Consider the following 286259-nt stretch of genomic DNA (forward strand, 5'->3'; position numbering starts at 1 on the left):
CATATGAGTGATTTGTATATGCACATAAGCACCTGTAAACACTTCTTCTTTTTTTTTTTTTTTTAATGTTGCGATATTGTATCAGAGTTATATTAAGACATTGTTTCAAAAGTGGCTGCTTCGCTCCTCTTTTTCTGCCAGAGATTTAAAAATAGAACGGCTCCCCGAATGTACTTACCCTCCAGGAAGTGTGCAGCTGCAGGGCTCTACGATTGGCTACAAGTAATCACGTGTCGTCACCTTCACTGGCTCCTATTGGCTGGCACCTGTGGGCCACTGTGAGGGAAAGCTTTTATGACAACAGCCAGGAGCCTAGAGGAGTTGCTGGAAACTGGGAGAAGGACACAATCGGTGGGAGCGAGGAGAGCAGTGGGCGTGCGGGCTGGAGAGATGATGACATAGCCCCGGCGTCGAGCTCGGAGGTGGCAGTTTCATGATGCGACCTCTCTCTCTCTCTCGATGCTACAGCCAACCGGAACAATGATAACATAGCCGGAAAGGAGGAGAGGAAAATGAGCCAAGGACAGGAGAGGGTTAGATAAAAGCGCGTCACGCATACTTTCAAATAACTCTGAAATTACGTTGTTTCATACATACTGCTTTCCAAAAAGCCAACGTTGTGTTATACATAATAAATTAGCATTTCCTAGAAACATTTTACATTTAATATATAGTTCTCTGATGACAGCTTCGGTGGTAATATTTAAATCGTTAACTTAAAAAAAATAAAATAAAAAATAAGTATTCATTAGGAGACAGCGCCATTTGGTGTTCAAATCGTAGAACACATACAGTGTCGTCCCAAGTCCTAACACTCGTTCGACGTCAGAAAAATGTCTCCAAACAGTATAAATACTGTACTGAAATAATAATGATGATCTCTTGACGTTCTACTAACAAATGTACTCATCTGGACCAATTTTTAAGTAATGAAATAAAAATTTAATTGGATTTAATCGAACACAAGGATGATGTAATTGCAACTCTCAACTTTATGTATAGAGCACTTAAAAACAATCATAGTTATCATACAAAGTGCTGTACATAAAGTAAAAATGAGACCAATAAAAAGTAAACAGTTAAAACATTAATAAAAATACAGGAGAGTGAGACAATAAAAATAATAAACAATGCTCAGTTGGATCTTTAAAAATTAAATTTAAGTTCCTAAAAGATGATAAGTCTTCACTTCAGTCAATTTTATCACCTAAGTAATGTTTAAAATGATAATCATCAAAACAGTCATTGTCTAAATGACAACAATGCAATTAGTTAGTCCACATTGTATCCTTCTTGTCTGTACCAAAGCTGCGGTCCTGTGCATGATCAAGGTTTATCCTCTTGATGGCAGGCCAGCACAGTTAATCTAGTGTGGATGTCCGTTGCATGCAAAGATTGCACGACAACCATGCATCAGTGCTCTTGCACACATGCCTAGGGATTAGAATTTGGGTTAAGCATTTGTAGTCATCTCTCACGCGACAAATGATAAAGCCGTTGTAGCCGTTGCAAATTGTGGTAGTGTTGTTGAATCTAGTTCAATCAGAAACACATTTAAAGGATTAAAATATCTTTGAGGATGTTTGCATGTTTCATAACTATTTGTACGCTCCAGTTAATAGATGTCTTCTCATGGTCCTTAAGGTGTGGCTGCAAGGATCATCTGAGGAGAGAACACCGTGTTCTCGTCAGTTCAGGGTGTCGTCAGCATCACCGAGCATCATGATGTTGGGTGAAGGAGAATGCAAGGGTGAGAAAGAGAGAAACTATTTTTACCCTATTTCACATTTTTGTTCAGTTTTATTCTCAAATGTGTACTGTTGAGTGCATTGCTCAGTAAAACAAAAGCAGCATTTAGATGGGATTAAATAACAAAAGACGATAAACCACTCCATTTGAAATATGCGTTTTGACAGAAAAGCCAAAGTGAATTAGGATCTAAATGTTCAGCCCCTCCCTCCTCGCCGCTTATATGCACGTACACACGCACTGCAGTGACACACCTCTGTCACCCTTTTCTTTCCCATCCAATGAAATGAGTGCAATGCAATTTTAGCAGCGTACGTCACTGTTTCCCCTCCTCTGCGCCTAATGATGCGTGCGTGACCGTGTGTGTGATTTTTGCTAGTGTGTATGTAGTGTGTTCTTGCACATCTACGCGTCGGCATACCTGATCGGATCAATCCAAACTCTCCTTCATTGTCTTTCTGTCGATCCCTAACGCCATCTCTTGCACACTTTCAGGTTCGGTCACCCTCGCCCGTCCTCGCACGTTTACAAACGAAGGATTGTTGGAGCTCGACATTTTGCCTTCATGGAGGATTACCACAAACCTGACCAACAGACAGTGCAGGCGTTGAGGAACATCGCCAATCGCCTCAGGATCAACTCCATCAAGGCGACGACCGCAGCAGGCACAGGGTGAGCGGACTGTCACAAATGAACATAGAAACTCATATGCTTCTATACCGTACAAGCACAATGTCAAGAAACCTTTGCGAACTTTATATTTCTCCACAGGCTAGTTATTTTCATGTATGTCTATGCATGTTGTACGCGTCAAGGCATATTTGAAGTGACGGGCCTGTAAAGGACCATGTTCTGCCTTTGTTCTGCTCCTCTGACATTTTTCAATCTCAAATGTTCTCTCCTATGTTGTCGTCGGAAGAAAAAAAAATACACGCCATAGCATTTGCTTTTTTGTGCTATTAAATAAAGTATAATTGCTTTTGATTATGAATACAAAGCATTGCTGCCAAAATATGCTGAGAGAACTTTTAAGAATAAACACACAGAATATTATTGTATGTTTAATATATTAGGCCAAACTTGTCATTTAAAAAAAAACAACATTATTTTTGACTGTCAGTTTAAGTAACTTTTTAAGTGAAATCAAGAAACACCTAATATTTTATTTAATAATTCACTAAAAAAAATGCTTTATTTTACATGACATTAAATTAATTATAGAATTGGAGTAAAGAAATATCTTGACCTTTTTATTTCAAAAGACAAAGGGTAGCACCTAATGAACAGAAAATGAACAAAGCTTATTTTACTTGACCATAAATTGCCTAACTGCTATCTGCAGTTGTACATTTCCTCTATCAAGTTATTACACTAGCAATAAAATACTCAAAAGTAGATTTTTCTATTCACAGTAGACTGTGAATAGACATACATTATGCATGACAATGCCAGACATATGGTATAGCACACCCCTCAAGATGCCATAAGGATGGGTGGTGGTCTTTGTGTCTATACAGCAGTTGACCTGTTTAGTTTCTACTGCACAATAATATTAGAATTCTAGTTTTACCCTATATTTATTTATTTTTATTCCACATAAATAGGTTCCTAAACGTATAATAATAATATGCTTACAGTGTGAAATCACATTTGTGCTTTTTTTTTTAAATTTTTTTTTTTTTTTTTTTAAAGAAAAAAATCATTCATATTAAATACATATGCATAGGCCCTATAGTTACAACGAATCTCTTCAGCTAGTTGATATGACAGTTAATCTATTGCATTTTCTTGTTTTCATGGTATTTCTTGTGTGAGTCCATCGCGTGCTTGCGCATTTGTGACATCTGGATAAAAGCACCCTCTCCCCTCCTTCCTCCCCCAGCCACCCTACATCATGCTGCAGTGTGGCAGAAATCATGTCTGTGCTTTTCTTCCACACCATGAAGTACCGCCCTGAGGACCCACGAAACTTTCACAGCGATCGCTTCCTTATGTCCAAGGTGCGAGCCTATCGGTGCTATGGCGGGAATCTATATTTCAAAATAAGATACAGTGCTGATTTCCTTATTTACTCTTTGCTAGGCTCAATCTGCACCAGCCTTGTACTCCATGTGGGTTGAGACAGGCTTCCTAAAGGAGAGCGAGTTTCTCAGTATGTGTCAGGTGGACTCTTCACTGGAAGGCCACCTCATCCCTGTAAGGAGAAACCACATGCTCAGAAAATCAGCCAACAAATATACAGTGTATATGATGTCCACACACTTGTTCAAATGAAAGTTAAAAATATATTTATATATATTTTTATATTTATTATTATTATTGTATATTTGTATATTATATTATTTATGTATTTTTTATTTTACATTTATAGTTATAAATATATATTTATTATCAGCAGTCCTAACATACATGGGACCTAGAACCTGTACAATTCAATTCAACTAAAAAATAAAATAAATTAAGTTGGGAAGTAAAAAGTAAATTCAAATAATGTGGTTGCACAAGTGTGCACACCCTCTTATAACCGGGATGTGTTCAGAATTAACCAATCATCATTTATTTTAAGCAGACCTCTACGACTATTAAAGTACCTTATTAACTGCAAATAAAGCTCAGATGTTCTAGTAGGCTTTTCCTGACATGTACATTTTGTGCTAAAACTGCTATTTGGAACTGTTCAGAATTTCATCCACATTGCCTATGGCTCTAGTTCCATCTAAAAAACAACAAACAAACAAAAAAACACAGCCCCATGATGCCATCACCATGCTCCACTGTAGGTATGGTTTCCTTTGTTGATGAGCAGTGTTGTCTTTGTGCCAAATGTCCTGATTTCATTGGACCGTAACACCATTTCCCAAACACATGTGGCAAAATGTGTTATGGTCTAATGTATGAAACCAGTATAAGCACAAAACTGTCAGGATTCTGCTACAAAGCCAAAAAAAAAAAAAAAAAAACCGTCAGGAAAAGGCTACTAGAACAGCTAAAATTTATTTGGTGTTAATCTGAGGCACCTTAAATGGTAGCAAATCTTCCCTGACTCCCATGCATGATTCTGAATGTGATTACTTAATTTAACAGAGGGTGTGCACACTTATGCAATCACCTTGTTTCAGTTGTTTAATTTTACTTCTCTCTTGAAAAGATGAAAAAAAATAAAATAAAATTGAGTTGATAGTTTTTGTCATGGACATGGTCTCATTTTTGTTTTGTTTTTTATTTGTTTTTTTTTTTCATAAAAAGCTGTCATGAACAGGGGTGTGTAGACTTTTTCTATCCACTGTATTTATGTGAGGTTCCATTTCAGAAGCAGCAATTTGTGGACGTAACCACTGGCTATCTGGGACAGGGGCTCGGCGTGGCCTGTGGAATGGCATACACTGGGAAATACTTTGACAAAGCCAGGTAATTTTATTGTTCACAAGCGCAAATATCTATATTTCAGAAAAGCTCCAAATCTGCACATTCAGATTTGTTCAGGATTGCACACAAACTAGTTAATTGCTTTAATGAGGTCTATATCGGAGCTTCGTAGGAGCAATTTTAGGATTGTCCACACAGTGGAAGTGCGCTGCGGCTACATGCTCTGCTCTCCTGATTTTTCTGCTCTAATAATCACAGGCCCATGAGCAGTCGTTGTATCTCACGTCTTTTCCTAGCAGATTTCCTCTGAAAAAAAACAACAACAAAAATCCAGAATTGTGCTTTCAACCATGGATTTGTACATAGTTGATTGTTCTAATTTATTGTTTTAGACCAAGGCGAAGTAATTTCTTTTTTCTTTCTTTTTTTTTTTTTTTTTTTTGGTGACAGCATGCAAAAATAGCTGTTCAAAGACGATCATGTAGCTGGTATTATAGAAAATTGGAGTTGGAAGTGCAGGTGTGAAATTCCACAGCCACACCTTCAGAAGCCTCAGGAAGCTTCTCTCATGCCATGCTTAGCAAGCGTGCTGTCGAATCAGGAATCAATCTAACTGGAAAAGTGTCAGATAGCATTTTTCATGCTCGGCGCACACACAAGCCAATGCACACTTAATGGTACAACTCTTCTCCACTGCAGCTACCGTGTTTACTGCCTGTTGGGGGATGGCGAAATGTCAGAGGGCTCCGTATGGGAAGCCATGTCCTTCGCTTCTTACTACCATCTTGACAACCTCGTGGCCATCATGGACATCAACCGCCTGAGCCAAAGTGACTCTACGCCCCTGCAGCATCATGCGGAGAAATACCAGAGACGCTGTGAAGCTTTCGGGTAATTCCATACAAGCCTGATTAACCAAGTGTAAGCTGTAAAGTATATTGCTGGCATCGGGCCGAAACCTCCTAAGTCACCATTTGGCAAATCTCATATTTAAAAAAAATCTATACTCTGTCAGTCCACACATATGGATGTCATTTTTACGAAATTATCGACCAATCTAAAGTTTTGAAAATGGCTTGCTCTCTTTGATGTATGTTAAAAGGGATATTTGACTCATTGACCCATTTTCAGCAGTAAAAAGTTAATATTACATGTTATTTAATCAAGTCTGAAATGTAAATCCCAAGTATAGATGCCAATATAAATGAAAAAAGACTACTCTATCAAATGTATACATAATGCATTTTTTTAAACATAAACCAGTTATACTGTATATAAAGAACCAATTGGTAAAAATTAGCAAATTTCACATCTCACTACATGGCAGTAAATATATAGTATGTGATTACTCCAAGGGAATAATCTTTAACACATTCACTGCCAGCCCAGCAAAAATTCATCATTTGACGTCTTTTGCCGTCAATGGCAGTGAATGAGTGAACAAATGTAGTATATAGAAATGTACATGTAGTATCATTTTAATTCCATATTTTTCTCAATTTCTAATGTGAAAAAAATAAACTAGTCAAGGTTTACATAGTTACCTAATCCAAGTTTCCTTAAAATAAATAGTATATCTTTGGTCATATAAAACATGTAAAAAAGTAAAAAAAAATAATAATGACACTGTAAGCATAATAAATACCTATATTGATTTCATTCTACATTCCAAATGTGTGATACCGTTCAGGTTTCATTAAATACTACGGTTTCCACATCAACATTTAGTCTTGTATAGCTTACAATATGTGCATTAGCTGATGAAACCTGCTAGGGTGAGATGCTAAACAGTTTATTTGTGATCGATTCGATCCCAGAATAAAATGATAAATTAGAATATTCACAGCCACATTACAAAGTGTTGTTTGCTTGTCTGTTGGTTAGTGAGATTGTGCAAAGATTATTTAAACGTTTTACAGAAAAAATAGTTATGTGATGGGGCATGAGCCACAGATTATCTTGATATTTAGGTTAAAAGTGAAGCTAGGCATTAAAAAAAATTGTTTTCCTTTGGTTTTCAGGAAAAATAATGCATGAGTATTTTAATGGCAGATCAAAATTGTGATTATTTGTCCCTGAAAAATGTCTGTGTTCTACTTATGTGCTGTATGTTTGTGTCTTAGTATTTTTTGGATAACCAAATTCTTCTTTTGAAGTACAATTTGTGTGTGTAACGTATATACAGCTGGCATGCCATCATTGTGGACGGACACAGTGTGGAGGAGCTGTGCAAGGCTCTGAGCCAGCCACGCCATCAACCCACTGCTATCATTGCCAAAACTATCAAGGGCAAAGGCATTCCAGGTAATTATCAGTCAATGAAATGATAAAAAAAATAAAAATACTGTGTCTGATGTATGGTTGGTGGTGTTTCAAGCTGGAGAAGATAAGATGGGCTGGCACTCCAAAACTCTGCCCAAAGACATGGCCGAGATGGTCATGAAGGATCTGCAGAGTCGGATTATGAGCACCAGCAAGCACCTGTACGCCCCTACTCCCGTAGAAGACTCACCACCAGTGAGCCTGAGGAACATCCGGATGGCCAGCGCACCCACTTACAAGCCTGGAGAAAAGGTTGCACGGCGTTTCACACATCTCCGGTCACCACAGAGGCAGATATGTGTAATATCGACATTCTCCGTCACAGATTTCCACGCGCAAGGCCTACGGGATGGCGATCACCAAGTTGGCCCGCTACAACGACCGCGTCGTGGCTCTTGATGGAGACACAAACAACCTCACCTACTCAGAGATCTTCAAGAATGAGCATCCTAATCGCTTTGTGGAGTGCTACATTGCACAGCAGAATATGGTAAGCATATCTCAGGAACTAAAATGAGATTGTAGTGTTAATTTTGTCTGCCATTTTTAAATTTAGTGTGAGTTTTAGACTAATTTCAGTCACGCTTGTTAGTTTTTATCACTTCATCCCATTTTTTTATTTAGTCAATTTTTAGTCGACTATAAATATAGCATTTTAGTCTTTATTTTAGTCCAAGAAAACCTAATTTTATTCTTTTAGTATTAGTCAGCAAAAACTGTCAACGTTTTAGTCTAGTTTTAGTCAGGGCAACCATTTTACCTCTGTATATAATTTTTTGTCAGCAGATTATATTGAACCTTTTCGGATCTAAAACTATTTCACGTAATATTTTCTTATCTTTTTGATGAAAAACAACTTCACACAAAATTACAGTGGCTACTATAGCACCATGCTATGAGCTCGTAAGTTAGTCAGCATTAGTTAGCAGTGTGACAAAATTATTTTTGTTTATTTTTTGTTGACGAAATTAACACTAGCTGTCAGAAACCAAGACGCAATGTTGTTGTTTTTTTGTTTTTTTTTTTGTATTTTGTATTTTGTATTTTTTTGTGCGTGTTTCGTTTTTTTTTTTTTTATTATGGACTGTCTACTGGCTTGGAGAAATCATGTGGTTATTTCATTTCATTTCATTTTTCATTTATTTCAGGCAACAACTTACAGTTAAATACAGGAGCAACAATTCTTACTGTAATTTCATAATATGAACAGAAACAAGAGTAAAAGAGGAAAAAATATGATTTTGCCTGAAAGGGAGTGGGGAGAAGAAAATGTATTTAATCCCACCCCCATCTCTAATCTATAAAACACAAATATATACATTGTTACATTGCCTCTTAGTGAAGGACACTTAACTGAGTTCTCTTTTATTAGATTTGACAGCTGGTCATATGTGGTAGTAAATTATATACGAGTTGCCAGCCCATTATGTAAGGTTGGGTAAAGACATGACCCATTTTGCTTGATTATGGTCACCAGTGATCAATTTCTTCCTCTGCTTGTATCATTATGAGCTTATGAATATTATAATGAGATTGATCATTTTGGAATGTCGGTGCTGTTACGTCTCTAACTGCAGACGACTCCAATCTAGGTCAGACGTTTGTGTGACAGTAAGCAGTGACGGCAAGTGAAATATTAATTAGTGGGGAGGGTGGAGGCATCTGGCTGATGGAAAGTCAAAAGTTGAAGGGCGGATCCAGTAAGATAGAAGCAGAACGGGTAATAACCATTAAATTAGCATGAATAAAAATTTTTAGCTGATTAATGCTGCTGGTAAAAATTCCTAATCTAATATACACTAAAGCCTCACATCAGATGATAGTATTGTATTATTATTGTGTAACTTTTGTATATATAATGCATACATTGATACACCTTACAATTTGAATATCTTAAAGGTAATCATTAATATATATTTTTTATATTGATGTACAGTACAAGAAAAAGCTCTAATAATTTTTATCCCTCCTTTCTTATGTTAAATCTTTGAGTGTAGCTAACTATTTAGCTAATATGCAAATTCAAACTGCTCATGACCAAAAGTGTCCAAATAATAAATATGATATCAACTGTTTCAGTGGTATTAACCATTAAGTAATTCAAAGTATCACTTTTCAACTATATCCATAAAAACAAGGTAAACCTGACCTGGTTCTGGGGCTGGAACGGATCAATTATGTTTCCATTCATTTTAATGTGAGAAATTTCTTCAGTTTGTGAACCATGTTTCCAAATGACTTTGCCTCGAAGTTACATATCCTATCTTGTTGTATTGGTGCTAAGAATATAAATGCTCTTTTTCCAGGTCAGTGTCGCTATGGGATGTACTGCCCGTGAGAGGAACGTTGTGTTTGCCAGCACCCTGGCATCCTTTTTCACACGTGCCTACGACCAGCTCCGCATGGCAGCCATATTAGAGAGCAACGTCAATCTATGTGGCTCCCACTGCGGCCTGTCCACCGGTTAGTCACAACTACCAACCTCCAAGAAAATAACCCTCATGAACATTTATTTCCCTCACACCAAGCACCCCGCTCCTGTTGTTTTTTTTGTGTGCGTGAGTACAGTTCTTGTAGTTTTCTCCTTTTGTCCTCTAATCCTGTCTTTTCCTCACCAATGCCCGTCACTCCTCCCCTCTTCCTTTCTTCCTGTCTGCCCTGGAAGCCGTCTGCAAGGAACCATGTGTTCCTCTTTTAGCGCAGGTACACCTTATGCATGTCACGTCCAATATGCCTCCTGCATGTATCTTCTCACTCGCCCAGATTTTGACATGGAAGGATCGTCTGCCATATTCAAACAACTATCACAGAGCGAAATGTAATGTATTACAGGAGAGGAGGGGCCCTCCTTGATGGGATTGGAGGACATGGCCATGTTCAGGGCACTCCCTAGGACAACCATCTTTTATCCTAGTGATGGCGTGTCTACCGAGAAGGCTGTGGAACTGGCTGCATCCACAAAGGTAAAACAAGTGTGAAAATTGTGTTTCGTGGAGGAAAGGAAATTTAGATTTGTCTGTTCTTCTGTTTTGCTTCCCAAAGGGTGTTTGCTATATTCGAACCAGCCGCCAAGACAATGCCATCATCTACAACAGCAATGAAGATTTCCATGTTGGACAGGCTAAGGTAAGAATTTCTCTACTGACACTGATGTGCCCGTTTTATGGGTTTGCTGCAAAATAGTGCGTGCATGCTCCCCTTTTTCCAGGTGGTCTACCAGAGCAAAGATGATCAGGTGACTGTAGTGGCTGCGGGAGTAACTCTGCATGAGGCTCTGGCAGCAGCTGAACATCTAAAGAAAGGTATTGTCAAACAGGCACTTGCAGTCAATATGAGATTTTATTCAACTGAACTTATCTGAGCTGCTTCTCATTCAACCCCAAAAACGTATACAATACGTTTTTTTTTTTATTACTTTGTCCTTCACTCCCAAAAACGTGTTTACACATTTTTTTTTTATGTTTTGTTTTGTTTTGTTTTTTATGCAAGAAGGCTTTGATGCAGCTTCTGACCTGAAGAGGTCACTTAAATCAATGGTAGTTATTAGAAAAAACGTCCAGCAGGTGGCAGCAGAGTATGAGATTAGCCGGTGCCATGTTGCAACAAACTCTTTTCCCCAGTGTTTTTAACAGGTTTGTGAATAATGATGAAACTTAGCTATGTTCTAATGCTCATTTCTGCAAAACGGAAACAGATACAAATATACTTTTTTTCCTGATGGAAAAAAGAGACTCTTATCTTTCATTTGGTAGGTTCCATGATTTTATAGCAATCGAACACAATATTCTGTGGGCCTTGTAAAATCAGTCAAAATCCAGTAAAACAGCTGGGAGCAAAGGGGGTTGCTTCAGTGAAAATGGCTGAGAGTGAATGAGTTAAACTTCTAATGCAGAGTGACCGAATGGTTAGCATATCTGCCTCACATTTCTGCGGTTTGGGGTTCTGGACTTCCTGTATGGAGTTTACATGTAAAAAAAAATAAAAATAAAATCCTTCTTCTCTAACCTTGATGCTGCAGAGCGAATATACGTGCGGGTCATTGACCCGTTCACAATCAAACCTCTTGACGCCAAGACCATCATTGACCACACGCGTGCCACCAGGGGAAGAATCCTTACTGTGGAGGACCATTACTATGAAGGTAGGTTGCGTTGCTTAGCTTTTGCATATTGCATGACAGCGAACAGGCTTTCAGCAAAAAAAAAAGCATCTCGGCCTGGCTGCATCTGTGCAGCTGGGGCGCTTTCGCGTTGGACCGCATTTTGTGCGTGTTGCGGTGGCACGTTCCCATTGGCTTGGAGAAAAAGGACACAATGCGGTGGAATTTGCTTATTGGCTGGCTGTAGTGCGCCCTCATTGCAGGCAAGGTATAATGGAGCTTTTGCAAAATGTGGACGTCAACTAGGCAGCGCGCTGTCACATTGCCTTAGCTGAGCATGTGCCCGTGGGGTACTTTGTGACCTAGATAGCACAGGCAGCCATGCCCTCTGTCCACCAAGGCAGCGGGGATGGGTGATGGCGTAGACTTGACTGGACAATACATACCAGCTCTTCTATTCATTTTGCATGCAAGCCAACTAGACCACACATTAACTATATTTTGTAATTATTGTCACTGACCAGTTGAAAGCATACATTCCAAATGTTTTGGCTGGTCATTTTGATATTTTTCTTGACAAAACATAATATTTGAAACATGCAATACATTGTAAATTGAGTTTTCCAGCTGAAATTAATATTATGGCTCCTCCTTGCAACTCAAAAATACAACATGGATTGCCATGTTATTAATGGGAGTGGGAGACACCTAAATAGACACACATTTCCAATGAAAGTGACTTGAAATGGGTACCTGTTTGATATTTACTGATGTAAAATAGCCTACAGTGTTTTATTGATTGTGTGACAGTTATTAACCCCAATAAAAATTGACCTGGAAACCTGGTTGCGGGTTTTCAGACATATGGGAACATTTTGTTTTCTGAATCCATAACCATAACCACTTATTGAGTTAGATACAAAATTGGTAAAAATGAAAAACAGAAACAGTATTATGCAGTTCATGGTGTATCATAGTGAATAATGACATTATAGTGAAGAATTTTTTTTTGTAATTGTATTGTGTATATAAAGTATGTGCATGCTAAATTACCTCATATAAAGAATATATATATATATATATATATATATATATATATATATATATTTATATATTTATATATATATATATATATATATTTATGTGTGTAAAATACTGATAAAATAATCATTCATTGCCAATTTTAAATTACATTATATATATTATTAATAAATCATTTCAAGAGAGAAAAATATATAGAAACATTAATTTAAGTTGATTTTAATTAACCATTTTAGGATAAAATCACAATATTACTATTAATATTGCTACAAAATATTTATTTTAAAAATAAAATAAAATGAAATTCCTGCCCATTCTTCTATTTTATTTTATAATTTTATAATATTAATTATGCTGTAACCAAATAATTAATACAAAAAAACTGTTAAATATATATGTAAATCAATGTGATTATTTTACAAATATTTTTAATGTATTATTTAAAATAACCCAATTAGAAAATTATTTAATTAAAATAAATACATTAAAAATAAATTGGGATAAAACAAACTTAAGCAAAATGAAGATGATCTTTTCAACAGGACTCCAAATAATGTGAATGCCGGCCGTATTTGACCTGTGGGCTGTACTTTGCTCGCCTCTGCTCTAGCGTGACAACAAGACTTTGTCTGACATTTCTTTCATGATGAAATATTTTTGTCTCACAGGTGGCCTGGGGGAGGCCGTATGCTCGGCAGTAGTAAACGAGACTGGCTTCAATCTGCATCGTCTGGCCGTGTCTCACGTACCGCATAGCGGCAAGCCGCAAGAGCTCCTCAAGATCTACGGCATCGACCGTGACGCCATCGCCCAGGCCGTACGCAAGATGCTCAGCACCTCCACCAACGCCAAGTAAATCTCCGCCCCTGCCCAACCCTTTTTCTCACCGAATCTCTCAACTGTCAAGTGAGTCACACGACACCCACCTCTCCTTTTCTTCACTATGAATCCCCGTGAGTGTTTCAAGTATTGTGATTTTGTGATTTTTCTCAAGGTAGAATTACACTTTTGCTCATTTTTATGTACCCATCACGTCACACACAAACACTCATACACGCACACACACGTGCTACATATCCCATCTTGTCCAAATGTGGCCAACAACACACTTTTTACTTGTTCATCAGGAGTACATTGTGATGGTTCCATGTGTTTTTGCAATGCTTTTTCAGTCACGTCATTAAAGTGGCAATGTTTTTATATATTATTACAAATTTAGCTCTTGAAATCGGGTGGGTGCTTAGTATCAAAATAGTTGTCATGACGATGGTGTCAGAAAGAAACAAGGTGAGTTGTTGTGTTTAGAAGTTAGTGCAGAAAAAAAACAAAAAAAACAAATGTAGATTGGTTAAAAGTAGCACAAAAGCACAGGTCACATCGTTAGACGATTCAAATGTTGAATTGCTTCTACTCAGCGTTGTGTTTTATTGTTGTCACCTCCCATTTGCACCACACGTCAGCCATACGCTTGGACCGCACCGCCGCATCAAGTGTAACAGCGTGGCATTGACGTTGTGTTTGTACACGAGGTGGGGGGGGCTCCTCCCATGTCAATGCAGAAGTTTGATTGTGACTGTGCAGGTAGCGTTAAGTCTGACTTGTGAACCTAAGAACTGTTACTTGAAGTTTTGTAAGTACCATTCTATCATGTAATAAAACCCTCTACATTTGAGTCTGTGTGTTTGTTTTACTTTTGTTACCTCTGCCAAGGACGGAATGGACTTTACAGCATTTACATTTATTAACAGTTAAGTTCACAGTTATTTTTGTAAAACTGCAGATTACAACTAGAAAAGTAAAACAGGTATAGGATACTTCTATTTACAAAGTAAAATAAACAATGTTCTTATAAAGTAAAACCTACAAAAGGTGGAACTGAGGCAATTGTTGTTTCACTTTTGCCTTTTGATCCAAAGGTTTCTTCAAGTAAACATTTTAGGTGTTTTTTCTTATTTATGTGTCTGGTGGATCTCGATTCAACTTTAGTGGATCTCCATGATCTGGATGATGGAGACCCTACACAGATCTATAAAGTAAAATTATTATTATTTTTTACCATATTAAGTAACAACTTGGGTGGTAGTTACAGTCTAAAGAGTGAGAATGGAAATAGGACAGCATGACATTTTAAATATTTATCCTAAAATATCCATCCATCCATCCATTTTCTTGACCGCTTATTCCTCACAAGGGTCGCGGGGGCTGCTGGCGCCTATCTCAGCAGTAGGCGGGGGACACCCTGGACTGGTTGCCAACCAATCGCAGGGCACACAGAGACGAACAACCATCCACACTCACACGCGCACCTAGGGACAATTCGGAGCGCCCAATTAACCATCCACACTCACACGCGCACCTAGGGACAATTCGGAGCGCCCAATTAACCTGCCATGCATGTCTTTGGAATGTGGGAGGAGACCGGAGTACCTGGAGAAGACCCACGCGGGCACGGGGAGAAAATGCAAACTCCACCCAGGAAGGTCCGAGCCTGGACTCGAACCGGAGACCTCAGAACTGGGAAGTGGACGTGCTAACCACTCGACTACCGTGCCACCCGATCCTAAAATATTTATAGTTCAAACTAGATAAAATACTCATCCATATTCCTGGGATGGAACACGCCTAACTGTCTCTTTTGTGAAAAGAGTGGGCTCATAACATCCTGGAAATGTAATTTTATCGGTATGAGATATTGAAATACCAAATACAGTTGTAGTTTTCGTTATGAGCCTCTAGATGTCAGTGCCGCATTCAATTCAGCGCATGAGTGCGCTTCAGTGCATCAAAGCCCGCGCAATGTATTGTGGTATTTGTAGTTCATTTGCCAAGTGACACGCACAGACTCAAGTGAGACTCCAACTACATTTCCCTCTCCACTAATTTGAGTGTCGTGCAGGGGCATTTTTTTTTCTCCACACTTGATTACCTTCAACTCAAGTTTCGTCTGTCAGCTTCAAGAATAGAGCAACCCAGGAAAAGTAACCGAAAATGGAACTAGTGTCGACTAGCGTGAGCCTCCGGCATGTGTAACGGGGAGAATAAAGCGCACGAAAGCTGTGTGAGTTCCAACAATGCGCTTCAAAGGCAGAGGGCAGTGATTTGAAGTCCTGCTCGCTTTTCTTCGCTGCTCCGGCTAAGCCAGGGCTGGGTCCCGTTACAGCTGGGAGGTTGCGGTTCGCCAACATTTCCATGGCCGACCAGGAATATCCCGAAGCGGTACTGGTGACCGAGGCCGGGCCGCAGTGGCTCCGGGTCGAGGTGGAACGACTCTCCCGGGAGCTGCGAGAAACAACGCAGGAAAAGATCCAAGCGGCGGAATATGGACTAGCGGTCCTGGAGGAGAAACAACAGCTCAAGCAGCGATTTGATGAGTTGGAGACCGAATATGAGGCGGTCCGACAGGAGCTGGATCAGCTCAAAGAGGTATAAGGTCGCCCTTTAAACACGTTAGAATTCCACTTAAAATATTCAGTCTTTGGTAAGATTATTGCGTAAAAGCGAGCTAAGAAAAGCCTGGTTTTCTCTTGAATTATTGACGTATTGCCTCTATTATTAAATTCACGCACGGCTACACCTGCACATTCTCATGAGATGAAATGCAGGTTAGCAATATAAAATTATGTCTTTAGAAAAATAATATTTTCTATTGACACAAAAGTGTACAATGTGTTTATTATTGTGGTCGTGTATGTTTTATCTTTAGAGTTAATATTTAGAGCTAACATTTTGGTAACTAAACCATAATATACAAACCATCTTCAATCTGTTCCACATGCATACTACGGATGCATGTACTACGGATAACACATTTTTCAAACCGAGTGTGAGTACTATATTAGTACCATATTGAGTATTGTATTCGCCAATATCAAGTAGAATACCAGGCAATGACATTTATTCTGGCAATTGTGATTAAAAAATGTTTTATTTTATTCAGATGTTGTTCAAAATGTATCTCCTTCTAACTCCTACTACATCTCTTGCCTGGAAGTTTTCTCAGACTAGTTAAATGGTATTGCTATGTTAGTATTTTAATATCAGATGTATTGGCAAAGTACCTGTTTGGTGCATCCCTAATGGAAACATCAATCACAAAAACAACAAATTTGTCATATTTGTATATTGGTATATTTCCATTCAGCCATTTTCTTTACAACTTATCGTCATTATTCTTGAGGATGAGCTTGAGTCTCCCCCAGCTGATAGTCTAGGAATATCAAAAGACCCTTGACTGGTTGCTAGTCAATTGCAGGGAATTTATAGACAAACAACCATCCACACTCAACAATTCCGAGCCTTCCATGAGACTAACATGCACGTACTTGGAATGTGGGAGGAATCCGGAATGCCCTGGAGAAAACCCATCCATGCACGGGAGGGAACTCCACACAGAGCTGCGAAGCAGACATGTTTCAGACTTATTCACCATGCTGCCCCTTGTCAGTCATTGCTCAAATGCAATCTTATTAGATTGTGCAGGTGTAGACTAGACAATATCAAAAATATCCAGTGAGTCTGAAATAGTTAGGACAAATAAATCATCATACTTGAGTTACATATTTGTAAGCAGCATGCAGGCGTTGTGATGGAACAATTCCTTAATTAGAACAGAGAGAGACACACGTGTCACGTCTGGACTTGTTCACCGTATGCTATGCCTTGTTTTTCTTTCATGCCTGCCAAATGTGGCAAACTAGAAATACAGAGAATATCACACTAAGCTGAAAGACAGCAGTCCAACTTGAGTACAAATTCCTCCAATGCATTTGTTACAACTCCCACATCCTGTATAAGTACAGATATCTCCCCACCCCCAGCCACTTCCCTTTGCAGGGGATGCAGTAGTTTCTGTTTGGTAATGTCACCCAGTGTTTTGAACATTTTTTTTTTTTTTTTTTTTTTTTTTTTGTGAGACACAAATGATGACCTTTTCTCGATAGTGCGTTGATGGTAGGTAATGATCACATTGTGGCGTAAATCACAGTCAGTTGACTCAGTATTAGCTCATTCGTAGGAAGGTCGCATGATGATGACCTACTTCCTTCTTGAGCGAGAATGCCGTCAGCGCTGGAGCCGTGACTGGCCACTGCCTGTTGCACAAATAAGTGGTTAGATTTTGATCTTAAAAAAAAAAAAAAAAAAAAAAGTCAGAACAGCAGACAACTTTATTGTGTTATCTTGACAGCAGGCTATTCATATCAATACTGAGTGTGCTTACAGTTCTGGTGTGTTGCAGTTTTAATTGCTGCTGCAAATAAAGGGATAAATTCTGCTTCATGACTATGAATGATTTGAAATACTGGCTGCTTGTATGCTATTCTCTCGTGTTTGTTGCTATGTTTATCTCTCCTTTCTGTCTTCAGGCCTTCGGGCAAGCGCACTCGGCTCACAGGAAGGTGGCAGCAGATGGAGAGAGCAGAGAGGAATCGTTGATCTTGGAGTCGGCCAGTAAGGAGGCGCAGTACCAGCAGAAAGTCCTGGAGCTGCAGAATGACCTTCGCCAGGCCAAAGTCTCAATTGCCAGCGTGCAAGCTGAGAATGAGCGCCTGTCGCACATCACTTTGGAAATGAGAGAGGTAATGAGGATGAAAGTACAAAGTGTTTTGAAATGAGCAATTTCCACAATTTCTTGTTTCATACCCAAAAAATATCGTAACCGTAATTTAAATTATTACCAAAATAATTGTGATTAATATTGTCTTCATAATCGAGCAGCCCTATGTTCTATGCACCGTTAGTAGCATAAACACAGCATTTTGAATAATAATGCTTTGTGGAATATGAATTAAGCACCAACATTCATACATTTCTATCAATCTAAGGCGGCAGCCATTTTGCCAAATACTGTCGAGTGAAAATTACATCACAGTTGTTTAGGGCTCAGGTAAATTACCAATCACGGCTCAGCTTCAGAAAACACGCGAGCTGTTGCCGAATGAAAAATTTTCGGTTGACTTCCCGTTTTATGTTAAAACAGTCCCATGCACGACTTAGTGTAGAAATCGGTTCATCATTTCAACGTTAACGTGGAAGATAAAGTGCAATATGTCCGCTCTCAATCGCTGACACCCGTGTCACTCACCAGTCCAGGCCCTGCTTAAAGCTTTGCGCACATAAAGACACAGATAGTACAGCAGGACGTGAGGATGGCAACACTTGTGGATAAAAAATAATGCCTACATCTTACTTGCACATTTTTGTCTAATAATGTAATTTTATTACTGGATAAATCGATGAGATAATCGCTGGAATACTCAATTCTAAAAATTTCTATCTGCATCCTTAAGTTTAGCATTCTTAACTGGCATAAAAGTAGAAAACAACAAAATGCTAAATTGCAAAAATTCTTAAAAATAAATGTCCAACCATCCACAGTTTTTTTCCTTTGATATTAACGGAAATGAACTCTAGTGAGTTATGCCCACTTCTTAAATTATGTCACGTTTTATGTGTGAGTCATAATTTTCCATCGGAATTTTGGCCATTTGAATCCAGATCCACTGCTTTTCAAGCAATTTGTCGTAATTTGCGCATATTTCCTCTTATTTCTGCACTTTTCCCTTGGAGTAGACTTCTGACCAGGTGGAGCTGCAGCGCAGTCAGCTGCGGGACGACATTCGAGAGTATAAGGTGCGGGAGGCCCGCCTACTGCAGGACTACAGTGAACTGGAAGAGGAGAACATCTCTCTGCAGAAACAAGTATCTGCGCTGAGACAGAACCAGGTGCGACAAAGTGCTTGTGAATATAAAATATATACTAATGCTTCATGTAGAATATGAAGATGACTGTTTTTTAGCGCAATACAGTGTTATGTATGTCTCTTAATACCTATTTAGGTAGAATTTGAAGGCCTCAAGTATGAGATCCGCCGTCTGGAGGAGGACTCCCAGTGCCTAAACAGCCAGCTGGAAGATGCCATGCGGCTGCGGGAGATCGCCGAGCGCCAGCTAACCGAGGCCTTAGAGACGATTAAAACCGAACGTGAGCAGAAGGCCACCTTGCGCAAGGAGCTCTCGCATTACGTGACCATCGGCGGCTCCGTGTACAACGGCTCGTTCAACATCTCCTTCGACAACCTGAAGCTCCACGACGAACCCTCGGCGATCTCCGATCTGGACAACGATGACCTGATCCGAGGCTTTGAGAATGGCTTGATCAAGGCAGGCGAAGGTGACAAAGACAACTCTGCGGCGGGCCAAAGAGGAGACTCCTTCAAGCCCGCTCCGAGCCTGGTGGACGACCTGCTGAGCGAGCTCAACATTTCTGAGATTCAAAAACTGAAACAGCAGCTTGGACAGGTAGGAGATACATAAAATAGTAGCACATTTTGTATATAAATTGACGTTTTTTTTCTGTGTTGCTGTTTTGTATAAAAGAATTGGTGAGACCAAATAGCTCAGAGAGGTAGTATCAGAGCCATATATATGTATTAGGGATGTAACAATATCCAAACATCACGATATGATATTATCACGATATGAAGGTCAAGATGCGATAATTATCCCGATATTGTGGGGATGTTGGCGATACAAAAAAAGGTCACAATATTGTAAATAAATGAGCTCACCTTAAAAAAACAAAAAACAAAATATTATGCTTTAGTACATAACAATGCATATAAACAACCTATAATCTCTAATAACACTTAATATTGAGGCACTTACTTGCTCATGCAAGCACACATTGAGTTCGTCCACATATCGACTCGGTTCACAAGCATATTATTTTCCCCTTCATCTTACCATTAACGTGGATTTTAAACATAGAAGGGCCAAAACATGCCTTGTGAAATTTAAACTGCATTAAAAAAAACTAGCCCCCAGAGGGTGCTATAACTGCACAAATGGAAATCAACCTGACTTTTTTTTTTTTTAACAGATGTGCTGCTTTTAATATTGTGACATGGCGAAGACAATATATTGTGGCAGTTTTAATATCACGATATCACAATATTGCCGTTATCGTTATATTCCAAATGCGCCTTCACTAGTCTAAACACGGCATTCTGAGGAATGTTGCGTTTGTCGAATATGAATTAAGCGTCAAAATCCATCCAATTTTACCCATTTCAGGAGGCCACCATTTTGCCACTTTTCTATCAACTAAAAATGACATCACAGTTGCTCATGGCTCAGGTAACAACCAATCACAGCTCACCTGTTTTCTGTGTTTTTGTTTATTTGTTTGGTCATATGACATTTGTAAGCTGAGCTATGATTGGTTGCTACCTGATTCCTGAGCACGGTGATGTCATATTCAGTCAACAGAAAGTGACAAAATGGCTGCCCCTCGAGATGGATAAAAACGGGCGGATTCTTGCTGCTTTATTTATATTGCACAAAAGCAATATTAATAAAAAATACTGTGTTTAGATTAGAGGGGCTGCATAGAACATATTAAATGCCGTTTTTAACATCTCAAATTTCTGAAAATTAGCATTTTTAGTTGGAAAAAAATATATAAGTACCGGGCTTTTGACAAAGGATAAGCTACAGATTGCATGGTTATAACTCTTACACGCTAATTCTCACAAAACTGAAAAAGCACATTTTTGTTTTAGGTGGAAAGGGAGAAAATGGCCCTCATCAACACTCTGCAGGAGAATCAGAAGCAGCTTGAGCAGGCCTATGGGACCGTGTCTGAGCAAAAGGAAACGGTCAACAGGCTCACCGAGAACCTTAGCGCCATGAGGAAGCTTCAGGCCAGCAAGGAACGCCAATCCGCCCTCGACGGTGAGAAAGATCGTGACAGCCACGAAGACGGGGACTACTATGAGCTGGACATCAACGGGCCGGAAATCCTCAAGTGTAAATACACCGTGGCCGTTTCGGAAGCGGGCGAGCTGAGGCAGGAGCTAAAGACGCTTAGGTCACAGTATGACAATTGTCGAACCCAGTCCCAAGATGAACGAGCACGGCTGGAAAGTGACCTCCACGAGCTCCGATCAAGGTTAGCATCCCTGGAGAAGATTAGCCAAGCAGATAAACTGGAGATGGCTCGTCTGGAGAAGGAGCTCCGTCTAGTTAGCGAGGCCGCAGGAGAATCGCTCGGCAGCCTCAATGTGGCCCAGGATGAGCTCATAGCGTTCAGTGAGGAGCTGGCAAATCTCTACAACCACGTCTGCATGTGCAACAACGAGACCCCCAACCGTGTCATGTTGGACTACTACAAGGAGGGCAAAGCATTGATGAGGCGAGGACAAGACGCGAAGACACGCCCCTCATCCGTACTTCTCACCAACGGGCTCATTCCCGAGACGGACCCTAAAAAGCCGGACTCCGTCGACAGCGCTGTCGTCTTGGCCCCGGAACCTCGTCCGGAGCCCATGAACATCTACAACCTGGTCGCCATCATCCGAGACCAGATCCGCCACCTGCAGCAAGCGGTGGACCGTACCACCGAGCTCTCCCGCCAGAGGCTGGCCAACCTGGAGCTGAGCACCGTGGCAGATAAGGACAAAGAGGCTTGCATGGAGGAGATCCTCAAACTCAAGTCCCTGCTCAGCACCAAGAGAGAACAGATCGCCACGCTCAGAGCTGTGCTCAAAGCCAACAAACAGGTCAGAAGGCCACACTTAACCTATTTTATTGAGTTCTATTTATTTTTATTTTAATATTGGTATAATATTATATATATTTAAAATATTAATTTTATTATATTTTAGTTCTATTCATTTTTATTGCATAGTTACCTAAAAACTGCCCCTGATTTAAAAAAAAAATACCACACTGCTCTATTGGACAGTTAGATTATGGCTGGCTATGCGCCATAGCCGACGTTCTGACTTGCTTAATTGTGATATGCATCAAACACATTTATTTGTTCCTTAGACGGCTGAGGTTGCACTGGCCAACCTGAAGAGCAAATACGACAGTGAGAAGGCCATGGTGACCGAAACCATGATGAAGCTCCGCAACGAACTCAAGGCTTTAAAAGAAGACGCTGCCACCTTCTCCTCTCTTAGAGCCATGTTTGCTTCAAGGTACAATGATGTTTCTTTTTCTTTTTTTCTTCTTGGAAGCATAATCACACATAGAGCAAAGTCGATTCTTACATGTATGTGGATGAAGCACAAAGCATTATGGGAATTGTCTGATGTAATACTTGTTCCATCTGGAAACTACATTTGGCTAATGGTGACAGCATATGGGAGTACTGCAAACGAGTAAAATGTGGAAATGGCACCCCCTGCTGTCAGTGAGATTTATTTGTTCCTTTCTTCCTTTCAATCATTTCTCAATTACGCTTATTCCTATCAGGTGCGACGAGTACGTGACCCAGCTAGACGACATGCAGAGGCAACTGGCGGCGGCCGAGGATGAGAAGAAGACGCTGAACTCTCTGTTACGAATGGCCATCCAGCAGAAACTGGCCCTCACCCAGCGTCTGGAGGACCTGGAGTTTGACCACGAGCAGGCGCGCCGCAACACCGCCACTTTGGCGGGGGCAAAGGGCAAGACTAAGGGCAAGGGAGCCCCGTCCAGTCATCATGTAAGTTCGGGTAACAGCCTCCCAGGATGGCTACAAACAACCCTTTTGTGTATGCTTTGCTCTCGTCCAAAGAACAACGGTCTTTATTGAATGTTGCTAGCTGTTGTTTCCACAATAGTTAACAGACTGCGTCTATTTTAGTGGTGCGTTTCATGGGTATTTTTATGAGAAATAGACCATGAAATGAGGTGCTCATATTTGTGTTTGTTGGTTATGAAAAAGATACTTGTGCTAATTAGAGTGGAAAAGTACGTTCATTTTAGTCACATTTTCAATTTGTTTTGTAGTTTATCTTTTTAATGTTTGATATTTTATGCGTAGTTTTAAATATTTATGTAAATAAGGAACGGAGGACATATTTTCTTTAAATGGTAATATTTCAAAATTCTGGGAGCATTCAGACATATGTAATTCTACACCAAAATTCCACCTGTCTCTATCAATTCAAATCATTCCAACTTAAACGTATTCACAAAATTGAAAACATACTGTTGTGGCTGTTGTCCAAGCTCAAAAAATTCCAATTCCAATTTCCCCCAGAATTCAATTTCCAACATTTCTTCACTGATTCAAATGATTCAACTTCAAAATGTTCCGACATCTTGGTAACTATCCCCATTTCGAAAATTCCCCAAATTAAAAAAATAAATAAAATTATAAATATTGACATTCCACATTAATCCCTTGTCTTTCAATGTTTCTTGACCAATTCAAACCATTTCAACGTAATCACCATTACCAAATTTCAGAAATTTTGAAATTTTCAAAATAAAATTCCAAATTACACATATATATCCTTTATACAAAAGTTGCATTGTCATCTTCTCTATTCGCTGCGATTTGTTACATCATTACATTTGTCCTCCCTCTCTCCTTGCTCTCAAACAAATCTGTGAAAAATTGAGGACCCGCTTGCGTGACAATATCATTTTCACACCAACTTTTGAGTGCCAATGTTGTGTCACTAACCATCATTCAGAAATTAAATATAAATTTTCTCTTTTTATCGTTTCTTCCACAGTAAATCTCTCAAGTCAAAGTGTCTTTGAGGAGTCGGATCAGTGTGCAGTTTCCAGACACCTGCGCTCCTGGATGTCTTCACTTTTACAAATACATACACCAGTTCGTACACAACCAGGGCCTTGTTTTAAAGTGCCAAAACTGTTTTGTAAAATGTTATACATCTGGAGTCCATCAGTTTTCCAAGAATGGACGACACTTTAATGCATCAATGGAAGAGCTCTATTATTACTTATGACTTATTTGCTGCCTGTGTGTTTGTGTTACCCCGACTGAGCACTTTGCATTTTACATGTTGCCACTTCATTTCTAAGCCATTTTCTTTTCTTCTGCTTTTCTAATATTGATAAATATTTTTACAGAAAGTGCATTTTTTATCTGCCAGGCTCATCATTTCTAAATTACTCACTGGCTTTTGTTGTTGTTGTTTTTGTATTTATTTATAGCAAGAAGTCACCTTGTGGAAAACCTAAATTTTCAACCTATTGCTTGAAATTATGAAAAATAAAACAAAGCAATTTCTGTTACATGCCTTAACAGGAGGAACATAAATAGTATTCTGTAGTATAATAAATGAACAACATAATTTAGAGCAGGGGTTTCAAACTCAACTTATGTGGGAGCATTTTTTTTTTTTTCCATGAAATTAACTGTTGTCATCGCCAACCTCTCTCTTCATGACATGTTTTGAAAAAGACATAACTGGGACACGATGACAGAATATCTTTGCCTTCCGCATGGTGTCTCTTCAGACACGTAATGTTTTGCTGAAAGCTGTCATAACCCTGAGCTATGGTAGCGAACGTGAGGGCCACACTAACATTAAACTGTCAAGTAGGGGCCACAAAGCAGAATACTGCAGGCTGAAAATGGCCTCTGGGACATGAGTTTGGAACTCCTGATTTAGAGTAAATGATCTGTGTAACCATGGCAGAGCAAATTATGCTCGCCATCAGCAAGGAAGAGTATTAAATGCAAACTTTTATTTAAAGGTGTCTAAATTAAGGTCGGATGTTAATAGTATTCATGATTTTTATTCACAAAAGAGTATGCCATGCATTTGTTTTACTGTATAGTACTTTAAAAACAAAACTTGCCTCCAGTGCCATTTCGTGTGATGGTGTAAGTGCAATTTCTCAGATTGGATAACTCCTTCCTACCCTTGGTCATACCAAGTGAAAGTGTTACATGGCGTTTGTCACTTTTTTTTTCCTAATCAAGTCATATTTCATTAGAACTACAGTTATTGTTCAGTTGTGTTGAACAGAGGTGGATAATAATCACAAAGACTTGTGGTAAAAACACTAGCAAAAATCATGACTGCAGAACTGTCAGTGCTGTTTTTGGAACTGGTGAACAATAAAATGATCTAACTCTTAAGAGTTGTTTATGTTTAGAATTACATTTCATTTGTGAAGAATTTGTTATGCATTAAATATGATGGGTAAAATATTGTTCAAACAAACCATATACAGTATAATATTGTACCATCCAATATGGAATGCACTATCAGTTACAGTATTAATTACAGCTGCACAATCTGTGATCCAAAGTGAGAGCTGTATCACATTTCTAGCCTTCTAAATGTAATATTGATCAGTTTTTTGTTGTTTTTTTGGGTGGGGGGTGAGGCAGATATGTCTGCAGTGCAGTGTTCCTCACGTGCCCATTCGGTGTAAGATGTCGCATTCACACATTGCTAAAATAATACATGTTGTAGTGCCGTGATTCATATCATGAGCCCCCTAAGGTGCTACTTGCCACACATATATGGCTGTTTCACTTAAAACTGAGCATTATTTCAGTTTAGGCTTCCGTACATGTACTGTTTTTTCCCCTCGTTCATCCGTGTTTTTCCATATCTTTCTAGGACTGTATTGGCATATCGTAGTGATACGTTATCTCTGCCCGTGCTCTGTCTACTTTGTTCGAGTGTAAATACCTGAAAAATAAACACTTTATATCGAATGTTTTATTTTCTACATTATTTATAAATAATTAAATTAAACTCGGTTCGCTGTACAACTTATTTTTGTTTTTGTTTTTTCATTTTGCTCAAATGTTTACACAAACTTCTGTTTCCGGTGGTGGCGCGGAAGCGATGACGTCTAGTGGGCGTGTCTTGAGAAGGACAGAAGGGACTCCACCATGGGAGGTTTGTTTTCTTTTAGTGACTGGAAAAAAATGTTCATTTATCATGTTACATTGACTTTTCTACGTTTTAGATTCTTAACATGACCAGTAAAGTAGTGCGATGCCCACTCTACTTACTAATGATAGTTCTTGCGCGATAAATACTGCTTAGACGTCCATAAAGTTTGCTTTTCATAAATGTTGCAGTTGCTGCGATCAGTTGCCAAATCTGATTGAGTTTGTCTTCGACTTTCAATCTCCTCTTCGTTCGAACAAACACTGTGTTTAGCAACATACGTGAATTTATTTTGTTTTGCCAATGTCGCGACTATGCCGTTTATTTGAACGAGATTCCTGTGTGTGGACAGACAGTTTCCATGACCAGCTGACAGAGGATGGCGCCTTCCTCAGAGCAGAGAGGAGACTGAACACGGAGCTTGTGGACAAAATCATCTTACAGCTCAACAGAATCTACCCGCAAATACTCACCGACAAGGAGGCCACCAAGGCAAGTTAAACATCAAGTGCTCAGCATGCACTAACTTGACTGAATGTTTGTTGTCAAAACACAAGGAAACATTAAAAATACCTCCACTGGTGCGTGATTGTAAGAATCAAATGTGCTGTCTGTGCACCAAGTGTGATGGATTATTAGTATTAATGTTGTAAACTTGTAAGCAGCTTAGGTTGTCATCCGGCTATGTATCCAGAGGCTACCACTCATCTTCCTAAGGAAGTTGTATATTTGTAATTTTTAGAAAACGAAGCTATACACCAGGCAAATGTATTTTCATCACAGATCACATTTACATTCGGCATGGTAAGTGAACAAAATTTTAAGTCTTTTTATGTAGAAAATTACAACATTAATATTTCTGATGGACAACTAGTTTAGAAGTCAGGAAAATATTGTAGCAAGCTAAAGTCTTATTTGTTTTCCATTGCAGTTCCGCAACTTGGATGTGCCCACCTGCATCCGACTAGAAGAGCTCCTGACGCACCTGCAGGCAAAAGGCGAGGAAGCGTGCAGGGAATTTTACAGGGCCCTTCACCTGCACGTAGAGGATGTCTACTACAGTTTGCCAACACGGCTCCGCCTCCGAGGTGAACCTTCAAAGTAAAACACAGGCTTCACTGGCGCTGACATTCAAATAAGGTCTAATTTGATAACAATCGGCCACTATCAGTATGCCTTTATTATTTACAGGCCATATTCCAAATAACAATTTAACATTATAGCGTATAAGTTCCACTGTATTGCTACAGTTCACACTCCAAAATCTTTGTCTCCAGGTTCTGTTGATCCTCTCACATATCCAAGTGCCTTCAAAGAGAGACACGTCATGAACGACAAAGGTAAAAGAAGTTAATAAATGTCAACTTTTTGCTATGTATTCGCATGCTATTATCGGTGAAATCATTGGATAAATTCAGCAGTGCCACTCACACATACCACTTTTTAGGTCCCCTCTTCTTTATAGGCTGCTTCAGTGTTGCAGTTGGAGTGGCCTTAGTCTATTACTTTGGTGGTAAGGAGCTATTTTTTGTATCTCATGTATATAATCCCAGGAGGTTTAAAAAAGCCATCCGAGTTATAATATAGGGGTCAAGTTTCACCATAGAGGTTGTCCTTGTTCCATAGAAGCCAAAGTGACTGGAGGAAGCGGGGCCCTTGGGATGGCAGCTTTGGGTTTGAAAAGAAAAGCTCGTGAGGTTCTTGTATGGTACACAGAAGAAAGCCTCATGAAGTAAGGATCGACTGACTATCAGTATCCAAGCAAGGGCTCGAGCAAATTTTCATTTGAACCAAAGCACAGCACCATATTATGCCTTTCAATTGGTCAATAAGATTTTTTGTTTTTAAGTTTTTTTTTATTTTTTTATACAATTGTATTTATTACTTTGGGGGTCCAAAATAAGAATGATTGGGTCTACAACTGGCACTTTTCTTATATTTGGTTGATAGCTATATAATTTGAAGTAAATGAATTATGAAAATTTTTATTTTTAATGGACAGACCTGAAACCCATATTGTAACTAGTTTAATTAACTGTTATGTCAGAGTGTTCTCGTGTACACGGTGCTGTATGCATTATTATGACGCCAGTAAAAAAAAATCTGAGCGAGCTGTCGAACATAAAAAAAAGGTTTGTACTTTGTCGCCCTCGTGTGGTCGAAAGCGTGAAACACCAAATGGATTCTGTTCACGGAGGGATAAAACTCGATTCGCGAAGACAAATACGTTTTTTTTTGTTTTTGTTTTTTTTTGTTTTTTAAGTACTCTGTCGTCTAATCAGGCGAAATAGAGTAATATAAATTAAATTAGTTGTGTTTGGATGAAAGTTTGATTGTTATCCAATGCACATGCAGGCACGTGACTGCCTGAGCCAATCGCTTCCAACACTTGTGCATGGTGCATTGTGGGTAGCGGTATAAAAGAAATTACAAAAAAAAGAATTCTAAATAAATGAAAATACAAACGCCTTCTACAAAAATAAGACAATATAAGGTAAAGACACGTTTATATTTTTTTGTTAAATTCTAGAAACAGCTAGTTTGGTATTATTAACACCGTAAGTGAAAGACGACTGCGTGCATGTCACTATAAGAACTCATGATCTTCGTAACGGCTGTTGTGTTGTATGAAAGGAGAGAAGGTTAGCACTCCCCTTGACAAGGATGGAAATGGTCCCTGTGGCCTGCAACACATATATGGTTAAGGCATTGCCACCTACTTCGTGGCATCTCTAACCAAGTTTTTTTTTTTTTTTAAACCCGATAACATTTAGTGCTACTATCATTTATGTTAGCAATTAATCAAAATTCAGAGAAAGTTGTGTGGTTTATTATTTTTTTTATTTTTTTTGTGCCCCAGGTAGTGTAAGCACTCAATTTGAAAGTGTTGGGAAGTTTCTGTTAATATTTTTACATTTTATTCCACCCAGTTTGCCTTAACAGATATTTTTAATGTTTCTAAATCACACCGCTAATTATTGATAGACTATTTCCATCATTAATTGGACATTTCTACACTTAAGTGCCTTAAATCAATTTTAAATTATCGTAATCTACATTTAACCCCCCCACCGACACGGTACTCTAGTAATTGATGATAGATTGGTGCTTTGTGAAAATATCAAGAAGCAGTTCTACTACATGCATGTTTTAGTCCTTGTGTTTTTTCCCCCTATATTGTGCAGTTTGGCCGCTATTGTAAGTTTTTTGTGCCTGCTTCCATTTTCTTTGTCATGTTAAGATGCCTTCAATAAAATGTAGAAGTGCCACTTTGGTCCTCTGAACTATTGACAATAAACAAAACAATGACATTTGTTTGTTTCAAATCTTTAATTTAAAATAGCGGTCATGGTGTTTATTATGTCATAGTAAAATCCAAAAGAGATTTTTAGTCTTTAGAAAATGTGATAAAACACATAATAGAACACAAATGAATGAACAGACATTTTAAGGCTTTAACTTAAATCTGTCTATTACTCAGCTTAAATACACAGTAGTGGTTGCATAGCACATACGGTACACAATAAAATACGTAGCTCCATCTCTGTTGATTCCTAAAAGTAAATGTAAAATTGACTATTATTTAATAATAAAGCTTTTGAGTCATGTGTAAAATGTGTTTAGTTGAGACGTGCAGTAAGGCAAAACCTGTTTGAAGGAAGTATGATATGTACAGTATGATGGTATCATTCACTAAATTAACATCCAGTGCAGAACAGTATTGCTAAAACAAAAAAACAAAAACAAAACAGTGTTTGTATAAGGCAGTTGTTTAGTCACAGCAACCTGAGCATGATAAAAAAAAAAAACACGTTTATGTAAAAACACAATAACATCAAAACCCAATACTGACCACAGTTAGAAAAGTAACACAGTCATTGTAAGGTGGATTGTATTCACCTGACCGAGTCATTTGATCCTCGGCGTTCTCAACATTTGCTCTCCTCGAGCCTGCGAGGTCAAATTCCAGGACAAACGCATCTTGTGTGTGCATTTGCCAGACAGTTTGTAGGCAGAGTAAATAAGCTGCTTGTCAGTGTTTGTGGTCGTCGTTGGGCCGCTGGACGCCGAAGGCTGTGATGAAAACGTTGACCACGACGATGATAAACACAAAAGCTGTGGTCAGGTTCTCCATGATGTTCAATCTGTAGTGCATACGTTCGTCATTCAGGTTCCACTTCACTGCAAGAGATAGGATGAATTGTAGCATTACCATCAGCGAGACTGCCTTTGTCCACTAAGGGGCAGCAGAGAGCTGCCTTGCAGTTAAGCAGCAGTCGTGAAGTAAAAAGACGTTACGTTGATTAACTCGGTGTTTCCCTCCTGATTAACTATTATCGTTCAATTATTTTTCATACTTAGGACCACGCTGTCATCACTTGTAAACCGATGAACTCGCTTAATATAGGCTATGAGCAGTTTCAGGTGATTGTCACGCAGTTCTTCCTTTGTGGCTCTCTAATTTTAGCAGCTTTTTACAAGAGCATGCATGCACTATTAGGATAAGATAAGGACACAATTTGACAGGCTATGGAAGGCCGCAACATTCAAACAGGCGGCTCAGTGAGAAACGGCACCATACAGTACACTTGTGCTTTTCTCTTTTGACAATTCAGGTGTGGTGTAAAATGTGATCGGGCTGCCAGATTGTATCGGGGTCGCCTGCAGATGACGTCACGCTACAGGATTGTCCGGAAATTGTCCGTTTACAATTGTTCAAAATAACAAAATTTATGGACTAAAATTGCAAAAACGTAAATAAACCAAAAATATAAAAACATGATACTTTAAAACAAAAAAAACAACAACAACAAAAAACAGATTGAAGTGCCTTTTTGCGCTTGCTGTCAAAGTTAGCTTCGGGTTGGTGTCTTTTTTTTTTTTTTTTTTTTTTTTTTAAAGCTGTTCACAAATCAATTACAATAACAAAAAACAGTCTTAAAGATAATAGGGACACGTTAACAATCTAATCTAAATTGACAATATTTGTCACATCTGAGACAATTCATTTAGTCAACCTGTTTTATTATCCATCCATCCATTTTCTTGACCGCTTATTCCTCACAAGGGTCGCGGGGGCTGCTGGCGCCTATCTCAGCTGGCTCTGGGCAGTAGGCGGGGGACACCCTGGACTGGTTGCCAGCCAATCGCAAGGCACACAGAGACGAACAACCATACACACTCACACGCACACCGAGGGACAATTCGGAGCGCCCAATTAACCTGCCATGCATGTCTTTGGAATGTGGGAGGAGACCGGAGTACCCGGAGAAGACCCACGCGGGCACGGGGAGAACATGCAAACTCCACCCAGGAAGGTCCGAGCCTGGACTCGAACCGGAGACCTCAGAACTGGGAAGCGGACGTGCTAACCACTCGACTACCGTGCCACCCTGTTTTATTATGTATTCAATATATTTTGCGTTTATATTCTTGGGTTTATTTACGTTTTTACGATTTTAGTCTGTACATTTTGTTATTTAAATTACATATAATATTTTCTTTCCAATGTTTGACGTCAACTGGATCATTTCCAGCCGATCCTGTAGCGGGACGTGTTCGTTAGGCGACCCCGATACGATCTGGCAGCCCGATCACATCTTACACCGACACCTGCCTTACGTCACTGAGTGAGTTTCAAGGCAAATGTGAACAACAAAGATAGTTGATTCCAATAAATTGTTTGTTGTTCTGGTTAACACAGTCATTCCAAATCACGTTGTGTCACGTGACATGTCTTGTATTTATATTTGCCTCGCACGCTTTGAGGTCGGAACTGACAATCCGAGAGGGATTTTTCAAATTTCCCAGTTTACTTGAATGCAGCATTTTTCTCATTAAAAAGCATTGTACTTTGGATCGTTTTAAATTGATTTGATTTGAGAGGATTATTTTGATTTGAAAATGTGATCAAATGTTGTTTGACTACTAAAAAAACATATATGCCTGGTTTGTGTGCAAAAAGAGGCCCTTTGTGAAACCAGCTTGCATGTCAAGTTACCTCAAGGTGAAAGCATAGGTTCTCTCATGAGAGCCGCTTGTACTGAAAGTAACAGACAAACATTTCGGACAAAAACGAACCACAATCCTACCGATGAAAATGAGCATAATTCCCACTAATATTTGCAGGGTGAGGGAGACGCTGATGAGAATGATGAGCGGCGTGTAAAAGGAGAAGGATGGCCCTTGCTCCAGCACGGCCTTCAGCTGCGAGGCATTGGCCATCAGCAGAGCCACATCCAGCATGCTCTGTGCCACGCTCTTCTTGTTGGCATAATGGTTCATGTTCATGGGTCTCCTTGGCCTCATCGGGCGCTCGTGCAGTGGAACCTGCAACACCAAAACCATATGAGGAACCAATACAGTGGAAGCTTGTGAATGAAATTAGTAAGTTCTACTGTATCTACAACTACGGAAGTGTATTGGTATAACGGTGTAAGTTGTGTTATTCTTTTAAATAATCACAAAACTAGAACTTGAACTTGAGATAGAAAAATGGCACACAGCTTTCGATGGTGTCATTAAAATACAATATGACCTCAAACACACTGTTACGCATAAATTCTAAATCCCGATGAGGAAATACTGTACTTTCATTTCCTTATAGGGTTTTTGGGGCTTATTTTTTTGCATGATGGAATTTCCATGAGAGCCATCAGCATCTGTGTTTATTGGCACAGATAGGGAGTTTTACTTGAAGAAACCTTTTTATTAGTCCCTTCGAGTGAGAACGAAATTGTTTCCTTCTGTTTTCGACAGATTTTCCCCGATGCTGTTTTGAACACATTGAAAAATGTTCACTTTGTCTTCTGTCCTTCTGCAGTCATGTGTTCCTCTCCCATTGTGCTGAGTTTGACAGCTGTTTGTCCCTCACACTGTCTTTGGGTCGAACTGACCTACCAACTGTGCCCTCATATCACAAACAGGACAAACTTTGCCTCAATGTTCTTCAGTGGATAGAAAAAGTCGACACACCTCTGTTAAAATGCCAGGTTTTTGTTGCATGAACAAAACCAATATAAATCATGTACATTTTCCTCACTATTAATGTGTGCAACATAACTCTATTTTTTTTTTCAAGAGGGGAAGTATGCAATGTACACAGACTCTGTCTCATAAATAGGGATGTGGCTGTGTTTAGTTTACAAATCACATTTAAATTTGATTAAATGGAAATCTGTGCCCAGTTGGCTAACTTAAAAAAAATAAAATAAAAATAAGTTCAGATGTTCTGGTTTAGGGTATTGTGCTAACACTGACTTGTATTTAGAATTTAACATGAGTTTCAATGTAATTATGAACACAACCACATCCCCAACTAAACTAAGTGCAATTTCTGGAGAAATTGCATGGAAATGCTAAAAGCTGAACGCTAAGACCAATGCATGTGGAATGCTTATGAAGTCATTTTAGAGATAATTTATGAAATGATGACCTCCTGGTTACTCGACAGTGCACTTTACCAACTATGCCGCACCTGGTAATGATGATAAGTTATATGTATCTAAGTCGGCATGAAAAGTGATACTTATTAAAAGTTCAATATCTCTCCCATTGAAAATGAATGGGGAATAGTTGATATTTAATGTTAAATTGTGCCAAAACTGTAAGTAATGTGGATTCAGACGATATATAGCCCGGGAGGCGTAAATTTTTTAAGCAAGTTGTAATTTGAACAGTGTAAATTAGTATTGTGTGGGAGTTGTTACACAGCAAAAAAGTGTGGAGAATGAAAATCATAATAACATATGTGGGAATGCTGAAGCATTCCCACAACTAGACTTAAGTGCAATTTCTGGAGAAATTGCGTGGGAATGCTGAAAGCTGAATGATAATAGCTGAATGCTAATATTTGAATACACGTGGAATGCTTATGAAGTAAATTGAGAGATAAATTATAAAATGAGTGTGCTTCAGCATTCCCACAATTATAAGAAAGTGTTGAGCCAACACATTATCTTTGTTGTTCATTTTTACTTTCACTTTCCCTATCCCAATGTTCTTTATGTTTTCAAAGTCAAAGTGCTTGGTCGCTGAAACCAAAATTTGGAACAACGTCATGACCACTAAGGTCACCGTTCTGCTTTTATTACAAAGGTCAAATAATGTCGTAAAAGCCACATCCTTTTTTTAGACTTTAGTGGGTTCATTTAATACTAAGTGGCCTCCATCCAAACGCAGTGGGAATAAACCGAACATGTGAATCATGCACAACTGAACGAACTCGGCATTGTTGACAAATAACAGTAAATGAAATGTATTATTGGGATGGGCCGGTGATTCCATCCAGGAAGAGGCCATGCACAGACTTCCTTGTTTTGTATGCCCATAACCTTACGTAAGAGGAAGCCCTGATCACTGGCAACAGGACAAGTTCTGCATAGATGAGTTGTCAAGGTTTCATCTGCACCGAGCTCACAGCAGCAGTTCAACAAGGGCCTGCCTTGTGCAACAACTGACAATCAAGTGTGGAGCAGAGTGCCACAATCATGACACTATTTCCTTTTCACTTCCTTCTCTCCTTAATCGTCTTTACCCTTTTTTCCTCCTCCTCCCGTACTGTTGATTTTGGAGAGAGTCTTTGTCAAGAACTTGGACCGGGTTCTTCCTGTGGGCCTTTAAAACCTCTGGGACATTGTGAGGAATTACAACTCCCATAAAAGTCAATTAGAAATTGTTTGCCTTCATTGTTCTTCTGAGGTATATCAGAACAGATTACATATTTGATAAATTAGTTGATGAACGCTGTCGTATTTACGTATCCTGAAAAAACAAAATGCAGGCCTGTAGTCAGATAATTTGTAAAAGTAATAAAAGCATATGATAGGTGTGAAAGAAATGCATGTTATTAATCATTATTGTTATTATTGAAAAATAGGATTTGCAGATAAGTACACTGTACATGAATTTTGACAAGTGCAACTTTGTAGCAACGCCCAAATACAGTGGAATATCTCCAGTCGATCCAATTCAAGATTTTCAAGAGAATTATGTCCCAAAGTTACACACGCAAGACATCATACAATGCTAAATTTAGAAAGTCACAGGAGACTATAAGCAATCTAAAGATAAAAATGTAGTGATGACAGATACTGTAATTCAATTAGTTAACTAGTGTCTAGGTCCTGCTATACGACTACTGAGTAAAATTGAGATAAGCAATAAATGACATCCGTAATGGAGCTAGCAATAGCACTTGAGCAAACATTGCTCTTTTTCTGGGACTTTTTTTTTTTTTTTTTTTCTGGGACGCCAGTTTGAGAACCACCAAACTATCGCGACTGCATGATCAGAGCAATCTGATTGGATGCTTAATTTTCCAGTCAGTCCTGATGACATCATTGTTGCGTCACCACCTTTTTGCCCATTAACCCGCCAATATGTCAGCATGATTAGCCTTTTTATTGTTTGTAAACTTTACAAACTCAATTAATTTATTTGACCCGTTTACATACCACTTGCAGGGCTGCCTACATTGTTGTAAAGATTTATAGCCCCCCCATTCTATTATCTGAATGCTGTCAGAAGCTCAAGCGAACTCCTCTCCTGACTTTAGTCCTGAAACAAACCAGAACCGGGCCAATATTCTCAAACGCTTGTGTTGTTTTAAATAGTGAATGATGGTGAAAATCATGGCTATAGATCCAAGCGGTAATGGATTACTTCCTTCCACCCTTTGCGGAAGCCACACCGGTTTATCACCACCGCGGTTTAGCCCCCTCACAAGTAGGATCCGGTCCGCTCTAACGGTACCGCCTTACCTCTGCCTCGCCTTCCCGGTCAGCATCGCCGTTCATCGGCAAATCATCTGTTGCCATCTCCGATTAACTGTCTGTCTCGCAGCACAGAGGGGATTAATCCAGGAATGTTGTAGGAGCGGCGGTGGTCGAGCGTGTGGTGGTGTGAGGGGGGGGACACGGTCCCGGTCCGCGGAATTACAACCCTGTCGTGACGTCAGAAGGGGGGGGGGGGGGGGTAAAGCAAAGTCAACACTCCCGCCCCTTCACAGACATAAGCGCAGGCAGACCCGCGGTAAACTACACCCAATAATTTAGTTTTCATGCTTGGAACTTCCCTGCTTTCCCTCTACAATCGGAACAAATGATGTGAAAGTAAGATGAGTCATGTTACCATTTGGGGGAAGTAAGCAGTTGATGAACTTGACTTTGCTGACCGCAGCGTTGACAACAATTCTAGAAAAATTATTTTTATATAGACTGGATAATTTTATTGAGAAACATAAGATTTTGAGTGAATATCAGTACGGTTTTAGAGAAAAACGGACCACCTCAATGGCAGTCATGGAACTTGTAGAGGAAATAGCTACCAACATAGACAATAAAAAATTTACTGTTGGGATATTTATGGATCTAAAGAAAGCATTTGACACCATAGACCATTCTATATTAATGAATAAATTAGTGAAATATGGTATAAGAGGCTTAGCATATAAATGGATAAAAAGTTATTTGGATGATAGATATCAGTATGTGCAGTTTAAAAATACAAATTCAAAACAATTGAAGATTACTCATGGAGTTCCTCAGGGGTCTGTGCTGGGCCCTAAATTATTTATATTGTATATGAATGATATCTGTTGTGTCTCGAAAATACTCAAGAGTGTCTTGTTTGCGGATGATACAACTTTCTACTGTTCTGGAGACAACTTGAAGCAGCTTCTGACTACTGTGGAGTATGAATTAAGTACAATAAAAAATTGGTTTGATATGAATAAATTATCATTAAATTTAAATAAAACCAAGTTCATAGTTTTCGGTACTAGACCAATCACTCATCAAGTTAAAATTAGGGTGAATTTAATTGAAATAGAAAGGGTGTATGAAAATAAATTCCTTGGAGTAGTTATTGATGATAAATTATGTTGGAAACCACACATAGAAAATGTTAAAAGGAAAATGTCAAAAATCATAGGGATACTCTATAAAACCAAGGAGGTCCTGAACATGAATTCACTATATACATTATATAATACATTATTATTACCATATTTGACCTATTGTGTGGAAATTTGGGGAAACACATATAAAACAAATACTGACACTGTTTTTAAATTGCAAAAAAGAGCCATAAGGATTATTAATAGATCAAAATATACAGAATCAACACATCCACTATTTATTAAATTAAATACAATGAAATTTTATGACTTGGTTGAGTTTAAAATAGCACAAATAATGTATAAAGTATACAATAATCTACTCTGCCACAGTACTCAAAAGTTGTTTGAAATTAGAAACTGTCCTTATGATATAAGGGGTACAAGTGTATACAAAAAACCCAAAACAAGAACAAATATTAAGCAAAGGTGTGTCTCCGTTAAAGGAGTTAATTTGTGGAATAACTTGGGAACCGAACTGAAAAGATGTAATTCACTTGTTGAATTTAAAAGAATGTTTAAAAGTAAAATTCAATATTATTATTTAAATCAGATATAAGTTAAGAAGATTGTAGAAATGATTTATTCATTTACTTATTTTTCTTTGATGTATTAATATGAGTGTAATGAAATTTGTATATATGTGTGTTACTAGTGTATTTTTATTTCTATTTTTAATTTATTTTTTTATACGAGTAGCATTATATTTTCTTTTATTAAAAATGTAATTTATTATAAATAAGTGATAGGATATGAAGAATAAGGGGTAGGACTGGATAAGTTTTCAACTTCTTCCTACTCCCTTGAACATATACATAGATATTTATTGGATGTTTCTTTTATTTTATTTTATTTTATTTTTTTTACTTTTAACTTTGTGTTTATATAATTATACGTGTATATGTGCATATGTTCAATAAACTTCAAACTTCAAACTTCAACCAACATACGGCGCTTTACTGCCACCTGGTGTATATCGGGCGGTATTGCAGACTGGTTGTCACTATTGCAGATGTTGCAAAACGTTTTCATAATGTTATATCAGTACTTGACGTAGGAGGAAGTTACGTACGGAGCCCCTTATACACTATACTGTACCTATTAATATGAACACCATTATAATAGTAATGAAATATTGATATACTGTATATATATCGTTATCACAATATACACTAATCATTGTAAATTCTCATTGTTAGTCGTTGATATGATTTCACTTTCACGATGCTGTTACTTTCCCCACACAAAATGGATCACTATGTTTTAAAAGGTATCACACAACAGCAGCTTGGATAAGGTGACAATGGGATGATCACATGACTACTTCAGTCCCACGGTCTCCATGGTGATCTAAACAGGAAAGAATGGCCACTTAAATGTAAACAGTCTTTCAAAGACAGCGTGTCCAAAGTGGATTGGGTTAGCATGATTAATTATGTAAAGGTGGAGAATATCGAAGTATCCTATATGCGTCATTAGCTTTTCCTGTATGCAGTTCACTAACCCCTGTGTTAGCAGAATGTGGAAGACAGTAGTAGATGTAGTTTAGATTTTTTTGGGGCGTTTTTGTTATGTAGATAGGTTAAGAAAATGGTAGTCAAAGTTAGTTTTTACACCAAGTACCCCACAAAAAAATAAAATAAAAAATAAATACTTGGCTCTCTAAGTACCACCATATGACCGACAGTAAACGAATCACAAAATAGGCTCACCTTATTCCAACAAAATACTGCCTATTTGATATAATTTTTTTTTTTTTTTTAGCTAAATGGATGGATGCATATTGCACAGTTTGAACATGAACACTTTCCTTAAATATATGCAAATAAAAACCTGTATTTAATAATTAGATTACAATGTATTGCACATTTCATTGCAACATTTTAAATAATTGAATACAAATGTGCTACAGTGAGCTGATGCTATTGATATTAGATAGGGACTGGGCTTGAAACACAAATAGTAAAAAAAAAAAATATCTGAATAAATGATACACATTATCGTTGCATTAAAAAAATCTAGAAAAAAGCTAATATTTTTTGGATCGTGAAAAACAAAACACACACGAATAAGCCAGGAATTGTGGGTTTTCAGTTTTTCCACAAAAAAAAAAAAAAAAAAAAAAAATGCTAACATGCAGTTCGAATATTGAATTCAGTGATTCTTTCATGTACCACTAGAGGGAGCCCTGTACCACTTGTGGTACTCATAACACACTGAAAATCACGAGGCTAAGACTCACAATGATGGAATATTGTTATGTCCTACAAATGTTATCAAAGTGATCATTTGAAAATGCAAACATTTGCAGATATTTATAGAAACCAAGTCAAGTCTTGCATATAATGTTTTATTTAATATTGTGAGAAATAATTAACATGACCAGTGAGAAATTATTAAAAACTCATTCACTCGCAGCCATTTTCACAGAAGCAGTCCCGTTCTCCCGGCTGTTTTACTGGATTTTGACGGATTTTGCAAGGCCCACAGAATATTGTGTTCTATTGCTATAAAAGCATGGAACCTATCAAAAGAAAGATTAAAGTCTCTCCTTTCATCAGGAAGAAAAAGTATGTTTCTATCTGATTCCGTTTTGCAGCAATTAGCATTAGAAGAGAGCCAAGTTTCATCAGTTTTCACGAATCTATTCAAAATTGTAAGTAATTGAGCTTTTTTTCGAGATGGCCTTGGTTGATCTCCTTTGCTCTGCTGCCACCTGCTGGCCGTTTGTGCAATAACTACCATTTCTGCAACCGTTCTTTGCAGTTGAGAGGCTGCATCAAAGCCTTCTGTATGCTCTAGCATAAAAAAACAAAAAAAACAAAAACGTATAAATACGTCTTTGGGACACTTAGAACATTAAAAAAACGTATTTACACGTTATTGGGAGCAAATGAGTTAATAACATAATTCAAAGTATTTTGAGCAACTTTGTTCATTCTGAAGTGTGCATCAAACTGCAAGGTGACGTCACTTTCTGTGTGTGGGACAGATGTTGAGTGTAATTAAAAAAATAAACACTACGTTTTCACGTGGGAGGTGCCATCGAGTGGCACAGCCCACAGAGAAAGAGAGAGAGAGAGAGAGAGCATCAGGTTAGCTTGAGGGAGTCGCCCATTGGCCACGCTGCAGCAGTTGGGCGTGGGCTTTTGTGCCGTGAAATTGTCCTGAGCATCGTGGTCAAATAGAATCTTGCATCGGGCTGTGTCGTGTGGGGAGGGGGGTGATAAGCGTGCCGCAGTGAGCATAATCTGATAAGCGCTTCTTTTCATTCTATCTCAGCTCCTGCACTGCGCTCCGGGATGTCACTCGTGGGAGAAACGTGCGTGTGGTCGGTGGAGGGAATACTGAGTGAGCTCGTGCTATTTCCACCCGGATGCCGGCTATTTGTTTGCGGGCGTGTCGCCGAGCATGGCATCTGCGCACTCTGCTTGTCCCGTGATATACGGAGGGATTAGTGAGTAACACATTCTAAACATCCCGGTCGGTCGTTTTCTATAAAGCTTTTTGTTGTTTTTAATTTATCGCTTTTTTTAAAAAAAATTGTAGGTGTGATGGCAGCAAGTGGATTTACGCGCTATGCAGTCGCAGCAAGGTGCACGCTGAGGTGAATTTGCACGGAGTAAATAGCGCAAGACCCCAGCTGGACATGTTTTTTCGGAGGGGGAGGAGATGCTCTGGATCCTAAACAATCCCGAGGCCGTACATTGGAATCTTTCGAACTGCGTCACTGCATGCGAGTGCGGCTGCAGGTAGACGAGCCGCCACCGGAGAGGACCGCTCCTCATCCGCATCCTCCTCACACAATGTCGAGGGACTAAAAACATCCGCGGGGATGCATGCGGCGGATGATTCGAGCGAAGATCCGCCACTCGGATCAACGTTTTCCTCGGCGCCCGATTTGGACTCTGACATTAACGCCAACGCGTTCCGGCCCATTTATGAGAATGGCGCGGATGACAATGTCAACGTCCAGAACACAGCCCTGCGAGGGGCCAGCGACCCCAGCGCATATCCCTCCACGGACTACCGCGGGCTGGTGCGCCAGAGGTTCATTCGGCGGAGTTTGTGGGTGTCGGACTCCGAGGAGCAGACGCCGGACACGGCGGAGTGTGTCAACAGCACCCTGGCGCTCAACATCGACCTGCGCTCCATCGTCGGCCGGACTCGGAGCCGGACTTTGCACGCCACGCGTCTGGGCCACCAGGAGAAGTCGAAATCGGGGAGTCAGGTGGAAGTGAAGGACGCCACTGAGGAGAAACGCGACGCGTGCCAGAGCGAGGTCAAAGAAGAGGGCGTGTCATCTGACGTCACCGGGAAAGCAGGAAGTGATGAGAACGAAGAGGAACCCGGGATGAAGGCGGTTTCCACCTCACCTGGTGGGCGCTTCCTCAAATTCGACATTGAGTTGGGGAGGGGCTCCTTCAAGACGGTCTACAAGGGGCTCGACACGGAAACCTGGGTCGAAGTAGCATGGTGCGAACTGCAGGTGGGTTTCATGACGCCTAGCCGTGACGTCACAACTCTATACGCCTAATGAATCTAGTGCAAAAGCTGTGGGCTCCAGGTGGAGAAGTGGAACCGTCACTTACCTTCGGTGCCGGTCGGCGTGGGTTCACTTCTCCGCCTGGGAGACCATGTACAAAAAATAGTACAAAAGCTGTTTCAAAAGCTACTGTCTTTACAGATATGTATACGGTAAGTTAAATAAATTGGGCAGCAGTTTCAGGTCATCTGCCATGACTTGAATTTCGAAAGTATACAGATATAGAAATAAATAAGTAAAATGACATATAGTATTGTTATAAGGCTCTCCATAGTTGCTTGTACAAATAATTAGTGGACTATATTTTTGAATAGGCCTATAGAAGCACCTGAATGGATGTTTACGAGTGTTAGAAATATCAACATGACAAGATTTCTTTAAAAAAAAAAAAAAATGCTCCAATGCTGAGTCTGGTTAAAATGACCACTTCAACCTGAATGCATCAACCAATAAATTTTCAAAATAGATGATGGGTTTCAGAGGAAGTGAGTTTTTTTTTTTTTTAATCCGATAAAATATAATTTTTAGTGTAATTTTGCTTATAGAAAATTTGTTTCAAAAACAAAACAAAAAACAACAACTTTCAATTAGAGTCAAACAATAAAGTATTTCCCTACATCTCCTTGACCTTTGGTTTCGTATGCTACTATATAGGGGAACATCTCCGATTGGCTGACAAATTTCAATGAACAATGTCAATCAAAACAACTTTTATTTATAAAGCTCCTTTCATAGGTGTGAATGTGAGTGTCTACTACCAGTCCAGGTTAGTGGTAGCAGTAGTGTTATTTTGATTTTTGCCCAGAATCATCTGTAATCGTTTCCAGTTTCGCTTGACCCTAAATTAGATGAACTTTCAATGTATTCGGATTTTATTTCTGAGCAATTCCTCCAACACGGCATGCATATTTTACCAGTGTACATCTTTTGGCCAGAATTAAACTATGCTGCTTGATAACTATATGCATAATTGATCATATCACTAATCTGTATACAGATGATCTCGTCTAATGATCAGTTTAAATGCCATCCATGTGGTGAGCAGATTAGCCGAGATCTCAGATGCCCTTTCGCTCCTTAAAATGTTCCATGGGAATGCATTTTAAAACTTAAAAATAACTTTCTGACTCAACATGTACTTTGATTAAATTATGTGTCCTGTTTTTAGGTGGTACACACTGTGGTTCATGTGCAGTGGGCCACAAAGTCGTGATTGAGTCAGCACCTTAGCTCAATTTTATGAGCTTGTAATGTACAATAAATTCTCTTAATGGTTACAACATCGTGCCTTAGGCTGACATTGACCGGCAATGTCAATTTATTGATTTGCTCAGGTTCTCGAAGGAAAGGGTTTACTCTTGCGCAGGATTCACATGCAGTGTCTGCGATTTAACCAATTTGGATTCAAATGAAATGAGTTAAACTGATGTGTTACTAACACAATATGATAATAATAGTGGATATAAAAAGTCTACACACCCCGTTCATTTGTCAGGTTTTTGTGATCGAGAAAGATGAGACCAAGATAGAATATTTTGAAATGTTTTCCAATAGTACTGCAACATTTAACCTGTACATCTAAAATGTTTTTTTTTGGTTTGTTGCTGTTTAAATTGTTTCCAGAAAAGTAAAAATTTTCCCATGTGTTTGTAAGATGTTTTTTTAAATTGAGTTGTACAGGTTATAGCGCATGCTCATGCTGAAAAAGTTGAAGAAATGATTCATCTTCCCCCCCCCCACACACACTTTTATACTGGCAATATCGTGACATTAAAACTGCCACAATATCGTCGTCGTCATGTTCAAGTATTTTTAAAAGCAACACATCTGTTAAAAAAAAAGTCAGGTTGATTTCCATTTGTGTAGTTCTAGCACCCTCTGGTGGCTAGTTTTTTAGTGCAATTTAATTTTCATTAGGGATGTTTTGGCCCTCCTATGTTTAAAATCGTTTAATTGTCAGATAAAGCGGAACGTAACATGCTTGCGAACCAACAAATGAGTCAATATGTTTAGGAACTGAATGTGTGCTTGCATTAACAAGTAAGCACCTCAATATTAATTGTTAGTAGAGATTGTAGGTGGTTTGCATGCATTGCTGTTATGTACAAAAGCACAATATTGTTTTGTTTTTTTGTTAGTATGAGCTCATTTTTTTTTTTACAATATTGTGACCTTTTTTAAATATCGCCAACCTCCCTACAATATTCTGATAATTATCGTATAGCTTCATATCGTGATAATATTGTATCGTGATTCGTGATGTTTGGATATCGTTACATCCCTATAAAACAGATTGTTTGACTTTGTTAGACTGCGTTATGTTGTATGACGTTTTTAATATGAACCTTCAATCTTTCTAGATGTCAACAACAGATGTCACTTGCTATCCATATCAAATATGCTCTATTGGAGTAGTACATTCAAATCTACATTTTTTTATTGAAGGGATTAAAGATTTTCCCAAAGAATGCTTAGATTTTAAGTATTTCCTGCCATCTGTTAAAATAAAAAAAAATAAAAAACTAACTGCACTACAATAGAAGGGCGAGACACGTTTGTAGCATGTGCAACAGGGCAGGCACGCTCTTATGCATCAAGTATGGCCTAGTGTGCGTGCGAGTGTATTTATGTTGTCTGAGCAGCTTCTTAGGGGAGATCTGGTGATGATTCAACCCCTCCGTGCCGCGAGACCAGCCCTTTCCCTTTCGAGCTTCCTTGCCTACGCACCTCTCTTACAGCGAGGCGCGCTTGCGTAGCTCTTGTATAAGTCACGGCATGAGACAGCAGAAAAAGGTGCTCGTAGCGGTTGGTGGAGGCTCACATGAATCCTCTTTCAAGCGGCTGGCTGCTGAATGCCCGGAAAACGTATGCTGAGGAAGATGAATGAAACAAACGAGTGACGATTTAGTGAAATATCAACACTCTCTTGAGCATGCTGTCTCACTGCTTGTTATTTGATTGATCGGGCTGCGCTGAATGCTAAACATCAGTTCATGTAACTCCCCCTCAAGTGTTGCAACACGGTGGCGCCTGGGGAGTAAATTCTGCTGATGCAGCCCTCTGCAGCAAGAGAGGGGGCAGGCGGGGAGGGAAATTGTGGCTTCAGGAGATAACAATATGTCGAACATATACATATGCATTCACTTGCAAAAATTATAACAGCTAGCCAGGAATATCAGAGTTGCTAAAAGTTATTGAAGCAATGCTTTCATGATCATTGAGGTTAACAAATTTGCCTCACAGTTTTGAGGTTCATATGAAAACACAAATGGCTAAAGTGGCAACTTAGTACAGTACAAGTTGTCCCAAAACTTTCAGGCATGATTCAGACAAACATGAGGCCATCAGCATTTGACAGCTTAGGCTTTGCAGTTTTCATAAGCATGTCGTTCCCTTGTCCATTTCTCGCCAACTAACATGAAGCAAAGGTTTTCTGTTCCCACTGCAGTTCAGCACCAGTTTCTGAAAGTGTCAAATTATTTTTGGAGATTGTGGTACTGGATGTATTGTGGAGAAAGTGCGAGACACGGCACACCAAACAGGCGGCGTCAAATAGCCTGGTTCACATCGAGAGGCATGGAACAAACTTGACTAGACGAGAAACACAGAGAGTTGCACAGAGGACAGTGGTAACAGAAGTAATAATCCAACAAAGACATACACTTCTCAGGAGGCTTATACAGACAAGAAATCGATCTGATTGGTTGTGGCTTGTCATGTGGGTAACAGGACTGACATGGAATTATCTGAGTGGCTGTTGACCAGGTAAAGGGGTTAAAGATTCTTGACATCACATAGCCCTTGACATCACATAACATCACATAGCCAAAAATCAGTTGAAACTAGATGCTAGTTACATCAGTTCAAAACAGACACTTGACCTCACGGTCATGAACCCAACTTAACAGGTCATGAACTCAAACTTAACCCTGGCGTTACCCCCAGACATGACAGGTTCATGTTCAACAATTTATCATAATAGCATAATAGCATCAAAATCTTCCACTTGAAGCCCTTGAATCAAAATCATGATCATCTTTATTGACCGAGTATGTAACACACAAGGATTTTGTCTTCACAGTCACAACCCGTCTAATCGTGAAGCCTGACGGTTTGCTAATTAGCGCCTCGTTTTTAATGTATTTTTTTTATTTAGCCTTTATCACTCTCCGTAGCATCTGCCAGATTGAGCTTGTTATGACTTCCAGATCGAACCACAGGCAAGATGATGACATTCTTACAAAAATGCAAAGCCTAAGTTGTCAAATGTTGATGACTTGCTAAAGGCAAATTTTCATTTTAATTACTAATGCCTTTATCTTTTCACTAATGTACTGTTTTACTCTGTAGAAATAATAGTTATTAAACGAGAAAATTCCTGGTTACCAAAAACATTTACTTATGATATTATTGTGCTATTTTCCAGCACTGAATGTTCCAGCACCCGCACGCGTTTTTTATGCACACCGAGTAAACCCTGCAGTGATGTGTTAAGCTTTAAAAATATATCCTGCCACAAAAAATGAATATTTTTACCATAATTTTGAAGCAGTCATCTTGAAAGAGTTCAAATATATATGTTTGAATAATTCAAATAACATGCCCAGTTTTAAATAATTATAATGTCCCCAAATTTGAATAAAATCCAGTTTAATTCCGCTGGAAAGACGCTCATTTGTAACAATCCTTTAAATTGTGCCAAGGGTGGTGCAGAGCAGACGTAATTCGAGAAGCATGAGGCTGCACACTGGTAGGTCACGACGGTCTACTGAAATCTGACTCCTCGGCATCGGTTTATAATCGATGCACGTAAAGTAGAGCGTAACAATGTGTGTGTTACAAAGCCGCCTCATAATTTAGTTGAACAGTTCACGATTAAGCATGTGTGTTTTGTAATGCTATGACTCAAATTTAATTTTCAGCTAGTTTAATAATTTTACAGCAATCTGAGGAAGGGAGGCCCCAGCATCATCTTTCCTTTATTTGCATACGTGGGTTGATGTCAAGGCCCAACATGTAATGTTATGTCGTATGTGTGCGAAAATACGGGTCTGATGTGTACTCTGTTGTTTTGATTCAACACAGAAAAAGAAATGGGCTGAGAAGAAGCCCCATGTTATGTATTCTTTGCGCCACAGTCGTGTTCACTCTCAACATGCGCCGCAGGCAATTCCCAATTTCCTTTTGAATTTACTCAGGCAGGTTGTAAGAGAGGTTTGAAAGGTTATTTTATCTCCTTTCGTTTGACCTATTTAATGTTTAGGATGTTCTTTGAGTTTAGAAGAAGTGACTGTTCTCATGAATATTCCTAAGGAGCGGAAACTGTCCAAGGTGGAGAGACAGAGGTTCAAGGAGGAGGCAGAGATGTTGAAGGCCCTTCAGCACCCCAACATTGTGAGATTTTATGACTTCTGGGAGTCGCCATTGAAAGGAAAGAAGTGCATAGTCCTGGTGACAGAGCTCATGACCTCAGGGACACTGAAAACGTAAGTGAAAATGGTTCACAGCTCATCTCCAGCCTTTGACCATGATTGTTTATGAAACTTCTTCAGGTATTTGAAGCGCTTCAAGGTGATGAAGCCAAAAGTTCTTCGGAGCTGGTGCAGACAGATCCTGAAGGGCCTCCATTTCCTCCACACCAGGACCCCCCCGATCATCCACAGAGACCTCAAGTGTGACAACATCTTCATCACGGGTCCCACCGGCTCCGTCAAGATAGGCGATCTGGGCTTGGCGACTCTGAAGAGGGCTTCCTTCGCTAAAAGTGTTATTGGTTAGCCATGAACTCACCACGTTATTACATTGAGATTAGGTCAAACCAATATGTTTTTTGTTTTGTTTTGAGGCCAATTCTCATATTTGGCAGTTAAAAATGTGCAAAATTTACACAAACAGAACATTTTACGTTTTAGAATACTGTACTTAGCTCATCCTTTAGTATTTAACTTTACAATGGAGATATTTATTATCAAGTACAAAAAAAGCCTACTGAACATTATTTACTGTTTAATGAGAAATCAAGATTATATTGGCATTTAATTAGCAAGACTTCTTACGATTCTTCTTTTTTTTTTTTTTTTTTTTTTTTTTAAAAGCACAAACATTCAAATCTTAGCATTCAGCTATTAGCATTCCGCTTTCAGCATTCCCACACAATTTCTCCAGAAATTGCACTTAGTCTCGTTAGCAGTACTGTATCTCCACCTGTTCAAGAATCTATTTGTTTTAATGGCAAGGCAAGGCAAGGCAAGTTTATTTGTATAGCACATTTCATACACAAGGCAACTCAATGTGCTTTACACGAGGAAAGACAACACATAAGCATAAAAAAACAATAGTTAACATTCAGAGGAAAAAAATAAATAAATAAAAATAGGTTACAAAATTTACTAAAAAAAAAAACAAAAACAAAAAAACATACAATAACAATCTTAAAACATTATTCAACAAACTTTAAAACATTTAACATAAAAAAGTTTAAAATAATATTTAAAAAAAAACCCACTTAATTAAAGCTGTTTAAAAGTCCCTAATCAAAGGTATAAGAAAAAAGCAAAGTTTTTAACCTGGATTTGAAAGCATTTACACTCGGGGCTGACTTCACTTCTGTTGGTAGCCTATTCCATCTGTGTGCAGCATAATAGCTAAATGCAGCTTCACCATGTTTGCTTCGAACTCTGGGTTCCACTAGTTGGCCCAAGTCTGTAGATCTCAGAGCCCTGCTGGGTTTGTACTCAATCAGCATTTCTTGGATATATTCAGGACCCAAACCATTTAGTGATTTATAGACGAGTAGCAGAACTTTAAAATCAATTCTACAGCTGACAGGGAGCCAGTGTAAATCCTTAAGTACTGGAGTAATATGTTCTGATCTTTTTGTTAATGGTCTAGGCACACCAGAGTTCATGGCCCCAGAAATGTACGAGGAGCACTACGATGAGGCTGTGGACGTCTACGCCTTCGGCATGTGCATGTTGGAGATGGCCACATCAGAATATCCTTACTCCGAGTGTCAAAACGCCGCACAAATCTACCGCAAAGTCACCAGCGTGAGTTTCCACTCAATTTTCTTAAGTTGCAGTATTTCTTTTGAAGTCCCTGTAAAGTGAAATTAAGATTAGTCTCAGTCACCACACTTGACATATTGTTTTTGTTTTGTTATATTAATATTTTGTTGTGGTTCAATTTGTTTATTTCCTATAATGAGGTTGACAAGTTTGTTCTCTTGTACCGTAGTTGTGCAAATAACTGTTCATTTAAAGTACAAAGTACTTTCCCAACACAGCATCTTAGCCGTTATCGTTAGCCTTTTTAGCATTGCTATTATAGTCATTTTAAACAGTCGTAAGAAATATATGTTATTTCTTTTGCAAAAACATGTCAGTAACACTAACAAATGGGGTATCAATCCCAGCCATACTCACAAAAATATATTCTCTGTGCTCTGTGCAAATGAGTAGAACTTCTGAAGTTTAGCGTTAGCTTTACTTTAGTTTGCTGACTGTCTAACTTCTTCTTGATATCATCCATCATTTCTGCCTGTGTTACACTACTGCTACCTTCAGGCCAAAGCATGTGCACCAGAATGTACAGCACAGTGTCTTTAATATGTCCATCTTATTAACCAGTTCAAAATCAGTATAATTCTAAAATGGAAAATTTCAAAAGTAATGTCACCATAATAGGACACTTCAAAACTATTAAAGTGCATTTATTGTGTGTTGTCAGATTTTTTTTTTTTAACCCTATAAAGCCTGAACCATGAAATATATGAGACAAAATTCTGATTCTTTGTAGAGTATTTTTTTTTACTTTTTGAACAAACATATAACCATTTATTTATTTATTTATTTATTTTTTTATATTTTATTTTATTTTGAAAATCAACTTCCACATATGACTTTTGATTTGTGTCATATTTGACACATCCGGTCACAATACTTTAAATTTGTACATTTAGAACTGTCAAAAATCTAATAATAAACAGTCATATTAAACATATAAGTTTTTCCAAAACTCAGAACATTTCCCACTATTAATAAGTTTAGGTGTCTCTTTTCTCAATTGCTAGGTCGCTGGAAAAGCCATCAACTGGGTGATTCTGCCCTCTAATGGCTTATCCGTGCAATGCATGTGTCAGATCATATACGACAGGGTTTTAATGGGAAAAAAAAATTATACTCATGAAATAGAGGGCTCAAAATGGCTTGTATTTAATACGATATATTTGGTTTATTGGGTATAAACTCATGCCATAATATGTCTACCCACACTTACTTTTTTTCTCACTCCCCAGGGTGTAAAACCTGCCAGCTACAGCAAAGTAAGCGACCCAGAAATTAAGGAGATAATTGGGGAGTGCATTTGTCACAGATGGGAGGAAAGGTGAGTATCTGACAAAACCCACGCAAGCAGGTAACCTCTGACCTATAATCGTTGTTGTGTTGCTGTTCTGTGTTATGACGTCAACACCAGTATTTGGCTGTGACAGAGTTCATGTCTGTGTGCATTCAGTGACCTACTGTAAGTAGCTGCTGTTGTTGTGTTCATCTCCTGCAGGTACTCCATCAAGGACCTTTTGAACCACGCCTTCTTTGCAGAGGATACAGGCGTTAGAGTGGAACTCAATGAAGAAGATGATGGGAAAAAATCCTCCATCGCGTTGAAGCTGTGGGTTGAGGATCCTAAAAAGTTGAAGGGGAAATACAAGGATACTGGCGCAATAGAGTTCACGTTTAACTTGGCGAACGAGGACCCAGAAGTTGTTGCGCAAGAAATGGTAAACACGATTTTAATCGGTTAATTACTCGCTTTTTGCGATAACACTGTGTTTTGTTGCCTCATCCATTAATCGTTCTATTTAGACTTTTAGTAATTGTGATTCCTTTTCCAAGTCAGGTCGTATGGACACACGGGAACAACAACACAATCTAATGCAGTTCTGTACTAGAGTGAACATACTGACTTTTTACATCAGGTGTGTCCAAATAAAACAAAAAAACAAAAAAATACAGACAAATGGAAGAATGCAAAGGCCGATTTGAAATTCTTTGACTTTAATTTATTAAACACGCTGAAATCAGTCAAGCATGCAATTTCATATCGTTGAAATTTACATAATAGCATTCTGTTAAAGTTGATAAGGCAAAGAGTTTAGGCTTTTCAAAAACATTGACCAAATTCCATCTCCACATTCAGAACCAAAACAAAAGCAAACTAATAAGCTGACCATTTTTAAAAGAGTTACTTGAGGATCATTAATATTCATAAATCGGAACTTGAGAGAGCAGAAAATGGAAGAAGAAACCATTTTTGCTTCTAAAATTATATTAACAGTGTTTTTTTTGTTTGTTTTTTTTTAAGAGAAATTGTATTTTTGTTGGAAATATTTTATTTGTATCTTTGCATATCTAGAAAAGCTGTACAGTAAATATTTTTCATTATTATTATTATTATTATTATTATTATTGAATTGGCCTTGTTGGTCATCAAATGTCATTTTTAGTATATGCCACGGACCGCTGAAAGGTGCATTGCGGGCCGCAAATGGCCGTCGTTTGTACACCCTGGTTGACATGAATCATTCTCATGAAAAATGAGACCGTTATCTTTTTTAAAGACAGATTTTTCCATTGCATCTCTTGCACGTGCTGTCATCCGATTGTGCGTTTGAAGCTAATTAAGTGGTTGGTGTGCAGTACACAATGTGTGTTTGACTAATATGACTCATTAAATTGAGAAATGTAATCCCAGTCTCTTAATTAAACATCATTTGACAGAGAAGTCGCCATGTCTGTGATCTATGGCTGCTATTGTCTTGTGGTTTGGTGCAGAACTGTTCTGCATGATACTTGGCGGTATTATATTTTCTCCTGTAGCAATAATGTTATATTTTTTTTTTTGTAAAGGCAGAATTTTAGATTGTGTACTTAATGTGGCTATTACAATTCTTTACAAGAAATTATTATACCTATTTAAAATATCATACATACTGTAATTACACTGAATGTCTCCCTCGTGTCTCATAGGTGGAGTCTGGCTTTTTTCTGGACTGCGATGTGAAGGTTGTTGGAAAGTCAATCCGGGACCGTGTGGCTCTGATCAAATGGAGAAGGGAGCGCACCGTCTCACCGGGAAACGGCGAGACATCCGCGAAGAAGACTCAGCAGAACCTCCTGCAGGTTCCCGGACAACAGGGGGCCGCGTTGGCCACAGCCGAGTATGACGACCCGGAGGTGGATCAGCAGACCTTGATATGTACAGTCCCCGTCACCACGGCGACCGCATGTGAGAATGTGCAAATGAAACGGACGTGAATGTTACATCATGATAAACCACGTCAAGACTCTCCTGAGACTGTAACAGCATTAACAGTCTTTATCAATAATACGTTAAATGTGACCTCACTAGTCTAAACATGACATTCTGATTAATATTACATTTGTGGACTATGAATTAAGCAGCAAAATCCAGCCATTTTTATCCATCTCAGGTGGCGGCCATTTTGCCTCTTGCTGTCGACAGAAAATGACATCACAGTTGTTGACCAATCACGGCTCACCTTTGATCTGAAGCTGAGATGTGATTAGTTGTTATCTGAGACCTGGGCAACTGTGATGTCATTTTCACTCGACAGCAAGAGGCAAAATGGCTGCCACCTGAGATGGATAAAAATATGAGTTAAGCAGCCAAATCCAGCAGTTTTATCAATATATATGGGGGGGCAATTTCGAGCATTTTCACTCATCTTTCAAGGCAAACAAAATATTGTGCGCTACGACTACATAAAGATTTAAAAAAAAAAAAAAGCATGTACTTTCTACCTTATTCTATTCTTTAGGAGTAACCATTAAAAAATTGGTAATTTGTGTGACATTGAAAAGGTAAATTTTTTGCACAACAGTGACTTAGACATAATTTTTTTGTTTATTGACGCTCTGTGAATTAGATTTAATGTGACAAAGGCTTTGATCATTCACGTCATCCTTGAAAACGTTCAATTTCATCATATCAGTCGGGTTTCATTGTAATTTCATATACCGTGAGCCCATTGAAAACGGATACAATGCTGCCATCTGCTGGCCATAGTTAGTAGGTGTTTTTGATTCCACAACCCATTGAGCAGGCAGTGCTGCACAAGACATTGCACTGCTCATTGAGGAAAAAAACAAAAAACAAAACCTTAGTAAACGTCAATTAACGTTTATGGCGGCATCCATTAGGATTTTAGCATACGTTATTAAACGTTTTTCACGGTCAACGAGTTAAAAAAAAACAAAAAAAACCCTTTCATTAGTCATCAACATTACCTCCCTGAGGTGATGATTTTAAAAAAGTGGCTCCTCCTTTCTGTGTCCTTGTCGCCTCTTAGACCTCCATGTGATTAATTCCAAAATTCTATACACCCTCTTACAGCGGACAGTGGCGTGAGCTCTGCCATGCAATTGGATGGTCCAGGCAAACAGCAAAATGGCTCCTACCAGTCTCTGCCTGAGACCTGTTCGGCCCAGTCGGTCTGCAGTCCTCCTGCGCAGCTGGAGCCTTACCAGCAAGCCACAGCGCAGGACCAATACGTGCACGAATCCACTCAGTTACATCAGGGAGCCTACCAGCAAACCGTAGGTCAGCTGCAAGCTGGGATCTACCACCAACCTGCTGCACAATTGCACCTGGGACCAGATGATGCTCCAACAGTAAGTATATGCAAAACCTCCTGTCTGTTCTCCCTTCTTGCACATTTTAATAATACATTTCTGATTAGCGTCTCCACAGTGAGCCATTTGTAAGCCCTGACATCACCACTAGGGGCGCTGTGTGCCCCAGTCGTGGAAGTGCCTCCCAGGTTGAGATGTCCTGCTCGGACACCAAAGACAGCTTATTTTATAACCGCTCCCAAAGCTCGTCTTTATCCCCTCATCAATTTTCTCATCATGACTCAGCGAGTCCTTACACCTCACCTCTCCTTCCCCGCCCCTCAGAGCAACGACTCAGCGTCCCATTCAGGCCGCAGCCTCATCACTGTCGGACTTGCATGTCTGTCCTCCGGCTGAGCAAGACCACGAGAAGGGGTTCTTTGGGACACGCCCATATTCACTCTTTGCCCACATCTGACCCGATCAGGTCAATCTGTAAACCCGCCTCGCCCACATCCCCTCCGCTGAGTCTACCTTCTATTTTGACTCCATCTCAACGTCGCTCCCCGCCATTGATTTTGCCTTCAAATGCTGACCTGTGCAGGAATCTTTTCGACGGCGGAGATCTTAGTCTTCTTAACCACTGTCTCCATCACATTGTGAGCCGCAGAACAAGTTCGCCTTCTCTTTCGGAGTGTGGCGCTAACCGTCGCGCATCCCCTTTGTTTGAGCGTGTAGACGAAGGTCAAAGCCTTCAAGTCCCACTGGACAAAAGGCTCCTCTTCCCAAGATGTAACGGCGAAGGCGGAGCAGATTCACTGGTAGGTTAGAGAAGAAAGCTGTAGGGCAAACACTTCTACTGCGGCAGCCTGCTGCATTTTTTATGACACCTGCAAGCTGCTTCTTTCTCTTAGCATCACCGTAGAAATGTACAACAAACAGCTTTTGCTCCTGCTTATCCAAAAATGAAGCCTTCATTTTAGATAGGCTGAGATAGAGCACAATAGGGTACAAAATAGTGTTAATTTTATCCGCCATTTTAAAAATTAGTCTCAGTTTTAGTTCAGTCTCATTCATCGCTTGTTAGTTTGATCAAAGTTAATCAACCTCATCCCGTTTTTATTGAGTCCATTTTTAGTCTACTATAAATCTAGCATTTTAGTCTTTATTTTAGTCCAAGAAAGCATCATTTTATTTGTCTAGTTTAACCCGTAGGCAATATCTTATTTTGAAATGGCTTGGTCAGAACCATCAAAAAGACCAAAACGGGTCACAATACTGCCTACGGGCCACGTCAACAAAAACTGTCTACGTTTTAGTCAGGACAATCATTTAACACCTGTATTTTTTTGACAGCAGTTAATGTTGAACATTCAGATCTAAAACTATTTCACATCAAATTTTTTTTTTTTTTTTAAACTTTTCACCTTGATTCCACCTCTTGTCTGTCCCGTATGGTTCACTCACTAGCTGCAGATTTGAAAGGGGCTGTGTGACTGTGTGTCACATTGACAGATTAGCAGAGATAAGTTTTTACAAAATCATACACCGGTAATTTTCGTCTTGTTCATGAACTAAAATGTCCATCAATTTTAGTCCAGTTTTTATTAAGTGAAGTCTCGTCAACATTAGTTGACGAAAAATGCATACTAGTCTATTTTTAGTTCGATGAAAAATGTGTGTTGACGAAATTATTTTTCTTTAGTCTTCATTGACAAAATTAACACAAGTCCAAAACAATATGCAGGCCCTCTGAGTCATGCCACCGCAATCCCTTTCCATCCAGTTTCCCTCTTGGATTCCTGCCCAAAAAGATATACTGCCTCTCGCCTGCTTCAGATCGCAGAGCATTTTGACCTTGAGCTTGAGTTAGCACTCGCTATACAAACACTTCTGCGTTATATGAGTCATCGTGTAGCTAACGTGGGCTGTCATATTTGTTTCTGACAGACAGTCTCTGCTCCATCGACGCCAGCCCTTCCTACGCAGCACAGTAGACCGACAGCACAGAGCTTCCCAGCTGCAACGCCCAGCGCACAGACGCAGATTACGGCTCAGCCTGGCCAGGACCAGGTACTTTATGAAAACAGTTTACATTTGTGATATAAACACAAATAAAGCATAGCAAGAGGCCATTAATTCTATTTAGTTGACCATATTGTCATGCAGCTTTTAGCACAACTGCATAAATTTGTTTTTACCAGCTATCCTGCTTTCAATGTACAGTAAAAAAAAATATGCTACAGATATAATAGTGAGTTTAAACCCAATTTTTATAACTTTAGTGAGTCAGTATTTAGTCATGTTGGTTTTATTTCCTAAGCAATAAGGTGATAGAACCCGGTGCTTAGTACTGGTTGGGCGCAGTATTGATGGGAGGTGAAAAATTGTAAATTTTTGGTATGTGCAAAATTTTGGCATATCATCACCCTCTTAAAATAAATCATCTCCTCATAATTCAAAAGGTTCATTTTTTTTGTGTGTTTCGTGAAAAATTTGAAAAAATGACTCAGGCGATTTTTTTTAAATTTTATTTTATTTTTTTATTTTATTTTTTTTAAGGCGTTGATATTGAAAATTGAACCGAATGACTTCAATTTCAAATGGAAATGATGTAAACATTTAACATGAAATGTGCCATTTGGAATGACAGGTTAACAATTCATGGCGGAAATTGGACCTCATACCATTTACCATTTCATACAATAATTTCAAAAAGTAAAATCCCAAATATCTTGATGCCATTTGAATTGTGATATTAATTTGTATTCCTTCTTCAACACAATATTTGATTGTCTTCCTTAGCAATTATCTGCTGACCAGCCTCCATCTCACTTGAGTCCTCCTGACTTATCTACCAGTTTCCCACAGCCTGCCACCAGTGCTCCCCCTCCTCTGCTGCCCCTCCACGTCAGCACGCAGGTGCGTAATATGAAGCTGGCGTACACTGTTGCGTCAGGTTGTTTCGGGTAAATATGTTTGACACATGACACCAGTGTAAATAATTTCTATTGAATGGGTGACTTTGTTCATTGTGTATCATTTTCCCTTTTTCTTTCCCAGTTTCCCTCACCATATTGTGTTCAAGCAGGGGGCCTCAAGCCCCCTCCTATCTCCCCGGCCCCCTTAGCTAGCCCTTACTTCTTGCCCTCACCCCACCCCACCGTCATTCCCCTCAATCCTCATTTTGCCTTTAGTAGCCTCCAGCCGCCACCTCAGCAGGTGGCCGGTGTAGCGTTCCCTGGCACACTCCTTGCCATGACCATGTCCGGCCCACCGACATCCTATCCAAACATTGGTAGCTTCCATTACACCCCTTCCTTACCTCTCTCCCAGGTACAACCCACCCCTTACCCCGTCCCCCACCCTGAGCAAGAACTGGCTGAACAGGTGACTATTTGACTTGTAGTTATTGGATGATTGGAAATGAGATGGACAAATGGTGCTGAACCCTTGTTGCAATGCATGAGATCATGCATTTGGGCATTTAAAAGCTACTTGCTTTATCTATAAATGAATTAGTGATAAACCGATGTTTTATTCAAGGCCAATACGGATACTGATTATTAGTTGTCAAGTAAACCGATATTTCAAACCAATATTCATTTGCAGAGAAGAGAAAATATTACCGCAATTTAAAAAAAAAAAAGATTTTCTTTTCATTTTAAACATACCTGGTCAAAGAATTGACAGCTTTGTACTTCCCTAAAGTTTTCTACTGTTAAAAAAAAAAAAGTTTACAAAAAACATAAAAAACCAACACATTTTCTTTTTTTTAATTTAATTTTTTTTATTTTTCCCTTTTTTTAAATTTATTTATTTGATTTATTTATTTTTTTTTTAAATAAAAAGTGTCTCGGGAGTTCCCAGTGTCAGCATCACATATATATATATATATATATATATATATATATATATATATATATATATATATATATATATATATATATATATATATATATATATATATATATATATATATATATATATATATATATATATATTTTTTTTTTTTTTGAATAAAATGGAAATTTAAATAAATCCAAAAATGAAAAGTTCTCTGTATCTCACTGGGGGACAAATGTGTAGACTGTAGCTAATTTGGGGTTTCGTCATGGTTTGTAAAAGGTTTCAAAAGATCTTTGCAGACGGTGACCCTTTATCTGAGTATGTTTGAAATGTCTTCACGACAAGTAAAAATTTGAATATCTTACAAATCCTGATGAAAACCCTAAATTTGCTACGTTCACAAGCATTCACTGCTCAGTGAAATACCAACTGTATTGGCCTTCAGACTCGTAAAAAAGGCTGATGCCGATATTTGTCAAAATGCCAAATATTGGCACCGATAATCGGCCTATCCCTAAAATAAATTTTGCAAATGTGCTTTTTTTTTTCCCTAGGTGCAGACAAACACTCCACAGGGAAATTTTGAAGATTTGGCCCCAATTCAACCTGTTCAAATTCCCCTCTGGGGAAGTGGAACAGATATAGATAATGCTGCAGCCAGCACGGACTTAAGTGTAGCCTCCACATTTCCCACCTCAGCGCCACTCTCATCTGCAGCGGATGTCGAAATCCAAACCCCATCACAAACCGCAGCTTTAATCCAGCCAAAAGGCCAAGCAGCAGCATCCCAAATGCCGGCTCAGTCCGCGGCTTCGGTCTCATTTCAAGCTCCATCTCCAGCTCTAGCCCCACCGGAAGCCCTAATTTCATTATCGGGATCGCCAAAAGTGTCATCTGCAATCTTAGATGATTCCATGGCCGCAGGACAAAACCAGATCTCTGTACCAGGTTTGGTCTCAGGACCAACCTCGGTCCCGCTACCAGCTCAGCCCGCTACTCCTGTTCCAACTTCTGTCCCAGCTCCAGTTCTGCATCCCGCTGGAATCCAGACAGCAGTCTCGATGACATCTGAATGTGTAAGCCAGCCAACAGTTTGTCAGAAACAAGAAGCGCCATCAACTTCTTGTATGTTACAGCAAGAACCCTGCACAGAGGTATGATGAACACCAGACTGTGTATTACTGAAAGTAACAAATTCACTCATGTTATTCACATTTCCAAATACACATATCTCCCTACATTTACTCTCTTCAGGAAGTGTTTCAGGAAAAACCAGTATCATTGCCCAGCTATGCATATGACAGGTGTGTGCATTTTTTTTTAAAGCAATCTATTGATTCTGTACATTAACTAAAAATTACGGAAGATGATTAGGGCCAGGGAAGAGAAAAAAAAGGTTGGCAGTATTCTGACTTTATTCTCAGAATTCTGACTTTAATCACAGAATTCTTACTTTCAGAATTCTCACTTTGTTCTCAGAATTCTGAAGTCAGAATTCTGACTTGCCCCACAATTCATATCTCTACGTCACAAAGTCAAAATTCCGAGATTAAAGTCTGAATTCTGACTTTAAAGTCAGGACTCTGAGATTAAAGTGATAAAGTTAGAATTAGGGGTGCCCTGATCGATCGATCAGCCCGTCGATTTATCGGCCCCGATTTCCTTCATTTTGGAAGATCGGTGATCGGCCAATCCCTGAAGAATATACTGATCTTTTCCATCAATTTCATCTCCCCCTTCAGAGGTCCGAAAAGGTCAGCCACTGTCCTCTGCTGCTGAGATGACTTAAAGCGATTTTCATTTTTATTTGAGAGAAGTTTATGTGCAGTTAAAACAACCAATTTGTATTATTTCGCTAATTTTGTTCAATGCTTTCCAATAAAACAAGATTAGAACACTGAACACTGAATATGCTGCTTGTAATGAAAAAAAAAAAAAAAATCGGGATGAGCAGGTCAGACTTTTTAAAAGATCGGCGATCGGCCGGAAAATTGTGATCGGTGCACCCCTCGTTCTGAAAATAAAGTGAGAATTGTCACTTTAAAGTTAGAATTCTGAGATTAAAGTCAGAATTCTAACTTTTAAAGTCATAATTCTGATAATAAATCCTAAGAATCCTGACAACCCTTCTTTTTTCCCTCTTCACTGGCCCTAATCCTCTTCCGTAAAAAAAAAAAGCCTCAACATCTGTATTTTTTTTTTTCTTTTTCTCTCAGTCCCTTCTCTGATGTTGCATCTGGTAAAGAAACAAGCGACGGGTATGACAGCTTGGCCAGCGGAGGGAAGGGGGAAGGAAAACACAGAAAACATCATCGCAAGTCCACTCGGATGCGCTCCCGGCAAGAAAAGATGAGCAAACCCAAACTGAGCATGCTCAATGTGAGGACAGGATTCCTATTTTTCTAAAGATACACTTCCCTAAAGCAGTATTATCATTTGCAGGTTTGCAACACGGGTGACAAAATGGTTGAATGTCAGCTGGAGACTCACAATCACAAAATGGTGACGTTTAAATTTGATCTGGATGGTGACGCTCCGGAGGAAATTGCAACTTACATGGTTTGTTCAATAGAAAACGTGATCACGTTCTTCCTCATCTACTGTCGTGGTGTTGTTCACAACATGTGGGTATTGTTTGCATTTAGGTGGAGAATGGATTCATCCTCCCTTTAGAAAAAGAGATCTTCATCGACCAGTTAAAAGACATTGTGGATAAAGCCGAAGACATGTTGAATGATGACACGGAGGGGGAGAGGGCATCTACTTTGAGTTGTAGCCCCCAACAAGGCCACACCTCTGATGGACAAGTGGGAGAGGTAACTGAAGTGTAAAATAAATTATTAATATAGTGAAAAATACACCATATGGATCCAAACAATACAATACGATTATTATCATAATATTGTGGGTATAGGTTGACGATAAAAAAAACTAAAAATAAAAAGCTCATGATACAGTATAAAAACTCATATTGTAAAACAATATATATACAGTAATGTTTTGTTTTTGTGTTGATTTTAACGGAGATGTTCAAATGTATTATCTGGTATGACTGATTTGTATGAGTGAATACTGCTGCAGTGGCCAAAACATGCCTAATAAAGATTAAACTGTACTAACAAACTAACCACCAGAGGGTGGTAGAACTGCACAAGTGGAACGTAACCTCGCCTTTTTTACATATGTGCTGCTTTTAATATCATGACATGAAGACGACGATATCATGGCAATTTTAATATCGTGATATTGATATTTTCGTGGACACAAACAAGTATGATATTCTCCCTGAATTTTTCAATACATTTTTAGATTATGTGCTTCCAACTTTGTTGGAAAATTCTTAATTTCCCAAAGACACACTCCACAAGCGTGTATAAAGTCATTTAGTGAAAGCTCTTAGAGCTGCAACCTGTGGACCAATTCCATATTTTCTTCCACCTCCATATATTTAGTCAAGATTCTGTAAAGGGAAAATTGCATTTATCACATGTCTTTTCTTTACTCCAGAGTCAACAATCTGGATTATCCCTGCCTGTCTACCAGCAGAATGGTGAAGCACTTTATCCCTCACAGCATCTTCCCAATTATTTTGTTAATGTTCTAAGTGCATGGGTATTGCAGTTCTTCACACAGGAAAGCGATGGTTCATAATCTGTCCTGTGGAGGAGACCCCCTTTTCCAGCCAGGAGCCCTCATCTGACGGTACAGCGTCGCAGTCTCCCAGCAGCTCAGCCAACACGCAGCTGCCTGGCAGACCTTCCACATCGCGAGGTGACTCTTGTTCATATGCTGTGCAAAATGTGATTACATCAGAAGAATTTGTGGCAGCTGAATGAAAAATGTCAATTATTACAATACACAATTACAAAATCAGCATAATCGTAAAAAAAGATTATTAATCCTAATTTTCGAGTTGTTTACATTTATACATTTGCATCTTTTTTAAATCGTAAAATAATTAATTTAATACATTTTGTTTCATCCAAAAGGAAGTTGCATAATTAGTGTTTCAAATAATTTTGGCAATTTTAATTTTAAGTTTAAATATTTTTCTTGTTTTGCACCCAAAAAATCGTCCTGCTGCACAGTTCACATGCTGCACTCCAATTTCAAGTTTTTGCAAACATAAATAAATATATATTATTATAAAAAAAATTGGTCCAAAGGAAAATTACATAATTACAGTGTTTCTACTTTTTTAAATTGGACTTAGTATTTTTAAATGTGTAAACATTTTCTTGTTTTGTACAAAAAAAAAAAAATCGTCCTATTGCAAAGTGCACAAGCTGCACTCCAACTTCAAGTTTTTACCAACATAAATAAATAAATAAATATATAAATGCATACATACATACATACATACATATTATTAGAAATGTATATTATTATATATTTTTTAATTGGTCTTAATATTTAAAATGCATTTGCTTGTTTTGTACCAAAAAATAAATTATCATCCTGTTGCGAAGTGCACAAGCTGCACTCCAACTTCAAGGTTTTGCCAACATAAATAAATAAATAAATACATAAATAAATAAATCTTATATATTTTTTAAATTGGTCTTAATATTTTAAATGCTTAAATATTTTCTTGTTTTGTACCAAAAAAAGTAATCGTTTGAGTAATAGTGACTTCAATTATTGCCAAAATAATCGTGATTATTATTATTTTTTTTCCATAATCGAGCAGCCCTATCGAAGTATATTGAAATAATATGTGATATGATCCATGTGTGTATGTGTTTTTTGTTTTTTTTTGGTAGCTGAGGAGGGTTCATCCTCTACGATGTCAGGAGGGAGTGGAGGCTTCATCCATGACGTGTATGGATTCTGCAGTCCCCCGATTATGTCCAACACGGACCCTCTCCTCCTGGCCAGCCTTTCCCCTCCGGTGTCTGCACCCCCGGCTCTTCAGTCGGTACCATCAATGGAGCTACTCAGCAGCGTGCACCAAGCCCAACCAGCCAGAGCTGAAACTTTGCCCCCATCATCTCCACAAACCTCTTTTCAAATGGACGAGCCTCAGGGATCCCCCGTGGCCGCCACCTCCCCCATCCATTCCACCTTACACATGGCGGACATCTGTCCTGTTTCTGCGGCGGAGGAGATACCCTGCTGTGCCCTGGTCATGCCCCTGTCTCTGGATGTGAGCAACTCGCCGGGCGGCTCCCCCATCACCCCCCTTCCACCGCAGGAGCCCGGTTCCGCCAAAGAGTCACTATCCCTCTCATACGCCGCCGCCACGCGCAGTGAGCGCCTGCAGCAGCCTGTGGTGCTCCACCAGCCTTTCTCCAGTGTGGGAGGGGCCAAAGTGTCCTCACTGCCCCAGAGCCCGGCACCCTCGCAGCACGGCGGAGGACCGGGCGAGTCGGACGGCGAAGGGCGACTGGGTCGCGGTGGATTTGTGGACAGCACCATAAAAACGCTGGATGAGAAACTTCGGAATTTGCTCTACCAGGAGTACGCGCCCATGTATCCGTCGGGAAGCACGGCGGAGACGCCGGGTTCCGGTACGGAGTACATCCAATCTCCTCCTGGGCCGGACAGTGCCACTGGCGGGTCAGGAAACAGTACGCCGGGTCCAATGGAGGAGAGTCGATACAGAGCAGGAGAACAATTGGTACGTTTGGTCATATTTGTTCAATACAAATCTTGGATCTATATGCAGTAGGTTCATGTTTACTCTGCAAAAAACAAGGTGGGGCACCAATCATTTACTGTGCAACTACAACTTTATAACTAGGGATGGACAACTACTACTGATACTGGTTACCGGCCTTATTTCAAGGTATCAGTCCTTGCGACAGCCTCCGATACCAGTTTCAGCAGTCCTTTTGTGGTCGTTTTACCATTAGGAACTACAAATGTGAAGAACGGAAAATTGCCATTAATTTCCTGCATTTTTCAGGAAAAATGCTATATAGGTCTTTTATTTTGTTTGGTAAATCGTTCATTGCTTTGTTGGTGGGGAAATTTTATTTATCAAGAGTTTATTGTTTATTGTTTAAAATGGGAAACCCATAATTAGTTTTCACCATCGTGAAAACGATTCTTCCTGGGGTCCCTCACAGAAACTATAAATAAAATATTAATCAAAACAAAATCAGAATCATCATAATCAACATAATTGACTTAAACATTCCAAAGTGCATACATAAAATAAACAGAAACAGAAAGGAGCCTGCAGCTATTCATTTCAATTCATTTTAATACAAAGTTATATAACACCATTCATAATTTCTTTTCCAATTATTGATTTTTAAAAATTTGCTTGAAAAACTTAGCGTTTTAATCATAACATTAAGTACTAGTGGTGTCAGAACTTGGTATCGGTGACAACTCAAAAGTATAGTCAAATAATGCACCCATATTTGCAACTAGCAATTTTGTTTATTTTATTCACACAATTAGCCATTTGGAATGCTCAATACCACTTTTTTTTTAGACTGATACCAGTACGAGGACTCTCTTAACTCATTTGCTCCCAAAAACGTATAAATACGTTCTATTGTATATGTTTTTTTTTTTTTGCTACAATGCATTTTGATAACGTCAACAAACACTGATGACCTTCACCTGTTTTGTCCAACGTCTCTTTTAGCCTCAAATTCCCGAGCGAATGGATAGTTTGAGCACTCTGAGTGACTCAGCTGTGTGTGGTATGTATTGGGAACCTCTGGGTACCTCACGATACGATACGATATGCGATACAAGGCTCATGATAACGATTATCTCACGATATGATGATACCGCAATTATCGATATATTGTTCAGGTACTAAATCTACGATAAAATTACTCAAGACATAAACTGAGAAAATAGTTTCTTATTGTACCATCACTGAAACACAATATTAAAACTGCTGTCTTCTTCACACTTTTTTTTAAACAAATAAAAATGTCTTCTTAAGAGAGACCACTTTCTGTCAACAAATTTGTCTTTCTTAAACACTATTGTCGTGCAACATATCAGTCAGTCACATAGTCAATTGTTTCCTTTTTATAAACTTTGACGCAATTATTTTTTGTGTAACATTGCAAAAGTAAATAAAGAAATAAAAATACTTCAATTAGAGATGTAACGATAGCCAAATATCACGATACGATAATATCACGATATTTGGGGGAGTTTGGCGATCAAAAAAAAAGTCACAAAAAAAAAGAGCTCATACTATACTACATTTTTGTTAAACTTTTATAACTTTTAATTAAAAAAATGTACATTACAGCAATGAAAAATATTATAAAATATAAATATTATATATAAAAATATAACACATTGAGTTCCTCCACACAATGACTCTGTTTACAAGCATATTGTCTTGTTACCTGACCATTAACGTGGATTTTAAACATAGAAGGGCCAAAACATGCCTTATGAAAATTAAACTGCACTAAAAAACTTGCCGCCAGAGGGTGCTAGATCTCCACAAATATAAATCAACCCGACTTTTTTAACAAATGAGCTGCTTTTAATATCATGACATGACGACGACGATATATTGAGGCAGTTTTAATATTGCGATATCACGATATTGCCGTTTTCGTTACATGCCCAACTTAAATATTAAATCCAAATAAATAAAATTGATATTCCTCAGAAATTGTGTGCTTCAAAAAGTCTAAACATAAAATATGCTTTAAAATGTTAAAATTGAAAATATAATCCACATTTTTCATAGAAACGTAAAACGGAAAACTGAGTCAGTTCAGGACAGATAAATGTCTTCCACAAGTAAAACTAAGCTGATGAGTCTTCTTCGCCTGAAGACTTCTGCACATTTTACCGCCAGTCTTATGAGGCGCTCCCCCTAGTGGCACATCCAGTAATTGCTCAATAAGTCATGAACAATGGAGCCGTTATAGTGGCTGTATATTAACTACAAATATCGCGATACATGTGTAGGCGTATCGATAATCTATCATGAGACAAAGTATCGCGATATCGATATATCGTCACACTCCTCTGAAATTTTCATTGCATTCCTCACTTTTTAATGAATGATCATGTTTCAATAATCTGCAGCATCCCATTCCAAAAGGCACGTTTCTCACTCTGTTTCCTGCTCTGGGACAAGAGGCCGGTTTAAGGTTTGTTTGAAGGGGAAAATTTTTTTTTGTCTACTTAGGCAAGGCAAGGCAAGTTTATTTGTATAGCACATTTCATACACAAGGCAACTCAATGTGCTTTACACAAGGAAAGACAACACATAAGCATAAAAAAACAGTAGTTAACATTCAGAGGGAAAAAAAATAAAAAATAAAAATAGGTTACAAAATTTACTAAAAAAAAACAAAACATACAATAACAATCTTAAAACATTATTCAACAAATTTTAAAACATTTAACATAAAAAAGTTTAAAATAATATTAATATATTAATATATATAATTAATATTATTAAAAAAAAAAACAAAAAAAAAACAAGCAGCATATTGTCCACTCATGTCGATTCCCTTTTGTCAGATAATGTCAGTTCCTCCTGAAGTGGCCAACAAGCGTGATGTGAAGCAGAGGAGCTGGAGCAGCGTTGCCTCGCCAGCACACCCCGCGGGTTACAACGTCGCCGCCGAGGCCATGACTCCCTCCACCACCATCGGTCGCTTCTCCGTGGTCAGCGCCGAGGACGACGTCGCGCAAAGGACGCGTTGCAGCCGCTACTCGGCGCCGCCAGACTTCTACCTGGACACGTCTTCCTCTGGGGCCACCTTGCCTCACACCATCACCTCAGCCTCCGTCCCCGTCGACATCACGGTCCACGCTCGCTTCCTGTCTTCTGACTCGGGGGCCGAGAGCAGCCCCGCCAAGCTGGCCGCCGCCACCCCGAGTCAACACGCTCGATCGGAGCGTAGGGGAAGCGACCTGATGAAGAGGGCGGTGGCCTTCCTCAGACGGTCCGGCCGCAGCGGCAGCGTGCAGAGCTCGGATTCGCCGAGCAGGCACGGGGGCGTGACCGGTTCGGCCTACGCCAGCAGTGATAATGACTCGGAGATGGAGGACTCGGACATGAAGATAGAACTACAGACACTCCGGGAGAAGTGAGTAGAAGCTTTCACGATTACAATAAAAAAAATCTAATGAATTTATTTCATAAATGAGCTTTACTTTCTTGCTCCAATTCCTTTAAGACATTTGAGGGAGATCTCGGAGCTGCAAGCTCACCAGAGAGGAGAAGTGGAGCTGCTGTATCTCAGACTTGGCAAAGTCCCACCATCCGGCCTGACGTACTCGCACGTAGCACCGCCGACGGGTCGCAGGAAAAGGTCCGGCAAGCACAGGCTGAAACCCGGCAAGCTCCTCAGCCCTCTGGTTCAGCAATTTCGACATGTCACAAATAAATCTGGTGACGCCGGCAGACCCAGTGAGTATCATAATGTCAAGTTCCTTCTTCTCACCTTTAAGACTTTTTTTTTTTTTTCCTACGCTCTTCTCCTTTAATGCTCCTCACGAGTGCAGATACTGTACGTATGTACTTTTAAAAATGCGCCACTGATGACAACAGTTTTCGGCAACTGCAAATTAAGTTCTGCAAATTGGATGATGAACTCCACTCGAGTGCTGACAGAGGAAGCCGCTACCCAACAACTTAGCAATTAGATTAGCGAGCCTCTTTGATTGGTTCTGGCTCCAGCTGAGGAAGCCGAACTCCTGTGACTAAGCCAGGTGGCGTCTGGTGAGGTGTAGCAAGGCCTTGATTTCCTCCAGACAGAACAGAAGTGGCCTTCACTTAATGAAAAAGCACATTTTTTGCTCCGCACGACATAGATCTGACAGTCATCCGCACAACAGTGAAAGGAAATACAGTACCATGTTTTCAAGCTGGAACCCAAGGGAAGCAAATACAATGAAATCAGCAGGGGCCCCATAATTGAACCTTGTGGAACACCACATATAACAATGGGGCAAAGCAGGACAACAAAAAGTTCATGTCAGCCAAATAGGATCTAAATCACCCTGGTGCACTACCACTAATTATGGAGGACCAATAATGCCAAAATAAAAAAAAATAAATAAAAGTGAAAATAACAGTGGATATAAAAATACGATTAAAAAATTAAATACAAAAAAAAAATATTAATGGAAATAAAAACAACAAAAATGTACATTATACATAAATAAAAAGTAAAAGTAAATACAAAAATGAAAAATGAGACTTGAAAAGTAAATATAAAAATAAATGTGGAAATAAATACAAAAATACAAGAAATTAAATTATATATAAATTAAATAAATACAATAACAAAATAAATACAAAAAACATAAATTGAAATTAAAAACAACTAAAATGTATATTATAAATTAATAAATAAAGTAAAAATAAATACAAAAATAAAAAAGAAGACTCAAATAATAAAAAATAAATATTAAAATAACTGTGGAAATAAATAAAAAAAATAAATATATTAATCAATAAATAAAAAGCCTCTGCTCTCATATTTATTTATTTCATGCTCCAGACGCTGTCACCTTTCAATGGTGGAGTGTAGCAGGTCGGCAAACAAGCCAGTCAACTCCCATCTAAATACTCATCATTTTCAATCCTAATTATTGTTACTTTTATTTGCGTTATTAGGTGATAATGAGTGCTCTGAGCCCACAAATGAAAACAATAGTAACACTCTTAATGTGTGTGTTATTAGCCGTCCCTGGAACAGGTGAAACAACTGTGAGTTTAAACGGCTCTCCAGCCAAGGCGTCCTGTCCCAGCCACATTCCCAGCTCCACCTCGGAACCCGTGCAGACTCAGCAGCCCTGCTCCCTCAAGGGCTCCTTGTCCTCTGATAACATTTATGCTGGACTGTACACTGGAGACGGCACAAGCACACAAGCTCCACCAGGACAAGGTGAGAGCCAACAAACCAACACATGACTGTATCATAGTGATAGACAAGTGAAGCTTCACGAAACTGTGATATTTTTTATTCCTCGAGATGGCACTCTTGGTTTAAAGAAGCAGTGGAAATTTCATCAATTGCCATTACTGTACACTATATTTATCTTTAAACCAAGCGCACCATCTAGAGGAGTAAAATAATATTGCAAGTGCTTGAAGACGCTTCATTTTCCCGTCAATACTGTATCGTACCTTGGATCAACATATTAAATGACTCTTGTGTGCTTTTCTTACTCTGGTGTCTTCTCCCCTTTTTGATTATTCTTCCATCCAGGCTGGGCTAATTACCCTCAACCAACCGAGAGAGTGACTTACAAATCCAGTAGCAAGCCCAGAGCTAGATTTCTCAGTGGGCCTGTGCCTTTATCTATCTGTTTGTATCTCTTCTCTTGCTGCTCCGCTTCCCTTATTTTGCGTGTCTTTCTCTCTTGTGGCACACATCGCTGTCTTTACTTTTTGTTTGGAAACACAGCTTGTTTTCTTTGCACTTTTTTTTTGACATTTCACTTCGGTTTCTGCATTTTGTCCTGTTTATTCAAACGGCTACAGAGTTGACAAATTGGTCATTTGACGTTAAGAATTACAGCTAAGAATAATAATTGGCTCGTAGTTTTTGTCAAAATAATGACATTCAGTATAGCCAGGTTTGAATAAACAGAATATTTGCTAACGTGAACTTTCAGTGCACCTTCCCAGATCTGTACTGGTTGAAACATTCACCGACCATAATGTTGACATGGTTCACTCATCGAATGAGGTCCATTATATGAACCGTGTCAAAAGTTCTGCTGCTGCATCAAAATTTTCGGTTGTTTTATTGCTTTATTTCGCTATGTAAAGTGCAAACTTGATGCATCCTTGTAAGTTACAATGCATTGTTAAATGATGAACTACAATACATTGTGTATGAATGCTTCCAGGGATGCCATGACAACATTTATTTTGTATCCATCCATTTTCTTAACCGCTTATTCCTCAATACATGATTAATCATAACTCAGCATTATTCATGATCTTATCTACAGAATCTTGATGAGGTCTTTTATTGTATCTTATTAGATTGTGTAGGTGGTCACTGGTCAGTGAGTGTATGCATTTTATTATACATAATAATAATAATAATAATATTAATACATTATATTTACAATATTTTATATCAAGCATGTACATTTCCTTTCTGCTCCTCACGCTGCACTTTGCTGTTGCACTTTTTTCAGGAGGCTGATCATTTTGCTTCAAATTCAAGTTTAGATTATTATTTTTTTGCTTTGTGTCTCAGCAGCTTTGTTAATGCATCTTGTTGTCACATACTGTACACTATTCTTCTCTAAATGGAATCTGAGACAAGTTTAGTAAACTCTTGTTTTGTCTTATAGGGTCAACGCTGAAGCGATTGTGTCTTGGCAAAGAGCGAGGCAACAGTATGTAGTTCATTTATGTATGTAAATGTCTTTGCAATCATGTTGTGTACTGTACATCAGTGCTTCCCAACCTTTATTAAGCCAAGGCGCCCAGTTTACATTAGAAAAAAAATCTTGCCGTTCAGATGAACACTAAACTATTTGTCTGTTGCATTAATGTAAACGCATGGTTGCACAGTTTAATTGTACCGTCTGCCATCTAGTGGAAGAACACTGAATTGTTCTGTCTGAATAGATGAAAAAAAAAAACAATAAAATATTTTCCAATGTTTTTTAATAAGGAATAACGCTATCTCACATTGTACTATATATACATATTAATAACATAATTAAATGAACTATAAATAAACAGTTTGTGCATTATGATAATTAATTACGGCTCCTTCTGGCGTGTGCAACTTAACCACCAGAGGCAGTATAATACGATCATGCAGATGGAAGGAAAATTGTTAGTAGTAGTTTCGCAACTACTTTAATTCAGAATGCTGCAATAATGTTTTTTGCAGAGGATAAAAACGTGCCTGTGTGAGTATTGTTATATTGTCTATGTGTTGATGAACCTTTTACTTCCAAATTATCTGTTGCTTCATTAGCCCATACATGGCATTTCCCATTACCAACGCATACTCACGGTTTGGCACCCACGCATTCATATATTCACAGATTTCTTTTTTTTTTTTTTTTATAAACATTTTTAAATATTTGATTCAATATTTTTATTACATTTTTTCACAACAGATTTCCCTCTTTTTTATTTTTATTTTATTCTTATTTTTCTTCCTCTTATTATTGTTATTATTATTTTAGAGGAAAGTGTTTTTTTGGAAGATTTTTTATTATTTTTTTTTCCCCGCAAATTTGGCCAAACGATGGCTTGTGTCTCCGAAAAATAGTAAGTCGGGTCAGTTATATCTCAGAGGTCCATTGTAATAATTTTTTAACAAAAAAAATGAAATGGGATAATTCCATGGCAGCCTGGTTGGGAATCACTGGCGTGCATCACTGTTCTCATCATCAGTATAGAATTTTGCTGCCATGTATTCGTATTTTTACTCATGGCAGGGCCTGGTGCTGGGCTAGGATTTGTTAATCCATCGCAGCAGCCGCCCACCGGCGCCACGCCCCCTCCTCATCAGCCAGTGATGGGACTGGCACAAGCTCAAGCCAATAACAGCAACAACAAGACAGCAAGCTGCGCCGGCTCATCCATCAATGCCACTGAAATCAACCTGCCGGAAGATCTGCAAAGACTGATGGACGACTGGACGCAGGAGGTTCTTGTTGTCACTCACAGGCCGCGTACGAATTCCCTGCGCATCGGCGGGCAGCAGCTTTTGGATCAAGTGGTTGCCCCAAGTCACGTTGCAAAGAACTCAGAGGTGAGTTTGCAGTGGATCGCTTGTGAAGTTTTCTCATACAGTGGACCCAGAATACTCTCAGCTTGGTACCATTTTCAGATTTAGAAAAAAAACACTTTTTTTTTCATTGGAAATGTGTATAAAATATTGAATATATCCATTTATATATAGTATATATATACACAATATTATAGATATGTTATGTGTATATATACTATAAGAGGTTGATCAGCAGTTTTACACAATATTTTAGGTTTAAAGGAAAAAAAAAGTAGTATTTTGCTTTGTAGTTTTAAGATATATCACCATTCACCACTAGATGGCAAACAGGGCTTAGTTATTAGGGATGTAACGATATCCAAACATCACGATACTGATAATTGTGGCCCCCTCCATGCGCATCCCTGATCGAATCCATTATCCAACTCTCAAGGTGTCATCTTGGATGACCCCGGGTGTAGAAAGCGGCAACCTTCCCCCGTCATGGCCTGATGGCACCGGCAAGGCGATGATCGACGTGTCCTCCAGAGAACTCGGCGCCGTTTGTCAGCTACTCTCGCCCCTCCCCTTCCGGGCCTCGTCCTCTCCTCTCTCTGTTAGTCGATCACCCGGGTTACCCCTCGCCCTTCCTTCTGGAATTTTTGCCTTTCCTGGCACTCCCGCAAGCCAGGATGCTTCCATCCCAAGTGCGCCATATCAACCGCCCGGCTCCAAAACAAGAACTCTTTAAAGCTGCGTAGCAATTTGTGTCTTCCAAGTCGTGTACCAAAAAGCAATGTCATTATAGTCCTTGACGTGCATATACTGTATATAGTGTATTTAACCAGCACGTATGTTACCATTGATCTCTCATTTGCATACCTCATGTTCATATGTCATAGTATCATTTGAGCGCAGAGCAATGGTAGATTTTGAACTCATTGCTTGTATGTAAACTTGTTACATTCAATAACTGAGATTTACAGAGTTGTGTTGGTCATGTCACCCGACAGACAAACAACCACGTGTAATATAGGAACTCTTGTTAGTGTGTACATAGTTTGCGTGTTTATACAGTTAACAGCGGATGATGCTTAGGTTGTTGCTGCAGCTGCTGCGTGTGTCTCAGTGCAACTATTCAGCAGCCGCCACTGTGAAGACTTCTGGACCAGACGACCTGCTCTCAGTCCGAGGTTAAGTTTCTTTTTTTTTTTTTTTCTTTTTTTCTTCACCCCATCAATGAAATGCTTCCAGCACAAGCGCTTGGAATATTAACGAGAGATCGGAAGAAACTTTACCTTCAGGTGAAAATCACCTGTGAGCGTGCCTTGCATTGTTATTTCTGAAGATGAGCGTTTAGGTCCGAAGCAGCCATGAGTTATTCTCAATGTATCCTTAAATTATGTGATTAGAATCATCAAAATGGACAGAGAAAAAAAATGCTAGAATCTCATCATTGCAGGTCATAAAACATCACAGATTGGAAAAAAAAACAAAAAAACACCTTGGGATATAGAGTATACAATGTGCTTAAATGTATCCTGTTGTTTTTTCTCCTCTTCATTCGCAAGTTGGTGGAAAAAGGCATAAAAATCTGCTATCACACACAAATGTCTTTTTCCTCTTCAAACCTATCACATTACATATTGTTACCTTGAGGGAGTTTTTAAGAGTTACTGTGAGGTTGGTGATGATGGTATAAAGTACACCAAGAATGTGAATTACTGAAATTGAGATTATTGTTTTTATTCTTAAAGTTTATTCAAAGGCGTGTAACGTCATTCTAAGCACACTCATAAATGTTGAGCCATTCTTTTCACATTTTGAAATAATTTCACCTGAAAAATTTCAACATTGTCTCATCTGGCCTGATTTGCAGTGTCAAAAGAATTGCACATTTAGAAAGCTCTTGTCATTATTGTTCATGCTTGCAAATGTATGAATGCTTTGGCCTGCTAATCCCCATACTGGTGACAAACGCACTGAACACAATGAAATGAAATAAAAACACATTTATTAGACCATTGGAACTATTTGGTCTTAGCAATCAACCAGCCTCATGAAGTGCCTGAGCTTCTATCGATTATTAAAAAAAAAAAAAAAGAAGTATTTTCCTTGCACATAGAGGCCACAATTTTTAGGCAGGCTGTGATGTCAACGCCGCTCTATTTCTGGTATTTCTGGTAAATCATGTCATGTTGTGTGGGAGATTCCCGGCAGCAGCACTGGCAGTTGCACAATAGGTCAATGATATCCAGTGCAGCAACTGCATCACTGTTTCAAATTAATGCAAAGTCGTGATTGTCGGCGGGGTAATCATTTAACAAGTTGCTTATTTTAGTTGCTTTCAGTAGAACCGATTTTCCTATAATATTTTGTGTGCCGAAATTATGAGACAAATTTCAGTGTCGGTTAAAATTGAGGTTTAACATGTTTGTATTTTGTAAAGGCTTATTTTGGATCAATTTTGTCATAATGTTGGGGCGTTGAGTGTGAAAGTGTTTAAACAGGACCATGAGAAAGAGGAGTTTGCCCTTTAGCTTTGACATTATGTACACATGCATGTTGCCCCGTGACTATTTGAGTATAAAAAAAAATAACTTTTGATCTCCTGGCTTCACTTTGAGTGGCGCCACCATGGAGAGAACTGTGCTGCAAGTCAGCATCTTCGGACTACTTTTGGCTTTTGGAACCACACAACCCAAGGTAGGATGATTGATGGACACACATTGTTTAAATAAATAAATTAGGGGTGTCAGGCGATAAAATTTTTTTTAATTGTAATTAATCACTTAACTTCAACTCATGATTAATCACAAATTTTATATCTGTTCCAAATGTACAATACAATGTAATTTTTTTCCTGAGTTTTCAAACTCTTGGTAACATAAAAGTGGGGAAAATGTTAAACTAATAGAAATATGAAATATGGCTGCATCTGTTAGTAACTGATATAAATTTCATAATAATTCATAAAATTGAGTTTGCGGTCATTAATTGCGGGTTTAAAAAAATTAGTGGAGGAACTTTAAATTAACTAAATATTAATACACTAATTTTGAAATCCCTAAAATAAATAAATAGATAAATAAATAAATGTTGATTTTATGGGAAAAATCTGGCTGCTTGATAGCCAGATTTTGTTTTTGTAAAAATAAAAAAAATTAGAATAATAATAAAAAATATTAAAATGTGACAATCTTTACAAAAAAAACATTTACTTTCAAGTTTATGTTCAGAGTTTCAGGAATTAGCTGTTAATTTGAAAGTAATATTTTTTTTTTACGTATTTGACTTACATTTGTAAATGGTTATGTAATTTACAGAACAATGTAAATTTTATCAATAAAGCTTTCTTTCGCACTTTCTATTCAAAACAAGCAACCCAAAGTGCTTTATGAGTTAAATATAAATAAATAAATAAATTCAATAAAAATACATTTAAAAAAAAAGAGAGAGAGAAAGTTCTCCGCCATCCAGGATTTGCTGTCCAGGATACAGATAAAATGCTAGCAGGAACATCAGCACATATAAATAAAACAAAAAAGAACCTAAAATTGAACCTTGTCGCACGTCGCATTTTATTTCATAGAACTTCAAGGAGCATGTATCTGAACTTAATTTACCATAAAATTTTTCTCAGTGAGGTAGGAACCACTCGCCACAAAAACCACCGTGTGGTCTACCGTATCGAAAACAGCACTTAGATCCAGGCTAGCAGTACCAACCCTTCATTTATAGCAATTAAGATTATTTCTAAAATAATTAAAAATCTTAACAAGGGCAGTCTTTGTTCTATTGTTTACCCTAAATCTGAACCCTAAACACAGTTTCAAGTGTTTGTTTATTTACCATTGTTTCCCTCATGATTTTACAGTGTTTCGTTGTAAATTTGAGTTTTGCTTTAGAACAATGAGATTGCATGTCCACCATTGTTGTCTTTCCGCAACCATTTGATCTTTCCTCAGCTGACTGTCATACACATGAGGCTTTTTTCCCTTTCACTCCCTAATTTTTTTTGCTCAGGATGACTGGGAAATCTACAGCTTTCACATCAACTCCACAGTCTCCAGTCGTTACGCCACCACCATCATCACCAGCCGTGTGGTCAATCGCAAAAACGAGTCCCAAGAAATCGAGTTCCACGTCCGGATTCCCAAGAATGCCTTCATCAGCAAATTCAGAATGTGGGTCTTGTCTCTGCCCCCAAAACACATACTATAATGGTATCTGCGAAAGCAATGGATCTTCCCTTGACCAGGTTTATGGACGGCCAGGTGTATGATGGCGTCGTGAAGGCAAAAGAAGCGGCTCAGCAGCAGTACAGTGACGCCGTGTCCCGCGGTGAAAGTGCCGGCATCGTCAGGTACAGGCTCGACATTACAGAAAAGAAATGCATGGCTGCTTCAATGTTTATTACTGTATGGAAGCGTAGAGCTGCCAATGTGGAGTAAACATTTTTGGCCGGCGAGCAAATATGTTCAAACATACTCACAAATACGTTTGAACATACAAATATATTCGAACGTACATGTAGGCTACATGCTACAAAGTTAGCATACCTTCCCATAATGCCACAGGGTATTATTTGCACATGCGCGAGTGAAAACAAAACCCCAGTTTTTGGCATTTGGGTCACATTACCAATTCATTAGAAAATTAAGTAGACAAAAAAACAGTGTTTATTCGTAACTTTTATGATTTATCATGTCTGCCGTGCATGATTTAGATTCGTCATTTTTCGCCCCATAATGCAATGGGGTTTTACGTTTGCGCACTTGAGTACCGCAGCAATCGATCGGCGGGACAGAGCCTCGCCAACAGGGAAAATTCAGGAAGTAAACTGCGTCAACTGCACAAGCGAAATACCCCGTGGCATTATGGGAAGGTATGCTAACTTTGTAGCATGTAGCCTACAAGTACGTTCGAACATATTAGCGACTATGTTCGAATGTATTTGGGACTATGCTCGAACGTATTTGAGAGTATGTTCGAACATATTTGCGAGTATGTTCGAAAGTATTTGCGACTATGTTCGAACATATTTGCGGGTATGTACGAACACATTTGCGAGTAGGCTATGTTCGAACATATTTCAATACGTTCGAACATATTTGTGAGTATGTTCGAATGTATTAGCGACTATGTTCGAACGTACTCGCCAGCCAAAAATGTTTACTCCACATTGGCAGCTCTACGCTTCCGTATGTCTGCATCTTTCATAGCTCTGTCGGGAGAACTCTGGAAGAGTTTAAGACCTCAGTGACAGTGGCCGCTCTAAAAAAGGTGACCTTTGAACTCACGTACGAGGAACTACTCAAACGCACGCTCGGCAAGTACGAGCTGCAGATCCACGCTCAGCCCATGCAGCCTGTCAAAGACTTCAGGGTGCGTTGGCACCGTCCGCTCACTAATGCGCAATCACCGCGTTGGTCTGTTTATCATGTTGATCCCAAATTTCAGGTGGATGTGTACATACAAGAAAATGCAGGAATCAATTTCATCGATGTTAAAGGGGGACTGAGCACCGGCGCTCTGGCTAATGCTATCACCCAAACACATGCGGACAAACAGGTAAAGCATGAGGGAAAGAAATTCAAAACAGGGTTTTGCATGTCATTTCGCTCTCTCTTTTTTTTTCTTCTTCTAATTTTAAGCCTCAACTTAGGCAGTCAGAGCTTGTGATCTTGTGACAACAACAACAAAAAAGTTATGTACCAAGTTATATTACATGAATTGGCATTAGAGTTATATAAATTCCTATTGTTTGGGAGGCCATGAAGGTGTCTGAAGTTGGGGCGAGTTAGAGTGAGCTTTCAGATTTAAGCGCAGCGAGCTAGTGGAAAAAAAAACATGACGTCATTGATTAGTCAATGTCGACTTGAATCTCATCCAAATCCAAAGTCGAGTGTACAATAAATTCTTTATATTATCTTACATTGTTTTTTATGTGTTTTATTAGAGATGTGATTTTTAATTTTTTTTTTCATTCTAATTAACTGCGTGATTTCATAGTTGAGACACAATCAAAATTAATCATATATTTTATATTGGTTCTAAATGTACAATAACATAATATTTTTAAAGTTTATAATACTCGCATGAAAGTGGAAAAAATTGTCTACCTTGTGCAAATATATCTTTTAGTCCTTGATGCGTTTATAGTAACTCATATTTATTTGAAGCTGAAATTAAATTACACAGTGAAAAAAGTGGAAAGCATAAAGTCATTAATTTGTATTGAACTAAATGTGCATAAATCATCCTGCCACTAGATGGCACATGTGTTTCACGTTGATGAAGCACGTGGTGGTCAAATATACTCTATTATCATCAAATAGACAATGATGGTTTTAAAGTCATTAAATCACTATTCCTCTGAACTCACAATTTCCCTACATTAATTTTTTTGCCTTGAATTTTTGCAGGCCTCGGTTTATTTCTACCCGACAGTGGACCAACAGAAAACATGTGACAGCTGTAACAAAAAGGGTATGAATGGAGATCTGGTTATCGTTTATGACGTCAACAGAGACAGCTCACTCGGGGACATTAAGGTAAAAAAAGAAGGCTTCAAAATCCTGTGTTGAATATTTTTCGAACAATTATAATGCTCGCTTATGATCGATCAGTCAGGTGTACCTACCTGTTCTGTAGTTGTCTGCGTGATATAGATGGTGTCACCTACTTTAAGATGTTTTTCAATGTTGTTTTTTCCACCAGACATCAAGTGGATATTTTGTCCATCACTTTGCTCCGTCACAACTTCAACGCATTCCAAAGAATGTTGTCTTCGTCATCGATAAAAGTGGTTCCATGAATGGCGAGAAAATAGAACAGGTACAGTCATTTAAGTTTTGTATGATTTGTATGATGTTTTATTTTTGGCCCAAGAGTTATGTCATAATGTTCAAAAAGTCACAAATGTTTGTTGTCAGACCCGCACCGCATTAATCCATATTCTGAATGACCTGGCGGAGGACGACTTCTTTGGTCTCATCACTTTTGATAGCTCGGTGTCTTACTGGAAGCGAGAACTTGTTCAGGCCGACTCGCAAAATGTGAAAAGTGCTAAAGAATTTGCTGTGAGAATTTGGGCGCAAGGAGGTAGTTTAAACATTTATTTTCCAATAAGCAATATTTTGACTAATGTGGCTTGTTGCCATCCAGAGTAAAGTTGTGCTGATGTTGTTTTACCTCCTCGAGGCACAAATATTAATCAAGCGCTGTTGGATGGCTCACGTATGCTGAATGAGAACCCCAGGAAAGGTTCCGCTTCCATCCTCATACTCCTCACTGATGGAGACCCAACCTCAGGTCAACACACACCTGGAATGGAATTCATAAGAATAGTAATAAAATAAAGTAACATAAAGTAGTAATAGACAGGCTAATGAATGCTTCTATATGGCACCATAAATAAAACTATTAAAAAATTGGGGATAAACAACCCAAAACAAAACAAACAACCCCGCGCCACAAAAAAATTATAAAATATTACCAAAAATATATTAAAAAAAAAAAAAAAGCTAATAGGTGAATCCACGGGTGGCGAACTGCGAGTATGTGTGGGTTCACTGTACTCACAGGAATATGTGCTTTAACCTTGAAATACCCGACAAATACTGCAGTTTAGTCACTTACAGTAGTTGTGAAACTCATCTTTGCTTGTGTCTGCATAACTGAAATATACCGCCCCCTTGTGGCCAAGGAGCAAAATCAGAGGGCGCTGCAGTGAATTAATAATGATAAGCAAACTTTTCTTGTTTAAATTTTAATTATGTGTTTTTATGAGGTACATTACAGAGTGGTCTTTATATGTGATGTGTTAGTGTGTGTGTGTGTGTGTTTTTGTCATTTAGAAATTAGAACGACTTGCATGTTAAATTGGAGGTTCCACCATAGAATAGAATAAAATCTTTTTTTTTTTTTTTTTTTTTTTTTTTTTTTTTTTTTTGCTTCAAGAATACTGTTTTTCACTTGTCTGCCCTCACTTCAGGTGTGACCAATCTGGAACAAATCAACAGAAATGTGATGGAGGCCATTCAAGGCAAATTCCCACTCTACTGTCTTGGTTTCGGTTTTGACGTCAACTTTAGTTTTCTGGAGAAGCTGTCCTTGCTGAACAACGGTGTTGTGCGGCGGATTTATGCTGACGCTGATGCTGATTTGCAGCTGAAGGTAACTTTATTTATTTTTTCATTTTTATTTTGTATCTTTTTTTTAATTTTAGAAAGTTGGAATACAATTCAATGAAAACTTATGATAAAAGGTAAAAATAAACATATGAATTAATACTTTTTTATTAATTATTTTATTTTATGTATTTATTTTTTAATTAATTTAATTATTTTTATATTTTGATTTTATTAATTATAATAAAACTGAATACAAAGTGCTGTACAGTGAAGTCTTTATTTTGAACAATATATTGAGTGTGGGAAAAGAGCACATAAGAGACTCCATTGACTTTATATTCTTTTTGTACAATTGATTGCAAAAAAGTGTTGTGAATTAAATAATAATAAATAAATAGTTTAGCATAATGATTGTGGTGAATTAGTTCCTCCTGAGAGTTGCATTGTCATTTCTTTTCTTTTCTTTCTTTTTTTCCCCCCTTTTTTAAGAGAGTATTTATTTATTTTTTTTAGAATTTATTTTTGTGATGCCTTTTAGGGAGATGTGAGGCTTTGTGTCTGTGTGCATGTGAGTTCTTATGTTGTTTTTTTGTTGGTGAATGTGAGTTATTTTTTGGGGTGGACGTGATTTTTTTTCTTTCAATTTTGATGAAATATTTTGGATGTGGGAGAGTTTTTTTTTTCTTTCCTTTTTTAAGAGAGTATTTTTTTTTTTTTTTAGAATTTATTTTTGTGATGCCTTTTTGGGAGATGTGAGGTTTTGTGTTTGTGTGCATGTGAGTTTTTATGTTGAGTTTTTTGTTGTTGGTGAATGTGAGTTATTTTTTGGGGTGGGTGTGATTTTTTTTTTCTTTCAATTTTAATGAAATATTTTGGATGTGGGAGAGTTTTTTTTTTTCTTTCCTTTTTTAAGAGAGTATTTTTTTTTTTTAGAATTTATTTTTGTGATGCCTTTTTGGGAGATGTGAGGTTTTGTGTCTGTGTGCATGTGAGTTTTTATGTTGAGTTTTTTGTTGTTGGTGAATGTGAGTTATTTTTTGGGGTGGACGTGATTTTTTTTCTTTCAATTTTGATGAAATATTTTGGATGTGGGAGAGTTTTTTTTTTCTTTCCTTTTTTAAGAGAGTATTTTTTTTTTTTTTAGAATTTATTTTTGTGATGCCTTTTTGGGAGATGTGAGGTTTTGTGTCTGTGTGCATGTGAGTTTTTATGTTGAGTTTTTTTTGTTGGTGAATGTGAGTTATTTTTTGGGGTGGGTGTGATTTTTTTTCTTTCAATTTTAATGAAATATTTTGGGTGTGGGAGAGTTTTTTTTTTTTTTGTGAGTGAGATATTTTTTGTGGCATTTTGGTAAGTTTGTGGTGAGTGAGAGTTTTTAGCGTGTGAGCGACTAACAAATGTTGGTTTTGGTCGACACGGCACATCAAGGTTGACATGCGTGCAGGTGCTATGTAGTTGATTTGATTGGTCACATGATGAGGATGATGCTAGTACGAGTGTGATCTTCTTTTCCACCAGGGATTCTACGACGAAGTGGCCAATCCTCTTTTGACAGACGTGACCATGATTTATACCGGCGCCGGCAATCTGACCCAGACCAACTTCAGTCAGTATTATAACGGTTCTGAGATTGTGGTGGCCGGTCAGATCACCGACAACAACATTGAAACCTTCGTCCCAAGCGTTGTGGCCATTTCGGTGAGCTCCTTTCTTCAGCTGTGGTTTTGTACAAATTGTACTCAAAATTCTTTTTCACTCCACAGAGGAATGCAAGTATCGTATTCTCTGACAAAAACAGCACCACAAAGTCTACGGACAGCAACATCCAGAGGGTTTGGGCCTATCTGACTGTCAAACACCTCCTGGAGAAAGAGTCAGTAAAAACGAATCCATTTTTCATAGGGGCGTAACAGAAAACGGTGGAAATTGAAAATCAGTTTTGGTTGAAATGATGTGATAGGTTGCAGTATTCGGGTGATGAGAAGGTGAAAATAAGGAACGAAATCTTGAGGCTGTCACTCAAATACAACTTTGTGACCCCGCTCACGTCCATGGTGGTCACCAAGGAGAAGACGGAGGTGCTTCACAAACCCAGCGAGGGGGGTCCGCCGCCGCCTCATGGGGGGCATGCTTTATTGAAGCAGCGGTCACGTCTTGTACATCCTATCAGTAAGTCTCACTCTTGTGAATCAAACATCAAATTACAATGGAACACATTCGAGAAACTGTTCTTCTGTTTTTCAGTTCGACGTAGGCCTATTACAGGTAAATGACTCAGTATATTCTAGGGCGGGTCTAGAAAGTCCGGGGGGTGGTCGAGGCGAGGGTATGAGTATGATGTGTGGATGGAAGATTTTAAAACTTATTCTCAGCGAGTGAAGATTTGTTCAAATATATAACTTTAAAAAAAAATCATATATTTCCAAATAAAATCCACAAATCAAGTTTTACAAATGACATCTATGTGGTGCCTTTAAGAAACAGATATTATAGCATGAAGTCAATTGCCTTTTTTGATGCTTTTTTGACAGGGTCACAGAACATAAAATGTAAGTATGTTAACTTGGAAAGTAAATGCATATTAAATTATTATTGACAAGTCTAATTGGAATAATGAACGCATGCATTTAATCGCCGTTTGTCTTTGTGTGAATCCAAATTATTATTATTATTATTATTATTATTATTAAAAAACAAGAATTTGAAATGATTTTTCACAACCTCTGATTGGAGTGATGAATAAAAATGTGTTCGTTTCTTTTTGTGGCAGCCAGCAATCCACCTGGTATGACATGAACAACAGAGCTTGACAGAACAAATATTAAGTGACTTCTTCAATTTTTTCTGTAAAAAATAAATAAATAAATAAATTGAGTAGTTGCCTTCACGCTCTTTACATAAATTAACTGTTTTTCTTTGTATTTCTGACAGCTCGTCCAACATTGTATGGTAAGATGACACAACAAATGATTACTGAAGTACATTACAAGGCAATAATATTTTTCATTTAATTTTCTGTGCTATTTATGTCATTATTTACTCATATTTCTGCTAATTTTTTGGATCTACGAAAGCTGTTGAGATCCAATACAGTTCTTCTTTTATTACATTTTTATTAAATAATCATTAATGTTAAATTTTGATTATTTAGCAATGCAGTTTTTTTTTTTTTTTTTTTTTTTTTTTTTTTTTTTGATATGAGCCTTCAGTGTACTGAATTTTTTGCTTTGATTTGGAAGCTCAAACTGGAAATATGAGTGCATAGCTTAGCTTTTAGTCCACTAATGTTATCGTGTTTGTTTTGTTTGTTTTCAACTATTTCCCCTCAATTTTTAATTTTTTCATAATATTCTTCCAAATATCCAAAGATCACATCCAATTTGTATAACTCATTCATTGTTTGCAACATGACACTTCAGTCAAAACATATCCACTTAAATTAAAAACATACACATATTTATAAAAATGCTGGTTACTTAGTAACGAGTTAACTGCATCACTGCAAGTATGAATTGGCCTTTATACTGCCCCCAGGTGGCCAACTAACACACAGCATAATGAGCAATTTAATGTGCATTGAATTGAGCAAGGAAGACAAAAAAAAAATAATAATCTAATTCTTTTAATCATATTTTCAAGGCACCGTTCTGTAGTTGTAGTTTGACTGAGATGTTCTTAATATTTTGGCTGCCTTCCTTACATGTGAGGACCAAATCATGAGAAAAACCTCTTGTTATGATGCAGTCCAGTGTCCCAATTTGTAATTCTCTAAACATGGCCTAAAAAATGATGTACCAGTTTCAATCATTTCAATGATTATAAGCTAGCAGTCAGTCAAATAGGGAGTGGCCTGTATCTGATTCCTCCACATGATAGGGAGTTAAATTATTAAAGTGGGTGCAGGCGAACCTAATTTTATCTTCTAATGTGGTTGTCGTTCATTCCAAGTTTGATTGTTGATTTCCAGGTCTGATGGAAAACACGAAGTACGGTGCGGCAGATAGATTTCAGTCAGGTAAGTGGCATGAGGTCACCTGATTTAATGATTCGTGATGTGATCAAATGTCACCAGGCTTTCGGGTTGGAGATTATTATAGTACTTGTATTTTTACACGAGATCAGATCAGCTCTGAATCATTGTAGCGATTCCGCACTTCCCTACCATGTTGCCAAGTTTACCTTTCATTCTGCCAACCTTACGACCTGGTAAAAGAGTATTAATCGACTGATAAAGTGGAGTCATTTCATGTTATGTTTGCACATCTGATTGTGTTTCTTTGTGTGCCTTCACAGTTGTTGAACCTGACATTCGTTTTTTGCTCCAAACTGAGAATCAATCTCTTCCACTGTGTTTTGACGTGCCTGCAAGAAGTATGTTTCGACTCCTTCACCTCCCTAGTACAGGTCAGTCCAATATATGCACTCTTCCATTTATTTATTTGGATAATTTTGTGTAAAATCAACTCCGAATTTTTCCTTACTTCAAATGTTGAGGTAGGATTGGAAATGGAGGTAAAAACATCTTGGAAACGTTACTTACAAAGCTGATTTTGGTAGCATTTTAATGCTGCTACAAAACAGTTACAAATGCTTTATTTACTTAATTGTGGGAATGCTGAAGCAGCTGTTTAATTATTATAGCGTTTAAATATAGAACAGAAATGTTTTGTATTCTAATCTTTTACTTCCATTTCCAACCACAACACAGAATTTGAAGAAAATCTGAGAGATAAAGGGAAAATTCCGAGTTATTCCTCCCATTTCTCACCATTATGATTATTGTTTGGTGTTGAGTTGTTTCGGCATCTCTTCTTCACTATTAGGTTTCTCTGTGAATGGTGCGCTGGATGGACTAAGAGGCTTCAATAGGATTGTTGTCCACTCCAATCCTAACATCACTATGACTGTGGACATAGTTGGCATCGTCATTCACGATGGACAATTTTTACGGAAGTCATCGTGGCAGGCGGGACATGTGACCACGACTGCTGGAAGGTGATTTTGCTTTGAGTGTTTCAGCATTGACTGACCCTGGCGCTTTCCCCAGAATGCTTTTCCCTCCTCATATTCTTGTCTGACAAATGAATAGTACACGTACACATCTTATGTGTGGTGTAACTGATTGAAAAAAAAAAATGCTTTTCTATAGTATGACAATAATTAAATGGGACACGAACATTGACATCAGCATTGGCGATACACGCCTGGTCATCTTGCATCATCATGACATCGCAGGAGAAGAATTCCTCTGGCCAGTCATAAAAAAGCGCTCTTCAGACAGTAATGCTGAAGGAATTTTAGGTGAGTTACCCTGTTGGACATGTGTACTGTGGGTACAGTTAAAAAAAAAAAAAAAAAAAAAAGTTTACACACCCTGTGTTCAAACTCCAGCTTTTTGTGATAATTTTGTTTTTAGAACAGGATGACTCATTTCAAAACTTAACCACGGGCAATAGACTCGATATAATTCACAGCTTTTTTTGTTCCGCGTCCTGTTTTCAGCACAAAAGTCAGCAGATTATGAAGAAGTGCAACCACCTTTCTCTAAAAAACTTAAAATAAAAGACCAGGAAATCAATGTTACCAGGTAACTTATTCTTACATTTGATCCATTTTTGGTGCATTTTTACAGTCAATGTTGTCTTTCCCCTTTAGATCACGGGCGATTGACTTGAGTGTTTCCCCAGCTGCGATTTCGCCCTGCTTGCTCATATCTGCCGAGTCAGCACTTCAATCCCCTCTCGCTGATTTCACTCTCGCCTCGATTTGATGAAGAGCCACGCTTTAACGATACATTGCAAAACATACATTTCTCATGTCAGAAACAATAAACAGTCAAACAAGTATGAGGTCATGATCTTTTTTTGAAAAATTTTGGATTGATATCTTTAACTTCTTTGAGTTTTGTTTTTGAAAAAATGGTAACTCATTATTTATAAGTGAGTTTTGCCACAAAACGCCTGCACAACCATCTGTTATCCCAAATCGGTTCCAAATGCTTTGCAAAATAAAACAATCTGCCAAATGTGACTTAAAGAGTAAGAGTTGTTTGTGAGGGTAACACCTCATTTACTTTTGAAAGTAACATTATCAATACTTAGCGTAACTATGTTAACTACAAGTAGACTGAGTGCAATTTCTGAAGAAATTGCGTGGGAATGCTGAAAGCTGAATGCTAATGTTTAAATGCATGTGGAATGCTTATGAAGTAAATTTGGAGATACATTATGAAATTATGACCACCTGGTTACTGGACAAAGCACTTTACCAACTGTGTCACCGAGCAGTATCACCTGGTAATTATATGATAAGTTATATGTATGGAAGTGGGCATGATAAGTGTACTTAGAAAAAGTTCAATGTATGTCCCATTGAAAATGAATGTTGAAAAGTTTAATTTAAACGTTAACTTGTGCAAATACTGTAAGCAATGTTGAACCAGACGATATATAACCCAGGAGCCGTGAATTTTTGAAGCAAGTTGAAATTTGAACAGTGTGAATCGGAAGTATTATGTGAGATTTGTTACGTTGCAAAAAAGTGTGGAGAATAAAAATCACAATAACATATGTCTGAATGCTTTAGCCTTTCCACAATGAATAGAATAATGACTAATATGTAATCCCCCCCCCCAAAAAAGATATGATCCCAAATCGAGAGGGAGTATTACAGACGGGAGTTAATATGAAACAAAAAAATTTCAGTTAGGAAGTTTACTGGTGCAGGATCTTGCTCTTGTGTAAAAAAAAGAAAGAAAAAAAAAAGGCATAGTTTCATTCCAACATGTTATTTAATGTCTAATGTGACAAATGTATATAATATAGTAAAATTATTCTCCCGAGCACATTGTATGTGGTAACTGGAGACATTTTAGCTGCCATGTTAATTTTTCCATTCCTGGCAAATCTGCCATTCGCTCGGATTGCGTGGGAGATTCCCGGTAGCAGCACTTGCACAATAGGTCAATGATATCCAGTGCAGGAGCTGTATCACTATTCAAATTCATGCTCAGTTTTAATTGAATCTGTCAGATGGGTATTAATTTAACACATTGTTTATTATTGTAGTTATTTGCAGTATGGTAGCGCAAACTTGTTTAAACTGAGCCTTTTTGATAATATTTTGCTTACTCAATTTCAAAAGTGATTTGACACAAATTCCAGTGTCACTTAACTCATTGACTGCCAGCCCAGTAAAAATGGATCTTTGACGTAGGGCTGCTCGATTATGGGAAAAATAATAATCACGATTATTTTGGCAATAGTTGAAATCACAATTATTCAAACGGTTATTTATGTTTTGGCACAAAACAAGAAAATGTTTAAGCAATTAAAAATATTAGGACCAAATAAAAAAAAAAAAATAGAAACACTATAAGTTTTGGACCAAACAGAATTTATAATATATATTTATTTATGTTGGCAAAAACGTGAAAGTTGGAGTGCAGCATATGCACTGTGCAGTAGGGCAATATTTTTTTTTTTGGTACAAAACAAGAACATTTTTAAACATAAAAAACAAATAGACAAATAAAATTATTTGAAACACTATATTTATGCAAGTTCCTTATGGATGAAACAAAATTGATCAAATTAGTTATTTTGAAATTAAAAAAAGGTGCAAATGTATAAATTTAAACAACTCAATCTTTTTACTTTGCGATTATGCTGATTTTTTTAATTGTGGAGTGTAATAATTGAAATTATAATTGAATGTCAATTAATTATACAGCCTTACTTTGACGTGTATAGCCGTCAATGGCACTGAATGAGTTAAAATTGAACTTCAGCATTTTAGTATATTGTAAAAACTTCTTTTAGATTCCCCTGAATCAATTTTGCAGTTAGTCATAATGTTGTATGTATTTAGGTGGGGGTGAGTGCGAGAGTGTTTAACTGGACCAGGCAGAAAGAGGAGTTTGCCCCTTTTGCTTGACATTATGTACACATCCATGATGCCCCGTGGACTCCGTTTGAGTATTAAAAGCAACTTTTGATCTCCTGGCTTCACTTTGATTGGCGTCACCATGGAGAGAACTGTGCTGCGAGTCAGCATCTTCGGGCTACTCTTGGCCTTTGGCACCACACAACCCAAGGTAGGGCGATTGATGACAATAAAATAAATACATTAAAAAATCTGTCCATTTTATGGAGGAAAAATGGCAGGAAAACCTAAAAATGTTTTATTACTAAAATTAATAGTTTTACATGGTAAATTAAGCCTGCCGAGTAAAATGTAATTTAATATTTCAATAAGATTTATATGCACTTTTATGGAGGAAAAATGGCAGCTGGATTGATAAAATATTGTTAAAAAAAAACAAACAAGTTAAATCTAAACTGTAGTCATCTTTGCAGGATAGTATACCCAAATTTATTTTAAAACATAAAAATGTTTGATTACTAAAATTAATAGTTTTACATAGTAAATGAAGCCTGCCGAGTTAAATTTAATTTAATATTTCAATAAGATTTACATGCACTTGTTGCTTTACAAGTAGTACCAGCTATACCGATAAATGGTGACACAGGTTACTTGCACTTTGCAACAAAGACTTAAACTGCAGCATGGTTTATTAATCACCACATCTGTACTTTCCACAAGCCAGCAGTTGTCAGGTCACACTTGCAGTGAACATGGCCGCAATGTCATTCTGTATATGCGATGTGTGTGAATGTTTTTGTAATTTACAAAATAGTGGAAATTAAATCAATTAAACTTTCTTTTGCATTTTTCATTAAAAAAAAAAAGTGATTGCAAAGTTCTTTACGTGAGTTAAAGAGAGAGAAAAAGGTTCTTTGCCAACCAGGATTTGATGTCCAGGATACAGTTAAAAAGAGGGAGCATAAATTAAACATGAAAAGGACTTAAAATTGAACCTTGTGGCACACCACATGTTTTGTAACCCTTTGAGGAGCATTTATCTGTACTTAACTTACCATAAAATGTTTCTCAGTGAAGTAGGAAACACACCAAAAAAACATTTTTGTACAGCAGCAGAGAGGCTACCAGATATTTTAGTCTATTTAAAAGAATGGTGAAGTCAACCCTATCAAAAACAACGCTTAGATCCAGCAGTTCCAACATTGTTCATTTATGGTAATCAAGATTAGTTCTAAAATATTTCTGTGTGCTATGGTTTACCCTACACACTCATTCAAGTGTTTTCTATGAAGTCTTTTCCATCATGATTTCGTTATTTTTCACATTTGCAAGCTTGAGCGCGTGTACGTCAGTTTTAGTGTGTTTCAGATGCCGCAGACAGGAATGAGCTAAATATCCAAGAATCTTTGGTGTCTAAAGTACGGACATGAAGTCATTGGTCAGCCTACACCGAGTGAAAATTAAGCAAATGAGGGAGTCTCCCTTTCGACCAATGAGATTTCATGTCCACCGCTCTTGTTTTGCCACGATTTGATCTTTGCTCAACTGACCAGCAGACCAACGATGCCTTTTTTTTTTCCCCCGCCCCCGATTGTTTGCTCAGGATGACTGGGAAATCTACAGCTTTCACATCAACTCCACAGTCTCCAGTCGTTACGCCACCACCATCATCACCAGCCGTGTGGTCAATCGCAAAGACGAGTCCCAAGAAATCGAGTTCCACGTCCGGATTCCCAAGAATGCCTTCATCAGCAAATTCAGAATGTGGGTCTTGTCTCATACGATAAAGCAGCGGTGTCCAAACCTTTTCAGTTGAGGGCCACATCCAGACAATCAGAAGGACGCAAGGGCCACATAATGTTATGAAGAGAAATTGTGTTTAGTCCTCAAAATTGTACAATTTATTTGTGCTTTGGCATATTTAGAAAAATGCTACAGTATATAATTTATATATTTTAATAATGTATAATTTATTTGTAATATGGCAGGAAAGTTATTGTAGTTTTGGAATTTTTCATTTTAGTTAGTTTTTATTCGTTTTCAGGGTGGTTCTGTTAGTTTTTATTAGTTTTAGTTCTTTAATAAATGTTTAGTTTTAGTTTAGTTTTAGTTCGTTTCAGTATTAGTATTAGTTATTTTTTTTTTAAAACGTGTATTACTTGTGCACAACATTTAAAAAACACCATGGGAGCGACGTCATCTGAAGGTGCTTTTCTATTGGCTGCTGCTAGACGACGTCACTTCTGTGTGACACACTTTCAAACGTCATTATTCCGGTTTATATCCAAATAAATCTACTAAAAATCACATTTAAAATCATCCCCAAAGGCTCATGCATTAAATTAATTACCAAAGACTAAAACGAAGGACATTTTTGCTCGTTAGTTTTAGTTAGTTTTGTAAACATAAAATATAGTTTTAGTTACTTTTCGGTTTTTAAAAAGCAATTTCGTTTTTATTTTATTTCGGTAATAATATTGTTTTTCTGAATTTTAGTGTTTTCATTTATTTTTAGTTAACTAAAATAACCTGTAATGGCACCTGTTTTTTTTTTTTTTTTAAGAGCTCAGAATTGTTCATTCGGTAGTCTTACCGATTCAACGTCTTATCATCATTGCTCTTTTTTTTTTTTTTTTAACTTTTTTTTATTTTTTATTTTTTTTATTTTTGTGTGTGTGTGTGTGTGCGTGCGTTTGCGTGCGTGCGTGTGCGTGCAAATACGTATAAATTTATACTCATTAATTCACCTAAAGCCTTATAAATATCCCATTACCCTTCGCCTTAACCAGGTACTTCAGAATCTTGCCAGAGTCGTGAGGTTTAAATGGTCAGGAGACCAGAGAAAAGGTCAGAAAAAAATAAAGAGAAAAGAAAGATAAATCAAAGTGAAATCCAGCACCGACCAAACACTTCCTGCCTTCCCCATGATTACAAAATCAAAGTCTTACGCCAACCCCGGAAGCCTCTAAATTCCAGCAAATTTAGCGAGATCTGAGCACCTGTTTTTCGATACCTTCCCGTCTTACTTTGACCATCTCCAAACATTTTTGTTTTGTTTATTTTATTTGAACTGAGTCAAATGCCATTTTTAGCATATGTCGCGGGCCACTGAAAGATGGACGGCGGGCCGCAAATGTAGTAGTTTGGACACCCCTGCTATAATGGTAACTGCGATAGGAATGTATCTTCCCTTGACCAGGTTTATGGACGGCCAGGTGTATGATGGCGTCGTGAAGGCAAAAGAAGCGGCTCAGCAGCAGTACAGTGACGCCGTGTCCCGCGGTGAAAGTGCCGGCATCGTCAGGTACAGGCTCGACATTACAGAAAAAAAAAAAATGTATGGCTGCTTCAATGTTGATTTCTGCGCCTTTCGCAGCTCCGTTGGGAGAACCCTGGAAGAGTTTAAGACCTCAGTGACAGTGGCCGCTCTAAAAAAGGTGACCTTTGAACTCACGTACGAGGAACTACTCAAACGCACTCTCGGCAAGTACGAGCTGCAGATCCACGCTCGGCCCATGCAGCCTGTCAAAGACTTCAAGGTTCGTTGGCACCGGCCGCTCACTAATCCAAAATCACCACGTTGGTCTGTTTATCATGTTGATCCCAAATTTCAGGTGGATGTGTACATACAAGAAAATGCAGGAATCAATTTCATCGATGTTAAAGGGGGACTGAGCACCGGCGCTCTGGCTAATGCTATCACCCAAACACATGCGGACAAACAGGTAAAGCACGAGGCAAAGAAAGCAGTCATTGCAATTTTCTTCTCCACTAGAGGGCGCAACAGAAAAGTGGAATACTAGTTTCCTTCGTATAAATGGTCAGGGGTTGTGTACTTTATGACATGAGAATATCACATCGTGAGCTGACATGAGTGCCAGTTATCTGTTTTGCACAACCCAAAGTCAAATGTTTCAACTTCATATTTTGAAACAGGCGTCATACATACACAAATTCTAGCAGCAAATCATGTGGACTCGTTAAGAGGACAGATTCAGACCTCAGTCACTGCTCTGTTTTAAGCTAACGTTAAACTAGAGCACGTATTAGCCAACATTGTAGTTTGGGGCAACTTGTCCCAGTCATTTTGGGGTTTGTTGTCACATATGCAAAGAATGGTTTAAAAAAAAAAAAAAGAGACTCTGGCAACTCTGTTTACGTATGCCAGAATTGTTCTTCAGATGATGAGTCTGAAGTGTGAAAAAAATAGTTTGACAGGATGGTTTTGTTTCATTATTTAAAAATGTGTTTTCCAGTTGTTGGAACTACAGTACGCCTACATGTCATAACTGGTTTAAGTTTCATGAATAACAATCCATCCATTAACCCAAATGCTTGATTCTTTTTTTAATTTAATTTAATCTCACATTTCCAGTTTAAGGGAAGCAAAACAGGCATTCGAGGCTGAGATCTATGACCTACATGCCAGCAGTTCCTAAGCACTCTAATCTATTTCATAATATTTTAGATCAAACTTTGCCCAATGGATATGGTAAATTTCAATGATAAACAATTTCTCTGGCTATAAAAACAAACAAAAAAGAGGAAAACAAGAATAATTTTGTCCTCGTTTTATTAGTTGCAAAATCCAGTGTGACATCTTACCCCATATAGTGTGACAACTTACCCATTGGTGGGCCAACATGTCATATGTAACTCTGCACTGATACAAAATATGAAAATTACATGAATACAAAAAAATATATCTAAGACTTTGGTCTTTCATCTGGTATACATTTTGTTTCTATATGATACATTGATTCGAAAAAATATATAAAAGTATACAAAGTGATACAACTAGCCATGGTCTCCCCTAATTATTCTCAAATTTTTGATGTCACAATAATCCATGTGACACAACTGCAGGGTTGCATTGTTGCAAAGTATTCCCACTCTTAATTATTTATTAATATTAATAATAGTAATAATATCACAAGTAGCGAACCTGCAGTTGTTTTGTGTATTGGCATTAGAGCTCAATAAATTTCCGACATGAAGGTGTCTGAACATGATTGGATGAGTTTATGGAGGTGTGTGCACCTGATGGGGAAGTTGGTCGGAGCGTGGAGTGCCACTTGACAACTGGGAAAAAAATATTATGACCTCATCAACTCGTCAGTGTTGACTAGAACAAATCCAAAGTTGTTTAACCCCAAATACAGTATAGCACTTTTATATTGGTTCTAAATGTACAATGAAGTAATACTTTTCAAGTTTTTAACAGATTAACATGAAAGTGTACAAATATATGTTGATTACCTTATGCAAATGTAATTCTTTGCTACATGCTATAGTAATTCATAGTTATTTGAAATTAAAACGACATATTAAAAATGTACAGTTAAAAATATTGTAAAACGTTGAGCCATTGATTTGTATTGCTCAATGTATTATGCCACTAGGTGGCATTAGTGTTTCGTGTTACACATTAATGAAAATATTCATGTTTAGAGTTCTTTTCCACTGGTTAATATGTCTTTTTCTGTTACGTTCAGTGTCACATGCTTTTTTTTTTTTCTTTTTTTTATATTCTGTCTAATTACTTAAGCAGTGTGGTCGACAGCTATAGCGTATATTAAAATAATATACTGTATCCTTATAATAAATTCGTTTCTCTAAACTTATAATTTCCCTTTGTTGATTTTGCCTTGAATTTTTGCAGGCCTCGGTTTATTTCTACCCGACAGAGGACCAACAGAAAACATGTGACAGTTGTGGAGAAGATGGTATGAATGGAGATCTGATTATCGTTTATGACGTCAACAGAGACAGGTCACTGGGAGACATCAAGGTAAAATACACCTTACTGAACAGTCTCCAAATAATTCATTACCTGTACAAACAACTGTTCAGGCTCATCCGTTTATTGTGGTTTCAGTTTTGTTTCTATTTAGCATTTTTGGGAAGTACAGGTGTATCTACCTCTACTGTAGTTTTCTGCGCGGTAGATGGCATCACCTACATCAAGATGTTTTTCCATTTTGCTTTTCCACCAGACATCAAGTGGATATTTTGTCCATCACTTTGCACCATCAGAACTTCAACGCATTCCAAAGAATGTTGTTTTTGTCATCGATAAGAGTGGTTCCATGCACGGCAAGAAAATAGAGCAGGTACAGTCAATTTAAATTTTGTATGTTTTTTGTTTTAGCGTTGAAACTAAACTACTTACCTGTAAGATGCTATTTCATAATAGTAATAGTCAAAAATGTTTGTTGTCAGACCCGCACCGCATTAATCCATATTCTGAATGACCTGGCGGAGGACGACTTCTTTGGTCTCATCACTTTTGATAGCTCGGTGTCTTACTGGAAGCGAGAACTTGTTCAGGCCGACTCGCAAAATGTGAAAAGTGCCAAAGAATTTGCAGGGAGCATTAGAGAGCAAGGAGGTAGTTCTAACATTTCTTTTCAAATAAGCAATATTAGGACTAATGTGACAGTTTGCCAGCCAGAGTAAAGTTGTGCTGATGTTGTTTGACCTCCTTTAGGTACAAATATTAACCAAGCGCTGTTGGATGGCTCACGTATGCTGAATGAGAACCCCAGGAAAGGTTCCGCTTCCATCCTCATACTCCTCACTGATGGAGACCCAACCTCAGGTCAACAAACGTACAGTATATGGAATAGATAAGAATAGTAACAAAATAAAGTAACATGGAGTGGTAGACTGGCTAATTAATGCTTCTATATGGCACCATTAAAAAAAATATTGAAAAGTGAACAACCAAGAACAACCGAAAACAAAACAACCCACACACACACAAACAATTATAAAATATTACCAAAAATATATATTAAAAAAAAAAAAAAAAAAAAAGATCAAATAGGTGAATCCACGGGTTCCAAACTGCGAGTAAGTGTGGGTCCACTCTATTCAAAAGAATATGATCTTTATCCGTGAAACCTCCCAACACTTATTACTGCAGTTTCGTCACTTGCAGTAGTTGTAAAATTCTTCTTTGCTTGTGTCTGAATGACTGCATTTATGCTGCCACCTAGTGGCCACATCATTAAGCAAGATGAGCTCTGTTTGTGTTCAGTTCCATTTTAAATACAACATTAGTGAGTTGACCCCCATTTCACGTTGTCTCATTTTTTGAAAAAACAAACAAACTTTTTTCCACTTGTCTGCTCTCAATTCAGGTGTGACCAATCTGGAACAAATCAACAGAAATGTGATGGAGGCCATTCAAGGCAAATTCCCACTCTATTGTCTTGGTTTCGGTTTTGACGTCAACTTTAGTTTTCTGGAGAAGCTGTCCTTGCTGAACAACGGTGTTGCGCGGCGGATTTATGCTGACGCTGATGCCGATTTGCAGCTGAAGGTACATTTTTAGGTGGCAAACAGGATTGCTTCTGTGGAAATGGCTGGGAGTGAGTATAATTTTAGTGAGTGTTAGAACTTCAAGGGTGATTTTGGGATGTGTGAGAGTTTTTTTGCAGCTTGAGGTGTTTTAGTGAGGTTTTTTTTCCCGACATTTTTTTCTGTGTGAAAGAGGGTTTTTTTGTTTTGAAAGTGTGAACGCTACGTAAATGTTAGTTTTGGCCAACCAGGCATATAAATAGTGATGTGTGGTGCTATGGAAAGGTATGAGTTGTTTTGATCGGTGAGATGATAGATAGATAGATAGATAGATAGATAGATAGATAGATAGATAGATACCTAGCTAGCTTGCTAGCTAGCTAAGCTAGATAGATACCTAGCTAGCTTGCTAGCTAGCTAAGCTAGATAGATACCTAGCTAGCTAAGCTAGATAGATACCTAGCTAGCTAGCTAGCTAGCTAAGCTAGATAGATACGTAGCTAGCTAGCTTAGCTAGCTAGCTAGCTAGCTAGCTTAGCTAGATAGATATGTAGCTAGCTAGCTAGCTAGCTTAGATAGATAGATAGATACGTAGTTAGCTAGCTAGCTAGCTTAGATAGATAGATACGTAGCTAGCTAGCTAGCTAGCTTAGATAGATAGATACGTAGCTAGCTAGCTAGCTAGCTTAGATAGATACGTAGCTAGCTAGCTAGCTAGCTTAGATAGATAGATACGTAGCTAGCTAGCTAGCTAGCTTAGATAGATAGATAGATAGATAGATAGATAGATAGAGTGTGATCTTCTTTTCCACCAGGGATTCTACGACGAAGTGGCCAATCCTCTTTTGACAGACGTGACCATGATCTATAACGGCGCCGGCAATCTGACCCAGACCAACTTCAGTCAGTATTATAACGGTTCTGAGATTGTGGTGGCCGGTCAGATCACCGACAACAACATTGAAACCTTCGTCCCAAGGGTTGTGGCCATTTCGGTGAGTGCCTTTCTTCAGCTGTGGTTTTGTACAAATTGTACTCAAAATTCTTTTTCACTCCACAGAGGAATGCAAGTATCGTTTTCTCTGACAAAAACAGCACCACAAAGTCTACGGACAGCAACATCCAGAGGGTTTGGGCCTATCTGACTGTCAAACAACTCTTGGAGAAAGAGTCAGTAAAAAATACATTTTTCATAGGGGTTTTAAAAAAAAAAAACGACTGGAAATTGATAATCAGTTTTGGTTGAAACGATGTGATAGGTTGCAGTATTCGGGTGATGAGAAGGAGAAAATGAGGAACGAAACCTTGAGGCTGTCACTCAAATACAACTTTGTGACCCCGCTCACGTCCATGGTGGTCACCAAGCCGACAAAGGAGAAGACGGAGGTGCTTCACAAACCCAGCGAGGGGGGTCCGCCGCCGCCTCATGGGGGGCACAGTCACGGACAGGGAAACTTTGGGATGGCGGCTTTTCCACGGGGCTCTTCAATCAGCACCCAAGCACGTGTTGGAACTTCTTACAGTGGGTTCATGATTGTGAATCAAGCATGAAAACGCAACGCAACACATTCAACAACTGTCTTTTCTCAACAGGGCGAGGAAGACCTCATTACGGTAAATGGATCAGAATGTTCTAGGGCAGGGGTGTAGAAAGTCCGGCACACCCGGCGCGAGACACAAAGAGTATGATGCACACTTAAGTAGGAATGTAACGGTAACAGCAATATTGTGATATCGCGATATTAAAACTGCTACAATATCGTCGTCGTATTGTCACGATATTAAATGCAGCACATCTGTTTGAAAAAAAAAAAAAATCAGGTTGCTTTCCATTTGTGCAGTTCTAGCACCCTCTGGTGGATATTTTTTTTAGTGCAGTTTAATTTTCACAAGGCATGTTTTGGCCCTTCGCTGGCTTTTTTTTTTTTTTTTTTTTTTTTTTACAATATAATGACCTTTTTTTGTATCGCCAACTCCCCACACTATCGTGATAATTATCCATCCATCCATCCATTTTCTTGACCGCTTATTCCTCACAAGGGTCGCGGGGGGTGCTGGCGCCTATCTCACCTGGCTCTGGGCAGTAGGCGGGGGACACCCTGGACTGGTTGCCAACCAATCGCAGGGGTGATAATTATTGTATCGTGATATTTGGATTTCGTTACATCCCTACACTTAAGTGGGGGGTGTGGATGGAAGATTTTAAAACGAGCTGAGTGCGTGAAAATGTGTGTAAATACATGTATAATAAAAAAAAAAAGAAAAGATTTTTGATTTTTCAAACTAAAATCCAAATCAACAAAAACTGCAAAACTCTAATTGACATAATTTCTCGAGTGATTTAAGGGATTTCAATTTCAATCTGTTGAGCTCACACCCGTTTTGAAAACGACATCATTTCAAAATAAAAGCCTTAATTGTTTTCACTCTCATTATCATGTTTCTTGTTCTTTTCAAATCATTCCGATTTGAATCTGTTCAACTCATTCCCATTCCAAAATCTTAACAGACTTGACTTCACTCACTCCACAACAAGCTGCAAATTAGCTGCAGATAATATTCATGAAGAATCCTTGAAAAAAAAAAAAGAGGCTTTGAGTGGTTAAAAAGGAAATCAGATATAATGTATTGAAAGCAACCAAATCGCCTCCACTAACACATAATGGCACTATAATTTATTATATTTGAACACAACTGCTGAAGCATAAAACAATATTCATAATTTGCCAAGAATGAATGATATTAGTATCATTTTCCAAATTCCGAATTGAGACTCTTTTGTGATTAAGGGCTATATAAATACATTTGTCTCGACTTGACATTGATTTTTTTTTTCTTTTTTGATAGTGCATCGGCTTCAAAAAGGTCGGTAACAGTACATAAGAACGCTACAAGTAAATGCATATTGAATTACTGCCATTTTTGTTTGTGTGATTCCAAATTACTGTTATTTAAAAACAATAATATAAAATGATTTTATTTTTTACAAACTTTCATTGAAGGGATGAATAAAATTGTTGTTTCATTTCTTTCTTTGGCAGGCATGAGTGGTGTCCCTGGTATGACATGAACAACAGAAATGACATCACTAAACAAAAATGGGCCTCGACTTATTCTCCATGTTTTCCCTCATTTTTGTTTTTTTTTGTTTTTTTTGTTTTGCTGTTCTGACAGGTGAAAGAGGTTATGGTAAAAAGTCACAACAAATAATTACTGAACATTTTTCAGTTTATTTGCTGTAGTATATATGTTTGTATTTACACATTAATTATTATTATTATTATTATTATTATTATTATTATTATTATTATTATTATTAATTTTTTGTTTATTTTTGTTTTGTTTTTATTTTTATTTTTTTTCCAATTGTTGGTTCTGCATAAGATTTGTGAACTAATTGCTTTTTGTTCTGTTTTTCCTGACAGGTCATCCAGGTTATCATCGTAAGTCACAACAAATAAATGCTGAAGTGCATTACAAGACTTTTTCTCATGAGATCATAAGTTTCATGAAATCTTTATAAAAGCAGTAATGCTCAATTTTGATTACTTAGCAATACTGTGGTACTTTGAGACTATTGTGTTTGTCATTCATTGCAAGTTTGATTGTTGATTTCCAGAACTCCTTCCAAGCGTGCCAGTGGCCATGCCTGACATGGATTACGACATGACAGGTAGATTTAAGCCAGGTCAGCAGCATGAGGTCACCTGGTTGAATGACCCATCATGTGATCAGAAGATTATGTTCTCTAGTCCTTAATTAATACTCCTTCCGGGTTGGATATTATTGAACATACATACGTGTATTTTTAACATAAGATGAACAGATCAAGAGTGGAATAAGTTCTGAAATATTGTATATACTATAGTTGCAGTTGATTTACCCATGATTCGTCCTACCATCTTACCTGTCACTCCACCAACCTCAAGACCTGGTAAGAGGATGAATTGATTGATGCAGTTGAGTCATTAAATTTTATGTTTGCACATCTGATTGTGTTTCATTGTGTGCTTTCACAGTTGAACCTGACATTCGGTTTTTGCTCCAAGCTGAGAAACAATCTCTTCCGCTGTGTTTTGACATCCCTGCAAGAAGTATGCTTCGACTCCTCTACCTCCCCAGTACAGGTCAGTCTAATATATGCACTCTTCCATTTCTTCATTTGGATAATTTCATGTCAAATCAACTCGGAATTTTTACCTTTCTTCAAATTTTGAGGTGTGACTGGAAATAGAAGGAAAAATATCTTGGAAACAACTTTACTTACGAAACTTGATTTTGGTAGAAATGCTTGTTTTACTTAATTATAATGCAACAACTCTAAACCTAAAGATAAAAATATTTATCCTTAAAAACAAAACAAAACTATATATATATATATATATATATATATATATATATATATATATATATATATATATATATATATATATATATATATATATATATATATATATGTATATGGGAACCTCTGGCTACCTTACAATATGATACGATATGCAATACAAGGCTCACAATAATGATTATCTAACAATAGGACGATATCACGATTATCTATATATTGGTCAGGTAATAATATCCACGATAATCTACGATATCATACATATCATAAAAAAGGAGTACATATCATAAAATAATAGTAATAATAATAATAATAATAATAATAATAATAATAATAAAAAAAATAAAATAAATAAATAAATAAATAGCAATAAATAATAAGAACAATAATATAAATAAATAAAAATATAATCTAAACACATAATATACTCTATAAACATATATAATATATATCTAAAAATATAAATATAAAATAATAATATTAATAATAATGATAAATAAATGATATAAATAAAAAAAAACAAGAATATAAAAAACTAAACTCATGAGTCTTCTTCACCTGAAGACTTCCGTCCATTTCACTGCCACTCTTATGAGGCGCTCCCCCTAGTGGCTCGCCAAGTAATTGCTCAATAAGTCAGGAACAATGGAGCCGTTATAGTGGCTGTATATTAGCTACAAATATCGTGATACTTGCATAGACATATCGATAATTTATTGGGAGACAAAGTATCACGATTTATCGCGATATCGTCACACTCCTAATATATATACTTCCATTTCTAACCACAGTTGAAAATATGAGGAAAATCTGAGAGGTAAAGGGAAAATTCCAGATTATTCCTTCCATTTCTTATACATTAACGTGCCACATGTTTTCTTACTATTGTGATTTTTGCTTGGTGTTGCGTTGTTCGGCATCTCTTCTGCACTAGGACTCTCTGTCAATGGTGCACTGGATGGAATGAGAGGCTTCAACTGGATTGTTGTCAACTTCAGTCCGAGCATCACCATTACTGTTGACTTGGGCGGTGTCGGCATTAAGGACGTACAAGTTTCACGTATGGTATCGTGGCAGGCGGACCATGAGACCTTGACTGCAGGAAGGTGATTTTGCGTTGAGATGGTGGCGGAGTGTTTCAGCATTGACTGACCCTGGCGCTTAAATAGTACGGTAGATAGATAACAACAATCAGGCCAAAAAAAACAAAACAAAAACTTCCTTTTAGTTAAATTCAGCGATTTTCAGAGACTTTTGCATCTGCATTAAGTAACATGAGCTACTCATTTTCAAGCCCTATAAGAGGGGATGCAGAAAAGGTTCGGGAGCACACACCATTTTTTTTTTTAGATTTACATTGGACACAAACTTGTTATAAATAACACTTTAAAACCTTAAAAATCTAATAAAAGAAAGCCGTGTCTCAAAGTTATTTCAATATTCTCCATCTTAATCCTGACAAAATCCAGAATTGCAAGTATGATTCCACCTCAAATCATTCCAATTATATTGCTTCTTCTGTTTCTTCTTTGACTATCACTCTTTTTTTTTCTTTTCTTTAAATGCTTTATTTATAACAAGATACAAGAACAGTCTTTCGTCTATGCATTGTTTGGTAGTCTGGATGGCCTGTCGCACCACATTGCCTCTCATAGGTCAGTCTTGGTACTGCAACAGACTCTTTTGGTGTACATGACATTGTCATCACATTTTAATAATTGGTTAAGATGGTGAAAAATTGGAATGTGTGCACATTTGTGGTTCACTTTTTAAAGGTTCATTCTCTATTGAGGACATTGGTGCTGAAGTTGTTGTTATGATCCATCCATCCATGTTTGACCTGACTAACTGTCAAAAATGCTTTTCAATAGTGCGACAGTGATCAAAAGGGACACGGAAGTTGACATCGCAGTTGGAGAAACACGCCTGATCATCTTGCGTCACGGGTTCACAGGAGAAGAATTCCTCTGGCCAGTCTTAAGACAGCGTTCTTCAGACAATAATGCTGGAGGAATTTTAGGTGAGTTCTTTTTTTGTATATCATATAATACTGTGGATACAGTAGTATAAAACATTTACTCAGCCCCTGTTGAAATTAGGGATGCACGATAATGCTGTTTTCAACCGATACCAATGAACCAATAATTTAGAAGTGCCGATGTCGATAACCGATAAGTAAGCCGATAATTGTTTGCAAAATTAACTTGAATACAAATATCCTTTCGAGTCCTACTGTAAGTTTAACAAATACATTGAAACATTGTATAAACTTTGCGCAATGTGTCAATGGACGTAAAGCAACATGAAGCTGAATTTTATTGATATGAGCCACAACCACAACAGATGGACCAACGTGGCATGTCAATAATTATTGCTGGATTTCTTTATCTGGTTTATCGGCATGAAATCAAATTGCCGATAATTATCAGCAGATTTCTCTATTATCTGGTTTATCTGTTTGACGTCAAATTGGTCGATAAGTGCCGCTAATTATTGGCCACCGATATTATCGTGCATCACTAGTTGAAATGCCAAGTTTTTGTGAAGAAATTTGAACAAGATATATCATTTCAAAATTTTACCATGATCAATACCATTGATAGCTTTATTTTCCTGTTTTCAGCACTAAAGCCAGCAATCTATGAAGAAGTGCACCAACCTCTCTCCACAAAACTTAAAATCAAAGACCAGGAAATCAGTGTTAGCAGGTACCTTATTTTTACATCAGATCTTTTTTTTTTTTTTTTTTTTTTTGGTACACTTATACATTGTGTCATTGGGTCATTGTGTGAGCTAACAATGTTTTCTTCCCTGTGTAGATCCGTGGCTCCTGACTACAGTTTTTCCCCAGCTGTGGTTTTGCCCTGCTGGCTCATACCTGCTGAGTCAGCACTGCAAGCACCGCTCGCTGATTTCACTCACATCTCTGGTTAAAGAAGAGACAGACTTTAAGAAACATTTCATGAAAGTACAGATGAGTGCAAAACGTGCATTTCTCATGGCATAAACAATAAACAGTTAGCAAACAAGTATGAGTTCACGCTCTTCTTTTAAATCATTAGGATTGCAGTTTATAGTTTTGCTTTTTGAGATAAAAAAAAAAAAAAGCTAAATCATTACTTATATGTGAGTTTTTGTCACAAAATGGCCGCACAGCTGTCTGTTATGCCAAATCAGAAAACGATGAACCAAAACGTGAGAACTGTTTGTAGCAACATTATCAATATTTTAAGCGTGACTATGTTACATCAACAACCTTATTGTCGCGCTCTCATTTGTATAAAACGCAAAAAAATGTAAGTAAATTAACACATTGTTGCAAGCTCATTCGTTTGACTAATGGAAACGACAACAAACAAAATCACGTTAATGTTCGCAATAATAGCAGACTTTTAGTCGCATCAGTTTTAATTAGAGTGAGATGAACAACGGCAGAAATGAATTTGACTTTGATGACACACTGGGCGGAACCTTTCTTTAATTATGGCTCATTAAACAGACTAATTAAAAAACGACAACATTGAAAATGACATGCAATGGAGACGTGTGAACAATTACCGCTTTTGGAATGTGGGTGGAAGCAGGACGACCTGAGGTGGAACCGACACGTACAAATTCCACACAGGAACGCCAGACTGGAATCTTCAACATGTGACTGTGAGGCAGAGTTGCTAGCCACTTTATAATGTGATTTAAAAAAAATATATAATAATAATAATAATAATGAATTTGTAGTGATAATTGAAGAAAAATAATATCATCACCATATTTTACTGTCCCGATTGTCAAGTTCTTTGGGAATTAGATGTCCTGCCCTACATGTCCTGGTTTAAATCTTACTTAACTAGGAGACTCTTTGGAGTGTAGGTTGGTGAGGCATTGTCCTCGTCACTGAGCCTCTCTTGTGGAGTACCTCAGGAGTCAATTCTTAGCCCTTTCACTCATTTACAATGTCACATTCCACTGCTATACTGCCAAATCAATGTCACTTTAAAAACAAATAATAATAATCCAAACTGCTCCTCAAGTGCTTGAATGAGATCTAACCATGGATGGCTTTACATTTTTTACATTTTAATGAGAAAAAAAAATAATGAAATGGTGTGATTTTTTTTTTTTTGGAGCTGCAGGCTCCCTAACCCAAATTATGAGACCCACAAACTCCGGATTGAAGCTGAACTCTGCTCTGAGACTTGATGCTCTAATCAATGCAGTTGTGAAGAACAGGTTCATTCAGCAACTTGCTAAAGTTAAAACTGTTTTATCACAACATGATTTTGAAATTTCATGATGATGGTAATTATTTTTTTGTTTTTGTTTTAATCATAAACATGGAGAGGAGAAGGTACAACCATCAGGTTGGCAATTTAGAATGAAAAGGAAAGAATCAGAGAAGTGAAGAAAGGATGCAGTTGAGTATGCACCAGGGTTATTATAGTTTTGGAATGTTTCATTTTAGTTATTTTTTATTTTGTTTTTAGTTTGTTTTTTAAATGTAGTTAGTTTTAATTAGTTTTCAGGGTGGTTCCGTTAGTTTTTATTAATTTTAGTTATTTAATAAATGATTAGTTTTAGTTTAGTTTTAGTTAGTTTCAGTATTAGTTTTAATTTTTTTTATGTGTATTACTTGTGCACAATATTAAACAAAAACAAAACAAACAAAAAAACACCATGGGTGCGACGTCATGATGAAGGTGCTTTTCTATTGGCTGCTGCAAGATGACGTCACTTCTGTGTGACACACTTTCAAACGTCATTATTCCTGTTGATATAAAAATAAATCTACTTAAAATCACATTTAAAATCATCCCCAAAGGCTCATGCGTTAATTTATACCCCAAAGACTAAAACGACGGACATTTTTGCTATAATTATAGTTATTTTGAGCTAGTTTTGTAAACATAAAATGTAGTTTCAGTTAGTTTTCGTTTTTTTTTTTTTTTTTAAAGCATTTTTGGTTTTATTTTGTTAACAAAATTGTTTTTTCAATTTTTGTTTACATTTTTTCGTTAGTTTTAGTTAACTAAAATAACCTGAAGACAGTAATGTCATCATGTCTCTCGTACTTGCCAAGATAAATGAACTGACATCAGATAGAAAAATGTTGTTGTTTTTTGTAAGGCCACCGACAGTACTAATTGCTCAACAATTCAACTGACAATCAAAAAAAAATTAAATGTCTTGTTATGTTGCTGGTATGTTGCCATTGTTATCTATTTTTTATAACTTTTTTTTTTTTTTTTTAGTCTGCAGCAGGATTCCAACAGTGACCCTCCGGCTCCGGTTCCAAAGTCGACATGCTTACAGGTGTGTTATACTACCACCGCCCAGGCAATATTGTGTCGAACATGAGGTTCTCAAACCGGTCGTGAGTCATACTTCCCGAGGGTTTGTCTTCCTCAAAAGACGAGTGGCGAAAAGGAGATGAACTAGTTTGTCGGCTTTGTTTATGACTGAAATTGCATTGCCTAATCGAGACTATCAACTTGTTGCCAAGATCTGTGGAGGTGTTGTTGATTCTTAAAGGTGCAGTTGTTGTTATGCTTAATAAACATGGACTTTGAACCACCTTATGCTTCTACTGTTAAAAAAAAAAAAAAAAAAGAGGGCATGGGAGGGTGTGATTTCTCATGTTAAGGTTTTTCCCACGACTAATCCACCTAAAGTGTTAGATGCAGAAGTTGAACCCACATCTTGGACTGGATTATTTGACATGGACTAAAAAAGGGTAAATCAAAATTTCTACAAGTTTTCAAATATTGTGTTAGTCTTGAATACACAATTCTATAACTATTTTTATGCTTAAATGAGTTTAAGTTTGTTTGTGAACTGCTCAAGCTTCAACAACATGTTTGGCTTTGTATGCCCATTTTTCTTTTTTAAAACCGAAGTGCAAAACTAACACCAAATTCCTAACCTGCCATTTTTGTGTGTGACCCCTTTTCCCCAGATTCAAGTGAAACCAAGCTGACCGAGATTGTTTTGACTCTGGGCCAACTTGCTGTTAATCTCTAACCTCAAATCATGCAGTGGAAAATAACCGCGGACACTCCTCGAGCAATCACGTGTGAAGAAAAATGTTCCACACTCTTCATGCGCTTCACTCTTTAGCAAAATGTTTTCTTTTCGTTGGGCCGTTTGTTGTTTTTTAATCGCTTTTCATAAGCCGGCCTGCGGTTGGGTGGGATCGGACGTCTCAGAAGTCACATGCTCGCAGGTAAGACGACTTCAACAGCAGTTTCCACCAAATGCAAATTATACGCAGTAATCCGTCGCTAATTTGTGGTTCACCTGCCACTTCCTAATATTGCAGATTGTTTTTTGTTAAATGTATGGATTTTTTTGTTTAAAAACAATTACAGTGTGTTTAAAAGGTGTCTCGATGTGATTACAGCATGTGACGACTAACTCGGCTACGAAGTTTGTCTTTAAATTCAGTGAACATAAAATCTGCTTCCTATTTTTCCCGAAAGACATTTACTCGATTTTGCACATGAATTTTCCTTTCTTATCATATCCGAGCGAGTGGAATAGATCACTAAATATAACCTAAAAAAGTTGAGGAAAGATGCCTGGATGCAACCTTTAAGAAACCTTTTGTAAAGTTTACTTCTGACCAACCTTTATGAATTGAAAGGAGATATATTACTCACCATCCTTTATGGCAACAATATTTAAAACTGATGGCCACCAGTGAAATTTACAACTAAGCAAAAATGCTTAAAGGGATACTTGACTCACTGAACAATTTTCAGCAGTGAAAATTTTATATTTGGTCCAGAATGAATTTGATAACTTGTACAATGAATACCTTTAAAAAATATTTTTTATGCTTGCTGTCGACTGATGATGACATCACCTGTGCTGAGGAAGTAGGTCACGGCCAATCATGGCTCACCTGTTTTCTGGGTTTGGCCAGTAAACTGAGCCATGATTGGTCGTTACCTACTTCCTCAGCACAGGTGATGTCATCACCAGTTGACAGCAAGTAGAAAAAATACTTTTTAAAGGTATTAATTGTACATGAAAAATAATGAAGGTATCAAATTCATTCTGGAAAAAATATTAAAGGGATACTTTACTTATTTAGTCATTTTTGGCAGTCAAACATTAATATTTAGCCTATAATAAATTTGATCTTTTAATTACTTGTCATGTACAATTAGTACCTTTAAAAACACATTTTGCAACTTGCTGTCGACTGAAAATGACATCACAAGAGCTCAGGTAACCAATCACAGCTCAGCTTGTGAATGTCACATGACCAAACCTAGAAAACAGGTGAGCTGTGATTGGTTACCTGAGCCCTTGTGATGTCATTTTCAGTCGACAGCAAGTTACAAAATGTGTTTTTAAAGGTACTAATTGTACGTGAAAATAATGAAAGTATCAAATTAATTATATACAAAATATTAAATTTTTATTGCTATAATGTGCTAAATAAGTGAAGTATCACTTTAACTTTTCACTGCTGAAAATTGTTCAATGAGTCATGTATCCCTTTAAGTTTCACACCAGATACCTAAAAATGGGGGGGCCTAATAAGATAATTATTTTCAAATAAAAAATAAAATACAAAAATACAGTACAACCGAACAGTATTGATGAACAACATAAATAAATAAATAAAGAAATACATAAATAAATAAATAAATAAACTTTGTGAACCTACTGTTCAATTTGAACATAAAGATTTAATTAATATTACTATCCATACAAATAAAAACGGCTATAAACATACATTGTTATGAAATACAGAAATATGTGCAAGGTATATAATTTAGAGGAAAAACGAAAAAAAAAAAAAGATTTGCGGCAACGATCCTAATTTTAGGTTTTTATTAATTAATTTTGAAAAAACAATGGAAGGGCTGATCTGAGAATTGGGTAAAAAATAATAATTTAATAATAATAATTTTATCAATTTACTAACAATTCGCGTTACTAAATGTGAAATCCTGTTAAATGGAACACAAACCTATTTCAAATTATTTTTGGTCAACGTTTTCCATTTTAGGGTCTCTCTGAGTGCACGGTGGCACCCGAGATGCCACTGGCCGTCCCGGACAGCGACGTCGCGGACGTCCAGATGGTGACGGCCAAAGTGGAGCTCTGCTGCAAGGACGACACGCCGTGCACGTTGTGTCTGCTGATCGACGCTGAACTCGCCGTCCGTGCGGCCGGAGACGCGGACGAAAGGCTTCAGTCGGGGCGTGGCGATGAGGCGGATGCTGAGGAGGAGATAATTTCAACAGGTGGGAATCGACATCTTCCACAACCACTTCAGCATCAGCATCTACACTCGGTGATGTTATGGTGGTATGGTGACAGCGAACTCAAATGATATTTGAACAGCGGAGCAACACATTTGACAAAAAATAAACAATACTCGCATTACTTTTGTTCTTCTCACTGTGCAGCAGCGTCTGTGACATTATGTTATAAAACACCACCAACTATTCCAGCATGCAAGAGAGTGGACTTCACAATCAGTCCGACTTCACCAAAAGTTGCAAAGGTAAAATATGACTGCCAGATAAGTGCTGACTTGAGGTCATGTTAATTTGTTTTTCTGTTATTTTTTTTTAACTGTGCAGGTATCCTTGGTGATTACGAATCCATCTGGGGTTTCCTTCGGCAGTATTGTGTATGTTTATCCTTCAGAATGGTTGCATCCCTTTGTGGAAGTCGAGGCGCCGTCTCTCAATGAAGGTATCACTTTGAAGTACATGTTGAACTTGTAGTCACGCCTACAGCAGGTTTGTGACTTTAACTCTTCTTGTCTGTCTGCAGTGTGCTCCCAAAACCTGCGGAAGCCCATCAATGAGTGTCACGGTGAGTGACAGCACGTATAATGTGGACTTGACAGTTGTTTGAATGGTAAGGAAAATAAATAATGAGCTTCTCCTTCCAGTGCCCACAGTCAACAGTGCTATTAATGAAAGAATGAATCAAGTGGAGCTGACGTTTGCTGACAGGAACAAAGTGTGCATTCAGTATGAGGCGGATGGAAGATGCCAGGTCTGAGTTGCACGTTGTGTGTGGGACACAAATTGCCATCATACATCTGTCCGTCCATCCGTCCATCCATCAGCCATCCATCCATCCATCCATCCATCCATCCATCAATTCATTCATTCAATTATTATCCATTTTGTGCATCCATCCATCCATTCATCCATCCAACCATTGTCCATCCATCCATCCATCCATCCATCCATCCATCCATCCATCCATCCATCCATCAATTCATTCATTCATTCAATTATTATCCATTTTGTGCATCCATCCATCCATCCATCCATTCATCCATCCAACCATTGTCCATCCATCCATCCATCCATCCATCCATCCATCCATCCATCCATCCATCAATTCATTCATTCATTCATTCAATTATTATCCATTTTGTGCATCCATCCATCCATCCATCCATCCATTCATCCATCCAACCATTGTCCATCCATCCATCCATCCATCCATCCATCCATCAATTCATTCATTCATTCATTCAATTATTATCCATTTTGTGCATCCATCCATCCATCCATCCATCCATCCATCCATCCATCCATCCATCCATCAATTCATTCATTCAATTATTATCCATTTTGTGCATCCATCCATCCATCCATCCATCCATCCATCCATCCATCCATCCATCCATCCATCCATCCATCCATCCATCCATCCATCCATCCATCCATCAATTCATTCATTCATTCAATTATTATCCATTTTGTGCATCCATCCATCCATCCATCCATCCATTCATCCATCCAACCATTGTCCATCCATCCATCCATCCATCCATCCATCCATCCATCAATTCATTCATTCATTCAATTATTATCCATTTTGTGCATCCATACACCCATCCATCCATCCATCCATCCATCCATCCATCCATCCATCCATTCATCCATCCAACCATTGTCCATCCATCCATCCATCCATCCATCCATCCATCCATCCATCCATCAATTCATTCATTCAATTATTATCCATTTTGTGCATCCATCCATCCATCCATCCATCCATCCATCCATCCATCCATCCATCCGTCCATCCATCCATCCATCCATCCATCCATCCACCCATTCATTCATCCATCTGTCCATCATGCATGCATTCATCCATCCAAGCATGAATGTATATTGTGCTGTGATCCATGCTTTTTATTTATTTATGTATTTATTTTATTATTATTATTAGTATTATTATTATGATTATTATTATTTTTATTATTTTTATTATTATTATTATTATTATTATTATATTTATTTTTCATCTGACATACTTTTCTTTGAAGCTAGACAACACTTAGGATGCAGCATACCATTGTATTTTCATCTTTATCTGACACAGACTCAAAAAAATGTGCTTTTTTTTTTTTTTTAATTAAGTGCCATTTAGTTGTTACTAGGGTGTTTCCAATAGGTTGTTCTCCTGCCTTTTAGTTGCATGTGCGCACACGAGTGCTGCTCATATCTGATGTTATGCGTCCCTTTAGATCTGGGAGACAAAAACCATCCCCCTGCACTCTGTGACCCCCTGCCTTTGTCTCCAGGTACTTTAATTTCAAACATGAAGCACATGCATGGTAAACAATTCTGTAGCAATGTACAGTATATGTGACAATGTTGGATTTGTTGGCAGGTTTGGGATGATGACAAGCCGAGACGCTCTCAGAGTTGCCCCTTCAAAAACATGGGTACGCAAAAATCCTTTCCTTTAATTCAACCTCCCGTCAAGCTCGAACCATTTGCCGGCGCTGCCTGGCCTCCAATCGGATTGCATTTGAAAACAACTTTCTCATAGGAAATTAGTGAAAATAAAAGAATTAACTATCATCAATCTTTTAATATCATACAAGTGTAAAAAGAAGTTGTGGACATCCCCATCAGGGTTCCTCGAGAAGAACATTTGGCAGAATCTGACCGCCTCGGTGGGTCACGGTCGAATGAACGACAAGGGCCAAATGCTGCTGTGGAACCTGTCTGCCCCCTGCAGGCTAGAGGGGGAAGTGTGGCCCTGTAGGTGGACCTCGAGTCACAATTGCACTGAGATCAAAGGCTTTCGGCAACAGCTGGAGAATACAACATGGGAGCAAAAGAGTAATCTCCAATGGGTAAAATATATATCCTTGTATGTTTTTATGTTGACTGAAATGTGAGCGTGAATGTCTGTCTGTCTTTCTGTCCGCATGTATACAGTTGAACCTCGGTTTTCAACCGAACTGTATAAAAACTAAAGCACCATTTCACATAGGAAATTATTTACTTCCAATTAATCGGTTCCAAACTCCCCCATAAATTAGCAAATACTATATGTGTGTGTATATATATATATATATATATATATATATATATATATATATATATATATATATATATATATATATATATATATATATATATATATATATATATATATGTGTGTCCCTCTAGGTGAAAATTGGTTTTTTTGAGGACATCAATCTGCAGCTGTTCCCATGTGTGATGGTAAGAACATGTTCAAGCATTCTCAATACTTTTTTTTTTTTTTTTAATTCATTGTGCTTATTGGGGGCCAATTATTTTTGGGATTTTTCATAAACCATCTAACTATTTTCGTTATTATAACCTTGATATGTATGCGCAGGTGAATTTAACGAGAGGGGGCCTTCACCTAGGACCTTTCTGCTCTCATCACTGTGAGTTTGCACAAGTTATGGCAGGAACGTGAACTATATGCAGTGTGTCGCGTTTTATGAGGATGAAGTCTTCTTGTTTGTCATTGCAGCAGCCAGGTGGCGCTGGAATCTGCTGGCTGTAGCTGGCTTGCTGGTGATTGCCATGACAGCGTTGATGTTATGTCTTCTCCACGGCTTTATCAAGAGTAGGTTCAATCTGTACACGACTTTTATGAGTTTTATGGAATTATTATTATTATTATTATTATTTTTGTTATTGTTATTGCTATTGTTATTGTTATTGTTATTGTTATTATTATTATTATTATTATTATTATTATTATTATTATTATTATTAGTATTATTTTGCAAGAATGTGCTGTAGTTTGATAACATGATATTTAAACTTGAACTTGCTAAAATGTTGGTCATGCTACATGTCATCAACCCAGCCCGCAATATACATTTGGAGTCGCAGATTTTCTGGGTTTGGTCACGTGACGTTTGCAACGTCGTTCGTTATGGGTTAGTTATGACGTTAATTTCGGTCGCCAGCAGAGGGCAATATTGTTAATGGTTTATTTTTTTCAAGCCTGTAAAACCCCTTATACTCACAATCTGAAAGATGCAGTTTGCTATTATAGTAGACCAAGTTATAACAATTTTGAAGATGTAATTAATTTTGTCATTCGTTATGACGAAAAAAAAATAATACAAATCTTCTCCCAGATTTGTGCCTTTCCTGATGGAATTAAAATCCAATTTCAACTCTATCAATAAGTGAACAATAAGAAAAACAATAAGCTTTAAAGAAAGAAGTTTTAATTGTAAAATATCCAAAAATGGTTAAACTGTTTTACTGCGACTTTTTTTTTACATTTTTATTTTACTATCATGTTTTTTTTTATTTTTTCCCATGTCTATTTATTTATTTATTACTGTGATTTTTTTTAACATTTTTATTTTACTATCATGTTCTTTTTTTTTTAATTTTCCCATGTCTATTTATTTATTTATTTATTTATTAATAGGGAATAATAGTGTTAACTATATTTAATGTATATTCTTATTGAATTTATATGAAGACAAATGTTAAGAAGTTTTGCATATGAATGTTTCAAAATGTTATAAGTAATATATATTAGTTAATTCAATTTAAAAAGAGATATTGCCCAACATGGCCTCCATTGATTGATGTTGATGGAGTTATGAATTGCTCAGTTCATGACTATTCCACGAAAGCAATATTCAACCAATATACTGTGTTGTGATTAGCTGTGGCAAAAAAGAAAATACAAAAACAACAAAAATACATAAATAAATAAAAATCTGTTTACTCAAAGACTTCAATCATTTGCTACACATGTGTCTGCTTGTAATTCAATAATCTTACTGTATTTTTTTGGACAGTAGTAGTAATGACATGATTGTGTATGACTGCATATTCCTGAAAATCTTGCAATTATGCATGAATATTCATCTTATTTTATAGAATGGGCAAGCAGATCATTCTCTGGAGGACATGTAAAGAGTAAGCTTTCATTATTTTCTTTTATATTTCAAAAAAGGGAAAATCCTGATGACATTCAACTCTTTTTGTTTTAGCTGCCAGGAAAGGTCACATCGTCCTCCTGAGTCCACCAGATGGCATTTCCGAGGTTTGTGGCCTGGGCTCCCTGCTCAGGAGTCAGGGCTTCAGTGTGTCTGTGGACCAGTGGAGCAGGATGGAGCAGTGCAAACTGGGACCCCTGCCATGGCTTCACTCCCAGCTTCTCCACATTAAGATCCTGGGAGGACGTGTGGTGCTCGTGCTGACTCGCAAAGCTTTGGGGCTGGCGCACGAATGGAGCCAGCAACACCGGGAGGCAATCCAGGCGGGGAGAGTAGACGGGAACGTGCCTCTGCCTCCGTTCTCGGATGTTTTCGTGGCCTCGCTGTGCCTCATCCTCGGGGACAAGCAGCAAGGCAGAACCGCAGAACGCTTTCTCCTGGTCACATTTGAACACGATGTTGGGCAACCCCCTGGAAGCTTGCCAGAGCTATTTCGGGGTCTTCGTTTGTTCCAGCTTCCCTCCCAGATGAAAACTTTCTTGTGTGAGCTCGCTGGGGGAGGAAAAGGGAAGGCAAAAGGTGGAAGGACAAAGGCCGGCTGGAAATGGGCAACCTTTGACGGATGGAGATTAAAGACGAAAAATGCCACATATAGCCAAGGAACAATACCCGCACAGTGTAAATATTTTGAAATTTAGAGACAATGCTGGACGTTTGTTGCACTGAGCAAGGGACAGCACTTATAATGTAATTAGAATATGACTGAAAACGTTTTTTATTTTAATTAGTAATATTACTAGTACTCATTGTTTACTGTATTTTAATAGGTGGATGCTAAATGGCTTGGTACGGTTAAGAAAAGCAGCGGTTAGCATAACATTACAACTGTAGCAGACGGTGTATAACTCGTTAGCCTGTTGGGCAATGGTGGCCCGAGGACTGACCAGACTCTCACAGTCCCCTTGGGAAAAGAAAAAAAAAAAAAAAAAAAGAAACATGAGGGTGATTCTTTTTTTTTTTTTTTTTGCAAGCCTAAACAATTATTCAAAACCTCTGCTAAACGTTCAATATAAATTTTTCATGAAAAGCAGGGGGCGGGAGGAGTAGGGTGGTTAGGGGTTAAGGGGGGGGACTAACCCTAACCATGACCCCAGGAAAAAAAATCTGCAAATATGCAACCCCATATTTCATCTTCAGACCTACCCTATATGTTATATTAAGCAGACATATCATGTGCACATATTTTGTCCATATTTAAAATGACATTTTGTCATACATCTGGTTAAGTAGTGTGTGTTCATATGTGGCCCCCAAGGACCAATTATGAGAAATTGCGGCCCCCCTCCAGTATTGAAGTATCCCATCCCTGGCCTAAAAGCATAATGTCCTAAATAATTTTAAACTTTCTGTCAGAATACCAATAATAAAAAAACACACACCAGTGGGCTTGTGAAAATGTGTATGTGTTGTTATTATTATTATTATTATTATTATTATTTCTGTGTAGATTCTTATTTTGATCTATTACATTATCGGGTTAAAAATGATAACGTAAGGTGAGTGAACAAGAGTCGTATCGTTAGCCTAATAGTGTAACTGCCCAAGTCGGTTTTTTTTTTGGTTTTTTTTACTTAGTATTACTAAATCAACTTACTATTACTAAATCAAGGGAAATAATTTCCTTACCAAATCAATGAAAAATATGTCCTTGCTAAAAAAAAAAAAAACATTCAAATGAGACAACTAAGCTATTGGGCTAACAATATACACAATGCAGATGCGTATTGTTGATTTAAAAGCATTGTCCTTTTAAATTTACTGGTACCAAAATGAATAAAACATACCAATATACTTGCTAAATACAAACAAACATATACAAAATAAATATAAAAAAAAATGCTTCAGTGGTTTTCTGAAAACATTCAAATATGACTTAGCTAACTATTAGCATGCTATTAAGCTAATGACATGCTATCTCATGTACAGCCACACTTTAAATTTATAAAAAATAAATACTGCAAAACATTGATAATTTGTTTATTATTATGGCCACAGTGTGTTCTGTGAGGAAATTTAAATGAGATAAAATAACATTAGTCGATATGTTACTGGTTATGGTATAAAAATAATGATAGCATAACATGATAACATCGAGTCATGTTATGGACTGAATGAGGATAGCAGAGCGTGTTGACAGAAAGAAAGTCACTTTTATTTGATGGATATAAACAAGCTGGCCAACACTCAATAGTAATATTCGGTTACAACACATACAATAGCAAACCGGGGCACGGAGGACAGCCTTCTAGCTTTGAAAACAGGAAACATCACAGAGGATCCATGCGTCTGGCAACACTTCCTTCCCCCAGTTTTTCTTTTTATAGGTTCTTCCTTTAATTAATTGTTTTACATCACTTTTCCTCTTATATACTTTAGCACACACACACCCACACACACCCGTTGCCATAAAAATAATAAATGCCAACACACGCACCCACGCGCACTTTTCTGAGTAACATTTACACCAGCAACCCCAAAAACATGCTGCACTCTCACAAAACCGAACAGGCTGATTACTAAAAGTGGGGTGGGGGAGGGAGGGGGGTGACACAGTGAGACACACATTACTCTCAAACACCGACATGACACCGCCACGATGCAAGAGTGAGGAATGATGCTCCAACGTTCACACAAGTAATCATTCAGCATGCTGGACAACTCACATTGAACTTGCTCCTATAGGTCAGTACTGTACAGCTCAGAACATTGACTTTTACAAATAGTACAGCCTCCAACTGGCATCTGCGACTAGCGGAAAGCATAGAAAACGTAAAGCTAACTTAATGCAAAAATGAATATAAAAACAAAAACAAAAAATGTTTCCGGTATTGGTCACAGTGATTTGTTCAATAAGGTTTTTATACAGTAAAAAAACACAAAGTGAAAATGTTTTTCGGCTCTGTAATTCCCTCCAGCGTTAGTCAGTGTTGACTGCGCTGCGGAGGCATCTGGCTGCATAGAGAACAGCACACCATCCTTGCTTCCAACAACACTCCCATTGGCACGTAATGTTAAATAAAAATCAGCACAAATGGGCACGTTTGAAATGCAAATGATATATTTCACGGTAGGAGAACCCCCTACTTCAAGTATTCAGTGGATAAGGACCTGAAAAGGGAGGCTTCATACTCAGTCCCCCTGATGGTAGTCAGAGGATTTCATTTATGATTGACTTTTCTTTTTCTTTTTTTTTGCTCCTCTGTCTGTTTGCATTGTCTTCCCCTTATAAAACACAACCTATCATGATTAGACTTCCTGTAAACACAAACACAATCTGGAGTTTCTTGGTCAGTGACAGGCGATGGAAGCTTCACGTGGGAAGCAGACGATGCCTCAATTGTGGAAGATTGGAAAAATACATATATATTTATAGATTTTATATACACACCAACCACCACTTGGCCAATACAGAGGAGACACAAGAGAAATGGAGGAGTTTAAGTAACAGTCTAATTCAGTTTCCACTAAACTGCAACAACATGTCGTATGTCAACACTTGCGTTTACGAGACAACACAAGAAAAGTCACGAGAAAGAAAATGCACTCCACACACGTGTTCATAAGTGAGATCCTCACTCACAAGTGCAAGTTCCAAACGGGCAGCGCACATCATTGCTTTCATGGAAGTTGCTCATGTTCTCTTTTGTTTTGTTGATCTGATTTGTCGCCACAGGCCAACTTGGTGGGAACACATGGGCCGGGGCCGAGGTTTTCAAAGTGTGGAACAGTGGGCCTCCCCAAAGATTACAAACATTATCTACAATTAAGCCCAAAAGTTGCCACAAGCATCTTTTTTTTTTGTTAGGTTTCTCCTAGCTGGAACTGACACAAGAAAGTGTCAAAAGTGTAAGTTGGAAAACATTGGCCTTTGTTGTTTACATCTTTGTATTAAAATAAATAAATAATAATAATAATAATACTTAAAAAAAAAAAACATAAAAAATTGAGAGCCATGCTACCAACGTAGCCACTTTAGCTAACGTTAGCTTGTTTACAGTACACCTTTCGTGGATGTTAGTGAGGGGTGTGGCTTTGGACAGAGACTCTTCGTGAATTGAGGTTACAGATTCGTATTTTACTACTTTCTTTTGGCACTTCCAGCTAAAAAGAACCCCGCCCACACAAAAAACAACAACTACTATTGAAGTGAGGTTACAAACTCATATTTGACTACTTCCCAGCTAAAAAGACAGAAAAAACAAAAAACCTCAGTTACATTATACTTAATTTATTATATTTTTGTGATTGCTATACTACAGTATTCTCTAAGACATGAATTTAAACAAATTTCCAAGATGAAATTTAGAGAATATTTAAAGAAATGCAAATTATATTACAACCAACTGCACATTTTCCTAGATTGTTGCTTAAAATTTGGGTCACTAGTTAATATTATTTAAAGGCATATTTTAGAGCATAGCTGCTGAATTTAATCCAATTTAAGTATTAAAAATTAATAGCAAAGTCTTGTGAGATTTCAATATATTTAATAAAAAATATATAATTCATTCATTCATTTTGAGTTTACTGCTTGCCTTGTTCTCTCACCACACGTACCATTTTTAAAATTATTTTGAAATAATCAATTCTCCATTGAGCAGAAGTTAGCTTCACAGGTTTAAAAATAAGAGTTTGAAAAAATTTTCAAACTGTTGCGCCTCTTCTCAATTGCTTTGTCTCACACTTTGAAAACCTCTGGACGAAGATAGAGGAAGGAATGTAAAATAGGTCAAAGGAATGTAAAACTGGTTTCTACAAAGATTTAGATCAGCATTTCTGCTCTCCTCTTTTTTCCGCTCTATTCCTTTTTTTTTTTTTTTTTTGCACTGTGTGTGTCTGTATTTTTAGACAGGGAATGTTAGTCTCCACTCAGTTTTTTTTTTTTTCTCTCTCCAGATGTACAAAAACACATAACACACCTCTCAGTCGCCCCCATCTGTTTAGAAAAAATAACCATAAAGAAAATCCTTTTTTTTTTCTTCAAACAAATTTCTCACCACGTATAGACACTCTATAGATTCTCTCTATGTATAATATATGCATATCTATCATATATGTGTACTTTTTTTTAAGGAGGCCACCTTGCTGAGAGGGACTGAAACAGGTCACTACGTTTGAGGATGTGGCGCAGACTACTTGTGTACGAGATGGGTCCTGCTGGAACTTGAAGGAAAAAACATCTACTAGAGGACTGTTGTTTTTATAGAACTCTTGAGTCTCTTAAGGGTTCTTCAATTGATGGCAAAGTGCCCCTTGTGATATATGTACAAAGTTGTCTACTTCTGTTTATGGAGCCTACTCAGCTGTAGAAGTAGCGATAGACTCCCTTGACCCACTGACACCAATTATATCAAGCACCTGCAGCAGGAGCACCATTAGTTTAGGAAAAAAACAAAAAAACATCCTGCAACAAGAGGAGGTGCATAGTCTCTTTTCATAATCTGGTAGAATCTCGTCACTTTCTTGGCCACTCTAATTGGGTGGATTATTACACTTTGAATACAGATGGTGAGTCAAATTCATGCAACACTGACGTCTGCATAGATTGTTTTTTTTTCTTCCCACTTGGTTGGATTGAAATGAGGTAATATGAAGATGATGGCAAACTCAAGCAAAAACAAGCCGGAGGGCCCTCATGTTCACTTGAAGGCACCTCTTCCAAAAAAAATGACCACACAAGACTCCATAGGCGGCACAATCCGATCTAACATTTGGGACATCGCACGTCGAACATCAGCTCCTCCAAGTAGGTGACACCAGTAAAAAGGTACAAAAAAGGTCAGTTTGTGAGTGTGTTCTCCGACATTTCAGGCTTGCTATGATGTGAAGATGAAGACATGGCGGACGCAGCCGGATCCAAAGGAGTCAGTCAGGCTCGGGGGAAGCAGACAGCAAAGGCAGCCGTGACCTTGAAGCAATCACGAGGAGGAGGCTAGCAAGGATGGGCGGGGCTTGGAGAAGGTGGAGAACAGTCTTGCGATCTCCTGAGGAGGCCTCGCGTTCGGCAGGCGGCAAGTGAGGTGAAGATATATGTGAGGAAGAGGAGGCGGGAGGCGTGGGGTCTTTCCTTAGCTGCTCCACACCTACAGGTTTTCTGTAGTGGGGAAGCTGACAAGGTCTGCTCCAAGGTCACCTATAGGCACAACAGGCATACAATAGCTGATATTAGTATTTATTTTTAATATTTTTTTTAACATCACATATTCATTAATTTAACAATTCTATCATCATTCCTTTTATCTACTCAACTATTTATTCATTTATCAGTTGAATGTATCTGTTTATCTAGAATCTGTTTATATATATATATATATATATATATATATATATATATATATATATATATATATATATATATATATATATATATATATATATATATATATATATATATATACACACACGTTTTGTAATACAGTAGATGAGCAAAGCTATATTGCTGTTTGAACGTACCCGCTCGACTGTCAGTCTCCCACCGCCTGACTTGCACACCTCCGGCCACCCCCGTTCCTCCCAAAAACAAAATAAAAGCCCGAAGGTCTCCTTGCTGATTAAGGTAACAAATGATTTGTCAGTGTCCTCACACTTCAACTTCGTCTTCTGGCTGCTCCCCCCCCCCCCCCCACCCCGGTAGTGGCTGAGTCATCTGAACAACAAAACGATTACTTGGTCAACATTGAAACAACAATAACAACAAACAGAGGAAGTATGTAAAGAAATGATCTCACCCCTCAAAACAAGTTGTGAACTTTGGTTGTCATAGCAACGATTATGCCCATATGCCTTCCTCGTCATCCTGAGGCGAGATGGTATGCATTAGGAAAAAACAAAAAATAGTTTTATATTTCTGTCATGCTATGCACACGCACAGTATTTTTAAGCCAACAAAATATTTACAAACAATTTTGTCCTGAAATTAGACGAAATACTGTAGATGAGTGTATAATAATAGTCAGACAAGCACCTAATAACGTGAGAGACTTCTAACCTGGTCCGGGGAAGGACGGTGCCCAGCATGTGGGGGTCCTCGGCCCGGACCGCCGCGATGATGAGGCGACGGGTGGCGCGGATGCTGCCCGTGGTGTTGAGACTGAGGATGCTGCGGGTGTTGAGGGTGCTGTGGGTGCGGGTGCTGGGGGTGTGGCCCCTGCTGGAGAGGGCCGTGCGGATGCTGAGGGTGCTGGGGATGCTGAGGATGCGGGTGCTGCAACGGGGGGTGTCCGTGCGGGTGCTGCGGGGGATGCTGGAGGTGCTGTTGGTGCGGATGTTGGGGCTGCGGGGGACGCGGGTGCAGCGAGTGCTGCGGCGGCGGCTGAGGGTGCTGCGGGTGCTGCTGCGGATGTTGGGCGTGAGGGTACTGGAGCTGCGGCTGCTGGGGGTGAGGGTGCTGCGGGGCGGCCTGCGGGTGCTGCATGTGAGGGGCGTGCGCATACGGGACCTGCTGGCCGTGGGGAGGGTGGGCGTACTGGGTCTGAGGTTGCGGCTGAGGGTGCGGGGCCTGGGGCTGCGGGTGGTGCGGACCGTGGGGGTGATACTGTTCGTCTTCATAGTTGTCTGCAATCAGCTTCATTCTGCTTTGAGTCTACAGGAGGAGAAGGCAAAGCACAAAGATCGGATTATAATTCAGGATTATTTATTGGATTCGTCATTCGGGTTGTGCGTTGTAGTACGAACGTGCTGTTTAAGTTGGTGCATCAGTTTGTCCCGCTCCCGCTTCAGGGACATCACCTCCTCTTGGGTTTTCTTTTTGTTGGAGGCAGACAGTTCCAGCAGTGCAATGTTAGCATCTTTCTCACTGATCGCAGCTAGCAAAGCTTGCTGTCTGGAAAAAGTTTACACAATATGATCAGTTAATCATCCGTTTATAATAGTTTGGTAATTTTTATAATACAGCGAGTCCTCAAGTTACGTTACGTTCCTACGTTAGCGATTTCAACTTAAGCCGAATTTCCCCATTAAAGTTAAAAGTTAAAGTCCTTTTGGCTGGACCAACATTGATAGAAGACGTAGCTTTCTTCTTCTTTGGGCTTATGATGTGGAAAAGAGAGGGTGAGAGGGTGAAAAAGCCAAAGATACTCCCAAAAGTCCACAAGTACTAGCACAAGCTAAGGGCTAAATAGCGGACGAGGGGAAAACACACTGTGGGCTATATGGTGGCCGAGGAGCCAAAATGGCGGACCGGGCATAACTGTTGTCAAGTGGAAACGCCTTAGGTCGTGGACGCCTTAACTCGAGGACTCTATGTAGTTAATTCTTGGTTTTATTTCGTTTTAAGTTGTGTTTTATTTTCAGTTTTTATTTTTAGTTCGTTTTTTTACTAGTTTTAGTTTTTTCAAAAATGCTTCATTTTAATTTGTTCTTATTAATAGTTTTAGACAGTATTAGTTTTAGTTTTTAAATGTATTTTAGTGTATTTCTTGTGTGCAAAAAAACCCAACCAAAACCACCATCCACAAATCAAATACAGGTACAGTGTAACAGTCCACAGACTTTAAAGTACAACTAGCACAGTCCATAATACAGCTTCTAAAGTTTGTAACTTTGCAAGATAGGATGATCTCACTTTTTGTTATTTTGTTACTTTTTGGTAACTAAAATAACCTTGGTCTGAAGTATTTGGCTTTTGAGTGAATTGGGGACGCGCCCAACCAGATCCGTCACACGGCACTGCAATAAGAAACAAAACTTTCTGATACATTTATGGCTCGGAAACTACATGTCTGTTAATTAATTATCTATCGCTTTATAAATATCAAATGCTAAAGTGTACTGTAATGAGGAACGTCACATTTTGTGTATTCAGCATTCTAGCTCTGTTTAGCTTCATTTTGTTTAGCTTGTAGCTCGCTAACTAGTGTAGCTTGTCATTACCTTGTGTAAACTATTAGCATGCTTGTGGTTCTGTATGTTAAATTATGTTTTTATGATTTCACTAAAATACATGAGCAACCAAACTTTGTGTGTTTATTGGAGGACATTTAACTGTTAGCAGGCTGTCAAGTTAGTAATACACTCAAGTATATGCGCTGCACTAGACAGAACACCTAATTGTACTAATTGTGTATGTTCTTGGTGGTTTAGTAAAATGACAGTACTGTACTGTACTGTATACTTATGTGGTGGTTGAAAAAGAAGTTTCGCAACATGAACACCAGAGGTCGCAGTTTTCCTTTGTGTTGTTGGACTGTTGTTAAATGGGGAACATGCTAACACGTCACAAGGGGCTTTAGCAAAAAATCTTGCCACTGTGAGGCAGACGTGCTAACAATTAGTACACTGTACCCTAATAATGAATAATGGAATTCAAATTAATCTACTCTGCAATGACTTTCTGGTGCCTCTGTTGGTTGCCTGGCAACTAAATATGTTCTCTGGAAATTTTTCTGCTGGTGAAATGAATGCTGACAGAGCAGCGCTATGAAGATATAAGCGAGATGTGGCACAGCATTTTTCTCTACCGTCACTGTTTTTTCCGTCAAACACGATCGGCATCCAGGGAACACATCCGGTTGTTGTGCCAGTGCCATGAGCAGAGTTCATTTGAGTTAAAATTCACAAAACGAATCCCCCCTGACAGACACAACAAAAAGAGCGCAAGGAGATGCCGCTCACTTCATCTCGAGAATCTCCTCCAGCTGTTTCCTGCGTTCTTGCCTCATGTTGGTGAGGTGGCTGTCGCGCTCCTGCAGGGACTGCTGCGTGGACGAGAGACGCTGCTTGGTGGAATCCAGTTCTTGCCTCGTCCTCTCAAGCGTGTTCATCAGGTCCTCCAGCTGAGTGGCAGACAGGAGGAGTTCATCGTGAGCACTGAGGCATGTCAGTGTCAAGTGCGTCACTAGCATGGGGCAGTGATGGGACACTGTGAATTCCTAGGAATGCTTGTCAAACCGATCATATGAAACACTTGAAGTGTTCTATATTAATTTAATGATTATCTGTTTTTTCACCTTCATAAATTATCCATCCATCCATCCATCCATCCATTTTCTTAACCGTTTGCTCCTCACAAGGGTCGCAGGGGTGCTGGAGCCTATCCCAGCTGGCTTCGGGCAGTAATACGATCCATGTATTTATTAATGAGAGAAACAGAAACAATTCTTATTTAAATACTAAATAATATAAGATTGAACACAAATGCAGGGAAGGTTCTAGTCTATAAGACACTGTTGAACCAACAGTCCTAAAATGGTTCAAGTCCTACTTGGAGAAATTATTTTGTGACCGTTGGAAAGTTTGAATCTGATCCAATGGCCATGACATGAGGGGTCCCTCAAGGATCAGTCCTTGGACCCCTTTTGTTCAGACTGTATAGACAGTAAATTCTGGAGAGTAAATTTGACTCTAGAGTCTATTTGGTCGAGTAGAATTTTTAATAGAGTAAAATTTACACTGTGGCAGTTTGTCACCCGTGATTTAAGCAAACAGTAGGTGTGGCATAGTTCAGGTGTTAGAGTGGCACTCTCCCAGACAGAAGGTCATGATTTTTTTTCTCAACCCTTGTCTAACTTAAAAAAAAAAAATAATAATAAAATAAACTAGTACATTTTTTCTCAAAATCTCGCCAAAATTTTTTACCGGTACTTAGAATTTCTGAGTGAAAAATGTTTAATAGTTTTTTTTTTTGTGATATGCAAATTCTCTCGTATACACTAAAAACACAGAGTAAAATTTACTCTGAATATTTTACTCTCTTCCAAGTGTAAATTTGACTCTGTTTAGTGTCGAATTTACTCGACAGCTCATGGCTATACAGATGATAGCGAGGAAGAACAGAAACACACCTTGGAGTGGTGGCCGCCCTCCAAGGAGCCGTCCTTACGGGCATCTTGTCCCAAGCCTTTCTTGTCCCCTTGCGGTCCCAATTTGATGTTTGTGCCTTTCTTGGTTGGGTCTTTTCCTCCTTGTCTGAAAAAGCACTTGTCATTAAGAACAGCGCTGCCAATCATCGCTTTTCTACCAACTATCAGCCAAGAAAAATATCCTTGAATAGTTTGATATGGGAGGAGTGGGTGATACACTCACTCACAGAACAAAATCATGGTGGATTAGTTACATTTCTGAATGATGCCAGTCATGAAAGCGCACGTCACACACGACTTGATGGCTTCATGTTAGCAGTGGGAAGCGACTTACAGGTTGTAACGCCAGAGTTACAACAGGGGTTAGGTAGAAGTGGTGGGTAAGATTGTGACCTACCTGGGAGCTAAACTGCAGACGGGGGTAAAGGAATGGTAGAAGAGGAGGGAAGACAGGACATGTGGAAAACACATTGGAAGCAGTAAAGGAAATTAAAAAACAAAAAACAAAAACAAATGAAAGACATGACATTAGACCAAGAACAAACACGCTCAAGTCATGTAAACATTGGGAGACCGCCACCACGTCTGCCTCGTTATTTGCTTAACGGACGTGGCGATCGCATGATGCACTTTCACTTGACAACTCGGAATTGTGTGCATCTGCTGAAAAGGGAAGCAGACATGCAATCAGACAGCAAAGATCAGCCCGGGAAAAGAAGAGGGAAAGAGGAGTTTGGGTGCAGAACGTAACAAGAGAGACAGACTGAAGAGAGCTGGGGAGAGAACCAGTTGAGGATGCACGGTTGGTCGGACTCGGCATTTGAGCCACCGGGAGTTGATTGTGGACCGTACCTATAAGAGCCCCCCAACTCATCAGCATGTGGTGCACGGCAGCCCCTTTTGCATGCAGGCCACTGGGCCGAGCATTTCCCTTAGTATCTGCTCGGGCAAGTTAGACAGGGGACGAGGAAGCGAGAAGGTGGGCAGCGCTTGGAGAAGAGAGTGGGTGATGTTGAGGTGGGGTTGGGGAGGGGGTTGGCGCAGGAGTGAGGTAGTCGTCGATTAAAAGGGGGAGCGTGCATTACAAAATGCAACACCACAGACACACACAGCACATGTATGCGTGTGCTTGCATGTAAAAGATATTAACACAAAACAGTAGATCAAATCACACCAAGATGAACACACAGCCACACTATTACCAAACTATATGGTGTGATTTGTTCATTATACCATCTAGACTAAATATAGATGCAGGTGCAAGCCTGAAAAACAAGTGCCACCGTCTGGACAAAAGTATTGGGACACCCGTCTATTACACCTTTCTAACCCCTTTGCAGCACTTACAAAGGGGTAATGTCAAAAGGCAGCCATTTTGCTTCTGAAAAATAAAATAAATAAATAAATAAAATAAAAAGTTATTACAATGAAAATAAATAAATAAATAAATCAAAGTGAAAATAATAAAAATATAAAGTACATAATTAAAACAATACAAAATTATCATGTAAATGGAAATAAAAACAACAATAACAAAAAAGACAAATTTAAAATTAAAAACAAGGTTAAAAAAATTGAAAATAAATAGAAAAATAAATATGGAAATAAATACAACAATAAATAAACACATTAATAAAAGGGAAAATATCATCGATTCAAAAATTTAAACAAATAATAAATGACAAAAACAATATACATGTACCACTCTACAAATCAAAGTAAAAATGAATACAAAAATAAAAAACAAGATTCAAAAATTAAAAATAAATAGGAAAAATCCAAAATATATCAATAGAATTAAATATTGATCGATAAATAAAAACGTTCTGCTCTCATATTTATTTATTACATGCTGAAGACAAGATCAGAATGAAATTATATTTTTTAATCTTTGTTTCATTTTTGTATTATTTATTTGTGGTATTTATTTCTATTTCCATGTTTTTTTTATAATAAATTTTTGTATTTTATTTTCAGATTTGTTTTTATTTTTACTTTTATTTATTTATTATTATTATTATTATTATTATTATTACTTTTACTTTTTTATGACTTTTATATTATTTATTCTTTATTTTGACAGTTTTGATCCTCCATATAGTGGTTTCCATTTTTATGTAATACTTGGTCACTATGTTGGATTGTCCCACGTTCTCTCTAGTTCGTTATAGAGGTGTTTAATGGGCTTAAAAGTTTTATGTTTTCCAAAATCTTGGTCTTGCACTATTCACTCTTGGAAGATTTTGAGTAAGCTAATTGTTATTTCTTTACTTTCATTTTAGGTGTCTAACTATTTTTTTTGTAAATGCTTTTAAATGTTGCACTTTTAATTATGTGATGCAGAAGGAGTTATGTTGTGTATGAAATGTGAACTATAAAGCTGCCTTTCGCTGTCCAAAACGACTTGGTTAAATGAACTGAATACGTGTCCCAAGACTTTTGCACATATGATGTAAATTAATGTATCACAATGTTCATGAACTTATTAAATGGACATAGTCAACTCGCCCAAAAAAATCTTGCTTATTCACAGATGCTACATGCAAAAAAAAAAAAAAGAAGAAAAAAACAAGAGCAAAATAAACACGCCTTACACGTCCACTGGAAAATTTATGATAAGGATTAAATGGAAAATTAAATTAGCCTGTCTCAAGAAATCTAAACCAATACAAGGCAACAAAGCAAGCACATTGTAGAAAAAAAAGTGAAAGCAAACAATAACGCCGGGATGTTTGCATCACGTGACCGTGAGCGTCACGCTGACGCAAGCATTCCGCGAACCGTTCCACAGACCGCAACGCCGAGCTCGAGTGCCAGGGCAGAGCACTCACTTTCCCAGGAAGTCCCACACCATGCCCCCTATCTGCTGGGGGGCAGCGGACATCGGGTCAGGGGGGGCTCTGCCACCAGGACGAGGGGTGGGGCGAGGGGTGGAGTGAGGGGGGCTGTGTTTGGAGGTGGGGTTGAGGATTTGTGGCAACGCAACACAGCGTTGCAAGGAAGATGAGGACAATTATTGGATAGCGGTGAAAGGGTAGAAAAGGTGATCAATCGTGGAAGGGTGGTCAAGAAAGGGAGCGGAAGGTTTGGAGATAGAAAAAGGAGCAGGGCAGGAAAGTGGGTAAAAGGTGGCAAAGAAGAACACTCAATTAATCAAATTGCTCAAATAAATTCATGTCACAGCTACAACAACAGGAAATGAATTTCTTGCGGTTCAATTAATCATTCTCTCCTCATCAATATCACCAATAGAGATGCTACTAGCTATGTATTACTATATGAAATCATAATCAGATCTATTGCGAAATACGCAACCACGTCACATAATGCGACACATACTGCAGACAGTTTGGCAAATGTATGAACTATGCAGCACGCAGCACTTGACAAAGACTTTGATTGCAGCTGAAACTCCAAAGAAAATCGAGTTGGATCAACACACCCACAAGCCACATTACCAAAAAATAAAATGTGCTTTCCAAAGAAAACAAGGAACTGTTTATATTATATTTTTGAAGACAGATTTGTTGCTACATTGAGCTTCACAAAAGCAAAATGTCAGTAATATAAGGCCAGAAAAAATTAATCGCAGCTGATATGATCCATTTTCGAAATAATCATAACTGGAAACAGTAAATGCTGTTCAGTGTTGAAATCACTCAATTGATTTCTTTGCATCATTTGTCCACTAGATGGCGCGCCGAACGCATTCAATGGTGGCTTTTGGCTGAAAGGTCAACCGGTGTAAAAACTGTGCCAAACATACGCCATAATGCAAATGACTTGCGGTGATGACCCCTGACAGGGGAAAGTTTCTTCTTATTATTAAACGTCGGGAATAAAATTTGTATTATTGTCAACCACAACCATACGGATAAGTTGGTGACCCATTTCTTGGTATAGTTAACTAACCAACTTGTTGGATCAAAATCTTCATCTAACTCAAACCTTCAACCCGTGATTAGCTATTTCACACAATTTGTGCCTGTCCAGTAAAAATGGATCTTTGACGTCTATAGCCGTCTATGGCAGTGAATGAGTTTTAAAGGGGGAGTCAACCCCAACATTTTACAATAATATGGTCTATTTAGCCCCACCTGCCTAAAATCGACATTTTGACTAATATTGCGTTTACGGAATATGAGTTAAGCAGCAAAATCCACCCGTTTTTATTCATCTCAGGGGGCAGCCATTTTGCCATTTTCTATTGACTGAAAATGACAATCACCTGTTTTCTGAACATATTATTGTATAGAAAATGTTTGAGTTGACTTCCCCTTTAATAGTGTTCTGTATATTGAAAATGTAACTGTCAAAGATTCTACCATGTATGTGTTGTTGTGTACACACAACACGCAGGCCAGATATGTTACCTTTCCAACTCTGCGATCTTCTTGTCTTTGTCATTCTTCTCAGTCTCCACCTCCCGCAGGATGTCCAGGAGCCTTTCCACCTCCGTCTGAGCCTTGTTGGCCTCGTCCTTGTAGTAGCCCACCTCCTTCTCCAGCAGCTTCACTCGGTCCACGTACTCCGGGTTCCCTCTCGAGCCCGTCTGATGCTCCACTTCGTGGGCTTTCTGCGTCCCGCAAAAACAAAACAAAAACAAAAACAAAAAACAACAGACACAAAGATGGACTCGGTTAACTCAACTGCGTGACGTCGACACAAACTACCACAGGTTGGTTATATTATCTCGTCTTATCATTCCTTGCCACCTATCTGCCTCCCTGAAAGAAAGTTGCAGAGTAAATAACACGAGAGTATCATTAGTGGTGCTGGCTCATTAACTTGAACGGAGCAATAAACTAGCGCAACTTAACGTCCATATGAGACTCCCAGACACTTTGCACACAAACGGTATCAACACTGGAGTGAGTTTGTGTATTAATAAGCACACAAATACAAACAAAGCCGCATGACTCCTTACAGTACACGGAACGGGAACAGCCACATGTCAACACAGCTTATGCACGACGACAGCCTCCACCAAACCACTGCGTTGAAGGCCGACCACGTTCGAGGCTTCAGCTAACCACACTGACACAGTCGAGAAGCTTGGCAACAGAGTGACAACATGCAACAAAGTCCACCGTGTCATGCAAACCCAACAACGCTAAACAATCTTTGCGGCGGCCGCTTGGAATAACACATTCGATATTTTTAAGCATGAGGAATAAAACATGATTTTACATAAAGACTGAGCAAATATTGGGAAAAAAATAAAATATTTTAAAAACTATAAAAAAGTACTCTTCAGAAACCGAACAGCACTAATTTATGTTGGCTTTTCCCACTTCCACTAGGTACGATGTTCATTTTCATTTTTCACCTTTATGCTGTGAACACTTAAACAGTGGATATAAAGAGTCTACACACCCTTGTTCAAATGCCTTTTTTTTTTTTTTTGTGACCAATGGGACCAAGTCATTTCAAAACTTTTTCCCAACATTAATGTGACCGACAACCTGTCCAACTCAACTGAAAAAAATGAACTGAAATATGGTGGTTGCAAAAGTGTGCACACCCTTGTCTATGTGGTTTTGCTCAGAATTAAACAATTGAATTCAAACTCATGTTGAATGGGAGTCAACACATACCAGACATCCTTTAAAGTGCCTCAGATTAACACCATATACATTTAAGATGTTCTAGTAGGCTTTTCTTGACATTTTTTTTCTCTCTCTCTCTCTTTCTAGTGGAATCTTGAGCTTTTGTGCTAACTTTCATGATTCTATCCACCATGTCTAAGTTCCTAGGCCCAACTGAAGAAATAGTCCCAAAGCATGATGGGTAATGTTGTGTCAACCTTGAGTTCATCGAATTACAACAAAATCTAGACATTTATAGCCACTGTACAAGTTTTTCCCTCCAAGAATATTCTCCAAAAATCTGTAGCAAAAGATCACTGTTTAAATAAAATATCCACATGATCGTAATTGTTGGTTTTCAAACAGATGCAAAGCAAGAGTTGGCGCTAACATTCCATCCATCCAACTATTTTCAAAAGTGCGTGTACTAATTAATCAAAGCCACCTGAGACCCTGGCCTGGTCTGTTTTTTGATTTGATTTATTGAAAATATTTATATGTTCAATAAATCAAATCAAAAAATTAAGCAAAGCCACCTGAAACCCTGGCCTGGTCTGTAGAAAACAATTCACACTCACGTTCACAACAACAAATGACAATTTAAAATCTTCAATGAACCTAAAAGGCATATTTTTATAACGTGGAAGGAAACCGGAGTAACCAAAAGAAAACATTCAAACTCTACACAGAATTGACAGAGCCAGAGCCATATGCTAAGCACTCCTCCGCTATGCTGGGAACAGTATGATACTACGAACATACAAAAAAAAAAAAAAAAACACCAAACAACGTATGTTCCTGACTGACATTGCATAAGTCACACTTCTGTCTGGTTGTTTTTCCTTGGTGCAGTGTTTTTTGTATATAAAATCAGAGGTACAAAATGGAATTAGAGCTCATTGATTTATTTTTATTTTTTTTAACATATATTTATAAAGCAGTACTATAAGTCGGACTGGCTGCATTAAATAAATATGGCCAAAAGACCCACACTCCCAACTTGAATACATTCAAATACGCCTCCAGTTGATTCTGATATCAATGCAACATTAGCATAAGCAGCTTCATAGTATATCGAGTGTATTTTGAAATACAAAAACCAGATTCAGCACAGATGTGACAAGCACAAACACTTGCAGAAGACTGCCCAATGTAAAGCTCCTTCAGTGCAACGTACAGCGCAATGATCCACATGCATCTAGCTGAGGTGGGGGGCAGGTTTGGGGGAGGGGTTGAAGCACAGCCACGTGTGCTGAGAGGGCCAACATGAGCACCATGTGTCATATCCCGACGCATTTCAGCCTCCTCATGCGTTTCGGCTCAACTTACAGGATTGTTCATGTGACTGAAAAGCTGCTCAGCTTGCTACGTTGCAAGAGGAGGGAAGGGGTGGCGGGGACGGGGGGGTCGTCAGGTATGGGAGAGTACGTGTTAGGAGTCAGTGTGAGGCAGGAGACAACAGCAGCACATTATTATACATGGTTACATCTGAACACAGCGCAGACGGATGCAGAGGACCAGACGAGGGGACAGTGGCAGGAGGCGGAGGAATGTTATGGGAGCGTCATGGTCGCAGTGACCTTCAAAGTCTTGTAAATTCTTCTGTTGACTAATGTTAGTCGTGGTTTGTGTGTAATTTCCTGTCTGCAGTTGGGTAGATTTCTTCTTTGTATTATTACAGTATGTTAAAGATCCAATTCAAAGATTTGTTTCTAAATGCATTACACATTTCAAGATAATTGCTGAAAAAGATTGAGAAATGAGCATTTGTGCGCCGTTTTAGAGCGCCTCATTGTTGGCCACGAGTGTACGCAGATCATCAAAAGAAAGTCTGAAAAGCGAAAAGGGGATTTTATTGTTGATGTTATTTTTTTCCATGTGCCAGTCAACATGCGCACCAATTCTTCAGGCTGCCATCGTCGCTTTAGAGCGCATCGTTGTTGGCTATGAGTGCATGGATGAAAGTGAGACAGTCAGCGTGCGGACACGAGCTGGCTGCTTTAGAACGAAGGTTTTGTTGTCATTGCGATGGGATATATTCCAGCCACTCAAGGCTTTATGGAAATATATATTTTTGTAGCGCAAACGTAATTTTGTGTTGGCAAAAGAAAGATGTTGGCTGAAGTTGACTCAATTTTTCCATATCGTCGTAAAAATAAATAAATAAATTGAACTACTAAACTAAATTTTGTGTGATTTTCATTTATCGAGATGTTCCTGTATGTCAGAAACGACGAAGAGCAGCTCAGGCTAGACTACGATTATGAAAGTCAATCTACATCACAGCAGCTGAGACTTGTACAAAATGATTTAGCACACCGAGGCGCACACCTACCTTCTGTAATTGCGTCTCCAACTTACTGCACTCCTCTTTTTTCTGCTCAATAGCGATCTCCAGGGACTTGAGTTTTGAGTCCTTCTTCAGGCCCGAAGACGCCAGAGAAGACGCATGCTCCTTGAGATCAATGAGGCTGGACTAAAGGTGCACACACAGGACATGACAGAGTTGAGATACAAAAGAAGGACAATAAAAAAAATGTAAGCGTACGATTCACAAACCTCTTTTTCGGTTAATTCTATCTGCAGGCTGTTAACTTTCTCCTTGAGATCTTTGTTCTCCTTCTTGTAGGCGTCGACTTCCTCCAGACGTTCTCTGTCTTCCCGCTCTCGTTGGTCCTTCAGACGCTCTATGATTCTCTCCTGATGACACGTAAAAAATATGTAGAATGAACTTAACTCATTTGCTCCCAAAAACGTATAAATACGTTCTATTTTAAACATCATCAGTGTCCCAAAGACGTATTTATAAGGTGTTGTTGTTTTTTTGTTTTTTTATCATGCTAAAGCTAAAGCTGAAAGAAGGCTTTGATGCAGCCTCTGAACTGAATATAACGGTCGAAGCAATGGTAGTTATTACAAAAATGACCAGCAGGTGGCAGCAGAGTATAAGAGATCAACTAGGGCCATGTTGCAACAAGCTGTTTTCCCCAGTTTTAAACAGATTTATGAAAAATGATGAAACTGAGCTATATTCTAATCTGCTAATTACTGCAAAACGGAAACAGATAGATGGAAATATACTTTTTTCCCCCTGATGCATCAAATCAAAATCAGTCCAAATCCAGTAAAACAGCAGGGTTTGCTTCAGTGAAAATGGCTGAGAGTGAATAAGTTAATAATAGGGGAAGTAAAAAGTATATATCTTGACAGTAATATCGTTTGTAAATACTGGTTTTTGGTTAATATTGCGTTACTATGAATATGAGTTTGCAAAATCCAGTAGTTTTTATCAATATCAGAAGGCGGCCATTTTGCCACTTGCTGTTCAGGGAAAATGACATCACAGTTGCTCAGGTCTCAGGTAGCAACCAATCACAGCTCAGCTTCAGTAAACAGGTGAGCTGTGATGTGATTAGTCGCAAAATGGCTGCCTCCTGAGATGGTTAAAGACGGCTGGATTTTGCTGCATTACTCATATTCCACAAATGTAATATTAATCAGAATGTCATGTTTAGATGAGTGAGGTCACATATAACATATTATTGTCAAGAAATGTTTTCAGTTGACTTCCTCTTTAATAAACAGAGGCAAACCGATTCAATGAGCCATTCCTTGTCATAGTTTGTTGCTATAGCAACACAGATTTATCACATGTATGCATGTACTGTATAATTCATTGTCCAATCAAGATTTGTAGTCATTTATAATATTATTTGCGTCTATATAGGACCTCAGTAATTGCATAACTTGAGTGAGTGAACCCTCAATTTTCAACTGAGGCTCGCCTTTCCCATATACGAGGGGCACGCGAGCACGCTAAGCAAGCTAACGTTTTTTTACCTTCTCTGACAGCGCCTCCTCCAGGGTGGCCAGGGCAGTGTCGGTGTTGGTGGAGTCGGTCTGCAGAGACTTGACCCGGTCTTTCAGGTTGCTCAGCTGCTTGTCTTTGTCCCGCAGTTGCTCCTGCAGGTTCTCAATCTGGATGATGAGGAGGAGAAACATAAATCAAGACACTAATTATGAGGATATTAACACCAACACCAAACAATCTCAGTAGGAGGTGCTACCTTTTTTTTAAAGTCAACACAGACCAGGAAAACAAACAACAGATGAGAGGGTGAGTGCAATAGAGGACACATGAGCAGGTCAGGCTGAGACAAAGTGTATCACTGGGAGTATTTATAGCACACACACAGCGTGCGCACTGGAGGCAGTGAGGTAGAAATATTTCCCAGTCTTTCTTTCTATGGACATTTTCCGCCACGCTCAAACCTGTGAGTTCTCATTCCGTTAGGTCGATCAGTTTTTAAATTTCAGATCGTACTCACTACACAGATTTTGAATCCTGACGGCAAAGTCAAGGTTTCACATGCGGTAATCTGTGAACGAAAATATGAATACCTTCTTCTGCAGGACATTGATTTTTCTTTCTTTGACTTCAAGCATGTCCTTCATGTCCCTGATTTCTCCAGCAAGAGTGCCTTTCTCTTCCGTCAGGTCCTGCAGCTGCTTGGTTTTCTTGTTGAGGAAGGATTCTTTCTCCTCCAAACGCAGACGGAGAGCATCTACCTGAAGCATGACATGTAAGAAAACATGTCAGATGACTTGAAATAATGCACAAATGGAAAATAGCAGGAAAGTGTCAGGGTTTCTTTAAAAAGAGGCTTCTGTAACTTACTTCCCATTACAGTGGTTACAGAAAGTCTACACACCCCTGTTAAAATACCAGGTATCTCGATATATATATTAAAAAACAAAAAACAAAAAAAAAACAGACCAAGATAAATCATTTCAAAACTTTTTCTGTCATTAAAATGACCTCAAACCTGAACAATTCATTCATTCAAAAAAAAAAAAAGAATAAAAAGAAAATAAACAATTAAAATATTATGGTTGCACAGGTTGTTTACTTTAGGATGTGAATCTGATGATCAGTGGTTGTGTTGTTATTTTTAGCTAATGCTAAATGCTATCTTGCGTCCAAACGTTTTTTTCTAGGTCCTGGCAGTTATCGGAAGCTGACTTTGTTATCTGTTTACCTCACGCTACATTGTAAAATATTGAAAATATTCCACCAGAAAAGCTCCGCTTACGTTGGCTTTGAGTGCAGCATTCGGCTGGTAGGACTACATTTCCCAGGATTCTCAGACACGGAAGCAGGAAGTAGTTCTAGTTCAGGTGTGATGAAAACATGCCTGCTAGCGATTTAACAGCAAAATTCCTTTTTAGTTAGTTTAGTGTATGAATCACTATGATAACTGTGTGATTGACATGCCAATGTTCCAAACAATTGGATTGCTGACTGTCTGAAATAAAATAAATAAATAATGGTGAAATCCGTCGGGCTATCCCGGTTAAACCGGGATGTCTAGTCACCCTATTCTTAGTAGAATCCTGAAGTTTATATGCTAAGGATGACTGCTATTTGGAACTTATTCATTATTCTCTCCATCTTGGCCACAACTTTTTACAGATACTGACATTGTTACCCCATTAATTTCGCTTTAAAAGAAAATAGACATGACTGTATTATCTTGTTGGCTTACACCCACTAACGGTTTCATGTTACCTCTGTTTGCAAGATGGCCGCCCGTTGCTCTTTGGCAGTGAGTGACTCTTTGAGCACTTCGATGTGCTGTTTGCAGTCCGAGTTCTGGTTGTTGAGGGTCTCCAACTTTGTCTGGAGAGCCAACAGCTCGGACTCCTTCTTGGACAACTCCTGCTTGAGTTGGTCAATCTGCATGAACACAAACACTTTTTGCTCAAGCTACTAATACAGATTTGACGCTATTTTCATCAACACAAGTTGCTATCATTAAAAATGCATTTGGGACTGACTACCCCCCCTGCATTCCTCATGTATTATACATCATCGCTATTCATGATGGATGAAAAAAGGTCTAAAAATAGCTCAACAAAACTGTGGACTGGTCTGCGCCTGGTCCGCGTACACTAGAAGCAGTGAGTAAACAGAAAATCAATGCTCCAGGGAGGCAGACATGTCCCTGGAGAGAGACGAGCACACGTTGCGTGAGAAGGTGCAGAAGCTTCATACACTTGGCAGATTGCAGCAGTACACTTTCAGCAGCAAAATATAAGTCACAGAACACAAATATTAGGGATTTTAATACCACTTTTTTCAGACCAATACTTAGTAGATTTGATATAGATTACTCTTCTAATGTAAAATGGCCACGAGAGGTATTGGCTGCCAGCACGAGTACCATCCATCCATCCATTTTCTAACCGCTTACTCCTCACAAGGGTCGCGGGGGTGCTGGAGCCTATCCCAGCTGGCTTCGGGCGGTAGGCGAGGTACACCCTGAACTGGTCGCCAGCCAATTGCAGAGCACGAGTACCCAATACTGTACCTTAAAATTGGTACTCTCCCATCCCTAACAAATACAATTAGAGCTGTCAAATTAATTGATTAATTGACAAGTAATCGATTATCAAATTAATCAACAACTATTTTAATGCATTAAAAAAAGAAAAAAACGCAAAACCCAAGTTAATTCGTGGATGGCGCTGAGCAGCATATATTAAAACCCCGAGTTAACTCGTGGAAGGGAATGAATGAGTTAATCATCGAGTTAACTTTTGGAGCCTTTTTTTTTTTTAATGTAAAATTGTCAAATACTCTGATTTCAGCATATCAACAGTCATTTTTTAACGACCAAATTGGTAACGTAGTACATCGACCCCCAAACCCCCCCCCCCCACCCCCCACCCCCGCCATTTTTTTCTAACAACCATACAAAAACAAAATGCAAAATAAACACCAATCACTGATTCATAAACCGTAATCAGGGGGGAAATGCTTTTGTAATACACTTTAATGCAAAATTTAAATGAATCTGATTAATCGATTCCAAAAATATTCCATAGTAACAGCACTAAATACAATATTGATAGATGTATGCATACACTCTCCTTGAAAAAAAAAAAATGCATCTCTGAGATTACTGCCAACAAGACAGTTTGCTGACGTTGCTAAACGCTAAACACGGCAACCTTATTGAGTATTCACCTCTCTGTGTGGCTCAATCACATCCCGCTTCGGGGACAATAACAGGACGCAAGCACGCCACCTACCTTGGTCTTCATAAACTTGGAGTGATTCTTGTAGACCTCCATCTGCTTGATCTCCTCCTCGCGGTCCTCCGTGTTCAGCAAGCCGTTTGCTTTCAACATTTGGATCTCATCCTCCAGGTCGCGAATGTTGCGCTCCAGGGAGGCGATTTTGGTGTCCTGCGCGCAGATATGCAGAGCAGACACACGTCAGAATCCACACTGGCATGCTGACAAGTGGCAGGAAACAAATGAGAACTGAATTCGGGTCCACAAAGGCGGAGAAGGAGGTTTGAAAGTGAAGATGACACAAAAAGGAGGAAGTTTTGTGGAGTGTGTTGGGGAAAGCTTGCTAGGCTGCTAGCGCAGAAGGCTAATCACCATTGGGAAATGTTGCGCAAACATTCTGCACGGGTAGACCGGAGAGAAACGGAATAAGGAGGGAAAGTAACACGCTGCAGATTTTGCTGCTTGCAAGACTGCGACTGAGTACACCTCAGCTTTAAAAATAATAATAATAATAATAATACAACATCTTTAAAATTAGCCCCTCTCACGCAATCTTTTGGTCACTTCCTGTCATCCAGGTTCAACTCGTTTCGACGGATGTCACGAATCCACACCGGATCAAAGTAAAACTCACGCATGTTGCAGCTCACCTCACATGGACGCCCATCAACTACGATTGCCGCAAAAGAAGCGAGCCGCCGCGCCTTCAAGAGCGAGAGATTTTATCCCGTCCGCATGTCATCCATTTGCTGACTAAATGTTTTCCCTGCCTTCCTTTCGCTCTGTCTGCTCGCATGCTGGCCTCTCGCTGTCATAAACAACCACACCTGTTTCCATGGCAGCAGCAGCAGGCAGGCTCTCGGCTCGGCGAGGAGGAGAGGGCGTGAGAAGCGGAGGGGAGGGGAGGGGCGGGGGGGATTATTGGCGCTTCCATCAGCATCACAGCGCTGGAAAGGAGGCGGGAGGAGAGCGGCGCGAGGGTCTTCCTGCGCACGGCGAGAGGAGGCGGGTCTTCCCCTCGCTGGCTGCGCTAATCGACGAGGATGGCACAAATGGCGTCCCACGTGACGACGAAGGCGAAGGGTTGGGGCGGGGGTTCGGCCGCGTCGGCTCGGCGATGATGTCATGATTTATTTTGAGGAAGTGATGTCAGGCCTCTGCAGTGAGGCTGCCGCCGTCGACGCTGATTTGCTCGCTGGATGGCCTGAATTTTTTCTGGCTTGTCAGATCTCGTCTTCGGATCGGAGCGGATTGATTTCAGGCTGCTTTGGAGCACAACTCATGTATTTCTATAATGCAGATGCACTATGATAGATTTTTTTTATTTTGTGGTAAGCCTGTTTGTCTAAATGTTGCACTATTACCTATCCAACAAATTCTCTATAGGTTTGGGCTATGGGAAATTATCAAGGTTGAATCAGACTTATTTATGCCAACGTGTGTCCTTGTGGGATGGAACGCAGTCGACACTCGGCCAGTCGAAGCGGCTCCGCTCATTCCCATTATAACGAGGGCGGTGCAAGTGCACACATGCCTGATAATTGCAGAAGTAAATTGACTTGCTCGGTTTCCGAGATGAGATTCAAATCCACCAAAATGGCGTTACACCACCTGCGCCACTATTTAGATTTGGTTTTGACGAGTCTAAAATCACGAATACTTTTTGTCACCAGATTGCCAGATGAGCACAGACATAAATCGATAAAGTGATTTGGTGACTAAAACTCATTTTACTTGCTTTACAAGTTGATATTCTACACTAGTGATTACTTTCTTTATTTTTGTTTTTTGTCGTTTATGACGCCACACTTCTGCAAATATGAAATTCGAAAGCTGTTATTGAATTTTGATGTTGACACAGCTGCTTCGGAGCAGAAATGCACCCACACACAAGCTTGTTTACCACACAGTTGTAGTGAAATCTGTCCGTGTGTTGACTCAGCAGAGCATCACAATAACAAGAATAGATTTCCATGAAAACGCATCAGTGTGAGCCTGTTTGGACAGTGAGGCCTCTAAATGTGCATGAATTCAATTTGCTGTACACTCCATCATATTGTTTATATCCACGCACAAGTCACAAACAAGAAATATGATATTAATATTAAAAATGTACATACTGTACAGTGCCTAGATTTGAGTTTTCTGCATGCAAGCTTATTCCGTTTATTACATGCTCTGGTTGCTTTTGTGGCACGTGAATGTCAGGCTGTAAATTGTACTTACTTTCATCTCTATAATGGTTTGCAGGGCTTTAGTTTTGCTTGGATCCTGGTGAAGCTGATTTCTTCGGTGCAGCTCCTTTGAAACACAAACACAAAATGTTGTGAAAGCTTATATTGCACCAAGACAAACAATGCAATTAAAAAATTCCAATTTACAAGTGAGCTGGTTTATTATCCCAGCTGACCTTTGCAAGAGGTTGGATACACCCTAGACTCGTCGCCAGCCAATGAAGTCAAGCATCCACGCTCACATTTAAACCTATGGGCAAATTATAATCTGTAATGAACCTAACATGCATCTTTATGGAATGTGGGAGGAGGCCGGAACCTCAGAATTGTCAGGCAGATGTACTCACAATATTTCATCATGATGTCACATTTATTCATTAATTTTATTAAATGATTATAATAAGCTCGTATGAATATTTACTTTCTCAGATGTGCCATGTATTCATTGAAAGTCTATTATATTTTCATTTTTACTACAGCATCTCTCTGTGCAAGTGGATAAAAACTAGTGACAGTGTAGTTGCTCCACCTAGTGGCCAACTTCGTGACTTACAGTCTAAGCCAGGGTTGTCAATTTCAAACTATACGAAACTTTGGTTTCCCACATTGGGTCAATTAGCATAATACAAAAGTGCCCCTTTGTTGGTTGGATATCATATATTATTTAACTTATTCACTTCCAGCAGCCATTTTCACTGAAGCAACCCCCAGTTGTTTTACTGGATTTTGACTGATTTTGCAAGCCCCAGAGAATATTGTGTTTTATTGCTGTAAAAACATGGAGCCTACCAAAAGAAAGATTGGAGTCTCTTCTTTCATCAGGGAACGAAAGTATATTTCTATCTGTTTCTGTTTTGCAGCAATTAGCATTAGAATATAGCTAGGTTTCATCATCATTCAAAAATCTGTTTAAAACAGTGGGGAAAAGAGCTTTTAGCAACATGGCCCTGGCTTATCTCTTATACTCTGCTGCCACCTGCTTGTCATTTTTCTAATAACGACCATTGCTTCAAGTTTTCTCTTCTGGTCAGAGGCTGCATCAAAGCCTTCTGTATTAAAAAAAAAAAAAAAAAAAAGTCTTTGGGACCATGGTAATATTGAAAATAAAACGTATTTATACATTTGTCCAATTTATTGTCGCTATTAGGTAGAATTCTCACATCTCCAAATTACTACTTTTCAGGAGAAAAAAAAATCAAACATCATCTTGATTGCACTTCACTTGGAGCATGCTCTCTCATCTGCATCCCATCTTATAGGGCTGAAGAATGTGTTACTTTTTGAATATTTATGCCATTGCAACAGATAGATGTTTACCTATAGTAAAATTAAAATATTTCCTGTGCCTACAGTCTTCTTTGATGAAATAATAAAAGCTTTACATCACCTATTGGAAACCTAGCTATGTGACTGTTAACTTTCACAGTTAATAAAGTAACCTAATAAAACGTGACGATAACAACAAACAAACAGACAAACAAATCCCTACCTCTCGCAAATGGATGTTTTCCTTCTCCTTCTGGTCAAGAATGACCTCCAAGTGTCCCAGCTGGGCCTCGGCCTCAGCAATGCGCCTGTTCCTCTCCTGCTCCTCCTCCTCGGACACCCTGCCGGGCCCCGAGGGCAGCCCTTTGCTCTGCAGCATCTCCAGCAGCTTCTTAATGGACTCGTCCCTGGCTCCCAACGTCTGCTTTTGCGTCTCGATCCGCAGCTCCATCTCCTCCAAGGTTTTCCTCAGCAGGAAGAGCTCCTTGGCCTGCCGGTCGTGCTCGGCCTGCAGCCGGCGGAAGTTCTCCTCGGTCAGCTCGATGGTGGTGAAGTGCTCGGCGCCGGAGCGGTTGCCGCTCTCCTGCTGCAGCAAGTGGTTGAGGTCGCGTTGCGTGCGCAGCTCGTCCTGGAGAGCCTGGATGGTCATCTGGAGATGCTGATGAGGTTCAGACACATACAGGCTCATGTGGCGGAAATAGTTCAAGTATAGTTCAACAGACAGGAGGGTGACACGCCTGAAATGTTGGGAGAGAATGTTTGAAAAGTGGAGCAACTGTGGGTGGACAAACATGAGGAGCAGGTCTTACCTTCTTTATAAGCTAATACTGTGATCAAGGACGTCAACATAGAAAGACGCCATTTTGGAAAATGTGTGACAGAGGATTAATCAGCAGAAGGAGACCTGATGGAATACCCCAAAAATCTAAAAATCATATATGCAGGATCCTATCAAAGCAATATTTCCTGCCTGTTTTATCAACATAAATGCAATTAATGAAATTAATCAGTAATTAAAACAGATCGCTGCATAATGATGCCTGGCAGGGATCTGTTCTCTCTGACAGAATATAAAATACATATCTTATATAATGTATCGTGCTTCAGACTCATCTCACTAGTTGTAAAGAAAGACTTGGAACAGCATGATTAAAATTTTGTTAAATAATGTATCTACACCAGACACAACATTAGGTACACTTGCACAATCTCATCACATGCAATACAAAATTTGTATCAAAAATAATATTAAAAAGTTTACAATGTTGATTTTGATTGACACTGTCAGAATGGTATTGATTCAACAATATGGTTCATAAAATGATTGTGGTGTAAAATTACTGTGACTTGACTTAGTTTTATGAGAGTGTAAGTAACAGTTCTCGAACAGCGTGAATGAAAGCTCAACATTTGTAAATTTTCTTTTTTCTTTTTAAATAGCTAATACATAGGATGTGATTATGCAGGTATACTTAAGAGGTGTCCAGTGAGAAAATGTTACTGAGAGACCTTCTTAAATTTTAAAGAGCAGGATCTCATTGTCCAAAAATCTTCACAAAATTAGGCTGTGCCATCAGTTTGAATTACTAACACATTTTTTTTTTCATCATTCAAACTTTCAATGTACAGTACATTATTGACCTAATGTCTAATTCATTGTCCAATTAAGCTTGAAATTCTATACTCTAAAATAACAGTAAAAAAAAAGATAAATAACCCAAATTGGATCTAAAAAGCGACTGACCTAATTTTGTGTGGGTAAGACAAAAATTGGGTCAAATAAATAGAAAGAAAGAAAGAAAGAAAGAAAGAAAGAAAGAAAGAAAGAAAGAAAGAAAGAAAGAAAGGTTGGTCTGTACAAAAATAAATAAATTGGGTTGGCTTGTATGAAACAACCCCCAATATTGAGTTGTTTGGTTTTAAAAAATAAATAAATAAATAGTTTTGCGAGTTATTCATACCAAAAGTCAGGTCCCTTTTTGAGCCAGTTTGGCGTTATTTTTTTTTACCCAAATTTCAAGAATTCAGTGTATTTGTCTTAAAATTCACCATTCAAATGGAAATTAACTATAAGTTGCTCAGTAAAGCACCGCTGCCGGGCCACCAGTCATCAAATGTCCCAGCCGAAGTCGGCCCATGTTATAGTTTGTTAGCATCCTCTATACGTCATACACTTCCAAAATGTCGTCTCCAATGAGATTATGCTAGCGGCGGATTCAAAGTGACCTTGATTCAAATTCAACAGTGTAACAAACTGCTCCTGATTTGAGGAGAAAAGGTTAAACAGCTGTGAAAAGTCCTGTGGGAACATCCAGCAGTTCTTTCATTTTAATGTTCTCTACACTAACATTAACTGTAAGAAGACTAAATTATTTCATGTCTGCCGTAAAGATTGAGTGCACAGGCGCGGAGCCTTTTCTGACACATGCAGAAGCATGTCTATCCTGTTCAAAATTATTCCTGTTCTTGTCCTAGCTAATTTGCAGTGTAGCTAGCTAGCTAGCTAGCTAGCTAGCTGTAGGTACCTAGCTTAGCTACCATGTTAGAAATTTGATAGTTAAAATTAGTGTTTGTAATAGTTCAAAATGACGGCACAGTAATCAATGATTGTGAGTTGTGGTGCTAACATGGGCGGGCACATTTGGAGTGAAGGAATTTACAACTACGGTCTCATTTACACGATCTGCAGGAACATATTTCAGGGTAGCATGGCTCAAATGGTATTCGTGGCCTTCAAGGAAATCATTTCAATTTCTTCTCAGGGTCACATAAGGAGAAGAGGTGTAAAGGGATTGCCAGGTTTCTGCAAGTACACATCACACTGAAGGTGACTCTATGTTGTGCACGCCACATTTGGTGCAAACATAGGGACAAACCTTTGTTCTCCTGGCATCCAGCAGCTGCACAGCATGGGCAGAATGAACAGGAAAAAAAAACACAAATGTATGGTAAAACAGTCAGTGTCAGAGCGTGACGTAACAGAGACGGATGAGAAACGTAAACCGGACCAATTTTGGAAAAAGAAGCCACTTGACAGCCTGTCCAGCATTTCATGATATCCACGTTTTTAATCACAAGATTCCTTTAGATGAAATAAAAACTCATTGACCTTTCTGGAAAGAGATGAATGAAAAGTCACAGTAACCTAACCTTAAGTTACTACTTACTTACTCTGATAATATCAACAATAATCAGCCAACATGACATCACGTATTTGTGTGTTGATATGAACGCTGATTGTAGGAAATACTATGCGAGTAATCAAAAGTGGCGTGAGATGATGAGATGAGGCGTCACAGTCACTGACTGCAGTTTGGACTGAAAGGTAGTTCATGGTGTCGTCTTCCTGTCATCTCTGTCCTTGTCAATTCAGTCCAGGTTAGTGCTGCTGTAAAGTCAAATTGCCTTCAGTCTTTTCCCTCATCAGCTCTTCTAATTCAATATCGACATTTTATCATTTTTAATAAACTCTGAATGTACTCTATGCTAGATTATTTTATTTTATTTTTTTATTTTTTTTGTCAGTTAGCAGTGTACCTAATGTTCTGGCCGTCTGTATTTCCGCCCACTAGGCGGCAGTGTTTCTTCTGGCATAATCTGTAACAAAAACTCCTGCTGAGTGAGAAGCTGCAGCCAAGTACCACTGTCAATTTTAGTCACACTCCGAGTGTGAGTCATTACCAGAATCCATCCACCGCTCATACCAGCCTCCATTTCGTGTCATTTCTCATTCAAGTCTGTCACAGACATCACGGTGATTTCAGCAAGTAAATTGCAGCAATGAGGAATCACAACTCAAAATGCCAACACAATAATGACTAATAATAAAAATTTCATTCCAATTTTTATTGGCCAATCAATAATGCCATCGCCCCTCTCAGTGTGTCTGTCTAGTACCTCAGCTTTCCTCTTCATCTCATGTTCTGCCCTAATCAATAGCTTTCCATCTTGGAGCTAAAGTGCTTAGTGCAGTCAATGAGGTCATTTGCATAATTGCACCGTGTCTGAAAAAGACTGGGACCCACCCATCAATAGCAAGAGCGTACCATTTCCTGTGGGTCAGTCAAGACTCATGTGATATTGTCGTGGGTACTGTGACCGCAAAAGAAAGCGGGAAAAAAAACACTTCTCCATTTTGTTGCTTGAGCTGCTCCCCCCTTTTTAATGCCGCCTCAATCGCTCACGCATGCCAGCTCACTGAACGTGTTCATTTCGCATAAAAGCTTGAATCAAAAGGATTGAAACTATGCAGGCCTTTTTTTTTCTTTTTTTTTTTTTTTTGCGACATACGTATATTAAAAAAAAAAAAAAAAAAAGTTCACCTAAACATGAGGAAATGCACACAATACTGTACTGTGAAAATGGGAACTGTAAAATTCCGGTACATACCTAAAATTTTGGGAATTCATCGTTGGGTCAAAGTGGACTGACTCACTCTTTTAAAAGTGGCTAACAAAGATGTGAAGAGTGAATAGTTAACCCAGGTGGCACTAACCACCATGAAGCCAATTTCAGGAGCGTGTACGCGTTAGTAAGAGTGGGCGAGTGCATCACTCATGCGGAGCCAAACAGTTGAGTCACTGCTCACGAAATTCATCATCTCGATGCTGTAAATCAACTCAAAGAAAGCTGCGAGACTATAATTTGGAAGTTCAAAGAGGGTAATTAATCATTTCTTTATCGTTTAAATCAGGTTCGAGGGGCATATGCTGTATTATATTTGGCTTGATAAGATATAACTCAAATGTTTATGAGGGATAAAAACACACACACACACACACAAGTTACTCCTACTGATACTTGTGCATCTGTTATTTGAAAATGTATAGTGCCATATTAAAAACATGACAGCTTTGGGAGGTCGCGTGTGACTACAGGGAACTTTTTGTTTTATTTTTGCTATACTAGAATAAAATGTAATTGCACATCCACTACTGTAGATGGCAGTGGCGCTCTCAATGTCAGAGAGTGTGCACGGAGCTCCTCTGTAGAGGTGTACTTACAACAATTTTACAAACTGTGGGGGGTGCAAAATATTTTGTTCTTCCAAAAATATAATTGAGAAACACAGCCTTAGACAGATTGTCCTCATATTAATTTTGCACCTTCATCAACCACACTTAATAAAATTCAAATCGTAATAGCAATGTAGCGGAATACAGTTTTCCTAATTGTAACGGCTGCAATTTGTTTAAAAAAAAAAAAAAAAAAAAAGCTCAGTCGGTAGACTTTATGTTTTATGAACATATTTAGATTTTATGTATTTATTTATATGGTGTCTAGAAAAATTCAGTGTTTTCTAGGTTTGGTCAGGTGACATTCATAAGATGAGCTGTGATTGGTTACCTGAGCCCTTGTGATGTCATTTTCAGTCGACAGCAAGTTGCAAAATGTGTTTTTAAAGGTACTAATTGTACATGAAAACTAATGAAAATATCATATTTATTATAGGCAAAATATTAATGTTTGACTGCCAAAAACGGCTAAATAAGTAAAGTATCTCTTTAACTATTTCCTCTGCACAGGTGATGTCATCTTCAGTCGACAGCAAGTGTAAAAAATGAGTTTTTAATTCAAAAATGTATTAATTGAACGTGAAAAACAATGGAAATTATCAAATTAATTGTGGACAAAATATTACATTTTTACTGCTGAAAATGGCTCAATGAGTCACATACCCCTTTAAGAAAAGCAGTCGGTATCTTTACATGGCATTCATTGCTCCATGAAATATGAAAAGTTGAAATGATAACGCCACCGATTTGTTTGCAGATGGTTTTTCTTATCTGACTTATGATTAACTAACTTGTTAGGTAAAAATTGTAAGTTGTTGTATAGTGAACACTTAAATGAATGCAAGTAGTAAACAACAAATCTAACTAAAGTAGATAAACTGTCTTTCTTTTTTTTTTTTTTTTTTCAATGAAAAAAAAAGAGAAAAAAAAGAGAAAAAAAAAGATAAACTGTCTTTCAAATTAATTCACAAATAATTTAAATATTTTAGTGTAATCTATAACTTAGATTTTGTGTTCAATAAATCAGATATTGTTTATTTTAAAACAGATTAATTTATTGCTTGTGTTTGTTCAAATATACATGGGAGGACCTTGAAAAAATAATCTAAATAAATCACAATAATCAGGCGATTGCACCACTACATCATCAGTGATTTGATGAAATGATTGATTTTTTTATTTTACATATTTTGGTGAAAAGAGAAGCATTGTATAGAGCACAATAATAATTCCTCCTTTCCTGTAATTATGGACAAAACAATTTCTGATTTAAATAAGCTCTATTAATGTTCCTTACGAGAAGACATCTGCAGCACGACATGACACACATGATTAGCGTTGCACTGTATGTAACCCGGCCTCCATTTTGGCACGTGTGTCTATACGGGCCACGTGTGCGAGCGAGCGTCACTGCCGGCCGTGACTCAGGCGGACGTAACCGGCTCCAGCTCACATCTTCGCCGGCAGCAGATTGCGTCCAGCTTCAGCGGCTCAGCAAAATGTGCTGAAGTCAAAACAGCGACGTGTTGTTGCAGCCGGGCCGAACGACTCTCACACAACAGTAATGTTTGGACGCGGTAAACACGGCCGCTTATTCCCTCACCTTATTAAACAGATGAATGATGCGCAATATTTGCTCAAGCTCGCCGACGCCGGAGGCACCCGCTGTGAGAGCTGCTATAACACATATTGAACTACGCCAGATATTATGCCAACGCTGACTTTCTTGTTTTAATCACCTTCTTAAAAGGAGTCATTTTGACATCATAAATCAGCAAACAGGAGCATGTTAGTGACTGTATTAATTAGACCTCAATTTTATTTCAGGTTAATAGAAGCAGCTGTTTGAAACTTTACAGTTTTTTCTCCTACTGCGTTCTATACGAGTATAATTGCCAAGGCAGTGCATGAATTGTTAAAAATGAATGCAGAATAATTCGAGTGAGAATGAATTATATCATATTGTCCAAGGCAGTGTCCAAACTACAGCCATCCATTTTCTAGCAGCCCTCAGCATATAAAAAAATAACTTTAACAGATCCTGCTTTACTATTTAAACCAAAATAGAAATATTCCTCTTTGTAATTTAATTTATGAAGTTAAATATTTCAGTTTCAGAATCAAAAACCTTTTCCTCCATGTTCGCAGTCTGTGTAAAGGTTTGATTTGTAAACACATCATATTAATGATGAACTGAAGTCCTTACATAAACACTGCTTTAAAAATAGTCATTTTACTCTTATTCTGAATGTGGAGATTGGCTCAGGGCTGGGGTCGATCTATTCTATGGGGATACAGGGGTGTGGGACACCCCAAAATGATGAAAAATCTATTTCTCTCTCTCAAAAAAGAAAAAAAAGAAAGAAAGGAAAATCTGTTTGTCTTGTTTAAAAATCACTAAAAATCTAAATAATAATAATTATAATAATAAGAATAATAATAACTAGACGAACTGTCTAATCGGCAGCAGGACGGACTCATGTAGCAAGCACTCGCCAGAACTACAACTACTTCCTGCTTTTTCACCAAAGAATCATGGGGAATGTAGTCCTTCTATCCCCTGTGGTCGCCAGTCAGAAAACACAAGCTGATCTTTCAAGCGATATATTTTCAATGTTACAATGCGTGACTGGTGCAAGGTAAACGGCGCAGTCAGCTTCCAATAGCTGTCCGGACCGAGCAAAATATTAGCACTGTTAACACATTCACTGCCAGCCCAGCAAAAATGCATTATTTGACGTCTTTTTCCGTCAATGGCAGTCAATGAGTTAAGATGAGATGTAACCAAAATTGACGATTTTTTAAGCAAAATTTTCCTTAAAAAAAGAAAAAAGGAAAAAAGGATGCTGCATTATAATCACAAAATATATTGGCACATTGTGTTTAACACATTCACTGCCAGCCCAGCAAAAATGCATTATTTGACGTCTTTTTCCGTCGATGGCAGTCAATGAGTTAAACAGTCAACCAAGTTAGCATTTAGCATTATGCGTGTAGGAAATGAACTCACAAGAGTCAGGAAAATAACCCACTAGTACCAACAGTGTATTACAGACATTATGGCACTACTAAAATAATCAATTCCACGGTGGCCTAAGACTGTGACACAATGGTCATTATTGTTTAAAACGACACAGTCGTTCTGTAGACAAGGTCAGGCCGAGCGTGTGCATTTAAAGAGTCCAGAAAATCAAGATAGAAAAGACCAATTATGGTGAACATAATTGAGTGCAGTCGCCAAGATAACGCCGAGTGTCAGAAACGGTCTGCGCATCCACAAAGAAGTCCAAATTGTGCACCTTTTTAATATTCCGCTCTACGTAATATATGCAAGCAAGTAATACATATGTAAAAGGATTCACGCTGAGTGTTTAATAATGCTGAACAACGGCCGACGTACACACAATGAAAGCATCCGAGTCCCTGTGGCTCTTGTCGAGGGATCTGCAGCAGGTGAAAACATCAAAGTGTGAGCGAGAAAAGAAGCTTCCACGTCGTCTCTTTCAACTCCAGGGAAGCCACAGAGGCACAAGCAACAGACGGTTTTGGTTTGAAATTGAAAGTGAGGTCTGCTATAAGCAAAGAGCTGCATCTGCTGCTTTGGCTGATCGTAAAATCGACAAGAACAATAAAGATAACATCTTTTACTTGGCTTGAGCATGTAGCTGCGTCATGCTACAATCTGGATGAGACTCAAGTGTTCAAACAAGCAAAATGCCAAACTAGCGCAGAAGCTACTCCACTTGTTCTGGCGAAATTTGTTTTAAATAAGCAATTTGCATATTGAGATGAAGATGACAAGCTACGAAATGAGCATGACTCAAGGCGGACTGGAAATTGGAAGCTACATTATGTTCAGTCTGGAATGACTCGACCTATTTTAAAAACGAGTATATGAGGCTATAAGCAAATAAAAGACATCTGCGCTTTGGGGGGATTTTATGTATTTAGTCAAAGATAAAAGTTTTTTAAAAGGCAACATGAATGGAGGCGGACAGATGATCAGAGGAATTAAAAGACGGGAAGCTTTTTAGTGTCTTGTGTCTATGAGCGAGCTGCCCACTCTTGTCAGAAGTTGATTTAACTGGGCCATGTCGACACCCCCGCACTGAGGACAGCCAACGAAGGACCCCACACGGACTTACTTGAATCAAAACATTCTGCATTAACGAGGACAAAATGGCTTGCGTGGTTTAAAAATAAAAATAAAAATAAAAAACTACATTTCGCTGGTGATACTTTCCAAGCTTAGGGCTGAGTATCGATTCAAATTTCCTCAATCAATTTGATTTAGATTCACAAGAGTTCAATTTGATTCGATTTTTTATGATTTGATTCACTTCACTTCAATTCGATATTGATTAATTACGGAACATCAAGTCTTCTTAATTATAAAGGAAATGATAAAAACTACACAAACATTAAATTCCATATTAAATTTTGCAGAGGAAGTAATTGTTTTGGATTTAGTGTTGTAATCATTTAAGTGTTGCACAAACACTGACATCAGCAAGGATGAGATGAAAATATTTTCATGTCAAAATATTGGGGTCATTTTTTTCCAATTTGGATTTATGCAAGTAATTAACTCATTAGAAAAAAGAGGAGGATGAGAGCGTGCAATGGATCAAAAATGTTGAAGATGTCCTCATAACATTAAATGTTGAAAGAATTAACACATAACAGGTGATTGTCAAATTTGGCATTTTTATTTTTTTTTGACAAAAAAGCCTTTTTAATTGAGCGATTAATTGTGATTAATCAAAATTCTAAGATGAGATTAATCTGATTAAAATATGTATTTTTTTACAGCTCTAGTCAAGTGTAAATTAAAGTTTTTTTTGTCCAATTAATCGAAAAATTGAATACATATTTGCCAGAATAACATGTTTTAATTGTGTATAATAATAATAATAAAAAAAAAATAATAATAATAATAATAATAATACATCAATTTAATTGTTTTTTGTTATTTTTTTATTGCAATTAATTTAAAATGTGATTGAGAAGTAACTATTTAAAAAAAAAGGTTTTTAGATTGTGTCTATCTTGCAGATTTGTACCTATTGTGGAATGCACAGCACAACTGTACGACTATTCTTATATTAACGTAACTTTTTTTTAAATAAATATAATGTCACAACGATGGCCGGTTCACATTATGCAGATATGTCCAAATGAAACATGAACAGAGTTGAATATTAACAGACTAACTCTTTCCAGAAAGGTCTCCGAAACAGGAAAAAATAAAGCGCCTGGTCCGATGGCTCTCACCTGATTCTCCTCATGAGTGACCCTCATCTGCTCCTTGAGGATGGAGGTGCGGGCCGCCTCCTCCTTCCTCATGATGCGCTCCTTCTTCAGCTCGGGGCTCCAGAAGCTCTTGATGCTGTTGGTGGACGAGCCCAGTTTACTGTCCTTCAGGTCCAGCTCCCTGCGCAGCATCTCGTTCTCCCTCTGCATATCCCTGAACTGGGCCTGCATCTCCAGCAGTTCCCCGCCACTGCTCCGCACCGCCTGCCTGAGCAGGGCGGAGGGCACCCCCTGGTGGTGGTGGTGGTGGTGGGCGTGCAGCATGGAGATGGAGCCCAGGTCACTGTAAGACAGAAGGTCAGCATGGGGCAGTCCCACCGAAGCGATGTTGGGACTACTGCCCATGGCTGTGACGCGGCCCCCGTACATGGCCCGGCTGGTGGCCCGACCCAGAGTGGTGGTCCCCTTGGGGTACGTGGCCGTGGAGCCCACGCCCTCGTGGTCGCTCAGGTACATGGGCCCCGAAGTGGCGTAGGCAGCGTTGAGAGACTGGATGTTCTCCATGGAGAGCGTCTTGCCCCCCGCGCCGCTCCCGCCCCCGCTGTTGGCCCTCCGATGGCCCAGTCTGGGGGACCGAGGCAGGCGCGGGGAGCGTGCGGGGCTGCTCTCTAAGTGACCTACAGCTCTGGCACTGCCGTACATGTCCCGTGAGTCGGCCGCGTGGCCACCAGGGGGGTCCTTAACGGGGGCACGCTGCGATGATACTGCACAGGTTGGCTGAACCGCACATGGGTGACTTGATTCGCCGTCTTTAGGAGGTGGGGTACGTCAAAGTCGGAGGCGCCTGGAAGACAAATCATGTTTTGGATTTGGCAGGTGAAAAATGCACAAATTCAAAAAGACAACCCGAAAATGACAGTGTGTTGAATCTTTCAAAAAGAATGTTAATGTTCATTCATTTAACACAACAACAAAACTGTTAATTTCAATAATATATAAAATTACTTTTTATATAATCATAAGTCTTTGTATTTGCTAATTATGCTACGTAGGTCACGCCGCGCCTGACAGGAGGCTGACATTTTTTGCTGCCATCTTTCTGCTACAGATAACCGAAGGAGAAGAAATTCGTGAGCGTAGTAATGGTGGTTATCTTGCAAAATGTGGTCTCTCTGAGGCACCGTAGTTAAGTCGTTGCATTCTATTTGCCCACCATTAGATGGCACTAAATTCTACACATTGTTTCTTGAAAGAAAAACAAAAAAGTTCTTTTGGAGGTTTGGCTGTTTTATAGCACTTCTATTTCTGTGGTTCTCAAACTGACATCCATGAGCCGTATCTTGTTGGTTTGAAAAATAATTTGCAATAAATTATGTTCCTTTTTTTTTTTAAGTGTGTGCTTATATAAATAAGAATAAAGTGCTTACTGTGTGATTAGGCCTTTTTGTTTTTTTGTTTTGAGTTTTTCTTTTCTTCTTGTGTCTTGTTGACAGCACGGTTTTGTTTTGCGTACTCAGTTTGAACTGGATGTTGACTTTTTAATGAATAAAGAAAGCAAAGAAAAAATACATAAAGAAGAAGAAGAAAAAGAAGAAGAAGGAGGAGGAGGAGGAGAAAGAGGAAGGAATATATCCTGATTTCATTTCTGTAATGTCATTTATGAATTTGTTTCTCTTTTATGTATGTAATTTACATACAATTGTATGTGAGCATTGTATGTTTTTTTTTTTTGTGAACTCCTTGGGAGTTATTGTTGATTTGTATTGAAAAATGATTGTCTTACAGCAAATAAACAGTTAAAAAAAAAAAGAGAAGGTGGAGAAGGTGGAGAAGAAGAAGAAGAAGAAGAAGAAGAAGAAGAAGAAGAAGAAGAAGAAGAAGAAGAAGAAGAAGAAGAAGAAGAAGAAGAAGAAGAAGAAGAAATAATACAGGAAGTTGAAAAAAAAGATCCTAAATTAATTTAAAAATGGGTACAGGTTAAACATGAACGGCCAGAAGCAAAGCCCATCAGAATTGGTCATCAGAATAGATATTTTTCCAATGTTTTTTTTTGGGTCCTGTTTTGGATTTTAAATGTGGGTGTGATTTAATATTAAGTCCGGTGTTAGTTTATTCCACAACATAAAAAGCCAATTACAGTTCCACTATCTTGTTTGTTTTACTCATATTTCCTTTCGGACACGTTATTACAACAGTTTACATCGATCACATCATTTGCAAAATTAACATCCGAAAGAAAGACCGACGGGTAGAAGCCATGGGTGGTTTATTAGTAACCCGTCCCCATCAATTCTTATTAAAAGCATCAGTCATATACATTGATTTTTGATAGGATAGTGACATATCACATACAGTAAAATTGAAATCAATGCATGCACACAGCATTTCTAGCCATCTCATGCTCATTCCTCATCCGAGTTGTACAGGTGAGGCAAGGCGACCTTGTGAAAATATTTGTCTTGGAAGCACATTTTTATAACATAAACGGGCATCGTGTCACCATTTATAGGTGCACATGGTAATTAGCAATCCGATTATGAGGGGTTTCCTGTAAAGGTTTCTTTCCTAAGAGGTCCCTAGAACCGAAGGGTTTGAGAACCCCTTTTCTACCCAATCTAAGCTCAGCATGCTCGAAGTAGCTCCTGATACTTAAGTGTCAACAACAACATGAGGTAAGCGTGCATGATGCATTACGATCAAATATTTTGCTTCTGCAAAGATAATCAGATAACCATTTTGGAAGAACATTTTAATTCCACTTTTTTTTATGGAGAATACCTATAATAATTTAATAAATATTGTGCTCCTTCCATGTAGATGAATACCATAAAAAGCCTCTCAGTGTGATGCAGTGCATTTCGACACAAGTGCACATTACAGTCATAATAATAACTGCTAATAGAATACCACTCTGAAAATGTCAAACTCATTTGATTTGTATTATCCTCCGATTATGCAGGTGTACACAATGAAGCGACCAGTGACTATATACAAAGTGGCTCACGGACAACGCGCTGGATTTCCCTCTGGCCGACATTTATCAAAATCCACTTAAAGCTCCTGATACAGACAGAAGAGCTTTACAAGCATCAGTACGGCAGATAATTAATAGACAAACGGAAGCCCTGGATGCAGTAATATCTTTTATCACGCAACAGTCTGTGGCGGCAATCACTGAGCAATTAATAAATGCGTGAGATGTTTGTTTTGCCTTCCTAATAAGTCGTCTGCAAAGTGAGCAGTTGACCCATTCAGCAGTTTGCAGGTGCAATCGCCCGTTCGGGGAAGGCAGATGACGCGCAAGGTTGAATCGAAGCTTGATGGTAAACGTCTTGCTGAACATCTTCTTTACGCACGCTGATGTTTAAATCGAGGCCTGGCTAAAATAAATAAATAAATAAATAAATAAACAAATAAATAAATAAATAAATGCTCAATCAAACTGAAAGCTTAGCACAACATTGTGTGTTTTTGTGGGCGTGGAGACACATACATATAGGTAATACGATATCTAGCTACTAGCGCAATGAATGACCACAAGCACAGGACACTTCATTAGGTACACCCCATACAAAATTTATACAGCTGCAACTGAGATGCACAATAATAATTGTAATCTTTCAAAATGTGCTCTCACTGAGCGATCACTGCAGTTCTACACCAATGCAAAGCACACTCACAATAACTAAATACATAAATAAATAAATGCTCATCCCTCGTTTGTCAACAACTGAGCAAAGGATTAGCAAACAGAAGCAAACAGAATATGATCACAGGCAGCGTCAATCATGGCCAATCAAATAAGCTCCTTTCCTTCCCTTTAAAGTGGCACATTAGTGAAGTGGACTGCACCTTTATCAAATTCCTTAAAATTGCTTTACACCAGTTGCGCCATTATTTAGACATAGTCTGAGCAGGTGTAAGTTAAGACAGACTTTCTACCATCTGATTGGTTAAGAGTAAAAAATAAAATAAAATCTTCTGGCTGATTGGTATATTGCTTGCTCTCTGTCCACGGAGGAGCAAATTATAGAACTTTATAAACATGTTAAAATGACAAATAGTGCAGCACAAAAAAAAAATGAGGGAAATGGAAGAAAAGAAAGAGATGTCAAGCTGTTGCTCCTTTTTGCTTTGTTTGACTGCAATTGTACAGTCACAAAATGAAGTCAAATTCAAAAAGTTCTGTTATGTTATCAGGTTGAATCCCAAAAACGGAGACACAAATAAGATTTTAACTCTTTATTCGCATAACATCGAGAGGCATAGGGCAAACTTGACTAGATGAGAAACAACGAAAATGTATCGAGAATCACGAGACGCTAAGCAAACTTGGGCTGTAGAGGTGCAAAGAGGAACAGAGGTAATAATCCGACAAAAACACAAACTTGTCAGACAGGCTTATATAGACTACGAATCGATATGATTGGTTGTGGCTAGACATGTGGGTAACAGGACTGACTTGGAATTATCTGATTGGCTGTTGACAAGATGAAGAGATTAAAGATTCCTTACCAGTTGAAACTAGATGCTGGTTACATCCGTTCAAAACAGACACTTGATCTCACGGTCATAACCCAAACATAACCCTTGCATGACCCTAGTCACGACAGTAAGCATAAACCTTGCATGACCCTAGTCACGACAGTAAACATAACCAAACATAACCCTTGCTAGCATGGCCCAAGCATAACCCTAGTCATGACAGTAAACATAACCCTTGCATGATCCTAGTCACCACAGTAAACATAACCCTTGCATGACCCTAGTCACGACAGTAAACATAACCCTTGCATAACCCTAGTCATGACAGTTCTATTTTATATTTTAAATTAGGTCTGTGCAATTAATCAAAATTCAATTGCAATTTCAATTATTACACTCCACAACTAAAACATTGGCACAATTGTAAACAAAAATAAAATATTATTAATACTAATTTTGAGTTGTTTCATTTTTTATATTTGCACCTTTTTTTTAATTTATTTATTTTAAAATGGCTAATTTAATTAATCTTGTTTGGTCCAAAAGGAACTTGCATAATTATAGTGTTTCAAAGAAATGTATTTGTCTTCATATTTTTTTTATATATGTTTAAACATTATCCTGTTTTGTACCAAAACACAAATGATTGCCCTAATCGTGATTGTGATTAATATTTTCTTCAGAATCGAGCATGAAATGTTATCTTGGAAATTAAAGGCAGCATTAAATAATGATGCAATTCAAATTGTTTTGTAAGTGTATCGAATTGATGAAGGGGGGCACCATAAAAAATCCCGCCTAAGCTAGGGCAAGGCCCTGCCTAGCGGTGATCAATACTGGGCCATCTGTGAGCAACAAACCACAAAAATTGACTCAAACATCGAAAGGAGTTACGGTACTTTCTCTCCGGTGACACTTGCAGTTGCCATGGCGATGACGTCTGGGCTAACAGAGATTAAGCACCTCGGTCGCCGGACGTCGTTTAGCAAAGGTGACGGGGGGGGAAGACGACGTGATGAAACTGAAAGCGTTTTAATTCACGCACGTCCTTGCGTTGTTGTTGACTTTTTGGAACACTGATAAGATAACATCGGGCCTCCAGTGTTGAAGACGTTCACAAGATCATTGCTGAGCAGAAGAGGTCAGAGAGGACACTGCTCTCGTCAGAAAGTCCAAATTCATCTGTGGAAAAAAACCCGATAATTCTTCTAGGCATTCTGCGTCCTGCTGAGATGCCGCTGTAAATGAAGTTCCAATTTAACAGACTTGAGCCTGCACAACAAGCTGCTCTTATCGTCACTGGTCAGCTTTCAACAGCTCAAGACAAATTGGCAGCGCAGACAAAACGGTCCCCACCTTGAATGAACTACGAACACTTTGCCAAAGAAAAGTGAGGCTCATAACGTGCGCTGTCGTCTTTAAGTGTCATTCAACGAAATTGTTTAACAAGCCAGTGAATGTCACTTCATTGTCTGCTCCCCGAATGTCCTTGCTCGACCATGGGGATAATGAACGATTAAACGGTACTGTTGCATCATGCTTTTGTGAGCGTTTCTTTCTGAATGTTCTGAACTCCTGTTTCAGTGCTGACCACGAGATGGAGCGCATATTCACATAGGTGATGTGTTCACCTTCACATCATAAATTGCACTCCATTATGCCTCATTCACGAAAAGACACGAATAATCAATAATCAACTGCAAAGAATCGACCACATTCTAGATTAGAATCGATCGCTTCTTTTGTACAACCCAAAACCTTCCACAAATCAGTCTTGTACGTCTGTATTACGCACATTATCATTACAATGAAACATAAAATACAATTATTTGTCGTTTTCATATAGCTAATATGATGTCTGCATGTAAATTACAAAATAAGAGGATAATTGGCAAAAAAGAGGATTTTAGTTGTCATTTAATCATAAAATGAAAACTAAAATCCTCTTTTTTTTGCCAATTATCCTCTTTTTTGCTTCATATATGTTTTTACTTACATTATCCCAATGAAAAACTATTAGCTTTTACCTGGAACCAGTAATAAAAATAATTTACTCGAAATGTGCGAGTACCGATACCAGGTATCTGGATTGGCCCGATACCTGGCCTTTTTTCAAGGTATCGGTACTCACGACGACGCCCGTCGGATAGATAGATAGATAGATAGATAGATAGATAGATAGATAGATAGATAGATAGATGCATTTTATGAACAAAGAGGTAAAAAAGCAAATAAATTAATTTTAATTAATTAATTCTATGCAATCTTAAGGAAAATGTTATATTGGGATTTATAGGCTTTTATTTAAAATTATGTCATTGTCATTTTTTTTTATTTTATGTATTAAAACTACTATTACTTTCTGTTGATAGCTACTAAAGAGTTGAGCACTCATAGTGGTATGGGTCTGGGGGAAAAAGGGGCATCAAACATTTCTATAATTTATTCAATTCACAAAAAAAAACTTGAAAAATTTGCTTTTCTTTTTAATCTCTCCAAACACACCATACAGGAACTGTATTAAAAAAACCTGCTTTTATAAATAATAATAATAATAATAAAGATTGAGAAGTATACTTGATAATATGTCCTGTATTCACTCTATATGTTTGTGGTTGTATTTTACAATGTTGTAAAATTACACTCTCACGTAGACAGACGTTAATAACTTGGCTCCTCATCTTCCAAAGAAAAAAAGCTATAGTAATACAACCATCCCAGTCAACACAAGCAATTATATTTCTAAAGATGGTTTTTCATTCAACTCCATTTGTATGAGTGCCTACTAAAGTGTCCTTGCAGCTGCATACAGACTTTTTTTTTTTTTTTTTTTTTTTTTTGAAGTGTCTGGATCTTTTGCTTCTATTCTGACCTATACTCCAACATAAAAGCAACATTGCACAGGTGACCATCACCATATGATTCAGGTCTTCTTGAAAAAGAGGTGCTTAATCTCAATGGGACCAACAATATAGGCAAAAAAAAAAAATAGATTGGAACACCTCTTGACGAGTCACGTCAGTGCCACGGGCGGAATCATCTCTGGCAATTTATTGAGCATTGGAGCGGAGAGGACACAGATGACATGCTAAAAAAAATTCCACCGCTGAGTGTCTCGGACTTTTTGGATAAAGGTGGGCCCCATCCTTGACATTTCCCCATCCATTGTGTTCGAATGAAAAAGCAGCGAGGAGGGAAAGGAGACAAGTGGCCGAAAGGAGACGATGGCGCTCTCCTTTTGAGGTCAGAGCCTCACAAGTCTCAGGCAGACAAAGAAGGACATTTTTCTAAAAATAGCCCTCAATATGGGTTGATCAGAGTCATTTCACGCGAGAAGGAGCACCAGTCCCTTGGAGTGCAACATGCAGCCTCCTCCTCATCATGTATTCTACTACTGAGCCTCAACGCCCCAAATGTATCCCATTCAGAAAGGAAAAATGTCTCAAATCAGGACCAATGGGACAGATTTGGACTGCTATAGATTCCCCCATGCAGGTTCGATATCCCACACAGAAGCTTTGACTAATCAAACAGTGATTAACGGTGAATGTTGCATCAAATGAATTACATGTGATGCAGCATAAGGAGCAAGGACCGACTGACAGCTCACTGGGCCTCCATTTTTGATGGCCCCGGCGTCGAGCCCCTGAACGCACCACCGTGACACCAACAGAGGCGCCCAATAAAAGCTTTCTTTAAGAAACACCATCGCTGCCGCATTGCTTGAAGACGCCGTTAGGACACTAATCGTACGCTATCTAGTCATCATTGACCGGCAGGGTCCGAACAAGGGTTTCTTCGACCCGCTCACAAACGCACTCAAGAGGGTCCAAAAAAGGACACTACACGGTCAGGACGAGTGATTTCGAGACAACGATTCGAGTAGGATGAACGTGCGGAAACACACTCACCTCCTTCGATGTTAATTCCCGTCTTGTGCCGCTACACGGACGGCATCCCGTCGCCTCCATTCAGCCGAGCAGCCTCCCTCAGCGTCCTGCGCCGTCATTGGTCCTCCTCTGCACTCCAGCATCATCATCGTCACTACCGCAAGTGGCAGCTGCATGCGCGGCGGGAGGAGGGAGGTGTGTGCGTGTGTGTCTTTTTACGTACTCCTATAACATCTTGGGTCTTAATTAAACGAGATAGGTTTAACATCATGGCGCATCACAATTTCGCAAGATGCGAAAGACATTCACTCCAATTCTGCCCTGAATTAGGTCTCACGGGCGGAACTTCCTCTCGTGCTGTGCGGTAAACTATGCGCCGCCCCCAACATGCGGTTTAAAGATGGCTAATGGTATCGCTCCATACTACTAAGATATGGAGGCTGCTAATCCCGGGGAAGGAGGAGGGATTTTAAAGCGTGCTCCGCCTGTCAGAAACCATAAAGTCAACCAATGTCACACATTTCTTGCTCCATTCCAACTAACCAACCAACCAAGTCCAACTAACATCCCAAACACTTTATCATGCCTCATGGCTAAAGTAATACGTAACTGAATATAATTCATGGACAGGTGAAATGTGCAAATGGGCACAAATTTGCATTTTTTATTTTTATTTTTTATTAGTAAACATTATTATACCGAAATCCATCATTACGTCTAGCAAGAATCTCTATATAATTATCTCAAGTGGTTGTTTTTGTGAATGCCATGGTAAGATTAATAAAAGATTTTCTTAAAGATTAAAAAAAAAAAAATACTTAACCTTCATCACCAAACATTTTCAAGCAGAATCAATTCGATTTTGTTGCATAAGTAAGGATGAGAAGATTAGATGGCGGCCAAAGTTTCTTTTGTTTGGTACATGAATATGTAATAAATAGTGTGCATGACTGCCACCTAGAGGATTGGAATGCTATCGACTAAACACGTCATTCTGCTCAATATGGGTTCTTTGCACAGCTCGACTACTTCCTGAACTGAATACCACATTTTTGTTTCCTGTCTTTTATGAGTGGACAAACTGATTAATCCAGGTGTGTCTGGCCAATGTTGTTGTAGTTACAGTACTGAGATCAGGCACACCTGGATTAATCAGCTTGTCCACTCATGAAAGACAGGAAATGAAGGACTGGTGTTTAGTTCAGGAAGTAGTGGATTTGTGCAAAGAGCCCATTGTGTTTGTACAATATGAATAAGCAGCATGACATCTACCCGTTTGTATTTATCTCAGGAGGCATTGCCATTTTGCCACTTGCTGTTGACTGAAAAAGCTTGTTGTCACATGACCAAACTCAGAAAACGAGAACCGTGATTGGTCATTTTTTGAGCAACTGTGATGTCATTTTCAGTCAATATTAAATGAATCAGAACTCTGTATTTAGACAGGTGAAAAGAAAAATAATAAAAAGGTAGTAATGATGGAAAAGGATAGTAATGGTGCCCCATCTTTTTCTTTTCTTTTCTACACATTATATCAAAGTCTGAGCTTCCCCACTAAAGCTGCTGCCCTGTGATTCAACCCGGATATTCTTTATTTATTTGCGGAGAGGCATTTATTTATTCAATTGGACACACCTGGCACTACATTGGTGAGCTGAATTTATAGAAACCGGAGTCCACTATTGCACAAATCACTCACATGAGGTTGAGCGTGCCCTTCAAAAGTATTATCGTAACTAAAAGGTCCCCGTGGCTCCCTGCTTCTCTCCTCCCAAATTACAGAGACTTTGTCCCACGCTGCATCCTAAACGCTGACGCTAAGTGTGCTTGACAGGGCCCAAAGGAGAAGCATCAGCAATTCCGAGTCGTGAGCTGCAAACACGCACGCACACAAACGGTGGCCCTCATGCACGCTTGTGTTATACTTGGTTAAATTCATACACAACCTAAGTGGCACTGAGGCGGCACACTCGTCTCATCGCTACGCAGGGCATCAGGGGGCAAAGGTCACACAGAGTACTGTGTTAGCTTATTTAGCTGTATGTGAGCTATCGTGCTTACTGAAAGGTTGTTGTAATGGACACTTGTCAGTTTAGTGGATGCTAACTAATGGATAGTTGATACAGGATACAAAAGCTGATCAGATGTTTTATGTAAGGAGAATGTACTTACCCCTCTGGGAAAGCCTCCAATGACCCTATTGAGCATATTAGAAAGTAATTGATTAGTGATTGTGGTCACATGCACTCACTGGCCATTTTGCACAGCAGCTCTGCTGGTTCTTGGAAATGATGTGGGTTGTGATCATTAATGCTCTCTGCTGACCTCCAGTGGTGTGAGTCAACATTCAACTCAGTGAAATTGCTTCCTATTAAACTGAAATATTCCAAACGGTATTTCAATGAGTTCCCCTATAAAGGCTTCATTTTAAAATGTAATCACGACGATGGTAATCAGGTTCTAAATTGTCAAGTTCAAAATGAGTCATTGCATAGTGGGCCGTTCATTTAAAAACGCTTTTAGCCTTATCGAAAGCGAGTGACAAATAAAGATGAGTAGTCCTCGCTTCTCTCGAATAATTGATGTCACACTTCCCATCACTAGCGGATGAGTCACACGGCCTGTGAGGTCATGATTGGTGGAAATGATGGGTTAATACTGCAGGCTTGAGGGGTGGGCGGTATGCCGGTACTTCCACCATGTTTTGTCGGGAAACAAAAGGCTGCAGATTGCTGCTGGCTACAATTTACGAGTTGACAGTTTGTCCTTAATAGGAGGACGTTGAGGTCAAGTGAGAGGGGCCCGCCTTCAGACAAGCACTCATAAGAAAAGAGAGCTGATTTCCAAAAGGCGGCGTGGAATGTCATTAGCCATTTTAAATAAGATTTGGATGGGCTTTTTGAAGTCTGCTGCTGCTCCCATAAATTCATCTCTGATGGCTCATGTCAATTAATTGGAACATTTCAGAGGTTAACCCGTGTCACCCTAAACCATCTTTACTCCATACTAATGTTTATATTAATACTTAATTCTCGCCTTATTTGAACAATCTTAGTTTTACACATCAGTACTGTCTACTATCTAGGGCAGATTTCAGTGGCCAAAGGTTCCAAGCTTTTCAAGAGGAAAGTCATTAAGTGGCATTTTATTAGTAGCAGACGATTGAAGAAGTGGCTCAATTCTTTAACTCCTTCACTGCCAGTCCAGTTAAAATGGATTTTTGACGTCAATGGCAGTGAATGTGTTAACATTAAACTTAAGGTCAAGACTCAAGAGGGGCTTTTATCTTCTTGTATTTTCTACTCTATAGACTGCATACAACATTTTATGACATCCTGAGTGTGTATTCCAGTAAGTAATTTGTAGATATTAATAATAATGTACATACAGCTAGTCCTTTATCAAACGACCATGGATATGAAAGACTTTATTGAAAAAAATATGGCCTATATTTTGCCCCTGCAGATAGCACGTCATACCTGAGCAGAGTGGGAATCAGGAAAACTGAAAATCAGATGAACATTAGACTGTACCTTACAATTGAAAGCTACATAGTTTTCAGACTATACACATTGTCTGCAATTCTCTTCAACCATGTATATAATTGAAAACAAATCTCAGAATTCACTTTACAGGGCCTTCAATTTACGCAGGTATTAAAAATTGAACCTGCGTTACCATAAGGTACAAGAACAGCTAGATCGCTCCCATCAAAAATAAACAATACATTGGAAATTTTAAAATTAAATGCCCGATTAAAAAATATTCTTTACAATATGTTCTATGCGCGCTCACTAGTGTAAACACTGCATTCTGATTGTGTTTGTGAAGTATGAATTAAGCAGCAAAAACCACCTGCTTTTTCCCAGATCAGGGGGCAGCCATTTTGCAACTCGCTGTTGACTAAAAATGACATCACAGTTGCTTGTGGCGCTGATAATAACCAATCACACCTAAGCTTGTGAACGTCAAATGACAAAAAAAAAAAAGTTGACGGTCAACAACAAGTGGCGCGTGCCATGTTCTGGGTCTTGATTTCAATTTGTTAAATAAAGAATTGTTGGAGAGAACAAAATAAATAAATAAAATGGCCGCCTCCTGAGATGGATTAAAAACAGGTGGATTGTGCTGCTTGATTCATATTCCACAAACTCAATAATAATCAGACTGCCATGTTGTTTAGACTAGTGGGGCTACAAATAACACATTATTTTAAAGTTAATTGGGTGGACTTCCTCTGTTAAAAGTCGCAAAAACATCTGTCTTCATTTTATAAGCCTTCAACACAGTTGGCTTTTAGGTGAGTACAGTTTTATCATCAGGCAATGAGTTATTGTAATGACAGTCAAGAATGATACAATGCTGATTAAAAATGTGCCTGTGCAATTATAAATGGTTTTTATGAGTGCTACTCTAGAATAGACTTCTGCTTATTATTTTCTTCAGCTACGAATAAATTGTTGATGAGCATCCTGTAAATTGTGTTAGAACCAGAAGTACCACTACAAATACAATAACAACACTGTAAACATCACAATGTCAATCATTGTGAGTGGTTCAGATGCAGAATTTCAAGTAGGAGCAAAAGAAATACGCATGGTGGCTCTCTAAGGATGATCAAAATGACAGATGCGGATGACGGTGATGTGTACTTTAAATGGAAGCGACTGCTGGGTGGTGAGGATCAGGTGCGGACCACAGAGGTGCATTGATATTTAAAGGGCAGCAGGGAGGCAGACTGAATGGCTCTCAGCATGATGCCAGATACATGATTGGACCAACAGAGGTGCCATCAAAATTATTAATAAAAGCTTCTTTTTAGCAGTAGCAGGCAGAAATCCCTACTAGGCACGACATCCACCCCTTAAAAAAAAAAAAAAGTATGAGAAGGTCTTGAGCCAAAGAGTTAGTGACATTTTCCCTCCTGAGGCCCATTTCTTCCCTTGAGACACCTTTGGACTGCTAAATGTCTACATGAGCCTGCGGCTGAAGGGGACCAAGTGAGAGTGAAACCAGATGAGGGCAGCCTACACATCTGCAGACTCTAAACGGAACAGAGAGGAGGTGCGCTGCTGGTTCGTGGTCTGATGGGAACCAGGTGGGAAAATTTACTTTGACAAGAACTTTTGTTCATGCTGTTGGAAAATCACACAGTGACATAAGGTACTAATTGTCTAGTCGGCTTTTATATGGGGAGTTTGCAATTAACAAAACATAAGCATACTTTGTCATATTTGTTAAAAAAAAACTGTCTACATTTCATGACTTTTTATTTTATAGCCACTCCATATTGAAATTATGCTACACGCCTAGCAGCTATGGCTAACGTTAGCTTGTTAACAGTGCTAATGCTAAGCTTAGTATCGCCAGGTCTACTTTTTGTGGAAGCTTGATATGAGTTCTCTGTGACTATTTATCACTACGCACGTTCATAACCACAAGCTATTGTAAATGGCTTTGACCCAAGACGCTATGTTCAAACCATGCTAGCATTTATATATATATATATATATATATATATATATATATATATATATATATATATATATATATATATATATATATATATATATATATATATATATATTAGGGGTGTTAAAAAAATCGATTCGGCGATATATCGCGATACTACATCGCGCGATTCTCGAATCGATTCAATAAAAAAAAATCGATTTTTTTTTTATTTTTTTTATTTTTTTAAAGAGCTCAGAATTGTTCATTCGGTAGTCTTACCGATTCAACGTCTTATCATCATTGCCTTTTTTTTTTTTTTTTTTTTTGTGTGTGTGAATCGATTTTTAAACTTCCATTTTTAATGGAAAAATATTCAACAAAACGTCTGACTTCGGGTTAGGATTCACACCTTGAGCATGGAAGAATGTTATATGAACGGAACATTAAGCCTTAATATTTTATTTTAATGCTGTTCAAACATGAAACAGATTACAACCTCTATAAGACTGAAATTTCAGATAAATAAATAATACATTTTCATATAAATCTTACACTCTACAAGCTTACTGATTAGTATTTTCTAAATTTGAATGGAAAAAAATCGCAACAATCGACTTATAAATTCGTATCGGGATTAATCGGTATCGAATTGAATCGTGACCTGTGAATCGTGATACGAATCGAATTGTCAGGTACTAGGCAATTCACACCCCTAATATATATATATATATATATATATATATATATATATATATATATATATATATATACTGTCTCAGTCACTGTCAAAATAAGACTTGTAAACTTTTGCAAAGGAATAAGGTGACACAGAGACCTATGTACAAGACAACATTATATTCCTTTAATTTTTATTCTTTTTCTGTGTTTGGAAATTGCAGGGTCAATATTTTAATTGAATCACATTACTGGACATGATGCACCAAAATGTACTAATCAATTTATCAGTTTACAGGAATACACTGAATAGAGCACAAGGTTTCACAATGGATACACGACTGACGTTTTTCCCCATTGCACTTACAACAGTGAATGACATTTTCCAGATGTCTTGTTTCTTTTCTTTTTTTTTCCTCACCCTGCTTATTAAAAAAAATAAAAATAAAATCTGATCACATTCTAGATCGCAACCACTGGAACCTCCTGATTGTGGGACAATGAACGCAACTTGTTGCCGCTGAGGTTCTAAAATACAATAAGGATAGAATCTCGACATACACTGTATATTCTGAACAGGAATTTGTGTTCCATTTTTGTTCCACTGCTGTAAACAGTCAGTACATGTTAGCCACGTAGACTATGCATAAGCAATTATCATAATCATCTTCCTTGTTACTGATAATAAATGTTCTTTTATACACAAAAGTTGGCAGCAAATACGGCATGGGGATGCACATGACAGCCGTACTCAAAACAAAAGCTGTACAGTCGATTGAACGTGTATTTACAGTTGGAATGAGGATGGCGTCGCTAAAAGCTGTTGAGTCGTGCGCGCCTCGCATCAAGCAGATCTCGGAGGCACTGTGACATAACTTCCACGTGTCTGCTTGTCTTGGAGCAGCGACCACTACCAGCCAGGCTTGTGCTTTCAACATAAAAAGACATGCCCTGATTTGTGTGACTGGCTGAACCTTTTGTCATAACCAAGCATTGAAGCACAATAGATCTAATCATGCACCTTTCCCGCCGTAAAGGCTTGGCTGCTGAGTGATTTAATCAAAAGGTGAATAATATCGAAAAGCATTCCGTTCACCCTCGTAGGGTTTATAGTAACACCCAAATATCTACACAATTAGGTAGTTCTCGAGTTACGTCGTACTTGACCTACGTTGTTTCCACCTTACGGCGCCCGTTCCTTGTCGGTAGCACGTTCTTTTTCGTTAATTTCTGATAGTAACCAGGCAATTTTAAAGTTATTTAAAGTTGTTACCTCCACGGGCTCCATTCAGCAGGTCGGCTCGCCATCAGGCGCGTCACATTTCCGTGTTTAGGTTTCCACAATCCATTAGCTCCGCTTTGACGTCCGCCAGCAATGAATGTCCGTGCGGAAACGCGAAATACTGGTTATGGCATTTTCGGGCAAATATGTTTTTTAAAAATACCGACGGTGAAATTCGCTTAAGTCAAAATTCGGGTTATATCGTCAACGTAGGAACGGAAATCGTCCGTAACTCGAGGACTCCCGGTATATCGACACAAATGAAGTGCTGACCATGTGTTTGTTTTTTTTGTTTTTTGTCACAGCAGCATATAGACGGTCACTGCAAGCCCAGGTCAGGCAAAAACGCTCGAGGAACTAACAAACAGCCAAGGAAGCGGCCAAGCAAACCCATGCTACCAAGCGACATGATGGTGGACATTCAAAAACGGACAGTAGACACAGTTTACCCTTTGGCAACAAGTCCCCGTGGAGGGCGGTGACAGCTCAAGAAACATGCAACGGAGAAACAAAACTCTACTTCAATCGTAAAAACATACGTACAGTATATCTTTTAACTGCTTGCCTCGGTAATAGTCGTTTTGCTGTGATGACGTCACTACCAGATTCAAAATGAGTCTTTGCATAGAACATCAGAATTGCTCATCTACACTTCATGTGTGTGCGCGCGCGGGGAATAAAGGCAGTGGGCCCAGCTTGTTTGAGAGATCGTTGATGACTTTCTAACCGAAAGGAACTCTGTGATGGCAAATATGTGCGTCTGTATGTGTTCCTACCACTCTGCATGCTAACACACGTGCACATCTGGACATCTGGTACGATGGTTGTAAACCGTTCGACAAACTGTACAACAAGAAGCGTCGGACAATCCCCCATCGCTAACGTACACGACATTTATACCATTGTGCTATATACCGTTATCCGCATGCTATTGCTGTTTTGTTTTTTTGTTTTTTAAGTCACCAAGCAAATTATTTGATGCGAGAAAACTTGACAGTTAACAAAATAAAAAGCTTCAAATATAAAGTTGTACCAAATAAAACAACAAGGTAAAAATGTTATTCCATAAATACACAAATGACAAATTTACATCATGACATCTTGAAAGATTATGTACATACAGTAGTATACAGCTGCGTAAAAATAAACGTGTCATGATATGGACATTTGAAAACATACGAGGTATATAAGTACAAAAAAAAAATCTGAATAAGGCCCATCCAATCAGTGAATAAGAGGCAAATTGAAAAGGAACAAAAAGATGAGACATGAAAGCTCCACGCAGACGATAACGATGGCTTTGTGATGGCAAGATAAAAGAGCCACTGCCACTCTTTCATTTGGTCCTCTCATCTGTGTGAATCTCACACTTATGGGCACACTGGCAGTAATTTCTTTCCCTAACTAAACACAAAAATAAAGCTCATGACTAGTGGTTGTTGGAATAGTACAGATATGGATTTCTTTTTTGTTTTGTCATATAGTTGTGCGTGCAAGTACACATTTACACGATGCATTCTGTAGAGAAACTGAAAAGAAAATGAGGAGAAGTAAGAACACATTCAAAGACAGGGTTACGTTCCCATATTGGAATGTAGAGATCGGTCGGACAAACCGAGCGCTCGGGTTTGTGATAGTGGAGTCGTCTGTGAACTTCTTTGGTACCAGAAAAACCTATGACGTGCTTTTAAGAATCCGCATCAGTGTGGAATCAAATAATCCTTGCCAGATGTGTAATCCTCAGACGTGGAAAAACCTCCAGTAGAGGGCGCACTGAGGCTTTTCTCGATTGGAGCACAGCCAGCCTGCTCCAGCAGTTGGGCCTTGAACTTTTTCTTTTCCATCCCAGAAGGCTTTCCATGGAGGAGGAGGAGAAGCCGCTCTCCTCCGCCTCATGCTCATTACTGCCCTCCTGGAATGAAGACAGATATCGCTTGAAGATTAGTACATCCATACGGGATCACATTTACCAGCCTAAGAAGACAAACCAAATGAAGGGCTCACGTGGTCAGTGCTATTAGATCCCTTGACTCGGACCAAATGAATCCGAATGAAACCAATCAATGAGTTTAAATCACATCTCTGCCGGCCAATCGCAGGCCTGATGGTGACTGCGGTAATCCACTGGGACGATGACCCGCTTGGCCCCAAAGAGGCACTGAGTCGGGTTTATCGTCACATTCTCCTAATGAATCCTCGGACTCAAATTGACGGACTTGCATTTGTGGCAGCTGAATGAAGGAACCTATCAAGTCCACTCTGCGAGGGTCCCAGCAGGTGCTTGGACAGACGCTAACATCAAATGAATTCTAATTCACTTTATTCGCTCCTCAGTGGCTTTGCGCCATTGAGCAGAATTAGTCCATTAGTTCATTGCACTGTGTAATGAGGACTGCTAAGCATGAGTCATGAATCTGTGAGCCTGCGTGTGCTCTTGTTCCCCGTGCGTCTTTGCGTGTGTGACATTAAATCCAGGCCACAATTAGCTTTCTCGGGCTAATTTTAACCCCGTTTGCCTGGCCCAGATTATTGGAAGTGTGTGGAGTCACAAGGTAAACCGTCTTAGCATTCAGATCTTGTGCTCTTGGTTTTGCAGCAGAAAGTAGAAAACCTTAATGAACTGAAAATACTCAACCGTGAAGCAACAATACTACAAAAATCAATAAACCATTTCAGAGTGATTGTAAACACGAGGCATAGGGATACTTCCGGGTGGCTGTGTTTGGGGTTGCACTACCTTTTTAATCCACGGATAATTGAATCTGCAGAATAGTTGAATCTTTCACATTTTCAACGATTAACTTTAATGCAATATATTTAGAAAGAAATATCTAAATTCACATCACGGCTCACGGAGTCTTTGATTTTTTTTTTTTTTGGTTTGCTTATTCCTACAAACACATTAAAACACAAAATTAAAAATGACCTCTTTGTGGCTGGGTGTGACCAAAAAGTGTTTTTTATGGCTTTTACTTACCAACCATTGATGCTGGATTTGAGTCATTTGAAGGCATCCACTTGATTTTTCACATCCCCCTCCCCATTCAGCTGCACTTCAATCACGTGCACGTCTGGGGAATTCAGTGCTGACAAGGCTCTCCTTTGATTCTAACTCTGTTCAGTAATGTGAGGTAAAGTAGAGGCACCCGAGATCAGTCCCAACATACAACGTATTTCATGAGTCAGCATTTACCTTGAGTCGTCTGCATGTCCTAAACTCAACTACCGCCGGTACACTCACCAGGCGCAACATTAGAAACACCTGTCCAAACTATGAGATTTAACTTATTATTATTATTATTATTATTATTATTATTATTATTATTATTATTATTATCATTACTATTAGGGGTATTAGGCAATTAAAATTTTTAATTGTAATTAATCGCATGACTTCAATAGTTAACTCATGATTAATCACACATTTTATATCTGTTCTAAATGTACAATAAAATGTAAAAAAAATTTTTTCTGTTTTCATAATCTTGTTAACATAAAAGTGGGAAAAATGTGAAACTAAGCGATATATGGATGCATCTTTTAGTCACTGATACGGTAATTTCAAAATAATTCATAAAATTTAGTTAAAATTAAAAACATGTACTGAACTGTAAAAAACGAGTGTTATATTGATTTGTGTTGAGGTCATTTTTCTGCCACTAGATGGCATAATTACATTTATAAGAAATTGGTGACAGCTCAGTGCATTTTCTTTTCATATTAAGGAGCTATCAAATCTTTAACATGAAGTAACTTACAACTTGACCCCACCAAATATATGCAGTATTATTAAATTAATTACTGTTAAATTTTGTGAAATTTTCTGCGTTGCGACCGGAATTCCCCCAGTGCAGGCTTTCCAAATAAGGGGCGGCGGTCATCAATCGTGCGTAAAAAAAAACTGTGTCATTAAAGGAACTTGAACTAAAAATTAATACACTAATTTTGACCCCCCTAATAATAATAATAATAATAATTATTATTATTATTATTATTATTATTATTATTATTATTATTATTATTATTATTATTATTATTATTATTATGGAAGTGGTTTAAAATACAGTTATTCAAGAAAGCATTTGTATCTTTGTAAAGGCAGATTTTTTTTTTATGATGCTGCTAATATTGCATACAGAAATATCTGATAAAACACTAAATATTCACAATATCATTCTAGAAACAGTCTTAATGTTTCCAATTTACAAACAACAATTTACTCCATGGTTGCATTTGTTTTTATGATGCAAATGTTACCCAAAGTGGATTATTGTCATAGTTGTTGACAGTGACTCAATGCTTGATCGAGCAGGTGTCAGCGTGTTCATCTCTAGAGGCAAAAACAAGACACTTACTGATGCTCCTAGGATCCCATTCTCTCACTCAACATCCTCCGGGATGGTAAAATGCAATAAAATGTAGTTTCATAGGTTTTTCTGGTACAAAGCCTCTAGTTTTGTTTTGTTGTGATTCTGCAGACCCTGTGGAGAAAGACACATTTTCAATGATAGTGATTAGTACATTGCAAAATATTACTTAAAAATAAATTATAGTGATTAATTATTAATTTTAAGTTGGCAAGTGAGTTGCCATCTGCTGTCACAGATCCTAAAATAAACCTATCTATCTATGTCCTATCTTGTAAAAAGTGTCTTGTCGAGGTTTTCACTCACCCTCTTCTCTTCAATTCAAAAGAATGAAGTAAATTTCTTCCCAAGGCCAGACAAAGCTGCAAGAATGAGTAAAATAACGTGAAAAAAAACCATCAACACATCACTGCAACTCAATCGTTGCGCAATTTACTCCATGACAGGCAGTGGAAAATCTGAAAACCATCATAATATATTTATGAGCGGCTGTACCGTCTCCCAGTTTTCCCGCCTGCTCCGCTGCGCCTCCTTGCAGAATTTTGGTCAGAACGTTTTCCCCTTCAGCGGGTGCTTGTCCAGCTGCAGCACTGCCGAAACCACCGGCTTTGCTACCGATCCCAACCGGGGCAGCTTTCGAGCCTGCAGACAGAGAAAAAATACATAACCACAATATACTACTTGTTTAAGCTTATTGGCATTGTGTTGTCCAAAGTTCTGAAACTTACCAATGCCTGTTAGAGGGGGTGGGGTTGTTTTGGTTGTCTGAGGTATGGTTGGGACTGCCATTGTAGGCTTCATTCCTATGGAAGTGGCTGACGGTGTGGCATCCATTTTTACCTGCAAAAAGCATGGCCAAAAAACAAACAGATATTGTCACAACTCACCACAACCATGGCAAAGTAGTTGAACAAAATTTTGGATTCTCTGAAATGTTATAGTCATTGGCAGCAGGACAATACACACCAACAACTGTGGCTCTCCTTTCCCACATCCAAATGCATTACAGGTGTTCAATTTTTTTTCCCAATTAACTCAAGTGGCAACATTTTTGTTTTGTCACTCTCTTAAATTGGGTTAGCACTCATAAGTTAAGACGCCAATTGCTCGGACATGTCCACTTTTTTCCACCTTCTAAGAGCGTTTTTTTCTTTTCTTTTCTATAAATTCATGAAAATGTCAATTTTTTTTATTGTTTTTCATGGGACCAATTACCATGTGTTTATTTTGATTGACGCGTCATTTAACAAATGGGAGGCTGAGTGTACCATGTTGTTACTGTGACTGTAGACTGCGGAATGCTCCCAAGTCGATCGCGAGCGGGCGAAAAAAGGCGGGTTTTGTGTGTGCTTTTTTGTTACTGTCAGTTATCAAAACATTTATTTATTTATTCAACTTTTTATGTATGTCACTTTCTGAGCATTCAAATATGGTGCTGAGCTGTGTAAGTAGCCCAGAATTTTAGCTCACTGGTAGCTCACTGTGCTCCCAAACTGGAGACGTGGTCGTGGCATAAGTTCGATAAATAAATAAATACAAAAATACACCAATAAATAAATAAGTACAACATTTTAAAATGTCAACTGCGGGAAGTTGGCTACTTGAAAAGTAGATCTTGGGGCAAAAAAAAAGCAAAAAAAAAGTTCTGTTTACAACATTATGTCATTATTTATTCATTTAATAAAGTAAAACTTCAAAAGAGTGTTGTTTTTTTGTTTGTTTTACTTTCTACCCATACAGAGGGGGTATAGGTACAGCTATAATGTATGCCATCTTTTAGTAAACTTTGAATATCATTTAAGTGTCAGTCACAGACTGAGTGTCCTTTTTTTGGGGGGGAAATCAAAATATGGTAACCCTACCAATTATTTGTAACAAATGTAAAAGCAAAGTACCGGTACTGTTTACTTATTTGTCTGTTTACTAACCGCTGTAGTTGCTGGCTGTCCTACTGCAGAGCCTCCTGATGGACGTCCCTGTGTCTGCGCATGGCTTGGTTTGGGTTGCTGCTGCTGTGGTGGTCCGGTTCCTGCTGTAGTTGTTGGCTGGCTGCTCGGAGGGGGTTGACTGTGCTGCTGCGGCTGCTGCTGTTGCTGCTGTACACTTAGCGGCTGCTGCTGGGCTTGCTGAGTACCATCAAGAGCTTCAGAGCCTGGATGTCTCCCCGACTGGCTTTGACCACTTGAACGTTGCCCAGCATGGCCCTGCTGCTGCATCTTCGGGCCTGCAGCAGATGGATCTTGCCTTCTTGTGCGCTCTCCCGGTTGTCTCTGGCTCCGCCCCCCAGTACCGTGGTGATGACCGGCAGCCGGGTCACGGGAGAAGTCTCCTGAGTTCCGGGGGCTTCCTTGAGCAGAACGGGAGTCTGGGCCGCCCCGCCTCTGTGCAGAGGAAGCGCTCCTGCCGTCAGAGCGTCCTGAAGTGTCTTTGGGGTGTGTCCTGGTAGAACGTGAGGACCTGGGATCTTCTGAGGCGTGTCGAGAAGAGTTGTGCCTCCCAGAACTGTTGCTGTGATATCGCTGGTCCCGTGATGATGCCGAGGAATGGCGTTGATGGGTGTCATCCTGGGGTGCGTATTCCTCCGGCGGTTCATCATAGTCATGGTAGGTGTGCTTTGTGCGCCGACCTGTCGATGACTGACTCCCACCTCTGTGATGTCTTGAGCGTTCTGATCGGGCCTCCCGAGGCTTTTCAAACCAATCAGTCTCCTCTTGGCCCAAATGATAGGCTTTTTTAAAACCAGAAAAACATTATCAGTCAATATATTTTTTTCTTGCGGTGTAGATAGAAGCCATGCGATGAAAATAAAGTCCACTTTGTAAAGCCATGCACATTTTTGGAAGCCAGTGCAAAAAGACAGGACATCAAAGCATGCAGAACACAAAAGTAACTTCTTTTATCAGAGGAGGCATTCCAGAAATCAGAGAAGACAACAAAAAGGACAACAAAAACAAGGGCGTTCTTTTCAGCACTCTTCATTTGGCATGCAGTCTCTTTTCAGGAAAGGTGGAACAAACATGTAAGACAGCAAAAAGTATTCAGCACCAGTTACCTTCACTGTCAGAAACAGCACAGTGCATGTCGTCTACAAGGTAAGGGTCATCTGGTTTATACACATGACTCCTAGGAAGGTCCTTCTTGTGGTGGTCCTGCACATCTGGAAGTGAATGACTTGACCCATATTGGTTCCTCACATCATGGGCATTTGCCGCAGCAGAACTCCGTCCAATGCCGACAGGTTTACCAACAGGACTGATTGGACTCTCTTCCTCTGAATTCTGATTGCGTATGGGTGGCCGTCCGCTGCGACTACTTCTCTGAGAACGTTCTATGGCATCCCTCTCGTAGGATTTGCTTCTGTGTCCTGAGGCATCTCGGGATGATATCTTATCCATGCCGTATCCGGTGGACCTGGACCTACCAGAGCCGTACATGCGATCTTCTTCCTCAAGTCCCTCGCGACTGGTGCCGTAATATTTCTGCTGGTCGTAAGCATTCCTCTTCATTCCGTATGTTGTATCATCCTGCTTCTTGGACCGGGAGACCACCGTACAACTGCCTCCTGTTGAGGTTGTCATAGTGTAGGATGCCAGGTCTGCCTCCACATCTCGAGCTTCCTCAATAGGAGAAAACTTTGATATTTTCTGCTCCATCCCCTGTTTTCGGTGCTTACTACGTTTAGAAGAGACTACGGCAGGGGCAAGATTTTTGGGTGAGCCTTTGTGGCTACTGGAGTTGCTCCGTGATGAGTGTTTGTAGTCATCGTAATAATACGATCCTCCACTAACTGTGGTGCTAGTACGACTGTCCACTGTGCTCTGGTAACCCGCTGTGCCAGTAGGTCTTCCATATGCATCCACCGGCTCATCTTCTGGTCTACCATAGGTGCCACCACGTCCAGGGCCATTCTCGCTGCGATATCGCCCTCCTATCGGATGACCGAGGGCATCAGTTGGTTGACCTGTGTTGTCTTTTGTCAATTCGCTGATGTCATCAATCATTACATAATTCCTTGGAATGTTCTGCTCTAAGTTAGAGGTGTAATGTTCATCTGGAACATAAGCAGATGTTGGGCTGTCACCAGAGTGTGTGAGGCCAGGCTCAGAGGGGCGATATTGTCCATACGCATTGCTGTAGGCGGAGCCATATGTCCCATCTGGAGCTGACGTGGCCACCGAGACTGCTGGGTTGCTGATGACCTCATAATTGGTGGGAAGTTTCTGCTCGAGGTCAGCCAAAGAGGTCTGCCTTGGTCTTTGGTGTACTGTGAGGATATCTGCCTGGGATGGGTAAGACAGTCCAGGTTGGTAGGAACTGTGGCTGGGGTAAGGAAGGCTCTGGCCTGGCATTGGCTGGCTTGGTGGATGGAAGGTCTGGTGACCATGCTGATGCATGCCAAGATCTGTTTGGTAAGAGGGTTGGCTATACATACGGGAGGAATAGGTTCCCTGGTTCTGATAGCCAGGGCCTGGAGGGGGGTGGGGCTGGAACGTCCCTGGCTGGGGAGCAGAGGATGAAGGGTACTGAGGTGGTTGGAAGCCAATTTGATGGTAGGAGGAGCCTGGCTGCTGTGTTGATGGTTGATTTTGAGGGTAAGGATAAGACATATAGGCGGACGTTGAGGGATACTGGGACGTTGCATTGAGATCATTAGTAAACTGACTCAATGGTGCAGTGCTGGGCCTTGTCAGCAAACCATTAGCATCAAAGGTTGGCGCTGCAGTTCCCATCCTCAGGTTATTGAGCTCGCTGTCTGACATGTAGTCCCGAGCATCACCCATACAGCGCAAGTAAGCCAACTCTCTCCTCTCCCGCTCCTTCACCATGGTCTCCTTACGTTGAGTAATGCCCAATTCCAAGTAACGTAATTTGGCGTCAATCTCTTTCTCTTCTTCTTCCAGTTCGGCTTGCTGTTTCCTGAGCTTTGATGACTCTTGTTCCACAGCTTTCAGTTCACTCAGCAAGCCTGCCTTGGTGACTCCTTGTGCAGGTCTAGGCAAAACTCTCTGAGGCATGCCAGGAGAACTGTACATTTGTGCTGGAGTAACTATGGGGAGCGGAGTCTCTTCTGGAGGGGGGCTGGGAAGAGTCCTCTTTACCTTCCTCATCACAGCATTCTGCTGCTGCTGCTGCAGGGAGGCCATCTGCTAGGAGAGGCAGAGACACATCAGCAGAATGAGCTATAAACAGAATGTGTTTATGTAAATCATGCTCATTAATGTATCTCAGTATGCACGAAGGGTCTCCAAACTCTAATTTAAGAACTATGTAGTTTGATATATAGTTAAGTACTTAACTTAAATTGATCTAATTCATAGCATCAGTATTATTTATATCAGAATTTTAAATAACATTTTGATTTTGTTTTATGCCACATTCCTGCATTGTATGTTTGTGAAAAATAAAACAGTGGCATAACTTTACAAACTGGATAATCATTACATTCACATCGTCTGACTGTAAAGCGCTTTGTGACAGCTAAGGCTGTTTGAAGGCGCTTTATAACTAAAGATAACTTGACCTAACCAGAATCACCATATGAGAGTTCATATTTACATTTTTGATTAGAAGAAAACAGACTAATTTCAGACATAGGTTATCTAACAAACTTCTGCAATAGTATTATTTTTTTTTTATTACAAAATTGTGCACGTTTCTCAAATTAATATCAGTGGCATACAGTAAGACAAGGAAAGCATTATTTAAAAAATTAAAACAAGCAAACAAAAAACAATGAAAAAAACAACAATAATAAACAATTAAAAAAAAAAACAATACGCCCGTCTTCTACTTACAATTTAGTTGTTATGGGTAGATCCATGATGATGATTAAAAAGTAAGAATAAAATTTATGTTTGTCTCTCATATTATTTTGGATAATTATCAAAGCAATATTAATATACTTTGCAAGGCTGATAAAAGTAAGAAAGGTAAGCATAACAATGATGTATCCATATTGTGTCCTCTTGGCAACTCTTAAGCATTTGATAGCCAGAGAGAGTGAGAGAGTGAGAGAGAGAGAGAGAGAGAGAGAGAGAGAGAGAGAGAGAGAGAGAGAGAGAGAGAGAGAGAGAGAGAGAGAGAGAGAGAGAGAGAGAGAGAGAGAGAGAGAGAGAGAGAGAGAAATAAGAGGAAAAGGGGGTGGAGATACTAAGTAAGGAAAAGTAGAGAAAAGGCTGAAGGGAAAAGCGTTTCGTTTCTGGCATGGCCAACCAATTCTCTTGGAAACATCCTGCTGTAATGTTAGATCTGGTGTATTTATGGCCACACAGAGCATAGATTGCATTGTATTATACAGTATATGGCCTGTTTTTAGATTTGATTAACTTTATTTTACGAGAGACAGTCACTGACCACTACATTAGTTATAGCTGTAAAATGTAATAGGATTCACTTCAAGTTCAATCCAAGATTCATTAATTTAGTTTAGTTAATACTTCAGTAGAACAGCAATATGTAAATTTCCCCTAATGATTCCAAATAAATAAATAAAATGTTGTTTCCTACCTGATTGTTAGACACAGCTTGCTGATAATATGGAGAGAATCTGTTCTTGGCGGGGTCCTCTGATGTTGGGCTGAGAGGCTTTGGATCAGACATGGAGCGCTGCACACTTTTGATGGGTCTTGGTAGAGACTGGTGGCGTTGTGGTGATTCAGCAGTGAAGGCCTTTTGCTGGGGTGTCACATGTGCTTTGTTCAGCTTTTCTTGCGAGGTAAATGTTGTCTCCAACATTCGATGAGGAGACAATGGAGACACTGGGGAGTACAAAACCTGAGGGGATTTGGGGGGCTGACGAGAAGTTTCGTTTGCTTGCTGCTGATAACCAATGTCCAGAGGGTCGGGTTTTCGTCTCTCGAACTTCGCAACTCCTTGAAGTCTCTGGGAGTTTGGGTCAGATGTATTGGCGCCAACTATGTGTAGACTTGTCGAGTATGGACTAATTGTTGTAGGGACACTGAGTTGAGGAGCAACCACACCTTGAGACTGTGACTCTGGTTCAGTTTGACAAGCCAGACTTTCTCCCTTGTGGGTCCTTTCAGGGGCTGCTATGTAATGTAACAGGTCAACCTTTGAGCTATCTGCCATAGTGATATGAATAGCTGGTGAAACCCTACCTAGTTGGTCAGATTCTGTCTGGCATGATGAGTCATTTAAGGTTTGAATAGCTATACTTGCCGATACTGCTCTTGATGACCCCTCTGACTTAGTCTCACCACTGGATTCTGAGTGCTTTGATACACGTGAGCGTCGGCGCCTTACTGGCTGCTGGTCCCAGTCTGCCTGGTCCTCTTCATCAGTCTGCACACTGCAGTCTGCAATACGTCTTGTTCTTCTGCGCCGGTTTATGAATCGGTCCTCTCCATCTTCATCATCTGTTTGAATGCAACTGTCTGCTATCTTCTTTCCGGAATCATCCTCTGTGCTGTCTCTGAGACGGGGCATGGAATTTTGCTTCTTCATAATCTTTGACTCAGCCTGTTTGTCAGTGCTTCTCAAAGACATTTCAGACACAGAACTGTGAATAGGTCTAGAAGCCACCACAGCTTGGACCACTTGTCCATCTTGCCAGAACTGAACCGTTTGACCATCTTGTTGAATAACCCTTCCACTCTGATCACAAATAAGGAAGCCTTGAGGAGGCCCTCCTCCAACCACAACCCCTTGTATGGCACCCTGGGCAGATGTCGCAGCAGCGACTGCTGAAGCCGCGGCTGCTTCTGCTGCTGCAGCAGCTGCTGCTGCCTCCACTGCTGCTGTCTTTTGTCTTTTCTGCTCCTCCAGCTGCAGTTGGAGTTGCTGCTGCAGAGATTGGATTTGTTCAAGCTGCATTCTCTGCTGGGCCAGTTGCTCTCTTTGCATAATAAGCTGAGTCTCCCGCTCTGCTTGCTGTTGTTGTAGGACCTGTTGCTTGATGGTCTGCAATTCTTGAATTTCACGCTGAACAATTAGTTGTTCTTTTTCTCTGTGTCGCTGAAGCTCCATACAATCTCGCTCAAGCTCCTCATGAAGGCGCATCTGCCTAAGCTTTTCCAATTCAACACGCTCTCGCTCTAGCTGCAGCATGTGCTCTTGTTGCTGACTAAGCCTCTCATCCTCCTTACCTTTCTGAGCATCACTTGGAGATATTTTTGAAGCTGGGGCAGTAACACTCTGTGTGATGTTACCATGTGTCAAAACTGGAGGTTGGGGTTGACTGATGGATTGAGCTTGAGGATGGGTTTGGGTTAATGATAAAGGTTCAGTTTGAGTAGGTAGTTGCTGTTGCTGAATCTGGGCTTGTGCTGGCTTGACACTTGGAAGCTGACCTTGACCTTGGGAGCTGGACATCATCTGTGACGTATGTTGAATCTGATCGGGCTGGGTGCCGATTGCGTTGGCTTGGGTTGGTTGGATAATTGGAACTGCAGTTGAAGGCTTTCCAAGATACATGGGAGTTTCATGTTGTGAGGTGCTTAGAGTAGGTATAGTGACAGAGGTTGTGGCTGAAGCGGAGTACTGGTTTGAAGGAGGATATGAATATGTTCCTTGTGTGGCCAGTGGAGTTCTGGGACTCACTTGAGGCAACCTGGTAAGACTAGCTAATGGTACAGCAGTTACACCTGCAGGATATGGCCTGTAAATGCCTCTAGGCATGGGGTGCAGAACCGGGCCTGGCTGGGTAGTAATTGGCAAAGTAGAGGCTATTGGAGTGTTTATGGTAGAATATATCATGCCATCACCTCCTCTTAAAGCAGCAGGATACAAGGCACGTATACTTGCTTGTCTTGCATTTATTAGGTTTGTTAGGGTTTGACCATTTGACAAGGCTCTTCCATCTGAGCCATACATCAGACTTGCTCTTATTGATGCTAAACTTTGATGGAGATTTAGCCTACCTAAATGTGCACCTCTTCCAACACCATAGGGTATTAGTTCATGATTATTTCCGTACCGTGTAGCAAACTGATCCACTGTGTTAAGAGCAGCACACATCTGGCTAATTTCCCTTGCAGTAGTTGCACTGAATTGAGCTAGATTGGAGTCCTGTGGTCCTGTTAACTCCTTTGGCCCATAACAGTAGTCAGAATTAATATTTGACATTGAGCCATAACGCCGAATGGGTAATGTGGGACCTGCGATGTCTCCTTGGTGACGCAAGTCTGTGTATGAGCCGTACTGAGCTCCTATGCCGAGGTATCCACTATCATATGTCTGATTTGTGTTGCTAAGATCTACTGCCATACCCTCTTTAATATTCCTCTGGTAGTGACCAGCATCAGTCATAGAGGGCAGATTAGTATCAGACATGGAGGGTTGTATTCTTCCTGATGGAACGATTGGTGTTTGGTATGCTTTATGTTCCTCCTTTACACCCTGTGGAGCCGGAGATTGTTGCTGTTGACTGTTACTGTAGTGCGGAGGAGGTGGTGCTTTTGAAGTCTCAGTGGAAGATTTTTTATCTGGTGATACCATCGTTGGCTTCTGAGTGAATGACCCTGCACAGGAACCAGCAAATGGCAAATTGTATACGACATCGCAACAAGCAACTTGGTTTTCTGGTTTTATCTGCCCAGTCAAATCCAAGACTTGAGGCGTGGGAGGAGGATCTTCTTTCTTGACTAACTGAGTTACTGTTCCTGCCTGAGATGTTTTACTCTCATCAAGCTGAACCATCATAACATGGGGTTTTCCTGTGGACAGGTTCATTACTGTCGGCTTATTTTGTAGCTCGAGAGCAACTCCGCCATAGATTTCATGCGGGGCATTACAAACAGGTTGAGAAGCCAGTGGAGCTACTCTCGCAGTAACTATAGGCTGGGAACTAGTTGTCTGACTAACTACAATATCCTTTTTCATCACAAGTGGAGGGGTTTGATTAGCTAAATTGTAACGAGCAAAAGAAGAATTCTGTTGATGTTGCTGGAGCTGTTGCTCGAGAAGTTGTTGCTGCTGCAGGAGCTTTTGTTGTTGTAATTGCAGTTGCTGCTGTTGGATACCTAAGTTCTCAAGGCAGGCATCGATTTTGGGAATAGACGGATCTGAAACTGGTGTCTTACTCTGGGATAAACACACAGCTGAGCCCACTCCCTGACCCAAATCTACACGATTATGCAAAGGATCTCCATAGATAATTGGCTGTTTGGTTTGTGATATGAACATAGTACCTGCAACTGTTACACTTACTGTTGTTGGTGTTGATACGGATACATGTGGTTGCTCTTGTGCATTCAGGTTCATGATTAGAGGTTGCACTGCTGTGTGTCGAACAGATGGCTGATCTGTCCCCAAAGAGTACTTTCTCGAGTCAGAAGCTAAAGATGTTAGATCCATCCCTTGTTCTGTCATTATAATTGGGGCAGATCTCATTGGGGCTCTAAGATCCACAATATTAGCTGGATGGGTTTGACTTTGGACCATGACCACTGAAGTGCCTGAAATATTTGAGAGTTTACATAGAGATATATTCTCCATAGAAAGTGATCCACGACTCTGTGTGCTACTAGCAACATTTGTTTTTTCAGCATTTTGAGCCATTTGTGAAAAATGTTTTGGGGGCTGCTGGGACGAATGCGGTGAAGTTGGAGAAGTTGCTGATGGATGCTGGGAGCTATACAGAGTTTTATAGCTCACCTGTGTTGGTGATGATAAAGGGGAAGTGGATGAATTGACAGTTACAGGTTTGGCAGGATGAGGCGCTGTAGAGCCGAGTGTTATGACCATTACTGGTGCATCTTGAGAGGACTGTTGTCGTATAAGACGTGGTGAATTAGACCGTTGAGCTCCATGGGAAGTTACAGTTGATGATGGCCCGCCAGGCAGAGTTGGCAACTGCCTGCCACCACTTCCTGTGGGACGCACGGGTGTTGTATGTGTTGGGCTTTGTAAAGGAGAAGTGGTGGGTGAGGTTTGCGGGCTGGACCCTTTGAAAAGAGAAAAAACTTTGTAAGATAGAGAGGATGCTGTAGAGTCGGGTGAGGCCTGCGATGGCCGTTGGGAGCTAGCGCCAGCTGCATTTCGAGTTGTAGCACTGTGACTAACTTGTATTTTGGTCGTGGTAACTCCGCCAACAACACCTTCAATTTTGGCACTCTGTGACACCATTCTATTTTGAGTTTCTTTTGAAAGATGATGTGCTGCATGAATTCCTGGAATCCGTGGGTCATTTCCCGTTGTGGACAAGGACATGGATGTAGAAATCTGGGTTGGGCTTGAGCCAGGGCTTAAGGCAGAACCTGTTTGAAGGGTTGTATTGTCAGTAACCGTATGTTTCTGCTGTGTGACATTTTTTCCTTGTTTCTGAAGGAGCTGGGCTTTCTTCATCATCTCCTCATAGACTTCCTCTGCACTTTTTAGTGTTTTATCAGTAGACGACATAGATGGTGTCTTGTCTGTTGGAGAGTATAGTGATGTAAAAGTCGGAAGGTTATATTCATTTCCTGACTTGTAGAGCTTGCCACCTATTATCTCAAAGCCTTCTGCTTCAGAGTCCATTGAGGGTGAGTACTCAGAACATGATGACCTGTGGAGCTCTTCCATCTCTGCAGCCTGTCTCAGCTCTTCAGTTGGCGATGCATCCTCAATGGGAGAGAGATTACTGGGGGGAGTTTTGGATCTTTCCCGGCGTCTCTGTGCTCGCAGTTCCTCCTTATCTCTCTTTGTTTTTCGAGCAGTACTTCGAATCCTCTGTTGCTCAAGATCTCTCATTTGTTCCTGTTCTCTTAACAGCTCTTCTTCCTCTCTGAGCTCATCCTCCTCTGAGGAGTCCTCAATTGTGGGCAGCAATGGCCCATGTGAGCGATGTCTTGCTTTCCTCTGCTGTTTTGCTTCCTCTAGTCTTGCTCTTCGACTAGGGCTGCTGTCACTGTCATCTTCCATGGATGATACTGATGTTGGTGAAGTTCCTGAAGTGTAGCTAGGAGTGGTAGCAGGTAAAGTGGATGAATATTCTCCTTTAGACTTCTCTTCTGGCGAACCAGTCAGACTCTCCATCTCTAGTTCTGGTTCTCGTAGGTCATGCTCAGCACTGAGTTCCATGTCTCTGTTATAACTGTTAGTGTTATTCAACTCAATTGTCTTAAAACGGCGAAGACCCCCAGCCATTACAACATCTTCCTCTTCTTCTGCCTTATACACACCTGCTGATTCTTTGGCTGCATCCTCAAAACTACTGGAATGGTGAGGGAGTCGTCGTCTCTCTTTGTTCAAATCCCCACTAGTTTTATGTCCTTTCTTAGCCTTCTGGTCGCCGTATTCCTCCAACTCATCTTCATCGGCACTCATCTCCATAATTTGCCTCCTCATAAACTCTTCATCTGTTAAATCTTTATGTGACTTCTTTTGTCTTACTGGTAATGGCGAGAGACCACTTTCACTGCTGTCTTCCACATAATCATGACGAAGCTTACAGCTGAGCTCATCATCTGATTCATCTCTTGTTGCATCGTCATCTGGACTTATGTCCCGTCCCTGTCCAACAGACAGTGAATGAGGCCTATGCTTCTGGTCTGATGCCGTTTTCGACTCCAACAGAGGCTTCATTGATGTTTCTAACTTAGTGATTTCAGAGGAAATGGGCACACCCCTCTCACTGAGCTTGACTGCGTCTTCATGAATCCGACCAATAATCTCCCCTTGATAGCTAGAGATTCCATCTGAGGAGTATCCAGTGTCACTTAAACTATGTGTACTTGATTTGATGTAATCCTGGAAAAGAAAAGAGGAGAGAAGTCAGAAACAATAAACAAAAAATTTTTTTCTTCAGTTATCCTGTTTCAATGTCCATTACAAAATTTTGTAGACAGCTTTTATCCCACTATTTTATCAAACTCCTCAGGATTTAAGTTTTGAGCAGTTCTCAATAATAAGGAATAAAATGCACAGTGCCAAATACAGATGGTGTCTCTAATATGAACATATTAGAGCATATTACAGTACATGAAACACACCAACCATGTCTTAGTACTAGTAGTAACATTTTAAGATCAAATCAACCAAAAATACTTTACATATCAAATATACATTCCAGATAGATGCCATCAGCAATGTTCAGTAATGCTTATAGGTTTGATCAGGTTGTCAATATGATTTAAATTGTGATAGAATGTCATTTTGGTTGATTTTTCCTTTCAGTGTTGCATACAGACAAATGATCAATTCAAACACACTGCTCATAAAAACAGACTTTTAAACGAACATCAACAAATGTCATTCCGTTACATGCTTGATTGCGACCATGGTGCATTCTCTTGTGCATTCTTCGAGATGTTGAAGAATAATGATCATGCTTTGAATGGTCATAATATTATTACAATTTTCAAAGTGTTAACACTTAACAAAACGCTTAAGAAAATAAAAGAGGGAATAGAAACCAACAATGGGGACATAAACAAAAATTACCATTGAATTTCCACTGAACATAATGTTTATGTTGCTAAATGAATATGGTTATTATGACAAACAAATTAAATGAATTAACATTGTTAATTCATAAAAAAAACTAAACACAAAATACATTAAAAAAAAACATGTGGTAACTATTACAGTATAACACAGCAACAATAATATGATACGACAAATAATGTTAGTGGAGTTGTAACAAAAACAGGTCAATCATAATGGCGGGAATGAGATGACTGCTTGATAGATAGACAGATACAAGTATACAAAAAGTCTACACCCCTGTTCAAATGCTTGGTTTTGTGATAATAAATAATAAGACCATAATAAATCACTTCCAAAATGTTTCAACGATTAAGAACTTAACGAAAAAGAAATGTAGGGAGGTAAGGTGAGGTAAAATATAAAAAATATAAAAACTGTGATAATGTGAAATGTCAATGTAATGTGTAATGTATTTACAAAATGTATAATGTAGAACGATCACAGGTGTGTCTGTGCCTGGCATTTAAACACAGGTGTGTACAGTATACATTAAATCCACTGTATATTAGATAGATAGATAGATGTATCTGTATGTATCTGCAGAAAGTTTCTGTGATAAATGATCACGATTATGAGAACAATTTCAGAATAATTGAGTATACGTTGGTAAAGTTGATGAAAAAAATAGATACGACATACAAGCAACCAAACGAAACAAATTATATTCAAAATGATGAATTGCGGGAGTGAAGAGAAGGCGAAGATTCAAGCAGCTCACTTCTCGTTGTCTTGACTTCTGCACATCTTCTTCTGTCTTGGAGTCTTTTGGTGAAGTGACAGTCTCTGGCAAGGCTTTCTTTGGTGACACCTTGACATCCTCCTTTAGAGATTTAGGTGGGACTTTTGTCTTCTCCTGGCTCGGCGTCTGTTTGCGTACCTGAGACGTACCTGTGGGTTTAGACTGGGAGGGTGCTGTTTTTGATGAGGTGGGAGAGGTCTTGGAATAATTGGGTGCTGCTTTAGGAGTGGACGCAACCTTGGCACTAGACAAAGGACCCTTAACCTGAGCAGTGGGCTGAACAGATCCCTTTGTCAGAGTCTGCCCTTTAGCCTGACTCTGCCCTTTTGTTTGATTACTAGACTGAGCAGGACCCTTACTTTGAGTAGGGCCTTTATTTTGAGATTGTCCTTTACTTTGGACTGGGGGTTGTGTTGGACCCTTGCTTTGAGAAACTGATTGAGAGGAACCCTTGGTTGAGACAACAGAGTGGGTAGAACCCTTAATTGGAGGGGAAGCTTGGCGTATTCCCTTGGTCTGAGAGGAATTCTCAGCCTGTTTCATAGGAGAGGCAGGGCCACTTACTTGGGGACCCAGTGGTTTCTGTTGCTGCTGAGGACCTGGGGGCTTTGGCCCTGACCGCTGATCAGCCTCTTTCTGCTGAGGTGGTTGCTGATTAGACGCTGCGGGTGGCATGGTGGGACCAACAGAATGTGCGGCAGGGCTTGGAATATCTCCTAAACTTCCTGACAGAGCCCTCTGTGTCTGGCAGTTCAAGCAGAGCCATTCTTTTTTCTGAAAAACAAAACAGAACAAAACAAAACAAAACAGGAATTAGGACTACTGTAAGAAACTCAAGTTTATACTGTATATGATGATGAGCTTGTTCTATATTGAACCTGTCCAATTGTGGTCTTTGATCTGTTTTAGGTACTTTACTAATTTGACTTTCATTGCCGTGTGAATACAATTTCAAACATCTGTGACGATAGAATGGCCATTAGAACAGACATGGAGCATACAACATCTACTACCAGCAAGACTGCAATTTGTTCTCCGTTATTTGCACTGAACATTATCTTCATATGTAAATATAAACACTGACACAACTGAAAGGCTAGGCAGAAAAACCTTCACCGGCAGCAAATTGAACATTCACGGATTCGATATCAGGTCAGTGCGGCAGATCGATGAGGCAGCTCAATGAAATGTGATGCTTATATTACAGGTTATGAAAGATGAAATGAGAGGCGGCAGCGCCATGTTTGTAACCCTGCTCTCCGTTTCTAAAAGGATCGTCTTTGCCTGAGGTCTGAAGAGGCAGTCTGTCAAGGCTTGCATAACAACACAAAACAAAGCACAATAACACATCTAATTATACAGAGGGTTGATGACTCTTGTAAACTGACTAATGTCAATATTTAACAAATGTTTTAGAAGACATTGTTGGCGTCAATTTAATTTGGATAATTGCTTTTTCAAATACAATACTGTGGCATTTCCAGCACACAGCAACAAACTAGTATCAAGTATTCAATTAATGTGGATGTTAAATAAAATTGTACATTATAGGCGAGAAAAAGAATGAGTCAAGGCTGGCAGCCATTCAGTGAATAGGAACATGCCAAGTGCATTGATTGGCATCATCATGAGACCCACAAACAATACGGTCTTTTGTGCTCTACAAACTAAGTCTGTAATGATGCCAAAAAAAGACATTGACTATTGTCCTACTGCTCGGCTGTTGATTGGAGATCAGACACCATAAACATTATCCACTTTGTTGTATGACTGCTCTGCCGGCCTGAAAGCACATCAAGATGAAAGCTCCTGTGCATGAAAGCTGTAGTGAAAGAACAGGAGTGGAGTGTCTGTGTCAAACTCTGTTGCACCTAACAACTGTTGTCTGGTTCACATCGTACTTTGATATTCATATCATGCTTAATTTAGTTAGTATAGTTAGGAATGGGTCAAGTGATGATATTCTGAAATTTTCAATGTGCTATTTGTTGACATGGTTAAGTGAATTTCGAGATTTTTTTCTCAATACATTATGCGTGTTTGAAGATTTGCAAAGACTTAGAACTGTGTAGTACCTAATTGTGGAGATACAGCATTTCATTATTCACGTTTCAGTTTTTCCGATTTTCGGCGCGGCTAAAACGCCACCGCCTAATTCGCTTTGGAGTTATGAGTCCCCACTTCCTCACTAAAGAAGAACTAAGAACCTTCCTATGCATCAGCAGTTATCCGGCACAATAGTGAGTTACTTATTTATGATTACTTGGCACATTTCTCCCTCTACAACGTGCAGTTAGCTAGCTAGTTATGCATACATTGCGGAAATGTATTTTCCCTGAATGCCACAATTTAAAGAACAGCTTTGTGTTGTTATTTAAATTCCTTTTTGTTACTCATTTTGTGTTATTCAAGGTACCATAATATGTTTGGACAAAAAAGCATTTTGGTACATAACTAGCAGGAAGTACAGTATGTGCTCAAATGGCTGTCATGTAGTGTGTAGTGTAAGCTACAGGCTAAATGACTTGTACTACCATGTTAAATAAAAGGTTAATATTTCATAAGTCTCTGTTATGTGGACCCACAGACTAACACAACACCAAAGAGACACCGCGGACAAACCTGTTGCAAGTATGCTAGCCGAAAGTAGCCGCGGTTAGCTCCTGAGCTAGCTTGATCGCTAACATCAGTTGTCCCGCTGTTGAAAGCCCTGCAACAACCCGGTGGTATATATTCCAGACAACGGTGGATTTAACCGGATATACATTGTGGTTTCAGCACATTCAGTGTTTGAGAGGGGAGAGAATGTTTCATGATTTGAAGCCTCATCTTGTATATTTTTTTTTTAGCCATTTGAATTTGGTAGGGTTATTAGCAACATTATTCTATTTTATGAGATGCGCTTATTTTCACTTTACAGGGAGTTTAAGAAAAGTAATTTTTAATGCTTGTCTTGCATACAAGCAAACATTTTCTTGGCTCTACCAAAGTCCACCGGAATCTGTTGTTTCAGCTAAGATGATGATGATGACGATGACGATGATGATGGAGCAACTGACAAACCAAACAGACAGACTTGCTTTGTTTTCTTTTCTCTCAAGTGCTCTACTGAGAAGCTATATATAAACAGGTGCGCTCTAAAAACCAACCATCTGTGCCGGTACTTTCACACGTTAAAAAAAATAAAAATGCTGTGTCGAAATGCTGGTGAGCCTCTGCTGCTTTGTGACCCACATATGATTAGTGATTAGTAAAGACACAGTATGTTATGATGACACACTCCTACCTAAAATCACACCTTTCACCAATTCCTCACATAATCAAACCTGCTTTCATGATGAAGACGTTTATTGATGGTGGGGAAAACCATTTAGCTTGAAATATAAGAGAAATGCTTCACTTATGTGACCAAATTCAAAAGATGCCTTCAGTTATGTTGTCTTGTGTGTTCAGTACTTTATAGCCAGTGACGTAATTCTACCAGAAATACTCGCTGTCATCATCAACCTTTTATAGGTTCTAGTTGGGCATTCAAGTAGAGTTGATTTCATTAAAATACTTTGACACAAAAGCATACATCTTCCTGAGGAGCCAAACTTTCCCTTTGCTCCTGAATCAGCAAAACGTGAAGTGGCGATATGAGAAGACCAAACTGGATCAGAGTGGCAAATTATTCATGTGGAGTGCTTCAGCACCGGTGTGGAGGTGCGGAATATGCGCTGTGCTTCCCACCTCTTCCCACACTGTATGCAGAAAATCCAGCTGGTATATAGCAGGAGCTGTTTACGATACAGACATCTACCTCCCTAAGAAAAGACCAAAAAACTCACCATGGCGTTCCCCAAGTAAATTCGGCACCATTACAGCACATGAGGTGGAAATAAACCAGCTTAAGCTACAAAATTGAAGAAATGGTTCACTTTGCGCTATTAACAGTAATCCACTTGACTTTTTGCATTTGTGTGTGGGCTTAACGCGCATACGTGTGTGGGCAGGGGTGTCTGTGTGTCAGGAGCAGCAGGCTGTAAGTGACATCATCTCGTTAGGGAATTGGTAACCTCGTTAAATGGCAGGAGGTTAACTCGTCTGCTCGCTGGAGAGTGTACTTCACCTTGGCTCTCAACTGGAACGCAGATGCAGCTGACAAGACTACACACTAATCTGTCCATTAAGTTTGGAGCCTGTAGTGCCCATTACTATCCATTAAAATATGAGCATCAGTTTGTCACTAAGAGCATTGCATAGCGTTTTAGCTAGCTGGATAGCTCCAGAATGTAATACAGTGTTACCTCACTTTTCGCTGGTGATACATTCCAAGCAACTGCTGTTACACTATGAACGTTCAAAACAAATGCTAACCATGGTGTAAAAAGAGCGTTAAAAGTCTAAAAAGAAGTTAATAATCATGAATCATAAAAACAACAAAAGAGTATAGTAATGTTTGTCAAAGTCTGGAGACGTTGATTTTGAGGCCTCTTAAATTACATAACTTCCTGTGTATATTCTTCTTTGTCCCTTAACACCTTTGTTTGGGCTAGCTGCGCTGCAACAAATCCACAAAAATTCCACTAAAAGTCAAAACATCCCATTGATATTAGCCGAATTGAAGCGTCTGGGGGGGTGACTTAACACGTAGTAACCTAACTATATATAACCTCCTCCGTGAAAGTCCATCCTTCTATCCATTGTCTTGAACGCTTTCCTCACAAGGGTCGCAGGGGGTGCTGGAGACTATCTCAGCTGGCTTTGGGCAGTAGGCGGGGTACACCCTGGACTGGTTGCCAGTCAATCGCAGGGCACAGAGAGACAAACAACCATCCACACTCACAAGCACAGGACAATTCGGAGCGCCCAATTAACATGCCATGCATGTCTTTGGAATGTGGGAGGAGACCGGAGTACCTGGAGAAGACCCACGCGGGCACGGGGAGAACATCCAAACTCCACCCAGGAAGGCCGGAGCCTGGACTCGAACCCAAGTCCTCAGTACTGGGAGGCGGACATGCTAACCACTCATGCACCGTGACGCGCCTCCTTGGTGAAAGTCAAAACAATAAATCAAACAGAAGGCTAATACTGTGCCTATATTTTTAACTCTGCCAAGTTTTACATTGACTGATACTATTATATGTTGGAATTACATTCAAAAATGCAATGTTTAATACAGTATACTGTCTGGGGTATTCTGAACCTCCTTTTGCATTTTTCCCACAGTCATAAGTCTCTGCTGCAGATAATACACCATATATCCAGAAAATGAGCTTAAACGCTGTAGGCAGATGCAGGCCGAGCCTAATTTATGACTTGAATTGCATTTATTCTGCGGAGGCATTGTGATGCAATAGCAGATGTAAATTCAGTTGGAGGCTTTATGAAATTCAGTTGACAAAGCAGAACGTGGTTGCTGGCATGAGAGACAAAAGTAGAAACTGAACCACCGGCATAGAAGCCACTCGCAACCGGAAAAGCTGCCCTTTTATTGCTGAAATAATGAGAGATTAAACACTGTGGGTTACCACAAGGAAAAGGTCAGAGAGATTGATCCCATTCTCACAGATTGATCCCAGCTCCCAGTGGATGCCTCTGAGACACTATAGCCCTGAGAAGTGCATCTGTGTCTGTCTTTGCATATGCATGACGTAATTATATATATATATATATATATATATATATATACATACACATATAGAGATTTGTTTGTTTGTTTGACTGCAGAAAGGACACTAATAATTGAGCCACAAGTCCTGCTGAGGGAGTGGGGAAATCTTTCACACTTCCCGCCCATGGAGGGTGCCAGAGAGTGCAAAATTCCATTAGGGGATGTGGATCCCTGTGGGAGCACACACGCCCACACAGTAACATGAAAGCACAGTGCAGAATAACAAACTCACGGGTGCCTGAGCCAGATTTGAGCAACCTGCTAAATATTCCACTTGGGAGAGGGCTTCATTCATTCATTCATTCATTCATTCATTCATTCATTCATTCATTTTCACCATTTCTATACACAGTACTTTATTGCCATTTCATAGCTACAGAACACATGAATAGGTTTCTTATGTAAGCGTATAGGCCTTGAAAACGTGCAGGCAGACAACCTCGGTGTTGCCCTCCTAGCTGTCAGTTAAGTCACAGCAAGAGTTAGCCCCCCCCCCCCCCCCCCCCCCCCCCCGCCTGCGTAGGCTTTCTGCCAGTAACCAGACTGCAAACTGTGAGCAATAAATGTCAGCTGTCATTAAAGCGTACTTGCATACCTCAGAAAGAATGAACAGTTTAGCTGTTTACAAGAGGGCGACAAGAAAACCTTTCTGCACTGGCAGAAACACATTTGTTGGTGTTTTGAAGAAATAAGTATGGTTATGATAAGCGCACACTAGGTTAATCTATCCATCCATTTTCTATACTGTATGTCCTCATCATATTATAGGTGAGCTGCTGGAGCCTATCCCAGCTGACTTTGTTGGAGACACAGTGTTGGACTGGTCACCAGCCAATCTAAGACAAACAACAATTCACACTCACATTCACACCATTGTCACTCTTGGGTGTTCATTGGCCGCACCAGTAGGTACACCTACAGACTTTAATTAGCAATGCACAAACACTGAAAGGTGTTTATGATATTTTGATTACTGTATAAAAAGTAAGTACATACAGTATTAGAGAAAAATACACAAGTAGTGCTTTGATGCTAACTGAAATGAGCTAGTGGGGTATGCTAATCATATCATCATGCGATATCACGTTCAGCCTCCAGGTTTTTGTGCGAATTGAAACACACATCTGTTTCTGAATTGTAGGGAATTTGAGTTTCTCTTAATCACCCTGTTAAATGAATTTAGAGATTTCTTTCTAAAAAATATACATGTTTGAAGATAGTACTCAATTGTTGAGAACAATAGTCTGTTGAGTAGCATTACATTTTTGTTAGCATTGCTTTTTTTTATGCCTGTTCACAGGTTACAGTGCCCAGATATGCAATTCAGCATTGGGCATATTTCTACCCCTTAACCAACCACTATATAAAAACGAGAGCCTTTGTTCACACAAGTATTTACTTATAAGTACTAAACACAGATCTGTTAGCTCCAAGCTAGCTGGTGGCTAGCTCCGCTTGTTGAAGTGTGGAAAGCTCCACAACATCCAGGTGGGATGTATTCCAGCCAGCGGTGGATTTATAGGGATTTGTAGGCATAAGAGCGATGCTACATGAAGTAGCATCCATTTTTTTAGGTCATTAAAGTGGTATTTGTTTGACAGTGGAGCATGGCGGTTTCAGAGCATTCACCAAACACACCGATAACAGCTTGATTTTTCACAATAAGCTTTATATTCTTGCCGATTTCTTGAAACGTTTATATTTGGCAGGGTTATTAACGATACTCTAGCGTGTCAAATTAACAACACTTCAAAGCTATGATAATGGCACTCAAAAAAAAAATGTAACATTTCATAATAGCTGCAACTTACTCAAAATAATTTTTCAACGCCACACAGGAGATCATAATTAATTTAAAAAGTGAAGGTGAGGAGAGCAGGAGGTCAGTACAAATACCACATGGACATTGGCATATTTCCCAAGGCAGGTGTGGAGAGGGTGAGTTTGGGATAAACATAGAGTGAGTGTGTAAATATGCTTGGCTCAGTCAGCACATAAGCATTTGATGCCACAAAATGGGTACATAACAACCCTGTAACACAACATGCAAAAGTGCAGCGGATAAAGTTGCAATCTAGGCAGAAAATCTAACACAGCTTTAGATTTTCACTTCATCCAGTGATATTTTGCAGAGCAGCCAAGCGTGAGAAACTCTCCCTGAGCCCTTTAAATCATTGTAACTGTATAAAGCGCGGTCTGAATGAACAGCGGTTTACAACAAGTAAGTGCGCAGTGTGAAGCGTGAGCGAGCACATGTCACGGGAGTGTGCCAGGCTGTGCCACGCCACGCCGCAGCTGTGACAGGTCGGCCGGAGTCAGCAGGTATATAGGTCAATCCCCCCCCGCGCGACTCCTTCAATGGGGACACGTGCTCAGGCCTGTGGATTAGAGCGGAAATGAAGGATCATCCACAGAGCAAGCAGCACTCAAGCCCGGTCGCAGTCGCTTCCACGTAGCATGGCCAGGCTCATTAGCGGTGAATATGACAATAATATACGATAGCAAGTTTAGAAGAAGACATGCTGGGCTGTTTATGCAATCCAGAAATATGCCTTCATTGATATCAATAGGTGAACAGGTGCCGTAAACTAAGATAAGAAATATCAATTTTCTTGACCGCTTATTCCTCACAAGGGTCGCGGGGGTGCTGTAGCCTATCTCAGCTGGCTTTGGGCAGTAGGCGGGGGACACCCTGGACTGGTTGCCAGCCAATCGCAGGCCACACAGGGACGAACAACCATCCACACTCACAAGCACACCTTGGGACAATTCAGAGCGCCCAATTAACCTGCCATGCATGTCTTTGGAATGTGGGAGGAGACCGGAGTACCCGGAGAAGACCCACGCACGCACGGGGAGAACATGCAAACTCCACCCAGGAGCCCTCAGAACTGGGAGGGGGACGTGCTAACGTTTTTTTGTTTTTTTAAGTTTAATTTTGACCATTACTCCCACAATGGGGAAATCTGCTGCACCTTTTTATGGGATGTTAGCATGCTTGCTAATTAGCACTAACATTTGTACTGTACTAGTATAAAACTTGCTAAGGCAACATTAATATTGCAGCAAAATAAATTAAATATTTGTAACTTAAGTTAGGGTTATACATAAAGACACATGGCAATAAATTGTATTCTAGTGATTTATTTATATTGATGCATTATACTGCCATTAAACCACAAGAGTGTTTAGATTTTTTTCCCCTCCACTGAAATAGAGAAAATAGGACAAGGGAGTATTGGGCTTATAGCGATCATAAATCCTTTCTGACGCAAATGAATTTATTCATGTTTTCATATTACAATTTAGCCAAACAACATTTTCCAATTGCAGTTTCTATCTGCGCATGATATCGCCTCTTGAGTCTGGAACTGATAATCTGTCAAAGAGAGTGTGTTGCTGCAAGACAATGAACAGTCAGTCATTTGTTTGTCAAGCAAGTCTCTGCAGGGACTGAGCAAAACAGGGTCGAGATTTTTTTTTTATGGTCATTTATTCATGTCTATGTCGTTTTGCTTCAGGAATTAGGGGCAACAGGTGCCTCGTTTTTGCATGCAGCCCAAACAGAGTGTTAAGGCTGGCCCACCTCGGCAGGGGGCATCATCATCACACACCGAGGAAAGAGTCTTTTTGTTTGTTTGTTTTTTCAATAAATGTTGTATACTTTTATAGACTGAGCATGACTTCCATTGAGAGGAACACAATGTAATCTGTTGACTGTGAAGGTCAAAGTCAAATAATAAACACATTCAGACTCTTGTAGCTATTTTTTCATATGATTTGCATGGGGATTGATAGTACTGTATATAGTCTCTGTTTGCTAGGAAACCGCATGTAGTACAAGTATACCACAATTATTAATTCCTATTGGACATAATGACAAAATTCCATAATTCTATGTGTATAATCCGTATAAATCGCTGGCGTATAGGGCCGAAACCTCATCAGTCATAATTAGGCAAATTTCATATTTTTTCAAAAATCTATACTTTTGGTCAGTCCACATGTGTGGCTGTCATTTTTATGAATATCTTGTTCACTTTAATGATGTAATATTAACGGTTGAAAAAAACATTTTTGGGGTCTCCTGAAAAGTGACGATTTCAGAGGTACTAGGATTTGGCCCAACACCAGCGATATATGATTAATTGTTTGTTCCTCTGCAGTCTTTCTTTAAAAATCAGCCATTTACAGCACAGTATTCTGAATGCAACTATCTCATTGATCATGCAGTCACATTTCATGAGTCATTCTCTGCTCTCTCCACCTTTGCCGCTTTAATTAGCATTCAGGCTAAATGGCAGTGCGATAAGAGAAGGTGGCTGAATAAATGAGGCATATGCACCTGTCAATAATTGTGTAGTTTGTCGGTAGCATCAGAGCATGGGTTGTTCTTACTCTCCCGTGGCGACGCAACAAGATGAAAGATTCAAATTTGCTTTTTCTATATTCACATAGGGCCAAACCTCTATCTGCTAATCTCATTTCGGAAATGTTATTATTAAAGCTGCAAACCAATCTTATGCTGTGTTGGGCAGATGCGTCCAAACAGGCGTGTCTTGGCACATGTGTGTGTCCCCAGGACACATTAATCAGCTTGTCTCTTGTACCCGTGTTTTAAATTAGACGAGTTTCTAAAAGTAACTTTCAGCTAACGCAAGAATGTACTCTCATTCATATTCTTTTGTAGCTTTGTAGCTTGCAAACTATCACCATTGTCTCAGCTGATTCATTCACTGTTGCAGCAACAATGCATTTGGGTACTAATTTGACATGTTTGAGCTAGATTTTTATCCATATCTTATTGTGTTGACGTCTAGGGGAAATACCTATAAAAGCACTTTACAAAAGATTTGTGCATTGCAACAAAGAGCAATAAGGATTGTATATCATGCGGGGTACCGAGATCATACCAATGTGTTACGCAAAAAAAAAAAAAAAGGACATTTGTCATCACATTTCAATACAATGTTTCAGTTTATATCTGAAATAAGCACAGTTCTAACTCAAAGAAGAAATTACTGGCTTCAAAATTAAAGCGGGTTTGGGGGTGAAACAGCATTTAAGAGCCTATAAAAATACTTGATAGGTAGGTACTAAAGGTAAGGAAAAAGCAGACTAACAATCCTATCAGCAAATATTCAATGGACGTCTGAAGCAAGCAAACAAATCCCCAAATGGCTTTGAGACAGACTCAGTTTCCAGCATTCAAACACGCAACCGACAGTGACTCCATTTAAGTACATTGTACTCGCTTGCGGCAGTTGAACTTTGCAGACAGTGAAGCTGAAGCGTTTCCGCTACATGGAGGCAGTGGGTTGGCCATCGCTAGCTGGGCAAAATGTCCTCATCTAACTTTTGCCTGCCATGTTATTGTTGTCAGCCCGCAGCTCAGAGCTAACTGATCTGGTCAGCTGCCCGACAGCTGCAGCACAGAGCGATTAGCAAGGGGTTAAATGTAATATGTGAGCGATCAATGAGCTTTATCTCTTTCATTTTGTCTGTCAATCTCCTGACCCTTTCATCGGAGATCTCCCGCTGCATGGCCCATCGGCTGGCATACAACCACGCACCTCCGTTCCATAATCTCAAATTTGTGTCGCATGCCTTTTAGTGTTTGCAGCCTCCGAGCTAAGAGCACAGAGAACACTCAAAACGAACCCCCCTTCGTCCCTAATGCTCGCATTAGGGAGTAGTTGCTTGCCTGGGGTGCTGTAGAGAGGAGGGAGCGGGTACACCCATCAGGCGGGTGAAATGATGTGTTGAGACAGGAGGACCCAGAAGCAGGGGTGGGAGGAGTGCTCCAGCCCACCTCCGTGGCTCTGACAGCGAGAATAGACGCGGCGCTGCCAGGGGGCCCCGGAGCATCGCTAAAACTCGTTAGCATAGCCACCGGGCCTTGAAGATGATGAGTTCTGAAAAGGTGATTAAGCCAATGCTGAGGTCCCTTGTAGGCCTCGCAGAGACACATTCACTCATAAGGTAAGAGAAGGATGGCAGAGGCATAAAACACCGCTGCAAAGGATGGGGGAGGGATTGGTAATTTAAGTTCTATATGCTTCTCGGACAGTCATTCATCAAAAGAGCTGCGAGCGCAGCCAAAACTGGGAACAGGTGGAGGCTGACTACAGAGACATCTCGTGAAAAATGAACTGCATGCTGCACTGAGGCTTAGCAGAATCAGGCACATAAAAATGCATTTGTCCTGTCAAAATGTGCTACTTATGCATTTTCCTCTCACAATTCAATCAATTTTCTTTCACTGTTAAGATTACAAGACGGCAATACAATAAGGCTGACATAAGGCAATAAAAATAATTATTTTATTCTATTTAATCATTTCAAATGTTACATATTATATTACTAGTATTTGAGTATATTATTTTGGGATGTTTGATACCACTTTTCTTTTTCAGACAGATACCATTACGTGTACTCACTTCCCAAACAGACACTAATAATACCAAGTACCAGATAATACATTTAATTCATAAATTTCTCCCCCCAAAAAAAACCAATGACAGCTAATTTTAAAGAAAAACTTTACTTATCCCAATATAGCATTTTTCCTTAATCGGACAGTGTTTAGGATTTAGTGCCATCTAGCAATGAATTAATAGATTGCAACAATTCTGAGCACGCACACTACGGTGCCTCAGCGAGCCTGAACTTCCCAAGCCTACCACCAATTACAACCAATTATTATTTGGACTAAGTGAGCGAGCGAGCGAGCAGCCCGACTAGCAGGAACTAGCGGGATTGGAGAGCAAGAGTGGCTAGCAAAAACTAGCTAGAGTGGCTAACAAGAGCGGCTACCAAAAACTAGCTAGAGTGGCTAACAAGAGCAGCTAGCAAGAACTAGCTAGAGTTGCTAACAAGAGCGGCTAGTGGGAGAAGCTAGCAAAAGCTAGGGAGAGCAAAGCAGCGGGAGACAAGCGGCGGAAGCCTGAAGCACGGGACTCGGTGATGGCCACCTGCGGGCCCCAGCTGTGGAAGGTAAGCGGTGGTCGACCCACAAGTTGCAAGCGCCACCAGAGACTAACTACATTCGTAACGTTCTTCTCCTTCGGGTATCTGTAGCAGAAAGATGGCGGCGAAACATGTCTGCCTTCTGTAAAGCATGGCGCGACATATGTAATAATTAGCGACTACTAGACCTACGATATATAAAAAGATGTACGTTGTTTTGATAGAAGATGTTTTTCTGCATAATATTGAAATTAATAGTGGGGTTTTAAAATGAATGAATTATTAGCTCACCAATGGATGGCACTGAATCCTACACACTGTTGACACCAACGGGATTATTATTATTATTGTTGTTGTTGTTGTTGTTGTTGTTGTTGTTGTTGTGTTGAGTTTTGAAGAGCAGCATAGTGATATACAGGTATAGCAGTTTAGCTGAAATCACTGTAACTTCATTTCAGTGCCAAACGCCAAGATCTCTGAAATGAGAGTGACGGTCATCTAAGCCACCAAACCAGCGTGCCATCTGTGCTGGGTGCCACATACTGTAATCTCAACAGGGAACAGTCACTGCTGGACACCACATCATGACACTTCCTGTCTGCAGCTCAGGCACACAATGAATTCTGTCGTCAAGATCTCTGCGGATTAAACATACCATGCATAGAATTTTAGAATTGTCCTGTTTAATCTGAAATGCAAGAGTTATACTTAACTTTTGTTTTGCCATTCCAATGTGTTCCACTTGAACATATTTACGATATTTTGTATTTGTGTAATCACACCACAAGGCACACTATTCTCAAATGGCACTTATTTGTGTAGGTGGAGCATTACAATGTTGTGTAGGGGGGTTAAGCACTGTACTCGAGGGGATCACTGCGCTCCCTCAACACAGATTAGAAAGACTCGCCTATTAGCTCCATCAAAAATCCCCCCCCCCCCCCCCCTACTCACACAACTCACACATACATTATAATCACTGCCTCTGTTTATTTCTATTATATCCAAATCACCTCCTGCAACGTTATCGTATTATGTGCAGAGGTTTTAAAACGCTCTCCCTGCTGTTGCTGCTAAAATAAACACTGCGCACACTGGAACAAAAGAGCTAAGCATCTATGTTGCAATGTCAACAGAGAGCAATCCAACCACAAGTAATTGCCAACTCAATCAATGTCATCTGAAAGTAGTCTTCAAGCAAGGAATGCAATTGGAGGGAGAAGAGTGCTGACAAGAAGAGGATGTGAGTGCATGCGCATGTGTCGGCAACTGAGTGAGACAAGCGGGGAACAACAACTGCGGCATCACGGGAATGAATAAGTTCAAGGGGAACTATATCACTTTCATGTAATGTAGGAAAAAGCACAAATAATTGACGAAGCGGCAAGTCTAAACAGTATAGAACAATGAAATATTAAATGCAATTCTCTCTTGCTGAAGAGCTAAAACTGTTTCAAAAATATCATGCGAGTGATGTGGCGACTCTTGACAGGGGAATGTTGCTTCTTCTACTTAGAAAATGTTGATAATAATTGTTTTGAATCACAGCTATACAGACAATGTGGTAACCCATTTACCGGCAGCTTTAACTCATCAGGGTAGTATTAGCCCTTGTTGGATCAGAATCTTGACTCGACATATTGGGTCAAATCTCGGTCGAAATGAGACACATTAGCTTAGTCCCTTTTGAACCCAATTTGGATTACTTTAAATAGGGAAGGGCAAATACCAATTAGGTATTATTAGGTATTGATCGATTATCGACTATCCTGTCATTGTTTGGTTTATTTATTTTTTATTTTATGTATAAAACGTACTAGTGGCATCGGTACTTAGTATTGGTGACAAAAAAAATAGTGGTACTGAACTACATACTGTAGGTCTGTCTTTAAAATTATCCGTCATTGTTTTGTTTATTTATTTCTTTATTTTATGTAAGAGTGGTATCAACGTCCCTACTTTTAACGAAGCAGTTTTACGAGCGCAAGCTTCTGGCCTAATGGCCATTTTACGATGAGTACATGTGCCCATTTTAAATAAGAGAATCGGTGTGTGAGATTCCTGCAGATTAACCATTAATCGCTTCATTGAAACTTGGAAATAAAAACAGAAATATATTATCAAAATGAGATTGATCACATTTTTACTGTGTCCACCTTGTTTTATTGATAATACAAGTATTGCTTGTTTGCAAATAAACTGGTCAGCCTTATTTTCTGTTTTATGTAAATAACCACTAGAATTCATTCAATTCAGACTGTATGTACGCATTCTTCAAATGTATGCGGCTTCTTCAATTACTGTCGCCGACGTGATCCGTGCGCACGCCGGCTTGAATAACAAGCTGCACAAAGGGATATGGAAGTATTAAAAGGCGTCAAGCAGCTGACCAGGGACGGATGGCTGTTTGAATCGTTGCTAGTGCACCATCGTCACTTTGGGAGCAGCCAGGCTGCGCGCGGCAGGCTTGGATGCGTGATGCCGCCAGCCATCTGGCTTTGGAAGGAACTCCTGAGGGCGATGCAGGCCAGTGCCAACCTTCAGAAAAAACTTCGAGCATGTTTGAGAATTAGAATGACATGCTCATCAATACTCGTTGCTGCCTTGCTAATGTATTCACAATATATGTCTTGCATATACAGTATATTGGTGCACTGACGTGTGTGGAATCGCTAATGGAGAAATTGATAAATGGAGAAAAGGATTAGGAATTAGGATTAGTGTTTGGAAGAAACAAATCATTAGCTGAGAATACAGCTTCAACAGTCAGAGCAATGTTAATGGTGTTGAAATAAATATCGTATTTTATATGCAATTTCTCTTTACATTTCATCATGTGCTAAACATTTACCCTTTTACTGCATCCTGAGTTGCAGGCACACAAAACGAGCTGAAGCGTAGTTATTGCAGATGGTGTTGCAAATGATAAAAAGTGCCCTTGTGCAGACTATAATTGCTTTGTCACAGCTGAGGATATTAAAGAATGAGACCGTAAGAGAGCTCTTCAGTAAACTGGAGTTACAAGACTGCAAAAAGGAAAGACCCAAAACTGAAAGTCACATCCATATTAGTTGATTATTATAATGTCAGTGTCATTTGTCATTTGTGTGAGCATGACAGCGAGTCCTTGACTCATTTGATCCCAAAACCGTATAAATACGTTTTATTTTAAATATTGCCATTCTCCCAGAGACGTACTGTTTTTTTATGTTTAGTACATACAGAAGGCTTTGATGCAGCCTCTGAACTGAAGAGAATGCTTGAAGCAATGGTAGTTCTTACAAAGGCGGCCGGCAGGTGGCAGCAGAGTATAAGAGATCAACCAGGGCCATGTTGCAACAAGCTCTTTTCCCCAGTGTTTTCAACAGATTTCTGAATAATGATTAAACTTAGCTATATTCAATGCTCATTGCTGCAAAACGGAAATGGAAAGAAATATACTTTGTTTTCCTGATGAAGGAAGACACCCTAATCTTTCTTTTGGTAGGTTCCCTGTTTATATATCAATAGAACAGAATATTCTGTGGGCCTTGCAAAATCAGTCAAAATCCAGTAAAACAACTGGGAGCGAAGGGGGCTGCTTCAGTGAAAATGGCTGGGAGTGAATGAGTTAAAGGGGACCTCAACCCCAAAGGTTTCTTTACAAATAATATGTTCCACCCTCACTAGTCTAAACACGCCATTGTGATTAATATTGTGTTTGTGGAATATGAATTTAGCAGCAAAATCCTCTTTTTATGCATCTCTGTGATATCAAAGTTGCTCAGGGTCCGGTATCAACCAATCACGGCTGACCTGTTTTCTGAGCTTGGTCATGTGAAATTCGCATGTTGAACCCTGATTGGTCATTACCCGAGCCCTAAGGAACTGTGATGTAATTTTCAGTTGACAGCAAATGACAAAATTTCTGCCCCCTGAGATAGATAAAAACAGGTGTATTTACTTATTTATTCATATTCCACAAACACAATATTAATCACAACACAACATAAAAAAAAAAACTAAAAAAAACGTTTTGGTTGACTTTCCATTGAAGATGCAAGAAGGACAAGTTTTGTCAAATTAAAGTCTGAGACTGACTAGCCACCAGTCCAGAGTGTAGTTTGCCTTTTGCCATAAGTCAGCTGGGATAGACTCCAGCTTCCAGTGACCTTGAACAGGATAAGCAGTATAGAAAATGGATGGATGGATAAATCCTCAATGTGCTGTCAGGGGAACAAATATGTATTTGAGGCTAACATCTAATAGGACGGAGCAAATATAAGTTCTCAAACAGCAAGCAAACTTTCTTGTCCATACTGCTTATCCTGATTAGGGCCGTGGGCGTGCTGTATGCAATTATCTAATTCCTTAATTCTGCATGCTTATGCATATCAGAGGAGAAAACTGTCAGTATTCAATTTTCTTCTCATGCACGTGCGCACACACGAACATATTGACCTTATGTGGCACGAGAAATCAAACACAGCTCACTCGCTGCTCCACACTGCATGAACTATTTATAATATTCTCCCTCATTGAATAATTGATGGGCTATGTTTCTCTACACATTTTCTACTGCTCTGTGAAAAATTCCATATTTTTACTAATGATGTTTTAAGTGCCTCTGCCTCCGGGTGTATATGTTGAAATCGGTGACCAAGTCGTATCTGTGCACAAATACAAATAATGTTCTCAGTGAAACAGTCAGGTCAACTTGAATATAATAAATGATGTCAAACACACATTTCCATACATTTACATTCAAGCGAGAGCCGAGGTTCAGCATGCACTTTGCTGCATGTGCTCCCCGCTCATCCTGCGAGAGATGAAGATGCATGTAGTGCACTGTAAACTCCAGGGAAAAGAAAAACGAGACAAGGTTGCTCTTAATCTCCTTGAGAGGCGTAATGGACGAGGAGAGGCTCCCAAACGCAAGGGCATCTCGTATATGAGCCGCACATGACTTTGGGCACTAATTGATGAGGAATATTTCGCAACACAACAAAGTTGGCGTCCGCACACTCATTATCTCAGATTTTCACTTTCCTCTTCTCTCCATTTATCACCTCGATCGCTTCTCTCCTCCTCCGCTTGTTTTCACACAGACGCTGGCTCTCATTGTCTCGTCACAGATTAGAGGACAACGGCTATGTTTGAGGATGAATTATGCATGTTGTCACTTGTGAAGTAACTATATTTGCGCCAATATTTGTATTGTACAAAAAAAAAATCTGTGTTACTGTACTATTTGCATTATCATTATATTTTCAATTTATTGTACAATGTATTACGCCAAAGTGGAAATTCAATAACTTCCTTATTAACAGTAGCTCAAAATTTACATCACTACCTTGTTCATAAACGTCTGCATAATTAGAGAGCCATAACTAATACTACAAACCGTTTATACACACAGTAAATTATGTAGAGTAAATTTGACTCTATTTAGAGTGGGACCAAAAAGACTCAGTTTTAGAGAAATATTTACACTGCGAAAGAGTAAAATAAATAATTAAAAATAAATAAATAAATAAAAGTCACTCAAGGGTTAAGGAACTAACTCATGACCTTCAGCTTGGGAGCTATTTCTACTGTTTGCTTATATCTCTTGGACTTTCAGCTGACTCGAGCAATATACTAACACAGCAGGAGTAGATCGGCTGTCTCCCAAACCTGAAGTTGTGGGTCTGTTCCTCAAACCTTGAGTGACTTTTTTAATTAATTTTATTTTACTCTCTTCCAAGTGTAAATTTGACTCTATTTAAGTAGGACCAAACAGACTCAGTTTAGAGTAAAATTTACTACAATTTACTGTGCAAAAGTTTGTAAACTATTTTCACTTCAACACAAACACTAAGAGAACACCTATGGTAAACAAATTTAGTGATATAAAACCTTGTGAAAGTCAATGTTCACTTCACGTTGAAATAAAGAATAAACATCCATGCTTGTGCATGTTCAAATGGATGGGAATGAGGTTTCGACAGCTCAACTAGACAAGGTGCCCCTATTGGTAGGGTGTGGTAATAATAAATTACTTCCAGTTTTGTCGGTGAGACAGGCAGCTGAATTCTGCTGACACTTGTGGGAGAGAGAAAAAAAAAAAAACAAGGCTGAGACACAGAACAGTCAAGTTTGCAGAGATTGGAAGAGGATGAGGACTGTGTCAAACACACTGTGGAAATCAAGCTGGATTGGAAATTCAAAACCTCGTCTTACTCGCACACTCAGGAACATCCTACCTGCCAGTTTGCTTGGAACAGAGACAAAACGTGTTCACAGCTCTGTAAAATAATGCCCCTTTCCTGCAATGAGCTTTGGAACGTAGCGAATGGAGCAGAAAAACAACCCACGTAATAACAGAGTAAAAGTCGTCTAAAAGTTTGCTAGATTGTTAGCCCCATAAACAGTGAAGCATGAAAGGGACGTCTGGAAAAACAAAACCATCTCGCTGTTTCCATAGCGATCTATGAATGGCCTGTACTGGAGCTTGTGACAACCAGACGCCAAGGAAGACAATTTCTGGCCATGGAAAAAAAAAAAAACAATGACTTGCAGAATGCATGTGATTATTTCTGTCATTCAATTGGAATTCATTTGCATAATTAGACTTGTTGAAGCCATGCACCTCTGGAAGTCTATGCACATCTCGTATGTTACCAATTGGATTCCTACCATGGTACTGGACTGAGAAAAAATACATTATTACATTGGCAAAATGGTGGGGTTTAATTTGGTTCCAGGGGCAAATTGTGAAATTGGACATCAGTTGATTGAATGGATTCTTTGATTACCGCTAAAAGGCAGACAACTCCCGCCATTCCAACCACCATCTAGCCTTGAGGCTAATGTTAAGCAAAGTTATTTTCTGTTTTAGCTGAAATAAGCAAAGCTGTCAAGTATTCTGGGTCATTAAGTTAAACAGTCTCAGTTTTATTTCCGCTTGTCTTCACACACAGTTAAGCAGTGAGAGATGTTTGACTTGTGTAGGGCCCATAGACATTTATGACGGCGTCATCATGTTGTGTCTTTGCCACTGCATCCAAAGTTTTTATAGTATACTACGTCAACTTTTGAGCTTATGCTCCTGATCTCAACCTCCAACATAACAGACAAACACATACAGATTTCGTGATCTAAATGGAATTTGCTATGAGCACTTACCCAAACTGTTAATGTTAATTTTAGCAGAGAAGCATAAGTTTAGAAAGAAAATTATCTCAGTAAGCTGAAGCATTAAGACACAATGAGAACTAAATGGTTTAGCTCAAAAACCTATTGATTAGAGCAGTCGTAAACAACCTTTACCAAGCCAGGGCACCCATTTTACATTATAAAATTGTCACAAAATGTACGAGTCCTAAAATAATGATGAGCTTGTCTTAATTTATTAAATCTGGGTCACAAAACTGATCTACTCTCAGCAAGTCATTTCATTCTTTTTGGCAACAACAAGCCTTGTGTAACTTTTTATAAACTATAGTAAAATTTAGTCAAAATCTCTCCTTGAAAAATATACTTAGAATTTCTGAGTGAACACTCTTTAATAGTTTTTTTTCATGGGATAGGCAAATTCTCTCGTACACTAAAAATACTTTGAGTAAAATTTACTCTCTTCCAAATATAAATTTTACTGTTCATAGTGGGACCAAACAGACTCTAGAGTATAATTTCCTCCACATAATTTACTATGTGTGTTAAAGGCTGAGTCTCAATACTTTTCTACAAACAGTCTAGGTAGTTTTAAAGTCTGCCTAATCATTGTGGCAACGGCTGATCAATTATTTTATATCGATGTATTAAATTACGTATGTATAACGCCCATCGTCATCATGTTCCTGTTGATTCATACTGAAACGGTGTGTCACATCCTGAAACATTACTCAGCAAATTCCACAAAAGACCCTATGATGGAGCATGAAACGAGCCGAAGCAAAGGGAGACGAAAAGAAGCGATTGATGGCATTTTACGGCACCTGAAGCGTAACACTTCATCATCCACACAGAGATTTTGACATTTTCTCACTGACAACAGACAGCCCCAAATTCATAACTACAAAACCCTCTGGGCAATGATACGACACAGCATCTCTCACAGAGGCTTATCGATAGATCATGAAACCATACCGGGAGCTTACCTCAACTAGGTGTGGTGTGGGGTTGAATCCGCACATGTTGCACACTTTGGAGTGGCACTGGGTGCATGTGTTATAGTTGGGTTCTTCACTTGTGTTGTCAATGTTAAGGTCCGTCTTGCAAAGGGGACAACAAGCTTTGGGTTTGGAGGAATCTGGAGGAGCGGCTTGCTTTTGAGGCGGCGCTCGAGACCCTTGTTGTGCAGATGGAGGTCCTGAGTGTTTCGGTGTCCCAGGCCCTGGACCATGAGGCCCGCCTTGTTTGGGGGCCTGTTTTGGGGATGGTTGTTGAGGTTGAGTGGTCTCAGATATAAGTGTACTGGCTTGGTTAAGGAGCGAAGCACCAAAGCCAAATAATTTCCCAAAAGTCTGCTCGGGAGGTGGGGGCTGTCGTGAAGGAGAGCTGCCTGCGCTGCGCGTCTGATCCTGGCGGGGGTGGTGGGCGTGGTGGGCGGGGGAGTTTCGGGACAAATCGGGCTGTGACGGAGCTTTGGCCATGCCAGGGAGAGGCACTGCCCCTGGAGGCAACTTTGTCGCTTGCTGACCTGGGCCAGCTGGACCAGTCTGTTTAGAAGGGCCTGAAGCGGGTTGTGTCTGTCCTGGCCGAGACTGAGGGGTTGTCTGTGTCTGAGGGACAGGCTGGGAAGAAACATCAGGTTTGGGTTCTGGTTTGGCAGCATGAGAAGGAGAGTTTATCTGTTGTTGACTCTTGGACCGTGGTGTGGTCATATCCATCCCCAACGCTCTCTGCATCTGGCAGTTCAGGCATAGCCACTCCTGCACCTGAAATAAACACAATTTGCTCCGGTTAAATATTGTAAACAAATGTCGAAATATTCTTATTGGAGTCTATAAAGAAGACGACCACCACTATGCTACACTGGAAACTATTTTTTTAATTAAATAAAACAAGTCATCCTTTTCGAGATCTGTTTATGTGACATAAAAAGATTTCTTCCCTACCCTTTATCCAATTCATGCAGGGACTGGCTCCAATCCTCTCTGAATCGGAAACATTTTGTATAGAGGAGCACTGAATTAAATCATGAGTGATGTACAGTAAAGTCCCTAATTGAGTAAGGATTTAAGCTGCCCTTTGCCTTCGGGTGGGAATTTATTGGCAAACAGCATTTAGCCAGAAACAAACATGTAGGACATAAATTTGACAAGCAAAATGATTTCTGGGCTTTCTCAATAGAACTGGGCAGCCTCAAATTTTGTTATCTTCCTTGTGATTTTTCTGTATCTCTGTGCCGTTTTCCACTTTTTGTCTCATTACGTGTTGCCTTCCTCATTAAAATCCTCCCACCCATTCCGTTCTTCTTTTCTTTCGCTGTGGTCATTTCCTTTACATCTTTGCTGCAGAAAATTCTTGCTTTTCGTTTGGCTCCATAGAGGCATATAAATAAGATGAGAGTCAGTAAGAGGCATTCCTCTGCCTGATGGCGCATGGCCGTAATACAGTAATATACACACATAATAATTGGCACTCTGGTGATTTGACAGCTGCCTCGCCATTGTAGCAGCCTTTGATTTATGGCCAATACATGCCGTGACCATATTTGGAAACTGTTCAAAATGGACCCCAACATATCATGACAGTTCAATCACACTTAGGTCCAGTTGCCTTGTGGTTTACATTCTGAATTTCTAAGTATTGTAAAGAGTGGCCTATGAAAGGTTAATCCATCATAAATATTGGTAAATGGAGTGAATATCCATATTACATATATATATATATATATATATATATATATATATATATATATATATATATATATATATATATATATATATATATATATATATATATATATATATATATATATATATATATATATATATATATATATATATATATATATATATATATATGTGTGTGTGTGTGTGTGTGTGTGTGTGTGTGTGTATTAGAGAGAGAGGTCAAGCATGGCAATGAGTTTCATTAGCCTCTCTAGTGTTTTATATGTCAGAAAAGCTTTTAATGAAAGAACCTCAAATTCTGTTGATGCCAATTAATTGGGGACATTATAATGTCACCACTGTTTGGATCAGCGTGTTTATCTATTTTTAACTCACTCAGCCATTCAACTAGTCACTAATGTCGTTTCCTACTGTTCATAAGTAGTTATCCATTTAGAGTTCTGTTAGCAATTTGGGATAAACAGATGGTTAGCTAGAACAACAACACAAATATAAAATGAAAACGTTGGGACTGACTCTCAATCCGCCATGCTTCTCTAATCCTCATAAAACGCGATCCCGCCTGACTACTCCTAGAAACTCTGAATCGACTAAAATGACATTTGGCACACTTGGGAGTGGCACTGTGTCAGATGCACTAATCACGTAAGCTAACACAAAGTAAGACTAACGGAATGAAGTCAATTGAAAAGGGGAATCCGGCTGAAACGGCCAGGTGAGGAAAGCGGTGCTTCTCAGACAATGAAGTAATACGATGTGAGTGTAATATTTTAAATGCAAATGAAGACTGGCATGTTCCAGTCATTCTCCCTCAGTCATTCAGTAGCACAGACAGAGGAAGTCACACGCACAGCAGCATCTGAGCCCCTGTCTGGTCTCCTGCCAATCCTTAATACAAAGAGTGATGAGGTCACGGTTCTCTCTGTCAGTCAACAGGAAAACTGTATAGTCTGGGAAGCAATGTCGACTGAATGTGGAGCAACAAAACATCATCCAATCAGAGATTCACAAATAGAAAATCCTCTTTCTGTCATTGTCACTGTCTCTATTTTTCCTTTCCAAATTACAGTCGGGATAATCAAATAAGTTAAGCTCATTGTGGGGGTGGAAAAACAAACAAACCGGAAAAACAAAGAATGCCGCTACAGGGACAGCAAGCAACTATTTATCACTTTCATCGTGGCCCTGCCTTCCACTCCGCCTCATCTCTCCATTTCATTTCTCTCTGCGTCCCCCTTGTTATGAGGCAATCATGTGGATCTTTATGAAATCTGATCTCGATCAGGGAAAAAACGAGCACTCTGCGCATAGCGGCTCGCCGTCCTCCTTCACCGTCTCTTCTTTTTTTTACAATTGTCTGTCTTTTTACCTTGCCATCGATATTTCTCTACCATATTTACATTTCTCACATAGCTCCTGACTTTCCTCCTCCTGCTTCATCTGCATCTCTTTGGAACATGATCGCTCTTAACGTCCCAGAAAGTCTTGTTTGATTGTTGTCTATTTCCTGACAAAAAAAGAAAAACATAATATTTTTTCCCCAAAACATTTGTTGTGGTTTTTTTTTCGTGTAAGATCTGAAAACAGAATATTTGAATACAAATCTTAATGTCAAAATTCAGCCATATGCAGACAGAGGAGTATATAAGGATGTACAATTTGGTGCCAATCCAAATAAAGATTGTTTGGCCTTGAGGGTCTGGGAAAATAAAATGAATTACTGTGGACCAGGAAATAGTGCCGCTATCTCTACTCTAAGAACAGTAAATCCTTTTATTTACCACATTTCTGGAGCCCATTTTGTGTGGTTTTTTTGTTTGTTTGTTTTTTTAATCCCAGACTGGCAGCCTGTCTCCTCTCTTACAACTGGACCTACAATTTATATCCATTTTTCCTTTCACAAAAAGTTTAAGAGAAAACATAAATGTAGAGCATCCCAAATGAGGTGGTTTGGAGCACATAACGTCAAGCTACTGGATGTTCCAAAACCAAAACTTGAGGTCTGAGAGTTCACTTCTTTAATATTTATAAGCTAATACTTTTGTGTGCCATTTCTGATCCGTAGTCTGACATGTTAGCTTGAATAATATCATTCAACTTTTGTTCTTGCTCAAGGAAGCTAGTTGGATAACAGACTCAAACTTGAAGAAGGGAAGAGACAATGTCCTTCTTCGATTTCACAATGCAATCAGAATACTTGTAATTCAACAGCCCATTAGTCCTGCTCGAATCGGGCCAAAAAACATTGATATTCTTCCTGATGCCTCTACACTCCCTATCGGTGTCAATCTCTACTTTGCCGCTTAACTAAACAGTCTTGATTTATGTGTGAAAATGGGCGCAGTGGTTATACAGTATGTGTAGTAATGAAATGACTGAAGTATGCTGGAGTCTTGAAGGTACAGCGGGGGGCCAAGGTTTTACTCAACATGTTGGAGATTAGCACAAGTGGTGGTTTATGAGATTCATTTTGTTCTTTATGCTCACCTGTGCAATATAGAGCAACTGTTTCTGAAAAAGAAAAAAAACGTGCTATGTCTACTGAATTCTCCTTGGCTCTGTCATGTGTTGAAGGTTGGATCCCAAAGCGCAGACACAAATAAGATTTTAACTATTTATTCACATTGAGAGGTGTGGAACAAACTTGACTAGACGAGAAACAAAGAGCGTTACACAGAGAGACAGTGCTAATAATCCGACAAACATACACACTTCTCAGACCGCCGCTACAGACAGTGAATCGATCTGATTGGTTGTGACTAAGTAAAGGATTAAAGATTGACATCACAAAGCTCCTGACATCATATAGCTGTCAACCAGTTGAAACTAGATGCTGTTACATCAATTCAAAACAGACACTTGTTACATCAGTACATAACAAACACTTGACCTCACGATCATGAACTCAAACTTAACAGGTCATGAACTCGAACTTCACCCTGGAGAGACCCCAGACATGACAGGCTCAATTCCATATCTTACTTTTAAACAAAGGAAATGTGTCATCAACAACTGCACTAACATTCACTGCCATGTCACAAAATGTCACTAAAGGATCACTGTAAAAAAACAAAAACAAGAAAAAAACTGCATAATTTAACAAAAGGAATATGCAACATCAAAGATTTCTTGTTTAAGTGCCCCATCCAATTTGATTGTAAGCATGAAGAAACTTTAATTGCAGTGAGTTAGGGGATAATAATTAAACCAGTGTCCCAGATTTACTTTCTGGCAGTTCTCCTTGCAACATATTTCAGTATATGCAAAATTCAGACTATAGAGTCTCAGATGGATTCTTGACCCAGTTCACACTGTTTGTCCACTTAAAGCTGCAGCTTGACATTATAGGCAAATGTGCTTAACATTGACATTTACCGCATAGTGATGAACATGGACGCATGGTCATAAATTATGAATTTATTCACTTTGAAGGTTTTTTTTTTCCATGAAATGATTCTCAGTAAATTAGAGTGTCAAGCTAAAAACATTTGTGACAAATAATCAAGCTTATAATTATCTTTCAGTTTGAATGCATTCTCTTCTTTTTGCAACACACAGAAAGAGAAAGAAAAAACTGCCACAGAAATATTTGATTCGATGTGAAAGCTAATATTACTGCACACATTATTTTGTATTCCATATTTCTCAAACACTGGTTCTCATTGTGGACTGGAGACGCGTGAAGTTCAACATTTTAATGAATTTGAGGAAATTAGGTGCCCAACCACCCTGAGGCACAATAGACTTAATTAAATAACATTTCTGAAATGCTTCCTTTGGCTTCATCGTAGAAACCAATTCCTTTCAAGTCGCATACAGATCCATGTAAATAAACAAAGTCACTTTTTTTTTTCTTTTTTTTTTTTTTAAGAGTGTGCATGGATCCTTTCTCTCATTTTCTCACCTGGTCCAACTCCTACGATAATGTTTCATGGAAATCACAAGACAAGTTTTGAGTACTGCTGGTAGCATGTGAGCATATGACAAAACAAAACTATATATGCATGCACACTTCTAAAATGTATTCTATGTTATTTATAACCTAATCAACAGATCCGTCTACAGACCTCAGCTTTAATGGGGGGCCCAATTATTATTAATACCCTACGGAGAGTAGCAGGTTATTGCAATGCCATTCTCAGTCAATGGTCTTGAATTTGTTACAACCACTGTCCAGCACATATAGCCTACATAGGCCACTACTTGAGTACGTCAGTGCCGCAACCATTTTGGATGTGGCAAAGTGATTTGCAGCCATCAGGTTGCATAATCTCTTTGCATGCACATTTTTCATAACATCTCTCATTACTGTCAAAGTATTTGTCCTGTCTCATGTCTACTAAAGATTTTTTTTTCTTAACAGCATACATTGCTGATGCAGGTGAAAAACTATGAATATGAATATGAAAAACTGCTGAAGTGCTGATAAATTCAAAGTGCATTTTATTAGATGCGCCAAGTTTGCTGGTGCGTGTGGTCGGTCAACTATGTGGCCACCGACTTGATTAATTTAGTCATATAGGGGAATAATGCTGATAATACATAGCGCTCTTCTGTAGTCTTTTTTTGCATGGGAGCATTTGTTAAAAGTGTTCCACAGCTCGTGGGATTGTTGGTTTAGAGAAAGACTACAAAAAGAGTCAGTTCTACGACGACCTTCAAACAGATGCATTAAAAAGTCATGACTGCATGACTTGTTCAAAGCAATTCATTTTACAGAAAGCATGGGAGCCGCTGACACCATCGTCATGGGAAATAACACCAAACTCGGTCGAGATTTTGTTTTTTAAGGGTGTTCGTCAACTACTGCTTTATATGAGTGTTCAGAAGAGCCGTATCAACGTAGAATTAAATGTAACGCGGAAGACTGAGCTAAAATATATGATGATGCTTTTCCTTCTTATTCTGTCACCTTTTGCCATCCACACAATTTTTACTGTGGCACCTTAGAACCAAGCCACCACTGCAAGGTAGGAGCTATTAATAGAAAGTGGACCAATTATGAAGCACATGCTCCCCGGTATTATAGTGGGGGGCACATTGTCATTGGGGACCTTCTGCACTACCTTATCTTTCCGAGCTTTGATTTTTCAATTGTTCGGTTTCTTCTCAGCTCTCGCTTATATTTCCCATCTGAAATAATGACCAACTCTCTTCTACTCTGAATTCACCATCTTCCTCATAGCTGTGTAGCTTACAGGTACATGCATATACACAATATACTGTAGTGTAAATATAGCTATGACTCACACATACACGTAATACGTCGTCATCATTATCCACAGTTGAGTCTGCAGTCGCATTGTTGACACTTAACAGAGCTGAGACTGTCTGTGGTATACTGTAATTTAAATAAGTCTCAAATCTAGAATGTTTATCAGAGGATCGCTCTACTGACTCGAGCTGGTTATGTCCACTACAGTGATGGATTAAATGAAGAGGACATTTTGTTCATAAGCATGAAGAAAGTGTAACTTAATGAGACAAATGACTAGTCTTCAATTAATTCTTGATTAACGCGAATGCTGTTGTCATTAGTTGTTGATGAATATGAAAGAAACCGCTTATTTCTTGTGTTTTATTTTTTTTATATCAAAGTCTGGAAAAAGACACTGGGAGTAGAAAATCCAAATATGGAATGTCCCTTGGCTACCAGCACTGTAATCAACAGTGCAATCTTTCAGTCAACTGATTCAGCACAGATTGGGCACAAAGTGTCTATGTAAACTAAAGCATGTTGAGTAAAGTATTTGTGTACAACCTCTGACAAAATCCAGTGTGCAATTTGAATGGGATAACTGGTAGGGAAATATTATTTTAGCACTATCAATATTAAAATGTAAAACCAATTCTAATCAAATTTCTAATTGGGTGACCTCAGGGGCATTCAATTTTAGGGTATACTGTACACTGATTTATTAAACAAGAAACACAAGGCCAAAAATCTAATAAAAAGCAATAAAATCTACACTGATTTACGGGCAGCTTCCAGGTACTTCGACTTCCCTCCCACAATTCAAAAACACACGGTTGTTTAACTAAAGAATCAAAATTGCGCGCAGGTGTGAATGTGAGAGTGGTTGTTTGTCAAAATGTGCTCTGCGATTGATTGCCCCACCTCTTGCCCAAGTCAGCTGGGATAGCCTCCAACTCACCTGTAACCGTAATGAGGACAAGAGTTCAAGACAATAGAGGGATGTTTTTCCAGAAGGATTGATCTTCTTTCCTCTTTCAAATGAATGTAATTTGCATTATCTAAGTATCAAAGGGGGTTGTGCCCTGGTGCTGCCACGGCTTGGGGGGCTCTGCGCTCGCCTTCTTGGAGGGCGGTTGACAGTACTCGTCTTTGGTGGCAGTTCTTATGCATGCCAGATCCATCACACCAGCATCCACTGAAATTCAAACAGAATTTGCTTCTCCCTCCCACTGCTCGCTGAATCAGTGGCGGCTGGTGTCTGTGGATCTCACTCTGCTTCATCTAAACTTCCCTCCTTCTTGTCTTTAGTTTTTTCTCTGGTCTCTTGATATGTCCCTAATCTGTTGGAATTTAGAGGTTTCTGGGGTTGGTGAAAGATTCTGGTTTTGTAACCATGCGGGTGACAGGTGGTGTCTGGTTGGTGCTGGATTTCACTTTGATTCATCTTTGTTTTTCCTTTGATCTTTCCTCTGGTCTCCTGACATTCTGAACTTCACGAGTATCTAAGTATCTGGTTAAGGTGAAGGGTCATGGGATTTTTATTGAGCACAAATGAGCACAAATTCACACGAATTCACACGCACACACATACACACAAATGCGCACATTAAATGATGATGATATGTTGAATCTGTAAGAATACCAAATGAACAATTCTGAGCTCTCAAAAAAAAATCACAGTATTTTCTTCTTTCGCTTTGATCAGTGACAATGTGGCCAAAATCACTCTCATTGACAAATGATACGGCGACTCAGATATGTTGCTGTGAGGGAAAAGTCAAATCCATTCTAAGTAGGCTAGGGTGGTAAATCTTCAGATCTCCAGAGGCAGGCCGCTTTCACTCTGTGTTGCTCTCTCAGCATCTGACAAGCTCACCAAGGCTGAGCTATAACATCCACCTCCGCAGTCCTCTATGCTGCCACGTTCTCCTCCTCTGCCTGCCATGAGCTATTCTTTACCGTCTCCCTCGGCTGTGCTCCACACATTTCTGTCCAACTACTGCGCACCGCCAACAACCCCTACACTTTTACTCGAACAACAAGAGCACACGGCGAGCAGTCAACCTCAAACAAGGTTTAGACATTTGTCACCTGCAAAATCAATGCCTGAATGGAAATGACGGGTTTAGACCTTGCATGGGCCCTAACACTAATAATAATGATAATAATAATAATAATAATAATAATAATAATAATAATAATAATAATAATAATAATAATAATAATAATAATAATAATAATGATAATAATAATAATAATAATAATATCAGATTTATATAACACCATTTAACTAACCCAAGAAATCTCGAACAATAACGTGGGGTTGATTAAGGGTGCTAAATGCCACTAGATGATGCAGAAAAGATCGAAATTGATTTTGGCAACAACTGAAGTCAACTGCTGCCCAGCTGGTAAAAGCTAGCCGAACTAAAGATAAAGAGTTGTTTGTGACATAATAAGGCTAGTCGATCCTGATCGTCCAATTTCCATGGAAATGTACGTGATCAGCATATTTCAATGCCTTTCCTTGCAAATGACCAAAAAATTATCACCTGCAGCTCGTATTTTGCGGCCTGCAGCCAACTAGAGGCCAGCCTGTGTGCAGTGTAGCCTATTTCCATAACACTGCACGTTACAGACCAAACCAGGCAGAAACTGAATCATAATATATGTTTGTTCATTTTCTACACTGGCAATTTAAAATAATGTCCTGTATTTTGTATAATAAATAGGGATGTAATGATAACGGCAATATCGTGATATTGCGATATTAAAACTGCCACAATATATCGCCGTCGCCATGTCGCGATATTAAAAGCAGCACATCTGTTAAAAAGTCATGTTGATTTCCATTTGTGCAGTTCTAGCACTCTCTGGTGGCTAGTTTTTTCATGCAGTTTAATTTTCACAAGGCATGTTTTGGCCCTTCTATGTTTAAAATCCACGCTAATGGTCAGATGAAGGGGAGCGCAATATACTTGTGATATGTGCAAGTGAGTGCCTCAATATTAATAATAATAATAATAATAATAATAATGGACTTTATTTATTACGTGTTATTCACAATTGTAGGCTGTTTTTTTTATGAGTGTGAGCTCTTATTTTTTTATTTTTTTTTATTTTTTTTTAACAATATTGTGACCTTTTTTTGTATCGCCAACCTTCCCACAATATCGCAATAATTATCGTATTGTGACTTCATATTGTGATAATATCGTATTGTGATGTTTGGATATCGTTACATCCCTAATAGAAAAGGGATGGAAATTTAGATTTTGAATGTTTTTTGTAGTCTGATTAAATGAATTAATTATAAATGTTTTAAATTAAATTAATTAAATAATTAAAATCAATTAACATAATAATAATAATAATAATAATAATAATAATAATAATAATAATAATAATAAAATAACTTTTTTTCAAATCATTCAATCATTTTTAAAATAATCATTAGTGAGCATCTCTAAAATTTAAAAATGTGCAGCTAATCCATATGATTGCTATTGAAATTAGTATGGCCGATCTCACTCATGGTTAATTGGAATCATCAGCATAAAATCATGAAATTTCACATTTTAATTCTACATTCTGTTAAGAATATAGAGTGAACACACTAAAATAAAATAGTTTTCTGAATATTTTTGCAATCCCCAGATTTGTGCCAATAGGTGTATATGTATAGCAAATACTTTATGTTCGACAGGGGATAAAATGAGTACCATAAATAAGATGGTAAATCAGCTATGGTTGACTATTAAAATCAAAGTTGCACAAAAGGCATATGAATGCCCCCAAAAAACTGACAAACCCACTGTGCTGTAAATATGCCCTTAGACTTTTGCAATTACTTTATGCAAAGCTGCACACTCACCTATTAGTCATTACAATTGCATACTGTACATCTACGCTTGGAAAACTGAACCGTTCACACCTCACATCAAGTATTTATTCAACCTGCAACTGCTCTACAAGCCTTCAGGTCAGCTTAAGTGACGGCGCATCTTGGCTGTAATTTTCAGCATGAATCACTGGAGATGATGTGAAACTTTGAGACAGATGACACAGCCAAACTTGACTCAGAGTCACAGCGAAGCATAGCCTAATTCAAATTAGGCGAGTGATTTATTTTCGGATGACGGCAGAAGTCTTTCTCCTCTACCTGTTGACACAAATGACGCTTAAGATGCGTTCCAATGATGGGGAGCTGCTGGGGAGCTGTTCAGCGGGGCTATAAAAATGCTTTATTTGGTCAAAGCTCAGGGCATCATTTGGATGCTCATTAGTGTCTCTCAAGAAGGATCGACTTAGCGTTTCAGAGTGTTATATACAGTGCACTATTTTCACACTGTAATATCCCCTAAAAGAACTTAGGCATACGAGCCTACACTTTTGGATGACAAGAAGTAATCCAGAACTTGGAATATTTGCCAGGTCAGACTTTACAATTGAAGATGGGTGATGGTCAATCAATCAATTTCCACGAAGAGAGGAAGCTGAATTTTTTTTTTTCTCAATTCTTTATTTTACTCTCTTCCCAGTATAAATATTACTCTAAAACTGAGTCAATTTGGTGCCACTCTAAATAGAGTCAAATTTACTCTACAAAATTTACTGTGTATGTATTAGTCAAGTCAAGTTATTTTTATTTATATAGCGCTTTCAAACAGCCTTATATACAAACAAATTGATGAATAACTATAGTTTTGAAATTAGAGGCAAATAAACACAGTTAAAATATTTCACATTTATTTGTAAGGGGGTATGAAAACAAAAATGCTTGTAATAGCATTTTGTGTAGACAATTAAAAAAAATTGGTATTTTAGCAAGAAACTTGAAGTTGATTGATACACATAATTTGCTTTTGTGGACCACGTGAAAGTTTGACAGCTATGCCATACAGTGACAGCCCATTGTTTCATTCTGCGACATTCTAAACATAGGATTGATCGTGCTTACCTCAGTGAGGTGAGGGTTGGGGTTGAAGCCACACTGGTTACACACCATGGAGCGGCACTGTGTGCAGGTGTTGAAGCTTGGCCTGTCATCACCAGTGCCAGTCAGGTCGGCCGTTTTACAGACAGGGCACAGCTTGCTGCTGGGCATGGGCGCTATTTGAGGCACAGAATAAGGAGAGGTAGGGACGCTGCCTCGGTCCGGGGAGACCGAAGGGGACCTCCCGGTCCGGCTGCTGCCCACGTCCACATGCAGGCTCTTCCTGGACACGTGACCGTGGCCCTGCTCCCCGTAGGAAGGGGCAGACTGGGGGGTGTCATGGGAGGCCAGCCTGTCCCCTGTCCCATGACTGCTCTGGACTCCTGATTTAGGTCCCTGGTCTGATGCAGGTGGCCTGAAAGAGAACATAACCAGATCAGAATGGAATTTGAGAGTTAAAAACAGACCCATCCATCCAGTTTCTGTAAGAGAAGTCAACCTTAAACATTTATTGATAATAATGTGTTACATGTGACCTCACTCGTCTAAACATGACATTCTGAGTAATATTACATTTGTGGAATATGAGTTATGCAGTAAAATCCAGCCGTTTTTATCCATCTCAGGTGGTGGCCATTTTGCCACTTGCTGTCGACTGAAGATGACATCACAGTTGCTCATGGTTCAGGCAACAACCAATCACAGCTCACCTGTTTTCTGAAGGTGTGCTGTGATTGGTTGTTACCTGAGACCTGAGCAACTGTGATGTCATTGTCACTTGTCAGCAAGTGGCAAAATGGCAACCCCCTGATATTTATATAAATGGCTGGATTTTACTTCATAACTCATATTCCACTAACACAACATTAAACAGAATACCGTATTTTAGACTTGTGGGGCTGCATAGAAGATACTGTCAAGAAATTCTTGAGCAGGAGCCTGTCCCAGCTGAATTTGGGCGAGAGGTACATTACCATCCAATCACAGGACTTTAACTCATTCACTGCCATTGACGGATATAGACGTCAAAGAACCATTTTAACTGGTCTGGGAGTGAATAATTTAAATATCACTGTAAATCATTACCATCGCAACCATTTCAGATGATGAGGGGGAAAATTATGAGTGCAAGATGGAGTAATCAATGAAAATAATAAATTGTTGAATTTAGAGTAATTATTTTTGATGAATTGCTTCTACACTCTTCTTCTATTCCATTTTAAAATTCACAGCACATTATTTGATGCTCACACGCTGTGGCAAGCGGCATTTATTGAGTACACTTTCACTCATCACTTTTGACAACGGCACTGCTTCTTTTGACAGTAATTAGTGAAGAGAAGTTAACCAACAATACATTTTGAAAATGCAGTAATAAATGTATGGGGAGGATATTTTCTTCCAAGGGGAGATGCTTCATATCAAGATTTTTAAAAAATCGTTTTAGTCCTTTCTTGTGTTATTGTAGCTTTTGCCATAATGTAGTGAGCAGCCAGGGTAGAGACAAGTGTATTCCTTTCCTATGTCACAATGAGTTACATTTACAGTTTATGTCATCAATAGCTTTCTCTTTGCCTTCAGTGGTAACCTTGTGTTGACGTCACAAAAGAAAGCTGGAAAAAACAAAAACAAGCATGCTTGCTATTAGATGTCCAACAAGATTTGCAGACGGCATGTTTACAACATCTTACACTAGGTTTAATGCATCTCGGACTCGCTTGAACTCTTTGAACCTGTCTGGCCACAATGATATTTTTCAATGCAACAAAGGTGACGCACTGTAAACGTTTGTTGACTTTCTCAGTCTGGCCTCCGGGGCATTAATGGAATTCTCAAACAAGTATGGAGAAATTTGCTTGTCATAACAACTTAGATATGATACTGTCATGGCCGTCATCTTCAAAGACGTTCTCAGCATCAGTTCAGCCTCCATGGTCAGAGTAGAGTGGAGATAAAGGCAGGAATAAAGTGAATTAAAATAGAGCGTGTTAGCCACTCTGAGTCACTGTCACTGACTTGGGCCGCTGCACAACTGGAACTCTTTGCAAACCATCACTGCTCTGTTACATTTCAAACTGACAGGGTGACCACCACTCTTGTCTCCACTGTGAGCTAAACTGGACTGGAGAAAAAAACAAAAAACTCGTGACCATGAAAATATTGTGAGGGAAAATGACATCTACATTTTGTATGCTCACAAACATTGGTGATTCATATTTTCATTACTGATGAGTAGTTCCTCCCAAAATGCTTAATGTTTTGATGGCTGTGGTCAAGGCTCTCGAGTTCTATGAATCTTCCCCAACCACACAATTGTCCAAAATATCTTGGTAAACTGAAATAATACTAAATAATAATACCAAACTACGGCCCGGGGGCCATTTGCAGCCCACCATCCATTTTTCAGTGGCCTGCGACATAAGCTAAAAATTTGACTCAGTTCAAATTAAATAAACAAAACAAAAATGTTTGGAGATAATAATAATAATAATAATAATAATAATAATAATAATACTGAAACTAACAAACTAAACTCAAACTAAGCATTTTTTAAAGAACTAAACTAATACCAACTAACAGAACCACCCTGAAAACTAATAAAAACTAACTAAAATGAAAAATTCCAAAACTATAATAACCCTACTGCCATATTACAAATACATTGGTTTATATGCTGTAGCATTTTTCTAAATAAGCAAAAGCATAAATAAATTAATTGTACAATTTTTAGGACGAAACACAATTTCTCTTCATAACATTATGTGGCCCTTGCATCCTTCTGATTTTCTGTTATGTGGCCCTCAAATGAAAAAGTTTGGACACCCCTGGTGTACAGTACAGTATATGTGTTTGACGATAATCGAATTTAAAAAGGCCAAGATCAGTACACTTTTGCTATTGCCCTCCGCCTGTCACATACACATTAAGCGATGCCCCCACCTTTAATAACTTTCTTGCAGGAGGTTGGCAATCAGAGTGGAGTGCAAAGGCACTTGACCAGTAAAAATGAAAGAAGGTATAAATGGAAGGAAGTTATGAAAAGATTTCTTCCATCCATCAGCAAATGGAAATCCGCAGAGGAAAACATTCCATTTTATGTCTATAGTTTTATGTCTATGGTTTGACAAATGGCTTCATCACAAAGTGCTTACTGAGAGGTTTGTAAACTGCCACTCTTGTAATGGGAGCCGTTAATGAAATGTTCTATTGTCTGCAAGCAGACAGACTTCTTTGCATAGCATCACTAAGGTGACCATATGTTTTTGTATATGTCACACAACATTGTACATCTAGTTTTCAACATGGGGGCAATGACAATACATTTACAAGATGCTTTGTAAAGTAATGGAAGCCAAGCCAACAACCCACAGCGAGAGAAATTCCAACCACTCAAAAGCCTCAAAAGAGTTTGATGAAAGACTAATGCATTTTTCTGGTTCAATGCATTAGAATTATTCTGCCAATATCAAATTTACATCTTCACGCCCACATACTGTATTATGTGGCATGTGTGCAGAGAAAGAAGCATGAAAAAAAAAGTACAGAATTACAGGTTGCCATCAGATAGTCAATACAAAGGGTGCTTCTGGGTTCAGACCATTAGTGGAAGCAATTTTTACAACAATAAAGTGAGCTATAAAATCCTTACAATATTTTGTGTTTGTGTTTGTTTTAAATCACAACACATTTTAAAAATAATCTTGTATTTACAACTACAATTCAGTTAAGATTGTACAGACTCAACGCAAGACTTGAGTTAGCTACCGCTAGCCTTGACAATGCTAACTCAAACCTTAGTGGATTACTGCTATCGAACTAGCTTTTAAGCTATAGAGAACAATTTACCTAGCAGCAAATGCTTCACGTCAGCTTTCAGCACCACAACTTGAATTACCTCTTAAATGTGACTCAAACAAACTGCATAGCACGATAAAGCATGACAGCTAACAGAAAGGTGGGGATAATTAGCAGCCAGAGTGATACAGTACACCACCACAGAGTGCATGCTGGGATTTGTAGTATAAGTGGCGCATGTGTTGTCGACTGACTTGCCAGTTCTGATAGACAAGATACTCTTTTACATTTTTTCTTCACATTAGATCAGTATACGAAGAAGTGTGTCTGAACTCTGAAGGACTTGTCACAAAAGATATATTTCAAAACTAAAACTACAGGTTTTCCCCTTCATTGTGGGTCAGACGATCATCCAATGCCCTGAGCATCTGACAGGTGGCAACACCATGGCAGAAAAGTCAGGCAAAGCGTGTTAGACTCCCTGGAGGATTACGTCCAAGGGGGAAACATTTAGTTTACAGGTTGGATTTGAAATATATCTTTTGTGACACCAGTCCTGGAACTTTTCACAGATCTTAAGCAACTTAACGTTGAACAGCAACAGTTTGAAATACATTTCTGGCGAGCCATTAGGTCGTTTTTAATGACATCGTGTGACATCGTGTCGGTTTGTTTTTAGGCGTGAATGCATTGGCATCACTGAGATGATCGGGAGCATGCTGTCGCGTCTGCTCACACAATTTGTCTCAGCGCTGTTTAGTGAAAATAGTTACATTTGGCAGTGGACAGTCGGGCAAAACTCAGCTTTGGCGGCAGCACAGTTTTTTTGTAACTATATGAGATGAACCATCTGCAAACTAAAATGATCAAGTACACGTTTAGAAGAATTTGTTTTCAGAGAAAATATTAGTTTGAAATTAAAACATGCCTTCCACAAGCTTGTTTTGAAGGTGTTACATAATATTATTGATCTCATTGCCATACATCTATTCTGTCGCCATACTTTCATGAACAATAACTGCTTTTGTATTATTTCTTGAGTTGTGACTACATTTGGTTGAGGGCTTTCACTGTGTGAGTTAAATTAAATATGAGGCTGCTCAGTTTGAACATTGTGTCTTGGAACATGACCTCATCCATAAACGTTCTTTAAACTATAACGTTGCTTTTAATTTGTAACTACAAATATCATAAACCATATGTTGACTTTGCTCACTCAAGTAGTTTAACAGTGCTTTAGGGAACTCCAATAATCTTGTAGTTTATTAAGTATACTTGCACATATCTAATATTGCACCAATTAGGAGAGCAGGAAACCGTTCACACTCATAGTAATTCAGAGTCTTCGGTGAACCTAACAGGGAGAACACATGAACAAGATGGCTTTAGCCGAAATTCAAACCCGAACTTCAAAATTGTGAGATTTACTCCCCCCATTTCCATGGCTACATCTTGTCTCCTTAACAGCACACACTAAACTGATTTTGAAGTGTCATTATCGAGAAAATGGTTGAATTCCACATTATATGACTTTTGGGGTGTTTGACAACTCTTCCGTTGTATTTCATTTCTGAGTTATGAATAATGCATAATATAAAATGTTTCATTTTAAAGAAGTATATTGTTTACTTAATCTGCCATCTACTCTATTTGTTATCTCTCCCTCCTCCTTGCGCTTCTCTGCACGTCATTCTGAGTGCTTGCCTCACTTGAAGAGTGGCTGATGAGTGGATACAATGAAGAGAAAACAAGCATGCATAGTGTACAAACAACATGTCGCGATTGTCTTGCTGCTGTAGCTGTATTATATTAACTCATTCACTCCCAACCATTTTCACTGAAGTGCTTTCCTGGATTTTGACTGATTTTTCAAGGCCTGCGAAATATTATGTTCTATTGCTATAAAAATATGGAACATACCAAAAGAGAGATTAGAGTCTCTTCTTTTATCAGAGAAGAAAAATGATATTCCTATCTGTTTCCGCTGTGCAGCAATTAGCACTAAAATTAGCTAAGTTTCATCGTTTTTCACAATTCTGTTTAGAACTGTGGGAAAATCAGCTTGTTTTAACATGGCCTGGTTGATTTCTTATACTCTGCTGCCACTCAACCATTTTCTGCAGTAGAAAGACTGCATCAAAGCCTTCTCTATGCTCTAGCATAAAAAAAAACAAAAAAACAAAAAAAAACGTATAAATACGTCTTTGGGACACTTAAAACATTTAAACTATGACGTATTTATACGTTTTTGGGAGCTAATGAGTTAATACCGAGAGAGGAAATGGGACAACAGCTACATATGAGACAGTACATATTACTGTAAAACACATACGGCTTAGTTCTAGGCTATACCAGTGCTTCTCAATTATTTTTTGTTACGCCCCGCCCCACCCCCATGGAAGAATAAAATATTTTGCGCCCCACGACCCTATAAATAGCTATAAATAGCATTAATTGTCTAAAAAATTGTTGTAAGTACACCTCAGCAAAGGAGCTACAGTAATAATACACCTTGCTCACTCTAACAATTGGAACACCACTGCCACCTACTGTAGTGGATGTGAAATTCCAATTCATTCTATTACGACAAAAAAAAGCATGTTCCCTGGGGGTCACGAGCACTTACTGCATGACAGTTCAGTCATGTTCGGTCGTGTTGTCGGGTGCATAGTGGGCCTTAAACCTGCCCCCTCCCCACCCAAAAAAAAAAAAAAAAAACAGAGCTCTCTAAAAATCATTACAGGCATAATACTGTTCTCTGCACCGTAAGATTATGTTACACCTCACTTTAGTGTAATAGCACCGATCAAACCATTAATAGCGATGAAAGGCCAGGGGATTCCAAGTCATCTCGATGGATGAGACGCAATTCAGTCGTTGCTGTTTTCTTGCTGTGTGTTAGGTAATATCACGTTTTGTAAGCAAGGTTTATGTTCCCTGTACCTGATACTAAGCATGATTAAACATGAATAATAAAGGATATGCTTAAGAACTACTGTGCAGACATTTATTTCATAAGGGGACATAAAACCATTCTTCCTTATTCCTGCGCATTGGTGGTAAACAATTCCCACTGGATGCATAATGATTTGGAGTGCGATCTGATAGATTGAGCAGCCTTGGCATGTGCTCAGCAATGATGCTGTCAGACTTGTACATTTGTCATCTTACACAGCAGTGACACAAGGATCCAGACGTTGCCTCACCAGGCGAGGTAGAGTTCTCGGAATGACTTTGACATTTCATGGACATGATGCCGACGTGTGTACGGGAAACGAACGGAAATTGAACGTTCGCTTTTACTCGCGATTTGTTCACATCGTTGCTGAAATCACCTGCACAAATGTCGCTCGTTCATTCATGATACTAGCGAAGCCCGAGGACAGGCGCCGTGGAAAGGGGCGTAGAAAATGCCCGTATGAACGCCGGACTGTATTTACGTTGTATTGATGTTGAAATCGAACGAGGCTGTATGCTAACACGTTAGCGATGGCTAGTTAGTTTCCAGAAAGAAAAAAAAAACAAGACTGCGAATTTGATGTCAAAATGGGGGCGAATTGTGTTGACAAGGATATTGAAATAAATAATTAAGCACCCATTCAAGTATATCGCCACACAGTCGTTCGGTGCTACATTCTCCACGCAAGCCACCCCATGCCGCTCGCCGCGTAACCTCCCTCGTATGTGGCCACACTTTTCTAGCCCGATCGGCTACCTGTTAATCCCCGGGCCGGGTCCAGTGCCACTTCCTCCGGCAGGCGCTCCATTGCTCGGCTTGATGAGCTGTCCAGAGTCCGGTGGTGCTGAAATGGAAGCCGGAGCACCCGCAGCAGGAGCGGTGCATGGGCCGCCTTGTCCCGCCTGTCCCTCCCCTTCCATGCTCGCTTCGTTCCCCATCGTGTCGGGAAAGGTTCGGAGGGAGAGAAACGATGTCGTAGACGGTTCTTCGGCCGCGGGAAGAACTCGTATAAAAGTCAGCGGTGCTCCCCTTCCGCCATCATCGCCTACAATTCAGCATCCCGCACGGAGCACGCGCGCTGGCGGACAGGCCGCGGGGGCGCGCTGACGCAATGGGTGGGAACGTGAGTGCCCCGTACGTGCGCGTTCCCGAGAGTGGCTTATTTTAGGCCACACGCAAATAGCTCTTGAGCTTTTCGTGGCACATGACCGGAGTCCACAGAGACCAAAGGTAGTCAGACTGCTCCTTTACGCACTGTTTCCTTCTTTCATGCAAATTGTACAGTTCTATTTTTAAGGTGTAGGGGAAAAATACTTGCAATATGACTACATTAACAAAACAAAAAGGAATACAATTTGCAATTTTGGTACAAATTTTTAACCAAGAAAATTGAAGCAGATGAATATGATCACATCATACATATAGGCCTAAACGGCCAATGAGTTTGACACCTGTACTTTAAATGTTACCATACAATGTTTGGCAGCGTGTGGCCATTTTACTTTTATAATCCATCCATTTCTGTTTATTCTATTTTTTTATGCTGGTTATTATCACAAGCAAGTGAGGTAACAGTAAGCACACACACACACACACACATCTGTTCTACTGAAAAATCACCCACGAGGTTATCTTTGCAGTTGCCTGAGAGCCATTATACAAGATTATTGTGTTTATAGTGCTCAAATTTGCTGGGGCAAAATTTGGAATGATTAGCAAGAGTAGCACAATTTAATCAGTATTAAAAACTGAAATTTTAACACAAATCAAATTGCAGGTACATGTATAGCATTAGAAAATAAAAACATGAAAATTAAATCTTGTTGTCCACATACAGCCCACATTTGATAGCAAACAAATATTTATAAAATGTTTTTTTTTAATCAATATGAATGGTTATAAATACACCAACACATTTAACATAAAAAAATATTAATCCTGGTATTTCAAGATCACCAGAGACCCTGCGAAAGGATAAGTCAGTTTCAAAAAACACGAGATCTGGAAAAGAATGCACTGTGAGAATTTACTTTATTACAGTATAGAAATGGCAAGCACAATGGCAATAACAGTTGAGCTCAGGGAGTTCCGTTCCTGCTGAGCAGAGTAACATATAAAATATGTACAAGATACACACATGCAAATTAATTAAATTATTACGCCACTATGAGAACTCTCATAGGTACAAAAATAACACGAATGATGCATGACTGCGTCACAGTTACTAACATTGCAATATCTTCCAAATCATGCGAAATATGGACTCTAATGTAGAACTCTGGAATATTTGGTGATCATTTACATTTTGTAATTTTTCTGCCAAGTGTGACCAAATCAAATTATTGTTGCACTCCAGCTTGGACTTTTTTTTCGTAATGTAAAATAATAAAGTAACACAAAAATGGATTAATACTCAAATCAGCCAAGTAATAAATTGATATCTGGCTGCGGGTATATTAAAAGGGCTAATAAAACGAGTATTGCAATTGAAGAGATGCGCACAGCAAAGGCTACATACTACAACAATAAAGTCAAAGTCAATAGTTATTTGATTTGGAAACAAATGAACAGCTTGTTGAACGCTAAGGATATATCGTGGAGAACAATGTAATGTAACAATAGGAAATCTAATAAGCCCAACGTAATAAATTTGCAAATGTATTTAATAATTATTTTATCAAATTAGTTGAAAATCTCACTGAAATTTGGAATCAACCTGGTTGGGGCTTTTGAGTTACAAAAAGTTGAAAACAAGATTATTGACATCATCACTAAATTTAAAATTACAAATTCAAAATCCCTTTAAAACTTGTATAGTATATCTTTCAAAAATGTACTGTAAAATTGCCTGACCCACTTACTAACCTTATCAACACCTCCCTGACTACTTGCAAGTTCCCAGAAATGTGGAAACATGCAAAATACAGACACTGAAGAATCATATTTTGGGGGGGGAATCTCAGACTGCTGACCATAAAACTATAGAGAAGTGTACAAAAACATTCAAAACTTTGCGTGACCAATGAGCATTCAAGTTCACTAAATACAATTACTTTATTTCCGTATTTACAATTTGTAAATATCAGTATACAATATCACTAAAAAGTAGTACATTTATACACACACGATAAAAAAAATTGAGCAAACCTTTTGGTCAATTTCATGAAGACGACTACTGGGACTAAAACGCCACAATGAACCAGCAACATGATGAAGTTCACGAGTGTGGCGATTTCTGTTTAACCATGATGATTACGAGTGATCCTTACAGCAAGATGTTGCTTTACTGAAAAGATATGGCATTTAAAATTTAAATTACTGCCGCTTGGCCTTGTAAGGTCGCGAGCGTTTCCTGCGATCGGGCTTCCTTTGTTTGTGCAGGCGGCCGATACTCACTCCTTGTCGACGACGCACAGAAATATTCTGCTCCACAAGGCTGGCTAGCATCCCTGCAGAGATCAACCAATTTAGAAATAAAATATACAGCAGCAGGCCGCGATGGAACTCATTTTTTGTTTTTAGTATGCAAATTATTGGCAATTGATCATTAGCGCTGTTATTTTTGGATATGTAATACTGTAAGGCAAGTTAGCGTAGAACTGTTGACATAAGAAGCGCTTTTATTTTGGGGGTATTACAGCTATAAATATGTATTGACTTTGATATTGATCAATTGCCTCAATACAAAGTTTTTTTTTTTAAAAGAGGCTCAACATAAGACGCCATTGGAACAAGAGAGACGACAATATTTACCTTCTTGGGCCAGCATTGATATAAAGGTGCAAATGAACTCATCATAGTTATGGGTCCTCCTCTGATCGTCAATCTGCATACAAACATTTTGATGAAAATGCAATACAGATTGCCAGCCAAATTACACTAAAGTGGTTGTGTAATTATGAAACCCACTTTGTATTTCTTTCTTTTTTCTACTTCCTCCTTCAGATACACTTCATAATTGGCAATGTCCGCCTCGACGCACTTGAGCAGCGCAAGCAACTCCTGCAATTGACAGAATTGTGTCTTAATTATGTTACTCAGCTCTACACACACGGCAGAAATTGTCATTTTTTGGACTCACTTTGGGTGAATACTTATCCCCCGGGGGCTTGCTGTCTGCAGCCGGCTCAAGAGCGTCGAGCTTTTCCTTGCTAGGTTTCACATCTTCTCCATCTTTGTTCTCTTCCTCCTCTTTCTTCACCTCCACAGATGGTCCCTCGTCCTTCTCGTTCGTCGTTTCCTTCTCCGCTTGATCTTTGTCCTTCATCTTCTCAGGACTGCAAGGCGTCTTAACAGCATCTGCAGCCAAATCTCCTATAAGGGCAAAAATAAATAAATACTGTAAATAAATTACTAAAAAAAAAAAAAAAAACTGTTCAAATAAATTCTACATATGCAACATCACTGGACAATATAGAAGAGATGCGACTTAAGTAAGGAGAAGAGACAGACAATGAGATGTTTGTTTTGTATACTCTTTGCTTCTGCGTGTGTTAAGTAGCAGTTGTTTGAAGGTTTATATTTACCGTACCATGTATGCTAATAGGCATTACTTTAAAGGGGAAGTTAACCCCCAAAAAATGTTTTTACAATAATAGGATAACGGGTAAAGACCAGTCACAGCTCAGCTTGTGAACGTTACATGACCAAGCTTAGAAAATAGGTGATCTGTGATTGGTCATTACCAGTGCCCTCAGCAACTGTGATGAAAGCAAATAGCAAGATAGCTCGCTAGATGGGTAGCTAGCTCCCTAGCAGGAAAACGAGCACCATTGGAGCTAGCTAGGGCGCTAGCTAGCTAGCACCTGGGACTAAGGCCAAACTGTGGGAGGGTTTTTATTTTTTGGACCTGGATTTGCCTTCTCTGATAGAGGATATAAAAAGTCTACACACCCCTGTTCAAATGTCAGTTTTTTTGTAATGCAGAAATATGAGACCAAGATTATTTCTTAACTTTTCCAACATGAATGTGACCTATAACATGCATAGCTGATTTGTACAACAACAATTCGAGAGGGGAAGTAGAAAAATAAATGGTGATAATACAGTTGAACAAGTGTGCAGACTCTCTTTTCACTGGGGATGTGGCTGTTTGAGAGGCATGGATCACATTTAAATTCATGTAAAATGGGAGTCAGAGCACACCTGCCACAATTCAATGTGCCTCTGATTAATAAAAAATAAAATGTAAGGTGTTTTGGTAGGCTTTTGCTGACATTGTTTTTCTTTCATGCAGAAGGTGTAAAGTTTTGCAACAACATGAACTGTGATTTGGATCCTGCATAGATTTCAAGCTATTACAAGTATATGCCATGATGGACATACAGTAAACCTGGCGTTTGAATTGAAACCACAATGAGCTATGTGGATACTCACCAGATGGTGGAAGAGAATAGATGACTCCATCCTCCAGCAGGTGTAGCAGGGCCACACTGACAGACGGCCCCAGTTCTCTTACAGCACGATTATGTCGGGAGTCTAGTCTAAGCAACTCGTCTTCTCCGAACAGCACGCGCGACAGATGGGATGCTACGGGACTAGACGGACGCGTGGCGGCTTGCGAGCGTGCGGGCGAGCGAAGCGGCGAGTTGAAGGCGCTGCCAATCTCCGAGGCCGTGTCGGTGCTCTCGTTGCTGGGTGTGGGTGAGGGCTGCGAAGCGGACGTGATGCAAATGCCGCCAGTCCGGCCTTCGGTGCGCACAGAGAGCGGCGTGTTGAGGGCATCTTTTTTTTGGACCTCCTTCTTCAGTTTCTCAGCCAAGACACTGAGGGCAATCTGGCTCTCCATTCCAGTTACGACCCTTCCTGTTCGTGATCGCAGACTTGCCTTCCGTCTGAATCTTGAGAAAAGAACATTTAAAAAGTGAAATCATGTAAAGTCAAGTCCTCTTTGGTGTGTTCAGGAAGAAGAGAGAGGAGTAACTAACCTTGTTGATGCTCCCGCAGATCCCGTGACTTCCTCCTCCTCATCCTCATAGTCATCTTCATCCTCAGAGTATGCTGATCGTGCAGGTCCCAGCACTCGAGAACGTCCAACACCGGCAGCAAGATCCTCCTCTTCCTGTCAATCAAAGTATATTCATTTCGATGCATGACAGATTGTTTTTAAAAAAGTACACTTCCCAACAGGAAGGCTGACCTTTTTAATGTCCTGTAGGGGGCAGTATTTCTGTGGAACTGAGTTTTTAACCAACATCATTTAAACTATTAAAAATACTGGAGAGGTTATATAACCTCACTCTGAACATCCTCCTGAAGGTTTGCAGGACTACAGAAAAAATGCTTGACATTTGTTGGATCTTAAAATCATACGAACTTTGTAGTCCCATATAGGGATGTAACAATAATGGCAATATTGTGATATTGCGATATTAAAACTCCTACAATATATCGTTGTGGTCATGTCACGATATTAAAAGCAGCACATCTATTAAAAAAAAGTTGGGTTGATTTCCATTTGTGCAATTCTAGCACCCTTTTTTCCTTTTCCTTTTATTATTTTTTTGAACATATAAACAAATGAACAGCAGAAATAAAACAACAATCAAAAGAGAAGAAAATCCCAATAAAATAATCATTCAATCAATCATAACTTACATGTTCAAAAGGGAGTAGGAAGAAGTTAAAAACTTATCTAGTCCTACCCCTTTTACTCAATATATTTAAACTTATTTCATTATTAATACAATTTTAATTTACTAATTATTAAAAAAAAAAATAATAATAATAATAATAATAATAATAAATGATATATATAATCCAAGTTATATATATGTATATACATATATACATACATACACACATATATATATATATATATATATATACATATACTTACATACATATACACACATATACACAAGTGCACTTAACATATTCACATTTACCAAAAACATATATACATAAATTTACTAAACATATACCATAATACCTATCTAGATCATTTACACATACTCACATGTACATTTTTCATATTCTGGTCTGACATAGATAATTTTTTTGAACTTTACTTTTAAACATTTTTTTAAACTCCAGCATTGAGTCACAATTTTTCAGAGCAATTTCCAAATGATTCCACAGATCAACACCTTTTACAGATACACACCTTTGCTTAATATTTGTTCTTGTTTTGGGTTTTTTGTACACACTTGTACCCCTTATATCATAAGGACTGTGTCTAATTTCAAATAACTTCTGAGTACTGTGGCAGAGTAAATTGTTATGAACTTTATACATTATTTGTGCTATTTTAAAATCCACCAAGTCATAAAATTTCATTGCATTTAATTTAATAAATAGTGGATGTGTTGGTTCTGTATATTTTGATCCATTAATAATTCTTATAGCTTTCTTTTGCAATTTGAAAACGGTGTTAGTATTTGTTTTATATGCCATTCCCCATAATTCCACACAATAGGTCAAATATGGTAATAATAGTGAACTATATAATATATATAATGATTTCATGTTTAAAACATCCTTACTTTTATAGAGTATCCCTATGATTTTTTACATTTTCCTTTTAACAGTTTCTATGTGTGGCTTCCAACATAATTTATCATTGATAATAACTCCAAGGAATTTATTTTCATTCACCCTTTCTATTTCAATTGAATTCACCATAATTTTAACTTGATGAGTGATTTGTCTAGTGCCAAAAACTATGAACTTTGTTTTATTTAAATTCAATGATAATTTATTTACATCAAACCATTTTTTTATTATATTCAATACCCTCAGGTGGCTATTTTATTTATTGCAGTTTAATGTTCATAAGGAATGTTTTGACCCTTCTATGTTTAAAAACCACACTAATGGTCAGATGAAGGGGAACGTAATTTTCTTGTGAACCGACTCAATATGTGTAGGAACAAGCAAGTGCCTAAATATATATATTATATTTATATATAATTTTCATTGCTGCATTGTACAAAAGAAAAATATTGTGGGTTTTTTTTAGAATTAGTTCATTTTTACACAAAATTGTGACTACTGGCAAAAGGTCAACAGACATTAAAGATCAAGAGCCATGATACCCCCCCCCCCCCTCTTCACCTGCATCGGTGACTTGGCATAGTTGTGATTGTCGAGGAAGGCAGGCAAGCGTTGAACGATCGGGTTGGTGACTTGCTGTGAGCTTCCTCCGGGTGCTTTTCCTGTGGCCTTTCCTGAAGGAACGAGGGCAGCTTTAGATTTCCCTCCAGACTCATCTACGGCATCTATGAAGGAGATGGCATTTGATTTAAAATCCCTTGTTTTGGTGTCAACAAAGCTATTTACAAGAAGGAAGAAGTACCAGGGGAAGCTTGATCAGCCCCTTGGGATGTCACTGGCTCCGCGTCTGCTTCTTTCTTGATTGAATTGGTGCTGCTGTCAAGCGTGGAAGAGTCCTGCTGCTTCTTGTCATGGACAAGCTCAGGCTGGGTGAGTCGGATCATCTGCAGACAACAAATTCTTTCTTTCTTTTTGTTTTTTTTTTCTTTTAACAAAACATGCTTTTAACAACAAACACTAACTGATGTTGGTGTGCAACTTCCAAGTACAATTATTAATTATTGGTCATTTTAACAGCTCTTGACACAAACAAAAGAAGAACAGTAAAATGGGGGCGGGGACATAGTGTAGTGTTTCACAAAGCTGACTAAATGTAGCTAGAGTGGGCTTGAACATGCTCAAAAATTCTTTGCGACAAGAAAAACATCTTTACAACCTTTTACGAACCCCGACGGAAACGCAAAATTCGCTACGTTCGCAAGCATTCATCGCCTGCCATGAAACATTGCATAAGATGGATGGAGCTTCCTTTGGATGTTGGATTAATATCGTTCCATTCCAGGCCTCGAGGTATCAAAATGCTCATTACAAAAAGCACTTATCAAATGCCAGTAAGGAGGAAAATTTATGTTATCAGTGTTTTTTTTTTAGTGCAGTTTGATTTTCATATGGCATGTTTCAGTGTATGTTATGTTATCAGTGTATGTTATTTATTTATAACTTATACATTTGTCATAGTAGACTGTGCCTGTGAGTTCTTCCAGTCCGCATTTAAATTAATTTTGGGATGGTGTCTTTGAAGGTGTATTAACATGCTCACCGTGACTTGGGGGATGTTCTTTGAAGCACGTTGACGAAATGCTCCCATACTGCTGACATAAATGAGATTTGGTGGGGAGGGGTGGGGTTCCTCAATTTCAGGGCTATTAGTTGTGCTAGCTACTTGTGTGTTTCTTCCTCTCCTCTGGTCTAAAATCCTCACGTCGTTGAACAGAACTAGCATGAGTGGGAGCCACAGTTTTGCCTACTCTGGTCACATGACACGCACATGGAAGAGGAGTACTGAAGAAACAAATATACTGTCAATCTTGGGTTAAGTTTTTTTTTTCTTAATCAACTTAAAATAACAATAACAATGTCAATGTATTAAGTTTGGTAGCATTGTGGTCTCAAACGGTTGTATCTGCATTGGAGAAACAACTCTCAGACTTGGACATTGGGCATGTTGCGAATCTGCCATTCAAAGAGGGCACAGGTTTGTGTCCATTTCCTACCTTCTGTAGACCTTCCAGAATAATCTGTCGATTCTTCTTTAAAACCTCCAGCTTGGACTCATACTTCATCCTACGGTCCGGTACCACTGCCATCAAGTTGAAGCGGATGTCATGATATGGCTCACTGAGAACGAGAGGAGCACAAGCGCTGACAGTGAAGCTAGGGAGATGCCTTTAGGAATGACGAGTTCAATAGTTCAACGCTCACCCAGCAGTGGCCAGACCAATCCTCTCCATGATAACCCGCCGAGCTTTATCCGTCCATTCTTCTTCCTCTCCCCATGGCCCTAAAAGTGTTCGGCAAACAACAATCCACATTCTTGTTTATGATGTTCAAAGTGTCAAAATTCTACAAACAAACATACACTGAAGCGTCCAAATCTTACCGTGGTCAATCGGGTAGGCCTTGAGGCCATCAAGTTCAAATAGGCGATCTTTGATGGGGACGTAGCTCACAAAGTGGAAGGCCTCCATCGTTCGCACTGCACTTATTCCATTCTGTTTCTCTGGCAGGTGCCGAGGCTCCGGTCTCCACAGAAACAGAGAGGTCGTGCAATTTCAACAACAAAAAATTCCAACCTAGGATGGAATCATTTACAAAATGTAATGTAACTCTACCTGGCATGGCTGTTATGTGCTCTGGCCAGCTCAGGGGCATTTCCTATTGCATACCCTTTACTCTGTAAAATAGATGCACAATTTAGACTTGTATGTGACATTAGCAAGAGGAATCACACAAACTCATGCTGTCCATTTTATTCACGTTCATTATCCTCTGGGCCATGACTGACGATTAATTATGATGCTAGGATTTCCCTGGTCCCTTAAATGTGTCTTATAGAAAAAGAGGAGACTTACAAAAAAGAAGAAAAAAAAATCAACATACTCTACACAAAACTAATCTAAAGAAATTATTCATTTCACAAATTATTCTCAGACATGATTGCTTACATCAGAAAACTTTTACCTCTGGGCTGAAGCCTTTTGTGAAAGCTTTCATGCGACTCAGGGTGGTGCCAAGCTCGACACCACTGCAATTCAGAAGCACACTCAGCAAGGCATGAGTGGCACACGAATTTGGGATCAACTAAATAGGAAAATTACAGCAAATAAACATTCAAATGTCATTTTCACTAATTTCATCATGAATGTTGTGTTTTTGAGGTCCACAATCAATTAATTACCTGATGTGCAAAGAACATATCATTAACGATCTCCTCATCGATGACGGAGGTTTCATCAACCAAAGTATTAACTTTCCTCCTGGATCGCCTCTCCTCAATCCACTTAAACAGAAAGATGAAGCCATAGACCGGGCTGGAAAAGAAAATTCAGCTTTCCTCATTAGTGTTCAAGCTTACAGAATTTTAGGCATAGGTACACAGGGTGTGTCCGTGAGGTTCCAAAACTGGTGTCACATAAGTTAGATTTCAAGCCCAAATGACAAACTATGAGTTTTCCCCTGTAACGTGGGTCAGACATTTAACCAGCGGAAAGTACTTTAAAACTCCAGCTTCAAATATATTTATTGCGACACCAGTCCTGGAACTTTTCTGATGCATGGTGTAGAATTTTGATCTAAACTACTGCAAATTTTCCGCATTATAGTGATTAACTTGCACGGCTTTTAAAACAAGTACCTTTGACACTTGCTTTGAAGGTCATATATTTCCTCGACTTGTACGCCTTTAACACCTGCAGGAAACGTGAAACACCTTCTCGTTGAATCAATTTCCCAGTAAACTGTTTTGTTGCCATACTAAGCTTTTATTACAATTCCCGACAACACAAAGTTATAACTACTCACCAAAATCTTCAACAAGCAAAGTGAACAATCCTAATGGGGATAGAAAAAAGTGCAGTTAGCCCTGCATTTATCTTCCATGAGTGAAAGCCAACAAGATGGCAATCATATTGTGTACTACAGTGAAGATGATTAAGAAAAAAAAAAATCAAACTCGATTGCTCCCCAAATGCATGGTAAAATAAACTGCACAAAACATACTCTATACGGTTGATACATATACATCCTCGTAGCATCATACGAATGGAAAGCAGTTGCTTGATTGAAAAATCAACGCTAGCTGTCGTAACGTTAGTGTTGAAATAACAATAACTCACCTGGGTCGCTCTCCAGCTCCAGCCAACCTTTGTTCATGTTTGCGTCTGCACTCAATGCACACTACCATTTAAGCGGTGTTCTTGTCCATGTCCATTGGCGAAGAAGTAGTACGTAATCGTGAAGGCACCTATCCATTCACCATGCAACTAGGAGCTGAAGATAAACACAAAAGACAAGAAACGGCCGCCTACAATTTGCGTCATCAACAATCGACAAGCTATCGTACACAAAAACAATTCCAACCTAATTTTTATGGAAATAGGAGATATAGATAAAATGGTAAATGTAACACAGTTGTAATAAGTAGATACTTACCCGGTTCGTTGAAGAAATATAGCGAGCGCAGATAATTACTTGTATGTACTTAAATTTCATTCAAGGGGTTTTAGTTTATTGGCGGAACAGGCGCAACACTCGCAACACTCGGGGGAAGGAATACATTGTAACACTGGATGGAGGGAAAAAAATTGGAAATGAGAAGAAACGTTTATCGGTTTATTTTCATAATTACCCTGTAAATGAATTGATAGGCCGCTGTTTGCATTCACATCGACATTTCCAGAAGCGTGCAACGCATATACTCCCACGGTATGTTGCTAAAATACGTAATGATGGAGATAGCGCGTCTGAATAGCAGAGAATGTTAGCATGTGGGTAAATTCGACTAACGTTAGCTGCCCGACCGTAACACACAGTACAAATACATACTCACTATCACAACCATAAATGAACCCCGTTGGTTACGCAAATTTGTTTGCCTGTAAAATTAGGGTGGATAATTGTACTGTAGCTACTGCTTAAATGAACACAAATAGTTGGGGGCGGGGGGTTGCAATTACATGTGCTGTTTTATAACAAGCTAGCGTGTTGGTCTGCTGCTTAGGAAGAAACCAATAGTACTGTAGTTATACCAGAAGGTAAGTGTGATTGTGCCATGTGGCTATTCCTGAGCTATTTCATGACGTATAAAAGGCGTAGCTTTATCTTTAAGCTAGCTGCTTATGCATCCCTTATTCAAATGGAATCGGGGAAATATTTATTATTATTATTATTATTATTATTATTTTGATGATCAGTTATCTATATAAGATGAAATAAGGTTCCCCCCCTCAAAATTCTTCACACAACACCCAAAGTGACAAAGTGAAAACTTTTTTTTTTTTTTTTTTTGATCCCACCTTTGGCAGGCATTACAGCTTGAAGTCTTTTTGCTTACAAAGTCACAAGCTTGGCACACTTTTATCTTTGGGCAGTTTAGCCCATTCTTCTCAAGCTCTATCCATCAGTTTGGATGGAGAGCGTCTGTTAACAGCCATTTTCAGGTCTCTCTAGAGATGTTTCATCGGAAGTCTGGCCTCTGGCTTGTCCACTCAGTGTCATTCACAGAGTTGTCCTGAAGTCACTATGATATTATCACGATTTGAACCTTGCAATACAATAATTATCATGATATTGTGGAGTTGATGGCGATTTTAGAAAAAGAGTCAATATTACCCTGACGATTAGCGTGGATTTTAAACATAGAAAGGCTAAAACATGCCATATGAAAATCAAACTGCACTAAAAAAAACTAACACCAGAGGGTGCTAGAACTGCACAAATGGAAATGAACTTGACATTTTTAACAGATGTGCTGCTTTTAATATTGTGACATGTTGACGACGATATTGTGACAGTTTTAATATCACGATATTGCCGTTATCGTTACATCCACACTAGATGTGATTACTCAGTTTTTTTTTATTTTTAATAAATTGTGCAAAATTTCAAAAACAGTTTTTTCACGTCATGACGGGGTGTTGTGTAGAATGTTGAGGGAGAAAATATGAATATTCTTTTTGGAATGAGGCTCATAATAAAACGTGGAAAAAGTGAAGCGCTGAAATTACTTTCTGGATGCACTGGATTTCATTTGATCTTTTAAAATCAAAACATTGAAATGTTGCATCAACTTCTCTTTTGAGTGTGTTTCTTTTTTTGTTCTTGTTGTTATTTTAGGACCCCTGATGAAGGTGTGCAGGTAATACTTTGAGAGCCCCGTAAGACGCCATGTCTGAAGAGGTCATTTCAGAAAGTGACCTGGAGGATAGCCTTAACAGTGAAGAGGAAAATGATGAAGAGGAAGACAATGGCGATATGGAGGAGGGTGATGATGAGGAGGAGGATGAGGAGGAGGATGAAAACGATGATGAGGATGACAGTTTGGGTGAGTGTTTCTATATCTCATGAATTCATGAGTAGCAGATAAACTCAGTCACTGTAAAACTGATATATTCTTCTCTTCAAAGATAAACCTTCTAGTGCACAAAGCTCGAATGAAAAATCTCATAGTCGGGATTCCAACTCAGCTACATCTGGAGAGCCTTCCTCGGCGCCACCGTCACGGCCGGCCTCCAGGACGTCCTCCAGACCAAACTCTCGCTCTCAGCTGCCAGGCAGCCCTGGCAAATCAAGTCAGAGCAAGACAACTTCCAGAAAGTCAAAGAAACACAAAGCTTCTAAACTAACCAAATCTTCCAAGCCTTCAAAAAGGTCCAAACCCTCCAAGCCTGCAAAGCCTGCACACATGAGGAAAAATATCAGGTGCGTATGTGTTTTATACTTCCTCTCAAATACATCTTCTTGACATGTTATCAATCATACAAAAATTTACACTCATGTGTGACATACACAGAAACTGTGTATGCTGAGCCCCTCGGGTGTGACCAAACCCACATCACTGCACTGATGCTATTAGGAATATATATTTTTATCGGAAATTAATGAGGATTGTTATTCTATCACTCTTTAAACCAAAACACCATTTGCATTACATGAATATGAATGTTCTGTACTTTACCAGCATGCTGCCCCTCATTTACGGTGAACAAAATGTTAGAAACCACTCTCCGTTTCAGACTGCTTCCATACCTTGCATTATTGTTTGTCTCCAACAGAAAGCTGCTGAATGAGGACCAACTGGAGGCTGGAACCAAGGCTGCTCAGCAGGAAGAGATGGAGAGGCGGAAGCGTCTGGAGCAACAGAGGAAAGACTTCCCTACGCCAGCTCCAACTTTACTGGAGTCCCAACTAGGTTCGTGTTTTGTTTTTGTTTTCCCTGTCATCAAATAACTGTTTACATTTTTTTGGAGTACTTCAATGAGACTAATTAAGAATAGAGATTATTAATTTCCATCATTCCTACAGTGGACCCAACTTGCATTTTAGGCGAGGTGTCTCACTTGGTCCCCGGCCTGCTCGGCAAGCAGGATGTGATCTGTCTGGACAGTGATGAAGACGAAATCGACTCTAAACTTCCTGAGATAGCCATTAGAGATGGTAATCAAGTTCATTCTCAATTGTCACTAATAAATCAACAATGCACCTCAGATACACTAATTAACTCGTGTCTAGAAAACTTATAATGAAAGTTTTATTTTATTGATATTATCTACAATTGAATAAACAAAAGGATGGAAAATGGTATATGCGACAAGCCCTTATGCTCTGTTTATTGATGGCGCAGATATAATTGAACTCAGCTCAGGGGACGATGACGCCCTGCAGATAAGCAGCGAGTCGGGTGATGAGGAGGACGACAGTAGTCCCGCTGGCACAGAGGAGAGCAGTGGCGCGCACATCAATGACGCTCTAAACTTGCCTGACGCCCAGGGCCGCGTGATGGTTAATATCAACCACCCTGCAGAGGAGAAAGACATTTATCTCGCACCGCAGCTTGCCAAGGCTGTCAAACCTCACCAGGTATGTCCACGGTGTGCTTTATTCGACAGCTGCCAAAATCCAAGTGTGTCAATGTGACATTTTTTTCAACTCATCTTTCCCTCAGATTGGTGGCATCAGATTTCTGTATGATAACCTGATTGAGTCTTTGGATCGTTATCAGACCAGCACTGGTTTTGGTTGCATCCTCGCTCACAGTATGGGGCTTGGCAAGACACTGCAGGTTATTTCCTTCATTGACATCCTGCTGCAGAATACTGAGGCGCACACGGTGTTGGCCATTGTTCCTGTGAGTAATTGCAGTGTATATTGTCAGAGCACAAGTTTATTTTTTATTTTTTTCATTTCAACGTGTCTGTGCACAGTTTTTCCTGTATTTAGTAGGGGTGAGACTATGGGTGCGTCACGATTCGATTCCGATTCAGAGGCCCACGATTCAATTCAATTCTGATTCCGATTCTGATGCATCAATACATTGGCTTACATTTTATAGGGATTACATCACGGTATTTTAAGCCCTTCCAAAAGTTAACTGTAGGTATATAATGATTGAATCTTACCTTTGACACCATGGTGATGTCATTTTATTAGGAAATATTAGGTGTTTTGCTGGTTATTTTTCTAATGCGGAAGTAAAACCTTGCCTCTCCCCGTGTGATTGCCGTGCCTCCGGCGAGCTGGCTGCAGCCTGCTGCTGGATCTCTGCGTTTGAGCACTCCTCTGAATGGCCTCACAACTTGAAGCAAGCCAATTCTTGAATAAACATTTGAAACAAAACGGCTCCTTGTTGCAAGAAATCGTGGAGGAGAGGGAAGAAGAGAGAGGAAAGGAGGAGGAGGAAAAAAAACCCAAACCTGAGCTGATCTCTTTGTTGTACTCATTTTAGGTGAACACGCTTCAAAACTGGCTGGCAGAATTCAACCTGTGGCTCCCACCACAGGAAGCGCTTTCCCCTGACACGGACCCCACTTTGTGTACTGGACGTACATTCAAAGTTCAAATTCTCAACGATGAGCACAAGTACGGTGCACGCCACAGAGCACATAAATGGCCGCGTGTCCAATGTTTGAAGTGTTGATCGACCTGCATGTCTGTCCTACAGAACCACGACGGCTCGGGCTAAGGTGGTGGAGGACTGGAGCCAAAATGGAGGCGTGTTGCTAATGGGCTATGAGATGTACCGCCTCCTGACAATGAAGAAGAGTTTTGTTACGGGCAAGAAGAAAAAATCAAAGAAGCCTGTGGGGCCTGTCATCATTGATCTAGATGAGGAAGATAGACAACAAGAACTCATGAAGGGCAAGTAGAATAACTAGAATTCATTAGTATATAATAACAGTGCTCTTGATGTGTGCTTAAAGGGGAAGTCAACCTTAAACATTTCTTGACAATATGCTATATGTGACCTCACTGGTATAAACATGACATTCTGATTAATATTACATTTGTGGAATTTGAGTTATGCAGCGAGATCTAGCTGTTTTGAAACCTTCTCAGGGCCATGTTGCAAACAAGCGGGTTTCCCCACAGTTCTAAACAGATTTGGGAATAATTATAAAACTTAGCTATATTCTAATGCTAATTGCTGCAAAACTGAAACAGATAGAAAAATACCGGTACTTTTCTTCCCAATGAAAGAAGAGACTCTAGTCTTTCTTTTGGTAGGTTCAATGTTTTTATATAAATTGAATACAATATTCTGTGGGCCTCGCAAAATCCGTCAAAATCCAATAAAACAGCCGAGCGAAGGGGGTTGCTTCAGTGAAAATGGCTGGGAGTGAATGAGTTAAGTGCAAATATGCCATTATTTGTTTTTTGTTTTTTTAAATGTAGGTATTGAAAAGTCCATTCTCCGACCTGGTCCGGACGTGGTGATCTGTGACGAGGGCCATCGCATTAAGAACTATCATGCCAGCACGTCACAGGCTCTGAAGAATATCCGTTCGAGGCGCCGAGTGGTTCTGACGGGCTACCCGTTACAGAACAATCTCATCGAATACTGGTGCATGGTGGATTTTGTTCGGCCGGACTTCTTAGGCACACGCCAGGAGTTCAGCAACATGTTTGAGCGGCCCATTCTGAATGGGCAATGTATGGACAGCACGCCTCAAGACGTGCGCTTGATGCGTTACCGTAGCCATGTGCTACACAGCCTGTTGGAGGGCTTTGTCCAAAGGTGAGCAGGTTGCTAAATGGGCTGATTTTAGAAGAAAAGTCACAACCTCATGCTTATGATTTTATTTTCTACTTTATAGGCGCGGCCATGATATTCTGCAACACCAGCTTCCCATCAAGATGGAGCATGTGATTCTGGTGCGGCTGTCTCCTATACAGAAAGCGCTTTACACCGAGTTCATGAATCGCTTTAGGGAAGCAGGAAACAATGGGTGGCTTGGTCTAAACCCTCTCAAGGCCTTCTGTGTGTGCTGCAAGGTAAGCACGAGTGTGACAAATAGATATATCGATATTGCGTTAAATCGTTATACTTTGTCTTCCGATAGATTATCGATACGCCTACGCAAGTATCATGATATTTGTAGCTAATATACAGCCACTGTAACAGCTCCATTGTTCATTAAAAAAAAAAACACGAAAGTACTCACTGTGAAGAAGACACCAGTTTTAATATTGTGATTCAGTGATGGTCCAAAAATAAACTATTTTCTCATTGAAAAAAAACATCAGTTTTATGTTTAGTCGTTTTATTGTAGATTATCGTGGATTTATTACCTGACCAATATGTCGCTAATCATGGTATCGTCATATTGTGAGATAATTACCACATATCGTACCGTGAGGTACCCAGAGGTTACCACCTCTAAAGGTAAGCTTCTCAAATCAAAAGTGACATGCAGGATTGCGTCGTACGCCTTTGATCATTGAAAACGTGTTTTTCATCTTCATGCTAGATCTGGAATCACCCGGACGTGCTTTATGAAGCTGTACAGAAAGAAAATCAGGCAAACGAGCAGGACCTGGACCTTGATGACATCGCCAGTGGCCCCAAAGGCAAAGTGTCCGACTCCAGCAACAGCAAAGCCAATAACATTCCGCCGCTGCTCAATCCCTCGCAGGATCGAAGCAATCAAGTCATCACTTATGAATGGGTATGAAGTGACCCTCAACTATTCGCTGTAGCAGTGACGGCTTTAAAAAAAAAATGCCACTTATCATTTGCACGCTCTCGACTGTATTATTCTCATTTTTGTCACAGGCAAAAGAAATCATGTCAAATTATCAGATGGGACTTCTGGAACACTCTGCCAAAATGGTGCTGCTCTTTCATTTGATTGACGAGAGCGTGAGAAGAGGAGACAAGATTTTGGTCTTCAGGTAAGTCGCTTTGGTGTCTGTTACATGAAATGCAATTCAAATGCAGACTTACTGACTCTACAAAGTTTTTAATTCATTCCACTTTTGTTCTGTAATATGTTAATCTTATATGTCATTAAGATGTCACTTAAAAACAGAAATTGTACAGTAAGCTAAGATAGAGTATTGATGATCTGATAGTTAGGCATGTACCTGTTTTCATCTCAAATGGTCTCTACAGCTCACTCATTTCTCTAATATCTCCTCCTGCATTGCCAGTCAAAGCTTATCCACCCTGACAGTCATTGAGGACTTCTTATCAAAGAGAGCCATTCCATCACAAGACACCGCTGCAGAGTCTCAGAACCCCAACTGGGTTCGCAATCTCAATTATTACCGTAAGTTCTGTGCTCTTAGAATGTGTTATGTATAAAATTGAAATTAAAAAAAAGGACCTCAATAAATGTTTGAAAACAAACAAGGTCGATAATTAAATGCAAATGTACCTTTAACTTCAAACACAACTGAACTGTACATAACTACGGACGAGGATTAGGGCCTGTGCAGAAAAAAAAAGTTGGCAGGATTCTCACTTTTATTTCGGAATTCGGTCACATTGATAACCTGATTGAATTGTGACTGTTAAAATTCTGACTTTAATCTCAGAAATTCTCGGTTTATGGCTTTAAAATCGCAGAATTCTCACTTTAATAGTCAGAATTATGAGATAAAAGTTAGAATGCTGACAGCCTGATTTTCTTCACTGGCTCTTAATCCTCTTCCATGATTAACAAATAATTTCATTTCATACCTTTAAAGTGATCCGAGTACCACTCTTTTGAGAACCACTGACTGCTGTTAGAATGTAAAAAAAAAAAAAAGAAATAAAAAATGTGTTTTTGTGTAGGACTGGATGGGAGTACATCTGCCTCAGAACGAGAGCGCCTAATCAACCAGTTTAATGACCCAGAGAACACCAAATTGTTTCTCTTCCTGCTGTCTACCAGGTGTGTGTCACAGTTCTTCCTGCATCATTTCATTACACGTCTTTCCTTTCACCCACTGACAGGCACTAAAAACTGTTCATCTTTGTACCAATTTCCCGCCAGAGCTGGTTGCCTGGGTGTAAATCTGATCGGAGCAAACCGTGTCGTTGTGTTCGATGCGTCCTGGAACCCGTGTCATGACGCTCAGGCGGTGTGCCGGGTGTACCGCTACGGTCAGAAGAAACCATGTTACATTTACCGCCTGGTTTGTGACTTCACCTTGGAGAAGAAGATCTATGATCGACAGGTCTCCAAACAGGGCATGTCCGGTAAGAAATTGTAATTGTTTCCTGTGCTAGCCAAGCAACTGCTTGACACACAAAGCTAACTATGCAATGCTATGATTGCAGACCGCGTGGTGGATGACCTTAACCCGGCGCTGAACTTCACTCGAAAGGAAGTGGAGTCGCTGTTGCATTTTGTTGAGGAGGAACCTGAAGCGAACAAAATAAATATGAGGGCTTTGGAAGATGAGCCGGTCATCTATCAAGCCTGCCAGCTCTACCCTCACCTCATCACTAAAGTACAATGACTATTCTATTATTATTGAATAAGGATGTTCTACACCATTTTTTCCCCAGACTCGACAATACCAGTACAAGTTCTGACCTCTTGAGTAGTCCCAATATCACTAGTACTTTTGATACATGAAATTTACCCCTTGAAAAACTATAACGGATGATTAAAGTAAAAAGGAAGGACCTATATGAATGGGAATTTTCTAGTTCCTGATAGTTAAACGACCACAAGAGGGTGGCCAATACTGGTATTGGCTGCCGTTGCGAATACGATACCATGAAATGAAGGTATCAGGGTGCATGGTGTGTTTGATGTATTTAAAAGATGTCTTTCTCTTCATTTGTGCCTCCAGCAACCTTTCCAACATGAATCACTCTTAATGGACCGGAAGGAATCCAAACTGACCAAAGCGGAGAAGAGAGCAGCCAAAAAAAGTTACGAGGATGAAAAACGAGCCTCCGTGCCCTACTCTCGACCCTCCTACGCCCCTTATTATCCAACAAGCAACCACGCGCTCGCTAACATACCCGCATTCACTCAACGGGGCTGGTGAGTTCTGTTTAAATCTCATCTGAATAGCAGTTGACAAAAATGACGGTTTGCTTTGCCGTGTATAGTGCAGTCATTGTCAGCTGATCAGCTCATTCATTTCTATTTCCAGGCGTGCGATGGCCCGGCCTGATGAGAAGCCAGTAGCAAGTGTCAGGCCGATCCAGTCGACGCCGATCCCCATGATGCCTCGCCAGGTTGTCATGGGCATGGGCAGCTCTCCTGGCAGTTTGCCTGTCAATTTCCTGCAGAAGGCTGGAGTTTACGTTCAGCGGATTGTCACCACAACTGGTATTGTCTAATGTTGTTTTTCGTTTTCTTTTTTTTTTTTTTCTTTTTTTTTATTACAAATTCTAATTCTGATATTTTGGTATAACACCAACAACAGCCTATGCTAAACGGTTAGCAATTGAGATTAGCATTAATGCACTAGCGATTACCATTTAAGGTAAACAAACCCTGACCACCATTTAGTTGACACATGCATCATTATATGTACATGAGTTGAGTGGATATAACTTATCTTCTGTGCATGAGCATTATTAAACACAACAAAATTAGCCTATGCTAATTGGGTAGCAATCGGGATTAGCATGCTAGCGATTACCATTTACGGTAAACAAACAGTATCTACCATTTATACTTTACACATACATCATAACATTACACATGTGATGGATGTGATGTTGTGAGTGTCTTATTGATTAAAGTCACTTACAGATAATGCTTCAACAACAGTCCATGAGTAAAAGTGGAGCCGAGTTGCCTCTTAGCTACAATTAGCTAAATAATTTCCTGCCCACTGCGTACATCTGTAAAATATATATATTTTTTTTTAATTCGAAAAAGGTCTGTGTAGAAACCGTTCGACCTTACAGCAGCCATTTTGCACGGTGACCTCCTTTTTTTTTTAGTTTTTTTTTTTTTTTTGGAGATATTTCCCGTCTTTTACGTACCATTTCGTGACTGTACGCAGAATGATGTGTGTGTGCAATAACGTCAGTCTTTATGGAAAAATAATCACTGCAAAGTTTCGAGGCAGATATTTAGCTTTTTTGTAATCAAATTATTTGAGTTACTCGCTTAATCATATGGGCCCTAATTAAAATATGTTTTTATGTTCTGTGTCCGTAAATCTATAGACATTTTCATCCCAGGATCCAACAGCACAACAGATGTCCAAGCTCGAATTCGCGCTGGCGAGAGCATCCATGTTATCAGAGGATCCAAAGGTAGATGCAACCTTCCTGTTCATTCTGTATTCATTATATGCGTACTGAGTCCATCATCAGTCGTTTTCATGTCCACAGGTACTTACATAAGGACGAATGATGGAAGAATTTTCGCAATTAGATCTGGAAAAATCAGTAGACCATCCGTCGGGGCCGCCGCTGTTTCCAGAGGTACAAATGCATCTTGATTTATCGTTGTAATTAAACAACGTGTTCCATCTGTCATCATTCTGAGCGGAGGGAGGCGAGTAGAGTTGTTTTTGCGCCAGTGGCGGAATAATATAGCTTCATATTATCAGACTAGAACACATTTCCCCTCATGTTTACTGATGGGATTGTTGTTTTGCTAAACGTAGCCTTTGTAATGCACCATAGCCACAGTGATGCATGACGGTGCAGCATCAGGCTTTGGGCTTACTTTTCCTTCCCCTGGAATTGGAGCTTTAGGATGGTGCGACTTCCAAAGTCGTGACAAGCATGATAATGATCCCAAGCATACATCCAAATCAACACAATATTAACATAAATAATAATGAGGGCGGTGCACATACAATGTCCTTGCAATCTGTGCTTTGTCACATATTATTATCATCATCATCATCATCATCATTATTATCGTATTATACAATTGCTGTTACGATTGTGCTATATTGTTAACAAATGATTGATGGTGTGTGTGCGCACGCTGTATATAGACAGTCTGAGTATCTCAGTACGGCAGTAATAGTAGCCATTTGTTGCAGAGGATAAAGAATATATGCCTGTAAGTATTGTTGCATTGGCTACATTTTATTGTTCTTCTGTTTGCTTTAAACGGTTTTAACATCGTGACACCAATGCTATTTGTTATTTCATCTAGGGCATTTCCCATTAAGCAAGTGGGTCGCTCTTTGCAGAGGACAAAGAATATATGCCTAAATATTGTTAGATTATCTATCTACAGTCGACCCTCACTATTTGTTGGGGATCGGGACAAAATAGTGAAAATCTGTGTATAATTGATGCCTTTTGAAATTGAAAAATGCAGTGCATTGCAAAAGTATAAGCCACACTTTATGGCCACATAGTTGCAAACCAGCAGACATGTCCACGTCAAAATTTAGCAGTATTAAATTTAATAATAATGCATATATTTGTGGAGACTGGGCTGTATTTTACAATTTAAAAAATGTACAGCATTTCACAAGATTAGATAGCTCTTATAAGAAAGAAAAATGCACTGAGCCATCATTGTCTTACAAATGCCATTATGCCATCTAGTGGCAGAAAAATGACCACAACACAAATCAATATCATACTCAGTACAGTTATGTTTGATATGTTTTTAATTTTCACTCAATTTTATGAATTATGAAATTACTGTATCAGTGACTAAAAGATGCAGCATTATTTCTATTAGTTTAATAATTATTTCCACTTTTACATTAACAAGAGTATGAAAGTTAGAAAAACTATATTGTACATTTTATTGTACATTTAGAACTTTGAATTTGAACATTTAGAAATTTGCGATTAATCATGACTTAACTATTGAAGTCATGTGATTAGTTAATCACAAATTAGAATCGCTTGATGCTATTTTTTTTTCCCTAACAAATAAATAGCTGAAAAGTAGTGTATTTATTTATTTATTTATTTTTTTTAATGGTTCGCACTTTGGATGTCCCCCTCTCATGTACAGATAGCCAGCGTTCTGTGATCCATTCACTCAGCAATGGCTGCGCCTCCCCTGGGGAACAACTGCAACACTCCCCTGACATTGACGTGGAGCATCAGTCGTCCTCGCCGCTGAGCTCGGAGATTCTCCGCGAGATCAGCAACTACACGGCATCCACCAGCGGCAGCGCAGATAACGAACTCTCCTCAACGGCGGCGGCAGACGGCGGCGGCGTGATCCCGGACCTCTGCCCGCCACTCGACGACGACCTCCTTCGTTCGAGCGCGCAGACGCAAGCGGTGAAACGCAAGCACGCGGGAAGTCAAAGCGCCGCGGCCAAGCGGACTTCGGCTGCGTCGCATTTCCCCGGATTGGCCCTGAACTCCGGCGGGCTCAGTTTCCCGCCAGTGGGTTTGAACTCTTCCTCGCTGTTGGGGAGTTTGGGGCAGATGACGCACCCTCTTCTGATGGGTGCAAGCGGCGGATCGTCATTCCTTCAGACACCGGGACAAACACTGGCAGACCTACAGACCATGTTCCCTTCCGCACCTGGGAACGGACAACTTCCTTCCCCGTCCTCGTCAGCTCTATCCGCGGCCCTCTCCTCCACCTTCAACACCATTCCCATATCGTCGTCATCCGCGACTACTTCCTCACTGGCGTCGGCTTCTCTGCCGCCCTACTTGATGAGCCCCAATGTGGCGGGCTTGCTTTCGTCAGGCTTCCCTATCAACTACAACCAGCCTTTGCTCGCCGAGCCCCGGATGTTCCCCAACCCTCTTCTCTCCGGGTCGGCAGGTTTCCCCGCGGCAAACTCAGCTTCCAGTACGTCCGGCAGATTCGTCTCCCATTACAACAATCCCACATCCAGCCTGTTGGGGGCGGCACTGACCCAACCGGACCGGTATCCGAGTGCAGAGAACGGAGGAGATAGTTCGGATGATGATGTCATAGAGGTGACGGGACACTGAGATGCAGTTGGACACAAATGTTAATTGATGGAAATGGGATGTGATTTGACCAATTATGCTCCTTCTAAAAACGAACCTGACATAATCGTGTGCATCAAATACTTTGTTCGCCATACACAACTACATTTAAATTGGAGGTGCAACGATGAATCGACGACTAATCGGTTGTAAAAAATTAATCTAATTACATTTGATACACAATGAATTGTGTAGATATTTTTCATGAGAAATCTTTAGAATGTGTGCTTATCAACAGTAAATAGTCAGTAAGTAAGAGTTTAAAAACAAATGATGATTTCTGCTTGTCCTCATCAAAATAAAACTTTTTTTTTTTTTTTTGTTACTTTGGAAAACAATGATCAAGATTTCTGCCCGTTTTCTGACGTTACAGACCAACCCAGTAACTGAATCATAATGAATTTATATTTTCTGCACTGATCATTTAAAAATGTTTTTTGAATACAGGGGAGATTCATTGAATTAATGAAAAAAATAATCCACAGATTATTAATTTAAATATTTATGAATGTTCATTTTTGACCAAAGTTTCCCACACAGACACATTTACGAGAAGTCCTCTTACACCTTTAAAATTGTTGATAAGTCAGTTACAAATCTTGATGCTGAATAAAACTGCCTTTCGTGTTAGATTTGCTGTGAAATGGAGCAAGTGTTTGTAGCAGCACTCACCGGCCGAATTCACCGCAGTTTATTTCACACCACCCAAAATTCATTAAAATCACTCCAACCACACACTATTTTTACAGCCCAGACATTAAAAAAAAAGAAAACCCTGAAATCTTTCCATCTGCAGAAATGTGTAGCATCCACTATTGAAGAGAGGTTCTATGACTCATCACATCATGTAGATATCTGTACATAGTAGTTATTGTTACTGTTTATATTTCAAGTTAAAATACCGTTCAGTGTGTAGGGGGGTGTATAATTACAGCATCTATGAAGATAACATGCATTGTTATGGTTTGGGAAGGGGGTCACTTTTTTTCACCGTTAATGCTCAAATGAATGTATCTTAACTTTGCCCTCAGTAACACACGCTTGTGTTCTGTCATATTTAGCCTTAAATGACACACACAAAGAGGTCTTGTGTTCTATTTTTTACCTTTTATTTTTTTTTTTGTACACCATTGTGATAACAAACGTGAACACACTTTCGTGTCCCAAAACAAGAACCAATCGAGTGAAAGCAGCACACTCATTTGACATTCGCGGAGCCTTGCGGAAAGCAAACTTTCCCCATCACGGTCCGAGTGTTTATTCAGTGTCGACGTCAAGCATCACAACGTTCAGGTCACTCACACCCACCGGTGACTGTGGCGGAGGCGGCCGGGTCCAGGTGTCGCTGTGGCCTCCCGTGTAAGTAGTTTCTGTCAGTGGTGTTCGGTCTCTGCTGCTCTCTAGCCTTGTGCTTTTTATTTTGTGATGATTTAGGAATCTGTTTGCAAACTGGTTGACACAGTGGTTTTATTAGAATTTAAAAAAGGAAGAAAAAAAAAAGAAGCGCATGAGATTGAACAACCACCTGTAAAGAGTTCTTAAAGTAGATTGGTGGAGACTTTTTTTTTTCTTTTTTTTTTCTTTTTTTTTTCCCCCCCAACATAATTTGTCTTGGAATCTTGTAAAGTGACTCTGAAAGGTGAATTATGGGGAAAAAAATGCAGATCCTTTGTCTATATTTGTACTCTTGTTAGAATTTGAGGATGGATATCATTGCTTTCTGTTCAAATCTGTTGTTTCATGTCTCGTAGATCATTTTTATGGATTGGGTATTTTTTTCATACTTTTTATAATTTCATAATGTACCCTTAATAGTAGCTTCCCTCATTTCAGTGTTTGTAGTGTCTGAAATGTATTTATTTTATTTTTATTATCTTATGTTCACTTAGATGGCCCATCAATGCCACGTAGACAAAAACAGAAAATGTGTTGTCAATGTTATTTTAAAAAATAAAACACTCTTCTATTGTGTGAATATTCAATTTGCTTTTTAATAAACAACAACTTTGGTTGGTCAAATATATATGTATAAAAATGATACATTATTGTAAATTTCTGGTCCACTATATCATAATGAACAACCAAAAATATAAGTTGTTCTTGTGGAATAAAAATATGTTAATGGTAATTAAATGACATATAATATACAATGGTTGTGAAACATGTCAGTAAATATTGTACATTGTGAAAACAATTAGTTATCCATTTAAATGCATCCAACTATTGGCCTTGTGCAAAACATAGTCCCTGTATAATATAAAAGTAACATTATGAATCAATACTGCAGATTTAATTTGGATCAGATGTGGCAAAAGTAATCACGGTGTAAAGTACAAAAAAAATCTTCAGTAAAAGTCAAGAGGTAGACTCCAAAACATACTAAAATATAAAAGTAAACCCAAAAATATTCCTTACAATATGTTCTATGCAACATACTAGTTTTAATATGGCATTCTGATTAATATTGGTTTTGCGGAATATGAGTAAATCAGCAAAATCCACCTGTTTTTATCCACTTGATATGGCCGCCATTTTGTCACTTGCTGTCGACTGAAAATGACATCGATAGTTGTGAAGTGCTCTGGAAACGACCAATCACAGCTCACTTGTTTTTTTTAAGCTTAGTCATGATTGGGCACTGCCTGAGCAACTGTGATGTCACTTTCAGTAGGCAGCAAGTGGCAAAATGGCCACCCGAGATGGATAAAAATTAGTGAATTTGGCTACTTAAAAAGGCATACTTTACTTATTTAGCAATTTTTGGCAGTCAAACATTAATTAATAAATACATTTGATATTTGCATTATTTTTCATGTACTATTAGTACCTTTACAACTGAACAAAACCTTAGCTGGATGTGTTTCTAGTTAGTTCAAAAGTTTTGAACCGCCAAATTTGATCATTTCAGGCTGGCGCAAAACAACGCATTTATGTCTCATTGTTGGAGATAACCACGGTCGCGTTAAACAATACTCAACCACGACTGACTTTTCTCAATTCATGTCTATTTTTTATGACATGAGATTAAGGGGGGGGATCAAGCCTTGTGTTGACAAAGGAGTAGAAAATACAGACATCTGTGTTCAAATGTAGAGAGCAAACATAAAAAGTCGTCAAAAATAAATACCCAAGTACCAAAATCTGAAAGATCAGCTTTAGTATATTAACAAAACAATGTATTTAGAGTCCATTACTTCCCACCGCCAATTAGGACTGCAAACGTTTCCTTGCCACATAAGCACTGGTGACTTGATTCATGATGATGAGTGCACTGAGAACAGGACAAAGCGCCGCCAGGTACCACGCGGCGTCACTGACCGACGAGGTGAACCACCCAGAAGTCAGACCGAGGAGCAGGCTGCCGCTGCCGAGCAGGTAGGTGACCAGCCCTGACGCCGCGTGGTACCTCTTGAGCTTAGCCAGCGACCAGCCTTTGGCCAGGGAGTGGTAGATGAGCGGGACGGCGGCCAGCGACTGGACCGCCACCGTGCACACCGTGATCACGCCCAGCAGACCGTGCCAGGAGGTGAAGTGAGGCTTGCCGTGCAGGTGTTTGTTGTACAAGATGGCCGCCAGGCCGAGCGCGGCGCACGTCACGCAGGCGCACTGCAGCATCCAGTGCACGCGACCTTTGACCTTGTGGGAGAACTTCTTCAAGGGGGAGCCATGGGGTGAGAAGAGGAGGATGGCTTCTGTCATGAAGAAGGAGAACTGGTGGATAGGAAAACAACTTGGTCTTAGTTTTCCAACTTACCAATCGGCACCTGGTCGATTTTCTGCCTTGCGAGCTGAAAATTTTTGCGTGATTTTCTGATACGGCGCCGCTCAAGTAAAAGAAATATATATATATATATATATATATATATATCCAATGAATTTCTAGAACGCGGGGTTCCAGTACGAAAATGTAATTTTTTATTTCATAAATAAATATGATAAAATCAACACATTCTTGCTTTCTGAATATTTAATATTAAATATTTTGAGTTTTATCCACTAAAATTGATATTTTACTACATTGAGCGCCCTTTTTTTTTTTTTTTTTTTTTTTTGCAGTACACTGGCACCAGGGTTATTATAGTTTTGGACTTTTCCATTTTATTTAGTTTTGATTTCGTTTTGAGTTTTGTTTTTTAAGTTTAATTAGTTTTCAGAGTGGTTCTGTTAGTTTTTATTAGTTTTAAGTATTTAATAAATGCTTTGTTTTAGTTAGTTTCAGGTTGTTGTTTTTTTATGTGTATCACTTGTGCACAATATTTAAAAAAAACATCATAGGAGCGACATCATCTGAAGGTGCTTTTCTCTTGGCTGCTGCTAGATGACGCCACTTCTGTGTGACACCTTCAAACGTCTTTATTTCATTTTATATCCAAATAAATCTACTTAAAATCACATTTAAATCCCCAAAGGCTCATGCATTAAATTAATGACCAAAGATTAAAACGAAGGACATTTTGCGATAATTATTGTTGTAGTTAGTTTTGTAAACATAAAATATAGTTTGTTAGTTTTTGTTTTTTTAAAAAGAATTTTCGTTTTTATTTTATTTAGTTAACTACATTGTTTTCTGAATTTTAATTTTATTTATTTTTTCGTTAATTTTAGTTAACTAAAATGACCTTGACTGGCACTGGACCGTCAAGTTTCTACGGCGCTCATTCAATAGAGGTGCGCAAATCCACATTGACCAATCACAGCAAAGAACAAGTGTCACGTGCTTGAAGTTTTATTTTGAAACGATCCAACTTACTGCTAGTGTCATGAAGAAAGGATGCCAGGAAAACCAACCTGTAAAAGGTTACATCAAAACTGGTCAAGTATACTATAATATAATGCATAAAGAGGAACGTGTGTGAGAATAATAAATGATTCACTCACTTGAACCAGGTCGAGCCAGAACAGCGACGAAGCCCGTGAGGGTTATGCCGAGAAAGTGTGTCACCACTGCGGAAGCTACTCTTGCGAAAGCGAACAGTCGAGGTTCCGCTTCTGCCTCTTTGCTTTGGGCCATGTTCGACAAAATACTAAATGTAGAATATTGACGGCTTTTGGCAATCCACACGCGCCCACCGTGTTACCCAGAGTTGCCCGAAGAAACGAAACAGGATCAAAGGTAACTCCGAAGGAAAAGCGCCGTCATTAAAAGCATCAAGAAAGTCATTCAAGCAAATCTAAATAACTCCCATATTTCAGCGGTGTGATGAGCAATGAACATATTTGATGAGACGTGTTGGCAGCGCCATGCCGGGAAAACCAATTCGAGTAACTTCCGGTTACTTCCGTTTTATACTAAAGTGCTAAGTTTTTTAGAGCTACTTCCGGTTAGTTTTCACAATAATGTTACTGTTGGCCAAAGGGCAAATTGTTTTATGTGTATTTTCTGAACAGTCATATCACTTATATTATATCACATATATTGAACTTTGTTGTCTAAAACCGATGAGTTTTAATTTCATTTATCAAAGCAGTACTGAATCTACAGTATGATGCTCAAATATCATTATGATGACAATTAGACTTAGGCCAATTCCCCATAATTAGCAGAAGTAAGTCAATACATTGTTTATTTATTTATTTGATGTACAGTACAACGTATCTTACTATCCTCACCCCATATTCCAAATCATGCATGCTGGTTTACTTGATTTGTTTTTAATTATTAATTGTTCGACCTTTATTTAACCACAAAACCCAGATAAAAGACCAGTTGGGACTTTTACAGTGGTGACCTGGCCAAGATGACAAGCACGACAGAAAATGGATGAATTGGTATAGTGTTCTGAATATTGTCCCAATTGTCAAATGATTTTTACTTCAGGAGTGACGAATTAGCAGAATTTATACCGATCCAGTGAGCTGCATCGGGATTGGACGTTAATTTGCATTTCATACTAAATTATTGATCGGCTGTCATTTCTTAATTTGCCCGATCGATCAATGATGTCATATTTATCAGCATATTTTATTTTATTTTATTTTTTTATTTTACAATTTTTTTTAATTTTTTTTTTAGAATTTTTGTGGGTGTTATTTCTTGTTACCATGCATTTCGATTGGCATGAGTCATACATGGGCTTTTGCTATTCATGGGCCGTATATTATATATATATATATATATAATTTTTTTTTTTATGAATATATATTTCTCAATCTTCTGATCTGAATGTTTTTCTTAGTCGTTGATCGCTGATCTGTGATCGGCTAACCAAAAAAAATCCTTGATTGTGTACAACCTGTTTCCTACATGCATGTTTTATTGCATTAATGTATCAGTTTATTGAGTTGCTTCATGGTGGATGGCCTTCAATCACAAAAATATAAATAAAATTCAGCCCTGTTGCCTGCAAACTACTGCATGTTAGATTGAATGCACACCATTTCTCAGACAAATCGCGCCCATTCCGCAACCAACAACTCAATGGACCGTCACTGGTCAGCTGTCCTCTGGTTATTGTGCTCCAATTACTGCCAAATAAGCTTGTGACTGTGCATTGCCTGCACACACTTGTGCAGACAGTCAACAGATTGCAATGTGGTGTGCAACTAGTCTTTTCTTCCACGTCAGACTTTATTCATTAACCCTTGGAAAATTATTTCTATATGCAATGCAGTCATGCATAAATCCAATAAAAGCCCCGAAGGAATCTTTATATACATTTTTTTGTTATTATTGCACCATTGAGAGAAGGTTCTTGGTATGCGCTGAAGTGTAGTGACACTATTTGGATTCTTTATTACAAACAGTTACTCATTGTATGTAATATTTATCAAAGTAAATAAAATAAGAACCTTGCATTTTTTTGTGTATAACATTGCTAAACTGCTAAATATACGGTTCTATAATGGTAATGTTTACGTATCTAATAATTCATTAAAATAAAACCATTTTTAAAGTTGTTTTACTTGATAAAAAATATATAAGAAACATTGTATTTGTTCTACAGCTAATTCCTTGCAGATACTCGGTAGTTATCTGATCTCCATATTGAAGCCTTAAGGGTTTTTTCCTCTGAGTGGTGTCCAAATGGGGCAAAATTAAATATTTATAATACTTTTTTTTTTTTTTTTTTTTATCTTTTCCTCCAGAAATTGAGTTTTGTGCGTTTCTTATATAAAGTATGACAGTGACTGTTATTGGCTGAATTTATATGAACTGGTTGCTGCAGCAGACAAGCCGCTGCGTATAACCTGCTGGGATTTCCGACAGAGGGGATTCCTCTCGATATTGGATGCCGGACACTGACAGCCATGCGGGATTAGAAAGTAATCCCACAACCTCGCATTGTGCATGCGCGAAGTGAGGGGAGCGAGTGTCGTTACTCGGAAGGGGACCATCTGCAGTTAACTCATCGACAAATTGCCTTCAGTCACTTCGCCTCCTCTTCACTTCAAGCCTCCAGGGATGAAACGAACAACTAACAAGGTAACGTGTTGTTGTTGTTTTTTTATTCAACCTGTCAGAGGATGCGATTCATGTGCGTTTCATTCTTTATCCTTTCTCAATCTTAATCCGGGTTGTTAAACCGCTGAGCGTTTGCAACCCACACGCGAAATGAACATTTTTTCGACACGTATCGGGCTTTTAAACACTTATTGCACACAAAAAAATAGTATAGGACTACACAATGTTCTCTTGTTAGTTGGTTTAAATGCACCGTGCGGTGACCCACTTGGCACTAATAGATATCCCGGGTTGTTCATATGCAACTCACAATGCAGCTCCTCTGCAAAACTATGCCACTAAAGTTTTACATGTTCAATGAGCAGATAGAGTAGATTGTTGAGAATTAGTGGTAAGCAACTTCTGTCTCTCCAATTAAGGACTATATTTTAGCGAGATGTGCACACTTTTGCATGTGGTCACATGACATGGAGCTAGTTTGTTATAAATGGTCAACAAATGTGTGACGAAATGATGTGTTTCTGATTCAGACAAGTCAAAAAGGTTACTATAGTTTTGGTTACATTGACAAATACCAAATAGGAAGAGAAGACCATATCACTTATGTTAAACTCAAGGCCCGGGGGTCAGATCTGGCCTGCCACATCTTTTAATGTGGCCCATGAAAGCAAATCACGTGTGTCAACTTACATTATCATTGCCAAAATCTCGACTAAAATGTCAAATTGGGATAAATAATAATATTGAGATTTTACTTTTTTTTTGTTACCATTTTTACAGTTACCCTTGACTTTTGATTTCAGTAATCCATCAATTTGTTGTGTATTTAATAATAGGATTAGGTGATTAAACACTTATTTGTTTTCACGTGACATACAACAACACTTGAGGGAAGCTATAACAACAATGTGGCCTGCCACGTGAAACCCCTGCTAATAAATGGAGGTCCAGTTCTGTTGAATTACATTTGAATTGAACCAAGCAAATTTCCCAAATTCTAATGATACATAAAAATCAGAACGTGAGCAAAGTCACATTTTTTTAAGTGTATTTACAAGGGCTGCACGATATTGGAAAATCATGCGATAAGGTTGCTGAATATAGCGATATCAATATTATTGTGATATTTAATGTGTATCTAAAGAAATGACTTTTTTTTATCTTATTAAATATTTTTTTCATGTAGCATAATAAGCAACCGCAATATAATCTTAGTTTCTTTAATTGTAATGACCTCTCAATAATCAACTATTAGATGTGGTGCACTTTATTTAGCGGCTGACTGGTCAAATTCAGATAAAAGCATAACATTCCATATGAAACTAATTGCATGTCTTTGCGATATACATATTGCATGAGCCAATATCGTGATATCGATATTTTTCCAATATATTGGGCAGCCCTAGTATTTACTTATTTATATGTATTTATATAAATCTCAATAATATCTGGATTCACTAATCATAGTTCAGTTGATTTTATGTTAACACATTAAAAAAAAAATGCATGATGATCTTTTTTCTCCCCTCAATTTAGATTGGAGCCAGATCTCAGCAAGAGATGTTACCATGACAACATCATAAAACACACTAGGACAATATATTAAAAACCAGGATTACACTAAAAAATGTATCAATTTAAAATATTTGATGTGTGATATGTCTTGTATTTTAAATGATGGTTGTGTAATTGTAGCATATCAGCATATGTGTGAAAATCAGAACCTTGGGAGTTTGCCCAGAATTGCTTAACAGATTAAAAAAAAAAAAAAAAAGTAATCGTATTACTCCACAACAAAAGGACAGAATAGCCAACATCTCTGGAAAAGCCGTTTAGAATATATATATTTTTTCTCCCTATTAATGTAATTTATAAACACTCATGTATTTGAGGTCAATATTTTCTGACATTTCAGCAGTGGTATCCCTAAACTCATCAAGAGGAAGTTGTTTTGTTAGTTTCTGAAGTGACGTTTGTTATCTGACCTGCTTTTCTGGTGTTTTGTCCCCAACATACGACACACGTTTGTTTTCCACTCAGTCACATGCAGTGAATACTCGCATCGAGTCACGTTTGGATTGTACAGGATTATCCTCATCATCTTGTCCCACTTTTTTTTTTAATGTTTTCGCATGAATCCTGATATCAGATAACTGAATTTAATCTCTTGTTTTTGGCACATGTGAAGCTTACATTAGTCTATAAATGATAAAATGTCTCAACTGCACTGTGCTGTCACTGCAGTAAAAGTGAACGTTTCCAGTGGAAGATGATGTTATGGTTCAATCATTTAAGAGTGCACTCTAGCGTGAGCTTGTGTACGATTTCAAGCAGTTGCTTTGTTTCATCTCCTCAGGGCTGGTGGTGACCTGTGCTTCGCTGCAGCAGTACATGAAGCTGGCAAGGCATCCAAGCCAAATCTTGTACTTCTTCCGCCCAAATAAACACGTGAACGTGACATGCTAAACCGAGTCCTCGAACACTGATGTGGTCTCAGTGGTGGATACCAGACCACGCAGGTTGACGGACACCTCACGTGACATGTCCGCCGTGATTGGGTGTCGAGCAGGATGCCTAAATGTGAGCTGATTGAGCTGAAGGACCTCAGCGTCAATGATCCCATTGAGCTCGCAGCCACTGGGCCACGCGCCGCTCCAAGTCGCTTCCACGTTGTCCGTCTGGTCGGGGACACCGTCAGCATCGAGGCCCCATCTGGAAAAGCTGGCGCGGGTCACGACTTTCGGCCTTACGGTCACACGCACCTCACCTGGTGTGACCTGTGTGGAGAATTCATCTGGGGTCTTTATAAGCAGGCGTTACGTTGCACTAGTGAGTACTATAGTGTGGCTCCATGTAGATCCAAAAAAAATAGTAGAAATAAATATTTTTTTGTATTTATTTCCTTTCTTTTTTTAAGATAAAATATTCTTTAAATACATACACTCACATAAATATTTAAGCCTACCTTTTAGGATTTATGTAATTTTTTTTACATAAGAAATTCCCATTTATTTTTTGTTTGTTTTTTTAAAGATAATTTGAACACAAACATACCAAATAAAATTTATATGATACATATTCATTAGTCTAACAAAGCCTATTTATTTGAAATGCATAATCCTTATTTAGCATTAATAAAGTATAATAATTAATTTTTTTTATTTTGACGTTTTTGGGATGTCTGCATTCAGTCTCATCCCAAAATAATGAGAAAGAAAAAAAAAATGGACATAAGTGTTTTTCACATAGCAACGACGATGTGGTATTTATTGTGTACAGATAAACTGATTGTTATGCAATTCAAACAATATACTTTATGTATTGTAAATACTGTCATTATTGTTAATTGAGAGTAATTATACTTTATAAATACTAAATACATAAACCTGAGGATTATGCATTTCATATAAATAAGTTTTGTGTTACTAATGAATATGTATCTAACGTTTATTTGGTACGTTAAAATTATCTTTAAAAAAAAAAAAAAAGTAAATGTGAATTTACCATGTAAAAAAATTACATAATTCTTAATTTAGGCTTAAATATTTTTGTGAGTGTACATACATTAAAAATGAATAATTAAATATTCAAAAAAACAGAGTCAAAATTTTTAGGTTGTCAGATAAAGATGAAAGATTGATGAAAAAGTATTTAAAAATACCTTCTGTAAATGTCTAAAAAGGAAGAGGAAAAAGCAGAAAATTGGCATAAAATGGCCAAGAAATGTCAGAGAATTTAATTTTTAAAAAAAGGCTGAAAAGAAAATGTTCAAAAAGAAACCATAAAATGTCTAAAATCAAAAGCAGAAATCTCAAAAATGCCACAGAATGGATAGCAAAAAAAATGAAGAAAAAAGTACAAAATAAATAAATAAATAAATAAAATTTAAAGACATAAAATGTCCAAAAAAATTAAGAAAGGAAGCAGGAAAAAAAAATGTATATATTTGTCCAAGTTGTAAGGAATTTCACTTTTATTTATTTATTGCAACTCATAACTGTTTGAAGGACGAAAATAAAGTAGTTGCTGATAAATGTGTAATAAAACACTACACAATTAATAAAATTTGAAAATAGTCCAAAAGCAACACAATTTGCTTCCAGTCACGTCCTTATTTTTTAAGTTAAATTGAAGCCATTTTCACCGTTTGTGTTTAGATCTGTTAGGGAGATTTTCTTGATTTAAGCGAGATGAAGATTTGAATTTCCTAGTTTTGTTTGACTTAAAAAAAAAAAAAAATAGTCACACGAGCATATGACTTCTGTTTGTCAATAGTTAGCATGTTGTTCACTGGAGGCGATGACCTATAAAGCTCCGAAGCACTAAATCTGCATCAAACTGGGCAGGATGACGGGCCTGTTTGTCATCCTGTGTTGAGTCATCATGTTCCTGCAAACGGGAGCCGTGTTGATGATGACGATGATGATGCATCATGAGAATATGTGTGAGCTGATTTGGAGCATGTAAAAATGATTTCAACTCACTTCCATTGCAGTGAAATAAGACTCATTAGGATTCCACTGCTAAAGTTGTGTTATCAGTCAAATGCAGGATGCTCGTGTTGTTACCATTCATCAAACCCATCATGTGTTTGGCCTTGAAATATGTGTCAAAATATGTATGTGCTGTGTTACCTTGGAAACAAATCCCACAAGCATTTTCCTGACACCTAACATGAGCCAAAATGTGAAAACGTGAAATTTTGTCATGTTAAAACGCACCTTCTTGTCCTCTTGCAGATTGCAGCTACACTTGTCACCACAGATGCCGACGGCTCATCCAGCTGGACTGCAGCGCAGACAGAAGTTTGCCAGTCGGGCAGCTGGATTTCTCAGTCGACACCGTCGAGACGGACACGAATGTGGTGAGGAGTAAAGTCGCAATCAAACTTTTTGTTGCACTGAAATATACAGTGCACACTTTAAAAACAAATAAAAGCAGTGTACCTACTACTAATAATGGTTCAGTGTAGCCATATGTCCTCTATGGCCTGCTTTTTTGTCCTCTCATTCTTATGGCATCTGTAGGGAATGTCATTAAGGAGAGTGCTGATGAGAGGCAATGGCTTGACAAAACATCTGTTCTGTTGGACAGCCACAACTTATTATTAAACTAACATTTGGGAGGCAATTAATGCAAAAATACAAAACAACAACACCACCATTGTCATTTGTTTAAAAAATAATAATATTTAAACAGCTAGACAGCAAAAAAAAAAGTCAGGAGGCGCTTTAAATAGGGACTAGTGTGTGCTGATTCCCATTCAACATTACTTTGATTGTGATTTTTTTTAAAGTTTATTATTATTATATTATTCACTGCCAGCCCAGCAAAAATGCATCATTGACGTCTTTTTCCGTCAATGGCAGTGAATGAGTTAATAAAGCCACATTCCAGTTATACTTTCCGATTATTTTTACTTCCTCTCTCAAAAAGAAATAATTCAATTGAGTTATTTGGGTGAATGATCACATTAATAATAGAAAATGTTTTAAAACTTAAAATAAAAAAATCTTGGTCTGATTTTTTTGGTATCACAAAAACGTGGCATTTAAACAGGGGTGTGTAGAATTTTTATAGCCACTGTATTACCACAATAGTAAATATTAGATGTGACTATTTCAAGTATATTAATCTCTTTTATAAAAGCAAAATTGTTTATACAGCCATTGTAGTTGATCACTGGATTGAATTGTACATTATATATATTATTTGGCGGTGACAACAAAATGAAGCTCTCCTTTAGAATTAATACATCCCTTATCAGAAGCACGCTATCACTCTCCTCCCACACAATGGACAATAACATGCTGTTTTAACAGGCGTTTTTTTTTTATGGCGGGATTTTATGGTCAGGGCGGAGCGAATGTAAATGTGGTGTACAAATGAGAGTGACGGGGGGAATACACTGAGGGCAGAGTAGTTATTTTCATCGCCTTTTTGTATGAGACGTTGCACATGAACCTTTGCGATGACTTCGGCAATCAGAGATGCAATCGGTGACTCTCAAGCAGAGCTGTATTTTACTGCGAGTGAGACTTTTAGTCACAGATTCAAATGGGAAACGGTGAGCTTTGTGTTTCCTTTTTTTCTTATGAACCTCAAAAATCCAAAGACATGTTTTCTGTTTTTACTAAACTGGAGCTGCTGGTTTCTTGTTAGGATGAGCAGACTGACTGGCGCAAACAGGAGTTAAGTGTTGGCGAAGTTCATCAGAAGGTCAAAGAGTACAATGCTCAGATTAACAGCAATCTCTACATGGTGGTGGTGAGACAATTTAACTCTTTTTTTTTTTTTTTTTTTTTTTTTTTTCCTCATGACACATCCTGTTTCTGTTTTGTGGGGTCTTTACATGAATGAAATGGTGGGAGGGACCCTCAACCGCTAAAATGTCATATTTCACTGTCTGATGTGCACTTTTGTTTTATATTGTACAGACAAAAGAAATAATACATAATTTATTATGAACTGTAACATAAGATTTCCTGCTTATGTCACTTTTGTTACTAGGCAGAATTTGTATGGCACACCCACAGAAACCCACTAAGAAAATAACCCAGGAGTTTTAAGAGTGTTTTGAATGAAAGAAAAATAATACTATTTGCTGGTATAATGCTAAAAATGCAGTGGCACTACTAATAACTCTAATCTGTCCTCTTTTCAGAATAAAGATGGCACCTACACCGGTTTCATCAAAGTCCACTTTCAGCTCGTCCGTCCGATCACACTGCCTCCTCCCCAGAGCCCAACACGGGAGGAGCACGAGTACGGCCGCCGGCTGACCCGACGGACATCGTTCTACCTCCCCAAAGACGCTGCGAAACACCTGCACATAAGCTCCCAAACACGGGTACGAGAAGTCATCGAGGCCTTGCTCAATAAGTTCACAGTGGTGGACAACCCGGCCAAGTTTGCCCTGTTTGAGCGCACCGACAGACAGAACCAAGGTAAGCTCGTCAAATGAGAGCAAACAGTGCTCGACTTTAAGCTGTTTTTTTTCCCCCTGCTAGTGTCAATGCGAAAACTGAGCGACGATGAGTATCCCCTCCATCTGCGCTTGTGTGCGGGACCAAGTGAAAAAGTCTTAAGTCTGGTCCTCAAAGAGAATGAGACCGGCGACGTGAATGTAAGGTCATAATGAAAACTTGACAATAACAATAGACATTACAATAGTACATTATGTGTGTTCTCCCTCACAGTGGGATGCGTTCACTTTTCCTGAGCTGTGCAACTTCCTGCGTATTCTGCAGCGTGAGGAAGAAGAACATGTCCGGCAGATAGTGGGGCGCTACGATCGGACCAGGGACATGATGAAGCAGGCCATGGCGAGGATTACTGCTCCTGCTTGACATTTAAGCAAAAATCATCTGGAAACAAAGGGAAATCTATCAAACTTGGAAATGTTTTCATAAAGTTTACTAAAAGGGCAGACACTGAATTTTAAACAAAGTGATATATTTTTCATACATGCCAGGGTGGATAGTCTATTTGGATTCTTGTATTTTCTGAGAATATTGCTGCTTTGTTTACATTGTTTATAGAGAGTTCAAAGGCACATGTAGTCAATATATTTTATTTCATTGTCGTTTTATTTAGATTCTGTGCAACACCCCTTACAAGTTGACACTTTACCTGTGGAAATGGTTGTTGGTGTGTTTATACTGTAGCATAACTATCTAATAAACTGATGCTAAATATCTGATCTTTGGGTATTTGTGAAAGTTGTTTGGTAGTTGGTGTGTTATGTCATAACTCACAATGAAACTATGTATATGCGTTTCACTTTTATGAATTATGCATTAAAGTATGCGTTATATGTTCGGCCTGATTAATATAAGATGCTGGCCAGCAATTTTTTTTTTTTTTAATAGTTCAGGCAAGCAAACAGTACTACCTGTACTGTAATGGAGCAGTTTAGCTCCTGTCCTACAGGGGGCGGTACATTTCGATGAGGCGCCTTCACCAGCGGTCAAAAAGTGAAGAAACACTTCCACTGCTTTTCTCGCTAGCTACCGCTCATGCTAGGTCTAGTGAAGTACACCCAATTTGAGAACCGCTAAGTCGAGTTCGTCAAGAAAAACATCTATTTTTCAAAAACGATCAAAAGCCACGCTCGGTACGTTATCGACAAAACTGAATCCCACACCTGTCATCTGTTCTCAATCGTAGATTATGACAGCGTCATTCTCTGTAAACCACTTAAGAGCAATCTGACCTGTGTTAATGTCATACGATACAATATTGCTGTTGTGTAGTCGTGTTAGAGAGTAGAAAATGTGTCGTGTGAATGTTATGTTTTATAGCTTTGGTAACATTTGGACACGTTACTGACACTGTCAGTAATTTTAGTCAAGCCGAGCTAACCTGCTTAGCTTCACCTTTCCTGCTGGGAACTCTGGTAATATGTTTTCGCTCTCCGCGTTACACCCACATGGTTGATTTATTTGAGGCTCTTCTTCATACAAATACAAGAGGTTTATTTATTTATTGTTTTAGGGCTGTCTGCGGCCGATGGAAGTCTATTTTAACTACAATAGTGTCTTGCTTTGTACATAAGATAACCTTAGAGAATTTCAGATTGATGACTAAGCAAACAATACTTGACATCAATCTGGACTTTGTTTAAGATATTATCAATATCGTGCTTACTGTTCTCTTGTTTGCCAGTGTGAATTACCTGGTGTTTCAGATCGTTTCCACTTCGATTTACCACCTTTGATTTATAAAATGGCAACTCCGAATCAGATGTGTATACAGCTCAATTTTAATGCACATCATCATCTATTGTATCAAAATGGAAAAACAAAACAAAACTCTTGGGTCTGTTAGTTCCCCAGGTATCACATCCAGTGGTGTCATATTCAACTGATAAGAGCAACGCCCAAGTAAATTATGTGCTGCAGCTGAAGATGGGTGGCAGTGGCTCCAAATCCAAAGGATTTTGGCCTTTCTCTGGCTCAGGAAGTGGTGACGACCAAGCCAAAGATGGAAATGAGCAGTCATTGGCGAGAGCTCGAAGTTTCCCAGGCGCAACACCTTTTGTGTTTACAAGGCGAAGGTAAGTGGCTCCTCTGCAGCAGCATTTCTCTAGCTATACGGTATGTTTTCATCATCAAAAATGCATTCAGGAGCCAGGATGGGACTATTTTGACAGCTTCAACAAACTACTGCAATCAATATATTGTATTTATGTTAGTCCAGAAAACATTCTCACACATACTTTGTCGAAGTCAGCTGGTGATGTTTGCAATTGGTAAATTGGGGTTAGTTTAGCGGAAGCCATGGCACTTTGCACAGTACAAATGTTAACACTTAGCAGCCCTTCTTTTAGAAACCAGTGTCCTTATCTCGTTATTTGCAAACCTTTGGATGTTCATCAAGGTACTGGTCTTTTTATATAGGAAAGGAAAAAATACATACTAGAAAACAGAAGGTATTGCTCGCTTCTGTTTGCCGTACTGTTAAAAATTCCAAAATATCTTCCAGAAGGTAAAAACGACAGTAAAGTAGGAAACCAAAACTGCCTCTATTGCACAGCCACTTGTACAAAACAAAATACATGGACAAACTTGTAGGTTGATACCTCTCTGTTAATGAAATAAATAAATCCACTGTGGATAGTGAAATAACTTGAAAATGAAAAAGTATATTACATACAAATATACAGAAAATAATAATAAATAATAAATGTTTGTGTACCACTTAAGTGATTAGAACACGTGTTGCTTTAATTTTACATTTATGGAGTTTTGATCATGTCCTTGACATTTAAGAAGAATTGGTGTGCCATAATTAATCTATCGGATTGAGTTGAAGTGAATTAAAGAAGAAATGGAAAAACCCTGCCTTTAATGCTGAGTCAACACAGAATAAAGGTCAAGTTAGTTTTTGGTCATCTCAGCCACACTTTTCGTTCTAATTTACAGTTCCCCACGTTAATAAATTGGAGTTGAAGTGAAGGAAATAGCTCGCTAATACCATCTTAAAAGTCAAACTTCTCAGAGTCTGTCGGCCCTACTCGCACTTTACATGGTTATGCATTTTTTAATAATAGTTAGAAAAGCTTTGGGCCCCCCGCAGCCCTGATCTTGGGCTCAGGAGGATCATCCTCCTCACTCAGGCCATCCAGGGGTCGAACTGGAAGCTGGTTTTCGTCCACCTGCACCCACATGAATGATAAACACATCCGAAGCCCTTTTAAATCTGCTCAATTTATCAATTCTCGGAACCTCACAAAAGATTTACTCTTGTCCCCCCCCCCAGTTCTTTGTTCCTGGATGAAGATGGCGACCTGGCCCACGAGTTTTACGAAGAGACTATTGTGACAAAAAATGGCCGTAAAAAAGCCAAACTGAGGAGGATTTACAAAAACTTGACACCTCAGGTGAGGAGTGCGCTGAAATTAACGACGGGCATTTGACAATTTTCTAGAGCGATTATGGGAAAAATATATCACTTAATTGATCAAAGTCCATCCACAGAAATGTATTTATTAATTATATTAAACGTTTTTGGTGGTAAAAGAGTTAAAATCCAAAAAATCAAACGTCCCCAATATATTTAAAAAATGGCTCAAGACAAAGATTGTAAATGGCAAGCCTGTTCAACTTCTGAACTTGTTAAACATAACGGTGGAAGTGACGAATATTGATGGTGTCTGCCAAAGATAATGAAGACCCTAATACCATAAAATCTCCTGTGTATATACAATCAGAAGTTGAGATTGAATCAATGAAAACACTGCTGGTTACAGCCGAGTCGTTTGCTCCATGCAAAGATTACACACGCACTCTTTGTCTCTTGCAGGGAATCATCAAGCTGGACCTCCCGTGCATCCACGTAGATTTCCCCGTCGTCCTTTGTGAAGTCTGACGATGTCCTCCAAGAAGCGTCTCGAGACAAACACGCCGTGTCAGCTCCGTCCCGCGGTTCCCCCCCTCCCCCCTTGCAACCCGGAGACCAGAAACGTTCCGCTAACACGCACCACACATCTCGATATATTTGAAGTGCATCTGTGGTCAAGATGATGTCACGTGAGCTGAGCCTCTGCATGTGATCTGTTGTTAGCGACGCTTTATAGATCACCTATGGGAGAGATGCAGGATGGCGCCAAGTTGGGAAAACATACTCAGTTTACGTGGTGTGTGTGTGCATGTAAGTGTGGTTGTTGCAGACATGGGACGTGTTCGACTCCTGAATTGATTGCTGCAGATTATTTTCAGGTATGATTCACTGAACTCTTCAAGGGGATTATTACCAACTCCTCTCCACACGTCGTATTATCTACAGAAGGAAGGTAGTTGCACACGTAAGCATTGTATATTCTTTTTTTTTTCTTTTTGACTTTGCTATGCATGGGGAAAGGATCGGATGATTGCTTGTAATTAGGAAGGGAGTTGACAATCAGTAGCCCTCCAATTAAACGGAATTGCTTCAATGATTTTGGCTAGATGTCAAACAGGAGTTAGAACATTAGTAGAGACGGCCGCCGTGAGAGCTGAGTATGTGCGTTGCTGCTTCTCTGCATACGGTATTTCACATTTAATTTATTATAACATTTTTTTTTAAATACACTATGAAATGCATCCCTGTGTTTTGGTCTTTCTTTTTTTACATTAAGTAAGATCGTTTTACGTAGTTTGCAGGACATCCAATTCAAATAGATCACAATAACATTTTCAATTCCAATTTAGCATTTTGAGGAATAACTGAATTTAATCATTTTATTTAATTTCACAATATCAAAGATGATCTTTAATTCTGCTCTAGTAGTATTTCCAAATTGTGTTAATGCCTTTGTTTTTGTCTTAGTTTGTCAACTGTCTTAACTGAGCTATTTGACAATAATCCAACCTCAACAACATAAAATGTAATTGTACCTAAATCTTACTTTATTGACCTCCACTGATGACTAATACCTGACCCACACGCAAAGGAAATTGCAAAGCACGCAGGGTTGAGTGCGTGCTGAAGGAGAGGAAGAGATCTGTGAAGGTCATTAATGTTTCCATGGGAAAATGTTTTATGCAAAGCTCCTCAATATTGTTATCTTTAAAGGATAGAGAGATGAATCAGGGCTGTACTGAATTCAAATCCTATTTTATTGCTTTTTCAAAAATGTTCTTAATTGATTTTTTTTGGTCTTGTCTTGTGAGCATGGTCTGCATATGTGGAGCCACGTATAAGTTCTGAAAAGTTTTAATGTCCACAATACAATGACCACAAAGTCTCCCTTGGCCCAAATACCTCATGACAATATACAGGCTATTGATATTGGCAGTTGTCCTCTACAACGTGTCGAGACATGAAAAATTGTCACGTGTACAATCGGACAAGATAACTTATTAAGCATGAACTAAATAATAGTCATAATTCCAGTGCAGCCGACGCCCAACTGGTGAGGCTTTATAACGGCATATTACAGGGAAGTCAGAGGTGGAGTCTGCTGGATATTTAAGTAAGAGCCAAAGGTGGATTACAATTCATTTCATCTATTCAGCGGAGACGACCATAGAAGGAAACCCACAAAGAACTATACAACTGCTGTATTCCAATTATCCTGATTTTTGAGAGGTAAGATATACTTTGCTATATTATATTATCGCAAAATCGCTTCCTTCACATACGTGTAATAAGTGTAAAGCATGTATTATTTTATGTGCTGTGTAATATACGTACATATTATACTATGTAATGTTTAATTTGTGAGGAATTAAATTTAAACAAAATATAATTCGCTAGTAAACTAGGCGAATAGTGGGAACCATTCTACAGCTGCTGTTTTTCTTCCGTCACCGGAAGTTGTTTCCGCCGAGTCCGTGGACAGCAGCGATTGAGGAACAAACGACTGGCTTTATATGTGGGGGTGGACTTTTATATTCGCGGTATCAATAATTGAGCAATATTGATGAAATGAGTAGGAACATATGCGTTAGTGGAAAACTTTGTAGTAACTAACAGAAACAAATTTTATAATCCGAAATAGTGCGGAAATGGTCGCATTGTTAATTTGTGTGTACTTGGGACACCCCCCTACAGTGAGATCGTATATCTGGTCTGTTAATGAACAACGTCGTTCCCGTCATGTCTCCTGCTGCGGTCTCCGAGTCCAAAGTGTGATTTTCTTTTAATGAGCAGCATGCCCTGAAGAATTATGAGGGTTGTATTTCTCATGGCAGGCCCGTGGAAAAGCCAATTATCAATCGGTGAGTAGAAGGAAGTTGCACAGATTTGACGGGGAAAAGAGAACACATACGTACAGCTAACTCAGCACATTTCAAAGATTCCGCTTGGAGCTAAACCCGGTGGTCAGTTCTTTTAAAACTAACGACGTTGTCAAAAGTAAATTTGTATGCAATAGAGGTATGGACTTTGACAGCGATTATTATTATTATTATTATTATTTTTTTTTTTAAAGGATTTCAAGTTATCTCAAGAAGTTACACACTAAAATGCAAATGTGCGGAATGTCGATGATTAATATTTGGGACAGTACTTCCTTGAAATTGCGATATATAATTTAAATTTGATTTTATATGAAATTGATTGAAAAGCTTCTTAAGTATGTAAAATAGTCAATCTCTGAAAAAGGGTTTCAAACTGCCATTATCAATAGTTGAAAACAAATATAAAAAAAAAAAATGAATAGGTAAACTTCGATAATGTGTCCGCCGTACTCACTAATTAGCTCAAACTAATACTAAAGTATTGTTGCATGATGTGTTCTTTTTGGCAGAGTCACAGGAGGAAAGGTGAGCGTTGGCCATGGAGGCTATCTGGCTGCACTTGATCCTGACCGTGACAACAACATGGACCTGCGTGTGTGCGACACGTGCAAAGCAAACAAGATGGCCTTTATATTCCCAGACACCGGTTCTCCTGGTTTGGAATGCCCCCACGCAGGACTGTGCCCCGAGGCATGGCATCACTTTACCCTTGGACCAGTTTGATATCGTGGCCTCGCCCAATGAGGGCTTCGTCCGACAAAACCTGACCATATTCTACAAAGAGCGCCTCGGCCTGTACCCGTATTACGAGCACGATGGCACTGCAGTTAACGGGGGCCTTCCGCAGCTTGCCAGCCTGGTTGAACATTATGAAAAGATGCCAGAAGGTGTGCAGAAATACATCCGCGAGCCGAAGGCCAAAGGTTTGGCTGTTATCGACTGGGAAGAGTGGCGCCCGCTGTGGATCAGGAACTGGGATTCTAAAGACATCTATCGAAGTAAATCCCGGGAGATGGTACTGGAGAAGAACCCAACATGGAGCCAGGAGCAAGCTACAAAAGTGGCCCAGCAGGAGTTTGAGCTCTCCGCTCGCAAATTCATGCTGGAAACGCTGAAACTTGCAAAGAATTTGAGGCCCAATCAACTGTGGGGCTTTTACTTGTTTCCGGATTGCTACAACCATGACTACAGGAACGGCCTGAAGAACTACACGGGTCGCTGCCCCCAGCTGGAGATGGCCCGTAACGACCAGCTCAACTGGCTGTGGATGGAGTGCACGGCGCTCTTCCCCTCCATATACATGGGTTCCGCGTTGAGCTCCACACGTTACGGGCGCCTCTTCGTGCGGAACAGGGTGAAGGAGGCCATGCGCTTGGCGTCTGTTGGCGACGGTTTGGCCCGCCCGGTTTTCGTCTACACTCGACCTACGTATATCAATCAAATGACTCTCCTCACTGAGGTCAGTTGGATTATGTTACATCACAGGGCTTAGGCTCACATGTCAGTCAGGTGTGCACCATCATAAAACATTTTAACCCATACGAGTGTGAATCAGTTAATAAGTCTTAGGGCTGTTCGATTATGGGGAAAAATAATCATGATTATTTTGGCAATAATTGAAATCACGATTATTCAAACGATTATTATTTGGTACAAAACAATAAAATGCATTCAAAATATTAAGAATAAATAATATGTATTTATAATAATAATAATACAATTCTTTGAACCACTATGATTATGCACATTCCTTTTGGATTAATTTTTTTTTATTTTAAAATTTAAAAAAGGTGCAAATGTAAACTATAACATTCTAAATGTGGTGAAGTATTATTGTAAAACACAAATTACAGTACATATTGGTATGGCCATTAATCATATAATTGTGTACTCATCTTTAACTTGTAAGAAAAGGAGAGTGGTGGTCATAAAGTGTATCTTTTATTATTGATTTTGACCCGTCACTTTAGCTACTTGTATGTACGCTTTCTTCCATTGCAGTAACTTCCATTTCCTGTTCTGTGGTTATCACCATGTTTCCCAAGTGCCATCATTGGTACATTTTGTGGTGACTGTGACATCACAAAAAGTCAGAGAAAGCCTACTAGTGATATTTTTTTCTAAGCCAGCACATCTGCTTCACATATCTAAGGTTTGGGTTTGAATCTCAGCTCCAACCTTCCTGTGTGGAATTTGCTTGTTGGCCCATGTTCCATAAACTTGCGTGTTAGATTAATTGAATTATAAATTGTCCATCGTGTCTATATGCAAGTTAGCAAGTACGCTTGTCTGCTGTCAAATAAGGGATTTTATATTCAAATGCAAGATAGGCGTACACATGACGCCACTCACACATGAGAACAAGCCCCATAGAATACTGGATGGATGGATTTATTTCAGGAAATGTAATTTAACTTGGTTTACTGTACAACCTTTGATGACAGAGCAGTAGTGTCCAAACTATGACTACTTGTGGCCCGCCATACATTTTTTGGCATATACTAAAAATATTTTTTGACCTGGTCTCAATGCTATTTAAACAAAAGGACGAATTAAAAGGGATACTTCACTTAAAAAGTTCATATTTTGTCTATAATTGTGATAACTCAATTATTTTTCATGTAAATTAATACCTTTAAAAACAAATTTTTCCACTTGCTGTCGACTGAAGATGACCTCAGCTGTGCTGAGGAAGTAAGTAACGACCAATCATGGCTCAGACCAAACCCAGAGAACAGGTGAGCCATGATTGGTCGGTCGTTACCTACTTCCTCAGCACGCTGAGGTCATCTTGAGTCGACAAGTGGAACAAAAAAATTTCAATGGTATTAACTCATTCACTGCCTTTGACAAGTATACTTGTCAATTGTATTTTTTAGAGCGGTGCTAAATGGGGGCGAATCTGAGCATGCTCCACTGTAAATATCAAACTTGGAAACAACTTTACTGATGCCCAACCACCGGTAGATGACATCATTGCCCCATTTTATAGGAAATAAACACAGTTTCAGAGTCCATGGGAGAAATGGCTGTATTTTGGTAAACCTACATTTTTCTGCTGTCAATTATAAAAGAACGGGACGGGACAAAAAGTAGGGAGTCTATTCTGTTATTTGGTAGATTCGGTTTATATATAATTATTGAATGGAATATCACGTGAGTATTGGAAATGTAAAAATTTTCTATAATGACTGGCAGTGAATGAGTTTAATTGTACATGAAAAATAATGAAGTTATCAAATTCATTCTGGACAAAATATTAACTTTTCACTGCTGAAAATGGCTCATTGAGCCTAGAATTCCTTTAAACTTTTCTAACATGGCTGATCTTTTGTACTCTGCTGCCACCTGCTGGCCGTTTTTTGTAATAACTACCATTGCTTTAAGCGGCCTCTTCATGTCAGAAGCTGTACCAAAGCCTTCTGTATGTATGATCTAGCATAAAGAAACAAAATGAAAATAAAAAAACGTATAAATATGCTTTTGGGAATGCAGTACAAAGTATTTAAAAAAACGTATTTATACGATTTTGGGTTTGAATGAGTTCATGGTTCTTAAGTGTGGTCTGTTTACTACAGATTGTTGTTGTGGTTAAAAATGCTGAGTTGGGATTCAGTTCCTCAACTATTTGCAGAATGACGGTTAGCAGTTTTTCCAAAAATAACTACATTATATCAACAACAATGTACAATTGCTTCATTGATATTACCGTATTTAATAAATACGTTAAAGTAGAAATAAAATAAAATAATTAAAAATTGCCCTTGCATCTTTCTATTTTTCTGTATGTGGCCCTGGGAAGAAGAAAAAGTTTAGAGTTATAGGTTCCACTGTGTACTATTATTAACATTCTGCTAGCCCAGCGATGAAGTTCATAGTGGCCAATGTATGACCTTCGCGTGGTTGCCTTTTCCAGACCGATCTGGTGTCCACCATCGGCGAGAGCGTTGCCCTCGGAGCGGCGGGAGTCATCTTCTGGGGCGACTCGTCCTACTCGAGCGAAAGCAGCTGCTCGGACCTTAAAGAATTCCTCAACGGGGTGCTGGGGCGCTACCTTCTCAACGTGTCCACGGCGGCGGAGCAGTGCAGCCTCGCTCGATGCAACCTGCACGGCCGCTGCCTGCGCAGTCAGCCGGACGCCGACGTGTACTTGCACCTCAGCCCGTCCACGCACAGCATCGTGCGACAGGACGGCCGCCTCAAGGCGAGCGGCAAGCCCGGCGAGGCCGAGCTGACTCTTTTCCGTCAACACTTCCAGTGCCAGTGCTACACCGGCTACCACGGGGAGGCCTGTGCGCTCCGAGCCGCGGGGCAGAATAAAGCCTCCTCTGTTCTGGCAACATTGTCGCTTTACTTTTTGGTCCCGCTTGGACTCCTCACTCTGTTGCAGTGAGGAAATGAAGCAACCTAAAGTATTCAATGCTCGTGCCAATAACAAAAAAAAAATATTTGGGCTGTTTGACGTGAAATGGCTCCAAATTCCTGATCAATAATAATACTGCTGCCAGTGGATCACTTGTTTTTGTACAGTAGCCAGATTTTTCCAAATATGGTCTTATTTTTCATTCACCCTCCCAGCATCCTTCTAACAAGAGTTTCTCTCATGCTCCATGCTGTCCTTGACCTCCACATGGTGAGATACTCTGTCTCGACCACAGAATGTTTTTGAGACACTTGTTCTACCTTTTCTTAATACTGGAATCATAAGTGGAAACATAAGTATTATTATTATTTTTGTTTTTTGTTTTTTTTTACCTTTAATGCTACATTTCAATCTTAATCACTTTTGGTGTTCTAGATCTGACCATTTCAATATGCCAGAAGGTGCTGAATGATTACAAATCATACAGATGCAGTCATCTCCCGTTTTAGAATAATAATAATTTCAACATTTCACATTTGTCGTGTATGGAAATATGAACTCCCTACACTGTGTCCCTCATTTTCCCATCTTTTCATCTCCAACTTGTTTTCCCGCTCCAGCCAACAAACATTTCTGATGTTTCTTGAAATATTTTCTTGTTTATAATTCTTCCATTGTTTAAAAAAAAAAATTAGCTTGACCAAGACCTGGCTGTATGTTCTTTATTCATGGTCCAAAACAATGTGGCTGGACCTGAGCTCTTTTGAAAAGTGTGACATTGCAGTCAAGAGTTTCTCCTGTTTACAGACGCTATTGACGTTTTTAATGCAGTCTTCATCTCAGCCTTGTATTGGTTTAGTGTCTTGTAACAGTACAAATGCCTTTCAGTTTGTCATAGGAAAATTGTATGAGTTATGAGGAGGACAAGAAGAGTAAAGGTTATGAAGCCTTTTAATGCTGAATATATACTTTCATGTCGAATTGAGAATAATCATTGTTGTAGTCCTGCTATGAACAAAAGACTCATAACATTTTTATTTTATTTTTTTTAATGACAACCCCGTTTTATTATTTTCCAATTGCAATATATGTTTAATTCGTGCTGAATTTCAATGTAAGTGCTTGCATGTTATTTTCCTGTCTGAGTTCATGATAATGCAGCTGTGACGACAGCGACTACTGAAGCAACATCATCATACAACGTACAGTATATTTGTTTAGTCAGTGCTAGCTGGCGCTAGCTGGATAGTTTATATACGAGAGAGGTCCTGTATTTATTCTTGATGCCAGTGGGCAAAAGAGTATTTTGCCACCTAAATGTAGTGAAAGGCAGTAAAAGGAATATCACAAATGCTATTATGCAAAAGAAAATGTTTACAATGGTGCAAACTTTATGGAATTCTGCACTTTAACACGTTTTCTGTTGAACAAGAGGCTGCTGCGTAAAGTTTGTCCAGGGACGAACAGTGCATTGTAGGTTTTCATTTGGTATTTACAGGTAATTTTTTATTTTTTTATTTTTTTTTGGGGGGGGGGGGGGGGGGTGCAAGATTAGTATTGCTCACATTTATTGATATAGTGTGAAACCAAACCAGGAAAAAAAAAAGTTTGAATACATGTTTGTAATTAAGTATCTGACTATTTAATGTTCTCATTTTATTAGGTACAGTTGTTTTTTTTTGTTTTTTTTTACATTAAATGCATTTGAAAGTATGTTGAACTTGTACAATTACTTTGTCTTCTCAAAACAAAACCAAATTTTCTTTATTTCATATATATATATATATATATATATATATATATATATATATATATATATATATATATATATATATATATAATATTGTAAAATAAAATTTAACACTTAAACAGGTCAACCATCTCTGGTTATTTACAACTAAAGCTTCTTGGGATACGGATTTTAATTCAAGTAGGATAGTGACAAATCTGGGAGAAAATTTGGAACATTTTTGTTTGTGAATAAAAAATTTGCATCAAGAATGACTATTGAGTTGACTATTTTAATACAATATTTATAAGCTAAAAGCCAAGCTCTTTTGCAGTTTATATATCAGTGTAGATATTTTGTTCCTCTTTTGGAGAAGATGTCGTATATGTTTATTATTACAGTCCATGTCTGTTAATTCAACTACAGTACATCTAGCATTAGAATAAGCTATTTAATACAGGAAATGACGTTGCCGTTTTGCCGTTTGTTATGTGCAACGCGTAATGTGGTCCGTCGAGCAACAAATGTTTAAAGGGCAGTGTTTTAACATGACACGTAATATAGAGCTAATTTATGTTTATGAACCTTCGTCGATGACACCAGTTATTACAGATTCTTGCGTCGTTCATTTGCAAAGTAAACTACTGTGCACTACCTAGTTTCTAACGTTACGGAGTACACATCGAGTGTCTGCTAGAGGCACTAGTTTTCCTTTGATGGTCTTGCATAGAAGAATACTAAGCTAACCAACGTCAAGCTTCTTAAAAACAGCTTACGTTTAACCCGACCAGTTTGAATCGGAAGACATGACGATAAAAATAACAGAGTCGTCTTTTCGTCTGTGAGTGTCCTGCAGTGTCTTCCCTTCGTTCCGGTATGTTTTACTTAGATCAACCCCACTAATTAATCATTCCATTGAGACGCATAGCATGCGTAGCTAATATCGTTAGCATTCTTTCACCTGAGGATGGGATGGGCTGAGGTATTTAACAGTGTTATGGTTGTGGTACAGTGCTGTAGAAATATTGCATCATACTTGGGACTTGCCTTGTTGTTTTGCCTCTCAAGCAATTTTTTTAGATCATACTTATGAAGTGGTTTTACACTACTGTAAACTACAACCACATTTAGGAACAGTATAAAAACAGAATTATTGGGGTTGTTTTTAAAGGAGGAAGTTGTAATCCAGCAATGTTAAACCTCATCAGATATTCCAGGTTATACCTAATTCTACCTATTAGATGTCAAGTTTGTGGTGTAAACCATAATGTGCAGTGCATCATTCTCATATTGCAAGCGTGCACTGTGGTCAGAAATAATTTCAAGTACATGTTAACATTATCCCAAATATGTCACAGGCAACAAATTTTAATTACTTAACTATTCACATAATTGCTTTGTTGTTCACATTTTAACACATAAGATGTATGAATAAAATCCATTTGAACGCACTTTTTCCAGGTCGTTCATCTTGCAAAAATGAATTTCCTGCGTAATCGTATGGTAGTCCTGGGCATGGTGTTGATGGCCACCTTACTGTTATATCTACTGCTGCCCTCCATGCGTCATGGCAGCATGGAGCCATCTCTCAACGCAAAAAGACTTGGACTCTTGGTGACATCACCACCTCCGCTTCCCAACATCAATGTGTCAGTTCGCACAGGACAGCTGCCCGGTGACCCGCCGCTGTTTTTCCGGGAAGCTTTACCCATTGACGGAGCTGGACGACAGATACTACCCAGGTGAGCTCATACTATAGCACAGCTGAGTAATGTCTATCAGTGTCACTTTAGCTCTCACATGAGATATGTAATGATATCTTATTGCAGGTTACAAGTGGTGCTTCTGCATGGCCAGGCTTTCACATCAAAAACATGGGAAGAGCTTGGTACCATGGCCCTACTTGCGACGAATGGATATCAGGCCTTAGCCATGGACCTGCCAGGTACAGCACTAAAACATCATCCAAGTTTAGAGAAGGTCAGTTGTGCTGTAGGATGCTCAATTAAAATGTGATGACGCTCAGCAATGTGCAGTGTGCCCTCTGGTGGTTTAAAAAAATAATAATTTTGTATGCCCAATGAGACTGACCAGGTCCTATTTTGCTTATAAAGTAGAGTTATATGTCTGTAATCTCTCAATACTTTTAGGTTATGGTAAATCACCCGACTCTGAGGCCCTGAAGACGGATCAGTCTCGAGTGGACCTGCTCTCCAGGTTCATGGAGTCGTTAGGTGTGAGGGCGGCGGTGCTCGTGAGTCCTTCCATGAGCGGACATTATTCCATCCCATTCCTCATGAAGAACAACGCACAGCTGAGAGGCTTCGTTCCCATAGCGCCTGTCGGTACTCGTAGCTACACGCCACAGCAGTATCAGAATATCCAGGTGAGGAAAGATGGCACAATAATCTAATATGTCATAACAAAGATAATTTATTGACATTGTCAGGTAGGTACACTACATTAATACATTTTGTATTCAAAGGTTTATGATTAATCTTTATGCAGCTAGTCGTATTTTGACTGTAATGTACTCTTCAGACACCCACCCTCATTGTGTTTGGGGCCCTCGACACTAATCTGGGCGCCCAGTCCCACAAGAACCTGGCCCAGCTTCCTCATCATGTTGTGCTCAAGTTGGACGGAGCTCGCCACGCGTGCTACATGGACAAACCCGGAGCCTTTCACCAAGGGCTGATCGAATTTCTGGGCAAGCTGAAGTGAGATGTGTTGCGGCAAAGATGAAAGAGAAAACAAAATTAGCAGGGACTTGAGTTTGACAGGTATGAGTTTAGTGAGCTTGTTTTGGCAAAATAAGAGGACAAAAAGTTATAGTCATGACACAATAAGATGAAATTTGTGACAATAATTTCTTCATCATCATGAAACAATATGTGCAATAAGACCCTCTTATACAGATGTGTGATAGTTCTCTTTGCATGCAAAAAAACAAAAACAAAGTATTGAGTTTGCATCAGTGTTGCCATTTTTGTAGGTGACATGCGAGTTGATTGCTGTAAATTGTGCAAAATGTAGCAGTAGCAGGTGCATGTGCTCCAGGAAAAGTTAGTGTAAAGTTAGTAGTATTCATTTCAGTCAATCCAGCTGCTCTGTATTTATTTAAACTATTCCAGCTGAGTGCAAAAGATGACAAACAAAGCAAAACAGATGCTCTTTGCAATGAAAAAATGTGAGGAAATTCATGTTTAAAAACATATTTATGTATATAATAATAAAGTAACATTTAATATACAGTGTTTGCAGCAAGTTTGTCCAGTTATTTTCAGGTAAATAAGTGCTCTTTTAGATACTTTTTTTTTTTTTTTTAACATGCATATTACTGAGCATTTGTCTTACATAGAATAACGACGAAGGAATTACAACATTTCTGTTCAACTTACCCATGCAAAGTGCTTCGTCTGCAATCACTGACTTCCTCCATTTGTTTCCCTTTCTTCCACTCGAAGCAACATTGACATTTACATGGATAATGGCGTCGATCGTGTCGGTTACTTTGGACGGCCTGGAGATGGTGTAGTTGTAAAACATTGGATGAATAATTGAGGGGAATTTTCCGTTCAAACAGCACTTTCGAATTCCCCCGGTTGTCAGTCTGCTGGTGTCAGCAGACATTGTACAGGAAACTGTAACCATCAAAGAAGGGCAGGATGTGGGTTAATGGAAATACTTTCAGGGATCATTTCTATAGTTTTTAACTTGAGAAATGTGTTTCAAAAGTGTTTGGTTAATGGAAACATACCCCGCTGTGTAGCTACAAGGTAACCCCAAGATTAGAAACGGGTTCAATTTGAGCCGGTTAATGAATCGTTTACAAAGCAAGGTGACTTGGAGGACTGGGTGTATGAATTTGACCCAGTCAAATACATACTGTTTTCCACTGTTTTTACGACACTTGCAGAGATTTGATATATTTTTATTCTCCATGAACGTTGGGAAAAAAATAAGCGATTTCAAAGTTTCACTGATACAGAGGGTAACATGTCAATAACTCGTTTTAAACCTTCACGTGAAAGTTATATTGTCGTACATTAAAACCGGGCATTACGGTAAAATAGCTGCTGGAATTTGGGGATGATTTCAAAGTAAAAGCACAATATATTTGCAAACTAATTTACAGGGGTGTACATAAACCTTTGGAGGGGAAGGTACTCAAGGTAGAAAAGCGGACAATTGACTTTTCTTTTTTTATGGGGGTAAAAAATATGGGTGTGCAAATAACCAATGCTCTATATCAGTGTTTTTTTTGTTTTGTTTTTAACAAAACCATCTAAAAAATGGCTACTTCCATCTCCTTGTACCAATGACTAGTAACGTAATAGTCATTACGTAGGGTTCATTTAATAACAATAAATAAATAAATATAATAACACTAATAATAATAATAATAATAAAGTAGGGTGACACTAACATTGTACATTGTTTGAATAATAACACTGCTTTAGGTTAAAAAAAATATTTAAATACCTATTCAATTAAAATGTGTTGCACATAAGTTAAAAAAAAAAAAGTATCTATTGAAATGTACTTAAGTTAAAATGCAGCTAAATTGTTCAAAATATAAAATATAGTAATTGAAAAATAGTTTAAATTAAACGTGTGCACAAGATTCATTTTAATGTTTAATTGTAGTGCATATTTGAACTCTAAATTCTATTTGTATTTAACTCCGTGATTCTTTTGCATACTATTTTACCACAGTTTGAACATCACTGCTCTATCAAGGAGCTATGTGCTATCTGTGTAGCAACAACCCTGTTCCACATCGGAACCACAATGACATATCTTAGATTTCAGACAGAATGTCAGATTTTATGTATTAGAACCAGAAATTACAATTAACTTCTGACAAGATTTGAATCACTAACAGGTTTTATTTTGAAATGTATCTTCCGGCTGCCTTTACCGTACTGATGAAATGACGTGAGCCAAATCTAAATCAGTGCTAGTCTCAACTTGTTTTTTTTTCCCCTGAAAAGCCTTACCGCGATTAATTGACAGCCAGCCAGACAGGTGAGTACTTGTGTTCACTCAAATAACAGTAGAATAAATCTTTGAAGATGTCACCATAAGAAGTCGCACGTCGTTATATTCGGCCTGTCACCTACACGGCTAGCTTGAACCGGCTGGTCCCTTCCACATTGTACGTCTGTCGTGTGTGTTACCAGAGGACGTCACCATGCTACCTGACAAAGACAACGGCTCGGGTGTAGCAGGTGGACAAATGTCTCCCGAGGGAGAAGATACTTCGGTCAGTCTGTTCAGAGAGTACCTCCGCCTCAGGACGGTCCATCCAGAGCCAGACTATGGTGAGTTTTTAACTTGTTAGACTTAGACATGTGGCGAATGTCAGACAACAGACAAACACACTGGCCAGAATATTGCGCCATTCAGAGAGAGCCAGATCAGCATTAACAATACTTAATTAGAATGAGAAACCTTTTTACAGTATGTTTAAACCTGTGATACAGTAGTTAAAAAAAATACAATATAGACTATAGCACTTTTCACAGGGGACTCACAGTACTTAAACCTTCGCCATTTTTGTAAATATTACATCTTTCCCTTTGGTCAATGCTTAAAAAAAATATTTACAAGGTTTACATCGATATGCCCATAATTAAGTTTAAAACATAAATAAAGCACCACTATGATTCCAAAGCACTTGAACATTCTTTTATGCAAAACTTTGCTCCTCACCGATATACCGCTCAAACACTTTAGTTTCTCAGTCATTTTGGTCCACTTTACTTCTTTGACACCAGTTTCTACTTTCCAATGGGCCAGGGCTTTTGGGGCAGAAGATGTCGGAATTTTTCACTGATAAACTGTGGAGAATTATTTTTATTTTATTTTTTAATTAGCAAACTGTCTTGAAATAAATCCTTGTTCTTCTTTCTAATGACTCATTTATAGATGGTGCGCTGAGGTTTCTGGACAGAATCGCAGGGGAACTTGGACTGCCCATCAAGAAGATAGAGGTGTGTTTGTAGGATCACACATGCTACTTTCCTTGCCACAATTAGAAAACTTTTTTTGCTATGTTGATTTGCCAGTTGCCACCACAAAATAGAAACCTATTGTAGTGTAAACTAATCAAGCATGATATTTTACATACATTTGCATCCACTCAATTTGCGTACCTTCCAAGCTTTTTGGTTGCAGAACTAACTGCCATAATTAGATGTCATATTGCTATCTAAAGTTTATAAAATCTAACAATGTATGAAGTAAATTCCACCTGATTGTTATCCCTTGTAATTTCTTCAAATGCATTTCAGAAATTCCTTCAAGGATACAGTTTGTTTCTCTTTGCAGGTTTGTCCAGGCAAAGTCGTGTCCATTTTGACCTGGCAAGGGATGAACCCCAATTTGAAATCTGTTGTTTTGAATTCCCATACCGATGTTGTTCCAGTCTTCCAGGTACAACACGCCTCGCTGGGAATGTAAGAGTGTTTATTTAGTATGGTTGCTGCTCAGTTTTTTTTTTAGACATATCCAAATACAGATCTGTCACCTCCTCGCCAGGAGCATTGGAAATACGACGCTTTCAGCGCTTTCAAAGATGCAGAAGGCAACATTTATGGCCGAGGCTCGCAGGACATGAAATGTGTGGCCATACAGTGAGTAGAAAAAGGCCTAGTCAAATCGTGTACTCTTCTACTCTTGTAAACTATGAGAACAATTCATCCTGCAGACTTCCCCCTTCACATTTGTCTTTTGTGTGCAGGTACATACAGGCTGTGAGACGGCTGAAGGCCGAGGGGCAGAAATTTTTGCGCACTGTGCATTTAACGTTTATTCCTGGTAAGTGATTCTATTCCCCACTTGACTGATTTAGTTTAAACCTCCTAGTCGATCTCTGAGAAACATCATGGGCATAATTGCATCTGCTTGATTGATGCTTTGGTCCTTCTTGTGCAAGAGGATTGTCCTACATATAGCTCCAACTGAAACCGAAACCCGGATAAATGCAACTATTTATACAATATGCTGTACATATATTTCTACCAAGAAAAACAGGCATGTTGAGGCACCCAAAAGGTGATTAATATATTTTAATAATAATAATAATAATGTAGAGCTGTCAAATGATTATTTTTTAATCAAATTAATCACATCTTAGGATTCTAATTAATTACAATTAATTGCTTAATTAAAAAGGCTTTTTTTAATCAACATTTTTTGCCCACAAAATTTAAATGAATTTTTTCAACATTTATTGTTTTGACATCTTTATTTTTTATTTTTTTTATCCACTGCAAACGCTCATCCTCCTCTTTTTATAACCAGCTAATTACTTACATAATTTAAAATGGAAAAAGATTAGCCCAATAGTTTGACATGAGCAAATATTCTGAATGTCATATGCAAACATTTATTAAATGCTTTACTGCAATGCATGTAGTAATGTTTATTACTCAAACAGAACCTGTGTTTACTTTAACGTAACCATCCGCTGTAAGCTAAAGGATCATATGCGGTCGAAATTAACTCATTTATTCCCAAAAACATATAAATAAGTTCTATTTTAAAGTTTACAATGCTCCCAAATATGTATTTATACGTTTTGGCTTTGATGCAGCCTCTGAACTGAAGAGAATGCTTGAAGCAATGGTAGTTATTGCAAAAATGGCCAGCAGATGGCAGTAGAGTATAAGAGATCAAAAGCTCTTTTGCCATATTCTAATGCTAATTGATGCAAAATGGAAACAGAAATATACTTGTTTTCTTGGTGAAAGAAGAGAATCTAATCTTTCTTTTGGTAGGTTCCATTTTGTTATAGCAATAGGACACAATATTCTATGGGCCTTGCAAAATCAGTCAAAATCCAGTAAAACAGCGAAAAATGTCCTGGGAGTGAATGAGTTAATAGTGTGATTAATATGCATTAATACATGGTCAATGCGAATTAATAAGTTAACACTTTAACTTTGACAGCACTGTAATAAAGTGACGGGACTCTAATAATAACCAGCGAATATGAATTCTGTCTTCAAATGAAATGTGTTTTGATTTGCAGATGAAGAAGTAGGAGGTGAGAAAGGCATGGAAACATTTGTGAGGCATCCCGAGTTCCACAAATTAAACATTGGCTTTGCACTGGATGAAGGTAAATGGATAACACATCTAGTAAAACAACCACAAGCTATGATCGTGTTCAGTTACTTATTAGAAATAAATCGGTCACAGTGGTGCCGGATTTCATCTTGTCGGTATATGACCTTTGATCTGTAATCATATTTGTATCTATCCTAGTTGCAAATGTATTTGATCCTAGTGAGATGCTACTATCATAATTGTGAGATGGTTTCACACCTTTGAATACTTTGTGCTGTCAGTTATGGCACAAACAAACACCATATCTGCTCTGTAGGTTTAGCCAACCCTGGTAATGCCTTCACTGTGTTTTATGGCGAAAGGAATCCCTGGTGTGAGTACAAAATGCAACCTTATTATTAAAAATTGATCATTTTAAGGTGTTCAAGTTGATGTTAAATCAAAACAGTGTGTTCGTCGTCCTCTTTGCAGGGATTACCATCCACTGTCCAGGCAGTCCCGGGCACGGCTCGAGGTTTGTGGAGAACACGGCGGCTGAGAAGCTGGTGAGGTTCTGAATTTTGTGTCGGCGTTTGTCGAAATAGATGTGCAAAACGGTGGTCCTTTTGACTCTCTTTTACAGCGACACATCATCAACTCTTTCCTGGGTTTCAGAGAGAAAGAGAAACACAGGTGAGAGTGGAAGAATTTTCAATTTGGTGGTTGTACTTACTTGCTCACGCTTCTTGTGTATTGTATTGCCCCCTGGTGGCAAACATACACATAGCAGATAATGGCCTAAAATAAAATTGAATTTTTTTTTATTTTTTTTTTAAGTCATCCTCATTATGGAGGACCAAAAAAATGCCAAAATAATAAATAAATAAATAAATAAATAAATGAGAAAATAAAAATGGATATAAAATATAATTCAAAAATTAAATACAAAAAATAAATATAAATGGGAATAAATACAACGAAATATATTGATATAAAGGAGTAAATAAATAAATACAAACATAAAAACAACATTAAAAAAATAAAAATAAATGTGGAAATAAATGAAAAAAATATATAAATAGATTTCAATATATAACCACTAAATAAAAAGGCTTTGCTGTATTTATTTCATGCTGCAGACGCTGTCAGCATAAATTCCGTCATGAAATATTATTCAAATGAGGGGGCGATAAATCTAAAAATAAATACAAACATAAAAAAACGACATTGAAAAAACTAAAAATATAAAAATAAATGTGGAAATAAATACAAAAATAAATATATGAATGGATTTCAATATATAATTTGCTGTATTTATTTCATGCTGCAGACACTGTCAGCATAAAATCCGTCATGAAATGTTATTCAAATTAGGGGCGATAAATAAATAAAAAAATAAAAAACAAAATTAAAAAAATAAAAATAAATGTAGAAATAAATATAGAAATAGATAATCAATAAATAATAGGCTCTGTTCTATTTATTTCATGCTGCAGACGCTGTCAGCATGAACTCTTGTCATGAAATGTGTTATTCAAATGAGGGGCGGTCCTATTATTTATTTATTCATTTATTAATTCATTAATTTTTTATTTCTCAATTTTTGGACCTCCATACTTATCATGTATGTCAATTCCAGGCTAAACACCAGCCAGTGTTTCACGCTCGGCGACGTCACCACGGTGAATATGACCATGGTGAAAGGGGGTGTGGCCTATAATGTCATTCCAGCTGAAATGGACGTCAGCTTTGACCTGAGGATCCCACCCACAGTAAATCTACAGGTGAGTGTTTTTTCGCATGCTGGTGGAGATGTGTGATTCTTCCACTTGGAATCACTCATGTTGCTTTTATCACGTCAGGATTTTGAGAAGGTGATCCAGGGCTGGTGTAAAGAAGCAGGCGACGATGTCACGTATGACTTTGCTCAGGTTAGTGCGCTCCCCCGCTCGGATTCATTCCTTCTGCTGCTTGAAAGCTCAACGGGCTGCCATTGTTTTGTGCAGAAACACATGAATCAGAACATTACGTCCACAGAAGAGAGTGATCCCTGGTGGAGTGCTTTCAGTCAAGCCTGCAAAGAAATGTGAGTTGCATGTTCACCCCAACACATCCACACCTGACTCTCACACATGTACCACCATGACACACTATTTGAACGCTTTGAAATGACTCAATGTCAGGCAAGATCAGCACTTTTAAAGGTCCACCTAAGGAATTTTAATTACTTGAAGGTTCGTCTTTGCTTGAGACCTTTTGTAGAATCATTAATCTTGGAAACCTCCTGGAAATTCGTATATTTAGCTTCATTTGTCTGGATTAGGTGACAATGTTGAGGTTTAAACTTGACTTATATGTAATGCTCCTCTTTTTTCATTTTAATATCCATTTTAAAAAGACAATTTTACATTACATGTTATCTGTGTATATGAAACTTTTAAGTGTTATCGGCCATACAGGACATAAAGAACAGTGGAGCCTCTAAAGTTGAACACAAAATGTTCCATTTATTCTCGTTTTTGGAAATAATTAAATACATAAAAACTGTAGCTGTCAAAATTGCTTCCTTCACTGTACAGGGAATGTTTTAAGTGAGGTTACAAATGGGAAGAGCGTTTCAAAAATTAAACTGGTGATTTTTAGAAATACTGAAAATTGAAAACTTTGGAATTATTACATTCCCCCCTTAAAACAAATGTATAATTAAAGTAGCCAACAACATTTTCTAGGGCCCTTTCGGTTGTAGAATCCAAAGAGCTGGTTTTTCTCCATTTTTTTATAATTTGACATTTAACTCTTTGACCGTCAAAAATGTTTAATAATGATGAGTAAAATCAGAATGTATGCCGCCATAAACGTTAAATGACGTCAACTACATTCTATTTATTTATTTTTTAATGTGGAAGTTTTTTTAAATATTTTTTTTATAACGTGTGTCAGTAAATGTTATTAAAAAGAAGTATTATAATAATAATCAGAATGATGATGATAATAATAATAATAATAATAATGATGATGATGATGATGATATTGATATAATACCTGATAATTTTGTCAAAACAAAGCTGGAAAAATAAATGTTCACATGCCAGTAGCTCCAATTCAAACCAAGAATCCCTGCCCATTAAAATACCTTGTTTGCCATAAGCTTATCCTCAGAAAGTGATTCAAACCAAACTACAAATATCCTTGTAGGAAAGAGAGGTTACATCTCCTCTTAGATGGATTAGGTAGATTCTTTATTCATCCCTAAAGGACATTAAATAGCCACACCACTTTGGTTGGTGCCAAAAAGTATGCTAGGCACCTTCCTAACGTATCCAAAATGTGTTAATTGTGTAAAGTTTGACACATGATATCGCGTGATGAAAATGTGCTGCTGCAGGGATGTGACTTTGGAGAAGGAGATATTTCCTGCTGCCACCGACAGCCGTTTCATCAGAGCTGTGAGTTTGTTTTTTGTTTGTTTGTTTTTTTTAACCCTCCATCTTTGACTGTTCTCTCTGTTATTATTTTTAGTATGTGACTTTTTTGTCGACCCCTTGTATATCTGTCCTTTAGGTGGGGATTCCCGCCATTGGCTTCTCGCCGATGAACCACACACCCATCCTGCTTCACGACCACAATGAATTTTTGAACGAACGCGTCTTCCTGAAAGGCATCGACGTGTACAAGAAGCTCATCCCAGCTCTGGCCAACGTACCCGCTTCTCCAAATGAGGTCTAAGTGCTCCTATTTCATAATTACCAAAGAATAATAATCACGTATGTAGACAAGACCACACATTAAGCCTTGGCAACGTTGATTGTTTTATTAATTCTCAGGTTGTAAGTTTAACTTAAAAAAAAAAAAAAAAAAAAGACATTGAAACTGTTATGTGCGTGTGTTTAGACGCATCTGTCATGAGATTCGGTTGTCGGACTAGTTAAACTCATTTAATGTTGATCTAAAGATAACTACAGATCATTGAAAAACATTTTTTGACTTAACTTTTTACCACTAGAATTTTATTTAATAAATATATTTGATCACAATGGGCAAGTGATTTATTTTTTACACGGGCATGAACTTGGAGTGAGTTTCCTGACGGCCTGCAGCATCGACGTTTAACCTCCAGCCAGCCATCTGCT

General features: G+C 38.9%; 18 protein-coding genes, 1 long non-coding RNA gene, 1 other non-coding gene and 1 pseudogene across 62 annotated transcripts; 15 read left to right on the top strand and 6 right to left on the bottom strand.

The window, feature by feature from the left end:
• Positions 1-278: 278 nt before the first annotated feature.
• On the top strand, positions 279-14249 carry LOC144024043 (transketolase-like). Of its 2 annotated transcripts, none has more exons than XM_077530073.1 (16): positions 279-422; positions 1645-1750; positions 2245-2421; positions 3632-3749; positions 3832-3945; positions 5060-5157; positions 5815-6006; positions 7301-7419; positions 7493-7689; positions 7763-7927; positions 9744-9900; positions 10270-10400; positions 10480-10563; positions 10646-10739; positions 11456-11578; positions 13246-14249. In XM_077530073.1, exons 2-16 carry the CDS (start codon positions 1743-1745, stop codon positions 13431-13433), a joined length of 1965 nt encoding a protein of 654 aa, XP_077386199.1. In that variant the 5' UTR covers positions 279-422; positions 1645-1742; the 3' UTR covers positions 13434-14249. The 2 variants fall into 2 exon arrangements, with proteins under 2 accessions (XP_077386199.1, XP_077386200.1); XM_077530074.1 differs by having other exon boundaries at positions 326-533.
• A 1204-nt stretch (positions 14250-15453) lies between these two features.
• Positions 15454-25469, top strand: bicd2b (BICD cargo adaptor 2b). The gene is made up of 8 exons (XM_077529953.1): positions 15454-16000; positions 17941-18153; positions 19148-19300; positions 19415-19876; positions 21139-22137; positions 22409-22560; positions 22838-23069; positions 24091-25469. The coding sequence occupies exons 1-8, from the start codon at positions 15767-15769 to the stop codon at positions 24091-24093; spliced, it is 2448 nt and encodes an 815-aa protein (XP_077386079.1). The 5' UTR covers positions 15454-15766; the 3' UTR covers positions 24094-25469.
• A 720-nt stretch (positions 25470-26189) lies between these two features.
• Positions 26190-29505, top strand: card19 (caspase recruitment domain family, member 19). Its single transcript, XM_077530507.1, has 6 exons — positions 26190-26244; positions 26591-26730; positions 27170-27326; positions 27516-27578; positions 27686-27751; positions 27865-29505. Exons 1-6 carry the CDS (start codon positions 26238-26240, stop codon positions 27972-27974), a joined length of 543 nt encoding a protein of 180 aa, XP_077386633.1. The 5' UTR covers positions 26190-26237; the 3' UTR covers positions 27975-29505.
• Positions 28859-28986, top strand: LOC144024594 (U6atac minor spliceosomal RNA). Its single transcript, XR_013284813.1, has one exon. It is a non-coding gene; the product is annotated as a U6atac minor spliceosomal RNA (small nuclear RNA).
• Positions 29506-29549: 44 nt separating the features above from the next.
• ninj1 (ninjurin 1) lies at positions 29550-36150 on the bottom strand. Its single transcript, XM_077530508.1, has 3 exons — positions 36000-36150; positions 32331-32568; positions 29550-30420 (listed from the first exon to the last, which is right to left on the bottom strand). The coding sequence occupies exons 1-3, from the start codon at positions 36054-36056 to the stop codon at positions 30272-30274; spliced, it is 444 nt and encodes a 147-aa protein (XP_077386634.1). The 5' UTR covers positions 36057-36150; the 3' UTR covers positions 29550-30271.
• A 4158-nt stretch (positions 36151-40308) lies between these two features.
• Positions 40309-72836, top strand: wnk2 (WNK lysine deficient protein kinase 2). Of its 8 annotated transcripts, none has more exons than XM_077529481.1 (29): positions 40309-40592; positions 40685-41624; positions 46995-47167; positions 47234-47454; positions 48573-48730; positions 49978-50066; positions 50241-50460; positions 51710-51968; positions 53097-53374; positions 55265-55387; positions 56120-56236; positions 56378-56704; positions 57718-58317; positions 58418-58467; positions 59380-59542; positions 59606-59722; positions 59809-59979; positions 60671-60713; positions 60785-60934; positions 61927-62783; positions 63765-63822; positions 65189-65253; positions 65630-66201; positions 66292-66524; positions 67804-68007; positions 68332-68430; positions 69434-69478; positions 70541-70857; positions 71270-72836. In XM_077529481.1, exons 2-29 carry the CDS (start codon positions 40971-40973, stop codon positions 71564-71566), a joined length of 6660 nt encoding a protein of 2219 aa, XP_077385607.1. In that variant the 5' UTR covers positions 40309-40592; positions 40685-40970; the 3' UTR covers positions 71567-72836. The 8 variants fall into 8 exon arrangements, 7 of the variants coding, with proteins under 7 accessions (XP_077385607.1, XP_077385608.1, XP_077385609.1 ...); XM_077529482.1 differs by having other exon boundaries at positions 68332-68406; XM_077529483.1 differs by lacking the exon at positions 68332-68430.
• A 324-nt stretch (positions 72837-73160) lies between these two features.
• LOC144023779 (inter-alpha-trypsin inhibitor heavy chain H4-like) lies at positions 73161-84983 on the top strand. Of its 6 annotated transcripts, none has more exons than XM_077529616.1 (23): positions 73161-73521; positions 74842-75002; positions 75077-75181; positions 76041-76203; positions 76279-76389; positions 77244-77372; positions 77539-77655; positions 77754-77922; positions 78022-78132; positions 78815-78996; positions 80472-80651; positions 80717-80826; positions 80914-81122; positions 81198-81218; positions 81485-81502; positions 81724-81738; positions 81885-81902; positions 82921-82968; positions 83247-83357; positions 83777-83948; positions 84103-84254; positions 84456-84540; positions 84609-84983. In XM_077529616.1, the coding sequence occupies exons 1-23, from the start codon at positions 73453-73455 to the stop codon at positions 84721-84723; spliced, it is 2571 nt and encodes an 856-aa protein (XP_077385742.1). In that variant the 5' UTR covers positions 73161-73452; the 3' UTR covers positions 84724-84983. The 6 variants fall into 6 exon arrangements, with proteins under 6 accessions (XP_077385742.1, XP_077385744.1, XP_077385743.1 ...); XM_077529618.1 differs by having other exon boundaries at positions 84142-84254; XM_077529617.1 differs by lacking the exon at positions 81198-81218.
• Positions 84984-86901: 1918 nt separating this feature from the next.
• Positions 86902-101513, top strand: LOC144023689 (inter-alpha-trypsin inhibitor heavy chain H4-like). 12 transcript variants are annotated; one of them, XM_077529412.1, is made up of 25 exons: positions 86902-87048; positions 88441-88601; positions 90037-90141; positions 90214-90376; positions 90452-90562; positions 92500-92628; positions 92834-92950; positions 93060-93228; positions 93328-93438; positions 93983-94164; positions 94958-95137; positions 95203-95312; positions 95402-95664; positions 95736-95756; positions 96990-97007; positions 97184-97201; positions 97317-97331; positions 97568-97585; positions 97762-97830; positions 98011-98076; positions 98162-98269; positions 99419-99590; positions 100356-100504; positions 101108-101192; positions 101304-101513. In XM_077529412.1, the coding sequence occupies exons 1-25, from the start codon at positions 86980-86982 to the stop codon at positions 101416-101418; spliced, it is 2724 nt and encodes a 907-aa protein (XP_077385538.1). In that variant the 5' UTR covers positions 86902-86979; the 3' UTR covers positions 101419-101513. The 12 variants fall into 12 exon arrangements, with proteins under 12 accessions (XP_077385538.1, XP_077385539.1, XP_077385540.1 ...); XM_077529413.1 differs by having other exon boundaries at positions 97762-97815; XM_077529414.1 differs by lacking the exon at positions 97317-97331.
• A 1915-nt stretch (positions 101514-103428) lies between these two features.
• On the top strand, positions 103429-113165 carry il17rc (interleukin 17 receptor C). Of its 3 annotated transcripts, none has more exons than XM_077530512.1 (15): positions 103429-103791; positions 104435-104701; positions 106502-106739; positions 106905-107002; positions 107082-107196; positions 107278-107319; positions 107399-107505; positions 108998-109054; positions 109144-109198; positions 109392-109615; positions 109935-109988; positions 110128-110179; positions 110269-110364; positions 111651-111689; positions 111764-113165. In XM_077530512.1, exons 2-15 carry the CDS (start codon positions 104600-104602, stop codon positions 112405-112407), a joined length of 1923 nt encoding a protein of 640 aa, XP_077386638.1. In that variant the 5' UTR covers positions 103429-103791; positions 104435-104599; the 3' UTR covers positions 112408-113165. The 3 variants fall into 3 exon arrangements, with proteins under 3 accessions (XP_077386638.1, XP_077386639.1, XP_077386637.1); XM_077530513.1 differs by lacking the exon at positions 103429-103791 and adding an exon at positions 103988-104212 and having other exon boundaries at positions 106908-107002; XM_077530511.1 differs by lacking the exon at positions 103429-103791 and adding an exon at positions 103989-104212.
• Positions 113166-113899: 734 nt separating this feature from the next.
• erc2 (ELKS/RAB6-interacting/CAST family member 2) lies at positions 113900-159576 on the bottom strand. 9 transcript variants are annotated; one of them, XM_077530735.1, is made up of 22 exons: positions 159552-159576; positions 157401-157549; positions 149793-149848; positions 149026-149347; positions 141613-141636; positions 138960-139394; positions 137463-137537; positions 135252-135407; positions 133726-133893; positions 132558-132725; positions 131997-132134; positions 130716-130856; positions 130492-130632; positions 129486-129521; positions 126942-127144; positions 125400-125513; positions 122551-122674; positions 121382-121542; positions 119444-119591; positions 118758-119351; positions 118498-118565; positions 118397-118415 (listed from the first exon to the last, which is right to left on the bottom strand). In XM_077530735.1, exons 4-21 carry the CDS (start codon positions 149326-149328, stop codon positions 118539-118541), a joined length of 3156 nt encoding a protein of 1051 aa, XP_077386861.1. In that variant the 5' UTR covers positions 149329-149347; positions 149793-149848; positions 157401-157549; positions 159552-159576; the 3' UTR covers positions 118397-118415; positions 118498-118538. The 9 variants fall into 9 exon arrangements, 7 of the variants coding, with proteins under 7 accessions (XP_077386856.1, XP_077386861.1, XP_077386855.1 ...); XR_013284770.1 differs by lacking the exon at positions 118397-118415 and adding an exon at positions 113900-117902 and having other exon boundaries at positions 118734-119351; positions 149026-149848; XM_077530730.1 differs by lacking the exon at positions 118397-118415 and adding an exon at positions 113900-117902 and having other exon boundaries at positions 149026-149848.
• Positions 159577-163673: 4097 nt separating this feature from the next.
• On the bottom strand, positions 163674-223745 carry bsnb (bassoon (presynaptic cytomatrix protein) b). 4 transcript variants are annotated; one of them, XM_077530726.1, is made up of 14 exons: positions 223414-223745; positions 215928-216318; positions 204070-204849; positions 183301-184095; positions 175665-181844; positions 172210-174304; positions 171086-171885; positions 169886-169997; positions 169653-169799; positions 169464-169519; positions 169146-169271; positions 167768-167904; positions 164782-166702; positions 163674-164436 (listed from the first exon to the last, which is right to left on the bottom strand). In XM_077530726.1, exons 1-10 carry the CDS (start codon positions 223593-223595, stop codon positions 169479-169481), a joined length of 11523 nt encoding a protein of 3840 aa, XP_077386852.1. In that variant the 5' UTR covers positions 223596-223745; the 3' UTR covers positions 163674-164436; positions 164782-166702; positions 167768-167904; positions 169146-169271; positions 169464-169478. The 4 variants fall into 4 exon arrangements, with proteins under 4 accessions (XP_077386852.1, XP_077386854.1, XP_077386853.1 ...); XM_077530728.1 differs by having other exon boundaries at positions 163674-166702; positions 183886-184095; XM_077530727.1 differs by having other exon boundaries at positions 163674-166702; positions 172210-174301.
• A 926-nt stretch (positions 223746-224671) lies between these two features.
• Positions 224672-235178, bottom strand: bap1 (BRCA1 associated deubiquitinase 1). 3 transcript variants are annotated; one of them, XM_077528834.1, is made up of 19 exons: positions 235040-235178; positions 234643-234775; positions 234327-234480; positions 234013-234042; positions 233846-233900; positions 233390-233522; positions 233173-233292; positions 232824-232885; positions 232592-232734; positions 232414-232492; positions 232206-232329; positions 230954-231095; positions 230713-230876; positions 228585-228718; positions 228034-228497; positions 226739-226971; positions 226567-226659; positions 226411-226483; positions 224672-226106 (listed from the first exon to the last, which is right to left on the bottom strand). In XM_077528834.1, exons 3-19 carry the CDS (start codon positions 234361-234363, stop codon positions 225973-225975), a joined length of 2220 nt encoding a protein of 739 aa, XP_077384960.1. In that variant the 5' UTR covers positions 234364-234480; positions 234643-234775; positions 235040-235178; the 3' UTR covers positions 224672-225972. The 3 variants fall into 3 exon arrangements, with proteins under 3 accessions (XP_077384960.1, XP_077384958.1, XP_077384957.1); XM_077528832.1 differs by having other exon boundaries at positions 234643-235171; XM_077528831.1 differs by lacking the exons at positions 234643-234775; positions 235040-235178 and having other exon boundaries at positions 234327-234572.
• On the top strand, positions 234541-249326 carry rad54l2 (RAD54 like 2). 2 transcript variants are annotated; one of them, XM_077528830.1, is made up of 22 exons: positions 234541-234915; positions 236326-236533; positions 236616-236910; positions 237264-237400; positions 237535-237645; positions 237833-238068; positions 238154-238336; positions 238934-239067; positions 239150-239346; positions 239881-240223; positions 240303-240480; positions 240957-241154; positions 241262-241380; positions 241639-241757; positions 242267-242366; positions 242469-242674; positions 242756-242928; positions 243277-243473; positions 243586-243764; positions 244616-244705; positions 244784-244876; positions 246387-249326. In XM_077528830.1, exons 2-22 carry the CDS (start codon positions 236377-236379, stop codon positions 247331-247333), a joined length of 4392 nt encoding a protein of 1463 aa, XP_077384956.1. In that variant the 5' UTR covers positions 234541-234915; positions 236326-236376; the 3' UTR covers positions 247334-249326. The 2 variants fall into 2 exon arrangements, with proteins under 2 accessions (XP_077384956.1, XP_077384955.1); XM_077528829.1 differs by having other exon boundaries at positions 234542-234915; positions 237514-237645.
• A 1167-nt stretch (positions 249327-250493) lies between these two features.
• cyb561d2 (cytochrome b561 family, member D2) lies at positions 250494-252628 on the bottom strand. The gene is made up of 3 exons (XM_077528835.1): positions 252230-252628; positions 252102-252139; positions 250494-251062 (listed from the first exon to the last, which is right to left on the bottom strand). Exons 1-3 carry the CDS (start codon positions 252360-252362, stop codon positions 250559-250561), a joined length of 675 nt encoding a protein of 224 aa, XP_077384961.1. The 5' UTR covers positions 252363-252628; the 3' UTR covers positions 250494-250558.
• A 1964-nt stretch (positions 252629-254592) lies between these two features.
• On the top strand, positions 254593-262455 carry rassf1 (Ras association domain family member 1). The gene is made up of 7 exons (XM_077529600.1): positions 254593-254774; positions 257110-257582; positions 259493-259617; positions 260916-261020; positions 261418-261700; positions 261764-261879; positions 261953-262455. Exons 2-7 carry the CDS (start codon positions 257324-257326, stop codon positions 262100-262102), a joined length of 1038 nt encoding a protein of 345 aa, XP_077385726.1. The 5' UTR covers positions 254593-254774; positions 257110-257323; the 3' UTR covers positions 262103-262455.
• Positions 262456-262717: 262 nt separating this feature from the next.
• tusc2b (tumor suppressor 2, mitochondrial calcium regulator b) lies at positions 262718-266338 on the top strand. Its single transcript, XM_077529480.1, has 4 exons — positions 262718-262869; positions 263583-263811; positions 265017-265137; positions 265560-266338. The coding sequence occupies exons 2-4, from the start codon at positions 263663-263665 to the stop codon at positions 265623-265625; spliced, it is 336 nt and encodes a 111-aa protein (XP_077385606.1). The 5' UTR covers positions 262718-262869; positions 263583-263662; the 3' UTR covers positions 265626-266338.
• Positions 266339-267193: 855 nt separating this feature from the next.
• hyal2b (hyaluronidase 2b) lies at positions 267194-273850 on the top strand. Of its 2 annotated transcripts, none has more exons than XM_077530461.1 (3): positions 267194-267326; positions 268489-269438; positions 271896-273850. In XM_077530461.1, the coding sequence occupies exons 2-3, from the start codon at positions 268518-268520 to the stop codon at positions 272370-272372; spliced, it is 1398 nt and encodes a 465-aa protein (XP_077386587.1). In that variant the 5' UTR covers positions 267194-267326; positions 268489-268517; the 3' UTR covers positions 272373-273850. The 2 variants fall into 2 exon arrangements, with proteins under 2 accessions (XP_077386587.1, XP_077386586.1); XM_077530460.1 differs by lacking the exon at positions 267194-267326 and adding an exon at positions 267531-267958.
• A 708-nt stretch (positions 273851-274558) lies between these two features.
• On the top strand, positions 274559-277328 carry abhd14a (abhydrolase domain containing 14A). Of its 2 annotated transcripts, none has more exons than XM_077530177.1 (5): positions 274559-274945; positions 275533-275813; positions 275901-276016; positions 276222-276457; positions 276613-277328. In XM_077530177.1, exons 2-5 carry the CDS (start codon positions 275551-275553, stop codon positions 276793-276795), a joined length of 798 nt encoding a protein of 265 aa, XP_077386303.1. In that variant the 5' UTR covers positions 274559-274945; positions 275533-275550; the 3' UTR covers positions 276796-277328. The 2 variants fall into 2 exon arrangements, with proteins under 2 accessions (XP_077386303.1, XP_077386302.1); XM_077530176.1 differs by lacking the exon at positions 274559-274945 and adding an exon at positions 274976-275053.
• Positions 276528-279283, bottom strand: LOC144024099 (uncharacterized). Its single transcript, XR_013284670.1, has 3 exons — positions 279075-279283; positions 277473-277715; positions 276528-276786 (listed from the first exon to the last, which is right to left on the bottom strand). It is a non-coding gene; the product is annotated as an uncharacterized LOC144024099 (long non-coding RNA).
• Positions 277750-277841, top strand: LOC144024590 (small nucleolar RNA U3; annotated as a pseudogene).
• Positions 278965-286163, top strand: LOC144024097 (aminoacylase-1A-like). Its single transcript, XM_077530175.1, has 15 exons — positions 278965-279102; positions 279258-279398; positions 280006-280070; positions 280408-280512; positions 280618-280712; positions 280820-280896; positions 282113-282202; positions 282467-282523; positions 282622-282695; positions 282773-282822; positions 283769-283913; positions 283992-284060; positions 284136-284215; positions 285515-285575; positions 285691-286163. Exons 2-15 carry the CDS (start codon positions 279269-279271, stop codon positions 285853-285855), a joined length of 1263 nt encoding a protein of 420 aa, XP_077386301.1. The 5' UTR covers positions 278965-279102; positions 279258-279268; the 3' UTR covers positions 285856-286163.
• The last annotated feature ends 96 nt before the right edge of the window (positions 286164-286259 follow it).

This window comes from Festucalex cinctus, chromosome 8, assembly GCF_051991245.1.
Source record: "Festucalex cinctus isolate MCC-2025b chromosome 8, RoL_Fcin_1.0, whole genome shotgun sequence".
In the NCBI taxonomy this organism is placed as follows: Eukaryota; Metazoa; Chordata; class Actinopteri; order Syngnathiformes; family Syngnathidae; genus Festucalex; species Festucalex cinctus.

Bases quoted from the DNA above. Each gene is read 5' to 3' on its own strand.
- LOC144024043 (XM_077530073.1), top strand. The intron at 2,422-3,631 runs GTGAGCGGACTG...TTCCTCCCCCAG, and splicing joins ACGACCGCAGCAGGCACAGG to CCACCCTACATCATGCTGCA. The intron at 10,401-10,479 runs GTAAAACAAGTG...TGCTTCCCAAAG, and splicing joins AACTGGCTGCATCCACAAAG to GGTGTTTGCTATATTCGAAC.
- bicd2b (XM_077529953.1), top strand. From the start codon at position 15,767: ATGGCCGACCAGGAATATCCCGAAGCGGTACTGGTGACCGAGGCCGGG. The intron at 16,001-17,940 runs GTATAAGGTCGC...TTCTGTCTTCAG, and splicing joins AGCTGGATCAGCTCAAAGAG to GCCTTCGGGCAAGCGCACTC. The intron at 19,301-19,414 runs GTGCGACAAAGT...ATACCTATTTAG, and splicing joins CTGCGCTGAGACAGAACCAG to GTAGAATTTGAAGGCCTCAA.
- card19 (XM_077530507.1), top strand. The intron at 27,327-27,515 runs GTGAACCTTCAA...CTTTGTCTCCAG, and splicing joins AACACGGCTCCGCCTCCGAG to GTTCTGTTGATCCTCTCACA. The intron at 27,579-27,685 runs GTAAAAGAAGTT...ACCACTTTTTAG, and splicing joins ACACGTCATGAACGACAAAG to GTCCCCTCTTCTTTATAGGC.
- ninj1 (XM_077530508.1), bottom strand. From the start codon at position 36,056: ATGGCAACAGATGATTTGCCGATGAACGGCGATGCTGACCGGGAAGGC. The intron at 32,569-35,999 runs GTAAGGCGGTAC...TTGGTGTTGCAG, and splicing joins ACCGGGAAGGCGAGGCAGAG to GTTCCACTGCACGAGCGCCC. The intron at 30,421-32,330 runs GTAGGATTGTGG...TATCTCTTGCAG, and splicing joins AATTATGCTCATTTTCATCG to TGAAGTGGAACCTGAATGAC.
- wnk2 (XM_077529481.1), top strand. From the start codon at position 40,971: ATGCATGCGGCGGATGATTCGAGCGAAGATCCGCCACTCGGATCAACG. The intron at 51,969-53,096 runs GTGAGAATGTGC...ACCCTCTTACAG, and splicing joins CGTCACCACGGCGACCGCAT to CGGACAGTGGCGTGAGCTCT. The intron at 59,723-59,808 runs GTTTGTTCAATA...GTTTGCATTTAG, and splicing joins AGGAAATTGCAACTTACATG to GTGGAGAATGGATTCATCCT.
- LOC144023779 (XM_077529616.1), top strand. From the start codon at position 73,453: ATGGAGAGAACTGTGCTGCAAGTCAGCATCTTCGGACTACTTTTGGCT. The intron at 78,133-78,814 runs GTCAACACACAC...CCCTCACTTCAG, and splicing joins TGATGGAGACCCAACCTCAG to GTGTGACCAATCTGGAACAA. The intron at 84,255-84,455 runs GTGAGTTACCCT...TCCTGTTTTCAG, and splicing joins TAATGCTGAAGGAATTTTAG to CACAAAAGTCAGCAGATTAT.
- LOC144023689 (XM_077529412.1), top strand. From the start codon at position 86,980: ATGGAGAGAACTGTGCTGCGAGTCAGCATCTTCGGGCTACTCTTGGCC. The intron at 95,138-95,202 runs GTGAGTGCCTTT...TTCACTCCACAG, and splicing joins CAAGGGTTGTGGCCATTTCG to AGGAATGCAAGTATCGTTTT. The intron at 100,505-101,107 runs GTGAGTTCTTTT...TCCTGTTTTCAG, and splicing joins TAATGCTGGAGGAATTTTAG to CACTAAAGCCAGCAATCTAT.
- il17rc (XM_077530512.1), top strand. From the start codon at position 104,600: ATGTTTTCTTTTCGTTGGGCCGTTTGTTGTTTTTTAATCGCTTTTCAT. The intron at 107,506-108,997 runs GTCTGAGTTGCA...GCGTCCCTTTAG, and splicing joins AGGCGGATGGAAGATGCCAG to ATCTGGGAGACAAAAACCAT. The intron at 109,989-110,127 runs GTAAGAACATGT...ATGTATGCGCAG, and splicing joins AGCTGTTCCCATGTGTGATG to GTGAATTTAACGAGAGGGGG.
- erc2 (XM_077530730.1), bottom strand. From the start codon at position 149,706: ATGTACGGCAGTGCCAGAGCTGTAGGTCACTTAGAGAGCAGCCCCGCA. The intron at 121,543-122,550 runs GTGTGTTTCTGT...TCTGCCACTCAG, and splicing joins AGGGCGGCCACCACTCCAAG to CTGGAGGACCTGATGAACAC. The intron at 118,566-118,757 runs GTTAGAAGTCTC...ATCTCGCCTCAG, and splicing joins ACCGTCCTTCCCCGGACCAG to GATGACGAGGAAGGCATATG.
- bsnb (XM_077530726.1), bottom strand. From the start codon at position 223,595: ATGGGGAACGAAGCGAGCATGGAAGGGGAGGGACAGGCGGGACAAGGC. The intron at 216,319-223,413 runs GTAGCCGATCGG...GTTCTCTTTCAG, and splicing joins CCCGGCCCGGGGATTAACAG to GCCACCTGCATCAGACCAGG. The intron at 174,305-175,664 runs GTAGGAAACAAC...TGCCTCTCCTAG, and splicing joins AAGCTGTGTCTAACAATCAG to CAGATGGCCTCCCTGCAGCA.
- bap1 (XM_077528834.1), bottom strand. From the start codon at position 234,363: ATGAACAAAGGTTGGCTGGAGCTGGAGAGCGACCCAG. The intron at 226,972-228,033 runs GTGAGTATCCAC...TTGCCCTTATAG, and splicing joins CTATTCTCTTCCACCATCTG to GAGATTTGGCTGCAGATGCT. The intron at 226,484-226,566 runs GTGGGTTTCATA...GTTTGTATGCAG, and splicing joins AAAAAAGAAAGAAATACAAA to ATTGACGATCAGAGGAGGAC.
- rad54l2 (XM_077528829.1), top strand. From the start codon at position 236,377: ATGTCTGAAGAGGTCATTTCAGAAAGTGACCTGGAGGATAGCCTTAAC. The intron at 240,224-240,302 runs GTGAGCAGGTTG...TCTACTTTATAG, and splicing joins TTGGAGGGCTTTGTCCAAAG to GCGCGGCCATGATATTCTGC. The intron at 242,929-243,276 runs GTACAATGACTA...TTGTGCCTCCAG, and splicing joins ACCCTCACCTCATCACTAAA to CAACCTTTCCAACATGAATC.
- cyb561d2 (XM_077528835.1), bottom strand. From the start codon at position 252,362: ATGGCCCAAAGCAAAGAGGCAGAAGCGGAACCTCGACTGTTCGCTTTC. The intron at 252,140-252,229 runs GTGAGTGAATCA...AACCTTTTACAG, and splicing joins TCTGGCTCGACCTGGTTCAA to GTTGGTTTTCCTGGCATCCT. The intron at 251,063-252,101 runs GTAAGTTGGATC...CCTATCCACCAG, and splicing joins CTTTCTTCATGACACTAGCA to TTCTCCTTCTTCATGACAGA.
- rassf1 (XM_077529600.1), top strand. From the start codon at position 257,324: ATGCCTAAATGTGAGCTGATTGAGCTGAAGGACCTCAGCGTCAATGAT. The intron at 261,021-261,417 runs GTGAGACAATTT...TCCTCTTTTCAG, and splicing joins GCAATCTCTACATGGTGGTG to AATAAAGATGGCACCTACAC. The intron at 261,701-261,763 runs GTAAGCTCGTCA...TCCCCCTGCTAG, and splicing joins CACCGACAGACAGAACCAAG to TGTCAATGCGAAAACTGAGC.
- tusc2b (XM_077529480.1), top strand. From the start codon at position 263,663: ATGGGTGGCAGTGGCTCCAAATCCAAAGGATTTTGGCCTTTCTCTGGC. The intron at 263,812-265,016 runs GTAAGTGGCTCC...CCCCCCCCCCAG, and splicing joins TTTGTGTTTACAAGGCGAAG to TTCTTTGTTCCTGGATGAAG. The intron at 265,138-265,559 runs GTGAGGAGTGCG...TGTCTCTTGCAG, and splicing joins ACAAAAACTTGACACCTCAG to GGAATCATCAAGCTGGACCT.
- hyal2b (XM_077530461.1), top strand. From the start codon at position 268,518: ATGGAGGCTATCTGGCTGCACTTGATCCTGACCGTGACAACAACATGG. The intron at 269,439-271,895 runs GTCAGTTGGATT...TGCCTTTTCCAG, and splicing joins AAATGACTCTCCTCACTGAG to ACCGATCTGGTGTCCACCAT.
- abhd14a (XM_077530176.1), top strand. The intron at 276,017-276,221 runs GTACAGCACTAA...CAATACTTTTAG, and splicing joins CTTAGCCATGGACCTGCCAG to GTTATGGTAAATCACCCGAC. The intron at 276,458-276,612 runs GTGAGGAAAGAT...TGTACTCTTCAG, and splicing joins AGCAGTATCAGAATATCCAG to ACACCCACCCTCATTGTGTT.
- LOC144024097 (XM_077530175.1), top strand. From the start codon at position 279,269: ATGCTACCTGACAAAGACAACGGCTCGGGTGTAGCAGGTGGACAAATG. The intron at 282,524-282,621 runs GTGAGTACAAAA...TCCTCTTTGCAG, and splicing joins TGGCGAAAGGAATCCCTGGT to GGATTACCATCCACTGTCCA. The intron at 284,216-285,514 runs GTGAGTTGCATG...GTGCTGCTGCAG, and splicing joins AGTCAAGCCTGCAAAGAAAT to GGATGTGACTTTGGAGAAGG.